The sequence below is a fragment of the Centruroides vittatus genome, unplaced genomic scaffold (genome assembly GCF_030686945.1).
Source record: "Centruroides vittatus isolate TY-2023 unplaced genomic scaffold, ASM3068694v2 contig_971, whole genome shotgun sequence".
In the NCBI taxonomy this organism is placed as follows: Eukaryota; Metazoa; Arthropoda; class Arachnida; order Scorpiones; family Buthidae; genus Centruroides; species Centruroides vittatus.
This window is the reverse complement of record NW_027122644.1, coordinates 2,910,581-3,198,938: the sequence shown is the minus strand read 5'-3', so window position 1 is coordinate 3,198,938 and position 288,358 is coordinate 2,910,581. Positions and strand designations below refer to the sequence as shown.

Genomic DNA, 288,358 nt, shown 5'->3' with positions numbered 1-288,358 from the left:
GAATTTAAAGTTTTAATTTAAAAAGTTTTTAGAATAATTAAAACATTCTATACATATATGCTTGTAAATGTTATAAAGTATATGAAAAAGGCAACTCTTAGGAAATATTTTCTATGTTTACAATAATTAATACGTTTAAGAAACGAAAAAATATTATTTATTAATTTTAATAATGTTATTTGGCAAAATAATGTATATATTAATGCTATTATCAGTTGAAGTAGAGGCAAATAGGAAGAGTAGGGATTATACATGTTATTTCCCTTCCTAGATAAGCTTTTCGTACGCGATATACGAATATAAAATGTAAATAATAATAATTATATTTGACAAAAATAAGTTCGCTATAATTAAATGATATAAAAGACAGGCTAGTAAATGTGTACTTAAGTAGTTCTTATGGCGGCACTTCCGTTCGCCATAGCACCTACTAACTACACCGTCATTTAAGGAAAAAATATTTCACTCACCGTTGACATATTTCTATTTCCTTTTCTTCAGTTTCTTCGGTAAAGAACATGGCTCGGATGATTCTTTCGTAACTTCATCCTGTTCCTTCGTAGACACTTTTTCCGTATTCTCAACACACGTGTCTACAATCTTCCTCTTACGATTTTCAGATTTATTGGGAATTACTTTCGGGACTGAAGGTACAGCTTGCTCTTTCCATACTGGAACACGTCCCGCTCCCGAATAAACTTTACTCGTATGCTGTACGAACAGGTCGAAACATTCTCCTGGTTTTTCTAGTCTTTCCAGATTCACCTACAATCGTCGATTTCTACAATCATTTGGGTGAAATTAAACAAAGAAACCGTCACAACGTGTCGTATGAAATTAGTACAGTCAACAGCTGTTTGACTATTCACGCCCACTGCTAAACAGATCGTGCTCAACGTACTGTACCTATTTCTTTTGCATTTTATAATTGCATATTATAATTGCAAATTAGATGCCAAATAAACAAAAACAAAAAAAAAAAAAAAATAGTTCGCCGAGACATTTCCCCAATTTAACTTTAAACGCCAAACTGTTTATCTTATATTTCTAACATCTAAAAGTAGCAGAATCACGATTCGAAAAATTAATTTACGACGACTATCACAATTCAAATAATCTTCATAAACAGATTGCAACTATTACTTTATGACAAACTTAATATCTGACAAAATTCTCTTAACGGTATCAATTTCAAGAAAATTCGATTGTAAAATACAAAAAAAAAAAAAAAAAAAAATCCCTAGAAGTACACTTTTGCCAAGGAAACTGTCGATCTTTTTCTATACCCTCCATTCTATCAATACAAGAATAAATCAAACCACTGGTGTCGAGATTCCGGAAGTCCGCTATAGGTGGTACCTAAGTACATATTTACCTAAAAAGGTAATGAAGATAAAATATAAAATTAAAGCTTATATTATTTATTCACATTGAAAATAATAACGATTATATATATTATTTAATTTTATCCTATTCGTAATGTATTTTTGTATTGTTTACAAAAAATTGAAACAATTTTAAGACTCCTTTTAAACCCGCTTTTAAACTAGAAGTGACATCCAGGAAGATAATCTTGAATTTAATATGTTGTAGACAATGTGATTCTCGACAATACTGTTTATCCTTTTACCATATTTATGGAAAAAAAACATGACATCAGGAAGACAACTTAACCTTTACAAAAGGTTCTCTGTATATAATGGTTTACTAGCTAACCAGTTAGCTAGTAAAACCGCAAAACATATAAAAATATTTCTAAAATAGTATAAACAGTTTCCTATATATACTTTAATTATTGCAGATTTATAGGATACTAGGCAGAACCTGTTAAATATTCGGTTTGATCAGAAGACATGCCAATTACTTCAATGGCGAGGCCATTAGAATCGCATTCATACTGAATGAAATCTAATATATATATATATTATATTAAAAAATATTAGATACATATTGATATTTATTTATCTCATAATTTTTAATGTTTGTATTTCAATTTTATTTTATTTTTTTCTCCACAAGATAAGGTAATTTCTTAATAATTTAATGAATTTTATTATTCGGCTAGACAGTAGCATTAATTTTTAACATTTTAGTTTTGATCCTTTGATTATTATATTTACTATTATATTTATAAATCTTATATCAAATTTTATAACATTATTATTTCATTTTCTTCGCATTAATTTAGAAAAAAAAAGATTTTTAGTAGTGGTTCTCAACGTGTGGTTCCCGGACTTACTTAATCACTTTTCCAAAATGCTATTTTATATTTTTTAGCCAGAAGAAAACATTTTCAGACGTCTTACGTTGTGTTACTGAATAAACAAAATATTTTGGTATTTAATCAATCATTTGATACACAGCCTATGACCAGTCTATTTCTTATAAATAGAAGTGGACAGGGCTCTGTTTAAGTAGCCTGTAGATTAATAACTTTCAGAACCATTGATCTAAAGTATATCTTAATACTTATTACGCAACGATATATATATTTTACAGAGTTATTTGTTAGATATCAACAAAAAAGGTAATTTGATTATCGATTTGAATAATGCTAATGCATTCGGAGGGTATTATTAAAATTTTCGTAGTAATTATCCGCTTTTTTCGATGATAAAAGTAGATAAATATATTTCTTAATATATTTAAGTCTATATTTTTAAAATAGAGGTTTTGTAAAGTGCATTTTAAATAATAAAATATAAATTGAAATTAAATTTATTCAAACAGTTTTATTTTTTGATAAAAATAATTTCAAATTTTTATTTTAAAAATTAAATTAAAAGTAAACTGTACGTTATACAGTATTTAATTTATTTAAAAATATATAAATTTTTTAATAAGATAAGTATTTGATTTATTTAAATTAAAATTTCTCTGAATTATCTTACAGAAGTAAACAAAAATATTCAATATAACGGATGAAAAATCGATTTTTCGCATCTTATTTATAATTAAATCCTTTGTGTACTAACTTTGATTAAACAGTAATTCTTCTTTCTTTAATAACAGATAACCTAGGTTTATGTTATAAATAACATTGTTGTCGTATGTTTTATTTAAACTCTATCTTTGATTATTTTGAATATTACTCCACTTTATCTTCATTGATATTTAACTTTCTTAAAATTTAAGGAAATTTTTGCAATATTGATATAAATAACAGACTTTATAACTAATTGAGTTGCTTGGCTATTGATTTTTATATTATTAATAATAAATAACATGATACAATAAAATATATTAATAACTAGCAGTTTTATTTATCGTCAATAAATCTAATTTAATGAATATTTTATAAACATGCTTTGAGGGTATAAAATATTAATTAATTTAAATTCTTCACGTTCTTTCTGTTCTTGTTTCTATGGCTAAAATGTTGCTTATGCTTTTCAAAGATGGCAAATGTACGTAATGGAATTATTTCTTTATTTGAAGCTGAAAATCGTCAGTTTCAAATAGCTCGAAAAATAGTAAATTAATTTAAAAAACAGTTCAGCAGTATTAGGAACTTGATCATGATGATGGCATCGTGGAAGAGGAAGGAAACGTACAGTCAACCCTTGGCATATCCGTAAAATTATCCTAAAGTGAATCAAATGAAAATCAAAGATCTGAATGAGAAAAATTGCACCTGAGGTCAGAATCAATAGGAAAACAGTTCAATATATTGCCAAACATGAAGTTGAACTTAAACCCTACAAACTAAAAAGTCCAACTTCTTATAGAAGAAAGTGAGCATGTGAGACTATAAAGATGCAATGTAAATGATGCCTCAGATTCTCGCTGGGAAATGTTTCACAGATGAGAAGCTATTTATAGTGGAGCAATCACACAATCGGCAAAACGACAATCTGTCAGATAAAATTTACAGAAAATTGGCATCATTGGATACTCAAAATCCTTAGTCTGTCATAGTTTGTGCTGGAATCTGTGCCAGTGACAAAACGCCTTTAGTTTTTGCAGGGAAAAAAGAGTAGAATATCGTTCAAAATATTTATTGTCGGGAGATCTTGGACTTGTTATTTCTTGGTTCATAAAACATTTCGAGAATTAAAAATAGATTTTTTAACAATACTCTACACTTTCCACACCGCTAGAGTAACTCAATAATGGTACAAAGACAGTTTTCCCGAATTTCTACTGAATCTACTGAATGACCTCCTTATTTACCAGATGTTAATCCTATGGATTACGGTGTATGGTCAATTTTGGAAGCCAGGCAATGTGCTAAGTGCAGAAAAGTGTGGTATCACTGAAGAAATTCCTAATGTCTGAATGGGACAAAGTATCAAAAGAATTATAGTATATTACTTCAAATTTTATGAAACGGTTGCGACTCTATCAAACAGGAAAAAATCATTTCAAAGTTCTTTGAATATGTTGTTGTTATAGAAGTTGGAGTTTAAAAATCAAGTGACTTAGTAATAACAATGTTGTCTGCAATGAAAAATCGTGCAAGTATTGAAGGGGGATTTATTTAATATTTATAAGTATAGAGAAGATTTGTTTGTGCGACTTTGAGAGTGTTACTTATCTTAGAATTACTTTAGTTACCTAATACTACCTAATTGAAAATTATATTTTTTATTTTAAAGTTACAAAACTGATTGCTTTGGTATTGAGAAGATGCTTCAGCACCATAAGCACCCCTGGATATACCGTTGTATCTCGTCTATTTTCCTTTATTTGAAAATTTTGCTTTTACATTGTTTTAATTATTGAAATTGCATTTCTCTCACTTTTTCGTAATATTATGTTTAATTTTTTCTTTTAGTACATTTTCTTAAAAATCTATTTGTTCTTTTAACTTAAACCAGGTCTTTTAGAAAGGAACCTTTTATTGAAAACTAATCTTTTATTTAGTCTCACTTAATTCACTCTCTGAAAGCTAGGTTAAGCAAATTCAAATCTTAATTTAAATAGCAAATATTAATTATTAGATACCTCGAGATAAAATTTCATTTTGATATATAAAAATTTGTCACGCAATTATTTAGAAATATCGTACTGTTTTCGCCTTGCAGGCTCCAAGAAAGCCTATTTACCATGTCCATTATGGATTCGGCCAGGCTCACAATGGAAGCAGCCAAATGGTAAAGGATAGGGCGTGGACATTCAAGATTACCCAAGAGAAATGCTTGGGTTTTCTCCTGTTAGTTGTCTAGATCGATACTGGAGTCCCCAGAACGGTGGATTGATGCATTAATCGCTTCTGTCATCATGCTAGCTCTATAATATTTTACAATATTTTTAATAAACTTGAATTACTTTTAAAGAAATTTGCATATATTTATTACTTATAATTTGAAGTAAATTTTAAGTAAATTTTGTTTACATCTCTTTTTATTTTAATTTTGATTTGATATTTTTATTAGAAACTTTTATTTTATTTGTATTGAGGAGAAGTTTTATTGATATAACAAAATATGAAATGCATGTATAATTATTCTTATAATTTATTATTTTTTATGTAAGCATTTCAATACCAGAAATTTATAAGATTGAGAATAGCACGTTTTATATCAGTTGATTTTTTAAAAAAATTATTAAAATGTCATTTACATAACTTATTATAAATTGAATAAACTATATTCATTCTAAATTCATTAGTAAATAGTTTCTTAAATATATAATAGCTGACAATTCGTAAGAAACAGTAGAAATTATTCTTGAATAACTTATAAATTGAAATGTTATAAATGACTTCTTGACTATCAAATCTTTATTAAAACACACAAAAATAAAATTTAGAAATTCTCAGTACGCTAGTTGCCATAGAAACAATTAGATTTTACTTTTAAAATATCAGTTTTTTGTAATAAATTTGTGAAGTCGTCATGCAGTTTTTATTTTAACTTCACAAAATAAATATTAAAAATAATTACATCTTTATCAGAAACGTTATTCTATAAATAAATAAATAATTCCGTAATAGGAATGTAAAATAAACAAGTTATCATGTCATACTTACGGAAGTGAATTATGAAGAATTTATATAAAAAGTAATAATAGTTTTTGATATATAGAAATGTATCTAAGATACACTTTACGTATATTTTAGTTAAAAATAAATTTATTTCTGAAGAAATTTAATAATAAAACATGTTTTCATTTCTTTTCGTTAGTATATTTCTAACGCTTGGAAATTAGTGAACTATTGTGAAGTAAGAAGTAACAATAATTTTCTTCAAGTCCTACGGGACCAAGCTAAAGCTATTAGGTGGATTCTAGAGCCGCATTTAGCTAATTATGTGAGGGTAATAGAAATCTTCAAACAAGGACCTGTTGTTTACTGTATCAACTACAAGATGCCAACTATTTATCTCCAGTGCATAGTGTTTAACACCAAAGAAAGTCTTTAATAAAATGGAACTTTTAATGTTTAGATTTGAATATTGGTTTAATTCTCAGTATTTGCATGGTTTAATATGTTAAATTTTTTTTTCATAAATTAAACTTTCTTATTATATCCACTCATTGTGTAATGCGCTCGCATATTGTAAATCAAAACCTGACATGATCCTATAACCTATAAATGTTTGTTTTTACATTAACTTACTAGTAACAAAAAGTTAGTTTAGTTTGTTATTAACAATAATTTTGTTGGATATTTTGTGATAGTTTCGTTAGAATAGAAAATAATAAGTTATCGGATCAAGTAGGCCTATATCAATTGAAAAAGAAATGAATTACGCGGAAATTAATTTATAATTAAATTTTTCTCAATTTATTCAGTTTTTCTTCATCTATAATAAACGAATTTTGTTATTTTTTAAACTATAATAAATAAAAACGTTATAAAGAATTATAATAAACACATTTCTATAGCTTTTTTGGAAGTTAATGATTTAAGAGATAAAAACTTTTCAATAATTATGATTAATTACATCTTGCAACACATGGAAAGAAATAAAAAAATATCGATAAGATTTATCGAGATACTGTACTTACAGTTTCCTATATTTTAATGTACATCACAATGTATAGAAATTTGTTAAAATAAATATTCGAAAGATTTTTCCTCTTGTTTCTTTCTGAAATATTCTGTATCTTGAGTCTTGTAATCTAAATATTAAAAAAAAAGAAATTTTCATTGATTTTATCTTATATAACAGAAAATTTATTTATTTCTAAATTGTTTTAGCTTGCAACTTTGAATGTTTTCTGTACTGTAAGTTATAGAGAGAAATAAATAAGGTAAATAATACAAAGAAACAACCATTGTATGTAGAAAGTATAGTATAAAATTTAAAAACTAAAGCTAGACATTTGGTATTTTAATATATGTATGAAGGAAAATCATTACTTTAAAATTTTAATAGTATTAAAAAGCATATTATTCAAATTTTTAATAATTGCATTAATAAAATAAACTGGGGTGGAGCAAAGTTCAGGGATTATAAAACGCAAAAGTTAGAGAATATAAAAATATACCGAGCTAATAATGTATAAACATGTATATCATAATAACGTATAATTGAATAATTATAATATATATAAATTTACTATATTGGCGTGCTTTATTAATATTTATAACAAAAGTTAAAAATCCAATAACAATTCTATACAAAATAGTGTATCACTAATGCCTGACGAATATAACAGAAGCAGGTCAAGAAACATTAAAAGTGTTTCGAATAATGTAAAAAATTCTCATAAAATAGAAAAATATTTTCATTAAAGAGAAGAAAACAACTAGAAATTTCAATATTATTTCTACAAGAAAAACAAATACTTATAAAAATTCTGATTTCGAATGCAGAAAGAAATGACGTTAATTAAGATATTATTAGAGAAATATTCAGAAAATTATACATAGTTTAAATAATTTTAAAATATTTATTTATGCATGTATATAGGCCTACATACATACATATATATTTATATATTCTATAATAATTATTATTTCATATTATAAAAAATAAATTTCGGCGGGTGTTTTTTGGTACTTGATGCTGCTGATGCTTTGTTTTGTTCACTTAATGGATGCCTTACACGTCTTTAGAGGAACACTATGTCTCTCTTTTTATATGTGATTTGCAAGAGCAGATTTCAATTACTTTTTAAAGAATATTACTAATTTGATTAGAATTTTGTTTATATTAGAATTATATACGGACGATTTCGAAAGATTACAGGAGAAGAACTGCATGGGTACAGTTGCAGATCTGAATGACACTGCTGAGACGTTAACAGAATTGTAGACCATATTCATTGAAGCAAAAAAAGTCAAAGGAACCATACCGCTACATGCGACCCTTTGCAAGATATAGTTCCCCGAAAACAGCTTACTTCCGAAAATTTAATGCATTTATTATCTATGTTATAGGCACTGGTCCCGTTATGGAGCCCAGTGCCACAAAACGTCCTCAAGCAAGATGGAGATCGGAACTGCCATTGTTGGGGTTCCACATTTGGAGGCGAATATCGCAGATAAAGATACTGTTCCTTTCACTTTTTTCTCTTTTGGGAATGATCCAAAGCTTTATTAAGATTCCAATGTCATTCAGATCTTCAATTTTATCAGACTCAAATTCACAAAGTAAGTTAAATTGTCAATTTTTTTACCGTATGACTAATCAGGATAATGAACAATATTCATTGAAATATTCATATATAGTATGTTTAGAGTTTAGATTACTATTTTAAACCTTATTTTAAGGTTTTTTCCCCTAAGCACAAATATTAGTTTTGTTTTGGCCAAGCCGATAAATCCTAGCGTCAACAAGCTGTTCTAAAAGGCATAAATGAAAAATAAAGACAATAACACAAATCTTACGTTGTATCATTATTTATTGATTTCAATCGCTGTTCAATCTTAACCGTTAGACATATTCACTTTTAATTAAGCAAAGATAAGGTTATAAATATATTAATTTAAAAAATAATTTCTGGCAAGTAAGCTTTATCTATAAATTATAATATAACTATAATACAAAACTATAAAAGCTTAACTAATAAAATTTGTATACTTTGAAAATATCTTTAATTAAAAAATATTAAAGTTAAGTTTGTTATTATTAATAACTATTTACAAATTAAAATGTTTTAAATTTTTCGGAAATAAATCCTACTCATCATCATAACGCATTAAAGGCTTTTAACACAAAAGAAAAGATAATCTTTGAAATTTCTAATTACAGTTATATAATAAATGTTTAAATTTTGTAGTAAAATGAACGATCTATTAAAGTTATGTAATAGATTTTCTTGCAAATTTGAAAAGATTTAAAATAATTAACTTCGAAACAATTATTCAAAAACAATCGAGATTTAAAAACAATTTACATGCAATAATTATTTTTAGATTTTTTTCAAATAAATTTTAAATGAAAGTATTGATTTTGCAATTAGAATAAAATTAAATATTACTTGCGTATATTCACTCTTTTAAATTAGAAAACTAAAAAAGATTTTTTTAAATTTTTTATTTAAAATAAATGTTTATACACGATTCATAACTTTATACCTACTCAAGAAGTTCTTATATGTTTAGATCTGTCCAAGGTGCGTAAATCAAAGAATTGTTTGTAAATTATAAAAAAATAAAAACGAATATAATAAAATAGGTTCTTTCTGTTCGCGGTAAATTGAAAACAGATAAGTGTTAATTACGGTCACAATTTCCTATTTGCAACTGCGTGAGTAACTGTAACAATATTTAAGTGTTTTTTTTTCTGATTGTAAGCACTTTTAATTGCACGATTGTGCCATTGACACGTTCATAAAATGGAGGTAAATTGGAATTTTTGGAATAGACCGGTGGTGTCAACCCTGATCTATTTCAACAATTCCAAGAAAAATCACAATCGTATTTCCTATAAAAGCCATTCACAATAGTCTGTGAATGACTTTCACATGGCTTACGGAGAAAGTAGCCGAGAAAAAATTTTTAAATTATTTTAAGAATAGCAAATATTCGACGCTAAAAATAAGAAGAAATAAGTAAACTTGCTAAATTGTGGACAGAAGGAAACGATCCTCTGTTTCTCTACATATAATTATTGATAAAATATTCTTAAACAGGTCTTGTCTAAATGAAATTCTGAAAGGATAACCTAGACAAGAATTATTTCTGAGTCTAAAGGCCCACGTCATTAAAAACTGTAACAATTTTTATATGTATCCTTAATTATTATTAGTAATATCAATTATAAATTATTCAATAATTACGACCATAAAATGAATTAAGAGATAACTAATAAATTGTAAACAACATTAATAACAATTAAATCACAGATTTATTAACTTTAAATATCCAATTTCGAATAATTTAATTTTATTATTACAACAGATTTGAAAATTTTAAGTAAATTTTAATAATAGGAATTTTAGAATTAACACTTCATAATCTTGTAGAAAATCTACTTTTACGAGAAATATAATTAACGATTTTCTAAATCAGCTCGTTATAATTAAAGTTAAGAATTTAATTTTTCTATCCTTTATCTTATCTTAAAATTGTTTCATAAATTATACGATTTGTAACGATTTAATAAAGATTATTATTCGTTTTCACCAAGTATTAAAAAATGTTGTTATCTTAATCTATTTTATTAATTTAAAATTTCTGAGTTGAAGCAGTTATTTAGTGACCATAAATTTTTAAAATGAAATAGTTGAGCTGTTATAACGAGATCATAAACCTGCAATATAAATATTTTAAATTATGAAAAAAACTACAGATAGCAGTAAATAAAAATTTAGAACGTTATTTATAAGCTACAATGGTTATGGGTTCGTTGGAATGAAAAATAATCGATCGTTCGGAACATCACAAGTAATTTTGGAATCGTTTGGATGATCCACACTCCGTTTTTGGCGTGAGTTAATCTTAAATCGCTCCCAAATTGCTAAAAAAAATTTTCAAAATTTCCCCAAAATTGCAAAAATTCCTTTCAAAATCGCCCGAAAATTGCAAAAAATTCCGTTCAAAATCGCCCAAAAATTATTTTCGCCCGCTGGGGGCAATTTTATCATCTCCTTTGGGAGACATTGTAATAAACATTCGGTCGGTTTCCTCATCAAGTTATATAATAACCAATTGCTAATACTGTAAATAAATTATATTATGTGACTCGATTTATACCTATAGGGAACAATTGAAAACGGTTTCAATTTTGAAGCATTCTTATTTAAAACGAAAACACTAACTATCTAATAATTTTATAAATTAAAATAACTCGTTAATATATCATTTTTAATTGTATTTAAAATATAGATATTATATTATTAATTAGAATTTTAAAAATAATTTAAAGACTTTCACAGTTTCTTTTTAAAATCACCATTGTGTAAACTCTGAGTAAAGAAGTGTGCGCGCTATTTTTCAGATTTAACAAAAATATTAAAATTCCGATTAACGTTAGAGAAATCCATGGATACTTAGATGTAAACAAGTCAGTAAAAACTATCAATGACGTGCTTTTACGACATTCTTTTAGTTTTTATACTTAAACTTTATGTTGTATTGCTGTTTTTATACAGCGTAAAGGTATATAAAAATAAATTGTTTGTACTTTCAATGGGCCCGCTATTACTTGTTTGAAAGTAGTAAGACATAAATTTACTTTTTATGTTTGAAGAGATTAATAACGTGATAGTATGCTTTTGCAGGAAATGATATATAGTTTAACTTTTTGTTGATGAAATCCATACAGTTTCTACCTTGCACTAAAAATGTCGTCGACCGACATATTAACTTTATATCAAAATATCATCCTTCATATACGATTTATTTTGAGGATTTTGCCTGTGTTTATACGATATTCGATTTAATAGAAGAATGTTTTTTCTCTATAATTGCTAGTTTATGACAGTTCTGATCAATTCCACAACTTAGTTCCATTGGATTTCTGTAAAATGAAATCCTCATTTTGTAAGAGACGAAATAAAAATTTTTATTACTCACATATGTATTTTTTCTTGAAAAAATTATATATAAAAAATTAATTAATTTTTTAAAATTTTAAGATAAAATAAGATAAAGCTAAGTTATGAGGTTAATAACTGTCTTAAAGATAGTTATTAACCTTATAACTTAGGCTTTCAAGATATGGAAGCTTGTTAATTTAAGATCCTGTTTATACAGCGAATTGCAAAGGCCAATTGTATTCAAACAGGTTTATTCTCTCTATATTATCATCTACAAGCTTTCAATAGACATGTTTTATCCAAATTACTATTAATACTTTATTCTAATGTAAATTATAAAACAATTTTAACACACAAAATTCTTATCCTTTTATAAAATATCATTTATCAATAGTCTTAATGGTGCAATATATGTCTAGATATTATCCAATTATTCAATATTGTTTAACAAAATAATTATTCAAAGTAAATACCAAGTAGAGAAAAGATAATTTAGTTAAACTATCTCCTAGTATCATTAATAATTGTAATAGAAGCTATAATACATCTTAAATATTTCAAAACTTTGTTCGATTCACGTTCTAGCTACATGATATTTTATTATATCTTTCTTCAATAACTACATGATATTTAATATCAAACTTTCATCATATTTTTTAATATAAAAATCCTCCTGTATAAATTTACAGATGTGTCGTAACATATTACCAAACCTGTATCATGTATTAAAATTTATAAATAATTTTAATTTTAAAATATATATTTTTCAATATATTAAAATCATGTCTGGTCCTGTTAAAATTTTTGACTAAAATCTTGAAATATTGAAAAACTTATTTCATTTGTCACCTGAGAATTTTTTTTTATAAAATATAGATCGATTTTATAATCTGGTTGACTACACCTCTATGCCTTAAAGAAGATATACCAGAGTAACATCGGTTCCAATTTTGTACGAGATTTGTCAGTAAACTAATAGTTATTTATCATATGTTGAGTTTAATTACAGTTCTTTCAATCACTCTAAATGCTGTTACTCTAATCATGCAGTTTTGGAAGAATTGTTATGACGTTGCCTTGATTATTCCATTAAGGTTTGCATTAGAGCTGATTAGTATCGTATAATCTTTATTAATAAAGCGTTACATTTTTTAAATATTTTTTTTCAAAATGTTACTATTCGTTTATTCTGAGAGAATATTTTTTTTACCATTTTATTATTTATCTGGAAAATTTTGATGTTAAATTTTTATTATATTTTCATATTAAAATTTTCTTTTTCTGTTTTAAACAATAAAGCTTCTGATCTTCTGAAATTGAAAAAGTTACAATCCAACAAGTTTTATAGATTCTTGGATAATCTCAATCGATTTGGAGAAAACTATTTTTATTTTTTCTATTTTTAAAATAAATCTGATTATAAAGATTATTAATTTATTCTTTCAAAAATGTGTTTAAATAAATTTTTAAGTTATAAATAATTGTAGTTTTAATGTGCTTTAAGTAGTAAAATATATATATATATATATATATATATATATTTTAACTATTTAAAAATGATGATAAAAAATTTTTCATGAGAGAAATGAAAACACGAAAAAAACAAATAATTCAAAAAAGTTAAATAGTCATTAAAGAATTTCATGATTTTGAATAAGAAAACTTTTATATATTGATGTAGACAATGGGAATTGTACTGATAGGCAATCAAGACTTCTACCCAAAGATAGGATCTTCAGACATGCATAAGTTAGTGGCATAACTAGAATCGATACTAGGTGGACAGAATTTATACGTGCAAACTTACATTTACTTCTATACCACAGTACAGGGGGTCCCAAAAGTTTCCATACAGTGACAAAAATCAAGCCCACCAGTGGCCGAATTAATAAAACCATTGAACACTTGTAGTTGGTCATTGGTTCGTGCCTGACAATGGGCTGGCCACCATGCAGTGTTCTAGATTTTTTTTGTGTCTATCACTTAAACACAATCCAGTTTCCACATAGGAAGGCCTGCTAGAAGTCCTATCCATTGGCAGATCACCCATGTGTTCCGTTGCTTTACTCCGTCAATCCTCTAACACAAATCTTAATGCTACATTTTAATGTTTTGTGAATAAAGTTAAATTTCACCTTTGTATGTATGGAAACTTTTGGGACACCCTGTAAATGTAGTGCACTGTAGACGAAGAGTAAACTGTTAGATATTGTATATATATTTCTCACATTCAAGTCTTTATTCTGTACCTATTTGATTTTTTTCTTTATTTATTTATTTACAAAGGTTAGAGGATCCTCCTTCCTCTCACTACTGACATAAGTATATCCTTGTTGATACTCAGAATCGATGTAATATCATCCAGAACTGAACCTAGTATTAGCTAAGATTATGAATCTTGTATATCATTAAACATTACTTAAAAATCTTGATCTAAATACGTGGTTTTAGTATGGTTCTAATACAGAGTTCTAATGTACTGTACATGGCAATTTTGTAGTTTTTGTCGGTCTTATTTTAAGTGGTAAAGTAAATCAATCGAATTTAGTTAGTTATAATTGTTAACGGTTTGATTTTGTGTTGAATAAATAAATTAACTATTGTAGTTTACATTAGTACAGTTATTTTAATAATTTGCATCTTAGTATTGTGGAATTACCAATAAAGTAAAGATGAGTTCTTATTCACGCTTAGGCACAATATATTAAGGGCTAAGCAGACTATAATAGAAAGTGCATTTCTCAGATTGTGTTTTCATGCAATAAATAAATTACAATGACATATGAAGAACAGGTCTAGTAAATGGTGCATAGAAGTTTGTTTTTCGTAGGTACAGTTTGTTACAAAAAACTATCAAAGCCTAGCTAGGCCATAATTTGGCCATATACTATACATTAATAGAAAAGTTGGCTTGTATTTTTCCCAAAAATAATATAAATATTTAGGCATAATTCGAATTATTAAATTAATATTTACTTTATCATTCCTTGTGCTGCTATTCCTATTTTTCGATTTGAGTTTTTCATTGTTTATAAGTTATTAAAGGATAGAAAAATTATCCTAAGAATTATAATAATTTATAATTATAATCTATGGCTTTCTGCTAACAGAAAAAATTATTTACCTTCAGAAAATCTAATAAGAATACTCTTAAGATTCCATATAGTTCTCATTAATTTCGCCTATAATGTCATATAAAAAACATTAGAAATGTTTGTGATATAATAAAGAATAAGAATAACACGAAAAAATACTCATTCCTTAAACAATATTATGAAAAAAAGAAGAAAATAGTACAAAAAGGATGATTTTAGTCAAAAATTGGGTCTAATAAGTTGGAGAGGTACTGTAATGTTTTTAGAAATATCATAGTGACAGAATAATTAAGAAATTTACAATATGTTTAAAACTCCAATAAATATTCTTAATATTTTTGTTAAATAACTAAATATTGTTTTATATTTTATTGTAAATATCTTGAATTTAATTAATTCATTGATTTATTAAACGTAACTTTCACGTCAACGTAGTGAATGGCATTTCAAAGACTAAATAAGAAAACGAAATACTTATTTTCATTTTCTTATTAATTAATATGCTCACCAGTGGTCGCACCGAGTAGATAAAACTACTGAACTGGTTGGAAAATTTTGCCCCGTTTGTGCTATTAAAGCCTATATCATTTAGCACTTGATGCTACATTAAACTGGTTATATTACTTTGATCTATTTGTTAATATATGAAATGTCACAATCATTTGTATAAATTAATATGCTCAACTTGTTCTATTAAATAATTTCCATTATATTGGTATAGTAATTTAAATACAGATTTTCCACAAAATTATATTATTAGTAATTTCAATTATAAACTTAAATGCATCGTTATACAGTTAATTGTAATAATTATAACTTAAATTATATATTCCAAGGTATTTTGTTATTGATATTCTTGAATATCAAAAGTATTAAAAGATATTTAGCAGTTAAAATGCAAGTAAATTTATTGTATGATGTGAAGTATGATGATATTTTACGGCATGCGGAAAACATTTCAGTAAAAGGAAAGAATAATCTAAGGATAAATGTAACTGTGAATTTCTGTATTATACTGAATAAATACTGTAACTTTAGATGAAAAGTGCAATGGAATTGCTAAAAAACATGAGGACTCAAATGAAAAACTCCAGGTGTTTGACTGAGATGAAATGTGCTTCGTTGCTCCGCAGGATCTTCCATGGCCTCGCCACGACACAAGAAAGATCAATGCAAATGTCCGTCTGGTATCCTTGCTGGAGCAAGTAACTACTGGTCGTGTCTGGTTTTATACGGATAACAATATATCAACTTTCTCAAATATCTTCTATATTGTGCCGTAAAATACACCAAACTTCCTCGATAGTGCAGTGAACTATTGGGCGCTGCTAGATTATTCATTGATTGTAAAACAATAGCTGTGGTAACACATCTTCAACAACTTTGAAATTTCATATTTGCTTGTCGACTGGGTTGAACTCCCAGACGTTCTGGAATCGAGTGATCATTCTTATAAGAGCTTGTAGAGCCACTAATTTGTATACGTAAACTCTTACGACAGAAAAATTTCCGAAGTGCAGCCGCAGCATTGTTGTTATTTTCATATAAAACAACTTTACAAGAAATGTGCGTGCCTCCCGTGAATCTTATACATATAGTATGAAAAATAAATAACATGCCCATAAATTATTATGAATTATTGTTTTGTGTTCTGAATCAACGTTTTTGCAGATTTTTAGTCACTTTTTACACAGTATAGTCGTGCACTGATGAGTATGCATTAATAAATTTTGTAGTAGACAGCAGAGTGATTGGTATCTGTAACGTTTTAGATGGCGTATAACTTAACGAATTTCGCAAAAATATTAAAACGCCCGATAATCCGGCTCCATCCTCTGTAGGTGTGTGTGTAGGTGATGTAACGTTGGTTTAGTCACGTTTCTGAGTTTGTTTTATGTTTAGTCGTACGTGTGATTATGGTATTGATACTAAAACTGCGCTTGTATGTGTGGTGGGTGGGAGTGTTTGTGTGTATGTATGATAGTGGGGTGCGTGTAGGTAATCAGTTTTCATTTTTTTTTGCGTGTTAAGAATATTTTCTGGTTGTTAACAAATTTTTATGGACTAAATTTCAAACGAAAAAACGACTTTAATTATTAAACAAGTTTCATAAATTAGTGTTGAAAATTTCTAAATTTATTTATTTCGTATAAGTAAACAATTAAATTTCTTTTTAAATTTGTTTAAGTTTTTAATTAGAAAGTGAAGGTTTTAAAACAAATTAAATTTTATTCGCAAAATTATTGTTGCTATTACTTTATTTACAATCTGCTTGACAATTTTAAAATTTCTTATGATTTACTTTACCTTTTATCATTCTTATAATTAATATAAAACTTTTTAAATGAATAAATTGGTTACTTTAAAAATATAAATATTTGCATCTTGTTAAATATAGAATAATTATCGATATAATTAGTCTAAACTTTACACCTATAAAGTAGAGAAAGAAACAATGAGACGTAGAAAGTAATAAAGTGGATTTTTGTGTAGGCAATAAGCAAGTCTTTAATTTACATATTTAACAAGATAAATTACATCATTGTTTGAAAAATTGCTTGAAAGACCTACACTGTTGACAGAGTAAATACAGTATAAGCAAGCTAAATAAATTCTTTAAAAGAAACGTCTATAAAAGAAAATTTCATTAAAAATGTTTACAGTACTTAATTGCCTCTCTTGCGTCATTAACACGAATAATCGGATAATCGAAATTAAGGACTAATTTAACCACAAGAGATAAAAAGTTAAAAAAATCAATTTTAATGAAACATAAATTAAAATTAAATTAGTGTAAATTAGATCATCATGAATTTTTTAGAATTGATAATTACTTATAACTTTATAACATAATTTGAATAATTAAATTTTAAAATGCCTTATTGTTTAAATGTTTTATGTAATTAAGTTATTTATACAGAGAGAAAGTATGGCGATCGATTAAAAAGTGACTCCCTCCCAGATTTTTGAACTCAGGACACTCTGAAACGTCGAGAAATGCAAACAAATTCGGAGATAATTTCTGTATATATGTATGGATATTAGTGTGTCTGTATATACGTATGGATGTTAGTTCCCAACTGGGAAAATAAAATTTAATTAATTGTCATCAAAATATAGCAGGCACAATAAACAGCAAAAGCAAAAAGAGCAATGATTAATAGTGATATTTTGAGCTAGGAAAACGTTTTTCCTTACTTCCTGCCTAGGTCCATCAGTTGTTCTGGGTTGGGCAGTTTCCAGGTCTATCAACTCGAGTGGTTTAAGGTTATATTCACAACTAAGGATCAAGAGTGAGAGTTAATTAGGTCTAATTACCATTTACTAACAAGATAAACGCTATAAACGTACTAAGAGGAAACTTCTGAAGATATAGGTCTAAATGATGGCTTCTCTTGATCACTCTAAGAAGAGAACTGCTACTAGAACGATTTAAGGTTAATATGCATTTAACGAGATTGACATCGAAAACATTCAAGTAGTTCTAATAAGATATGTCCTAAATAGGGAAAGCATACAATATGATGTTGAGTAAAAGGGATTGGAACAGATGATGATGACTAGGAAGGGCACGCAGTGTTAATTTACCCAAATTAAATACAAATAGATATATACACCAATTGCAAAAGTTATAAGTATTTAATTTCAATTCGTTAAAGTTCATTGGTTCTACGAAAAAATACAATAATAATAAGTAATAGCATTTGAAAAGTGAAAATTATTATTTTTTAAATGTTTACTCTATAAGATTAATTAATATCATAGATGGTTCACAAAATAACAAATATATATATATATAACTTCTAATTATAGTTGCGGCCAATATATTATTTGAAAATAACTTTATTTGTAAAGCATGTGGTAGTGATATGCTATTGTTGTTTGAATGTGTTTCTCACTATTACAGTGTAAAAAATTTTGCAGAGATAAAGAAAACTTTATCGTTTCTTGAATCCGTTTTATATATATTTATTACTAAAGGCGATAAATCAATGATAAGATAGGTGAAACTGAGAACTATTTTATATATAAAACAGAAAGGGAAAAACATTTCTAGATGAATTTCAGACTTTATATAATCGATTAAGAAAATATATTTAATTCAGGAAGGTTTAAGGATAAATAATCTCTCTGGTGTTTCATCTTTTTATGTAAATAAATCCTTGCTTTTAAAAAATTAATACAGCGGTGTTGTAAGATTATATAAGAGCTACAGACATCAATAAAACATTTGCTGCAAAGTTCCACATATAATCGTAAATTTAATCGAAGAATAAGGCTGTATCCCCGATATAGGTTATTATTTTAGAAAGGGAATCCATTTACATTTTAAACAATAAAGTAATTTAACAAGTATTGTATTTTAAAAACAAGACAAGACAAGCTATTGACTAAGCTGAATTACGTCATTGGTTTTTTTTAACTTTATAAATTCTCTGTCGACGAATATAAATAAATAATAATCAAAAAATAATTTTATTTTTATTATAGAACGTTGTTATTTTATCAAGGAAATTATATAAATTGAAAACTTGTTATATTCCACATAGTTTTTTCAGATCTCTTTAGAGATTCTTGCTGTTAACATTAATCAGAATTATATTAAAAATTGCAAAATAAGAAAAAATAAATGTTTATAAGATTGTATATAAATAATGTATGTATATTTAAAAAAAATAAGAGCAGGCAAAATATTTAACATTGTCAGGCACTTAAAAACTTCGAGAATCTAAGCATAAAAGAAAAAATAAAGAATTTTCTAACCTTAAGGAAGAACTTTAAAATCTGGTTTTTTTGTCAAGAGACGTGTTCCTTTATTATAAACGTGAATATAAAATAAACTTATCAAAAAAGACATTCACATTGTTGACATATAGACAAGTGAGTAGAACGTGCAGATTTTTTTATTTTTAATATAAAGAATTTTATGTGAATTCAAACAGATATTTTATCTTTGATATGTTTTTTTCCATGTGTTTTGAAACTAATTCCTCTATAAGTTTATGTCAATTCTTTTTATACTACCTCAAATTACACTTTAAAACTTCAGTTATAAAAGTTATTTCAGTAGCAATTGAACTAAAATCTGACAGTTCTCAGGAGACCGAACTGAACAAGTTCAAAATCTATTGCATTTATCTGAAATATTTCTCCTGGCATTACTGAAAGTTTATAAATAGGACTTTCGGTGTTATTTACTCAAAAACCCAGAAGTAATTCCAATTAAACAACTTTAGAACTAAAATCCATTAATTAAAACGTTTCAATTACTGAAACAGAACTATTTATTTATGTTTATTTTAAGACATTGAAAGTAAGAGTGATAAAAGCGTAACACTTACACAGTACATGTATTTCAATAAGCTGTTATGAAGCAAAATTTTCTTTAAATAATCAAGTTAGTTGTATAAATATTAACATTTTTAGAAAAGTGTTTCGTAGAATTTCATACGACTTATATCAATTAGTAAACAGAATAAACCAGCAACGAGTTGCTTAACTTTCCTGGCGACATTCCGTGGTGCCATCTGTTATGATATCTTGTTAAAAAACTTTTTATATTCTTAATTATTACAAAAAAATTTAATTTTGAAGGTAGGGATGGGTTTATAAAAATTGTAAATGTGAATAACGAATAAAATCGTCATTAAGTCCGATCCCTATCGAGATATAATACGACCCTCTTTATCTCACCACTCCCTCGACCTTTAACCTCCAAAATTTAATAGCATCAATCCCCCTAATAAACAAATCTCCCTGCAAAATTTCAGAAATTTTCGACAAAAAACGCAGGAGTTATTAAGCTTCAAAGAGGCCGAACAAACTCGTGCCTCCCACACACACTCTAACAACAGTAAAAATATCTATTCTTTCTCCAATTTATACAAGAATAATTAAAATGAATAAAGAATAATGAATAAAGAAAAATTTTGTATAAGTTCAGCATAAAAATTTAGTTTGTACTTTGTATAAAAACTTCTTTGGCATGAATTAAATGTGCCAGTTAATAAAACTTATTAATATTATTGTACTCTTGTTTTGGAGTTCATCTACACAAAATTCTATAGAAAAATTCCATTTTTAAAGTCCTAATAAAGGTAATTTATAAATATTCTAAAAACTCTCTTCTTTCATAAACTAGCTTATGTAATAATGATTTATAAAATATTTAAATAAAAATAATTATTAAAATAGAGATGGATGAGACCTTTACCTTCAAATATTATAATATAAATAGATATTAACTCTTATTATTTTTATTTTATATGCAATATTATCTTATAACTCTAAAAAATAAAAGGACAGGAAAAGATTTAAAGAGTTTTCTAACTTGTGTAAATATGATCACTTATTTTTTTATAGAATTTTTATAGCAACCTCTAACATTTTTCATTTGGCACTCGAAAAAAGATGTTGACAATAAGTGTAGTTCAGAATTTTATTTTGTTCTGTAAAGTGTTTATTTCCTTTTCTCGATGGGTATTTGTATCTCCAGACTTATACAGGTAAAAGCATTGTTGATTTATATTATAGATCGATTTAAACAAGACAAAATAAGTTTCCTGTATAAAAGAATAGAATTTTCCTGTAGTATTTACGCTTATAAAGCTGTAATTTATACATTCATTTATTGATAATTATATCTTTAAATTCATATATAATTTAATCAGATTTACTTTAATAAAACTAAAAAATATATTAAGGTTCTAACGATCGATATTGTTGATTCCATACACTCCAACAATTTTTTAATCTCACAGGCTTTAATTTTTATGTAATATCTATATAATATATACAATTTTCATTAAAATAATTAAGCAAATTTTCTATGGGGATTTCGATTTAAATTAAATATACTCTTTTGAGATATTAAATAGTAAATGTTTTAAATTAAACTATTAAGACAGAATGATTCGTTGATTAAAATCAAAAATTAAAATTTTATTTGTGAAGTTATTAATATGTAGGCCCATATATTTACTTCAATATGAATGTTAAATCTGTGCAATTTATAACTCTAACAAAGTTTGATTTTAAAATATATTTTAAAAGAAATTTAAAAGTTTTAAATATATTAATGTAATATAATTTTTCTTTATTGTGACTTTTAATGATAGTTATCGAAGCAGAGAACCTAATAGGCCTAATTATTAAAGCTAAAATATTTTAGGTTTTAAGTTATAACTTGCAAATTCATGCAAGTTATAACTTAAAACCTATATGATTGTAGTGTTTCTCGCTCTAATTACACAAGGTTTCCAAAAATCTGGAACTATAGAAGTTATGTTATCTGTTTATTCTTTTACAAATAAATCATTGAGCTATACCATCGAGCACTCTCAGACCATTGCGTGTGCTCGGTGGTAATTCTGGTAGCAGCCTATTTAAAGTCTTTGGTGACTTCTCGCTGATTGTGGGTCCTCACCATCAAAATAAGTTGAATTTCTTCCTCCTTACTCATCGTCATATTTTACCTGTAAAATAACAAACAAAGATTAATATAATTCCTATGGTTCCAGACTTATGAGATATCCTGTATATAGGAAATTAAGAGAATTTTTAAAAGATTATTTTATTTTGAATTTTAATTATAAAGTAAATATTTTTATTTCACTTATGTAAGAGAATTAAATCTAAAGTCGTATTGAAATAACAGAAATTTACTGAGAAAATAATAAAAATAAGAAGTGCAATTTTCTCTGAAATTCTATTAGAACATTAATGGCTGTTAGAACTGCTGTTAAAATTCTTTTAAAAAGTTTTGATTTTATAAATTTTAAAACGAATATTTAATATAATTTGGTTTTTGTTTCTTAAGAAGGATTTAAACATCATTTTAAAAGTTTTTTTTAATGTTAAGTTAATAAATTTGATTTTATATTAGTTAAATGAAGCTTGGTGTAGAATGAATGCAAAATAGTGGCACTAATTTTGATTGATAAGGGAATATTTTGCCAAATATTTTCTGCATAATTTTGATATCTCCGCCGTTGATAAACTCGTTTTGTAATTATTGAATATTAAATTTTATTACTTCTTCTCTCAAAACAGTTATTTCTCTTATTCGTTAAGAAAATTGCGAAAAATCACGATTGAAATCACTGTATAATCAGTTTACAAGCCACTGAAAATTATATCCTGTGTAAATGTTGCATTCTTGTCTTTATAGCATACGATACGTGATGAAACAATGATCTTATGCGTTAAGTTGGTAATTTCTATTCTATATAATAAAATAAGTAATTAGCTGGTAAATAATACTTTACAATTTAACTTTGCATCAATACCTTTACATAATTTTACAGAACTTAAGTAATTAATTCAACTTTTTAAATTAATTTTATTATTATTTACAATACATTTAAATGACTATGCTTTTTGACACATTAACAAAATTTCAAATTAATTTTAATATTATATTATAAAAGAAATCAATCAAAAATTTTTAAACAGATGTAGTTTCGTTTTTCCGGGTGTAGGATACAAAAATTCTACAGGAATTCTACAGAAAGGAAGAGAAAGATAAGCTTAAAAATAGTAATAAGAATTAAATTCAATTTAAAAAGTCTGTGATGAATCTATCTAACTGGGAAATGAAGTATTCTAATACAGTATATAAAGATTCTACGTATGAACAAAGAGAAGTTGGTAGTAGCATACATTTTCGAGATAAAACTAGAGCTTTTGCATATAAGAATACTCGTATAAAAATTCATGTACGGTCTGTAACTACCCAAAACTCTGTAACAAAGAAATTACAGATATAAATTATAATTAAAGTTAATTTTTACAGCCATTATATGGGGGGGTATAAGTAGCGTTTCTCTCTTATAGTAGATGAGACATAGAGCTAAGCAATGAGAATAAAATGCGAATGATTAAGAGAGTTTAAAAAATATTTCGATAAATAATAGATGAATAATACTAGGTAATCATTAATTTATTATTCCTTTCAACGGAAAAAGTGTAAAATTAAAAAAAAATTGGGATTATATTGAATGTAATAAATTCCTATATTAAAAGTTATATTTATGTTTTATTTATAATTATTTTAGTAAACAGGATTAAGGTAGTATACAATCAGGAAAACCATTGATAAAAACCATTTCTCAGGTTTTTTCGTAAACAAAAAATAAAATAAAAATAAAAAACATATTTATTATATTAATGGATATTAATATATTACTTATCTAATGATGATATTTGATGTAATGTAATATTGCAAAATCTTCTTCAGTATACATATTGAAAACTTAGTTTGTTTTCAAGTTAATGGTAATCCTTTTTGTTTTTTTTACATGGAGAAAAAATATTAGAATTTCATATTTTCGGCACGCTTTGTATTTTACAAAAAACATAAAGTTTACAAACTTGACTTTTTTGTAAAACATCAATATTTCCCCTTAGTGTCTACGTGGCAGAAAAATAAATACAAAATAATAAAATAATGTCAACAAAGTTTATAATATTTCTGAAACTTTTTAACTCTATCTGGACTTAAAGCATAACATTTAGATGATATAAAATCTTGTATAAAAAATTGAACGGCTTTATTCCGAAATGTAAATTATATATGAATTTAATAAATTTTTTACTCGTGATAACAACAAAATGAGAGTATACTATATTAATTAATTGAAAGCGAAATTTAAAAAAAAAAATATTTACTATATCTTACAGGACAAATTTTAATTATTTAAGTAAATATTATTGTATCAAATAAAGTTTCGGGTTTCAAAATTTAATTATTAAATCTAATGTCAATAAAGTTATACAAATATTTATTCGTTAAATTGCGCTCTATATATTTGCTTTTGCAACATAATTTACAACAAATAAACTCTTCAATCAAAATCAAATTTTCTATATGTTATTTATAGAACAACCTATATATTTTTATATTATATAAATAAAAATATATATTAAATAGTAAATTAACACAGTCGAATTTTCAATAACGGCCACTTAAATAGCGATCATCTTTCAGGAACATAGTTCAGTGTGGATCATTCTGAAGGCATGAAATCTGAAGGCGATGAACCATTTCATCAAACGCCAACCGTAATTGATCTTCTGTGGTACCTGTGAAGTGCAATGTGATACGCTGCAATGTGTCTTTCAACGCTGCAAATGCACATGTTCTCGATAAACCACACTTTTTAAGAGCCCCACAACCAAAAATCACATGGATTAAGATACGAAAAAGGAGGTTGCTAGGCAGTATGAAACACAAAACTAATCTCTCTGTTATCGATTAACCATTATATGCGAAGTTCTTTATATGAGTTCATTTTAAATGGAGGTGATTGACTTGAGGAATTGTCTCTGTTGCAGTTGGGGTATGACAAAAGTGTTGAGCATCTCTGTCTCTCTGTCATCAGAGAGTCAGCCAAGATTTCCTGTCGTTTGTACTGTAGCTGATGTTATGTAGTTAATAATGCACCAATTTTCTCACTACTTTCATGCTGTGCCACAGAATGCAACCAATCGCATATCTGTAGTATTATTTAATCAATCTTTTGCTATATAAAGGGGAAAAATGAACAAACATATAATTTAGAATGAAATGTAAAATATTTATTTTTATCTTATCTATCAGGAAGAACAGAGCTTCCATTATCCACACAAGAGATTTCATTTTTTTAAAAATTGAAGTTCTTCTATCATTTAAATTGTTTCATTTATTGAACATAATATTTCAAAATGTAAATGTTGGATACTTGTGAACCGAGTAGAAAATTGATGTTACTTGTTTTATGTATATTAGTGATACCTACTTCCTATTATCATTGACTAAAGTACGTTACTCATCTTTCTTTTCCCAAAATTAATCCACAAACTGAAGATGTTTGAGAGGAACACCCAGTATTAGAGAAAATATATTTTATTAGCAAAATGAATTTTAAAAATGCATGTTTTTTGGTTTATGAAGAAAGAATATAAATTCAATTAATCAATTTGAAAATGTCATTAGTACAGAATGGGCCAAAGGTGTAGATAGATGATGATGTGTTAGATGTGTTGGCGGAGTAGTGCCAAATGTCTCTTGCCACGATCTGTACACCTCGACATTTTCAATCTTCAATATTGTTTCGGAAGCTACTTTCTTTTTTCTTCACTCAGATTCCCTACTATTGTTTCTCAATACCTGCAAAATAAAAAGAGAAAGAATAAAAAGGACTTTATACCTACTTTTGATCCATCCTGTATGTGCAGTTGAGTCTTGATAAGTCGCATGTCGTTAAGTGAGATTTCATTTATGTGTTAGCATAACTAATCAAAATAGTTTTGAAAGCCTTTTTTACTGAGTCGAAATGCAAAGTCAGGTGATTTAGTCCATATCTAATTTTATATGGTTTACTTGATGATGTTTACGAAAGCCAGATGCTTTCTGTACACATTCTGAAAAGTATTTGATTGCAGTAAGCAAATTAAATATTTTTGTACTTTCATTCAGAAATTATTTAACGCTGTACCACATTGTAAGTAGCGTATTATTCACATTGAGAAATTTGTGATCTTGTAAAATAATGGTAATTTCCATAAATGGAAATTTTTTTGTATGTTTTTTGGAACTTAGCATAAAGTTGCTATTTAATACAAATCATGCATGGAAATTTTTCTTTGCTCCTTCGCTTCAGGTTACCGGGAGTCAATTGTACTGTACATACATAAACACACAATTAGAAAAATAGGCCTATATTTTAATATTTAGTTTTAATGATGAATTAGAAACTTGATATCTTAAGGGAAAAAGTTTAATATATACAGTCAAACTCATTAATAACAACTGAAGGGACTTAAAAATTGGTACCTATTAACGAAGTTTGTATTAGAAGAACGAACATCGGCAACATTCTTCTGTTAGATTCAACCCGAATTGCACATTTCAGTTAGAGCTTTATTCATAATTACTGCCAATCCAACAATCTTGAAGTTTATAATCTTGATTAAAAACAAAATCACGATCTTCAGATGAGGTTCTAGATTGAAGAAAACTAATAGATGTTTCTTAAATACCAACAAACTGGATATAGTTTCTCATTTTAAATACTTAGGCGTCTACCTCTCCAGTATACTTCTCCTTCAATGTATCTCATGAAATCTCTAAATCATTGTACTGTGATGATTCCTAATATCCTTCTCAAATCTATCTTCTTCCAAAAGTGAAACTCAAATCTTCTGGTCGCTTTTAGATTATTTGTAATTTTAATGTCTATAGCTCTTTCTCATATACTGTTCCTGTATAAACTCCTCGCCTGTTTTTTGAAATACAGCAAATACAATGCATCTTTATTCGCAATCTATTCAAACTTGGCTGCTTGGTGCGCGGATATGCTATGAGGGTCGAACTTGTTAGGATAAAATTATACCCACTCCTGTTAAAACAAATCATTAACTTCATTAAAGGATTACAAAGTAATTCCAATTCTGTTTACTAAAAGACTCTTGTCACTTTAAAAAACTTACCTTCAAAACACAGAAACTTCATTTTCTCAATTGGTACACTACGGATGACACCCTCAATTAGGCGTCGCCTATGATACTTTGCTAAACTCAGTCTCACTGGAACTTCAATTCATCCCAACCATCGATAACACCATAACTTGGCCAATCCTCAAAGACATACAATCGCTTCTCATTCAAAACATCATCCATGCTACCTTCAAATTCTGTTTCAGTATTGTCCTCAATCATCATCTTTAGTAACATCAGTCACCCACGTACTGTAAATATCTTCAAATAAAACTCCGTCTAAAGTTCTACTCGTTGAGGTTCTACTTCAAAATTATCTTTCTTGATCAACAGAAGATTGAACAAATCTGCACCTATCATTTCTCAGTATCCTGCAGCACTTTTTGACAGTCAATGTAAAAACATCCTTGAGCTTTTAGATATGTTCCCTGCTGACCAATTCCGCCTTTATGAGCAAGCAAGTGTAATTGATTTCACATTCGACCATGATTCAGAATCATAATATATCGAATTAGATTTTATCATATTTTCATCTTCTAGAGATTTTAAAAGGTTCGTTTGATAAAAACTCTTATTGATAATACCTTGGTCCTGTGATGCAGGTAATAAAGAAATGATGTTCTTAGACATAAATTTGTCAAAAGCCATAATCTGATTTTAGTGCTCTTTTACATAAGTAAGATATTGTAAGATAATGCATTGTCTACAAAAATACTGTTTTATGGTAGAACACATTTTCTTTGTTTTTTCAGAAATAGCCGAATTTCTATTATGGTCACTGTTTTTTGTTTTTTTCAACTATCGTTTTGTCAGTAAGATAAAAATACAGATATATATTTTTTATTATTTCAAAAGTAATATGATAACAACTTTCGAGAAAATGTACTCTTTTATTAGATTCGAATATCGAATTGTTTTGATTTCTGAACAAGTTTCATGATGTGGAATTTTACTAATTCTTTACTCCTAAAATTAATCATGTGTCTTCTGATGATGACTGGTATAGAACCTAATCCTGGCCCTTTCCCCCGTTTCCCTCCAGTGATGTGTCGTTTCGATATGCAAAAGAGGGGGCGAGGCCGACCCCGGAAAGAAAGTAAATTATGTACAGAATATCTATAGGAAGAAATATTGAGGAAAGAATTTTTACAGTTTGAAGAGGATTATATTGGATATAACGCTGAAGCTATTAGATCATCGAAAATTTCCGAATATTTTGAACCATTATCCGCTAAGGAATCTCAGGTACAGTACAAACAAACTCAGACTCTCCATATTCGTTACAAATCAATTTATGAATTGATACAGAACAATTTCGCAAGTTAAATCACGACATACAAGGAATTAAGAACGAGCACCATCGCATGAAGGAAGAGAATAAGAGTGTCAAGGAGAAATGGAGAAATTATCGTAAGAAATGAAAAAAAATAGATGCGATAGTTAGGTACAATAGTCATCTAAAAGGTGCGTTGGAGTTTGAACTAGATAAATTGATTAATGAAAAGACAAAAACAATATTATTGTTATAAACTACCCTTTCACTACGACTAATTATATAAACGAAATTAATTAATTTATTAGAGAAATTAAAAATTGAAAACTGTTCCCTAGAGAGTTTAATTGGATTAAATGATAAAGGTATTAATCCTATGGTCAAGACAACAGTTGATTCTGAATATAGTAGAAATCTAATTTTAAATAAATTCTGGAAATCAAGAGTTAAACTTAACAATGAAGAGAATAGGAAAGTAATTTTTACTACTGATCTATGTAAGAGATCTAGAGCAAGACGAAAAAAATTATTGCCTATTATCAAACAAGAAAAAAAATAAAAGGAAATAAAATAATCATTAGAGATGACTATTATATTCATGATAAGAAAATATTTACTTATGATATTAACCTACATTCTGTTATACAATTGGATTCGTTTTTAGGGTAAATTTGAATAAATCCCTAGAATTAAACAAGAGAAACTCAAAAGAAATTTTAATTAATTCTAATACTGTCAAGATGCAGTTAAATAAGAATGAAAATATTAATATTGATAGAGATAGATAAACCAATTAGCTTCTATTCTTATACAAATGCAAATGTAAGTGATAATTATAATCTAATATTTGGTTTCTGGAATATTCAAGGATTACAAAGTAAACTTCATAGTGCAGTTATAAGGAATTACATGAAACATTATTCTATTGTCGGTTTTACAGAAACCTGGATTATCGAATTGTGCGAAGAAGATAAGAAATATCTTGAACAAGACTATACAGTATTAACTAGTAAAGCGCTGAGATTTAGCAAATTTGGACGTCGGTCTGGTGGTCTTATGTTACTGGTAAAAAAAACATTTGGTAAGATATTTTCGTGTCATGTAACCAATGCTTTTGTATTCTTGATAATAGACATTAATCAGAATCTTCAATTATTGTGGGGAGAATCACGTATTGGCTTAATACTTACATATTTCCCCCCTAACTGATAAAAAATCAAACTTAGAAGACTTACAAAAAGCTATCGATCCATGGACGAATATTGTAAATTATTGGATATTTGGTTGCGATTTTAACATCCGCATTGGAGAAATTATGGATTCAAAATATAAAGGTAATAAGGATATTATTAAAAATATAAGAATATCGAAAGATAAAACTGTAACTGCATATGCTTATTTTTTGTTAAACTTTGAACAAGATAACAATGTAATCCTACTTAATGGCAGAATCCAAGGTGACCATCCAGCTGAATTTACCTTTATCTCTCATATGGGAAAATCTATTATAGACTTTATTATGTGTTCTCAATCTATGACGGACCAATGTTTATGAATAGAAGTTTTAAATATACATGTGTCTGATCACTTCCCTATAAATCTAGTACTAAGAGGGAATAAAGATATAACTAGCCTAATTAAACTCTCTGAACTTCCCACAAAATCATTGAAAAGACTGAGAGCAAAGTTTAACATTCAAAGATTCTTAAGAGAGATGGTTTTTAAATCCAATGAACTGTTAACACAGGAGAAGACTAATAATCTATACAAGAACTATGATTATTTAATGAAATTATTACTCGTTTTGTTTCAAAAATAGTAAGAATAATGTGTCAAACAAATTTAAACAAAATTGGTTAGATCAAAAATGCTATTACCACAAAATAAAAAAGCAAAATGTTTACAGCAATTTCGGAAGACAAATTTGAACTATTACCTGACTAAACATCTGTTTAACAAAAAAATATAAAGAAATTTATTTAAAGCCAAAAAGAAAAATACTTTTCTTCTATAAGTGACTCTTTAGTAGGTCAAAAGGATACCAAATACTTTTGGAAAGTCATAAACAGTTTTCGAAGATATCTAATGTCAGCGAACAGTCTAATAATTCCTCAGAATAGTTGGTATAGTTATTTTAATGATTTTTCAATTGGTTATTCAACTAATAATAGAAGTAATATAATTCATAATGATCAGCAAAATGATCAACTATATGAAGAACTGTTTAATACGGAAACCCTGTGCTCTTATATCAACAAATTAAAGGATAAAACTGCTCCGGGATTTGATGCAATACCAAACTTGGCAATAAAGAATTTACCGAGACCAATGGTTGAGTATTTGGTTAGAATATTTAATAATTTATATAATATAGGCATAGTGCCGAAAGAATGGAACAAAATTATTCTACACATGATTTTCAAAAAAGGTGATAGAACACAACCAGCCAATTATAGACCAATCGCTTTATTATCTGGATTTCGAGAACTATATACATCTAATGTCAAAATTTAATGAATGGACTGCAACAAATAACTACAGAAATAATACCCGATATGCTTTTAACAAAGATGGTGGCACTCTCATAGCACTATTTGTACTGCTAGCTTTAATACAACTCTAACTTCAAAGAAAAAGACAAAGTATTTGCACTGTTTATTGATATAGAGAAGGTTTATGATTCAGTTCTGATATCAAATTTACAAAATAAAATGTCAAAATGCCGAGCAGATATGAAAATGATTAGAGAGCGATAAACCAATTAGCTTCTATTCTAGCTGTGGGTTTGCTATTCGGACGATACGATATTATTATAAAACAAAACAATTGTTTATGGCCACCCTTTGAAATAAGTCGCGGACTGTTACAGGGTGACCCGTGGTCCCCTTCTTTATTTAATTTTTACATGTATGATCTGAACGACAGTTTTGTTAACGAAAATGATGGTTTTACCTTTGAGGGTCAAATAATACATTCTATTTCATATGCTGATGATATAGTAGTTCTAGCTCCGACCTCAGCTGCGCTTCGACGAAAAAATATATGCTTTAGAAAAATATTGTGAGAAACTAAAATTAAAAATTAACCCAAAAAAATCCTTCATTATGATTTTCCATAATGGTTCTAGATTGCCAAGAAAATATATATTTTAGATAATTTTAGATTATCCAAATATTAATAGCTATATGGATACAGAATTGTCTTTTAATGTTAAATTTTTAAAAAAAAATTAAGATTGAATAGAGAGATTATAATTATTAATAATAATATCTGCCAATTTTCTAAACTGTATTGTGTTAGACAAAGCCTCGTCACAACCAAAATTCATTTATTCTGTACTTGTAATAAGGCTCACGAATTACGAAAACGTTATAACCTTGAAGTACTGGGCTTCGTGAATAATGAAAATTCCATGTATCTTTTTTTCACAAAGCAAAAAGTAATACAATATATAATTTATATAACTACACACACAAATATTTTGTTACTACCCAACTAAATATGTTATCTTTAACTGTTTCTATGTTAAGTACTGTACAAACGGAATTATGACTATAATTATATCAATGTTTCCTTTTTTACAAAAACCATAAAAATCTGTTATTGATTATTTTCTTTTGGCTGTTTATGTAATTTGAATTCTCAGGTACCTTGTAATAATATAACCACCCTGTTGTAACAGGCATATGCCTATTATAAATAAAGATTATTATTGATTGATTGAAAAAAAAAGATTCCAATATCATTCAGATTTATATCATTTAGATAGATTTTCTGTAGTAATATCCTAACTGTGTAAACAGATTTATTCTTCTTTTTCTCCAGGTTGTAAACAATATTGTCATTTGCCTATTTTATTAAAAAATAGAAATATATAATAATACTTTTATAATAATTAAATTAAAATTCCATAACTAAGCATATTTATATAGTTAATTAACATAGACATGTAAAATAATTTAATCTGTAGTAATCTTTTATTTATAATTCTCTACGTAAAAAACAATTTGAAGCACTTTGAAGAAAGTGTTCTGTCGTTACGAAACTTAGCAGACGCAATGGGTATATAAAGATAAAGAAACAATTACGTTTTTATCGCAAAAGGGCTTTTAATTAGAGTTCAGGGGGCAGCATAACTGTTAACGGTACATGTTAGTAAGTAGTAAAACCTCCTCTATTGGCGATACAAGCCGATGTACGGCGCATCATGAGCCAAACAATAGTCCAATGTCGTGTGACAGATTTTTTACAACAATTGCAAAACAGGTTCGCTCATATTCCGGGATGGTTGCAATTGCAACTGATCGATCACGTATGGGATCTGCAATGGTTTCCTAACATATCCCACACGTGCTCGATTGGCGAGAAGTCTGAAGACCTGGATGACCACGTGAAGATATGAACCCCGAGGTGATATTATTCAGAGATTCTTGCCATATGAAGTCTGGCAATATTATACTGGTGCATTGCCCAGGATGCTTCGGAAGGCGTGACATCATCTGGAAGGCATAGTACAATTAACTGCAGAATGTTGCCAACGTAATGTAGTGTCAGAATATCTTTAGCAATGCTAGGAGTCGTCTTAGGAGATGACTGCCCAGACTAACATCAGATATGACGGCGAGCGGAAATTCGTCATACTCACTTGGCTAGTGTATCATTAATGGAATTATTTGTAAAGCATTTGAGTATACGACTATAATAAATTGACCAATCAACTTAACTGTAATAAGTTATAAACAAGTCGACGTAAATTGGTATACATATGTTAGTTTTGTTGTAAAGCAATAATATCCAGTGCTTTATTTTTAAAAAAATACACAACGAAAAAAAATATTAGTTTCATATATAGAAAATGAACAGAGGAAGATTAGATAACAAGAACACGACCTTTCGATTTGTAGTAAGAATTAGTTGAAAACTTAGTTAGAGCTAAAAACTTCGTTGTAGAATGGAAAAAGTATTTTAACTATGTAATTAATTATATAAACTATCGTCTTCCTTGACCTGTTTATTAATCCATTTAATGAACTTAAAACGTTTAATTAATAAATAATCTTAATATATAGTCTATGCTCTTAATAATTTTTAAATATTATAATTTAGTAAGATTGTAGTTATATTTTATATGAATTAAATACTTTACGTTTGGAAAAGTTTTCAGTGTAATTATAATAATTATGAAATTAAAATTTTCTCATTAGTGTTGGCTTTACATGAAAAGGAATTCAAAAGGAAAGGCGTTGAAAGTAAAAAAAAAAAACAGTAAAGAAAAACGAATAAGTAATATATTATTTAAAAGATGTTATATAATTCAAGTTTGTTAGTCTTTATTCATTTTTAATTTAAAGATTTTATTCACCTCAGTCTGCAGTACGTTTGAAAATTCTTCAACTTCAGATTCCATAGAATTTTGCTGTCCCAAAACTACGGTACTTCCCATTATAGAAAGAATTATTTCTTGCAAAGGAATTAATTTCTCACTTGATTCTTTACTATCGTAGTGATAGTAAAGAATCAAGTGAGAAATTAATTCCTTTGCAAGAAATAATTCTTTCTATAATGGGAAGTACAGTACAAAACTACTGTACTTCCCAAAACGGACAGCAAAATTCTATGGAATCTGAAGTTAAAGAATTTTCAAACGTACTGCAGACGGAGGTGAATAAAATCTTTAAATTAAAAATGAATAAAGACTAACAAACTTATATTATTTAAAAGATGTTATATAATTCATTACTTTTCTGTATAAAATTTCAAAAAGTAATTAGCAGTACTAATGGTATTATTTAATACTATCACTTGTGAATATTTTAAAAATGAAACAGTTATCTATTGATATAATAGGAAAATATACATTACAGCCAAAAAGTCAAAATATCATGGTAACAGGAATAAATTTTATTTCGGATTTTAGAAAAAGTTCGTATGTATCAAAGTAAATGATTCTAATATGCAAATTAACAAATAAATTATAATATTTGTGCTATAATTAATGGTTGATATATATATATATATATATATATATATATGTTTCTATTTATCTAACAGATGTTTATGAAATTTCGCTAACAGAAGATACAGGCTTATCAAAAGAAGTAGCGAGTGTAAGTAGCCTAATTTTCTTAAAGAATATTTTCAAATTATTAGTTAAATAAAACAACTGGTAGCAACGATTGTAAGAAATGAATATGTTATGAATGAATTGCAAAGTAAATATTAAGTCATGTTAATATACAAAGTTACAAGATTTAATATAAAAAAAACTATACTTTTTTTCTTTTAATTTGAAATGGTGTCTTTTATCTATATTCTTATTACATAATGAAGCACACTCAACAGATACCAAGCTTTACATCCGTCTTTATCTTACTGTCTAGATGCCGTTTCGGGCGCTCTCTCCTCTTCTGTCGGCTATAGAATTATATTAGTTTTACAATATTGTAAAACCGCAATAATATTTGTTTTAAAAACGTACCTATTTGTTATTTCATATTTAATACAGTGTAAGAAACATATAAACACACGATGTTCTCAATGTAAATGACCATTATAAAAGTTAGACCATATAAGAGTTAACATCGATATGTACTGTACTGTACTGTACATACCACATTCAAGTTACATCACATACTAAGATATCTACAAGTGATTTTCTTGCAAATCATAGTGTCGAAACGACACTAAGAATTGCAAGAAAATCACTTGTATTTTTACACTTACATTCTCAGTTCTTGTTACACTTTTGTGAACTCACAAAAGTGTAACAAGAACTGAGCAGCAGAATAAAGACGGTTGTAAAGCCTGGTGTCTATTGAGTGCGCTTCATCGTAATAAGGATAAATAAAAGAATGTAATTAATTTGAGAGTTGTAGTTAACTTGTAGGAAGACTAATTTTCCCATATATTAACTTGTCTTTCAGTAAAAAGAAGAAAGAGAAAACGCTTTAGTACAGGAATCGAGGGGGAAAACAGATTCATTTATTCGATTACAAGAGAAAAAAATTAAATTGAAGAGAAAAGAATATGAGTTGAGAGAGAAAGAAATGTCTATAACTGAGGACAACAAAGACTTAAAGAGAACAAAGATTCAAAAACTTGCAACAGCATTAACTTTAATTATTGATTTATTATCCCAAAATAAAAATGATATTGTTCTAACATATGCTGAGACATGACATAACATAAGAAAACGTAATATTTTTTAAAAATTAAATTGTTTCGTCTGTTACTGACTTGGTTTTTTTGAATATTCTTGAAAAGGGCAGGATTCTACTGATGACATAATTTGTAACGAGTCTCCTGGCTGCATTGTATCAGCATCATTCGAAGCAATATTATTTCTAATGCAAGTGTTGTGAAGTATAACACATGCAATTATAACATCTAAAGCTGTTTTCTATATTTTAACAAACATCTTCATCTATTTTTCAAAAGTCCATTACATTGATCTACTATGATCTCGAGCTGTGGTAATACGATTATTATATGTTATTACGGCTTGAATACGAAGTGGAGTCAACAACCAGGGATACAAATTACAAAGGATATTCACTATTACCTAGAACAGTGTTTCCCAAAGTGTGGTACGCGTACCCCCAGGGGTACGGGAAGAGTTTAGTGGGAGTACACGCTGCACCGTGCTTCGGCTGTTCCTGGTCAACAAGCAGTTTACTTTTTTCGATTACAAACATAGAAAATAATAAAAAATTTCATTACTTCTTAGCGGTTTCGCCGGGTGCTGTGATTCTGTGTATTCCTCCACCCTATGGCCAAGACAACAGTGTCACACAAAAACCTCCAGTATCTACACATTGAATTGTTACAATGTGCACGTGTGTATTTTTAGCTTTTGTGCGATTTTTCTAACAGGAAAGGTTTGTTATGTGCTTTAGTATTAATAAAAAGCTAAAAATGCCGAATAAACCAATTTTTCTGTAGCTAGTTACTACAACTAACAACTCTTAGCAGAGACTTACTTTGACAGTGCTTCTAGAAAGACGAAAATGAGACCTAAAGTCCATATCGCTATATCTAGGAACAATATTTTCCACATAGTCTTCTATTTTGGCTTTTTTGATTTTTCAATTGCAGCAGCATATAGAAATGGAATATCCTCGTTATCTTTGGTTTTTGATTTAAAGTATAGAGTAAAGTAGAGTAAAGTAAAGTATGCAATTTTTTTGACGAGGGGTACTCAGCATTAAGAAAATTATACAAAGGGTACACAGATGTCAAAAGTTTGGGAAACACTGACCTAGAATAACAATATATAATTTGATAAGATAATTATAATCTGTAAGTACTATCTTCAAATTATTTATAATGTGTCTGAAAATTTAAACATATACTTGCTATTAACAAGTATAATATTGTACTTAATTTTATCATTACTTAAAAGCCAAGTATGTGCATTTCTATTGCAGTTATATTATCTCTCAAAGGCTTTTCTAACATTTGAATTTTTCCATATAAATGAATCATATTGAATAATATACATAAATAAATAATACTGTACATATCTATAAAGTAATGCCTTATGAAAAACACATTCTCTATTTCTCCATTCATGTTTATTTTAGAATAAACATATTCCAAGAAGAAGTTTTGGCTTTATACCACTTAACTTTTAGTTGTAGTAAATGAAAAAAATTCACAATAATTAGTGGTTTTTTGTAATTTTTTTACGATACGTTCGACATTTTTCGATTTACGTAAATCTCATTCTGGACATTAGCCATGTACTCACCTCTTCCAATTCCCTATTCTCGATTGACGAAATTATTTCATTGTGTTCGAAATAAACAGAAAAAATTCAAACTTTTACAAATTCAATATCAGACTTTTGCCAATTATAACAGAAAAAAATGAGGTTTTTTTCTATTTTCGTCATCTGTTTCTGCGTATGAGGTATTCTTTTATTAGAGTTAATACATAAAGGTATAATAACTTTCACATTAATGTATAGTGCAACGTGCAGTGAAAAATTACTAGAAATATTGCTCTTTGTTTTCGAAAAATATTATTTAATCGACGTAAAGGTTGTTTTGATTTCAAATTGTTCTTTAAATTCAAATAAAATATTCTTAAATGGTCTTGTTTTGAACTTCATTTAATCAAATTTAAGAAAAATAACAACTAGGCTGACTTATCTAGAAAATTCTATAAATTTTTCGTAACTTACTTAGATACACTATCAAATAAATGAAAAGTTATTATAAAATTTTAAATTAGTTTAATAGAATAAGTCTACAGCATCAAAGATTGACTATTACGCTGTATTATTAAATTGTTTTCTAGGTAACTTACATAATTTTATGAATTTCAATTTTAATTACAAAAGTTTAGCAATTACCAGGCGTTTTTATTTTTTAATGTAAATGAAATGAAATACTGTAAAATTTTAAATACATACATTTTTAATATAAATGTCATGCTTTGTATTAATGAAAATATGCGTAATTTCATTGTCTTGATGTTAAAATCTTTAACTTAATAAAACTTCTATTAAAGAAGGAAATCAAATAACTATATTCATTATAATATGACCTAAACCATCGTTTATTATTATTATTACTAGTGTTATTATTTAAATATATTTTGAAGATAATTTTTAAAAATATTTTTTAAAATGAAAAATGCCTTTAATATTTAAAGAAATTATCTTTATTTAATTTGTTATATCATAAAATCAGTTCTGGAATTTATAATATGTCTAATGCTAGCAATATTTATTCATATTTTTTTGTTTTTTTGGAATATTTACTTATAAAATATTAAAATTTATATTTAGAAATTCCATCAGAATTAAATCAAAACATAATAAATTATATAGAAAGTCTACAAGTAGTTGTTCGTTTTTGTGTATTCTATATGATATTACATTTTATGTCCTTGAATTCTATTTTTCTTCGATGCAGAGAACTTATTGAATATATTATATATAAAAATAATTTGTATGCTAAGCAGCTTATCATCAATCAAATTATAAAGAAAAATTAATAGTAAATTTTAAAAACGAATAAAATATTACCATGTCTATTACAATGAACAAATTAGTGTTTATAATATAAATACATGCAGAAATATTTCTGAATAATTTAAAACTTTACATGACTCCAATGCTAATTAAATATAACAATATATAGCCATCAAATATATTATCTTTATTTAATTTTTATGTATGATGGCGTAGGAACACGTCCTCTTTCAATAAATCTTAATTAATAGTTTAATTCTGTAGTGAAATATTTTTATTTAGAAAATCTCTTCTTTATTTAAATATAATTTATAAACATATAATTTATAAAATAGAATGCTTGTCTATTCTCTTATACAGTTATAAACCCTTTGACCGATCTGCACGAAACTTTTTTCATTGTTGAGCTGCAATTTTTAGATCTATACATTCCAATTGTCGTCCGTCTGGCTGTCTGTCTGTCGTTCTTTAATCTCGTGAACGGAACGTAGGGCCCTGAAACCCCAATTAACTATATACGAACTCCCGGTGTAGACCGGAAGTTTTACATAATTTTCTTAATTTAAAAGATGATTAAAAATTACAGTTCAGCATTGCGACGATGTCACAATGAATAATTGCTCGTTATTTTTTAAGATTCTGTGAAATATATGTTACCATAAAACTTTAACATCAATTCCTCATCTTCCCTGATTTTATTCCCCTTATTAATTTCAATTATTTGAAACATGGCATTAAGTTAAGTACAAATTATAAGTATTTAAAGTTTTGTACACCAATGCCAATGAGAATTAAAGCAATTTTATTTATTTACAAGGAGAAAAGAATTAAAATCTCGACTCCTCTGTGTGATTTTCTGTTCCGTCAGTGTAAAAGAAGCTGAACTATGTGGACTTGTATTTCACTTTAAATATTGATATTATTCAATTTTAATATTTGATATTGTAAAGATTAGAAAAGAAACGTTTTATTAACTTTAATGAAATGTTAAAAATTTGAGTTTGTATTGAATAACAAAGGAGAGTCAACTACCTTACTTATTTTATCTTATATAAATATTTCAGATTCTTTCTGAAATTTCAGTGTTTTTAATATAAAACTTTGATATGTCAATTAATTATAAATTTTTTAAATAGTAATGGTGACGACATTTAATGGTGACGACATTTGTAATGGCGACCCATGTAATGGTGACGACATTTTTAAAAAAATATGAAAATATAATTATGCTAAACTAATAAAACGCTAAGATTAATGAAATTTACTTTTACAATATTAGTTTAGTCTTTAAATATTTACTGCTATTAATTTATATTTTCACTTATACCTAATTTCCGTTAATATATCCGCGGATATTCTTAAGTGCATTGAAAGATAATATAAATTTGTTTTAAAGAAGATATCACAGAATATACTTTATTTTTTTTTCAAACTTTCGATACTTTTTTACATTTTCCAATATAAATCCTTTGATAAAACGTTAACATATGAAATATACCGAGCTTATATATATATAGATAGATATTCAGTGACAAGTAGATAAAATGACATATAACACCAGTTTTCTTCATACTGCAAATAAAATATTAAAATGTCGCTAAATTCTTTTTATTATAACTTCTAATAATATAATAAAAACATAAGAATTAAAAATATTTTTCACAACGATAGTAAAAATTTACATTTAGTTTAATAAATGTTAAATTATTATTATTTATTTATATTTTTATACAGGCCTAAGTATATGGAAAAAATAATAAATTTTACAACAGAAACGGCATATAAAATAATCATTTTAATATTCTCATTTGTTATACGTTAGAATTATTTATTATTTACAATATTCGTCGAACAGTTGGGATCTAGACTCAAAGATAAGGTACCAAACAATAAAATAAGACAATTCCCATAAACTCAGAAAAAACTAATGTTACAGTAAAAGAATTGAAAGATAAGAGACATTAAGTCGTTATACGTGCAGATAAACTAATTTTAGAGAATAAGATATGTATAGTATACATAAATTATTGAAGGAATTAGTAGTGAATGTAGTCCTTTCTAGCATACAATTCGTTATCTGATAACTTGAACAAGTAAGGGTAAATGCCTGACAAATAATAATCTGGAATGAACGAGGTTTAAAAGGAAAACTGTACACTAAATTTATGATAATTTAATTTGAATTGTAATGAATTATCAGTATAACAGAAACGTGGATTAATTCTTACTAAGTTAGAGAAGATCTTTTATGTTATTACCGAGGTGCTATCAAACGTCACACGTCAAAACGATAGAAGGGAAGTCTGTTGTAAGTTAAGAAGTCTGTTGGCGAAGTAATATGTAATCAATCTAACTGTAGCAGTGATGACAAATCTGATAATTGGCTGAACCATACGCAATTAAAGTAAATAGCTTTAATTATAATTCATAATTCAAACTATTAACGTTTAAGAATTTATTTAACAGGATTAAGCTGATTATATCGAGTTGGTTCGGTTTTAGCCGAATTGTGGTTAATAGATGGAGATGTTAACGCTGAGATAGCATTATGAAAGAAGATAACAAATGTGATAAATGTTAAATACAGGGAAAGATTTAAAAACATCAGACAAAAAATTTAATTTTCTCAATTTAAATGGTAGATTCTTTGGTGATATTCCGGTTAAATTTATATTTATTTCTCGTGTTTATAAATCTGCAATTGATTATTGGCCAATTATTGACAATTACAAAGTTGTAGCACACAAAGAGTACTGTACCTTTTAGGGTATTCTGCAATATCAATTGGGTATTCAGTTGGACTGCACTGAAAGGTACTAATTTGTATTTTTTCACGTGCTATCACTTTAATTGATAATGTTGCTCTATTTTCAATAGAGTCCAATATTATCTCTCCATCTAACTATTCTATCTTTTAGCGCAAGCTCGACATAGCATAAATTGATAGAATATCTACAATGGTTGCTTTATTAGTTGTTGAAATAATTGATATGTGACAGGACTTGTTATCACTCTGTAAATCCATTTTTCCTTTCAACTGTTCCGAGATTAAGGATAAAGAAATTTGAACTGTTCTAAGTATTTTTCTTAATAGACCGTCTCTATTTCACTTACCTTCACTTAATTCATTTTTCAAAGAGAGTAAAATTAAAATTTTCGTATTTTCAATTACCTTGTCCTCTGTATTTAATAATTTTTTCAGTTGTCTCATTACACTTTGACGTATTTTCCAATAAAGTATAATTTATTATACTCTTTTTTTTTGAATTTATAACTACAGTTTTACTTAAGGAGTCATTTTTCATGCTTTTCTATGCGGGCGTTATAGTGGAGCAGAGTTTCTTTCAATTCTCGAAATAACCAGAAGTAATAAAATTATAATGGTTGGTAAGCCAATTTTTAACTTCAAATTTAACATTATATTACCACATTTGTAATAATTTCATACAAAACGAAGACTACTCAATTTCTCAATTCTTAATTTAACAGTAAAAGCATAAGAATTAAAATATCCAGACGGATAAAATAAGCTTTCGAATGCTTCTATGCAAGCTTGCCGGGTGCAGATAAGCTGATTTTGTACAAACTTTAAAAACTGCTCTTTTGAAAATTAATGAAAGTATATAAAAAGTAAACATTATTATAATTATAACTATTTTCTTCCCCACATGTTTAATATCACAATAATTTGAATTTTTGTGCTCCGTGAATAACCTGCACATCTACTTCTTTCTATAAATCTACTTGTTTGAATTTTCATCATGATGATGGACGTCATCTTTTCGGATTCTTAGACCACGTGAACTACTTTAGATTTTTGTCATCTTTTCTCTGGATGTCGTCTTTTTTTTTTCTTCTCGCTGAATGATGATCCAAGAATCCTTTTTGAGACTTTGCTTTTGTTCATCCGATTAAGTTGATGTTCGTATTTTTTCTATACTGTATTTCGATTAATCATACTATTTCTATCTTAAGATTTTGGTTTTATTTTATTGTTTTGTTATCTTGTCTTTAAGTCCATCTGTTCGACGAATGTTGAAAATAAATAATTTTGGCATTTGTCACATGAGAACATTAAAATGGTTATTTCATGGAAAAGTAAAATTTAATGTTTTTTATATACTTAAGCCCATATAAAATAATAATAATACAGTAGACCCTCATTATATCGCGCTTGTCGGGAAACAAAGAAAAAGAGAGATATAACCAAGTACTAAAGATTCTGGGAATTACGCGAAAAATTCGAAATTTCACACCTTTATGTTCATTCTTGTAAATAAGGAGAACCAATAAATAAACAACTTTTAATATCAAAAGGAAACATAAATGTTAATTAATCTGTCCACCTGTTTTGTTTATTTGTATTTTGACCAATTTATTGTTTCATCGGCATTGGTACTTTCAAAGACAATGGTAGGAATAAAATATCGTATTCCGTTGCAAAAAGAAATTCAATGGTAATTGATATTTTAAAATTCATTGACTCAAGTGCTTTAAAAGTTTAAGGGCTTAAGTTTAAGTTAAAGAATAATAATAAAGCGCGATATAACGAGGAGCTACTGTAATTTAACATTTGTTTAACTAGTTTTTGTATAACTTAAGAAAAATGTAAATTTACGATAACCTCATTAAAAATATTTTTATGTTCCTTATTTTATTGAAAAAAATTGTTTTGTTTAGATACTGTACTTTATGTGTGTTTAATAATTTTCCGACTATGTGACGTATATTTCTTATTGCAGCCTTCTGTAGCATGGTGTATGTGCTGTTATGATGTCCTAATGTTTCTAGATTTTTGTGCAGTGTATGTGACCTGTTCAATAAAGAACTATTGGCGCAATACATACTTCATTCATCTTCAAAGACGCTTTGTTAAGTGGGCGAGTTCTGAGTATTTACTAATGTTTTCGTTGTATGTATTAATATTTTGCATACCGTGAATATTTGATACAGTTATGTCTATAACGTATGCCTGTGTGATTTTGTTTTGTTTGGCAATGAGTATGATGGCCAGTCTGTTGTAATTGATTCTTTTTTTTTTTTGTGTGTGTATTTATGGCTTGATATATTATATTTCGTGTATGCTGTTTTTTTATCATCCGAGGTGTGTATTTGTAGTTATGGTTATTATTATTGTATTTACGTATGTTCTACACACAGTACTAAGTTTTTGACAAAGGAATATATTTAAATAAGGTGTAAAAGATATATCGAAAGTTTAAAAAAATCAAATCTATTCAGTGATACAAATCTATTCAGTGATATTTTAAAAAATACCTTTGATTGCACTTAAATAGTATTTGCGGATAATTGGTATGCGATGACTTGACTTTGGAATACATTAACAGAAATTAGATATACGTTAACGTATAAGTTAATGACAATAAATAATAAAAGATTAAACTAATAACAAAAATTTGATTAAGAGCTTAGCGTTATATACATTTAAAATTGATTTATTATAAACACATTTTCGTATATTTGAAAATAAGTTAGTATTTTTGCTATTAAATTAATGTAAAAGCCGTTTATTTAATTTTAATTTTTGTGTTTTTTCAAATTTAATATAAGACTGTGTATTTGTCAGAATTAAAAACAAAGGTAATAAACTTAAAATTAAATATGTTAAACTTTCGTAAATGCGAGTAGATAAAATACTGCATTTAGTAATAACAGTTTTAGTTCTGAATTCTAAATGCCAATCTCTAAAAAGAAACTCCATCGCTTACATTTTTTTCTATATTTCTTTATCTTTTTTCTGTACTTGTATTTGTTATATTTCTCCTTACATTTCTAAAAGGAAACATTGAGTTGAACCAAGAGATGCTATGGACTCGGGAGAAACATTTATCTAGGCTATGTCACCATAAATTTATTTAACAACTGTTTCTGAGAATACCCATCTACTGCCTAGGCAGTAGATGGGTGTGCCAATTATTAATCATATTGAGTATGCCAATTATTAATTTAACAAACTTCAAAAGTTTTTAATGAAAAATAAACAAAAATAAATAAATATTTTTAATTTTATTTTTAAAATTATTTTTATCCTACAGTAAGACCCCACTTAACGCTGCCTCGCTTAACGCTGATTCGATATTACGCAGTCTGCTCGAAGCCTAAAAAAAAGCTCAAAATGTATTCCGATTTTAATTATCGCGGCATTTCATCGATTCGTACATAATACAATTATTTACGAACACGAACCAATCGGTAAGAGGTGGCAAAAAGGAGTCCTTTCTTTAAATCTCCGTTTGTTTGGTGCAATTTTGGAAAAAATATAACGTCATGCATGCCGTAGACATTATCGGCTTGGCATGGCAAGAATTAATTGATAAATGGGTGAACAGAGTGTGGAAGAAGTTATGGCTGAAGGTATCCAAGAATTCTCAACGAGAAGAGCTTATCGCTGTATCGTTAGGTTGACCAAATTGTCAATCTAATATATACTGCAAGACTAGGAGATGCAGACGAGCAGGATATTGAAGAGTTACCACAGGTTTCTAGTGAAAGTCTTGCCAACGACGACCTTCAAGAACTGGCAGAACAAGGAATTCATGTAGTACTGGAAAATAGAGATTCTGAAAACGAAGAACCCAAAGAATTTCTCTACCGATTTTCTTAGTAAAAGTTTGGTAGCGAATGATCCAGATTTTGAAAGGAATGCAAAAGCAAAACGAGACGTTTTGGATGCGATCTTAAGAATTTCAGAAGGCCAGGACATTTTCATAAAAACAAGAAAAATGAATTACAATATTAACTGCACAGAAGTAATCACAAAAGTGTCTTCTTTTAAATTTTAACATCCTTTTCACTCTTCGGGAACTAACTGTCTTTACGGCGGAGTCGCCTTCTTTTGTAGGTTACTCTTCCGCCTCAATATGTAAAACACGCACAATTATTATTGTGTGCACAATGTGTAAAACACGCACAAAAATATGCAAAATTATTAAATTTAACTATAAATTAAATTTAATAATTGTGCCGAAAACCTAGGGAATATTTTATAACCGTGTTTTACATATTGAGGCGGAAGAGTAGCCTACAAAAGAAGGACGACTCCGCCGTAAAGACAGTTAGTTCCCGAAGAGTGAAAAAAAACGTTAAAATTTAAAAGACGACACTTTTATGATTACTTCTGTGCAAATAATATTGTAATAGATAAATTTTGTCCTGGCATGTCTTAATTATATTTTTTAAGAAAAATGAAATTTACATTTCTGTGTGCATATGTTAATGTGTTATTTAACATATATTATTATGCAAATTAATATAAAAATAACCTAAAATTAAAGTAAAATCTGTTTATTTTTGGTCGTGTGTTCACCTATCCCTATTTACTCTATGTTAAAATGACCTCGTTTAACGCTGTTTCGCTTAGCGCTTTGTCGTCTAGGAACGCATCCCCGCGTTAAGCAGGGTCTTACTGTATTTAAAAATGAACAAATTTGTAAAATATTCATAATTATAATTTATACAATTTCTCATTAATGAAAATACTTTTACGGTGTAATTTCTATAATAAATTTTACGGAAAATTTGATTTAAGTCTGTAGCCTACAAAATTTTATTTTAAAACTAATTATAAAACGTTTCGGAAATGATTAAACGCATCTTATTCAATAAATAAGCAATGGTAAATGAAGGTATTATTTACGTTGGATCTTACAGGCCTAACGTAATCTTTTTCACAACAGGACAGATACCATTATGAGATAAATAACGTATTCAATCGTCATAACTATTGTGAGTTCGGCCGGCACAAATTAGGGACGCTCGGTCCCGCCATTATGGTCCTAGCTTATAAAAAATTCCTAGGGAGTTGCTTGTTTAAATTTGATCTTGGATTTTCCAAAGCAATAGGCCAATGCTTTAACTGGGGTTTGTCGGTTTTTAAAACCCAGTTTTGAAAAGCCGGTTTTTTGAAGAAATTTGAAAACCGGGTTTTCCGAGCTAAAAAATCGGTTTTTGAGGCTATACCTAAACATAAAAGTTAATTAATTATTTGATTAAAAACATCAACATTTTGACACAAAATCGTCTCTGGCATAAAATGGGAATATTGTTAAATACTAAGTTTCATAAAACTAACTACAAAAACAAAAAATCCCCCTACGCCTAAAAAGCGTCCAATTCTCCCTACAGTCGGAAGAAATCTTGCAACAACGAAAAAACGATAGAAAGATTTGTGCACTTAAAAGAATGTGTGTTTTTTTCTTTTTTTATCTTTGAATGACATCGGTTTTTCTTACACGTGGAATGAAGCGTAGTATCGTAAACTTGTAGAGATCCTTAAAGTTTTAGGACCAATACGTTCAGCAGCTGATGCCTTAGGACGACAAGATGCAAATCTTGTCGTCCTATTTATTAACGAGTGAAGATATATTTGAATTTCTGTTATGTGAATTGAAAATTTTGAAAGTTAGTTCCAAGTTGTTACATGCTGTAGAGGTAAGAATTCAAAAGAGGACACAACAGAATTAATAGCACTTCTCCTTTATTTACAAATCCACAGAACATTTGGACAGACATCTAGCGTATTTCTTCCACTAGCTGCAAAATTTGATATCATTAAGTTATCTGGTCAAATATTATCGATATTATATCCAAATTATTCTATAGAAGATGACTGTGATGATGAGAAAGTGGCGAAGAAGTAAATCAAGCCAGCTTTATTTTGTTATATTTTTTAAATTTTATAAATATTAAATAAATTAAAAAGTTTTAAAATAAGTTGTAAATATCATTTATCTCTATTTCTTTGGAGGGGGGGTGAAAATTCGAAAACCGGTCTTTTAAAAAGTCGGTTTTTGTATAAACCCTAGATTTAACCACCTTGGGCATCTGGGCGCCTATATATTTCCTTAATAATGACCTAAATATCTCTCAAACATCTTTACTCAATTATAAGATTAAGATTAAATATTTAAGAAAGTAATAACGTATAAATGTGATTAACTGTCCAGGACAGATTGCCACAAGTGGAGGTAGACAGGGCCGGATTAACCCACTTTGGGGTTCTAGATATTTTCTTCTTACCGGGCCCCCTCCCTCTCCCACAAGAAATAGAGCACACAAAAAATATAAAACAATAAATATAACAAAATTAAATAATAGGAAAAACTAAAACAAATCTTAAATTTTTATTAATAAAAAATATTTAATATACAACAGTAAATTTTAGTTTTTCTATAAAAGTTTGAACAGTTTGTTTATAAATTTAAAAGAAAATGAAATTTATTTTATTAAATGTTTAACAAAAGTTGTTATACAATAACAATATTACTGTAAAATATTAGTTGTTTAATTTAACCTTTTTGGTTAATATTTAAATAATATAACATTTCACCCATGAAAGGTAAATTGAATAATGAAAAAGATAATTTAAATAAAAGTCAACATAGTTTTAAAAAATAAGTATATAAATATGAATAAACTTTCAGAAAATTAAACTATCTTATTTACAAATCATTTCAAAATAGACAGTTTGACCGGGCCCTTCAAAAAAGGTTAAATTGCCCTAGACATTTGTCTCATTTGTCTATGCGATGATCCGGCCATGGAGGTAGAACCCATTCGTTGGGGCACGAGTGGAGGTTAAGAACTGAGGATAATGATCACAGATACCAGAAGCTTTTCGATAAAAGCCATTTTCAAATTGTGAATAATTACAAGTACTTATTTATTAATCATATATTTATAAAAAATGTGTGCATCTAGACTCAAAACGCAATAATTTTCCTGCGATGTTAGGGACAATGCCCACCAAACCCCATAGACTGAAAATCTGCACTGCTAAAAATCTCTCTTCTCTTCTCTCTCATCCTCTTCTGTTTCCATATGAAATCCTCCCCCTTCTTCTAACTAAAATCAACTAATTTTTATCTTCTGACTTACCTACCCGTTTTTTAAACTTCTCTCCGTACTACAGGCTTTAGCCTGTAGTTATAACACAGATATAGGGTACGATAATTGTACCCTTTATCTGTGTTATAACATTAATTTTAGAATTTTCAATTTAAGATTATTAATCGTCTATATAATTAAATGGAATTAAATTGTTAATTAAATTTTGAAATAATTGAATTTCTAAAAGAATTTTTACACTCAATTTATAATTTTAATTAATGTAATATTGTTAAAATTAATTGTTAATGACTACAACTCTTACTTTAATATATAGCCTAAATTTAATGTCTAATTCTGTATTTTTTTGTAAATAAACTTTGAAATTTCAATTCTAAATTTGATTCCATTAATACTTTCTTAGAATGACCTTCTAATGTTGCAAAAAAGCTAACTTAATGATAACTTCTACATTAATCCGATGATCCTTCTTACTGTTGTTACTGCTCTTCATCAAGATCAAGATACGTCAGCTTTACTTTAACTAAAAAAAAAAAACAATGTTAAATATTTGTCTTACATTCCTGTATCATTATAAATATTAAAAATAGTTGCTAATAAAATATAATTTTTCAATTTACATTAAAACAAAGTGAAATGGAAATTAAGCTATCAAATTTTTAATAATAATAACGTAATGGACCGATATTTATTAATATGAAATCCTCGAATTGAAGTCGCACCTCAGAGACTTTTTGCTGTCCTATATTTTTAAAAAATGTCTTAGAAAAATGCAATTTATTCTAAATACAAAACACAATTTATTTAAAGTTTTAATTGTAATTTGTTTACTTTTTATTGAATTATTTTTGCGAAATTTCACCCTAAAAATTTCGCTGTTTTATTCTTATTATGCTGGTGCAAGCAAATGCTTGCCCTGCTTAAAGCATGTCCTTTTTGCTAGAATGGAGCAACGTCAATTTGACGTCGTTTTTACGTTTAATCATTATAAATATAAATGAATGACGTTATATTGAAGTAAAAGTGTACAGTATTACCCTGATGAAACCAACATACCAAAATTAATCTTACAATATATACAAGATACATTTAACTCGATGCAATGTGGAATTTATAAGACTGGTGTTAAAGAAACAATTAGCTAGTGTTTATTATAAAATACAATTTAATTAATTAAATTATGTCAAATTTATTTTATTACCTTTATAAATATAATACAAAGAATATGAATAGTCTAAAGCTATTAATTAATATATTTAAAAACGATTTTAATGCCGTTTAAAAATCTGAGATGCTAAAATATCATTTGTACTAAATGGTTAACGAGTAAATTTTCTCAACTTAATAACTATAATATAAACGTATTGGTGACAAATAACATCATATAGTTTATTTCTTAATCTATATGAGCCTTCGTCACGACCAGCTGCATCCTTTCCCAAAGCAGATAAAGGCGATATACTGTCACCATCTATTAATAACAACTGGATAATAAATTTCGTCAGACTGTTTGTACACACACACATAACAAACAACGAAATTTCTCAACTAACTGTACAAATATTTCTTCACAATTTATTACATAGTTGTTATTAAAGTACAGTAAATAAACTCTTCGGTTGTCTGGAAAATGGTATTGAATTCATTAACTCGAATACCTTACACAAAACCTTCTTATGTTCGTGTTTTAATGAACAATACATTTTATTTAAATAACTTGAAAGTTATAATTTTCTTATTTTAACCAAGAATTTGTATTATTTTAACGTTCTTAATTTCGTGGCATTGGTACACGTGGTATTGGCTTTTTACAACGAGAGGATTGTCGTTTCTGGGGGTGAATTTAATTTTAAATGTCAAAGTTATTGAAAATTTTACTAGCTAGGGATGTAAGTAATTAGTATCAGACAAATAATAATGAATACATATGTAATAATACACTATTTCCGCTTTCATTGAACCTTATACTTTTACTTTTTAGTCTGAAATAAGACTTTTTATGCAGTATATGGTTAAAACTATGAATGTTAAAACCATGTTAAAACCATGTTAAATCTGTTTAAACTAAATTAGAAATTTATAGGCGAAATAAAAAATCAATGTAAGTTTAAAGGGAGAAAATACGTCCATAACGAAGTAACGAAGAACTTACAGATTTCCTAATTTTCTAATTGTGAAAATTACTGATTTCATAACTTACAAAAATCAACATATATTTTATCTTTATTATTTATTTTATAAAAGTTATATAACGTAGTATATATATATATTATTGAAAAACAGATAGACCCTTTTTCTTTGCAATTCTTTACAATTTTTATCTTGCAATCGCGAAAACATTTCTTTCTTGTATTAAACAGAAATCTGAGATTTATTTCTTAACAACAAATGTTCTTTTATGTATTGTATTTCTATAGTAAACATTATAGAAAATCATAACTAGAACATAATTAAATTTCTATTCATGACTCTAACTAACCGTAGATAATTCAATTCCCAAAAGATTAATAGATAGAATAGCATGACCTAAATAGCATTAAATGATATTGCATGTAATTATATTGCAAAAATCATTTTCAAAGATATTATCATACTTAAGTATTAATCGATATTCACAGAAATTTAAATGATGACAAAGATTTAGTGCTGTATGCATAAAACTTAACAAACTAGTTATCGTTTACTAAAATCTTAACTTAGACGTCCGGAACGAAGTTATATACATTGTAAACATACTGTATAACATTAAGTTTTCACGTAATTACTAAATACTGTTCTGTTAAATCAATAGTATCTCTGGTATTCAGATATTTAAACAAATAAGAAGAATGCTTTCAAGAAAACATCGTTCAATAAAAAAGAAAGTTTTTCAAGTTTAATTGATGATAAAATTCAACGTGTTTGGTTGCCAAGAGAAGAAAGTTTTCCTGCCGAAATTTACAAATCTAGAAATAGAAAGATCAATGAATTTCTGAAACAAAACTCAAATTTAAATACAGGAATTTGGAATAAATACACCAAACCAAAAGAACTTCTATCTACTTTATAAAAATCAAAATGCCTTCCTCCATACTGTCTGCAATTTCTCAGGCCACCTCTTAATATTCACATCTTAAACGCTATTTTCCTTACTACTATCGCATCACATAATTGAAAAAGATTTAATGCATTTCAAATTATCGGTAATCGACGTCATTCATCGATTCCACATCTTTACCAGTCGATAAATATTTTATGCATAAGGCTGTTAGTATAAATTCATCCTTTTAGCGTCATTTTGTACTCAAAGTTTTCTTATCGCAATCCTAAATCGTTTACGGTAACTCTGGGGAACCGGGTCTTTTTACCTTTATAAATAAATAAATAAATAAAAGAGAATGATTTAAATGTAAAAACGCACTTAAACCCTATATCCCAGTGGTATAGGGGAGAATTTAGGCTTGTAGGTTGTAATTGAGGCCTTCCCAATATCGGTTCTAGTTACGCTACTGATGATAGAAGGAATAATAATTACCGTATGTCAGATACAAAAATTAAATATGAATATTTTATTCTTTAATTCACTTCCTTCATAAAATTTTTAAAATTTATTTTTAGAAATACAAGTCATTTTTGAACGTTTTCACGTTAAATAATTCATTATCACTGTAAAAAATTTAGTTTAAATGCAATTTCAATGTTTATGTTTTGGTAATTTAACTAGCAGCAAAGACGTTATGATCTACAGTTTCATAAATATACTTGAAATATCATCATTATGTTAAAGAAAATTATTTAAAATGCCCATACAATCCCAAACATAACGGATTAAAGTTTGCTGATTTCATCGTTAATAAGCAAGAATAAAATACTGAATCAAATAAAGCTATAAAACAATAATTTCATAGAAATTAAATGAGCAAATAAAATAAATTAATTTAAAATGCATTTAAATAAACAATGTTATAAATAAATAAAATTAAATTTATTAATTATATTGAAAGTATCGATATTAAAGTACAGAGTGTTCCAGTCGGAGCTGACACTTTAAAATTGCGTAGAACTCTGCGACAGTTGCATGTAACTATATCATATAGAACTCAAAATGTCCACTATTTCATGCAGAATTGATCGCAGGAGCAATGGTAGCCATACTACACATATCAGCATGGAAGAGATATAGTCGATTTTTGGAAATAAGATCAGATTTATGGCCACCGCGATCTCCATATTTCTTTTTATAGGGACATTTAAAAGGCAAGATTTATGCAAACAAACCCAGGACAACTAAAAACATCTAAATTGTTGCCATCGACAGTAAAATCCGCAAAGGCTATAATCTCCATATTAAAGAATAAGAAGAAGAAGAAGAAGACGATAAAGGAAAGAAGAAGACAGTAAAATGAGGCGGAGGACGTTTGCGAATATGGAGCGACATGTTGCATTATGTGTGGACATAGGTGTAAGGTATGGAATCGCCAAGACGCGCGATTTTCAATTTTAACTAAAACATTTTAACTAAAAATTAATATTAAATAAGACAAAAAACAACTAACTGATTTATTGTATGCTTATTAATTTAAGTAAATTTATATAAAGGCATTGATAAAACATTATTGTCTACTTATCGTAGAAATCGTACTATTTAAAATATAATCCATAATCTAATTTAACAAAGGAAAGAAAAAGTCAAAATAGTATTTACATTCAGTTAATTAATCAAGGTATTAAAAAGACCACTATAGTACAAATTGACATAAGCCCCCCTAAAATGATAATAGAAATGTCTACTTATCATGTGAAACCTACGTCGTCAGATGTCTTCTTCACGTGAACAGACAGTAAAAGCTTTACATTTTGGAGATTTTTAAACAAATTGTTTTTACGCAAAATAAAATACAAAATGTAGATTTTTATACTTGGAATTCACAAAAACGATTAATCCGAATTGATTCAAAATCGCATTATATTTTTAAAGAATCTAAAATTTTACTTATATTTATGAGCATTCGTCCATTTACTCTTAATAAGTAATTTATATTTTTTAGTTTTATATTAGTCTAGAAAAAAAAACATTTTATTTGAATCATTCGTTTTTCAATTTAATAAATTATTAAAATTATATAAAAAAATATATAAAATGTGATTATTCAAAATGTATTAAAATGAACGAGTGATTTAAAAGCAATTTATGAAAATTGCTTTTAAGTTCTTTTTAAGATTAAAACTTTTATTTTATATTAACCTATTAAATAACCACTTTTTCCTTTGGAGAATTATAAACCGAAATTTATAAGTTTATTTAAATATATAAATAAGTTTTTAAATTAGTATCACGCTTAATAACAATTATCTTTCTCTCAAATGATAATTGTAAAATAAGGATTTTACGAATTAACATTGTGCTAAATTAACTAGTGAAAATATATGATGAATATATATAAATATATACCATACTGTACATTTATTATCTCATATATGATATGTATTAAATAGGAATTCATACGCATATAATAATCACCGTTAAATTTAAAAGTCTTATTTGTGCACCTGAAGTTATTATTAATTAGTACTAAGAGGATATAATTATGCCTTCATATGACTTTATTGGTATTATGAAGCCGATGCACTCATTTATTAAAAAATAACAACTCTTTCTTGGATAATAATGTATCGATTATTGTCGATCTATTTTTATCCCTTGATAAAGTAAATATTCTCGCTTTTTTTAGATTTAATGTCAAACACCTTATCTTCACACACAGAGAGAGTTTCCGTATTGAAAGTGTTATATTCTTTATTAAGCTGTGCTTATTACATTGGCTTTAAAACTTTGGAGTGATTAATTCAACTTAAAAAGGAGATATGATATGAAAATAGAAGAAGTAAGTTATTTTCATGTAAAATTTAAAAACATGAAAAGAAGTAATACGAAACACTTGATTTTATGCAAAAATACAAGAGATTGTAACAAAATAATTAATCCCTGTCGTCAATTTTTTTTCAGTAAAGTCCTTGCGGATTACAGTTCGCTGTTCCCAAATTAGAACAATAGAAATATCTCCTAAATAAAAGCAATTACATTACACTTAAATAATAAGAATTAATAAGCGCGAACAAATTAATACAGACATAATTTAAACACACAATTCAGTGGATGGTAAAATATTTCAAAATGTAGATATATAATAAAGCTATAGAATAAGATGGCCTTCTAAAAGCTAACAATGTACTAAATACTAAAATCATAGCGAAGTAAAAGATACAAAAGGATAAAAGAGAAGAAGATTAAAAGCGATAAAAATGATTTAAAAAAAGTAAAACAAAAGTTTTGACTGAGAATGCTTTACGCCAAATGTTTACAATAGTTCTTAAAATATTACTTGTATCTATCACGAAAAAAAGGTGTTCAACACGAGGACACGAGTAATGAACATCTATAAAAGAGAAAACAATTGATAACTTAAGCCTATAATTAGGAGTGGAAAGGGATGATTTATTTCTTATTGTATGTGAAGGTATTCTTAAGATTAAATTATCAAGAAACAACATACCATTAAAAAACTTATAAAACATGAAATATTCAATGTAACGAGAAGAAGGCGTTCCTATTCTAAATCTATTGACATCACCAAATTTGTGTAAGGCAGATTAAAAAGTTAAGAAAATTTGCCTTTTTTTTAATAAAGCTCAGTAGTAACAAAAAGAATTTCCTATATTGGTAAGCAATAATCAATAACTTACTGAAAGTTGGAAAAAAGTTAGTTCTATTCCAAGAAATATTACTTTTAATAATGCAATTGATATGCGAACAAAACGTTAAACATCGATCAAAGACAACTCCAAGATCATTAATGATGTAGACATACTTAATTATATGACCATTAATAAAGAAAGGAGTCAAAGTAGGGCTCCTAATAGATCATAACACATAACGACATTTTTGGGAGATTTACAGTTAAATATATATACAACGAATGACGGATTTTTAGATTAGAAAATTTCAATAATAATAAATTACAATTTAATAATTTGATGAAGGTAGAGCGGCAATGTTGTAAAGGAAAAATTCTAGCATGAACAAAGGGATAAATGAAATGAACGGAGTTCAAAAATTTTCACCATAGCTTAAGAGGTAGAAATTTGTCTGTAGAAGTTTGTTCCTTTCTTAGGAATAACAATAATGTTTGAAGATTTCCATTGGTTTGAAATAAAAACTGTTTCAATTAGGCTATATCAGATAACTTTACATGTAAGTTTGAAAGGTTTTCAATGACGACGACCTTATTCGTTTAGTTTCTTGTTTCGTTTGAACTGTATATTTTCGTTTCCTCTTCAGTGCCAATTAAGTTAAAAATATACATAAATCTATATTTCTGCTTGGTAAGTCTGAAACACTCTTCTAATTAATCTGATTAGGAGTATTGTACGAGAGTTGAAATTTGGGAAAGTGGTTAATTATTACTTAGATTTATTTTTTAATGCCTAAAATACAATGTCCACAAGTTCCTTAATGACTAAAATATTTGGGCTACTTTATAATGTATATTTAAAATTTAACGCCAAGTATTTTATATTTAGATGTGTTATTGATTCGGCATTTGCTTATAACACATATATAAAATTCTTATAAATGCCGAATCAGTATTCTAATCTTTAATAGAGGTTTCAACTATAACATTATTTTCTAATTGTTGAATTTCGTCTTTAGGTAATTTTTTAAATTTAATCAAAGAAGACACAGTCTGTTCAAAAATAGTTTTGAATCCACCATTTATTTCTTATTACGTGTTCCAGAACACCTTTCGACGACCGGACCTTTCCTTTGAGGCTGTTAGGTCGCCAGGTAAAAATCGTTCCTTTAAAAAACACATAAAAAACACCAAAGTTAAAACAAGAGTAAAAAATTTGTATTTTTACAGTATTTTTGAACAGACTGTGTCTTCTTTGATTAAATTATTTTCTAAATTTATATTTTATTAAACTTGTAAAAATACCTTTTGTATTTCAAAACTAAAATATTTATACTATTGTTCAATAAGAGAAAAGCAAGGGCTTATCATTGCAAAGCCCTTTATTCGTGTTGAAAATTGGATAACGTCTTTCATAAAAAATAAACAGAATATAAAATGAATAAACCATGTCTATTTATTTAAGGAAAAGTGACAAACAAAACCGCTGTTAAATCTGATTTTTCTTTCATCTCAAGAGAAATTTAAAAAGTTACTTTAACATCATATTCAACGTATTGAATAAATTAAATAAATGATGTAAATCCATCTAAAGTATTTTATTTATTTTTTAACAAAAACTTAAAATATATTATTATTTCTGAAAATACAAATAGAACCAATACAAATTATAATTAAAAAAACGTAAAGATTTTGATGGAATTTCAATTTTGATGATTTAATCTCCTGGAAATTTGAAATTTTTCAATTGTCTGCAGTCATAAGTCTTATCAACTTAAAATATTTGTAAATTACTGCATTATCTTAATATTTTATAAGTTTTTTTACTGTTCTTAAGTCTTCACGACATCGAAAGTCTGGCGTACTTCCATATTTAATCATGTATAAACGTATATGAAGCAGTGAGATAATGGGAACCAGTAGTCACAAATATATCAAATTTTACATCGCTATTACATGCATTCATTCAAGATTAATGTGGCTGTAAATCTATTTACACCAGACTAACTTTAGGAAACTGCAGAAAACGCAAAGGTTGGTCTAAATTGTGATAAACCTAAATACGACAGTTATGGAAGTTATAGAAGTACAATAAGACATAAGAATCCTCTTAATACCAAAGTGAGTATTGTGCACAAAGTGTTAGGGGAGTTCATAGGAGCTTAGACAAGGAAAAGACAAACTGTCACTACTCAAAAACTTAACAAACATTCTAACATGAGTGAACTTTCGAACTCATCAACATTATTCGGATACAAATAAATTATAAATTAGATAACAATGTCGGGATAATAATATAACGGCTACGTCCGTATGAATGTATTTAAACCCTTGCAAAGCAAGATGCGAAGCAAGGTCGTGAATAAAGTTGGAGTACCAACCTCCTGACGAACTGTCAGGAAGGATGGACTGCTCCATTTAAGGTCCATTTAAGGCCCTAAAGTTATGGAAGTTCTGTTCCACCTTAGTGGAACAGTGCGTCATCGTTTCACAGGATTCTTTCACATGGCCATGACACAAACTTCCATTCTGGCACAGGAATCAAAGATCAGTCGGATTTTCTTGTCAGAGGCAAGTAACAGCTGATTTTGGCTGAATGCCTTTTTACACAGCGTTGATGAGGGATACTTAAATTACATAACTTCATTAGCTGGTGTGTACGTATAAATAAATAAAAATTTGTGAAATTAATAAACTTATTCTCAAGCAGACAGTTCTACATAAAAATTTTTCATTTAATTTTCATCTTTTTCATTTTACGGTTTAAAAATAACCACGATAAACTTTTTGTTTTGTTGTTTACACGAAATGTATTTCAAATTAAAATAAAAACATTTAAAACATAAAAGATAATTATTAATTTTGCAAGAAGTAATTTTATATCATATGCTTTATATTAATTTAAAATAGCACCATTTTAATCAAATATTTGTGTATAAATATTGATTTATTATAATATTAACATATAAAATGTAAATATGTATACCATTTAAATGACTAACATTTTCCATTAGACTACCAGTACCTAATGGTAGTCTAATTGGCTACCAGTCTAAAAGAAAGAAACTTTAAAAGAAACTTTTTCTTTACCTAAAATGACATCAAATCTCAAGGATACTCTGCTAATAGAATATGCTTGTAAACTTAATGTATCTCTCACATAAAAATCTAAAATAAGGAGAATAAAAAATAAACTTTCTTAAATAATAAAAGTAGAAAGATATTTTTAAATATAAGTAATCTATTATTATTATTTAAATCAGTTTAATTATCAATCTTTTCAAAATAAAACGCCTCCATCCTTTCGTTTTCTTTACCGAGGATTACAGGACCGCTTTGCCCTTCGGGTCAGGTCTGACACTACCTGTGATTTTCCGGCTTATAGGAACTTTCAAATCAGGCTATCGGCCACGTATGTAGAACTTTTACGGAGTAAGGGAGGAAGGAAGTAATTTTAGAGAGATAGGGAAGCCCAGGAGTAAGACACTCAACTACTGAATTAACAAAAAAAAAAAAAAAAACAAATAATATTTAATTTTACGTAAGCGGAGATACGTGCACCATAAATATGACATAATAAGATTTATCTACAGGGGTTACTATATTCTTGCAGACTAGTCTATAATCTATTCGCGCCTAACATTCGCAGGAGAGAGTTTAACATAAATTTCGAGCTAAATACCTGGATCCTTGAGGTTTGCTGATCGCTGACCGGCCTATAAAAGGGAAGGAAAGTCTCTTCTACGGACGACTCTTTGTAATAATCCAAAATATTACTGGTCACAATCGGTTCAAGTCCATTATTCTTTAATTTGGGTAGCGGCTGGATTGGTAGGAACTGGATGGCTGATGGGACTAGACAGAGGGATGACTGCCGAACTGGACGACAACGACGATCTTCTTGACCTTTTTGTTGGTCCTTTATACATTTTCGATTGTTTCCTGCGTCGAGGTATCTACAAATAAGGCAATATCGTATGAAAATGTTTTTGTCCAATCCAATTTTTTCGTGAAAAAGTGTTATCTTTAGCCACATCTTATTTCCTCGTCGCTTTTTAACAAATTTTTGCGTTTTATTTAAATAAATTTATAATTATTAGCCTTGGGGAATAGCGCTCGTGTTCGATGATTTCACGAGGATTCTCTAGATTCCAAATCCGCACATTATGAGGTATCACACTAGCGGTCAAGTTAGACCGCTAGTATGAAAATCGCTTTATCGCTAAAAACATCTTCGATCTGACTAAAAAGAAACTCCCAAAAATAAATTCTCTTTTCTTTACCACCTTCTATAAAAACCTGTAACAGCTTGTGCCCTTTGCAAAGGCATCCTTTTTCACTAAACTAACGAAAACAACGTAATATACGTCCAGCTATCGGGAAGTTTAATTCCGTATTTACGACGAAACGCACATTGAACATTCGTAACGGATCCTCTTGTTGTAGCAAACTGAAGAACACAGAACGCCTTGTCGCCATTTTGGCACGTACTGAAAAAAACACACTCGTAGAGTAATTAAGGGCGCTCATAGAGACATTTACCCCCAAACAACTGAAAATTCAGACCGTTTCCTACACAATGATTTGTGAATGTCACTATATATATATATATATTCTTTGGTTGCGGAGATATAGCCTTTGAGGTATTCTTTTGTAATCACTCTGTGTATTATACTTGTTTGTTTAAGTGCACGTAAAAATGTTTACTAAAAGTACATATTTTAAAAGTGTATATTTTACAAGTCACCAAAAATAAAATATGATTTGAAATGTTATTTTACGAATTAAATAAATTTGTTGAAATCGATTGTAGGATCGAAATAGTGCTACAACTGATTTTCTATTTAAGATTTCCATATAAATATATAAACAAATATAAGTTTGCAACTGATTTTTTATTTTCGAAATATTTAAAATAAAATACTGTATATAAAGTTTAAAAAAATGTAAGATTAAACGAATAAAAGTTGAATTTATTTTTAAATATTTTTGAAGTTAATTCTTTAATTTTTACAATTAAAAATTCTAATTTAAGTCGAAATACTGTGGGCACTAAGCGCTTTTTTTTCGATTTCCATCCTCAGTTTGGATAAGTTCATAATTTGGCCAGGTGATGAGAAATGAAGCCCAACAGACCGCCCATTAAAAATCCTTGGGAGTTGCTTGCCCAGATTTGATCGAGCAATAGGTCTGCCTAAACCATCCAGCCGACGTCATTCCTTTTTAAATTGTGTAGAATTATTATTATTTTTTGAAATTTACTGTATTTTACATTTATTACATTTATAATGGTTTTAAATTTGTATATCGAAAGATTTTTATTAAAATTTATTTATATGTATCATTACAATAAAACACGAAAGAAGTCAATTTTTCATCATTTAGTTATTGTTTGTATTGAGGTTAAAACAATTTTAAGTTGCTTTTTAAAATTTTAGACAATATTAATATAATGAATCACAAAATCATAACAAAATTCTTTTAATAAAAACTTTGTTGTAACTTTTAGATATTTTTCTTCGTAAGTTTATAAAGTTTATATGAGTTTATCAATAAACTTTACTTTCACTTAACATTTTCTTGCAAAGAAAAAATAAAACAAAAAAATTGAATTCAATAAAATTGAGTTTCAGCTAAAAGACAGCATTATTTTGTTTCCTATAAATAATTTATTATATAAAATAAAATAAACTCTTACACCATTTATTTTTTAATTAAAAATTATAATAACTTATTCATAATCAGAAGACACAAAATGTTTTCCAAGTTTGTTCTTTTTATACCACAGGTAGGCTACATAAAATCACAGTGAGGTCAACTTTATTGTGATTCTATAGACTTTCCCTTGTAAATACGTCTATTGATGTCTGTTTACTTAGAAAATGTGATTTTTATAAACAATAAAGTACAGTATAGACATTTGCGAGGAAAAACATACAATTTTGTGTTCCTGTAGTGTGAAAACGGTGATTCAAAGACTCCATGTTTCTGTTGTCGTATTTATTAAATTTCTTCTTGATTTTATTACTTTTAAAAATTATATTATTGAAAAGTACAGTACCATTTATTTACCAAGTATTCAACTCAATAATTCGTTTTCAACTAACTGTTAAATAAAAATTTCATGGTTCATTAATTCAAAAAATTTACTTAATTTGAATACGCTAAGTGTATCCAATTTTCAAAGATACCGATGTAAACTCATTACTTAATTTTTATACAAGGTATAACACAAGCATTTGTATCAGGCTACATCTCGGTTCTGCTACTAGCCGTGACGAGAGGGGAAAGACATTACGGTAGCAAGAGAACTGGGTCTTTTTTTAAAGTAAATTTCTTTGTTTGCGTACAAGGACATATCATTCTAGTGTGTGGAGGAGAGAATATGGAAAATCTCCCCAAATAAAATATTGATTGGTCGGATCGTGTTGGTCGTTGGAATGTGGAGGAGGGGCCGAGGGATGCGAACGTTTTCTATGGAACCAGTTACGTAATAACTAAATTCAATTGAACTGAAGAGTAGTTAATTGGTAGTAGGCTATTCATTATTTTGAAAACCATGCACGCCCTATCTCTGGAAAACTGTCACAGACTTTGGAAACCTCACGCCCAACCGTCGTTATCTTAAGATAACGATGCAGTTTAAGTTATAAAGTCGTAGAACATCTCAATATTCCCTTAAAATGTATTTGTTTGATTAAAAAAACTCAAAGGGGAAGCGATTGGACACCTTAAAAAACAAGCCGTGTAAAGCTTCCTTACATCTCGTTGAGCTAAGATCATGCAGAAAACTCTCACACAATTGTCAAGAATTACTTTTGTCTTCAGGAACTATCAACTGTAGTAAATTAATCAGAAATCAATGCAGAATAACCGTCTTTTTTGTAAAGATTCTGTAATAAATAAAGAAAAAGTTATATCCTCGTAAAAAACACGAAATATTAAATATCTAGACTTGTTTTTAATAAAATCAATAACGTAGTAACAGCTGGAAATAATTTTTATTATCATATTATTGCAATACGCTTAAAGTACAGCGAATTCTTCATATATTATTTCTAAAACCACGCTTTAAAAGTATTTTTAATTACTTTACAACACGAAAATAACAGATTGTTCAGTATAAAATTATTATGATGGGCTTCATAGAATAATTTATCCTTTAAACTATTAATAGAATGAATCAGGGTAAAAGTATTACGAAGACATAAAAAGAATAAAAATCTTATATTAAATAAAAAATAAAAATAGTTACTTAATATAAATTAACAGATAATAAAAGATAATAATTTAATTCAGAAATTTATTATGTTGTAGATTTGTTTATTAAAACAGACATCGTAAATTAAAAAATATATATATATGTATTTTAAAAAGTATCATATTTATTCACTCTTTCCACTTGAGTGTACTAAAAGAGCCTACTATTAAGAATATTTTAAGTTTGGCCAGATGAAGACGATCCCGACTAATCCAAGTCAACTCACATGTGAAAATTTCGATACATATTAGGATTCGAACCCGGAATTCTAAAGCAACAGGGTGGTGCTTTTATTGATTTGAACATTCGGCGTGAAACGTCATATTTACGATGTAATCAAAAACAAAAACACAGACTCACGGATATGCCCATCTTTAAATTCCGATCCAAATAATGCAGAAACAAAACCTAATTTGAGCTACATTTTCTCATAAAAACTTTAAAAATGTCATTAACAACCGTACTTTCAACAGAGGATCGAGTTAGAAGCTAATTAATAAGGGTTTACGTACTAAAAGTAAAATAAATGGTAATTGGTTAACTTATAATCCTAATTCTTAATCCTTGATTACGAATACGACTGTAAGAGTGAAAATATGAAAATTCTTAAGACAAGTGTGCTAGTTCTGGTTTCTCTTTTAAGGAAACAACACTTAGAAATTTTCAAGAAAAAAAAAATTTGATAAATTTTTTTAATTGATTAAAATTATAGAAGATAGAAAATATTTTAATTTTATAATAATAATAATAATAATAATAGTAATAATAACAACAACAACAACAACAATAACTCTCTCGTGGTCAGCACCTGGTCGTGGTGGGAGAACCTAGTAATTTTACTGATCCATAGGACAATGCAGGCTGGAGCACAAGCTCCTGGTAGGGACACCCATGCCAGTAAGATCTATGGGGAGAAATGAAGCTAAGAGTGACCACACCCACATTCTGTGGTGATATTTATTATGGTAATAACTAGATCGAAGTGTGATACCGGCTCGGACGTCGCCCGGGTTAACAAGGTCTGCGTTCGTGGGTTAGGCAGAGGCTCACGTTCGAAAAATAGGCCACAGTCTCCCTTGGTTACCGGTGGCGAAAGCAGCACCGGCCCAAGCATGGCTACTGCAATGCCCTCAACAGATGTGAGGAACAAACCCAGCCTTCGTGTTTCTGTGGCAATGCATCCACAGACCACAGAGGCTGGAAAACCACGCCAATGGATAAAATGGACAGTAGAAATGAACGAGTTTATCATCCGTACTTACTACATCATCACAAAACTCGAAACAAACATGACAGCATACAGACAACAACTACACCATAAATTCACACAACAATATCCTCACCTAACTGTCACCGAACAAAGGGTTGTTGATCAAAAAAGAACAATTATACACAACAACCTTATCTCACAAACAACACTTGAACTTATCAAACAACAGGTTGCTGATCAAATACATCGACAGACAGAAACATTTAACATTAATGAAGATCACGTAACTTGTCAGGATAATCCAGCAACATGCATTGATAATAACACACATACAACAATTACCACTAATGATACTACAGACACTTCCTCATCCATCACTGATAACATAGACATAGTATACGCTCTCACTTATATTTCAGGAAACACTCACTAAATATACAGGCACAGATCCCACACAACGACCACGAATACCAAAAATCAACACGTCGAAGGAAGTAGGAAAAACACTAAATTATGTAAACACTCACTTACTACCACACTACATTCATTTAATTTCTACACTCGCAGACATTCATACATTAGTTTATGCAGTAGTGACACACCATGGTCTGAAAGTATAATCACAGACAGATACACAGAAAACACAATTCTATCACAAGCCTGCCTGGCAGAGAAGAATAGAAACACAAATAAATGACATTAGACAGCAATTAGGCAGGCTGACACAATACACTAAAAACAACATAACACCCAAATTAAGGAAACAGCTCAAAAACATTTTCAAGAAACTAAAAACACACACAAAACATGAACATCACAACACACACATTACAAAATACATTGATACACTAAAACAAAAACTTGCAGCCAAAGCATGTAGACTCAAACGATACAAAACATGTACACTACGAAAACAACAAAACAAACTATTTACAAACAATGAAAAACTTTTTTACAGACAAATTAATAACAAAGCATACACTGATACACAGCACAGTGGCACACCAACAGAAGAAGAACTCACAACATATTGGTCTTCTCTTTGGTCCAGAGCTGTCACGCACAATGGTGATACAGGCTGGATAGAGGAGGAGAACAGAAACTTGCACAACATACCAATTATGCCCTGTGCTGAAATAAACATACATGATTTCCTATACACTGTTACACAACACAAAACTGGAAGACACCTGGTGTAGACAACATTCACAATTTCTGGTACAAAAAGTTTACATCACTGCACCAGGAACTAGCTAAACACCTAACACACATCATCGTCAATCCACAAGACATGCCAAATTTTCTTACTCAGGGCATCACCTACATGAAACCTAAAAACAACAATACCACAGACCCCACACAATACAGACCAATTACATGTCTCCCAACACTCTACAAATTATTGACATCTTGTATTGCAAACAAAATATACAAACATATTGAAGAACACGACATTCTTACGGAACAACAAAAAGGGTGCCGTAGAAATCACAGGGGATGCAAAGAACAGATACTCATAGATTCAGTCATTCTACGGCAAGCACACAAACAACACAGAAACATACACATGGCATATATAGACTACAGAAAAGCATTCGACAGTGTTACACACAGTTGGCTGCTACATATTCTACACATGTACAAAATACATCCATCACTCATTGCATTCTTTCAAAACACTATGCAGCACTGGAGAACAACACTACATCTTAGGGTTCATAACACTTCCATACAAACAAACCAAATTTTTATTAGGCGAGGAATTTTTAAAAGAGATTCCTTGAGTCCTCTCTGGTTCTGCTTAGCCCTGAACCCATTATCCAACATGTTAAACAACACGCAATATGGTTACAATATTAGACGTGAAAAAACAATACAGTTTACACTGTCACATCTCATGTACATGGATGACATAAAACTTTATGCATCCACACAAAAACAACTTCATCAACTCCTACAAATCACACATTCATACACCAAGGACATACAAATGAAATTTGGCCTAGATAAATGCAAAACACTTCACATAGAAAAAGGAATCCTGAAGAAAGAAGATTTTGCACTTGGAAATGGAGACGTTATTGAATCCATGGAAGAGAGCGAGTTCTACAAGTATTTAGGATTCCAACAGGCCAAACTAACAGAACATACAAAAATAAAGCAAAGATTAATTAAAGAATACCAAAGTAGGTTAAATTCTATTCTGAAAACACAGTTAAATGCAAAACACACAGTTAAAGCAATAAACACATATGTCATTCCAGTACTTACATATTCTTTTGGAGTTATACATTGGACTCACACAGATCTTGAGCAACTCCAAAGGAAAACAAGAACAACACTTACTAAGCATAAACAACATCATCCTAAATCTGCCACAGAAAGATTAACCCTTCCACGTAAAGATGGCGGACGTGGCCTGATTGACATAGTTAACCTTCACTACAAACAAATACAGTCACTGCGAGAGTTTTTCTACAAAAAACAAGAAACATCACAATTACATAAAGCAGTAACTCTAGCAGACTTAAATAACACACCATTAAACTTACACTCACATCATATGGACACAAACCAACATATAAAAAGTACAGACAGCATTAAGCAATCGTGGGCTCGAAAGGCACTCCATGGCAGGCATCCTTATGATCTGGCCCAGGATTTTGTTGACAAAACTGCGTCAAACAGCTGGTTAGCTCGGGGATGCCCCTTTGGAGAGACAGAAGGATTCATGATCGCCATACAGGATCAGATTATAAATACTAAAAACTACAGAAAACACATACTCAAAGATGCAACACTCACAAATGACACATGCAGAAAATGTCACATCATGCCAGAAACTATACAACACATCACCTCTAGTTGGCACAGACAGATTATTTGCACAGACATAATCAAGTAGCAAATATAATACACCAAGAGCTTGCAAGGAAACACAAATTAGCAGACATCAACGAATCATACTGCAAATACATTCCACAGACAGTGTTGGAAAACAACACGTACAAAATGTACTACGACAGAGCCATAATCACAGATAAAACAATTTATCACAACAGACCAGACATCACACTCATTGACAAACACAATAAAATCACATACATTATAGACATATCCATTCCAAACACTCACAATATACAAAACGCATGCACTGAAAAAATTAGCAAGTACACAGAACTCGCCCAGGAAATAAGACATCTGTGGAGGATGAATAGGGTGCTTATTGTACCTGTTGTTCTCTTTTCTACAGGTGTCATATCACACACACTACCCAAAAGCCTGGGCACATTACAATTGAATAGAAACACATACATCACACCACAGAAGGCTACAATATTGAATACATGTCATATAGTGAGGAAATTCCTGAATACAGACACACACACTGATACACTTCTTTAATTTCTGTTTTGGTTACCATGCCTTGACTTTGGTCCGGCATAGTACACAGCCACCGGTGTTAACCGAGTATATCTCACTTAACCCAAATAATAATAATCAGCGCAGAGCCCAAACGGTTAGGAGTTGAAAGTTGAAATTTAGTACACAGTTAGGGAACATCACGAGAACGCACACTAAGAAGGGATTTTTCGAAATTCCTCCCCACGGGGGAAAGGGACAGGATTAAAGCGTAACACTTCCATCAACAATGGGAGTGTTAAGTAACAATGGACGTGATACGTAACAATAAAAGTGTTAAGAGAAAGTTACATGCAAGACGCAGATGCAGTTTTTTCGTTTTTGCGGAAAATGAACATTTTTTAGACCCATCTAAAAATTCTCTAATTAGTCTGAAAACAGGAGGACCCAATTCTTGCATTCTGTGAAAACGGGTAAGGTTGACTATAACGTAATAATCTTATTCTTCGCTATCGTTACTTTTTCCCGAGCAACGCCGGGCCTATCTGCTAGTAAAATATATTTTAATAAACATTTACATTAAATGTTTGATCAATTCAACATGCATTAAATATGATGTCATAAAAGTCATTTTAAACAGAAAGTTTATAAACAGAATAAATTATGAAATTCTTCTCGACACTAAAATTTATAAATAAGTATGTAATAAGGTAGGATAGCTGTGAATTTATAACGTCAGCATAAGCAGTAGCTTTGGATTGTAAACTATGAAAACACACACACACACACACACTTTATATATATAAAGGCTAACAGATTACTAAAAGCTGTTGAATACCGTGGTGAATCGTTAAGAAGAAAAATCTTTAACCTTTACACGAAAGTTTGGAACAAAAAATAATTATTTTATTACGAATATATTAATTTGCATGAAAATTTGGTTATTTTAAATTTGTATGCAGCTGAATGCAATTTTTACTAATTTTTTAAATGTCGAAACATTGCATCGATAGTCTAAGAAGAAAAAGTCCTTAAATATGAATAACAAAGTGATAAATTAAAATTAAAAACATTAGTTAAAAGTTATATATGATATTTATGTACAGTACTTCATTTCATCATAACTTATAGTTGAAGCTCCTAAATATCGTGTTAGATAGTGCATAAATAGTGTTATAAGCGAGAAAAGGTTAACAAGATAAATGTTCGTACGAGGTATATCCGGAAGCTTAGCGTTAAAGAAAATTAATCGAAACGATTATTTCGTAACAACTTTTTTATTTGTTATTTTTATTTTCTTCAATATGTATAAAGTTTACATACTTTTTATGGAAAAAGTCTATGTTTAATATTGTCTTTCGCCGTTATTTATTTCTATATAGTCTTTTCTTCTCTCTCTCTTTCCTCCAGGTAGTCTTATAAGCATCTTGCTTAAAACTCTGCACAAATTTCAATAGAGTTTTCTCGTAATTTCAAACACTTGCACATGCACGAGCCGGCACACATTCTTTCTACAATATTCTCGATTCCATTTATTGAAAAATTTTACTTAAATAATGTTTCATTTTCAAAATGGAAAGCTTAAATAAATTCCACCGAATAAATGTAATGCCCAAACCCTCGAAAATGGAAAATCTTATACAGTTAAACATTTCTCTGCAATGACAGTTCCACGATGTACTGTGTATACCATTGTTTCAAGAGTAAAGCAATGGGTACCTGAAGAAAGAACAGGAAATGGTCTAAAGAGGAGGAAAATTACCCAAAGGAAGAGGAACTAATTAAAGAAGATAGTCTTAAGAAAAGTTAGACAAATGCTTAGAAAATGAGAAGAGAGTTCAAAATCTCATACTGACTCGTTCATTTGATTTTGAACGAATGTCAACGATTCTCAAGAAGCGAAAGCCTGTTCCAAAATACACGACAAAGCAACTTGCTACTGAAAAATCGTTCTGTGGAAGCTGCGTGATGGAGTCTCGAAGGCGTCAAGCAATCTCGATGTAGTCATAAATGATGTGTGCTATTTCACTTTTGACGGAAGTGAATGTGCTAGTAACAATTAGCTATTTCACCAAAAAGGGCTAGATGCAGATCCCTCAAACGATATTTCAACTTTTCGCCGAAGCTTCTGGTTTTAATGACAATTAGTCCAGAGAGTCGTTTTCAAGAGTTCATTGTCCCCTCGCGGCTCTCCATCACCAAAGAAGTGTGTGTCAACGAATGCATTCAGAAAGGATAGTATCCTTTTTTAAAAAAATACTACTGTCTGAGAATGTGTCTTCTAGACAGACATGGCTAACGCCTACTATGCCCACGACATAGTTGCTAGGTTGGACCATTACATTGCAAACGTTTCTCAACTAAAAGCGATTGAGAAATTTTCGTACCAACTGAAGCGAAATGTTTATGTAAATGCTTGGGAAGCTGGATCCGCATGGGAATTGGAGGATAGGATCGAGACCCAACTTCTCTACTTCAAAGCTGATCACTTCAGGAGATTAATGGAACTCGGTAAGACTGAAGTTCCAATTGGAGCCGATGGAGGTTCTGATTATCTCATCTGAATGTTATTCAACTCTACCGTACCCAAAAAATCCTTATAATATTAATTGAATTTAATTAATATACGTAGACTTTTAATAAATAAAGTTTCTTAAGATTTTATCTGTAATTAATTGAAATGTAATTCAATATGGTCAAACCTCTGAACAACGGACACTGATAGAAACATAATAAAATGGCCAAACTATAGTTTTCATATGGTTTTCGTTTTAATATTTATTGTATTATAGTACTTGATTTATATAACTACAAAGGGTTTTTTTTCTTACGTAAGGGTTTATCACATTGAGTGACCAATCTAATACATTTTAAAAATTATTTATTCCTCTATGCACACAATTTAAAGAATTTTTAAACTGCGTGACATTAGGCACTTGGTGTTTTAAACCCTTACGTAAGATAACATTCGTAGTTATATAAATCAAATACTATAATTTATTATAATTTAAGTGTTAGAAGTACGAGAGAATCTAATAATCTTTATGTTTGTTGTTACTTTTTGCCCGAGCAACGCCGGGCTCATCTGCTAGTATTCTTATAAATGAATAAAATTTTTATAAAAATAGAAATCAAAATTCCATGTTATAAAGTAGATATAAATACAAAACGATTTAGCGTATTTATATTTAGCTACGTTAAAAATTTATTTCAACGCTCGTTTTTTTATACGACAAAGGAATAAATCATTCTTTCATTTGTAATCATTTAAATTGAAATATAACATCATACAGTATTTGCTATTATTAAGAGCTGATTAAAACTTTTATAATGCTCTTTTCTAATTTTTTAAATTTCAATTGAAATTAAATCATGATAATCCTAAGAGATGATTATTGTTTATTTCTTGAATAAAGTATATTCGATTTTTTCGGTCTTTCACTTTAATTCTCTGATGAATTATATAACGTCTATAGTTAAGTGCTATCCTTTTTTTTAAAAACTTGAATGCAACATAAATCTTATTAAGAATGTACTTCTGAATGCTATTTTAATAAATTATTATAGAAATAAAAAACGTCGTACAAGATGTATTAGTTTTCAATACTAAATATACAAGTGTGAGTTCCCGATTTTAACTCCTACCGTGAGATAGTTATAACCTTAGTATAAAAAAGGCACAACAAAAATTATAAGTTTCTTCACGGTTTGAATACATACGGAGTATCTTCCCGTGAGAAGATAAATCTACCACATTACTCGGGTGAGGCACTACACAAAGAAAGAATTGGCTACAATCGACGAGACCAGGATCGACAAAAACGAGGAAGAGGAAAAGGACAAGCGGTTCCTACCAGACGCTTTCGGAGGTCCCCTTCTTAAGATCCACCATTTACGGAGGAGAAAATGTCTTAGTGTCAAATTCAAAAGAAGTATAAATGGGTTCTTGATGAGGATACAAACTTCAACGAAAAAAGGAACACATGTGTGAACCAAACACTAACAACAAGGGAATAGTTAACGGAACGTTTTTGGATACTTGAACAAGACCATCCTAGAAAACCTTCAAAAGAAGAACGAGAAGACCGCCCATTGATGCCAATGCGATGGCTGGAGGAACTCTCGAATTGACCAAAAAGAAACCTCCCGGTAATCGTTATTTGTGATTTTCTCTCTCTTTCTCCGCGAATCAGTCGAAAATCTCATTGTACAATATAAAAAATGGTATTGTATCAAATATATAAATCTGGGAGATTATGAGTATTTCCTAGAAAGAATCTTTCTGTTGTGTTTGTTGTTTTCAAGCGAGTCTCTCTGTCTGGATCCATGATCTCAACAGTAATGTTCAAAATAACCACTCAGTCGGTTTGACGAAACACAAAGTTTATATTTACAATATAAATGTACAAAATAATACAGATTAGAGTCACAATTAAATATGCACAAACACTAATCCAACGACAACCGACTATTCCCGTACACGTTCGTCGAAAGAAACTCCTTACGACCTCCACCAACAGACCTGTAATTAACAGAACCTCCGAGTCAGGAACAAGTTCGTACTAAAACACTGTTTACTTTCCCCAGATTTCCGTTGCGTCCAACGAGAGAGACAGTTAGAACTTCGGTAACAACGATCCTAATCCGATCCGATCTTCCCGATACCAACTCAGCCGATCCCGATACGAACCTTGTTCCCGCCGAAACTACTCCTTAAATAGTGTCCAACGTTCGAACCCTCTCCAATCAAATTCGAATGTTCCCACAACGGCCGCCAACTGTCACTTCCCGCCGGCCAATCGTCCGTCGGTCGTCGATTTGAAACTTAACGGTTCTTCCCACGGAAGTTTCTAACGGTTTTTCCGTTATGAAAGTTCGTTATAATAAAACAGGGCGGAAATCGCTTCCCTAGGCGATTCCAAACCCTACATCAACCTTTCACCAAAATGCGTCGCTAGCTAAAGTAACTAAAAACCGTAAACATGGTTTTATTTAATTTTAAATACAGTAGAGCGTCGATAAGTGGAACCAATTGGGGACTGGGGTCCTTCCAGTTAATAATTTGTTCCAGTTTCCGACTTTGTACGAAAAAATACATTAACCTGTCCGATGTTCAAATTTTTCTCCGTTGCGTATCGCTTCCTGTTGAATTTTTCTCCGTTGCGTGTCGCTTCGTGTTGAATTTTCGTCGATTTTAAGCCTAACGAAAATTTTTATAATAATCATCGAGGCTATCGTATCGTTAAAAATTATTTCTGCATTTTGTACAAACAAAATAAATATATTGAAGAATATAAAAAACATGAAAATTATACTTTAGAAGTAAATTTAGTATCAAAAACATTCGATTCAGCACGACACAGTCCGACTGAAAATCGTTCCACTTTCCGGCCATTCCACTTACCGACGTTCCACTTATCGACGCTCTACTGTAGTTTTTAACAAAATTGTATTTTAATTGCTTAAACTGCCCTATATTCATTTTTATTTACAAGAGCTGAAATTATATTCAACGAAGCAAATATGAAGTATTAATTTTTCTTCAACTTCTTTACAATTCATAAATATTTTAATTTTATCTTTTGTATTGCCCTTTATATATTTACAGTTCTATATATATAAAATAATTAGATTTCTCGAAATCTAGAATATACACACAAATCTCTCATTATGTAGAATCTCAGAGACTAAAGGAAGCTTAACTGTATACATGTCTTTCAATTTGTACCATTAACGAGCAATAAACTTTATATAAATTCCTTTTTTATTCTTAAACTTTATATAAATTCCTTTTTTATTCTTAAACTTTATATAAATTCCAAAAAAACTTTTTTAAGCAAAAGAACAATTATTACGTAATTTATATTTATAAAAACGATTGTTTTTTATCTCATTAATTTCATAAAGATACAATATAATTAGTAACTCATAACCGTAATTAAAATGAATAAATTTGTTTGTTATCTGTGATTATTTCTTGCATATTAACAGAATATTTAGTAATGTTGTAACCATCCTTCACAACCACAAGATCACAATATTGGCAGAGACGACCTTTTCTTTGAGGCTGTTGTATTTTTATAAAGTTTAATTTCATGTAAAATTTTTTACAAGAAGACGTCAAATTTTTATTTATATTTAGTCTTCAATTTGTATTATTTTTAATAATAACAACAACAATAATAAAATTAATATATTTATATAAATTTGATTAAAGTGCAATAAAATTCTTCGATTATAAATGGAAATATGATTGTTTATGTCAAATTTCTTTTCTGTTAAAAGTTGAAGACCATAAACGAATATATTATAAATTCTACTTAGAAAGATTATTTTTATTTTTAAAAACATTTAATTACCAGAGTAAAGGACTATCTGAAGCAAATCATTCTACTCTAATGAAGTATATATTTTATTTTTATACTTTTAAAAAGTAAATTATTATTCAGATTATTTTCCACTGAACTATAAAATTAATGTTAATAAATAATGCTTTTTACTTTCGATTCGTTTATAATAAGGCAAAGTAAGTTATATATATATATAACTTACATATATATATATATATGTCGTATTATTTTGCAGTCGTAGTCGTGGTTTTTATTGTGATTAAGAAAGTTTTCAGTTGAATAGAATTAAAGCATTTCTATACACGAAAAAACTAATTATTAATAATTAATTTTAAAAATTAAAAACAAATAAATAATAAAGAAATATAAGTCCTATTATTTACAGTGATCGAAATTTATTACTTAATTGAATTTTTAACATTAAATATATGAAAGTTTCACTTCATTTAATTCTGAAAATAAAATTCTAGTTGTACTTATTTCTGCTTTGATTTCTTAATTTTGTTTTTGCTTAATTAATATTTGTGTATTATCTTTCTTTCTATTTAATTCTAATTTAAATAGTATTCTAGTTAAATGATCACTAATAAAAGTTAAAAAATTAAGAATGATTTTTTTGTTGAAAAGATTTCATCAATATTTTTGTCAATAATTGGGCTGCGACCTGTAAATTCCCACAGTCGTCTGACCGTTTGTCTTTCTGTCCTTTCCTTAATCTCGAGAAGAGAGTTAGAATGTGGAAATCTTAGGGGAAGGAGGTTAAGTGATTAACTGTATATGAACTTCTGATACAAACTGGAAGTTACGTTATTTCAATTCAAAAATTTCCCTTGAAAAGTGTTATATAGATGACCGTCATGACTATTGTTAAAGGAAAAGTATGATTTACAGAAGAAAGCCACTACTAATTTGAGGTGGAGAGCATATATTTTAAACTAAATAAATTAAAAATGTGATTAAAAATTGCAGCCCGGCATTGCGACGATGTCGCAATAAATAATTGCTCATTTTTGTTGTAAATTAAAGAAAAAGAAACACTTTTTATTTTTAAATCAGATTTTATTTATATTTTAATATACCGAAGGCCTCACAAAGGTAAGTGAATCTGGCCTTGAACTTTGATACCTTTGTGCAATAGTAATGTTTTTTACTTTATTTAATTATGTTCAATTTAATTAAATAATAAAAAGATAAATTTATTTTTGATATTTTATAATAATTTAATTCTAATTAATTAAATTAATTTTGTAAATTTTACTTTTTTCCTCATTTAAAAATTTAAAATAAGCTTTATTTTATTTATCATTAAAAGTATAAAGAACAAGTTAAAATATGCAATTTAATTATAAAAAGATTGTAATAAAATCAATTATAATGTATTCAACATAACTGATTAATTAAATTAAACCGTCAAATAATTTAAATTAATGATGATATTTTAAAGAAATTATAAAGTTCCGTTTAAATAAAACGATTTATAATTAATGTAAATAGTTTTTCTGGTTGAAATTATATTATTATGTAATTATTATTTAATTAATTGATTTTTACTGTAACTTTCTTAAAAAACGTATTTTATTAAAACTTTAAAAATCTGAAAATTATAATTAATTGCAGAGACAAAATTTGTTCATTCATTTTTTTATTATTATTAAATGCTTAAAAATTATTTTAAATTAATTGTTGAAATCATTTCTATAATCTTTCTAATTAATTTTTTTCTATTTTTTTAGTAAACACCTTTATTTTTATTAAATTTTAGTATTTCGAAAATATAATACAATTTTTAACACTATTTTTTAATATTTTGATGGCTTCAAAAAAGGTAATTTGATCTGATGTCTTATAGAAATTGTTCTTAAATAAAATATTAATTAAGTATAATTATTTTATAATCATAGTTTTGAAAGATAATTTCAAATTTTGTACGATTAATCTTAATAAAACGAGCAATTATTTATTATGACATCGTTAAAACGCTCTCAATTTTAGTTCTATCACATCGTACTTTTCCTGTTAACAATGGAGTCATGCCGGTCATCTATCAAATACCGTTCAGGAGAAAATTTTTGAATTGAAATAACTTCCGGCGCAACCCGGAAGTTCATATCTAGTTAATTATGGTTTCTTGCTTCTAGGTTTTTGGTATGTGGTCTCGAGTTTCATCTATCTAACTCCGTTCTCGAGATTAAGAAGGGCAGACATGCAGACGGACTCCAGTGTGAATTAATAGGTCTACAATTTTTGAAAGTTGTAATCCAACAAGTGAAAAACAAATTGCGAAAACAACGTAAGAAATTCACCTTCATATGAATGGAAGAATAAGAAAAACAACTTGGTAACAAATGAAATAAGAGGTTTATCAACAGTAAGTTATGAATACAAAGGATAACAAGGAAGTATAAATCATAACGATCCAATTATTGTCAATAGAAGAGTGGAAATGATAAAAGTTACGTGTTTTGATCACTACATTTTTTAATTGACTCATCAGAGTATTTTATATGAACTTTTTATTTTCGAAAATAAAATTATTAAGCAAAATATTTTATATATATTATTTTTAAGATTACAGTTAAACCTGTGTAGACCGGAATCGCAAGGTTTTGGTAGGTTTCCGCTTTGAACTGGTTTTTTAGTGTTTTATTTTTTATTTTTAAACTACACTAGATAAATGTCACAGTTACGTAAATTTGTTTTTATATTCGTAAAAGCATTTTATTATTAGGTTTAATCCAAATTAATTCAAAATGATTTAAGCTAAAGGTAGAAGTATTCAAACGAAAGAATTGAGAACTATTAAATCGCAAAGAGTTCTCGTTATTTTAAAGTACTTGTAACAGATATTCGAATACTTATTATTCGCCCATACGACAGCGAATATCAATTCAAGTTTCAAAAAGTCAGTCTTTGCCGTCCGAAATTCTAATTTCTTTACAGTAATACTTATTATGTGATCTGACTCTTCCAGGAATTTTAATATTCTAATTAATCGTTTATCTTAATCTCTGTAATTATCAACACATTAATCAACTTGTTTTCGAATACTTTGTGCCAGTTAGTTACTACTCCGTAAGAAGCAACCTGGTAACACTGTGTCACCATATTCTCTTTGTTTTCACGAATTACATTCGTTGCATTTTCATGAAAACTCGATTCTTGAAAGTTCTCGATTCTGCCCCTAGATAATTCCAACAAAGGCTTTCGTAATAACAGAGACCTTTGTCACGTCACTTTTGTTTCTCTCTGACAAGGGCTTCGAATCGTTCTCAGAATATATCAATAGTTTGTACGCTCTGCGACAACTATTATATTTGGAGATGATTTTACCTATTTGTTTACAAGTGGAATTCCCATCTATCCAGGTTATCCAGAGCCTTTTCTATAGGTTTTCTACTTATTGTAAGATTTTACATAGTAAACTGCTCTATGTCGAATAATACTTTTCGCTTAGGCAAATTCCGTCTTATTCAGGTTTCCTTGTAGACAGGTTTTTATTTACAGTATTAACTTTTTATAAAATTGTATTCTTACTTATTTATTTTTATCATCTTTCTCCAAAAATAAAACCACAAACAATATTTTATTTTTAATGATGTAATACAAATTAATGGAATATTTAATTATGTTTTTTCATTATTAATTTAAAAATCAAGAAAATAACTGGATTAAATTCATTTCAAATCCTAAATATGTTAAAATAATAAAAGCATATTTTAATCTTTTTAGTTTATTTATTTACTATTTAAAATATATTATTAAACGTGATAAAATCTTACGTGATATAAAGGAAGCTACAAATTTATCATCTTTAGACTCCATCTTAATTTTATCAGCATCTGTTTAATGTAGTACACTGTACTCATCATAATTGTTGTTGAAATTTTGATGTGTTATTTAACAAAATAATGAACAGTTTTTATTTTCTCTTGAAGAATTTATAATTAACTAAAAGCCCCGATGATGATAACCCATTCTTGTTGCATATAAATTTACTTTATCGAAGTGTAATTTGCAAATCGCACTTAAACTAATGTAATATTAACAAAACTATTGGATTTTGTCACTTAAGTCTCATTAATAAATTGCCCAATACATATTTAAAGTAAAAGGAATTTAATTTGTAAAATTATATTATTAAGTGGACTGGTTAATGTAATTTATTTATTAGAAAATATAACAGAAAAACAATATTTTTATGCTCGAAACTTCACTAAAAGTTTCGCTTTATACGTTTTCATAACTAAGGAATGACTTTAACAATTACGAAAAAAATGAAATTTTCATTGGAATTCTTAAAATTCTTTTGTCAAAATAATACATTTAAAGTGTTTTGTTTCTATAAACTTTTATAATGCAATGTTAGTAAAACAGTTTCATTAATGTTCTCTCTGAGAATAAAGAAAATCTGTGGAATTTTCAAGTGTAAACATACATATTAAACAATTTGTTTTTCAATTAAAGTAAGCTTAAAAGTAACTTTAAAATTAAATAAATTTCGAATGCCTTTTTTTAAAAAATTTGTATATACATTCAAAACACCATTTTCTTGCCTCTGACATTGACATTAAATTGAGGGTTACGCTAAACTGAAGTATCTCAAACGTTAATGAATTATATGCCTACACGCGTATTAGGGTCACATAATTCGCTGATATAAGCGTAAATTGTAATGAAAAATCGTAAATTTGCTAATTTAGATACTGAAATATTCTCTATTTATTATTTGTAGGTAAGATCTTTCATTAGTATTGGCGCTTTACTGGGGTAACGCTCTTTAAAACGTTATATCGAGATTTGACTACACTACACTTATGAATATTTAATTATGTTAAATTCAAAATTATTTTTTAAATAAAACTGACGTCTGTTTTTCTGAATTAATTAAATGTATCTGATTGAAGTTATCATAAAAATTTCTATTAATACTTAACATATTAAAAAACTTACATCGTATTTAATAATTTCTAAAATGCCATAAACTAAGAATATACAGGGTGGGCCAGCGAAAACGAAACGGCAGAGTGTTCGTGTTCGTCCAAGCAAAGCGCTCGGACAGGTCGATTTTACTCTCGAGGGGACATCTTTTGCAATAAAGTTTTTGCGATTCTGAATATTAACTAAACGAACATTTTTTTCGAAATAAATGTTTGTTTAGTTAATACAAAATAAATGAGTTTTTAAAATTTTTTGTTGTCTGTTGTATTCAGAATCGCAAAAACTTTATTGCAAAAGATGTCTCCTCGAGAGTAAAATCGACCTGTCCGAGCGCTTTGCTTGGACGAACACGAACACTCTGCCGTTTCGTTTTCGCTGGCCCACCCTGTATAATTAAATGTTATACATTGTTAAAATTTATATTCTAATTAATTAATTATTATAATTATGAGTTAATATATATTATTATAAATATTTTTTTTAAAATTTAATTAAAAAAAAATATTATAAAGATTTAATTTCTAATTCTTATGAATTTTGTGTGTTAATAATGACAAAAATTTTTTATAATTACTACCTTTTTATTAATTACAAAATATAATTAATGTATAGAATTTTAAATAAACGATTTGATTTTTTTTTTATTTTTATACAAAAAATTTCTTTTCCCATAAGAAGTCTCATCAAAGAAAATTGTTCAATGATTAAATAAAAGAAATGTCACATTTAAATCATTTAATCTCTTAAAGTTAGATGACTAAGAATAAATAAAAATTGAATTTATTATTAAAATAATCACAAAAATAATTGAGTTAAAATGTTATCTTTAAAATAAAAAAATATATATATTTTATTAATTCAGGAAAAACATTTTTTTTAATTTAAGAATAAGTTTTCATGTCTTTTTTATTATTTTTTGTTAATTTAAAAAAGGTATGGATTATTAAATTACTGAAATATTTAAAGGGAGAAAATAGGAGAAAAGTGACATTTTCAAAAATAGTTTTTTAAAGATTAAAAATTGACGTCGCAAAAGAAATTTCTTTATTACTTCTTCATCACTTTAAAAGAAAAGGGGGGAAAAAAACTAAATGTCAAGATGAATGAAAGTAATTTCTAACTGTTCATTAATAATTTCTTTCAAAGCTGATTTTTAATACAGATGTTTCAGATTTACGTGATTTTTTTTATATAAATAATAAAATAAATTCCCCTACGATAAATTAGAATTTTTAATTATAAAAATGAACTAAAACTAATTAGCGATTATACCTTCAATTTTAATAAATTGATATTTTAAGTTATAATTATCAATCAATTAACTTTATTATTATGTAAAAAGAGAAAGACCTCGTCACAAAGGATACCTTGAATAATACAAAAGTTAATGATATTACAACTTTTAACAATGTAAATAGGTAAAAAATTATAGGTCTTATACATTTGAGTTTTATTCATATTTACAGATATTAAATTGGCATATTTTTAGTCCTGTTGATATCCATAAAAAATCGATTGCTTGGCATTTAATTTAAATATGACAGACTGAGTAATCCTTATAATTACATCAATAAAATCTATTCTTAATTGTTTTAGACATAGTTATTGTAAACTAGACAAACCGTCAGGCCCAAGCGGTTGGCCTATGCAAACAGAACTAACAATAAGACGATATATCTTGGTGGAAGGTGAGTGTCGTGTTGATCGTGATAGAGAGTGGCAATGCTGATTAAACGTATTTATTTAAAGCTAATGGAATCAGTATTATAAAATCATATTCGAGAGAGAGCATGGCGTTTAATCACTCCTGAGGTCAAAGTGCATGAGTAATGAAGGTTCGGATTCAGACTGAAAGTTCAATAGGATAAAGAAAGTACTTGGAAGTATGGTTATTGAAGTCTTCAGCGGATACCTGTTGAAGACTTCAATTGATCCGACTCCATCTATTCTCCAAGTATTTCTTCTTAGTTTTGTCTGTCCTTATTTCCTCTGCCTTTTGGGAACTCTGCTAAAGGCGATTCTGGTTCTTTTCCTCTCTCTTTTACCGCTCTCTCTCTTAGTCTCCCTATGTTTCTTCTCTTCACTTTTGCCCTTTCGACTTCCCCCTGAGGCTATACAATTGGGTTATTTCGGCGAATTAGTTTTCTCCTCGGGAAACTTTAGTTTTTTTTTTTGCTTTTTATTCTTTATTTTTTAATATAGACGATGTCAACAGGACAATAATTTCCGCTTTCAATACAAAATACAAACAAAAGCTATAAAAAAAATAATTTTAAATAATTATAAGAACATTTAAAAATAAGGAAAAATATGAGAACATGAAACATATAGACTGAAAATAATCTAAAAACACATATAAATTGAGATAAAGTACGATAGGTAATGTATAATATTACAATTAGATTTATATTTATGTTACTCTAGGTGTAACATGCTTTCTATATTGACAACAGATTTATAATAATGGAAAAAGAAGAAACGGAGAGTAATATTAAGGTGACAAAATGGAATATAAAGACATATATTTCTGGTTCGAACAGACAGGGTTCTTAGTTCACTGTAGTGAGAAGGAAGCAAGCCTTCATAGTATTTGTATGTAAATAGCTTATCAAACTAAGAAATTCGTTTACTAACATCAGGAAGTTCTAAGTAAATACGAGTAACGTCATGTGAATCAGTAAAAGGGAAGAGAGATGGCTTGTTCAGCAGAAGTCTTATTTTAGAAAGTTGTCTTTAATTTTTTTGAATAGAGAAGAGAACCGGTATTTTAGTTAATTGGGCTGCAATTTAAAAAAATTGTAGACGTATAAATTCACACTGTCGTTGGTCTGTCCGTCCATCTTTCCTTAATCTGGAAACGGAGTTAGATAGATGAAAGACGAGACCAGATATGAAAACCTTAGGGCAGATGACCCCAATTAACTATACAAGAACTTCCCATGAAAACCGAAAGCCACGTTATTTCAATTCAAAAATTTTCCCCCGATAGGTATTAGATAGATGACCGGCACGACTCTATTGTTAAAGGAAAAGTATGATGTACAGGGGCAAGACACTACAATGCTAATTACATAACGTACTGTATAAGAATCAAATTCTCAGTCTATCGCTTGCAAAATTATTGACGACATTTTTAATAAAATTTTTTCTTCACCGCTTCCTATTCTAATTTCTTCTTGTGCACACTAATCATTCATAAATCTGATAAACGGGTTTTTAGAGACGATTGCTTCTATATTTCCGTAAGAAACATTGTCTAGATATTTCTATTTTTATTGTTAATATCTCTTCAAAGTTTTCTTCAGATTTTTCCTTGTGAAATGTAAATAGTTTAAGTAAGTCCTCAATATGTTGATGAATGGATAGTAAATCTACATTTATGGATTGTACTTTGGTTATTGATTCTAGAATAGCAAAATACTTTAATATTACATTTAAACAAATAACAAACATTGAATTACATCACGATACTAAACGGTACGCTTCTTGATGTGTGTCTAGTTCATGGGAATTTTTTCTAATTTATTTAAAATGAGTTGAAAATTCTCTAAAGATCCGTGAGGCAGTACTCTTGTAGAGAGGGTATTTTTTAAAGAAACATTTTTGAAATTGTTCCAAATCATTCCTCTTCAGATGGAAATTTGTTTAATTAGTTTATCAATGTGTGAATTAAAATTGAGTTCTAAATTCAACTTTAATTAAACAAAAGTTAATATCTGAATCATCAAAACTTATACCTAAATCCTGAAGAACCAGATATATATGCTAAAGATCAATTTGAAGCTTAATGTTAGGTGTCGGTTTAACCAAACTAAATAACACTTTGTCCGGGTTCAAAAGGAAAACACGAAACACCTGTGTTATTGAATAAGACGATCAAGAAAACGAACAGAAAAGTGGAAAATTAAGCGTACGTTCGCCTGGTTATTTTTTGGAGCTGCAATTTGTAAAGAATTGTAGACATAAATTCCCACTGTCGTTCGTCTGCCCGTCCGTCTTTTATTAATCTCGAGAAGAGTGTTAAGGTAGATGAAAGTCGAGACCAGATCTGAAAACCTTAAGGGCAGAAGGTCCTGATATACCTTCCGATGCAAATTGGAAGTAACGTTATTTCAATTCAAAAATTTTCTTCTCACAGCAGTTATTAGATGGCCGGTACGACTCTATTGTTAAAGGAAAAGTATGCAGTATAGAGGCAACCCACTAATAATTTTAGGTGGGGAGCATATATTTTGAATTAAATAAATTAAAAATATGGTTAAAATTGCAACCCGGCATTGTGATGATATCACAATAAATAATTGCTCGTTTCATAATTAAATTATTTTTGTATGTGCCTAAATTACGATACAATAAACGTAAAGCAACTGAATTATCTAATTAATATTTCCCCAGCAATTCTAAGTAAATGTGCGACTCAACAGTCATAAAATATGCCCATATAAGAATTTGACACTAGAATTTGGAACTAAATTGCAATACTTCAACCAATAACAATTACATAAGATAATGAAATATACAGTATTCAATAGTTTAAAGTTTGAACGTCATATGACTTAGTGCTAATGTGATTTGCAGTACAAAATAGTATTTTATTAGTAATTTACAGATATTGAAAAGGCCTCTGTTTAATATTTACGGAAAGATCCGTTCACAAGTTAAATATTATTGGCACTTTGAGAGAAGCGCGTTACATCGAGGAATATCAACGATTGGCTGTATATTTTTTAGTCATACTATTTATATTTTCAAGAGCACTATTAATTTGGTATAAACTGTAAAATGTACCAAAATTTTTATGTTAGTAAAGATATTGAATATTTTGTATCGAAAATTATAATTTATTCATATATAATAATACTTGGCATATTGAAATTTCCTACATGAAAATTTTTAGATAAATAATAAATAATTTACACTTTATTGCTATTTCATAAAATAGCTTGAGGACTTGTTGCAAATTTGGCTGCCTTGAAAGACAGTATCACATTGAATGTGAGAAGCATCACATAGAATCAATTGCGGTCGGACGTTTTGATTCTATGTGATGCTGTTAGTATAGCCCATTCTGAAGTGTAAAACCCGAAGGCGATGAACAGTTAAACATATTGTTCATTGCCTTCAGGTTTTACACCTTCAGAATGGACTATACGTTGAGCAGTAACCCCTGCATATCTAGGGTCTCCGTACAGCATGAGTGTCTTGTACAAATATAACGTTGTTGCTTAATGCAATAAAACTGCCATAGTGGTGAGTTTTGGTACACATTCTTTTGGTACACAGCGGAAAACATTTGAAATGTTTTCCGCTTCTGATGAAATTTCACATACCAGATTTGGTTGTATTTGGATTAAAGTATTCCCTATTTAATATTATCTAGAAAAGATACTTATCTTTGTAGATAATATTAAATAGGAAATACTTTAATTACAAACACCCAGTACTTTTATTAATATTAAAACAAAACCTTTACTTAAAAAAGTTTTGTTAGGATCATATACAGTTTGATATCATTTTAAAATAAGGCAAAGCAATGAGGACGAATTGAAAATGTCATGTTTAATAGAGGACTCTACTTACGCTATCTTCGATATCTATATCTAAAAACAAATAAATATGAAATTATGATTAAAATTGATGCATTATTCAAGATAAATTTAATTTATTAAAAATATTTTTAATAATGATACTTTATGAAAAAATTGGCATACAGAAATGTAATTAGAGTATTCTACTAAATTCTGTTAAATGTTTAATACCTACCTACCCTCAAACTGTTCCAAAACTATAGCAATAAAACTTAAATTTAAAATGCTTTAAATAATAGGTTAAATTCACGAACGTGAGATTTTCCTGTTCTGTTGGCCACGTAAATGGAGATAAACGTTACTTTAGGATACTTATTATTACCTTAATGTCCTTATTTCGATTCTTAATATATTTGTAAACTTGGACATTAATTATTAACATGGCTGTTAAACTGGTGTTAAGTGTTTATGCAAAATTGAGCAAAAGTTCTTAAAAGAAACAGACTTAATATAGTCATAACACAAATATTTATATATTCGTAAAACAGGGTTTGTAAGCAAGCGGTCGTAAAATGGAGTCAATTATTTATGATCATATTTAACTATGTATATCTATATATATCAACAGCTATATAAATATTTTATAATATGTTAAAATATTGTTAATATAATTTGACTTTATATAAATAATTCAAGAATTTAAATAAGTTATGTAAACATATTTTTCTAATTTAAAATTTCATTTTTAAATTTTTAAATTTGTATAAATTTTATATTTTAGTCATTTTTCAAATGTAAGTTGTTATAAAAAATTTATAACTTACGAAAGAATACATAAAAAAATTGTTTTCGTAATTAGAAGAACATTTTTAATTAAATTTTATGTTTATATAGAATTATTTTTAAAAGGAAACTATGAGATTTATTTTGGTTGAAATATTTAATATCCAGGAGGCTCAATAAAGAAAGTCTGTTTCCTTTAAGAACTTTTGTTCAATTTTACATAAACACTTAACACCAGTTTAACAGTCCTGTTAATAATTAATGTCCAAGTTGACAAATATATTAAGTTACTTTAGGATGCTACTATCTTGGCCACTTATGTGAGTTGGCCAGCGACCAAGAAGGTGGACTTTGATCTATACTGTATTAAAACTTATACAGTTTTACAGTGGAATTTCATGGGTGGTCACAAAGCGAAGTTTATTGTGTATGAAATCACATCATCGACCATCTTTAAAAAGTACTTGCAAATATATTAATTCACGTATAATTAGGAAATAAAAAGTCTTAATCTTTACATCTTTCGTGTATGGCCCGTAGACTTGTCTTTTACAGCTCACTTAGCCCTTCTCAGAAAAGGTTGGTAAACCCTAATATAGGATAACGAGTTACATCTCGTCAGCCTCCACCAAGAAAACTCCAAGTACTTCAAGATAATTTTATTCTTATACGGACTTTACTTTCGACAGAGCCGACGAAGGTTATAACCAGCAAGATCAATTACTGTGCAGCGTATAGTAAGCAACCATATGCCATAATAATAATTTTTTGTGCAGAAATATACGCGACAATGCTTAGTACTTTTTCTTGTTGTGTATGTTTTCATTTAATTTAGATTAATGTTTTGTTTTCAGTTATTGTGTCGTATAAAGAATGCAATTCCTGCTTGAATGTTAAGTTCCACGCTGTTTTTTCTGAATTGTAATATGTTAGTCAATTTTTTGGACATGAATGATATTAAATATTTCAACCTAAATAAATCTTATGGTTTCCTTTTAAAAATAATTCTATATAAACATAAAATTTAATTTAAAATGTTCTTCTTCTGATTACGTGAACAATTTTTTTATGTATTCTTTCGTAAGTTATAAATTTTTTATAACAACTTACATTTGAAAAGTGACAAAAATATAAAATTTATACAAATTTAAAAATTTAAAAATAAATTTTAAATTAGAAAAATATGTTTACATAACTTATTTAAATGCTTGAATTATTTATATAAAGTCAAATTATATTAACAATATTTTAACATATTATAAAATATTTATATAGCTGTTGATATATATAGATGTACATAGTTAAATATGAACATAAATAATTGACTCCATTTTACGACCGCTTGCTTACAAACCCTGTTTTACGAATACATAAATATTTGCGTTATGACTATATAAAATGCCTCATTTAATTTCTCTATTCTTGTTGCTTTCTCTTTACAATAACTAACAAATGAATATTTAAAACTATTTCTAGAAATGTAAACTCAAATTTTTACATTGCGCTCAGCAAAATTCGTCTGATCTGCTGAAATTTTATGCCAACTTTTACGATTTACTGTACCAATTATTAAAATTACACAGTGATTAGTAAACCTATTCATATAAACTGAATAATATTAATAAAGTTTAAAATAGCATTTAAAAGTTTAAACATAGCATTTATCATGCTTATGCATCTGTAATTTAGCATAGGTTTAGCATATTTATTAGTTCGTTACACTAATTTTGAATTTATATGTTTGAATAAACTCTTAATTGCCCTAATAAATTAACTTCAATTCGAAGCTAATTATTTCTGATTATTCGAATAATCAGAACTTCATGAATTTATGTTTTTAATTTAAATAAAAATTATTTAAATATGAAATTTTTTAAGTAAATGTGTTTTATATAGAGAGATATAATTTAGTAATAAATTAATTCAAAATATTTTGTAGTAATATATATTTTATTTTACAATTACATAAAAATAAATAGATATTAGATTTTAATAGTTCATAAGTAATACACCTGTTAAATATATCAATTAGTGATAAGACTTTAGTTAAATATTTATAAATCTTAAATAAAAAATAGAGAAGCCATTTACTTGTTATAAAAAAGCTTTGAAATTTTAATTTATTATTTAATTTTTATTAAAAAACAATGTTTGCAATTAAGTCTGTTGTTGTAATTTGATAGAATAAAAATATATTAATTAAAACATTTTTATTAATTAAATTATTTAATAACCAGCAAAACCATCGCATTGCACATATATAAAATTTATAAAATTTTAGAAAATGGCATTTTTAATATAAATCAATAATAATTAAATTTGTAAAAATTGATCGGATTAAATGGTAAAAATAAATAGTAATTAGATGAAATTTCAACTTAATTTAATATTAGGTTAGTTTATTTTAAAGAGTAACCTTTTAAATCAACAAAGAAAATTAATTATACAAGTTAATCTAAAATTAGCATCCATATATATACATACCAATTAAATTATTAAATTAGATTCTACATTAAATTAACAAAAAGTTATATAAAAAATGAACAAAGAGTGGAAAAAAGTAATTAGTAGTTTGCCAATTTTCGTTATTTAATTAACAGGAATGTAATTATAGATCGATTCTACATTGGAGAATGAAATCAATAATTGACAGTTAAAGGAAAAGTTATTTTAATTATAATATTTTTCTACATAATTGTGCTGTTTGGTTAACATACAGTTGTATATAATATATACGGGCAAACTTATCGTGCAATTTTTTAATTTAATTCATTTAAAATATATGCTCTCGATTTAAAATTAGTAGTGTCGTGCCCCTGTAAATCATGCTTTTCCTGATAACAACTGAGTCATGCCGGTAATCTATGTAACTCCATTTTGGGTAAATTTTTGAATTGAAATCACGTGCATTCGGAAGTTTGTATATAGTTAATGGATACCTTCTGCCTTAAGCTTTTCATATCTGAACTCGACTTTCATCTAACATCGTTCTCGAGATTAAGGAAAGACGGTAGGAATTTATATATCTAAAATTTTTTTCAATAGCAGCCCAATAATTTCTAATTTCTTTTTTCTCAACGAAACTACTTTAAAAAAATAGTTTTATTCTTTGCTTGCCGGTTTATTCAGTAATGGAATAGTTTTATCAACCGTGAAGAAGCTCGAGTGAGAATATATAAAGGATAATATCAATCAAGTAGAAAAAATTTGAATGGTTTTATCTTTTGTGGTTTCGTTAAAAATTGAAGAAAAGTAAAAGAATAGGATACATTATTCAAGGAAGTATTCTCGACGTTTTTGTTATTTTTAAAATAAAATACGATTTGAAAAGTAAATTTTTCAGATAATACAACGGTAAGAATTTTATATGAGCCTTATTTCTATTGGAAATCAATTTAGCATGAAAAAAAATTTTCCTATTCAAAAATAATGCTTTGAGTAGCAGAATCATTAAAATATGCTGTAGCTATAAACTGAAGTAGCTGTAGTAATTTTATAAATATGATAAAGACCATAAAAACTTTAACGTTTTACGCATCACATTGTTTGTGTAAATTGTATGCAGAATTGAATTTTTCGACGTGCTAGATATTGTTTGTTGAGTGCACTTTATACCCTGCAATTAAATCTTTTTAATGACTTAGACGTGTTTCAATAAAGGCACGTTTTTAAATACAAAATATGCAAAATATGTGAATATTAGTTTTAATGTTTATTATTTTTGCTTCCTTAAAAAAAGGCGTTTCTTGCATAACGTGAATATTGCTTAAGAAAGAAATCAAGAGTTTTTTATGTGTAGTTTTATTAGAGAAATGACTTCAAAAAAGGCAAAACTATTTTCAAGTTGTCACATATTTCGAGGCCAGAAAAAATACCAGCTTTCAGGTTCGAATAGGGAGTCTTGGAAATCCTCAAGAGCCAGAGGAATCCTCGACCTAGAAATAAGGTTCGAGAGTCTCAGTAATTTATCAGAAATTTGTCCCGAATATATCGGTTCCATCTCTCACCACCAGCTACTCCCATTGAACCCATGATAGGCATGTCTGAAAAAGGTTCTCTGAGTACTCATAGCATAGAAAGAGTGGAGAGAAATATTTATTAAATTAAATAAATAAATTTGGAAATTGTAAAAAGATTCTTTTGAGTTTTTTATTTTATAGAATGTAAGGCAAAATGTAGGAATTGGTCAAACGGAAATGGATGTTTTATATATTTACAAGTTCATATAAAATTTACTTATGTTGCTCTTTTTTCAGAAAATTTCAGTTTGTGTTCTATATTCAAAATTAAAAATGGGATGTTTAGTAATGCAAAATGTCCAGGTGCAAACACTTAATATGATAAATATTCTAAAGTTTTTAAGAGTTTGTGCTCCTATTATAACACTAGTCATTAAATATAGAAAATTTTCAATTTGTTATATCTGTTTAGAGATTCATTTCAGCTTTTAGTAGCTGTGAAATTGGAGGTTAATCAAAGCTTTCATTACTATTTTATATTTATGACAAACATTGTCATCCTTTATTTTGTTTCCAGAGATGCTATTTATTTATTATTAGAATTTATTAGAATATAGTTTATTAGAATATAGTTATACAACTTTAATATATTAGAAAGCTATATTGTAATAAGAAGGTATACAACAAAGTTATGTAGGTTTTTATATAGTTCTATATAGATTTACAACAAAGTTATTGTCTCTAAGTTTATAGATATGCTGAGAGAAACTAGATGTAATCTATAATAATTTTAATTTTGCGTTTTTTCATGATCTCAAAAAGGCATTTCTTATTTATCCAATCAAATACAAAAATTTTATCTAAATCTGTTTCAAGATATGATTTGATTTCAGGAAATAAATCATTCTGATATACGTTGCATTAAGGTAGCTCTTTTGTGTGGGAAATCCCACGTCAAGAAGCTTGAATAATATCAGACACCTTTGTTATGAAGGGGTAGGCTTTTCCAGAATTATGAACAAAACTTAGCAATCTTTAACAATTTTATTTGATTCTCTGCCTCTCTGACGTGGGATTTCTCACACAGAAGAGTCAGCTTTATGTAACTTTTAAAAATTCTTCGAAACGTTATCTCAGAAATATTTATTCCCGAAAGCAAAAACAAAACAAAACATAGAACTAATAATTCAATCGATATGTTATTACAACAAACGTAACTTAATGTCTCTTTATTAAACAATGAGTATGACCGTGCAAGATTGGGGATTCTCACCAAAGCTCCATCTAAAGACCCGATTCATAATTAATCGGGTCCCTAACTTAAACTTTTATATTTTAACATAAACGTCAAAAACGAAAAATCTGTGTTTCGCCCACTGACGTACTCAGGAGAGCTACGTCAATGGACTAATGAAATGTGGAATAAAACAATTGTTTAATTTTCTTGGAATATAATGATTCAGAAAACAATTTATTGATTTCTTGATAACACTTTGCCTACTTGGGTTCCTAGGAGTAGCTTGTTTAGTGAATGCTCTCTATCACGCGGTAACAACTCGTTCAGTGAGACCATTCACTAAAGGAGTTTATGAGACGTGATACTCCTGACACATTCGTGTCGGTAGTATCACGTTACAGTGCCTAGTCTCGTGTTATGTGAGTAGTCACAAAAACACGAGACTATTCACTGTAAGTGGGAATTATTCTTTGTTGACTCACGGCCTTGTGGCTTATGCCATTTGCACAATTGTGTATGCCGCGTGATACCATTACGATATTCTTCTTCGAGAAAACTTAAATTTTCGATAAAGTTTTTATCAAGTTTGACGTAAAAATTAATGTTTATTATAGAAAACCAACTGCACACACCTAAAAACTCCAATACTTACAAGTTTTGAGTTCTAATTAACCCGAATATAAGTACCGTATGTCAAACAAGTACTGACATATAAAATGTTAAAACGCTTGCGTACTCGCAATTACAGCCAACATCAAAATCTAGATCTATTTTTCATTTTATTATGTGTAATAAATTACAAGCGCAGAAATTTTTCTTCGTGTCAGCACTAGTTTAACTTGTTTTTCTTTTTAATTTACGAGAAACAATGAGAAAAGGTCAAGTAAACAAAAGTTTATAGAAAATTTCAGCTCTGCAGCTGTCTTAATTTTTCGAGAAAGCTATTATTTTTGCGCTTAGAGGCACCAAGAAGTTTTATAAACTAAAATAAAATTTGATATCAAATAATATCAAGACATATTTGTCACAATATCTTGAAACTTTAATTATTTCTAAATACAGGTCAGATGAGTAAAAAAATAATATAAAGTCAATTGCGTTATTTTCTCTAATTATGGAACTAAATTATTATTATTTTAATTAATGAATGTACTCGTTACGATGTTTTATTTACTTTACTTTTTAATTAAAACAAACTTTAATTTAGTTTTAATTTTTCTGTCTATACGATCAACTCCACTTTATGTCCGTTTAGTCCCAAGTTTATTTTATTATTTATAATGTAAAATCATTCGAAATGAAATCAGAATTAATTTTACTATAATTAATTTATCGAATAAAACTCATTAATATGTAGTTTTAAGGTCAAGGTTTCTTGTTTATATTGAACCGTAATGATAAAACTTAAAATCAACTGTATAGCTCGTGTTTGCTGGTGGTTATTAGTTATAAAAATCAATAAATAATTACTTAGTTTTTATTAATTAGTCGAAAAACTGGGATAGATTATTATATCTTATATATTTTTTACCATCACTTTCAATTGAATAGATACATTAATAAATTATGACCCTGTTCAATCAATAAAATGAACTCATAAGTAACTAGATTATCGATTTGATTTATAATGGATTTTTTTCTTTTTTTGGCTCATTCTGTCATGTGCTTACTAAGATGATCTTTAATACACACCCACGGTGGTTCGGCCAAGCGCAGAATGGAAGGGACTGATGGTAAAAGATGGGGTCTGACGTATCCAAAATTAATCGCCCATGGGGAAATTCCTAAGGAGTAGCTTGCTCGGATTTCATCCCGGATCCCTCAGAGAGATAGACTATTCCCCTGACCATCTCGCCTTCTAATTTGCAATGTTATGGAGATTGACTTAGATACACATTAAAACCCTTTTTAATATGCAGCATTGCTTAAAATTAATTTCATGGATATAAGAAATTGTAACAATAGAAAAATAGAATAAAACTAGAAACTATTTTGATAAAACAGTAAACTTAGAATTTCGGATAAATTCTGCAAATGTATAACTAAACATTATAAGCAAATTCCATTAATTGCTCGATTAGTAATGCTGTAGCTTATCAACAAAATATCAGAATATTATCAAAATAATTATGAAAAATCATAATCCCTAATTAATAATAGTTAACGTTCAACAACTTTTTTTTTCAATTAAAAAATTTTCTATTAGAATTGGTAGTAAATTCTAAGAAATTATTTTACAGTGTCAAACTGAACATTATTCCACACTTATTCTGCTTTATTGAATTTAATTTTATCAATATGCGATTATAATAAATATTCCTTACTTTTTAAATTAAGGAAAAAAGACTTGCTTGTAATAAATAGTTTCTAAATATCAAGTAAATAATTTTGCCTTAGTTACAATTTTGTTTGCAACTATGACACTGATAATCAAGTTCAAAATGTCACTTCGAGAACAATGTCAATTGTTAGTCAAATTGATGTAGTTGCCAAAGTAACATTTTGAATAGGGTTGCTGACGTGATAAAATTACAAAAATATATTAACATTTTTCGACATTTCTAGTACAATTTTATCAACATTTTAAAATGAAATATTTCTATTATTGAACAATTACTTAATAAATTAAAGAAAAAAATTACAACTTTAGAATAAAATAATATAACTTCGTTTCTAATAACATTTGATGAATTGTTTTCTCATTGTACAGATATCCGTATAAAAAATACTTATTTTATATTTTGAGAAAGAAGAATACTTTCAAAATGTTTCGAAATTTGATAAATTTATACTAAAAACACTTAAAATTTAACTTCTTTCAGTGAAAAAACAAGACGAAAAATTCAAAAACAATTCCTCAAATGTTGTTAGAAATAAAGTTATATTATTGTATTCTAAAGACGTAAATTTTCATTTAATTTAATAATAAATTGTTTAATATTAAAAGTATTTCATTTTAAAATAATGATAAAATTGTACTAGAAATGTCGAAAATCACGTCAGCAACCTGATATGCTTTCCTGCAAAAAATTTTACATTTTATCAGCAACAATTACTTAACTTGAAAGATGATAAATTAAATTAATTCTTAAAGCTTATCATTTTTATTAACGTAATAAAATACAGCTTTATATATAAAATTTTTGTTTATTTATTCCTTAAATTATTTAAATAATAAGGAGAATTTAATGTACAGAAAAATGTGAAGCCGGGACTTCACACCCCCCGTCGGGAAACTGGCTGTCGAGTTAGAGCCATTAAATCGGTGACTTATTTCGTAAACAGGATCTGTGTGGCCGAGGAACGGAGTATGAGACGATTTAATTGTCGCATTCCCGACCAAATCGACAGATCCCCGATCGTACATCGTGAGAACGACTGAGGGATCGTCCGCCGGAATAACTTTGGACGGTCACCTCCCAGAGAGTTCAAAGCGGGACCTGCTGACATTCCTTGGAGGGGACGCGACCTGGACAGCTGTATCTTCTCCGGGACATAAAAATACACATTAGAGTAAAATTTACGGGACCGCCATCCGGGGAAAGGCTTGACCCGATTCCGGAGGGGAATGGCCCGGGGGGGTTCGGGGATGTTTGGCGACTCCGCAGCCCGAATCGCGTCCCTGGCAACAGACTAGGGACCAATAGGATTACAAGGGACCATCGTTCGGACCAACCGAAATTTCGGGATTTCGGATAAAAATGATATAAAAGTCCGAGATCCCAAGGACACGGGAAGGTTGGAAATAGAATACTTGGTTATGTGGATCCATACCCGGAATATCGAAGACGCAAGGAAAGACCCCAAACTCCACACGAATGTGAAAAAGGGACTTGGGACTTAACTTCCCGGCGAGGATTTTTAACCATCCAACCTGCAGCCGCACCTTACCGTGGAGTCGAACTTTCTCCGGATACTGGAAAACTCATCATCGGAGACGAACTTTTTTTCAGTGGGACAACTTCCAACGAGACGGCGATAGTACTCCGTTGTAAGCATGTTTTTCCATATGAATAAACGCGGTAATTTGTAAATATGGTCTCTGTGTGAGTCAACTTTGCGTCCAGCAAACCACTACCCAAATTTTCTGTATTTTTAAGGTTTTTGTTTTATTTAAAATTTATATTTTATTTTATAGATCACAGTAAAAAATTACTAAAATTATAATAATTATTTTGAATGTTTTTCTATCATAACCTTTAAAATAAAATTTTTATAGCAATATAATGCTATACAAATTTTAATGATTTTCCCTATCTTAATTCAGAGGAAGTAATCCTTATCCATGATAGAGATGAAATGTATAAACTATTACTTAATTTCTGTACTCGTAATATACTCAATTAGAATGTAATTTTCCAGATTAATCAAATATTCATGAGATGTGTCATTAAACCCAGCTTTAATTCATTTCAATGACTCACCACATTTAAACTTATACAAATTTTTAAGGTAGAAACTTCAATAATCCTTACTATTTCTACATTTATTTTTCAGTTTCTGTAAAAATTAATGAGTTAATATATTACAAACTCAGTGAATAAAATATTTTACTTTTCTCAGATATAGATTAAAGCATGTAATAAAATCTGAATACTTTCATTCTTGTATATTGTGATTTCAGGATAATTTCTTTTTATAGATAATTTTTGTAAATTTTTAACAGTAAGTAACAAAGTAACAAATCTTTTTATATATACTGTATTACTGTACCATATATTGTGTAATTTAAATCTCGTACACTAGATTGAATTGATGGAATAAGGCAAGGCAACATAAGGGCGATCTGCCAAGGGGATTGTTTCCTGAGAGGACTTTTGTGGGAAACTGGCCCTTAATTAAGTGTTAGAAAACCTGGAAAACTCCACGCATCTAGTTTCTTAGTGAGATGCTAATCTGGTGATTAGTGTTTAGCGGTTTTATCCACTCAACCATAAAAATGTACTGTACGAATAATAAAGTAGTAAAACCTTTTTTATTTCTAAGTTATATTTTTTATGTTACGTGTTTATATATATAAAGTATTAAATTTTGAAAATTGCTGTGTCCAGAACAAAGGTTTACTTGGTTCTATCTCCCTCTTTACACCTAAGTCTTTTATTTAAAATTTTGTTTACAGTTTTATATCGGTTTTATTCAGTGACTCCGTTTAGAAAACTTCGATTATATTATTTATTAAAAAAATTAATTAAATTGTAAAAAATATTACAATTATAAATAATATAAACAAATCTTTTAAAATAAAATCTCCATTTAAATTATTTAAACGAGGATTAGTTTTAAAATTTAATTTGAATATCTTTAGAAGTGAGCTTATATTCTTCTTTAATGTTTTCCCTAAAATGTCTTTAAATTACCCAAAATAAAATAAAATTAAGTATGCTTTAATCTAAATAATAATAGTATTGTCTATTTAATTCTGTAGTCATAAAGGTTACAATTGAACAAAAGAAAGAATAATTGATTATAAGAAAGAAAACATTAATCAAAAAGAATTTTTGATAAATTTCTTTTTCTATTGGTTTTCGATAAATTCTAATCAGCATTAATAAACATTTAAGAAATAATTATTCGAATTATTAATTTACATAAAATGTTCGTAACATAAAAATAAATACAAAATTCAATTAAATTACATAAGAACTTATAAATTTTGTAAAACAACGTATATCTATCGAAAATATAATGAAATAATTTTAAAATACAGGCCATTCTAATTAAAGTTGAAGTGTTAAGAGCTCTGTAGAAAGAACTATTAAGCAAATCTCAACCAAATCTGATATACAATACGCGGTTTCGATCTTTTGAAAAATTTTTACTTCAAAATTCAACCACTAAGACGGAATTTGGCGCTGCTTCCCCGTAATGTACTCAGTACGGGCGTTTTTAACGAGTTTTGAGGATTGAGATAATATAATTTTAATTACAAATGTGGCTGGTTGTTTCGTTGATAGAAGAGTTTAACAAGTAATACACGATCAGGAAAAGTGAACACCACGACAAAAACGAAACGTAATACTCGGAACAGTGTGTATATCAAATTTGGTTGAGATTTGCCCAATAGTTGTTTCTATAGAGAGCTCTTAATACCTATTCTTTAATTACTTAAAAGATTAACTTTTATGAAAACTTTTCGCCCCAGTTAGTACCAAAATTTTCAATTAGTCTCAGTTACAGAACGTTTGGAATGTACGCTTCAGGGAAGATGAATCGAATTCCTTAATGGTTCAACTTGATAACTATATTGTGAGCATAATGGGAGATGGCCATGTCTGGCTAGATTTCCTTGGTCAGAGTAGCATTTCTTTAAGAAGGGTACTAACCTTTTCTGAATGTTTTTGTTGCCATACACTTCTCTCAGGGGCGGTTTCAAGAATTTCATTTGGGGAGTGCGCCTTTTGTCAATATCGATATTCACAATCAATTATGTTTAGTATCAAGACTGTGGTGTTTATAAAAATACGGTTTCCATTAATCAGAAAACAAAATGTTTTTACAGTCAAACCTCGGTTTTCGAACCCAATTCGTTCTAAAAAGTTGTTCTAAACAGATTTGTTCTAAAGCCGAAACAAAGTTTTCCATAAGAAACTATATGAAATGAATTAATACGTTCCTGATCCCCAAAATAAAGCCTTTTAAAAATCTTTTTAGCTGTATTTCACGCTAAAAATGCACAGATACAATGTAATATGATATATAATATAATACTATACTATATAATAAATTTTTACTTTCCCGGCTATTATATATAACATAGGAGAAAGTATGGAGATCGGTCAAAAATGACCCACCAAGATTTTTACAATTTTTTGGACTAGGAACACATTGAAATGTTGAGAAATGCAAAAAAAAAAAAATTCGGGTTTTTTTTGTATGGATGTTAATGTGTGTGGGGGAGATGATTTTTTCACCCACTTTGAAGTTTAATAACTCCCGTGATTTTTGTCGAAAATTTCTGAAACTTTGCAGGGAAATTTGTTTATTAGAGAGATTGATACTATTAAATTTTGATGATTAAAGGTCGAGAATTTTGTAACTTTAAAGAGTGCCTAGCACCCTCCGCACTCCCTTGATCCCGTCTCTGGTAATGGAGAGCAGTGACGGCACAATGAAGATTTGTGAACGTTCTTTGGATTAATTGCATGCAAACCAGAAGCTTCGGCATAAAGTTAGAGTGCAGTTTGAAGTATCCACATCTAGCCCTTCTTTGGTGAATTGGTGATTGTTACCAGCATATTCACTTCCGTCAAAAATGAAATAAGGCTCATCGTCCATAACCACATCGCGATTGTTTGACGCCTTCGGACTCCATCACGCAGTTTTTAGTAGCAGGTTGCTTCGTCGTGTATTTTGGAGCAGACTTTCACTTCTTGAGAATCATTGACATTCGCTCAAAATTAAATGAACGTGTCAGTATGAAATTTTGAACTCTCTTCCTAATTTTCTAAGCATTTGTCCAACTATTCTTAAGGCTTCCTCCTTTAATTAGTTCCTCTTTCTCTGAGTAATTTTTCTCTTCTTTAGACCACTTCCCATTCTCATTTCAGATTCTCCTTGCTTTACCCTTGAAACGATGGTATACACAGTACATCATGAAACTACCATTGCAAAAAAATGTTTGATTGTATAAGATTTTCCATTTTCGTAATTTTGAGCTTACATTTTTCAAATGGAACGTTATTTAAGTAAAATTTTTCAATAAATGGAATGGAGAATATTGTAGAAATAATGTGTGCCGGCTCGTGAATGTGCAAGTGTTTGAAATTACCAGAAAACGCTATTGAAATTTGTGCAGATGGTTAGAATGCGCGCCAGCATTAAATATATTTATTTAATTACTAACGGATAGAACAATGCTTATTTGTTATTTTAACTCTTCAAATTTTACTTCAACAAATGTTATAGAAAATTTACAATAAAATATGTACACTTCTACTATTCTAAAATATTTGTAATAGTTGTTAAGACTTGTAAAATATTTTAAAATAACTAATTACTTTGGTCTGTTTTGAGAATACGTCTTTATACTGTAATTACAATTACTTTACTAATGGCACAGAAGAGAGTGATGGGAATTGCTGATGATACTAGTAATTGAACAGAGGCTGTGAATAATTAAGGTATTATAGTATTTAGGTTAAAAGTTTCTAATAAATATGTTAATTATTCTTTACTCTTCTATAATACTATAATACTGTCAACAAATTAATGCTGTTTTCTCGCTATTAATATATTAAGTAGAAAACTAAAAATAACAGTAAAAATTGAAGGATAATGTCTTTTGCATATTCACTTACTTCATAATTTTTGTATAATTAAACAATTCATGTAAAATTTGTAGATGAATTTGACTATTTTATTTACATATTTGAATTAAATTAATCGATATTATATAATTAAATAGAATATTTGTTAAGGGTGTACTATAGATTACTTCCTATGGAATTTCAGGACTTTGATTATATATTTGAACTCAGGGGACCGAGACGAGTTCAACGGTACCCTATTTTTGGACCGGAGACAAAAAGTAAAAAAGTTATCACACTTTTTAAGTTACCATACTTTTTTAATGCTCCATGAAGACGGCACCATAGTTGCTAGTACTGCCATCTTGCGGTAAAGTCTGCAAACCATGACGTCGGACTACGGTCATCTCCAGTAGGGTTAAACACGCGATACGAGAGCGGAGAGAGCGACGCGACTTCCGATCATCGCGCGATCGCCATTTCGGTTAATGTTACTTATGGCAGCGAACATGGCGGCCCGACTGACCTCTCGTATGGGCGCCACCACACGCCGCCATGTGCTAAACTAGTGATCGATTCACGGTAGTTCTTGAACAAAGTAAAAAAAGGGGGAAAACGTCTACTAAAGGCAATTTTAACGGCAAGCGACGCGGACTCCCGATTGCGATAGCGAGGCCGACTTAGCGGAGAGCGACGCGACTCCCTATCATCGCGCGATCGCCGAAAAAAGTATGATAACTTTTTTATTTTTCGTCTCCGGTCTAAAAGTAGAGTATCGTTGAACTCGTCTCGGTCCTTTGAGTTCAGATATATACCCAAACACACGAAATTCCATAGGGAGTAATCTATAGTATACCCTTTGTTAAAATTGCATTTTATAAAACGAAATTTCTGTTTTTTTTTAATCTATTGTAATTCAATTTTTCTTTTAATATTCATGCCACGTTTGAAAACTTTTACGATTTTAAAATTTTAAAAATTCATGAACTAACAATACTACAGAATAAACCGAATAACGAAGTTAATTTTGGATTTTTAAGTCGCTTGTTAGTGACTAGTGAAATCTGCGATAGCGAACTTGATAATTATCATTTTCGTTTATCTTCTTGCAAAATCCGTATGTTAAAAATCACATTACTAACTGATAAGGCGCAGAAAAGATTACTTGACAGGAATAGAAATTTGTAAAATGTGAATTTAAACATGCACTGTAAAATTCCAAGAACATTTTGCATTCGTCTAACAAGTTACAACCTCATTATCTTTAAATTATATTTCAAAATACGTAAATCGATTTTGTTTATAACTGAATTTTTAACTTTTTATCTGGTTTTAATCTATCTATTAATGCTAATTGTTAATTAAACCTATAAAATGGAAAATAATTCACACTAATTATAGTCTTACATAAAATACTTAATTTTCCACATCAGAAATTTGTCTTAATTTATAGATGTTTTTAATTTAATTACTGTATATATTTATACTGAATCGATAAAATAAAGCAACTAAATTATATTGAGAAAAGGTATTGAACTATATTATTAGATATCTAACTCTGGAAAGCTTTGATATGAACGAATGTAATGAAACCACAAAATAAGCATCAGATAATATAGAGGAAAAGATTATTACACGAGAAAATTAAGTAAGAAAAATTTATTTGTATATCCTATAAACCTGTACATAATTATTTGTACGCCCCTAATGATTGAGTTATTGATTAGTTGCTGAGAGAAACCAGCAAATTACACTTATGTGACTGACCATAATTTCGTCTATTATCCCTGGGCTGACTCTAATGCTGGTCAAACCAACAAGTAAACGACAGACCATAATTTTACCCATTACCTGTGGGCCTGACTCAAGCGACGGTCATACGTAAATGAGCTTGACTTCACTGCGGGTCGCACTTCATCTCTCATCCACACTTGCAGATAAAGAAGGTGAACGACCCTTTGACCTATGTAACCATAATAAATTATGTAATCTGTAAAGGAAACGAACCCGGATCTCTAAGTGATCATATGTACACTATAAAGTAATTAAAATACCTTATAATGCCATTAAATATCTTTATATAGGATTTTAGGTATAATTTGTTTAATGAAATATTAATCACTGAAATTACAAAATGATTCTTAAGTAATTAAATTTTAATTAATGTCGGAAAATAAAGATTTAAATTCCAAGAAATAATTCTAAAAAATTGATGAAAAGATTTTTAATTTCGGAAGAATTTAGCAATTATATTTTCATTGAAAATTCAAATTGTGTCACAAAAATAGTATTTTTATATAAACATTTCTATAAGAAAATATTTTCATTTAAAAATTTTCAATATAAATCCTTATAAAATCGTTTACTTAAATGAATTTCTTGTATCGATTATGAAATCTTTTGTTGACAATTGTATACGTGCGACTTATCAATTCAAAGCCTTATTTACTTACATAGTGGTTTATTGATAAGAAAAAGTATTTGTTGTGCAGATATTTACATCAAAAACTAAATAATTATGCATTTACACACAAAAAATAAATAAAACTTTAATAAAAATACATTATAAACTAAAAAAAACAGTTTTTTTTGTGGTTAAAGAAGATATACAGAGTATTGTCTTATTTCCATTCATAGATTTTGTAGAAAGAAATTTAAAAAAATTTCCTTTTATGAAAGAAGAATTTTTACATTTTTTTTTGTATTTAAGAACTAAAAATCTCCCCGTCAAGCAAGACGTAATACTTTTTATCAGAAAGTAGAGATTGAAGAATTGAGAAAAATAGAGATTTCAAGAAATTCAAGAAGAGTTGCTATTTCTACAAATTAAGTAGTTTATACTCGAGGTTGACATTGTGATGCTGTTTTTGCAGCCCTCGACAAAGGACTTAAGTCGAACTCCACGGCCTTCAGGGGGCTCAGTTATTCTTATTGTTTTAGATCTAGAATTTACCTGACCAATTTTACTCTTACGCTTTCCCTATAAAATACCGAGTCTTTTTAAATCACGTTGATAAAACAAAGTTGAATTGTATGTACGTTAGGATTGGACAAAAATTGCAGGAGTTATAAGAAATTCACACACAGACGACGGCTTTTATATTAGTAATAATATTAAAAGTGACAACGTTAATTAATATTTGTACAAAAGATAACACAGTGTAACAAACAACATCCTGATTTCGTTCTAGGAAACAGTTTTCTCAATGTTACATTTATATTTTAATTAAACTGTGAAACTGTAAATTAAAATTTCAATTGTTTAAAAGTTTAATGATTGTATTCTGCATAATGTAAAGTTTAATATGAATTTAACTTATCTCTCTTTTAATCTTCAGCGATTAACATCATCGAATTCATCTAAATTCATTTTTTAATATAAACTTTTACAATAAAATAATGTAATGCATTAACATGAAATATTTTCGTATCTTTACATTATTTTTTCTTTCATTTAAAAGAGGTAGATAAGAAATTAATTTAATATATTTAATTAACTTTTATAAAGTCAGAATAAGGCCTCAGCCTACCTCTCTAAAAGATCGAATTCGGAGGAGCAACCCCAGGAATTTTTCTTAGGCACTATGTCCAGAAGAGGTGGGGCTCCCTTTCCAGCCTGTTGTCCCATTGAGAGGCTGGCTGAACCCGGTATGGGTGTGGAAAGACGGCCTTTTACTGTCCACGGGTCTGAAAGAGTCAAAAATAAAAAGAAAAAAATGTTAACTGTGAAGAAAACAATTAAAATAAGTCTTATCTTTATATTATACACGTGGAGATTGCCAGATATTCTTTATTTCATAGGGCAATCCTTTATTTTAGCTAAATTGTGCTTATCCTTTATCCTTTCTTGAAATGAGAAAGGACACAATTTGTTCTTTCTCGAAAACACGGCATTTTTCAATTCCCTTGTTTTGTAAAATGGCAATAGAGGATTTCTGTACAAAGCGTATTCCTGACCTTATATATTAATCTATATAAAATTAATCCTGCCACATATAAAATTATATTTTACCATTAAATTCTAAATTTGACTAAAATTTGCAAATTCGCGCCTCATCGAAGATCTGGCCACGTGGAGTTTTCCGTGTTTTCTTCACGTGTCTAACACCTAAAGATAGGTCAATTTCCTATTGAAAATCTTCCCGGGAGGCCTTCGTTTACTTTATAATATTTATTTTCATTTCTTCCTGTTTACATTTTATATTATACACATGTCATTTATAACAGCATACAAATATAATTATCATTTATTCTCTCTTAGTGCTGCTATTTTAATAATAATAATTAATAATAACAACACTTCCTGAAAAATAGCTGTTACATATTGAATCATTTTCTCCTGGAAAAATAAATATTAAAATTTAATTAACCCAGATTTATGTAAAATTACATTATCATAATCGCCAATTTACAATATTTTTTCTATTTAAAAATAAGAAGCTCTTCATTAGTCGAGTTTTTTTTAAATTAATAAATTATAATTTTTTTAATTAAAAATTTTTAAAATTTTATTTTAACAAAAGAATTTCTTAATTAAAAATTTTTCGCCTAGTGAATTTACATTAATGAATGCAAATTCGAGAATGATTAACCTACGTGTGGGGTGAAGAACCTCAATTTTCTTTTCAAATAAGATCATAATGAAGTAATAATGTTAAGAGATGAGAAAAAATTATTAAAAAAAAGAAAATGCTTATTTAAACGAGAAATTTCTCTTCATATTGGTCTAATTCGTGTTTACTTAATGTTATATTAAAATAAATAGAAGAAAGATTAGATCCAATTCAGTTAACTTTCTTTTATGCGATGTTGGAAGTGAACAAAGCTAGTCTGTCAGGATTATCATCTAGAGAAAACCATAATTTCGGATGGCAATAGATAGAAAGCATCGATAATACGGACGAACTTATGAGGCTTATACCTATAAATATTTACCTTAATAAAATATAATTATATTTTACATGTAATATATACAATAAATAAATTCTAATTACCCAAAAACTTGATTATTTATAATTTACTTAAAGATTTCTAAGGTTTTCTCTTCTTTTCTAAATCATAAAATTAAAAGAAAATGTAACATCCTACCAATTTTATTGTATAAACTTATACTGTACAAAGCAGAAAAAAATTATATAAATTTAATAAAATATTACTATATTTACTTTAAAAATAGAAAGAATTTTGTATTATATAGAGAATCTAAAACTTATAATTTATTTATTGCTGCATTAGAAAAACATCGTCGAATTATTTCAGAGTGGTCGTATGATTATATATTTATGTACATTTGTACAGATATACGAATACATTAATGTAATGAAGAACAGTTCAAACATTAAGACATGTTTTAATTTGTTTTTTTTCAGAATTAAACTCAATATTTTAACATGCAGAACTCGAAATATTATTTTACTTAACTTGAAATGCAATAAAATTATCCTCCATTGAGCTGAGATGCCTCAACGTAAATTTGAATAATTCAATTCTGCTGACTGTCTGAAAAAAAAAAAATGTTTAACTAAATGTTAAGAAATTTATCAGATAAATTTTATTAAAAGTTTATTTATTCTATAATTTTACATACGCTGATTAAATTTTATTTATTTATTTAATCAATTTAAATTGAAACTGGTATTGATTTTAAAGATGCAGCAGAATTATTTTAAATTAATTTTATTACGTGTTTAGAATACGTAATTATTAGATTGTAATTATTGATTATTTATGAAATTTTAACAGATGAGAGGAAAGTTATTAGAATGCAACAGAGAAGACTAAAAACTGGAAAGAGATGATTAAGCAAGATATACACAAAAGAGGAGTTAATTCAAAGATTATATGGAGAAAAAGTGGTGTAATGAAAGAAAGAGATGGCTGATCTATCTGGTCATCTTACCTCAGTGTGAGATTAAAGAGAGAAAGAAGAAATAAATAGGTACAGTACTTACTTTTATTTTCATATGTTTACGTTTTTATATTCCAAGTAAGATCTTATTTGTTTGTAAAGAGCTATTAAAATTCAATGCCTCTTTATTTAAAGAAGGGTTAATTTCTAATTTCATTAATTAATAAACAAAGAGCCGATTACAGAAATAAAGTGAGAAATCAAATGTCATTCTCCAGTTTCATTCTAAATATATTAACTAGTTACACTATCGGGACATCGCTATCCTCGTCCTTTATCTTCCCCATTCTTATAACAGCTCACTAAACGAGTTCTAGTAAACAGATTCTAGTTCAGAGTACATCTCGAAAACAAATACAGTAGAGCATCGATTATCCGACTCAATTGGGACTGGGGTTGGTCGGATAACTAAAAAAACGGATAACCGAAAAGTATGAAAAAATACATTATTAGTATAGTATATTAGTATATCCCATGTAATTAGTATATTAGTATATCGCTATACTTCGTGTTAAATTTTAATCGATGATAAGCCTAACAAATTTAAAAAAAATAATAATAATCGTCGCTATTGTATCGTAAAAATTATTTCTTCATTTTGCACAAAATAAATACAGTACTGTACTCTGTATTGAAAAATATATATATATTCGGGTTACATATTTTACATAAAGTAGGCCTATACATTAGAAAAAAAAGTCCAAAATTTTCTTTTGCTGCACAGCTGCATTTTTTTTGCCGCTAAATCTCGCACACGTTTTAAAAACAGCAATTGGATAGCATCATTAAATAAAATTAAGCCTCGTTTAAATACTGGCCTCCCTTTCGTGGTCGAGCCAGTGTTGTCAGTAAAACACGCAAAAATTTAACAAAAATAATATTAAAGTAGCCAAGACATAGCCATATATTGTACCGCCACATCACTAGCGGACACTTGAATTTGCCGACTAGAACGCGGTCGTTTAACCGATGTGACGGTTGATCGGGGATCGGATAATCGATGCTCTACTGTAGTTAATGCAAAATGCATTTAAATAATAATTGGAAGAGTATAGATTTGAATCTTGCAGATAATCGAGACCAATCTATTACCTATTTTTGAGCCTTTATTTAAATAAATATACGGTATATTAGTATCTATAGTTGAAAATTGTTTATTGAAATACCATTTGAAATATTAACAAAAAAAAGTTTGATTTTAAATTAACATCGTAAGAATGAATTTTATGTCTTTTATAGGATTATATATTTAAAAAATACACTGCAAATAGTATTATTATATTGCATACAATGAATTTTTCTAACATTTTTCTGTCTCGCAAGGACATTTGAAAATATAGTGTGCTTGAAAAAACTGTAACACTAATATGGAACTAAAGTATTATTTTAGCAATCTGTTAGTCCTCTAGGTATCAATTTTTAACCAGCAATGAACTTACACTAAAATTTAAATACCCTGTAAAAGTAAGGTATAAGTTCTTCACTACGTGCTCTATTTATAATTTTAAATTTTTGCTTATCTTGCGGTTTGTGTTTCATTGATTTTAATAATGTCATTTTTGAAGATTTGGATAGTAAATGTGTATTTAATAACCCGGAATGTACACCGAAAGTAAGTGTTACCTTAATGTGTATAAATTAATGGCGTAATTTTGTAATGTAAAAATCGGGTGATATTTATCTGTACCTTTGTTTTGTACAGTTTAATTTTTTAACAATTGTTAAACAACTGAAGAGGAACGATACGAGTCCGAAATGCATTTTGTTAAAAATACTTAAGAAGAATAAAAAGAGTGTTATAATATACCGAAATCGTTGTGATAAGTTTGGCAAAACAGCACAAACAGATTGCTGAAATAACACTTTAGTACAATTTAGCAAACAAGAAGCTAAATGATAGACTAATATGGAAGTAAATTGTTAAGCAGGGTTTGTTAGTGGCAGGTGCATCATGTGCAAGAAGCCACAATTTAATTATAGAGTTCTTAAAGGAGTACGGCTCTACTACTTCCTCTGCAATGACTGAGCAGTTTCTCCATATGTGTTAAATTTTTTTCTTTCAAATACGACTGAACTTTGAAAAAGTTGTAGATCTATGTATTCCCATTGTTGGTTGTCCGTTGTCCGTCTTTCCTTAATTTCGTGAATGGAGGTATAGATAAATGACGAGACCAGATATGTAAACCTTAAGGGCAGGAAACTCCGATTAACTATATAAGAACTTCCGATGCAAACTAGAAGCCATGTTATTTCAATTGTAAAATTATCCCCTGAAAGGTGTTAGATAGATGACCGGCATGACTCTATTGTTAAAGTAAAAGTTAGATTTACAGGGGCAAGCCACTACTAATTTGAAGTGGAGAGCATATATTTTAAATTAAATTAATTAAATATATGATTAAAATTGCAGCCCGGCATTGTGATGATGTCACAATAAATAATTGCTCGTTTTCTTAAAGCAATGCCAAAATAAAACGAACAACTTGATGGAAGAAAGGCTATTAACATCCTGTCTTAGAGGTCAACTGAGAATTCACAACAGAGTGTAATCAAATGTTGAACATTTTTTTGTATTAAATATTCATATTAAATGTCTAGTTTTATATATTTTAATCAAATTTCAGTTAATTTAATAATAAATTTAGGAAAAAATTAACTATTTTTTTATAATTATAAAATAATCCCTTATTAATTATCTACTTACTGATTTCAACGGATTTTTAGTAGGATTTTAAAAATTTTAATCTAAATTTTCAAAGAAAAAATGAAACTATAGTTTCAAGAAGACCAACTCCACTTTTTCTGGGTCTGAAACATAATGAGTGTGAATATGGCTTATTTTAAAACTAACCTTCAATTTTTATCCTCCTTTTTTCCCCAGCTGTTGTAACAGAACACAGAAAAGTATTGTAATCATCTCAAATTTTTACTTTCTTGGCTGTTTTAATGTAACATGGACTGTTATAATATAATATTATAATCGTGTCACATTTGACCCTCCGGATTTTTGGAATCGTGATGTTTTGATACATTTGAACTCAATAAAGTCGAAAAATTTATACCTGAAATAATATATGTATCTACACACACACATAGATATGTGTGTGTGTAGTGGAATAAAAATCTCATAATGGAATAAAAATTAAGAAACGAAATTTTATGTAAGTGACATTGATGCTATTAAATTTTGGTGGTCAAAGATCAAAGGAAGGGGGACATAGAGGGGATCATATCATATCTCGAGAGGAGTCGCACTTAATGAAAATTTTACTCGTTATTACCATTTACAATACTTTATACAACTTATTACTACTCACAAAATTAAGAGTTTTGCCATTTTATAATAATTAATGATTTAAAAAGTTTTTTATAACAATATCTCATAACAGACGGCGCCACACACAATTTTATTTATTATGATTAATATTAAAAAGTTATATTTTTAATAAAATCTCATAACAGCCGGAAAAGTTATGCAACTCGTTGTTGGATTTTTATATTTTTTCTTTATGATTTTTGGTTGATTCTGAACTTTTCAATGGTGATTGAAAAGCGCAGAAAAATACATAAGATCAAGCGTTAAGACAATTTTTTAAAAGATGTACAGTACTTAGCCATTTTTTAAACTATACGGCTTTAAATATGTATAAAATACTAAAAAATATTGTTCGGTAGTTCAATTAAATTATTAATGTTTACGAAACAAAAATAGCCTCTTATTCAAGATAATGTTGAGTAATAAATTAATGTAAATAATATGAAATTTAATTTAATTGTAGAAAGTTCTTGATACTAAAGCTTCGTTAAGTAGTGTGTCTTAATTAAGCAAAAATAGGAGGATTTTCTCGTATACAGTTGTAAAGTTTCTTTTCCCGCCTTTTGATTTCTGACGTTAACACGTGGTCTTTTCTTCTTGACCTTCTCGAAAACTTCTGTTTCAGTGTTGCCAGATCTCAAAGCTTGTTTTGTATGTTGCCAGATACCTTTACACAGTTATGAGATTTTAGCTTCGTACTTAGACCTTACTTCAAATATTAAACTAAAATAATTTAATTAATCTACCAAGGAGAATTATAAGAATTAATAAAATAATTTAACTTTATCTTAAACATTAGAAAGTTCATACTATGGTTATTCTATTCAATCTCTTGTTTTAATAATAATAATATAAACTTACCTTGTAGTTGCACATTACATCAATAAATAAAAGTAGCCTCTATAATTTTATGAGTTAACCTACAGTATTAATAATAATAATAATAATAAAAGAATAAAGTAAATACTTAAAATTTTCAAAATATGTTAAATACTCTTCAAATGTGATATTCAATGTAATTTTTCCATCGATCTGATATAGAAAAAATATATTAACGTTTATCTCTCCTATAATATTAATTAAATTACACGCCGTCATGAAAATTTGAAAATTGCTTGTTCCATTTCTGAAATTATAATTAAGAAAAGTTTAAATGAATTGAATCTCATTACATTTATTAAACATTATTTCTAACCAATTGTTGTTTCAACTGCTCTTTTTCCACATTTACTTTAAATGTATCCTGGTAAAGCAATTCGCATTTATATCAAATCATTTTGTCCATTCCTTGTGGCTACTGTTACATTAAATAGTGAGATAAATATTATATTTCTTTTCTACGAATTGTTTACGTTAGACTTTGAAAATAATGTAATATTTCATTTTCAAGATCCAAATCAACTGCAAATTACATTTTCTATCATAGAATACTGTATATAAAATATCCGGTTTGAATCGAATGTAAGCTGATAAAAACACAACAGATAACATATGGATGCGAGTGTGTGTGGGGGTGGCACGATTTTGTTCACCCCGTTTGAAGCTTAATAACGCCTGTGCTTTTTGTCCAAAATTTCCGAAATTTTGCAGGAAGGTTTGTGTATTAGAGGAATTGATGCTATTAAATTTTGGTAGTAAAGCTCGACGGTGGAAAGATAAAATGGTTAGTGTTTCGTATCTCGAGTAGGGTCGTACTTAATGACAAGTTTACTCGTTATTATTATTTACAATTTTTTTTATAAAACCCATCCCTACCCACAAAATTAAGTTTTTTGCCATTTTATAATAATTAAAAATATAAAAAGTTTTTAATAATAAATTATTATAATAAATGAATTTTTTAAAGTGCGTGTGTCACACACGCACCTTTAAATGTTGCCGGAAAAGTTAAACAACTCTTTACTGGATTTTTTAAAAAAATATTATATTTGGACACGAAAATTTTATATTATATGAGGAAGACACTAAAAAAAACGATACACGTGGCATAAACTTTTATTCTCAGTTGTAGTGTAAACAGAATTAATCTAAAATTACGTGCACAAAAAATGTTCATAAAATACAAGCAATTGTATTATAATTTTTTTAAAAAAATAGAGTTAAACATTGATTCATAAACAATATACTCAAATTACACCGTTTATTGTGCCACTTTTAAAAAGTCGCCTTTATTTATTAAACTTAAGAAAAATATTAGCATAAAAATGAAAAATGCGTACAGTATAAATTTATAAATATTCTTTTTTCTTTTTTATACGTATACAGGGATACTTTAATTGTGATCGCAATTAAAGTATCCCTAATCAGTGCTGTCTAAAGTTGTATATAGTAGACCAAATATAATCAAATGTGGTAAGGCGACATTTCAGGACATGACAATTCCGTAAAAAAATTAGTAACAAAACTTACCACTGGGGTAACCAAAGTATCCTACTTTTTGCTTACTCCATTCTGAAGATTCTGAAGCAGAAAGAACTGTTCAACAACCGACGATAATTGATCCTTTGTGATGCATCTCACGTGTAGTGATAGTCTTCCATAGTTTCCAAATTTGCAACATGTTGTCGATAAGTGTCTTCACAACCAAAATTCACCATTGATCATGCAGCTTGCAGCGCCGAGAGTGCGTTTTGGTAGTAATGTGTTTTTAGGATAATGTAGGGTATTTTAATTACGATCATTCGGTATCTAAAATCATATGTAACCAAGCAGGAAAACTATCAAAAAAATCTCATTGTGTATTGAACAAGATAGGTGTAGTTTATGTGAAATTTTAAGATTACATTGTCAGCTCGAATACACCCACCTTATCTCTATGTTAATAGAAAAAAAATATAATGAAATAAACTTGTGTAATCTTGCATAATCACTTCTATTAACTGAAAGAAAATCGAATTGAATTTTCTGTAGTGATTGTATCCTATTTTATAATCTGTTGCATAATAATTAAATTCTCAGAAGTTTAAATTAATTTCTAAAATGAATCAGTTTTCTTGAAAAAAATCAATGTATATGAAACAGCTTTGAAATTAATGAATAAAACTAATTTATTCTATTTTCAAATTTCACTTTCCTTTGTGTTTATTAATAATTCAATACCTGACCTTGTTTGAAATTTAAAAGCTAATGAATTAAAATAAATAATAATGTAAAATTTATAGAATTTAATTGTTTCCAATAAATAAAAAGTAGCCTTAAAAATTAAAGTTTTTAAAATATTTTTTTAAAAATACGAATATTAAAAGATTTAAAGACTAAAATATCAAATCGAATTTAAAGTTTATTTTCTATAAATGGAATTTAGTATTTAAGAATATCGTTATAAAACTAGTTTTAAAAAATGCTATTAATAATAAAATTATTGAATTAAAATATAAAAAATAAATAAAACAGATTTGATTAGAATTAATCCTATATTTAAATCAGAGCCTTACCTATTTATAATTACATACTTCTTTAATTTACAATATTTAGGGAATAAATACTAGAAATTATCTAGAGGAAAGAGATTAAAATTTTCTTTTTTTTAAAATACAAATTTATTCTATAGATTTCTAGATGTATAAACTTTAAAATAAATTCAAAATAATTCTAAAATTCTAAAAAAATTATTTATTTTAACTGCAAAAATTAAAAAAATAAATAAATAACTTGTAAATAACATTTTAAAAATGATTTTAATGTAATGCATATTAAAGTATATTAAAAAATTATGGCATTCATATAGCGATTTATCAATATTAGAAAAAAAATTCTTGTAGAAAAGTTCTGTAAATAGCTCTTAATAAATGCATAGTGAATATAGTCTAGAAGAATAGGAAAGATTGATGAAAAGTTATATAGTTAACATTCTTTTATCATTATTTCTGTATATTCAATTTATCTAAAATCGCATGAAATACAGCAAAATAAATAGAATTTCTTTATAAAACTGCACCTTTTAAAATTTAATCTTATTAGTTTGAAAAATCGAAATTTTCATTACATTATATTTCTTTAAAAATGTATTTTATATGATTGCATGTATTGTACTTCAATCTAGTGAATCATTTGCATTATTATTCATATCACATAATTTTTACTGTACAGTATATCTTGATACGCTCTATCGCCTATCTCAAGTTCTTATCTTCAAAAGGAAAATGTAGTTGTGATAGCAATTTTTTTTAGTTTTTTGTTTATATTTTTGTAAATGTAACTAGAAAAATTACTTTCGTGTCCTTTGCTGTTTTAAAAATAAAATGGCGGGCATTTAAAGATGACGAGAAGTCAAGATGTCGGTGTAAACCATTACAGATTACCCAGAAACTGGTATTAAATACGTATATAAATTATAGAAAACATTATAAAAGAACAATTTGACTTTCCTGTCTGTTATATATAACAGAAGGGAAGTATGGCAATCGGTCAAAAAGTGACTCCCCTTCCAAAGATTTTTACATTTTTGGACTCATGGGACATTAAAACGTGGAGAAATTAAAAAAAAAAAAAAAAAAAAATCGGGTGCTTTCTCTGTATATATGGATTGGATGTTAATGTATGTTAGAGGTGTTTTGTATGTGTCGTGTGTGTGTGTGTGTGTGGCACGATTTTGTTCACCTCTTTGAAGCTTAACAACTCCTGTGCTTTTTGTCGAACATTTCTGAACTTTTGCAGGGAGGTTTATGTATTAGGCAGATTGATGCTGTTAAATTTTTAAGGTTAAAGGGCGAGAGGATAAGCAGATAGAATTGGTAGTGTATCGTATCTCGAGTAGAGTCGAACTTAATAAATATTTTACTCGTTATTAGCACTTATAATTTTAAAAAAATAAAACTCGTCTCTGCCCTCAAAATTAATCTTTTTACCATTTTATAAAAATTAAGTTTCTTTTATTAAAATATCATAACATACGGTGTCACACGCGATTTTGAATGTTGTCGCCGGGAAAGTTATGCAACTCGTTGCTAATGTTTTTCTTACATTGGCCTGTTTTGAAATCAGTTTTAGTTACAAAACTGATGATAATTTAAGAAGTATTTTAGTGGAACTATTAGACGTTACGAAATCTAAAACTATATTTAAATACATTTATTTTTAAATAGTGAAATAAGTGAATAAGATTAAATTAAAGTAAATAAGGCGTAATAAAATCCTCACGTATTCAGCTCAATATAAAGCATTACTTTATTACTTTATTTTTTAAAAATTCTAAATATTAACTTCAGAAGCAATAACTTATTTGATTTATATCTTTTAAAAATCATTTTATTTGCAGTATTTTTCAAAATTTAATCTAAAATTTAATCATAAATTTCGGAATTTCCAATATAAAAAAAAATGATTGTTATAAAATAAAAAGAAATTTATTAATGTAATTTTTTCCTTAAATAAATAGGCTTATAGAAAGTAGTTCGAATGTTCCCCGTATTAATTTTCTATTTAGATAATCTTAGATAAATGTAAAAGAAAAATATTTAATCAATTTTTTAGTATTTTTTTAAAATATATTTTAAAATAAAATTTATAGCCGATATCTTTATTCCATATAATCTCTTAACCGTAAAGTGCTGATTAATACATTGAAAAATATGGTGTTTACGTCTTTAGTTAACGAAAATACATTTAAAATTCCACTGATAATCTATTGAAAGAATAGAAATTAAACTTACTAAAGTTAACACATTTGATGTATTAATGAGACGATAAATTATCATTAGTCAAAGGCATGTCAAACAATTTATTGATTATTTTATAGTCTGATAAAGTTTTGAAATTTGAATTTTCACTTGTCTACTAACTGCCAGTTATCGTAGATAAACGTGGCTTTAATTGCAAAAAGAATCATTGACCTTTTTCTATGTACAAGGTAACAGATGCTGGTTCGTTTGACGAGTATTCCAAGCTTGACTTTGACTCATTGTTGCAGCTGGACTTTGAGTTTTAATGGGTTTTCTCCCCTCTCTGATATTCCTGTCATTTAATGATATAAAAGTATGATTTGCTTCATCTCTCGTAAAAATAAAATGTATATAATAATTGCTTGTTATTGAATTATTATTAATTAAACAGTTAGATTGTAATTAAACTTTCGTTTTTATAAATTTATGTGATTATCTTTAAAAATTTCCTTTCAAGTTTGAATAATCTGTAAAATTAAACTCATTTAATAGGTTTTTTTGAAGGAAAATTATAGGACTTTACGTGGACTTGTGTATTAATTGTCAGAAATTATCAATAAATTACAGTGTAAAAGAATTTAATGTTATTTCATGACAAGAAATTTAAACATTCGAATATATTCGTCTGAAGTGATGTAAAATCGTAATAAGTTAGAGCAATATGTTGTCATAGTAACCAGATAGAACTTAAACGACCCTTCAATGTCGCTTCAATACGAAAATATTTCTTTATTTTTTCGAGGAATATTTAAAAAATGTTTCTTTACACGAAGACTTACATTCCCATATAAACAAAAGCACAAATAAAGAATTACACTTAGCTACAACCACAGGTTTGTTGAACCCTTCAGTTCTATAGAAGAAGGGGAATTGTAAAAAATATATAAAATACGTTTTAATTTATCAGATTATGTTTATTAGCTTAATATTTTAAAAAATTCAATTATTGTTACTCATAGAAATTTACGAGATTCCTCACTATCGAAGAAGGTAATAGTTTTCACAGAAGGTTAATAGCATCAATCACAAGAGACATTAGTCTATTAAACAACATATCTAGTGACACTACTTATTACGATTCAGTTGCAACCTTCGATTTATTGCGGACACGTTTATCAGATTTTATATAAATGTCGTTGATCTCTTGAAAATATAAATTGCGATTCCTTCGAGACGTGTAATAAAATCGCAGATTAAACTGAATTAATATTGAAGATGTTTTAAAACTTTTTATATATATATTTGTGGGAATGATTTGATTTTATAATTCTTATTATTTTTATATATATTTCGTTTCGTTTATCAGAATATTTTACAGCTATCTCAAACGATCTCATCCGGATCGATTTAAAAAAGACTATGACTATGACAAAAATCTCGATAATCTGTGAAATGTGTAGCTCGATAATAAAACTTTAAGTTAAAATACTGATTAAAATATATTAATAACCTATCAAATTATATTATTCTTAGTAAAAATATTAAATATTAACAATTAATATAAATTTCGTTTATAATACAATATACTTATACAAATACGTAGTACACACTTTTTATTAAAGGGTTATTATACACTTGAAATCTTTAATGCTTTATATGCTTCCTAAATATTCCGAAATCATTTTAGAAGGTATGTCAGACATTAAAAGTTTATATAGTGCGTGATAACCCTTCAATAATAAACCAGCAACGAGTTGCTCAACTTTCTCAGCAACATTTAAAACTTTGGTGGCGCCATCTGTTATCATATTTTATTAAAAAACTTTTTATATTTTTAACTATTATAATAAAATAGCAAAAAGCTTAATCTTGAAAGTAGGGATGAGTTTTATAAATAATTGTGAATGTTAATAACGAGTAATATCATCATTAAGTCCAACCTTACTGGAGAATGTGACAAACGACTCCCCTCTATCTCCCCACTCCCTCGACCTTTAACCACCAAAATTTAATAGCATCAATCCGCCTAATAAACAAACCTCCCAGCTAAATTTCAGAAATTTTCGACAAAAAGCACAGGAGTTATTAAGCTTCAAACAAGGTGAACTAAATTTTGCCCCCCCGCACACACACGCACACTAATGTTCATACATACAGAAATTACCCCAGATTTTTTTGCATTTCTCGACGTTTCAAGGAGTTCTAAGTCCAAAAATCTGGGTTGAGGAGTTATTTAATAATCAAAATTACCAGACAATGTTCATTAGATTATAAAAAAATAATTGTTTTAAGTTTCTTTAAGTGTACCTAATTAATATTTGTTTGCCATTATAAAAGTAATAGCAGAATCTGAACAATTGCTGCAAGTGCTATCAGAAACATTCATTATTGAAAAATAATAATAATAATAATTTTCTCTGTGTCATTGATTGATCGCTATTGTTACTACTTTAGAAATAATTACCGAAAAAATCTTACATTTTTTTTGTTTTTTATTATATTTATTGCTTATTTCTACCTTTCATTTATAATAAATATATTTTCAAATTAAAAATTAATAATTTTTATATTCAAAATAAAAGTAACACCTCTTGTTTTAAATTTGTTTTTTCTCTCAAGTGCCTTTAAATTTGGCTTTGCAATTTTAAATAGTATGAAATATTTTTTTCATTTATATATTTAAAATCGTAATATATATTAATTTAAATCTAAAAAATAAATTTATAAGGTAAATAATATTCAGTAGTAATATTATATTGGGAATGTTACATAGGCATATTTAGTGAGAAGAGACGGTTAATGCCACCCTCAGAAATAAATACATTAAATATTTATTCCAAATTTTCTTTATTTATCCATTTGAAAATTTACATGAATACATAATACTAAGATACAAATAAAGAATGTTTTATTTATAAATTTTATTAGATTTATCTAAAAAAGTAATTTACATAAGCCTATTCTTAGTGCACCCTTTAAGATTACATCTTTACACTATACTGAATGTATAAGCAGCATTTTAAGTTTATTTTCTATAACTTTGTATATAAATTATCCCTAAATATATTATATACCTTAATATATTTAAAGTAATAACTAAATTTTTTTAATAATTCGTTTTTATTTAATATTATTATTCTAAGTTCTAAAATATATTTTTAAATGGAAATATTTACATTTAAAGTATTGACTAAATAAATAATTTAATTATATATATATAATCAGAAAATATTTTTTATTCACCATTAAATATTAGAATGAAATGAATTAAAAGAAAAAAAAAATGAAGAGAAATTGTAATAAACACGGGAAATTAATCGAACAGTTTACTCGCAACCAACCACAGTTGTGCACAAGCAGTATCACTAGATAGAGAGGAGCTGCATAGCACACACACGACCATTCGAACAGTTCTCTCAGATCGGTACACATCATGGAAAGTCAGATGCGACCAAGTTAAACAACCATGATATACTCAGATAACGACAGTTTATTAAACTATACTCTTAATTATTCTCTTCAAGAATTACCGCATTATTTAACTTTTAATGAAGATTCTATCAAAGAACTTGTAATTTATAGTTTTTTATTTGTTGTTGCCGCTGCAGGAAATCTACCGGTTTTCATCACTCTCCTAAGAAATCGTCATCGGAAATCACGGATTAAATTAATGTTGATGCATCTGGCAATCGCCGATTTAATTGTTACTTTTATTATGATACCTTTGGAAATCAGTTGGAGAATTACAGTCGAATGGATCGCTGGAAACACTGCATGTAAAGTTATGCTGTTTCTAAGAGCTTTCGGGCCTTATTTATCGAGTATGGTACTGGTATGTATAAGTTTGGACCGATATTTTGCAATTTTACATCCTCTTAAAGTAAATGATGCTCAACGTAGAAGTAAAATTATGCTCACGTTTGCTTGGGTTATCAGTATTATTTGCAGCATACCGCAGGTAAGTTTTATATTATTTTATTAATGCTTTTTACGGTTCAAATTTAATTCTTTTGCTCGACTACTACTTGTTACACTCGGATATTTCGTATAATCGATATACATTTATCAAATGCTAAACTTTTAAATACTCCTCTCCTGCATTTCGTATAGAAGTCAATTTTTAAGCGAAAAAATCGATATAGTTCGAAATAACTACATTCTATATTTAGCTTTAAATATAGCTGTTGAGATAAGTGAAGTGTTTTAAAAATCACCAACAATTAAATTTCAAAAAATGTAATATATTTTTTCTACGAATGTTTATGTTAATCATCATTCGGTTTTTAGGAAGAGCTAACTTAAAGTGAATGGATTTTTAGAGGCTGCAAAATCTATAGAAATCGCTAGAGACAGGTTAAGGAAAATACCCACGGGGCGTTCTGTTAAAAATCTTCCTTATAAATAATTAGTGATACACGACTGTTTAGGCGTGTATCACTAATTATTTAATATTAAGCAGTGTTTAGAGTATTTATTATCTATATATCGATTAATTATTATACAAATAAGTAAAGTTTAATAGGGGAGTTGTATATTATATTGATATAAAAATGTAGAGATGCTCTTGATGATCTGTATACATCAGCTTATCTAGTTCAAATTGTTATAGCAGAACTTAATTATTGTATATTTTATTTTATTCTTTTGTTTATAATAATAATATATAATTTCTAAAGTAATAGATATTCTGATATGAAATAAGTATTTTATTTTCGTTTTAAAATATTTTCACTTCCAAGATTTCTATAAGGAAAATAAAGCTTAAAAGATCGAAATTGATAGTGATGGTGATACATTCACAAATGAAATAAGAATTCTAAAAAAAAATACTTCTTTTACTTTAAAAGTCAATTTAAAATACAATACATTCATATTTAGAGCTTTAGAAACAAAAGAGATGTTCCACGTGCAGGAAGATTTTTATTGTGGTTTTAACCTCTGTGTACATTTGTCGTCATCATCGTAAGTTTAAAGGAATAATTCGAAAAAGTAAATTATTTATAAAAATGTAATAATTCTCTTTATATATTTATTTGTTTCTAAGTAAAATAGTTTCTCTCCAGCAATTCTTTTATAACGAAAACGTAAGAAAATAACATTTGTTTTTAAATTTATTTTTTGATTTTTTTTTACCTGAATCTCAATGGAAAGAAGGCTTACTAAATTCATAAAATAAATGATAATTCTTATTCTACATTCGATCCAATTTCTGATCGAATACACATGAAAAAAAATTATACTGAGCAATGAAAAGAAAAATTCCAAAAAATGTTACAAATTAATTAAATCTATTTGATATTTTCGATAGTTATTTCATTAAAAAAATTAAAGAAAACTTAAACGATTTATAATAAAAACAGTGTAAGGTATCAATTCGAATATAATATTTATTTATTTTTATTTTTTACTGTTGTTTCAAAAGGAAATGTAAGTCAAAATCGACTTTTTCCATCGACAGTCGACATTCATCCTTGATGTAAGGCAGCTAGAGTATCCCTTATCGTATCTCACATTTTGATTCATTCGATAGAACATAACGTAGATCGAAGATTTCTCGAGAATATAATGCATATATATATATATATATATATATATATATATATATATATATATCCATAAATTTGAATATTCACATTAAATAATAATAACAATAAATCTAAAAATTTCAGCTCTAAGAATTTAGCATATTATGCATTTTCCTTTAATATTTCTTCATGATTTTAATTAAAACGATAATGGCGTTTTCGTCGCTATAAATTTAATCATTAATTAATTAAGAAAAATTAGAAATAAATATTTTAAATTGCACAAAGGTTGAATAATCCATTAAAGTCGAAATTCCTAAAAGAATTCCTCTACTTTTTCTCGTTTTATTTTCGGAATTTCGACCAATTTTAAGTACGAAAAACAAGAATGCCAAATTGGAATATGATAAATATATTTATCAAATTAAAATAAATAAATAATATAAAAATCTATAAGATAAACACGATTAAAAGTTTTTAAAATTTTTGTTTTAATATTTAGATAAGTCTACTAGTATTTATTGTTGAATGAATTTCAACAGAAGAGGAATTAAACATGATTTATTTTTGAATTAACCTTGAGAATTTGTATTAAAAAAGAAAGAATGATTGAGTAAAACTTTCAAACTTGTTCTGAACATGTAACTTTAAGAGGAAAACCCTACAAAATAATTCTGATTTTCTCATACTTCCTTTTATTTTTTCACATTAAATCTTTAAATATATATGCAATTTCTAAATATTGAATATTTATATACATTTACTTATTTGAAAGTAGTTTAAAATTCATCGAATCGTAGAATAATCTGTTTATTCGAAGTAAATTTGAAAAAAAAAATTATAAAAATATATTAATAAAACTTAAAATTTTCCTAAATGCATAATTTAAATAAAAAATTGTTTATATTTTGACCTAAATTCAGCTCAATGCATACTAATATGTAAAGAGGAAAATCTAATTATGTGTTGAGTTTAATTATAGTTTTTTTAAAACAAATTTATGATTTATTAAAACTTAAAATTAATTTTTAACAAATAATAAATCTTAGAATAAATAATTAAAGGGTTTTTCTATTGTATATATAAAATTCAATAGTAAAATTAAGTGTTCAGGATTAGAAAAAACAAAATTATTTTATGTAACTTTGGGTTTTCATATTCTTCATATAAATTTTTATTTATGACTTATTTAGACTCACCACTTCAAATTTAGAGTGAAATTCTACTCAAATTTAACAATTTTCTTTTAAAATTTATGATGTTTAATATTATATTAAAGCTTATTTATTTATCAAATATACTTTTAAAATATTTAGTAAAAAAAATAAATAAATAATTTCAATTATTTTATTATATAAAATGTTACACTCGAATTACTAAATTATATAATATAGTTTTTGTAAAATCTGGATTAAATTTAATAATAAAATAACAGTTTTAAATTTTATTTTTAATTCAAATAAATTTATAGAAATACTTTTTAAAAAATTTTTAAAATAAATTAATTATTATAAAGGAAAAACTATTATTATTTTTGACTTGATTTAACATGAAACTTTCTGTTATTTTAAGTTAAATTTATTATTAAAAAAACATTGGCCAATCTCTATTTATAATATATTGTGTTTAATTTTATCTTAGTAAATATAAATATGTATTTTAATAATTAAATCAAGAAACAAACTTCTCGAATGTAAAGAAGTTAATTAAATATTCTAATTCAATGTAGATGTAAGGAAAATTTAGACATGAAATAGTGCAAAACCTATAAGATTGGCAACACTGTTACGATTCCTATCAGTAGCATATTATGACGTATGTTACGTGCTCTGGTTTTCGTCCACGATTTTTTTTTTTGCAGCCGAAAACTTTTTGTTTTTGAAAGATTTTATCTTCCAGCCAGTGTTTGTTTATCACAAGTATCATATGAAATTTTTAGATATACCTATATATATAAGGGTTATAATATGTTTTATCCTAGTTATTTATTATATATCAAGATGTAAGTAGAGTAATGTCTCTTTCTAAAGCTTGTTAGAATCAAACATGGCGATTTGGGACAATCATGGGTGTCTCTGTTTTTCTCATAGGTTGACGTGCTCATTATCAGCTCCAAATCATGTCAACCTAAAACTATAATAATTAAATATTTGTTAAATTTTCTAATGAATGTGTGTAAATAAATTATAATTCGTTTTTTATTTCCTTTGTCTGCTAAATTTTGACCACTTTCTATCTTCCTGACGTCGCCCCGGGTACTGTCTTGCTATTACCTGGTGCCACACGGGAATATCGGACACAGCATGGTCTAGTTTTTGTTTTTTTATTTTTGGGAAAAACGGCAATTTAGATTTTTTAATGTCTTATACCATATAGTATAGTAGCCAACAGATTGGAGTATCAATTGATATAAAAATATAAAAAGTATTTTCTCTAGTCTCGTGATAACGATTAAAATTTATCTTTCGTCCTGGATTCTCCTACTTTTTTATGATAAAAGCTTTATAGTGATTACTATAATTAATATAAAATACTTATTTTAATGTTAACTAATTTTTTACTAAATATTTTCCTTTCAATTTGATTGGTTTTATTTATTTCTAATAAATTCGTCTCGACTTGTTGTAAAATTTAACGATACTACTTTTTAAAATACTTATTTCTAAATAAATTTTAAAAATTTTAATTTAGACAGAAGTAAAACTAAAAATTTATTAGAATTAATTTTAAATTAATTAAATTAAATTACTAAAATTAATTTTATTTTTAATGTTTTATGCAAATTTCGGTATGCGTTAAAGAAAAAAAAATAAATTCATCGTCCTCGACTATTTAGAGAACTTTAAGCAAAATAAAATGTCTGACCACCAGTTTTTAATTTAAAAAAATACGTGTTAATGATACAATATTATGTAAAATACACGAAAAATTTAATCTTAATTTCTTTTAAATCTGAATGAAATTTAATATTTAAATAATTATTTTCAATTTTTTTAAAAATTAAATAAATTTCTATAAATTGTTTTTCATAATTAATTAATTTAAAAAATTAAATATAAATTAAAAAGGAGAAGGAAAAAATATATATTATTTGGTGATTTTTGTTATAGCTGATTGAAATGCAGACTGCATCATCCAGACAAGAACCGAATCTGGATGACGCAGTCTGCATTTTCTAATTTAATAAATAAATAAATATTTATTACATTTAATTAGAATTAGTTAACTTTAAATCTTATATATACATATAAGATTATTAACAGGTTTAATTTTGTAATAGCTTTAGTCTTGTTTAAATTATATATAACACTTAAGATATATATATTATATGGGGTTTATGGGTTTATATATATATAAACCCTATATTATTTGCTGTTGTTTAAGTATAATTTAACATAATTATATAATAAATAAAGTAAATAACATATATTTAAATTAAAAATAATAGTTAATAATAGATCACTTAAATTCATTCATTTACTACTTTACTACTTTATAGCGCAAAAGTTAATATCTAATCAAATATGTATTTATATTAATCTAGGTAATTATAATTTTAAAAATTAAAGTAAGAAAATGTGTAAATAATTAAAATTTACACATTTATCTAAAGTATATTTATTTACAATAAAACTATTTTAATCTAATTTTCAAAATTTCTACTTTAAATGGAAAAGAAAGGTTACAAATTAAAAACATTTATCATTAATATTTATCAAATTATTTATTATTTAAATGTTTTAAAGGTAATTACTATGTTTTTTAAGCTGATATATATAAAATCATTCGGTGACATATGTGACATGGATATCGAATTATTTTCGAGCTTTAACTCCTTGAAGATGATAGATTGTACCTTTATTTACAGAGAACTTTGCTAAAATTAATCAATAATCGATTTTATTTCAACAGAATCACTGTTTTCTAATATATATATATTTTAAAAAATTCAATTCAGTTTCGGTATTCTAATTAATTGAATAAATGTCGTCTCTCGTCCTCATTCGGAACGACATAGAAATTACACTGTGAATATTCTAAAGGTCAATTTTGGTAAATAAATTGGGTGAATCTTTCACTTTTTGTTTTTTGCATCAAAACTATTGGTCATTAGCAATCCAGATTAAAAGCCCAATGACTAATGTCACATTGAGCTGAAAGTAGACATGATTCTTCGTGATGCCATAGGGAAATACTTGCGTAAATCATTAGGATCACTAAATAACAGTATTCTTTAGATTAATTATTACTAAAGAAGTATCTCGATTATTATTTTTATTTATTCCATTTAATTTTAAATATTAAAATTTAATGGTTTCTTGAAACAACATTATTATAACATCTAATCTTTCCAAATTGCAAAGCAAAAATACATTATTTTGAATTATGATAGATCCTAATCTACCCAATATTTTATATTTTAAACCTAATATATTTCAAAGTTTACCATAATTCAATGAAAATATCATCGAAGCTACTAGAAAATAACTTGCTCATTTTTATAAATTTTTGGGCTGCAATTTGAAAAAATTGTAGATATATAAATTTCCACTGTCGTTCAGTCAGTCAGTTTGTCTATCTGTCCTGATTAACTATATACGAACATCGGCTTTGCAATGGAAGTCACGTTATTTCAACTCAAATTTTTCCTTGAAAGGAGTTAGATAGATGATCAGCACGACTCTATAAATAACAGGAATAGTATGATTTACAAGGGCAAGACACTACTAATTTTAGGTGGAGAGCGTATAATTTAAGTTAAATAAATTAAAAATTACAGCACGTCATTGTGACGAAGTCACAATAAATAATTGCTCGTATTAACATATATTCTACACTCAGCAAAATTTCTTTTAAAACATACAATTTAAATCTTTAAATGATTCAATAAATTAAAATCTCAAATCAAAGAGTTATTTTCTGATGGGTTAACAGAAAATCAATTAAAATTGAGACGATGCCATCAATCAGTTTCATTAATCGTATCGAATGATACATTAGCCTATTAATTTAATGGTGATAGATTTACATTAACTTATCATTTATAGCTTATACGTACCCGTACGTATGTTATGTTTCCAGATAAGCAAGAGAAATAGTAATGATAAGGTTATTAAATTTTGTTAGATTTGTTTCCATCTAACTGCTTCCTAAACATTCACACATTTTTTTAAAATATACTTTATTAAGATTAAATTTATTAGGAAAAATTTCTTTGGTACAGTAAGATATTGAGTATCAACTGCGAGCGTGGTATACCGTGTGTTGCACCTTTCTAAGAATAGAACCAGATATAGCGGAATTGATGGAGTGAGAGTTCGAAAGAAACTACAGTTATTATTTTCTTTTCTGTTCATAGTTTTTCAAAGGAAAATATATTTAATATACTGTAATTTAATAACGAAAAACGTATTGATAACAACTAAAAAAAAGTAGTCTAATTTTAAAAAAATAATCACAGAAAATATATAAAAACTTTAATTATAGAAATTTTATTTTTAAGAAAAAGCTGCAATTTTTATTTTTATTATATTAAAATTTTAAAAATAAAAATCCAAAATTAATTTTTAAAAATTTTAAATGTCATCAAAAATATTCTATATTTTGCAACTACTTTAAATAAATATTTGATTTTTTAAATATAATTTCGTAGAAATCGTAGTTTTTTTTATATATATATAAAACTAAAAGACTAAATACGTGATTATATTTAAGGTTGTATAGGTTGAAAAAAATTCGATATTAAATATTGAAAAAATAAAATAATAATAATAAAATAAAATAAATAAAATTCAAATTCAAAATTAAAGAGCGGGTGTTCAAAACTCTTTTCAGAAAGAATTATTTGGTAAATCTGAACAAAATTTGGTGTACACAATGTCCTGAGTATGCGGTTTTGATTTTCAAGAAAGCAATTTTACTTTGCAATTCAGCCGCTTCGGCTAAATTTGGCGCTGCTGTCTTCTTAGTTACGCGTTCTAATTAAATTTGTAACAATTATTTGACAGATAAATAGTCGTGGTGCTCATTTTGTTCGATTGTGCGTTACATGTTAAACTTTCCTTGTCAATTCCATACTCCACACCGATAAATCTCATTTATAATTAAAATCAAATTATTGATATAAATAAATAAATAACGACTAATCCGTTACAAAGCTATACATCCACAAGAGCCGAATTATCGAGCTAGAGTCGGCTATAATAAATAAATAATTAATAAGACAATTTGGCACTAGAGCTTGGCGTTAGGCGCCATCTATTACTAAACTTAATAATTATAATTCGTAACTCACGAAATTCGTTAAAAAACTTACGTAATATGCACATTAGAGCAGCAGCGCTAAATTTTCTCCTAATGGCCAAATTTTAAAGTAAAATTATTTTTCCGAAATTTAATACCCGGGACTTGTATACGAAATTTGCTTGCCCATAGTTCTTTCTACAGAGAGCCCTAAAAACCTATCTTTAATAATGATCACGCTGTATTTTAATATATAGAAAATGAACCGAAGCGTAAAAAGTTTATATGTGAGAAGTTTTAGTCAGACATTTAAAGATTTTAAAGAAAAACTTTTCCTTGTATAATAACAGTTTTTATATAAGATATAAATGAAATTTTCTAGGAAAAAAAAACAAGTTTTATTTTATAAGTAAATTTATTAAACTTAGTTTTGGCATGTTTTATAAGCAGTTTAACGCGTTTAACTAATAGTGTATATTAGCTTTAGTGTAAAAAGTAGAAAAAAAAACTTAAAAGTTATTTATATTATGAGAAAATTGCTATCAGAACAATAATTTCCATCAAAGACTATAATTATATGCTTAAGTAATTATACAACTATTATAATATTATAACAGAAATGTTATCTCTAATAGTTATTTGGCATCATGCGTTCTTTTAATCAATAAAGGAATTAGTTGTCGAGCCATACTTTGCAATTCCATACACTGTTTTGGTAACCATAGTGGTGGAATGCAATCAGTAGATGTTATTACTAATTCTCTCTCATAAATTCCACTTCATACACATCAAAGTACACATTAAATGTTTATCAACTTTATCTGTAAATAATTACAAAATGCCATTGTAAATGTATATAAAAACTTTAAAGTTTCTTTTAAAAAAACCTTGTTTATTTATTTATTAATTAGTGAACACAAGCAATTTTACTGTTACAAGAGAGAATAAATTATTTTAATAAATGTACTTATTCGTGTAATTGATTTTAAGTTGTAAAATTTATTCAAAGTATACTTTATTAATTACATGCTCAATTAATTTAAAATCGGATAATTAATTTGTTTGGATTTAAATAAAATAAAATAATAGAATTATAATTAAGTTTTAAAATAAATATTAAAAGTTTACATTTAATTAACTTTCATTTAAGGAAAATTTATGTTGTTATGACAAACAATAATTATTATTATTTGTTACAATGACTAATCTCTAATCTCACTTATACTTTAAAGTACTTACAAAGCATTAATTTCTCTATTGGAGAGAGAAAAAAAATTTGTACAAAATGTTTAGAACATCTGGAAAATCCTTTAGTTTTCAATAAACTTACAGCATTCTTCATTAAACTTGTCATTCTTGTTTACAGTTCACTTTAGATAAAATTAGTGTAGAAAGATGTGTATAATGTAAATACATCAGCTTGTTACTTACTTTTATAAAATTCGAAAGATATGATAAACATGTTTTTCTGTCATGTTTGAAAATTTGAATGATTTATAACCTAAAAGTAGTTTGTTAGTTCTTTAACTATCGAAAATTTCGTATGATGCTGTAATTTATATTACTTTCACGGCTGTTATAAAACAGGAAAGTATGGCAATACGGCAAAAAATGACCCCACAGATTTTTACATTTTTGGACTCAGGACACCTTGAAACGTCGAGAAATACAAAAGAAAAAAAATTGGACGATAATTTCTGTACGTATGGATGTTATTGTGTGTGTGGGAGGGGAGCACGAGTTTGTTCACTCTGTTTGAAGCTTAATAACACCTGTGCTTTCTGTCGAAAATTTCTGAAATTTTACAGGGAGGTTTGTTTATTAGGTGAATTGATGCTATTAAATTTTGGTAGTTAAAAGTTGAGGGAGTGGGAAGATAATGGGGTCCTGTGTACCTCCACTAGGGTCGGACTTAATGACGATTTTACTCGTTATTAGCATTTACAAATTTTTACGAAACTCATCCTTACCCTGAAAATTAAACTTTCTGCTATTTTATAATTGTTAAAAATATAGAAAGATTTTAATAAAATATGATAACAGATGACGCTACCAAAATTTTAAATGTTGCCAGGAAAGTTGAGCAACTCGCTGGTTTTTTCTTTCATTTCTGATAACTCACGCTAGATGAAATGAAATTATAAACATATGTTTTACTTCTGAATTGAATAAGGAAGATATTGACATTGTCAGTATTTCATGTTTATATAAAAAAGTGGCACATTTAATGTTATAGAGATTACATTGTACTTTTAATGACATATTGTTGTATAATGTATATAATAATAATTTTTAAAATTTATATTTAATTGTATAAAATGAAATATATTTTTGTCTATGATTTGGTGTAGACTATATTATAGATAGCATTGTAAACATTATTACAATATTTATAATACATATATGTATTATATTGCACGTATTGTTTAATGTATATAATATTTTATAGTACTGTACAAATTATATATTAATACAGTGTAATATTAGTTTTTTTTAAATTAATTTAAAATCGATAAAAATATTTAAAATAGTTTCTATATGGGATTTAATCCGTAATATAAGATAAAATAATTAAAATTAATTACCGTTAAAACAGCAATAAAGTATTTATAGTCCTTATTAAATTATTAGATTTGCATTATTCAAAACTAATGCTCTCAATTATTATTATCTAGCGTAGTAATGTTCAAAATATAACCTCTCAGTCGGTTTAACGAAACACAAAGTTTATATTTACAGTAAAATGTACAAAATAATACAAATTAGAGTCACAATTACATATGCACAAACACTAATCCAACGACAACCGACTATTCCCGTACACGTTCGTCGAAAGAACTTCTTACGATCAAACAGACTTGTAATTACAAAACCTCCGAGTCAGGAACAAGTTCGTACTCAACCACTGGAGATTACTTTCCCCAGATTTCCGCGGCGTCCAACGAGAGAGTTAGTTAGCACTTCGATAACGACGATCCCAATCCGATCCGATCTTCCCGAAACGAACTCACGATACGAGCTCACGATACGAACCCCCGTTCCCGCCGAAACTACGGCTTAAATAGTCCCAACGTTCAAATCGTCCGCCAATCAAATTTGAATTCTTCCACAACGGCCGCCAACGGTCATTTCCCGCCGGCCAATCGTCTGTCTGTCGTCGATTTGAAACACAACGGATCTTCTAACGGTCGTTTCCAACGGCCGATCCTAACGGCTTTTCCGTTATGAAAGTTCGTTATAATAAACCAGGGCGGAAATCGCTCGCCTAGCGATTCCAAACCCTACAAGCGTGTAATTAAAATTTATCAAAGTTCTCATCTAATTATAAAGAAACTTGTGTGCAGTATTTAGAAATTTCGCTAATAAGTGTAACTTAGAGACACGTGAACTTCCTATTTACTTGAATTTTACACTGGACAAATTAATGGTTTGTGTAACAAAGCAGTAGAATTAGAAAGATTGGCACTGTAGAAGTGCTGATATGTTCGAAAGACTTGCAAATGTGTCCATAAATTACCTTTTCGTCCCGACTCGCTTGTATTTTATAAATGTCAATAGAGAGAAAGCATGCGCCAGTAGCATTATACAACTTTACAAAAGAAAAGTGATTATAGTGCATTTTTATTTTCCTAGATGTTATATATAAGAGAGGAAAAGTATGGCGACTAGTCAAAAAATGAATATTTTTACGCTTTTGGACTCAGGACCTTGTAATGTCGGAAAATGCAAAAAAAAAAAAAAAATCGGGGTTTTTTCATCTATGTATGGATGTTATAGTGTTGGGGAAGACGTGATTTTGTTCACCCTGTTTGAAGCTTAATAACTTCTGTGATTTTTGTCAAAAGTTTCTGAAATTTTGCAGGGAGGTTTAGGTATTAGGGAGATTGATGCTATTAAATTTTGGTGGTTAAAGGTCAAATGAGTGGGAAGATAGAGGGGATCTTGTGTTATATCTCGAGTAAGCTCAGACTTAATTACGATTTTACTCGTTAATAGCATTTACATTCTTTTAAAATAAAATCTATCCCTATCTTCAAAATAAAGCTTTTGCCATTTTATAACAATTAAAAATATAAAAAGTTGTTAGATAAAACATGATAACAGATGACGCTACCAAATATTGTCGGGAAAGTTAAGCAACTCGTTGCTGGACTTTTTAATTTATATTTTTAAATAATTACGTTTAAGAAATGTGAAATGTTCACATTTGCATTTATATTTTTATATAGTTTATTCTATTGATATATTAAAAAATCAATTTTAATACATATCAATTTTTAAAATCTTTCTCTGAATGATAAATTATTTTATAAAATTCAATTTTATTAAAATATAGGGAAATTCATCTCTTACTTTATAAAAGTAGAATAAATGTCGATTCGTGCTTAATAATGTATATTGCGCATATAAACTTGGCAATTAATTTCTGGAACTGAGGTCATAAAAATTATGTAAAATTGTTCAATGCAAGCTTATACTGTAAGAACCTACTAATTTTGCAGGAAGGTTTGTGTATCAGGCAGTTTTGTTCTATTAAATTTTAGTGGTTAAACGTCATGGGATGGGGAGATACAGGAAGTCGGACTTAATGATAAGTTTACTCATTATTAACATTTCTAATTTTTTATAAAACTCATTTCTACTTTCAAAATTAAGCTATTTTTGTGATTTTATAATAATTAATAATATAAAAACTTTTAAAATAAGATCTCATAACAGATGGCACCACACAGTATTTTAACTCTTGCCGGAAAAGTTACGCAGCTCGTTGCGAATTGTTTTTAATTGTCAGTGATGGAGTTAAAAAGCTCGACATTATATTTTGTTACAAGTTACATGTCTAAACATCCTTCCTATGAAACTTATGAATCAATATTACAAGTAATGTACTTGTTTTATATAAATTTTTACCATTTATTTGAGGTAATTTATTAAATAAAGTTTTAGTTTCGAACAATAAGAGAATATGTCACATACAACGCATTGTTTCTCTGCAATGACGATAAATCTTTTTGAGACGATGTAATTTTGCAATGTCGTTCATCTCCATATTCTCACGAACTACTCTTTAAAGACTATTTTCTTGTTCTCAAAATTAAATCAATGCCGAAAAGAAAACGATTTGATGCCATTCCTAAGTAGGGACACACAATAATTTTCAAGAAGCTTGAAGAAATTTAAATAAAGCTCAAAAAATGTTTGCTGGACGTATAAAGAAATATTACTTCTTGAAGTTACTTATAATGATTTTAAAATTTATTCGTAAATATTCTTGAAATTGTTTTCAAATCAAAATTACATGTAAAGAAGTCTTTTAATACAATAGGCATACGTGACTTAGAAGTTAAGAATAAAAATAACAATAGATGATAAAAATTTATATACTTTTAAACAATAGGTGAATAATTATCCTTTATCGTTATATCATATCAAAATTTTCTAACATTAAGTATTCTGATCACTTTTATACAGCTCTTAGCGCAGCAATACAACAGGATTGTTTTGCAATTTAATAAGCATGCCAACATCTACTTACTTACAATTAATATAAATTATTTATTAGAATTGCAACCGTTAATTCTGCCAGAATTATACAAAAATAGTCTATATATGTAAAATATTAACTATTTTATATGTAAATATTGTTAATTTATTATATAAACATAATATCATATAGATCATACGGAAAGTCTTTAAGAAATTTTAATTTTTGCTTATTTCACTTAAAATCAAGACGTTTTAAAAATATTCTGTGCGATTTTAATAGTTGAAAATATAATTTATTTTAAAATATCAATGACTGGAGAGTTTAGTCTATATTCATCTTATCCACACATATGTACTCTACATATTATATGACATATTTTACGTTTAGGAGGAGAGATCGAAACAGTTCGATAACGTTATTTTTGAGTGAAAAGATTCAACTATGTGATTTGATAAAACGATACTTACAATGAATTGATTAAACTTTGTATTAAAGAGTAATAAATTACTTCTAATACAATCTGCTTCTGACGATCACGTCATCCATGTACAGTACTACATTGTATGAAAATCACACTTATCACTTTTTATCGATTTCTTTAATCATACTTTTTAAATCTCTGTTTAAATTGTAAAATTTTTCAATTTAAAATCATTCTAAAAACGTATCTTCAACTTACAAACTATTGCAAAAGATATCATAGATGTCATGTTGTAGTATTCAGTGAAGCGAGATAATTTAACCAGAAATAATTTATAAAGCACCTCTCGTTTACTTATAACGTTACTAAATTGTGTAAACAATTCTTTGACATCTAGGAATCTTAACAAAACATTTAAATTTGGTAAGAATACAATAGACAACTCTATAAAAAATAATATAAACAAAGGAACATTGAAGAATTCATTATTTTGACCTTTTCTTCTAGGATATTCCGCTGTTTTAAGAAATTCAAGTGTCAAAAGGATTCTTTGTATACAGCAACACGTTTATCTTCTTATAGTCTACACACAACGACAACAATAATCCTAAATGAATGTCAAACTTTTTACACCCACCTTTTTTGTTGAATTAACTATGCATATATTTAGTACAGATAGGCTCTCTAATAATGGATGTTTTTTAGTTTAAGCGAAAAAAATATTTGTGATTTAAAAATACAGCGGAATAACCTGCAAGAAAAGGTCCAAGCCTTTAATCTTCAATATTACTGTTTTTTAACAATGGTATTTTTAAAGAGTTGTCTATTGAACACTTACGAAATTTGTATACTATATATATATAACTATTATCATCAGTGATAATAAACAATACTGTATAATAAATAAATTGTGAAATTGATTTTGTATGTAATATTTTTTTAAATTTTGCAATAAACAAGGAATCGGATAGTTAATATATAACCATGAATTCTTCAGGTGAAATACGTTCAAAAATAAAGTTGCTTAAGCTCTATGCTTTAAGAGAAACTCAGAAGTTTTCACAAGTATTCTGTTCATGTAAGTTAGGTTTTATCTGTTTACAGAAGCGTACAGTTCATAACAACGTTACAATTTCAGATGAAAGTCGAGCTCTACTTTGTAAATACTACCCTTTTTGATCGCGGTGTGACCGAATTGTTCTTGTTTTCTCCTTTATTTTTATTCAAAAATATAAATATGTAATGTAATATATACAATTATAAAATTAATTTAAACTAGGAAAAAAATTCAATATCAAAATTACGAATTATTGCAGAAAATAGCCAACTTTCTCAGCTGACTGCGAACAAAAATAGCTAATAAGTAAGCTAAAACTCGTAATGTGATCATGGTAGATTAAAGTAACTTGCATGATATTAATGCTGACATGCTTAATATTACTAAGATCAGCTCTGTAGATAGTTACGATCGATAAGTAATTAAAAATACAATTAAAACATAACCTTTCTAAGATAATGTTAAACTCAAATGCACGATTTACTTTCTTTAGTCAAGACATTAAATCTTTGTTCATTTTTATACAGAAGAAATTCGTCAAATTAAATAAATAAAATATAAGTTATTTATCTTGAGTTATGTACAGTATCGTAATATTTTTATTACCTCACAATTCTATGAAAACTTTCCCATATTCAAAATAACAAAATGTCGAAGTAATATGCTTCTAATGGCTCGTAATCAATAGAAGATTACATTTAAAATTTAATAACTACTAAATTTAAGTTTGTAATAATTTGTTTACGAAGCAAGTAGTAAGATTTTCAATCGATATTGAATAATTATCTTTGAAGTAAAGATTCGATATTATAGTTTGTAATTTTAATTTTATACGAGTAATGTATCTTAACATACATTATGATCTTATTAAAATATTGCTATTTTTCTGTAAAATCTTAAATAAAACATTTTCAATTTTTATTAGAGCAAGCAATACTTGAAAGGAACGAATGTTGAGAAGTAAATTGTAATAAACCTGCATAGATCCTGCTTTATCTTTTTCATCATCTACTTCTCCAAATATTATATTTTAGGAAGTAGGATTTGTGTTTTTTCTTTTTTTTTATCATCTCAAAAATTAAATTTAGAAAGACTTTGGGAAAGAATCTATTAATGCTTTTATAGTAAACTAAATAAAGACTACAAATTATTTTTGAACAAAGTAGAAAGAAAATAATCTTGATTAAATAAAATATATAATGTTAAATCTATAATGCGATATTTTATTTACATTAATATTGAGGAAATGTTCTGAAAAATTTTATGTACAAATTCTTTAAATAAAATATCTTTCTTGATGTGTAAAATTAGAGTATGAAATGATGTCATAAAAGAATTAATTAACAGAATTTATAATTATTTTCTATCTACCTTAAAAAAGAAAAAAAAAATGAAAGAAATAATTTTCAAATTTATAATTTTGCTCTCAAATTTTCTTTTGTTCTTGTTACATTAAATACAGGATATTAAATTTCAAAGTTCAAGTTTCAAAACCTTTTCTTTTTAAAATTACGATATAAAATTGTTTAATAATAGTAATGTTCAAAATAACCACTCAGTCGGTTTGACGAAACACAAAATTTATATTTACAGTAAAATGTACAAAGTAATACAAAGTAGAGTCACAATTAAATATGCACAAACACTGATTCCACGCCAACCGACTATTCCCGTACACGTTCGTCGAAAGAAACTCCTTACGACCAAACAGACTTGTAATTAACAGCACCTCCGAGTCAGGAACAAGTTCGTACTAAAACACTGGAGTTACTTTCCCCAGATTTCCGTGGCGTCCAACGAGAGAGTTAGTTAGCACTTCGATAACGACGATCCTAATCCGATTCGATCCGATCTTCCCGATCCGAACTCAGCCGATCCCGATACGAACTTACGATACGAGCTCTCGTTCCCGCCGAAACTACGGCTTAAATAGTCCCAACGTTCGAATCGTCCGCCAATCAAATTTGAATTCTTCCACAACGGCCGCCAACGGTCATTTCCGCCGGCCAATCGTCCGCCTGTCGTCGATTTGAAACACAACGGATCTCCTAACGGTCGTTTCCAACGGCCGATCCTAACGGCATTTCCGTTATGAAAGTTCGTTATAATAAACCATGGCAGAAATCGCTCGCCTAGCGATTCCAAACCCTACAATAATTATATTAAATTATGAGAAAATCGTTAAAAATTTCGTTAGAAATATGGTCTTACAAGCAGTCGATAAAAACAGTGAACACTTGCAATGGGAAAAGTCCTCTCTGAAGAGACGTCTCCTTGTATGTTTTGCATTTCCCCATTTTATGTATCCTATCCATTATAAAAACTGCTAATTATGCATTTTGTTTTTTGAAAATACGTATTTTTTAATGACGTTTTATTATTATGCTTTTTATTTTCCATGAAGCAACAATGTGTACACTTAAAAAATATCATTGCATAGTTTTACTACCCCGAAAAATACCATTAAAACAATACGCAACACCCGAAAGTACACCGCAATATTAATTTAAATATAATTAAATAATAATAATAATAATAATAATCTTCACATTCTTCTTGTTGAAATCAAAAGTAGTTTAAAAAATTCAAGATATTAAAAGAATTTTTATGAAAAAAAAATAATAATAATTTTCAGTTTGAATATTTCCTAAAATAGCATAAAAATAGAAAATTTTTGAAGCGAATTAAATTTATTAAATTTCCTAAGGAAATGTTTAAATAAATTAAAATACAAGAAAAGAATTAATAAAATATCCTTTTAAATCAGTAATTCAACCATTATAATTTGTTTTTTAATTCATAAATGTATAATATAAGAATAATATAATAAGAAAAATACCATAGAAAATATCAAATATTGTACGAGTAAATTCTAAATAATTTTATCAAATAATAAATGTAATTTAATTAACATATTTTATATAAAAAGTTTAAAAAAACAATTCAAATATTTAACTTAATTAAATGTTACCTAAGAATAAATTTAATTTTTTAAAATATATCAAATAACTTAATTACATTTAATAGTTTAATCATATAATTTAATAACTTAAAATTATTTATTTATTTTTTGTTAGTTTTTTAGATTTAATTGGTTTGTCAACTGCTTTTTCTTTATTTTATTCCAATTATTGAGAATAATTGGAGAAAACTCAAAGTTCAGAAATGTTTTTTAAATTTAAAAAAAAAAACAGAAAGTGATTTTCTTCAGAAGAAACTTAAAAAAATAAAAAAATAAATTCATTCGGAAATAAATGGCTAAAAATTTAAAGATTAAAATATAATTTCTTCAACTATAAACGTTATTTGTAAAAAAAACAATATTATTTTTATATTATTTATAACCTGTAAATTAACACAGATTCAATATATTTAATTATCGATTCCTGAGAAGTTGGAGTAATTTTCTAACTTTTACTTTCTAGAAATTAATTCGAATAGTTCTTAAAATAAATATTTGGCATTTCATATATAGACTATTCTTATTAAATTTTATACAAAAATTATTTGGAAATTTACGTAATTTTTTTTTTATTTTATGAGAGGGATTCCAAATATCGCTAGGGATCCTCGAGAGACCTTTCAATAAATTGGGGTCATTTGGGAATCGATAGACAAATTTATTTTTATTTCTCTTATATTAAAAATATAATATAAATAAAAATATATAATAACTATAATCTTATAGAACAAGACTGGTGCTCACAGTCAGGGCCGTCGATAGGAGAAGGTGGAACCTTTTCCCTTGGCCCGGAGAATAATTAGGGACCCGTAGCGATTTATACTTATATAAAACTGATGTTATTTTTACTAACAGAAAATGAAATCGTTAAGACTTCTTTTCATTAGTAAAGAAACATTTATTTTATTTTTTTGAACAAATGAAATAAGAATAAATAGCCGGCTAAGAGGCAAAAAGAACCCGGTCTACCTCATTCTCCATATAAGCTTTTGACGCCCACTGTGACCGAATGAATAAAACCACTAATATTGATGAATAATCGTGGGTTTACGCATCACAACAGGTTAGTCACGCGGGTTTTACGTGTTTTCTTCATGTAGGCCTATGTAACATCTACATAGAGATCAGTTTTCCATTAAAAGTTCTAACGAAAGGCAGACTACCCACGTATTGCGTTGCCTATTCCATCGAACCGAAGCGATAAAATTGAAATTATAATTAAAATATATATTATATATATTAAAAAATTGTTTTTTTTTTCAGTTTCAATTAAAAAAAATAATTATTCAATAAGCACAAGAGACAATTTTAAAATAATTTTTAATCCCCCCGACTGTTTTCCTCTATTGTTATATTGTCTGCTAGACAATAAAGATCTAAGTAGAATATAAATATCAGTCAATAATTTTCTTTGATGCTTCTACTTAACGACTTTATTGTGACCTCAATTTATCAAAAAGTTAAGTTTTTAAATATAAACTCTTCCTTATTTTTAATCTTATCTAATCTGAAACATGTTATTTTGTTAGAGAAAGCGGTTTAATAAACGATTTCATTAATTCACTAATAGGAAATAAGAGCAAACACTTGTCTTTTCGAACAAATCTGACGTAATTTGGTGTTTTCATCACATATTTTGTGTCTGATTATCTAATAAGATATATAAAGCTCTTGTTTATGTCCAACAATAAGATTTTTTTTTAATCTACAATAATATTAATTACGATTCAAAATTTAGAAGTAAATTAAGAAAGAAAATAAAGAATAAAAAATTTTTCTATTAATACTAAAAGAAATTTATTTATTATATTTTTTAAAATATTTACAACAGTTTACTAAAAGATTACCTTAGAATTACAGTAAGAACTAGTATTTAATATTACAATTTAATTTTTAATTTGCTGAAGATTAGTTACATAAGACATTAATATATAAAAAAATCTCTGAACGTTTATCACGTTGGTTTCAACTTGAACATCTTTTTTATACATAAACAACTAGAGTTACACAATACTTATAATTAATTTTTCAACATTTTAGTAATATGGACGAAAAAATTGTAGATCTTAAACATACTAATTTTCGATAAATTGTCAAGACTGGATCTAAAATTTCGTTCGTGAGTAGATACAAAGATTTCCCTTATTTGAAATTTATGTTGAGCATCTTCGATGGCTAAGCACACTGTGAGAATATGATATAGAGAAAAAGGCCGAGATTTACACCAATAACACTCCCTAGCAAAATCAATGTATACGTTGTCTATTAATATTGAACTATAATTAAGCCGCATCTGGAGTAACGTACGCTTTACATTTAGGTTGGTAGTAGCCATAGCAATGCACGATTGAGATGGAATATGTAACGTATTCAAATACCATTGGTGATAAGTTGAGTTTAATATAGAGATTTGGTCTTTAGCAATAGATTGTGACAAGGCATTGTTCATCATTAAGGAGTAAGCATAATTACAGTTGTCCTCGTTTGAGTTAAGTAACAGATTCGAAATGCCGTAAGACTGAATTATCTTATTGAAACTTTGATACCATGTACGATAATTTTTGACTGAGATTTTACTTTGATTTACCATTTCGAGAAACAGAAATTTTATATTTTCATCTACAGTGTTAAGTATCCGGAAGTAAAATTTTAGTAAACGTTTGAGAAATAGAGGAAAAAGTTGATATCGGTTCACTTCTGATCTAATTGCATATCCAGGAACCGTCCGCTCAATATGGAGGAGTTTGCGCAAAAATATAATATGGTATTTCTCCAAATCTGAATAAAAATCCAAAGCCCAAATTGGACTAGCATAATAGAGTGCTGGAACCACAAAGGAATGGAACATCTTCAAATGAATTTTTAAATTCGAAATCCTTAATCTTGATGCTAGATATATAACATTATTAATGAGTTGGTTGATTTTACTATTGAGTTGGACTAGATGTGGGTGGAATCCGCCGTCCCAGTTGAAAGTAATTCCTAAGTATTTGATTTGGTTAACTACTTCAATCGATTGGTTATTTAAGTAGAAACTTTTTTCTTGATTAGATATTTTTACATTTTTTCTAATTATGAGAACTTTAGATTTTTCAGTATTAATAGATAGACAGATGGTACTTAAGTAATCGTTGACTACATTAATTTTACGTTGCAAAGTAGTTCGGGTTGGAGCTAGTAATACAAGATCGTCAGCATATAAAATGTAGTGAAAAGTGCGACCATTAATGTAAATTCCTTCATTATCGTTTGAAAATAGATGGTCAATTTCACTGATATATAAGTTAAATAAATAAGGTGACAAAGGTTCGCCTTGGAGTAATCCCCGGTGAATTTTTATATCCGGATATACTTGGTTATTATGAGCAATATTAATTGTATAGGATGAAAATAAACATTTGATTACATTACAGAATTTGGTACCAGCCCCCATCCTTCTTAGCCTATCAATCAAGATGGAAATATGCACGGAGTCATATGCTTTGGAAATGTCAATAAAGGCAGTGAAAATCTTTCTACGCTTACGCTGGAGATAATTTTGAATTATTAACAACAATAGAAAAATAGCTGACTCAGTTCCTTTTGATTTAGTAAAAGCATACTGATATTGTGAATTTAAACCTTGTTTAGAAGACCAGCTTTGAAATCGAAAGGTTAATATTGAAGTGAAACATTTCCTTAGCACGGATAATAAAGCAATAGGACGGTAATTTTTAGGATCTGTTCGGGTTCCTTTTTTATAAATCATTAGAATTTTTGCTATCCTCCAAGACTTTGGGTATTTTGAGTTGTTATAAAAGTAATTAAATAGGTCAAGAAGAACCTGCTTACCTGATGGCGGAAGTAATTTAATAAATTTAGTTGTGATTTGATCTGGTCCGGGGGATGTTTTCGATTTTAACTTCCGGATCGACACTTCAAGTTCCTCGGTAGTAATCTGTAAATCGAATATTTCATTTACTGAATTCGTAATTTCAGTCATTGGAGTAATACTTTTTTCTGTAAATCTATTATAGAAAGTGATCCAGTCAGAAAATTCTATATGCACTGATTGCTCAATATTCGGCCGTCTCAGTTTCTGCATCGTTGACCAGAATACGTCATTATTTTTATTTTCTATTATTTTTTGTTGTAACTTTTTGAAGAAATTTAGTTTTTTGGTTTTTAATAGATTGAAATAAGTAATTTTAATTTGCCGGTATTCTTTAAAGGAATCGGTTGTAGATAGTCTTCTAAACTGGTGTAATGCTTTGGTTTTTTTATTTTTTAACTTGATACAGTCTAAATCGTACCATGGGTTTTTAGGACCTTGAATTTTCGAGTTTTTGATCTTCCAGATGTGAATATATTCTTTTAGAATACCTTCGAATTTAGAATAATACTCTTCACCGTCTAACAATCCTTTAGATAATAAATTACTCATTTTACTACTAACTTGAGTTTGAAAACGATCGTATTTATAAACAGTTGTCTGATAAAATGTACTATCTTGCCTACAACTGAAGTTGGCTTTTATCCCGAATATAGATCTAACTGGAAAATGGTCTGATGAATCAGAATTTAGAACTTGGAGTTCGGAACATAAGTCCACGAGCAGATCTGAGCAGATTATTAGATCAATAGTTGACCTACCAGTGGGAGTAACACAAGTATATTCTGAGGGAAAATCTTTTTCAATTCTTCCATTAAGTATGAATAATTGTGTTTGTTTCATTAGCTTGAGGAGATGATTTCCCAATTTGTTATTTTTATCATCTTTAGATTTACGGATATTTTGTACTTTTAAGTTCGGACCTTTGTAGTACAAGTCCATGATTTGTGCGATACGGGCATTAAAATCTCCCACTATGATTACATACGGAGAAATGTTTTTCAAATTTTCATATTGACGAAATACTTCATTTAAGATCAGCAACTGATCGGGAGGGATATATACTATCATAATTATTAATATTTTATTTTTCAAATTATCGATGTCTAGGTTGGAAATTAGTAGATGAACAATAATATAATTATTACTTTGCTGAATGAATATAATTTCGCCTAGCCTTTTTTTAATTATTAAATTAAGTCCACCTGAAGGTCGACCCGGACCCGTAGGTTTTTGAGCCGTTTGCGTAACAATGTAATAGCTTTCTTTATTTTGAATTTGGGAATCAGGTGAGGAAGTTAACCAAGTCTCCGTAATGGCTAGAATATCTGTACTTTTTAATAGATAAACAAATTCTCTGGTGAGGATTTTCCTTGTAAGCCCTTGAGAGTTCCAATTAACAATAACGAAGTAGGGATTTCTTAGACTACCTATGTTATTATTCGAAAATTTTGCTTTAACATGTACAGCGGTTGAAGATATTGTCGGGTGACCAGATATCATTCTTATTTCTGGTTGAGGATAGTTTTGATTGGGAATTTGTCATTTTGGTTGTGGTATGGGTAAAGTAAACGGAGTAAAGGAATCCGAAATCACCAGTCCATCCAAGACGGAGCTATAGGTCAAAGATTGATGACCGAATAACAAACTATCTCCTCGGAGTCTGGAGAGATGACCCTCCTTCTTTAGCTCATAGTAAAACGGCAACAGCTTTTTCCGCCGTAACCTGGATCCCTTATTAAGATCTTGGGCGATTTGAGTGTCTTTCCATTCATTCGTTAAGTTATTCTGCTTCATTTTTATAAAATTCATAAAAAAGATATCTCGGATCTGTATATTTTTAAAGGTTATCTTAATGTGAGGATATTCCGATTTGGACAGTGGAATTACAGCAAGAAGATCCTCCATTGAGAATTCTTGTATGTTTAGTATTGACTTGACTAAGTTGAAAACTTCTAGTTTATTGGGTGTTTCCTTACTAGGATATCTGTATAATATTACGTTATTACGATACTGTTCGTTGACCAATGAGTCCATTCTAAATTGCATACTTTCGTTTTCTATCTTCAATTTTGCAATTTGTTGTTCAAGATTATTAATTTGAGAATTCATCTTTCTATTTTGATTTTTAGTTTCCTGCACACTGTTACGGATTATATCTAATTCTTCTTTAATAGTAGACATTTGGTTAAGTATTTTTCCGTTGGAGGAAGTTATCAACTCGGAGAGTTTGCTCCATAATACTGTAGTTGAGATGTCAGATGTATTCGTCATGTTAGGGGAAAAGGAAGAAAGAGGTTCAACTGGCTCACCTGAAATAACTGTACTTTGAGGATCTGTACCGAGGTTTAATCCAGTAGATGCAGAAGGGAGTTCCGAAGAATTTTTTTCGGTATAAGCATTGTAGTCAGTTATGAGTCGAACAGTAGAAGACGAAGATGAATCCTTTTTTCCTTCTAGTTTGGTACGACTGAGTGGTGGCCTACCCCTTTTTGCCGGAGACCGTTGCATCTTATGTATTATTAGTAAATTATTCTTACCAATTTAAAATAAACTTTGAAAACAAAGAGTGGTAAGTGAGGGATTGCAATAGACGGACTTCCAGTGAAGCTAAGTGCGTAGAAAAGTTCACCAACAGCACCGAACGACAGTAACGCCCCCTAATACTAAAAGAAATTTATTTATTATATTTTTTAAAATATTTACAACAGTTTACTAAAAGATTAATTAGAATTAATAAGAATTTTATTTAAAATTTATCACAAAATAATATAAAAAGGTATTGATCTGTTTTTATTTAAGTTCCTAATTGCATTATATATTTATTATATAATTTTATTTTATTTAATAAATCAATAAATAAAATTTCTATTACATTTCTTTGTAATAATTTATTATTTAAAAATCTTTAAAATTATTGAGAATAAAGAATGATTTATAAATAAAATATTGCATTAAACTGCTTTAATTTTACTTTACATTTTAGATTCTATTAAATACATTAAAACTGTTTAAATTATGAATTTTAAAATATTTAATTTATTTTTTTAAAATAGAATATTTAATAATATTTTATTTAAATATTTTTATGTAGATTTTAAATAGCTTTTAATCTAAACATCTTCAATTTATTAATAAAATAAGCAGATTTAATAATAATTGTTTATAGTACTGAATTCAAAACATTTTAGATTATAAAATATAGTTTTTAAGTATAAAATTATAAGCAAGATTTATTTTTATTGGATATCGTCAAAGATTGTATTGGAAATTCGAATTTTATAAACAGGATGGCCTCAAACTACTTAGTTATATTAATTTATTAATATACAATACATTAAAATATATTGTATATTAATAATTAAATATATATTTAATCATTAGAAAGCTACAGTATTTACATTTTAAATTTTACGTTTTAGTAATTTTTTTCCTTTAATTGATGAAATTAAGAAAGAAAAAAAAGCTTAGAAATTCGGCATATGAATAGATATTTTTTCGATAATTTTAATTAGAAAATAATTAAAGAGTTAAGGAAGAAAATATATCATTGAATTGCTATATTAACACTTTATATAATTAACATAAATTCAATAAAAACGATTATATCTTTAGATTTATTTTATTTATTCATAAATTAAAATAAATTGGTGCTCCAACCTTTATTACTAGTTTCTTTTCTATTTGAAAATTCAAATAAAATTGATTTATTCCTAATTGTTATTCAATAAATTCTACAAATATATACATTTCGTTCCATTTATAAAAATTCCGTTAAATTTTAAAATTAACGAAAAAAAGGATATTAAGAAAAATTTCTAATGGAAATTCTATACTATCTTACCAATGCACTTTTGAATTTGTTCTTTAAATAATTAAAGAAAAAGTATTTAATCTTCTTAAGATTTGAAAATATTTAAAAATTTAATATAAAAAAAATAGTTTACACAGAAACTTCATTCATTTTTATTTTGCTAGATGTAAAACGATTACAATGCCTTTTATCCTTTGTATAACACTGGAAAGCTAACAATTGTCTTAAATATTTTCTTATCTTACAAGTTTCAGATAAATTTTGTGATTAAAACTCATAATAAATTGATAGAAATATTTTTAAAATTGCATTTTATCTGCTGAGAATCAACATCTGTTTTATTTCAGTTGAAGCTGATAATAAATTAGAATAAATGAAATTGCTAATGTAAATGAACAGTTACGTTAATTCATTCATTCATTCATTTAGTATAAAATTTTTCATAGTATTTTAGTCCAAACATTCCAATTTTAATGTTGTATAGATTTGAAATTAGCACAATATAAAATATGATCTTAACACTTTATTTTCAGCAAGTTGTAATCGAAAGTTAATCGAAGTGTAATCGAAATAACAAAATGTTATGTTCATCATCTATGAATTTTTACGCCGTATTATCTACGCATCGATATCATAAATTGCCTGACTAGGGTTTTAGAAGTGTTATTACTTCCAGAAAACACAAAAAATTTGAATATTTTTTCTACAGTTTACATGCTTAAAGAAGCAGAAGCGAATAGATTTTATTTATGAACATTACTAGAGAGATTGCATTATCGAAGCAAAGAATAATTTCCTTTTCTTTGATCTTTCAATATTTACAGTTAGCGATTTATATAAACGTTTCTTCACTTTCTATATATCATTAAAATATATAACTACAATATTGTTATTAGTAATACAATTTTATTTAATATGGAATGAGAAGGATGAAGATGAGGATAAGGAGAAAGAGAAGGAGGAGTGTATAATATTATTAAAGTTAACTTTAAAATATTCAAATTATTTGAATTTAAATAATGATAGCATTTAATGAAAAATATTAAAGTTTAAATTATCCAATTTTTGAAAAAAATTGCAAAAAAAACTATTTATAAAACAGAAAAATGTACGTCAAAATATAAGATTAAATAATTTTTATGTTGTAGTTTTTTCTTTGAAGAGTATTAACTGTATTAAATCGCAATAATGGTTAAAAAAGGATTTATATTGTTAGTATCGTTAAACCTTAACATTGTTTCTTCTGTTCCTGTAATTTTATATCCATTCTTTAATCTATGGTTGGTATCTTATAAGTTAGATCTCTTATGCAATATGATTTTAAGTAGCAATTGAAATAGGAACTGTAAAATAAATTTAAACTGATATTAAATTTTCAACTTTAAACAATACAAGTGAATTAGCATAATTTAATAAGGAATAAGCTAAAGAAATGTTCCCATGATACCGAAGTTGTTTTTAGAAAAATATTATATAAAATTATTTAAATGACAGAAATACATTATTTTAAAATAAACAACCTTCTTTATTTTTGTAATATAAAAACACTTTTCATAAATTTATTATAATAATTTTTAAGATTTTTTCCCTCAATTTTTTTTCTTTCTTCAAATCTCGGTATGTTTACTAGTTGCTAATTCGTTTAAACATGAAAGGAAAATAAAAATGTTTAATTTAAGTGTAATAATTTCCCTAATTATAATTATATAACTAACAATATTAACTAAAAGCAATTATAAGCGAATACAATTTACATAATATTGAATAATAATTGGGCCTCAATTTGAAAAAATTCTGGACCTAGAAATTTCCACTGTTTCTCTTTTCTTTATCTCGAGAACAATGTGAAATAGATGAAAGTCGAGACCAGATATGGAACTATATATAAACTTCCGATATAGACCGGAAGTCACATGATTTCAATTCAAAAATTTCCCTAGAACAAAGTTAGATAGATGACCGGCAAGACTCTGTTGTTGTCAGAAAAAGCATGATGTACAGGGCAAGCCGCTACTAATTCGAGGTGAAGAGCATATAATTTAAATTAAATAAATTAAAAACATAATTAAAAATTGCAGCCCGAAATTGTGACGATGTCACAATAATTTTTGCTCGTTATAATGTAAATTCATACAGGGTGCTCACTTTAACACTTATCCATGCGTAAAAGAATTCCATTGCGATGTTTACAGCAAACTAAATTAATCCATTCAAAAACGTGTAAATCGTGAGGTTGTTAGTAGTTAAATTTTATTCTGTCAGCAGAGATGGGAAAATTTCGAAATTGCTCCAGTGGCAAGTCATCGAGCCATTCCTCCACTGTCCGTATAGGATATTAAGATAGCTGTCACTAATCTGAGTGCCATCGATGAATATGGAATCAAAAATCTTCTCGCTCTTGATGCTTTACCAGGCTTTTAGTATAAAAACGTACAGTATCTGGTGTTACGTACTTTGCATGCATCGTGGAACACGCTGTGCTGCATGTTATGGCAGCTACACATTCCCTTTTAGGGAAAACGTGCCTCGTCAGTCCATAAACTGCGTCAAGAAGTTGTGATTCGTCCTTGAGTAAATTTAATATGATGTTGCACCAGTCAAATCCCTGTCCGTCATTACTAGTATGTGCCATTTACAGATAGCAGTTGAATGTGTATATGCATGGAGAAATGAAATTCGATGCATCTGTGATTCTGCAGTCCCTGTATGCTCCATGCAAAGTATGGTTGTAAGTAAATATGCGTGGATGTACTGTACTCCAAAATTTCTACGTCGTGTAGACCAGGGCGATCTGGACCGTGATTTTAACTGTGCTACTTTTCATCAAGCAGTGTATTACGTTCAGAATCATTCCATGCTCAAGTATTGCACCAAACTTTCCAGCTGTACAGCTGGAAAGCTTGGTGCTATGCTTGTGCGTTTCTTTTCGTTTTCCCACGAAATATAATCATTTCACAGTAGTGTTGTGAGTATATGACACCGTCTCTGACAATTGGCGAGTGCATGATATTAACTTCTTTGTAAGGACATCGATATTGTGTCACGATCACATTTTTAATTTGCATTTCTTTTTTATAAGTTCGGAAAATTTAGATATTAGCTCGGAACTATTGCGCGATTTACACGTTTCCTTTTCGAATTAATTAATTTGTAACTACTGCACAAAACGTATACATTTGTTCAATACTGGACTCTATTGTACCTGGAATAAATATTAAAGTCAACAACACACTGTATATTGTTAGTGTAAATGTAGAAAGTAATGAATAAAATATTTAATTATAAAATATATTATAATTAATATATAAAATTCAATAATATATATATAATAAAAATATTATCTAATATATATGCATGATCAGAGATTTAACAAATACGTAACACAAATATTGAAGCTACTACTATTTTCCTAACATTAATGTTTAATTTCAGTTAATTTCAATTTACGAATTGATGATTTTGATAAACTCTAGTTCAACATAAAATGTTAAGTTGTAAGCATTAGGCGTTAAATCTCTCTTGATTAGGAAAATTATCCATTCTGAATTTAAATAGAATTATTGATTAATTCTATAAATGTCACATTAATTCGATTATTTGTTACTATATATACATCAAATAATTTTTAAATATTTATGTATTTTCACAAAAATTAAAAAATACATCAAATATTTTGGACAGAGAAAAGTCATCTTTTACTGCGCAAGTAATGGAATGCTAATGTTTTTCTAAAGTAAATTTATTTAGAAAAAAGGATTTATTTCTTTGTTTTCTCAAAATAAATTGAATTAAAAATCTTTAAAATTAATATTTAAAAACATTTAAAATTTATAATCACAAATTTCCACATAGTAAAAGGAAAAAATACACAGATTTTTTCACACTTTACTTCTGTAATTTTGCATAGACATATTTTATAACTCGTCAATGACATGGTCCTAAATAGTAATATTTATTATTTAATAATAACTTCTATGTTAAAAATATTTTATCTTATTTTATGAAAAATGAGTTAATATCTCAAAAAATAGTTTATAATTTTAAAAAATGCTGCAGAAAAATAAATCAGTACGTAATATTTCGTACACGTTTATCTACAAGAACAGATCATTAAAAATAATGTCGGCAATGAAGTTTCTAAATTATGATTAATGGATCTGTTCTATGGAAAATATTTAAAATACAAATCTGATTTATGACTTGACATTTAATATAATCTAACTAATAGTTTATTAAAGAAATATTTATGTAAATCCACTTAAAATTTAAATAAAACAATCGAAATATAATTTGCTTATATTAAGTTAATTGAAAGAAATTAAACGAACCAATATATTTAATATTGTTAAAATATATTCAATTTTAAGAAATTTTAAAATTTATTTGAGAAAATATTATCAATTAAATAAAATGAAGAAAATGCTTAACTGTAGGAGAAAGAACAACAAATAAAATTGATTATTACAATAACATGTTGTAGAAACTAACTATGTTATGTAAAGTATGTTGCCATGACTTAACTAGAAAGTTTTTAAGTTTTGATTAAGTTATAAACTTTCTTAAATATTTCTATCAACTAATTAACGATCTTTTTATTGTTATAATGGTTTCTTTAATACTTTCCAGATTATCCGTGCACCAAAATATTAAAATTATTGTAAAATAAGAAATATCATAAGGAACATTCAGCTTTTCTTTCCTCCCTCAACCGTTAATTCTGAGGGATGGAAGTGAGATGAATCATTAGCCCTGGTATATTGTTTTGCAATAGGCAAATTTGGGAGAATGTTATATTTTGATTCATCAGTGTGATGTAAATAACGACAGTGTATACAGCACACTATACACGTTCGTCAAAAAGCTACAGTTGTAATCTTGTAAGAGCTGTATCTACAATAGTATGTGTTTAGTGCTTATCTGTTAATAATTGGATTATCCATGTTTTCCGGTTTTCCGTCTGCATCTGACGGAAAACTGGACTCATCTCGATTATATATATATAATCGAGACGAGTTGAATATAATATACTAATATATATAATATATAATAACTCTCCCGTGGTCACTACCTGGTCGTGGTGGGAGAGCCCAGTAATTTTACTGATCCATAGGACAATGCAGGCTGGAGCACAAGCTCCTGGTAGAAACACCCATGCCAGTAAGATCTATGGGGAGAAATGAAGCTAAGAGTGACCACACCCACATTCTGTGATGATATTTATTATGGTAATAACTAGATCAAAGTGTGATACCGGCTCGGACGTCGCCCGGGTTAACAAGGTCCGCGTTCGTGGGTTAGGCAGAGGCTCACGTTCGAAAAATAGGCCACAGTCTCCCTTGGTTACCGGTGGCGAAAGCAGCACCGGCCCAAGCATGGCTACTGCAATGCCCTCAACAGATGTGAGGAACCAACCCAGCCTTGGTGTTTCTGTGGCAATGCATCCACAGACCACAAAGGCTGCAAAACCACGCCAACGGATAAAATGGACAGTAGAAATGAATGAGTTTATCATCCGTACTTACTACACCATCACAAAACTCGAAACAAACATGACAGCATACAGACAACAACTACACCATAGATTCACACAACAGTATCCTCATCTCACTGTCACCGAACAAAGGGTTGTTGATCAAAAAAGAACAATTATACACAACAACCTTATTCCACAAACAACACTTGAACTTATCAAACAACAGGTTGCTGATCAAATACATCAACAGACAGAAACATCTAACATTAATGAAGATCATGTAACCTGTCAGGATAATCCAGCAACAAGCATTGATAATAACACACATACAACAAGTACCACTAATGATACTACAGACACTTCCTCATCCATCACTGATAACATAGACATAGATTTAGTTAATACGCTTTCACTTATATTTCAGGAAACACTAACTAAATATACAGGTACAGATCCCAAACAACGACCGCGAATACCAAAAATCAACAGCGTCAAAGGAAGTAGGAAAGACACTAAATTATGTAAACACTCACTTACTACCACACTACATTCATTCAATTTCTACACTCGCAGACATTCATACATTAGTTTATGCTGGGGCAGTCACAGTAGTGACACACCATGGTCTGAAAGTACAATCACAGACAGATACACAGAAAACCCAATTCTATCACAAGCCTGCCTGGCAGAGAAGAATAGAAATACAAATAAATGACATTAGACAGCAATTAGGCAGGCTGACACAATACACTAAAAACAACATAACACCCAAATTAATAAAACAGCTCAAAAACATTTTCAAGAAAATAAAAACACACACAAAACACGAACATCACAACACACTCATTACAGAATACATTGATACACTAAAACAAAAACTTGCTGCCAAAGCACGTAGACTCAAACGATACAAAACATGTACACTACAAAAACAACAAAATAAATTATTTACAAACAATGAAAAACTTTTTTACACACCAATTAATAACAAAGCAAACACTGATACACAGCACAGTGGCACACCAACAGAAAAAGAACTCACAACATATTGGTCTTCTCTTTGATCCAGTGCTGTCACGCACAATGCTGATGCAGGCTGGATCGAGGAGGAGAACAGAAACTTGCACAACATACCAACTATGCCCTGTGCTGAAATAAACATACATGATTTCCAATACACTGTTAACAGAACACACAACTGGAAGACACCTGGTGTAGACAACATTCACAATTTCTGGTACAAAAAGTTTACATCACTGCACCAGGAACTAGCTAAACATCTAACACACACCATCATCAATCCACAAGACATGCCAAATTTTCTTACTCAGGGCATCACCTACATGAAACCTAAAAACAACAATACCACAGACCCCACACAATACAGACCAATTACATGTCTTCCAACGCTCTACAAATTATTGACATTCTGTATCGCAAACAAAATATACAAACATATTGAAGAACACGATATTCTAACGGAACAACAAAAAGGTTGCCGTAGAAATCACAGGGGATGCAAAGAACAGTTACTCATAGATTCAGTCATTCTACGCCAAGCACACAAACAACACAGAAACATACACATGGGATATATAGATTACAGAAAAGCATTTGACAGTGTACCATACAGTTGGCTGCTACATATTCTACACATGTACAAAATAAATTCATCACTCATTGCATTCTTTCAAAACACTATGCAGCACTGGAGAACAACACTACATCTCAGGGTCAGTAACACTTCCATACAAACAAAGCAAATTTTTATTAGGCGAGGAATTTTTCAAGGAGATTCCTTGAGTCCTCTCTGGTTCTGCTTAGCCCTGAACCCATTATCCAACATGTTAAACAACACGCAATATGGTTACAATATCAGACATGAAAAAACAACACAGTTTACACTGTCACATCTCATGTACATGGATGACATAAAACTTTATGCATCCACACAAAAACAACTTTATCAACTTCTACAAATCACACATTCATACACCAAGGACATACAAATGGAATTTGGCCTAGATAAATGCAAAACACTTCACATAGAAAAAGGAATCCCGAAGAAAGAAGATTTTGCACTTGGAAATGGAGACGTTATTGAATCCATGGAAGAGGGCGAGTTCTACAAGTATTTAGGATTCCAACAGGCCAAACTAACAGAACATACAAAAATAAAGCAAAGATTAATTAAAGAATACCAAAGTAGGTTAAATGCTATTCTCAGAACACTGTTAAATGCAAAACACACAGTTAAAGCAATAAACACATATGTCATTCCAGTACTTACATATACTTTTGGAGTTATACATTGGACTCACACAGATCTTGAGCAACTCCAAAGGAAAACAAGAACAACACTTACTAAGCATAAACAACATCATCCTAAATCTGCCACAGAAAGATTAACCCTTCCACGTAAAGATGGCGGACGTGGCCTGATTGACATAGTTAACCTTCACTACAAACAAATACAGTCACTGCGAGAGTTTTTCTATAAAAAACAAGAAACATCACAATTACATAAAGCAGTAACTCTAGCAGACTCTAATAACACACCATTAAACTTACACTCACATCATATGGACACAACACAACATATAAAAAGTACAGACACCATTAAGCAATCGTGGGCTCGAAAGGCACTCCATGGCAGGCATCCTTATGATCTGGCCCAGGATTTTGTTGACAAAACTGCGTCAAACAGCTGGTTAGCTCGGGGATGCCCCTTTGGAGAGACAGAAGGATTCATGATCGCCATACAGGATCAGGTTATAAATACTAAAAACTACAGAAAACACATACTCAAAGATGCAACACTCACAAATGACACATGCAGAAAATGTCACATCATGCCAGAAACTATACAACACATCACCTCTGGTTGCAAGCTCTTGGCACAGAGATTATTTACACAGACATAATCAAGTAGCAAATATAATACACCAAGAGCTTGCAAAGAAACACAAATTAGTAGACATCCACGAACCATACTACAAATACATTCCACAGATAGTATTGGAAAACAACACGCACAAAATGTACTACGACAGAGCCGTAATCACAGATAAAACAATTTACCACAACAGACCAGACATCACACTCATTGACAAACGCAATAAAATCACATACATTATAGACATATCCATTCCAAACACTCACAATATACAAAACGCATGCACTGAAAAAATTAGCAAGTACACAGAACTCGCCCAGGAAATAAGGCATCTGTGGAGGATGGATAGAGTGCTTATTGTACCTGTTGATCTCTCCTCTACAGGTGTCATATCACACACACTACACAAAAGCCTGGGCACATTACAATTGAATAGAAACACATACATCACACCACAGAAGGCCACTATATTGAATACATGTCATATTGTGAGAAAATTCCTGAATACAGACACACACACTGATACACTTCTTTAATTTCTGTTTTGGTTACTATGCCTTGACTTTGGTCCGGCATGGTACACAGCCACCGGTGTTAACTGAGTACATCTCACTTAATCCAACATAATAATAATCAGCGCAGAGCCCAAACGGTTAGGAGTTGAAAAGTTGAAATTTGGTACACAGTTAGGGTTCGTCACGAGAATGCACACTAAGAAGGAATTTCTCGAAATTCCTCCCCACGGGGGAGAGGGACAGGAATAAGGCTTAACACTTCCATTGTTGATGGAAGTGTTACATAACAATGGAATTGTCAACAATGGATGTGTTACGTAACAATGGAATTGTCAAGATGGAAGTGTTACGTAATAATGGAATTGTCAACAATGAAAGTGTTACGTAACAATGGAATTGTTAAGAGAAAGCGACGTGCAAGACGCAGATGCAGTTTTTTTCGTTTTTGCGGGAAATCGAACATATTTTTAGACCCATCTAAAAGTTCTCTAATTAGTCTGGAAACAGGGGATCCCAATTCTTGCATTCTGTGAAAACGGGTAAGGTAATAGTCTTAATCTTCGGTATCGTTACTTTTGCCCGAGCAACGCCGGGCCCAACCGCTAGTTTTTTTTTTATAAAATGAAGTCTCCAAGACATGTTTTTTGCAATGTTTTCTGAATTTTTTTATTTAGAAACGTTTATATTATCATTTCAATTTCAAAGCATTATTTTAAATACATTGACACGTTTCCTAGTAAGGAAACGTGTCAATGTATTTAAAGTGTAAAGTTAACCGTAGTAAAGTGGCTTTAATATGGTTAGATAAGAAAACTAATGACATTTGTTTGCTTGTTCAGCCGTATTAAAGCCGTCTTACCAGGCTATGCACCTATTAAAATTGAAAAAAAAGTAACAACTGTACCATTGCAAAATGAATGAATAAATATTCCAAAAATAACTTATTCACTTAATTTTAACGACAAAATTTGAATTCTATTTCTTTATACTTTACAGGCAAAGTAAAATTCATTATTTGCCTTTATTTTGAATAAATAAGTAATCTTTCATTCCTTTTTGGGGATTAATTCTATCTTCGAGTACTTGTTAAATATATTTTATTTTTAAAATATTTGTTATTTCTTGTCTGGAATGATTTATACTATTTTTGTCACTAATTGCAGACTTTTTTTTACTTATCTGTTATTTATTAAACAGCATATTTATAGAAATAAACATTTATTGAGGCTACCATGTGCACGTTTAGTTAATTAAAATATATTTTGACTCTACAGGATTTTATTTTTAGTATTAATTGTAATTTTATTCAGGTAATTTATTTGATTTTAAAAATAATGACTAATTGCTTTTACATTTTTATTGCTAGTGTGAGAATGAAATGCAAGATAAAAGCTGTGAATTAATCGATTTAACAAAATAAAAGCTCAAAATTTCTATGCTTAATTGTAATTAGCATAAGGATATAAGTTTATATATTGTATTTATAATGAGTTTTATCTGTACTGTATGTTGAAAATACATCAATCATTAACTATATACAGTAAAACCTGTATAAACCGGAATTGCACGATACCAATATTTTTTCCAGTTAGACAGCTTTCCGTTTTATTGAAGTTCCGTTTAGAACAGGTTTTATTGAACAGTGCATATATATATATTTATAGTATTAATGACAGAGTAACAATATTAAAATATATCATATACATAATATCAAGAAACATTCAACTTATATAAATTTGTAAACAAGTAAGATATTTTAATATATTAAATTTTTACACGTGTAAAATACTTTCTTTAAAATAACAAGCGATTGAATTCTTTAAATTTATTGAAATTATTTGCAGATAAAACAAACAGGTAGAAAAACATATAATTGAACAGGTAAACGTTGTGAAAATAGTGGCCTACAACCAAGGACGACGCCAGTCAATGGGCCAGGGGGGCAAGATGATGTAAATTGATACAGAATATGAATTGTATGTAGGTAAAATAAAAACAATTCATAAAGTTTTAATCATTTACTGTGTACCGGAAAAGAAATATCTTAATTAAAACATTTTTTTAACTTACAAGAAGCTTAAGAAGATTATTTTGATTAAAACTTAGCATTTAAATAATTTTTTTCGAATTTCTAGGGGAGGGCAGCTGCTCTCTCCTGCCCCCTTGGCGACGCCCTTGCCTACATATTTTTAAGAAATTTTTATAAAAATTTATTTTATATAACAGGTTATTACAATTTCTTTCCTTGAAATATATATATTACATAATACTCCTACAAACCTGTTTGACTCGAAAATATATTTTAGATAATTTGAAAATAACGAATATTTTGCCATATTTACTATAAGCTAAGTATGGAAATAAGGTAAAAAAATTTCACTACAAAATATTTTCCATAGAATTACCTGTTTATCGGATTTCTTCACTATTTCAGGACTATTTGTAAACAAGTAAATGGAACTATATCCAAATAAATTTAGGAATCATATAAAAATTCACAAAGTTTAAACAAACAACTTCAAAATTCAGTAGAAATGTGGTAAACAACGGTAAAAAGAATTGATTTCTAATTTAAAATACACGCACCTATTTATTTTCCCTTGAATTTTGATGTGTTGATTTTAAATCCTAGCGTTAAATTAAATTTTATTTTCATTTTTATAACTTAATAAATAGTATAAAAATATTAATTATATTCTAATTTATATATTAAAAAATAAAATTGTTTTACATTAAATAAATATTTATTAACATCTCTATACGTTTTTTAAAAAATAAGTTGTGTAAGATGCTGTAATTAGTTTATTCTTGAAATTAAATAGTTTTTAAAGTAAATATATGTATAATAATATAATTTTTAAGGGTATAAATTCAAGAACATGTAACAAAAGGTACAGTTCCAAAAATATAGCAGTGGAAAGTGTAGAGGATGAGAAAATAGTACTTTAGAAAACGTACTAAGAATACGTAAAGAATCAAAATACAAAAGAAAATAAAAGAAATATCTGTAATAAATAAAATACCTTTACTGTTAAATCCTTTTTAAAATAAGCTTACTTTTCTGCAATGAATGTTACACTGAAAACTAAACTTTCAATTTTTCAGCTGAAAATAAAATAAAATAAAATAAAAATTTACATGTCGAATGTAAACAATCAACAATTAAACCTTAGAAATATCACTATATTTTTACGAAAGATAAAAATATCTTCCAGTTGCTAATTTTAGACATTTATACAGACTCTTACAAAACAAAAAGGAAACGTTTTCACTTTAAAAATGCTTTTTTTTTTTCAGAAACAAACTGAAATTAAAATAAAAAAAGCTAATTTTTCTTTCCTGAGTTAAAGATAAAACTTGTTTAAAAATTAAAAAAGAATCATAGTTTGTTGATATCGTATATGATTAATTAATTACTTATTGTTAGTCTATTTACAGAAAATAACTTTAGAACAATACTTTAAAACTATTATATACTACAGAAAAAACTATTTTTCTGTAGATAAAATGACTTATAAATGAAAAGCAGTTTCAATTTTATATTTTTTTTGTACAAAAACAATAGATATTGGTATGAATAATTAAAAACTGTATGCATTCAAATAAATGAAATAATCTTTATAAAAAATTAATACCGTATTTTACGGACTATAAGACGCACTTTTTTCTTCGAAAAATTGCTTAAAAATTAAGGTGCGTCTTATAGTCTGTAAAATACGGTAATTAAAATATTTTATTGTAAACTTTTATTCTAATCTTATTGGGTTACAATTTGAAAAAAAAAAAAAAATTATAAATTCTCACTGTCTTTCCTTAATCTCGAGAACGGAATTATAGATGAATGACGAGACCAGATATGTAAACTTAGGGGCAGGAGACTCCGATTAACTATTTAAGAACTTTCAATGCAAACCGGAAGCCATATTATTTCAATTGAAATTTTTCCCCTGAAAGGTGTTAAGATAGATTACCGGCACGACTCTATTGTTAAAGTAAAAGTATGATTTACAGGAGCATGTCATTACTAATTTAAGTGGAAAGCATATATTTTAAATTAAATAAATTAAAAATATGAAAATTTTAAAATGTTGAAATATGAATTTTTTATGCAAAATATCAAAAAAAAATTATACGTACGCACACACACACACACATATATATACATGTATATACTGTATGTTTATATTACACAATATTAATTATATAATATTAAACATATTACATTTACGTTACATATTGTTACAATATATTACGAGTATTTATAATATACATTTAATATATTTAATACTTCCCTTTTCTATATGAAATTTAATTAATAAGACTAGTACATTCATAAAAAATCAAATTTTTATTAAATTAATAAGACATAAAAAATAAGCTAGGGAAAAAACCTTTTTCAATCAAACATCAATACATATTTATAAAAGAAAAACTTTTTAAATAAATATATTAAATATTAAACTTAAAAAAATCAATTAGGATGCTAAAATTGGATAAAGTTGAATTATAGTTTCATATTTCTCGTGAACTACATTAATTTAAAGTTGAAAAAATTGTTTTTATAAAAAATACGTAAGGTTATTAAAATTTTTCCAATCCTTCTCCTGAATTATTATACTCTATATTTATCTGACGTTAAAAATTTTAATATTGCAAATATATAAAGAAAAAATGGGATTAATCAGTTATAACGGTAATTATTATAATTTCAAAAATATAAATTAAAGAATTAGAAATATTTATCTAAAAACCTAAAACTTTAAAATAATTAAAAATGACTTTTATTTTGTAAAATAATTCTTAAAGAATTATTATTAATTAATTAATTTTAATTCCCAATTAAAATAGAATATATTTAATTAATATATTTGTTTTCTTTGCTAATTAAAGTTATTTTAGTTACGAAAATGTTCTTAATTTGATACAAATTTTTAGCATTAAATATTTTAAAATATTTGTTAAAGTATTTAGAATTGATTTACTATAATATGCTAACAATAGATTTTTATTAATACTTTATCCGCAGATAATAAAAATTAATAAATATTTTTTGAAACATTATCTATAGACTCTTTAATAAATCAGCATGTTATGATATTGAATATTTTATAATTTTCATATCTGGATTGAATTTTATATTTTTGTTCTCCTTTGCATTTATAAGACCCAATAACTAGATGAAATTAGACGTTTTAAAACGTAAGCTCATTATAATATGAGGGACATTTTCACTCTCCGCTGTGCCAGGAATCATCTGAATGTTAAAGATCACATGAAGTATTTTTCTTCGTAATAGCTATTTCAATGTAGGCATTTATATGATGGCACCATCTTTTTCTATACCCTCATCAAAGAAAGTTGCCGCCAAGTCGTTCAGACGATCCTTCACTCTGGACTTTAATTCCTCGTTAGTTTGGTACTTATGCCTCCTCACCACCGCTTCAAGTGAGTGAACAAATGGAAATCAATCGGTGCTTAGTCTGGACTTTACAACAACGCTCGTCTTCATACTGCAGTACAGATACAGGAACTTCTTCAGAAGATCAAATGGGAAGTGTCGTACAGGGTATAGAAAAGGTGGTGTCATTGTAGGATAAGTGTCCAAATCGAAAAATGGGTGAAAAGTGCAGAAAAATAGCTGAAAAATTGTATCTAACTTTTGTTGTAACTAAATAAAACAGTTTTGATCTTCACTGTTTGTTTTTCCCCCTGGCACATCAGAGGTTAAAAAATATCCCTTGTATTTGTTAGTGATGTTGCTTTCTATCATCTGTAATATCATTATATAATAAGCATCAAGAGTTGATTTCCTATACTATGCTAATTTTATTTAGTAATTTTTATTTATATTTTTATACACAAAAACACCTTTTATGGTTTTTTTTATTAAATCAACATATATCAAGTTGAAGTTGATCAATTTTTTCCTGGTTTTTATTGTTTTAATTTATTAAAGATAGATTTTATATTTTTGTATAGACGTATGTTTCATTATTTAATACGATTTGCAACGAACTGAAATGACTTTATTTTAAATTGAAAAAAATTGTTATTAAAATTATGTTGGGTTAAGTGAGATATACTTGGTTAACACCGGTGGCTGTGTACTATGCCAGACCAAAGTCAAGGCATAGTAACCAAAACAGAAATTAAAGTGTATCAGTGTGTGTGTCTGTATTCAGAATTTTCTCACAATATGACATGTATTCAATATAGTGGCCTTCTGTAGTGTGATGTATGTGTTTCTACTCAATTGTAATGTGCCCAGGCTTTTGTGTAGTGTGTTTGATATGACACCTGTAGAGGAGAGAACAACAGGTACAATAAGCACCCTATCTATCCTCCACAGATGCCTTATTTCCTGGGCGAGTTCTGTGTACTTGCTAATTTTTTCAGTGCATGCGTTTTGTATATTGTGAGTGTTTGGAATGGATATGTCTATAATGTATGTGATTTTATTGTGTTTGTCAATGAGTGTGATGTCTGGTCTGTTGTGGTAAATTGTTTTATCTGTGATTATGGTTCTGTCTTAGTACATTTTGTGCGTGTTGTTTTCCAATACTGTCTGTGGAATGTATTTGTAGTATGGTTCGTGAATGTCTACTAATTTGTGTTTCTTTGCAAGCTCTTGGTGTATTATATTTGCTACTTGATTATGTCTGTGTAAATAATCTGTCTGTGCCAACTAGAGGTGATGTGTTGTATAGTTTCTGGCATGATGTGGCATTTTCTGCATGTGTCATTTGTGAGTGTTGCATGTTTGAGTATGTGTTTCTGTAGTTTTTAGTATTTATGACCTGATCCAGTATGGCGATCATGAATCCTTCCGTCTCCCCAAAGAGGAATTCCCGAGCTAACCAGCTGTTTGACGCAGTTTTGTCAACAAAATCCTGGGCCAGATCAAAAGAATGCCTGCCATGGAGTGCCTTTCGAGCTCACGATTGCTTAATGGTGTCTATGCTTTTTATATGTTGTGTTGTGTTCATATGATGTGAGTGTAAGTTTAATGGTGTGTTATTAGAGTCTGCTAGAGTTACTGCTTTATGTAATTGTGATGTTTCTTGTTTTTTGTAGAAAAACTCTCGCAGTGACTGTATTTGTTTGTAGTGAAGGTTAACTATGTCAATCAGGCCACGTCCGCCATCTTTACGTGGAAGTTATTATGATTATTAGTGTTAAAATACTGAAAATGTTTAATGTAAAAAGTAGGTTTTTAACGTGAAAAATCGTTTTTACGATATTTTTCCTACATTAATAGCCAAAAATTTTCATTTTATTTGTGTTTCATATATAAAAGTAGAAAATTTAAATAACTCTTCATTAAATAAATTATCATCAGTTTGTTCCGAATCAGTATAGTTTATTTGCTAATTCATAAGTTTAAAATGCTTTCAGCTAGTTTACACTATTTGTTATAATTTAATAAACTGAGATCAATTAATTATCTTTTACAAATTCATTTAGCTTTACCTTATTAAATTAAATCTTAGTTTAACACGAAAAATGTTATAACCTCGCTTTTGTTTTTCTAAATTAATTCAAATCATTAGTAACAAGATCTGAGAGTGGTGAGGTAACAGAGCCCTTCCTCTCTTCAAAATAATTTAAAATATACAAACAAAATAAAAAATATTTTTAAAAAATAAAAATCATTTATCAAAAAGAAATTTTAATTTATATCATTTTTCTCTTATGTATTTTACATAAATTTTTTTTGTATCGAGACAGGGCTAAATTGTTTTTCTGGACTCATGCATATGAGTTTGATTAATAGCACAATTTTCATGAATAGCACATAATTTTTTATTGTAAATTTAAAATAACAAAGTAAACTTTTCGATATATAAAAACTGTAAATAATTAACTAAATCTGTTTAACTCAAAATAATAATGAAAATATTCAATATCATTGTGTCTGATACAACGTATCGTTATGCTAAATTTGCTATAGAAGTTTATTTATTTTCTAGTGTTAAAAAATAGAAAATATATTTCAGTACAGATTAATAAAACATTTTTAAACAACTTGGAAAAATATTTAACGTAAATGAAAAAGAAACTTTACAGTCAGATAATTTTATGGCCAATAAAGCACCTTAATGGTTGATAATTAAGCATTTTTCTCTAAAGTTAGAATGTTAAACAACAATAAAAATTTTCTATCTGTTCTGAAGTTTATGAACTTTAATAACTTTTAAAACTGAATTTTTTAATAAAAAATTCAAAATTAATAAAAATAAATAAATAAACCGGTTTGATTCGTTAGTACTATTTAATTTAAGATAATTTCAGTCTTCATAATACACGTATTTACAAAATTTTATTCGACAAATTTATATAACAAAAATAGGATAACAGTTATAATATTGAAGAATAGTTTCGAAAAAAATCTATTTTGGCTCGGCTTACAAGATAAAATTCCTATCTACGGTTTAAGATGATTATGCATTTTAGACGAAGCTATTAAAAGTAGAAAGATAAATTCCTGAGGTGAGATAAAAAATGAAAAAAAGAAATCTGCAGAAGCACTTCAAGTTCTTCAAAAAAATAAATAATAATAAATAAAATAAGTCATATATTTTTACTCCTAAATACTTTTTTTTATAATTTAAATAATGTGGTTAAATAAATTATTTAACGTTTACGGTTTCGTCAATTAATACTAATTTAGTTTTTCTTAAAATAAAATGTTTGAAATCTTTTATGATTAATGTTACTTCTTATATATAAACTTTGCGAGTTATTCTTTTGCGAGACAATTGCGAATTCTTCAACTTGATAATTTAAGAGAAGAACTTTAATAAATTCTTTACTTAAGATGAATTTTAGAAGTCATTTATGTATTGTAAATCAATTGTAGATGTTTTTATTACAGTAAATTTTTCAAGTGTATAAAACAGCCAATATAATTTTTACTCTATTTAAGGCAGTATTTACAGCCAGTGATCTTGAGTTAGAGTTAGAAGTTAACTCAATAAGGCTGAAAGTAAAGTGATAAGTCAGGCAATAAGTTAAATCAGAGATTTCCATGGCCCTGATTTAACCTATTAATATTCACTCAGGAAAGCATATTTATCCGGCCCGCATGGCTTGTTTCCACAGACATCAATATTTGAACTAGTTCAAAGCATTTGAAAAGTCGACAAGAATAGACCTTGCTGCAATTCAAAGAAAAGGGTTTGTTAAATTTTTATAAATTTCTACCAGAAAAGAATTTTAAGTATTAAGAAATTTGCATGAGAGACATCTACTAGTTTTGCTTTTACGTTCCTTTGAGAATAAATTTTTTTGAAAATCGAATATATAAAATCAAAATATCAAACACTGACCAATGAATATCTAAAGAAGATTTAATACTGGATGCCACAAAATATATCTCCAATATTGACGAAATTCTTTTAAAAAACAATTTCAAATTTCATGATTTAGTGTCTTTTGTTGTTCAGAAAGAAAAACAATTCTTAATCTTTGACTATATCAGTGAAGATTTCCGAATGGAAGTGAAACGAGTCCTCTCGTCATTCGCTGAACGATAATGACGACGATGACTCCGGAACTAGTTTGTTTATAAATTTATCCGAATATATTACAATGGAACGTTAAAACTATGAATTCAAACAAGATCGTTCTTTTCTAGGGGAGTTAAAACAAGGAGTGGAAGTTTGAGGTCAACTGAACTAGCTACAGAGACATTTATTATCGAAAGCACAACTATCCTATCTGCATTATCTGCCTACTTGGACGTATCAGATAAATTTGTTGTCACTTTTCTGTGACATGTAGAAAATCATCTAAAAAAATCTGTCCACTTTTTCTGATTTCTTACGAAGTCTCGTGGTTCCTCTTAACCCATACCGAGTTTGATTCTCTCATACGTCGACTGTATTACCTATGACTCCTTCCAAGAAATTTTCCACTTCAAATCATTTCCTCCTAGAACCGTTTCTTCAATTTTTTTAGATTGTCAGACCAACCTTGAGTCGTGAAGCCCAATACGTGATAGGGTACCTTAATTGTGGCTAAGTGCCAGGTGAATGCAAAATACAGAGGTATCGACGAATCCATTCTCTTCTACTCTTGAAAGGATTTATGATGATGATTATCCGTTTCTTTCCCTCCAATAAACCACTTTAAGCCGCTCTTTCTTTCTTATTTTAGGCTTATTTCTGTTTTAAAAATTCATCGAAACGAATTATTCATTCGACTCTGACTATATCTTTCGTATCTGGATCCAGAATTGTCTTCTACAGTTCACATCCTGACATGGTCCTTCTCAAGAAAAGATTGGAGACCCATGAGTTAAATTACTTATTAGGAAATTAATTTTAATATCAGTATATCCATAAGATAATTTAAAAAATCAAACATAAATTCGATTTTCTACCATTTTTAGTTGAGTTGGATTAATATGCTAAAGACGAGATGATTATTGATTGCATTTCCGTCCGGAAAAAAAAAAGGAAAATTATGGAACGCTGATTATGTTGAATTGATAAAATAAAGCTTCTGTTATGAGGATGAGAAATTTTTGAAGATGTTGAAAATGGATAGAATGCAATTGGTCGTTAGTTACTAAGATTATTGGAATAGGTCTTTTTATATATAGCAATAAAAACTATTCTGTTCCAGTTAGTAGAAATAAATTGGAACAACACGAAGATTATTTGGAAAACTAAATATAAACTAAACAGAATAAATACCTTTTAGATAAAGAAAATCTAGTATTTCATTTCTCAATTTTTTTATTTTTTCGTATTAACTTCCATACATTTCTGAACTTTTCATTTTCTATTGATTGCGACGTTTAAATATATTTTATTGCATTCATATTTTCAAATTCATTGACATTCTAAATAATATCAAATATTTTTATTTCTTTTTTGCAAATTATTTTACTAAATTAGAAACATATTGATTCACTAATAGTAACCCTTAAGAAAAGTTTACATAGAACTGCTGCAATTCAAATATACGTAGAGCGATCTCTATCTTGCAAAGTAGATCGTCTAGGGTTTCTTCATTTCTATTTATTATATAACTACAATTGAAACTTTTTCTCGAGGGAATTACTTTCTTGACATTCCAATAACCATACAATAAATTTACTTTATAAGAATTTTAAAACAGGAATAAACTTATCTGCTAAACCATTAGTAATACCAATTTCTCGTCAGTCAATTAATATTTTTCATAAGTTTAATATTCAGAATCAGCCAAGATAAAGTTGAAATAAATTTAATATTTGAAAACAAGTCATGGTTATTAATCTACAGGTTATCCGCTTGTTTAGATGTGAACAATCGCTCCACTTCTCTCGTGTCCACTTTGAAGAAATAATTGGAAATAATTACAGTTGTCAAAAGGGAAGTATCATGAGAATTATACTGTCATTTTTTAGTAGACTGTAATTATTTTCCCCCGCTTCTCGATAAAAACAAAAATTGTTTTTCATCTTTTGCTCATAATAAAAAATTCTGTTCAATAAATCTTTAGTTAAGTTTTTTTTTAAAGTCAAGAATAAAGATAAAAATAATTTGATTTTTTTAAAGTTATATCGCTTCTAATTTGTTTTCTTTGTAATTTTATTTTGTCCATTCTCCTGCATTCCTTTTAATTAATAAATTTTAACTTTAATACATTCTTATACATTTAAAAATATATTCATTAGACTATATGTATATATTTGTGTTTTTTGATGTTATTAACTATGAAAATACTGTACTTTTATAATTTCTTCTTAGTAAGTTAAAGTTTTAACAAAAGAATTACACTATATGTAAATTTTGCGCCGACTCGCGATTCGAGCTTGAATGGGTGATTTTTTGTCTTAATGTTTAATTGAACAAACTATGTCCCGAGAATCTTTCTGTGAACAAATGGGAGACCCCATTTCACAATTTGAGAGACTTGACTTCTTTTTATCTTTTTTGATCCCAGGCTAAACGTTTGGTCAACTTAACCTCGTTTTGTGTTCTACATGTATATATTAGGGCCATTCGAATGAATACGAGCCGAATGGGTATTAGTAAGTTATTTTTAGTGCATATTAAAAATAATCACCACAGATGTTAAGGAATTTAACCTATTGGATACAAGACGCGTAGATTTGCGGGTTTGTCGGGACCATTTATGAACACCATCCTGCATCTCTTTGTCTGTGAGGAATCTGGTATCCCGAAAATGCTTCTTGAAATCCTCGAAAATGTAATTCAAAGGGAGACAAGTTTAGACTACATGCCGGATGCTGGAATGTTTTCCACTTAAACTAGGCAAGACAATCCTTGACGATATTCGCAGTGTGAGGGCACGCGAAAAATCACGTGCAATCCAAGCTGTTTGGACTTAAGATTTAGAGTTTCCACATACCGAGCAGCTTGCAGTGTTTCCAGAGGTGCTGCTCACTTTTAGTTCCTTCCATGATTGCTGTTTGGACGAAACACTATCACGAGTCCCTGAGAAAAGGAAGAGGGTTACTCACAAATCAGTGCAATCTGTCTCTGCATAATCACGATACAGTGCTACCACCTAAGTTTTCCTCCAAAAATGTCACACTTTATCAATTCCACCTGTTCTATGTACTATACTTTGGCTCGTTTTTATTTGAAAACTCTAATATATACTCTTGTACAAATCTTGTAATAGTTTTCAGACAAAATTTATATCTTCTTCTTTTATGAATATTTTGGAAAGAATCGTTTAGTCAAATTAAAATTTTGAAATTAGTTTCTGCATTCAAAATATATTCGCTTTTGATATTTTACTACTTTTGACAGATCTGTCTTCAGTATTTTTACTTTTCTTTTATTTTAGTACAATAATTTCATAGGTGTAATTATTTTCCCCCAAAATGATTAATTTCACTAAATATAAATATTAATAAATTAATTAAATAATAAAAACACGACAAATATCCTGATAAAATATATATTTCATTGTTTTCTGATGTATCAAGTTACGTTCTGTTTAGACAAAAGTTTATAATTAATTTATGTGTGTAAATGAGGAAGCTTGTTTGTTTGTTCGTTCGCTATGCACACCTAGGCCGTTCAATCAATTGCTACGAAACTCGGCAGTTATGTTAACGTATTTCTAACTTGGGGATGTGCGACATATTTAAATAATGTCGCACATCCCACCCCAAAGTATCGATTGGATTCCCATAGGCCTATATCAATTAATTTCTGTACTAAATAGAAACCAAATAAAAATATTAATGAATGCAATAAAAATTTCATAAATTTAACGTAAACGCCTCTTAAAACTGAGAATGGAAAGATTTAATTACGATTTAATGAAATTTACTTTAATGTATAACTATTTAATTTATCTTTTACAATCTTATAAAAATTTTAAGTTATTTTAGATTACATAATATTCTTTTATCTTCTTAATTTAAAATTTATAACGGATGGAGTTCGGTTCTGTTTATCGTCTCTAAAGATGAAAGATAAAGGCATTCGTAATCTCAAAAAAGAATGTTTAAGACAAAGAAAAACAAATATAAAGATGCATTATACTGTAAATGCAATTAAGTTCAAAATGAATTTATAAATATTATCTTTCACGAATTAAATTTATATTAAATTTTTTTAAATTATAAACGTGCGATTCTTCTAAAGATTATGTGATAATTATTTAAAATTGTAAAATATGAACACTGAAGATTTTTTAAATTTATATTGTTATTTTTTCGTATTATATATGAAAATACTCTATAAAAATGAGATTATTCCTGTATTTTTCTTCTTCAGTATGTATATTATCAAGGAAAAATACCTCACTTAGAGTGTCTATTCTGAAATTGCTTTTTCTGCATTCTGCATTGAAATTGGTTCTTGAAAATTTCTTATATTAAAGTTATTTTTCATTATAGATAAAAAGAAATAATATATAATCTAATTTTTTTTTCCAAAGTTTAAATTTAGCCAACAAACGGAGTAATTTTCTGCAGAAACTGACGGAATTTCTATTGTTTTAAACACAAAATTTATAGAAATGTTTTTCGATGCCTCTACTTAGGACGAATTATTTGTCGTAATTCTGCACTTAGACAATTCGATACGTCTTCAAAAATAAGTAGAGCTAATTTAATATTTAAATTAACTATTAATAAAATACTAGCAGATGTGTAACACAATCACTCCGATAACATGTACTGTATTATATTATATTCTTTTCATGTTGCAATGTGGATTGTATTTGTCTTCGTTACAGTTAAATACTTATTAGGATATTTAGCAATCAATGTGTTTTAATAAAACAAAGAATTATTTTAAATTATTTGCGTGAATGGCATATTTGGAATAAAAAAATTACTTTAAAACATTAAGTTTTGAAAATAAAAATAGAACGAATGCCGTAAGGGAACTGGATGCGCCTTCATTATGGTTCTGAAGAGGAATACTTTTCATCTCAAACAACTACTATATAAACACGAAAGTAATAAGGAAAGTATTTAATAAATATATAACTACTGTCAAAATATAATCAAAATTTGATTTAAAAGTTTATCGTTGTGCTATAAGTACAGTACTTGAAATCCTCGATTAAATATTCGATTCGAGAGAGTAATAATGGCGGAACTTCCGATCGCAATGTTAGACATATGATTGGGAGAACATAGGTAACGTAGTATAGATAAAAACGATTTCCTGATTTCGATTGGATGTGTGTGATATTTATCAACACTTATTCCTTTATATATATAAATAATAAAGGTTATAAATATTATATATATATATATAATAATTTAAAATATGATTGATTTATTATTGTTCGTATTGTTTTACTTTTCAAATTCCAAAATTCTTTACTATTAAATTAATGTAGTAAAGATTTTCGAATGAAGAGATTTTATATTTATTTTTCGAGTGAATTTCAATAAGCATTTATTGACATCAAATTAATGATCAATGAATCGCGAGAATAATTAGAGAAAGTTCTCTGTAGAAGGGTTTACTATACGTTATAGAGAGAAAGAAGATGCATAACAGATATAGTAAATCTTTGCAGCAAACAAATACAGACACTGCAAGAGGTTTTCTACAGAAAACAAAAAACCTCACTATTTTTATTACACAAAGCAGTAATCCTTGCAGATAAAAAAGTACACCAATATATTGCTACTTTCTCTAATAATTTCTTTTCATAATAAAATTTACTTGTATAGGCTACATGTATATTTTTAATCAAAGAAAAATTCATTTGATAAAACTTTGTTTTATAATAATAAATTAAATAATATACAGGGATGCTTGTTGTCATTTGTCTATGTCAACGGGACTCGAGGGAAGGCCTCTATTTAGAGTTACAAACGTGAAGAAAACTCTGGAAATTCCACATGGACAGTTTCATTGGCAAAGCGCGAACCCACGACCAACTAACAGTAGTTTTATCCACGCCGCCAGTCGGATAGTCGAGACATCAAAGTCCTCAGCTTACTGCTATGGAAGACCTAATTTCGAGTCAGAATTAACTCAGCTATTTTCATAATTCGTTGACCAAAATTTGTCGAGTCTGTTCCTTAATCGTTCCCATTGTAAACCTGGCGAACTCGTATTGGACATGAGGATGTAAAAATTATACAGTATACCGCATTATATATTTTTTAATTTTTATGATATACTGTATAATTAAAAGCTTTAGAATTTATTTGAAACTTTAAACTCGTTACGAGAAACTTTAATAATGATATTTTTGTTTTCTTGTAATAAAAATAGTTCAAAAGTTTAAAAGTATATATTGATAAGTTAAAACTCAAAATTAACTTTAATCTTTATTTAACTTTCATCAACATAAAAAAATCTCATTTACGTAATCCATTTGAGATTATTGTTTGAGTAACAAATCTAATCTTTCCGAGATGATAAAAATAATTTGTTTTGTACAATAAAAACAACAAAAATTAAAGAAAAATAATTTTATTATGACATAAGCTGTCAATTAATCATTCTTTAAAGTTAATTTTACTCTGTGTAATCATGGAATACTTGTCATAAGTTAAATATTATTAACTGTGAAGGATGATTAATTGACAATTTATGTCATAATGCAAATAAATTTTTTAAATATTCATTACTTTAATTTTTTTTAAATATTTTTTATTAAATACCGAAACTTTCTAAAAATGTGCAAAATTTCGCGTTATTAATTCAACTAAAATGGAAGGAAGGATTTTGATCTGCTTGGTTAATATCTTACAAGTTAGTGATCATACTGATACTAATATAAACTGGCATTATTCAGCCAGCTGTAGTTAAATGTCTTATATATTTTATCATCCTACATATACTAAAAAAAAGGAAAGAAAAATTTTGACTATTCTGTAGATTATTCGTATTTTTCTATTTTATTTATATATATTTCTATATATTCTTATATATTTCTATGAATATATAGGTGACACTTTCATAGCAGCAATATGGATAGACGACATAGAGATACGCAATATATGAAATGTTATAAAGATTGATATATAAATTTCATTTCATAACTATATTTTTTAAAATCTATATAAAGGTAAACATTCGAAAGACGGCGATAAAATATAAATGTTTGATAAACTGATGATAATGTGTGTAGAAACGTAATATTCAAATAAAACCAACGAGAGTACAGTAATTCTATGAAAAAATATTTAGAGAGATTTTATATTTTATAAAAACCATATAGCATAAAAATTCTCGCGGGATTATGGTAGTATTCTATCATATAGTTTCATATGGAAAATTTAAAAAAAATTATACGTAAGATATAGTTTATATATGTCAATTCTAAGGTATTTTAATCGTGTATTTTAATCATTGTAACAGTATGGGAGGGGATATATTTTAATCTTGTTATTTTATATAATATTGTGAAAAAATAGGGCAGATTATAAAAAAGTGGAATTTTTAATGGTGCTATGTCTGAATTTGAAAGGATAGTAGAAGAATTAAAGCCAGCTGCGGAGGAAAACATTGTTTTTTTTTGTTGCCAAAATGCATGCTGTTGCTAAGTTTAATTGTTAAATAAACGTATGATTAAGCTGTTGTTCTTTGCGTTTGAACCAAATATTTAATTGATTATGGTATACTATCATATACATTGAATTATTTTTTATTAAAATACATTCTGAATGTCGTAAAACTAAATTAAATAAAAAATAGTCTGTTAAAAAATAACACAATTAAATAAAATTCTTGGAGATGATATTATTAGAGCAGTTGTAAATTATTATTATTGCATATTCCTTTACATATGAAAACGAATTATGCTATTGGTTTTCATACTTACTGGATGTAGCTCAAAATACAGTAAAACCTCCCTTTCTGACCATCTCGAATATATGTGCCAATTTCCAATATGTGATCATACAATGTGTGCTTTTGGTACCTTTCATATAAATCTTTTTTCTGATATATGATCATTTGCACAAGTCTAGGCATATAACTTCAAATGCAATTTCTTTGCCGTATTGAGCTGCTTTCTTTGTTTTGTTTCCAGGAATGCAATTTTCATTATCACTATTATTCCACCTAACTTCTCTACCGTAATAAAAGCAAAAGATGCTGAGTTCAATGAGGAAAATAGGAAATAATTCTTATAAATTTTCATGTATATTTATTGCATTATGATTTTTATTATTTTTTATCACAATTGGTATCGTCGCCATTATAAAAAATGCGATAATAAGTTATAGCAAACATTTTTAGACTTGTTCGTTTCACTTCCTAATTATCTACCTTGACATGAACTTGACATATGTCAACAAAGAATATATGTAAATACAATGTCAAGTAGAAGTCAGGAGAAAGTCTCTTAAAGTAACAAACAAGTTGATAAGACAAAAACAATCTATCTCCAATGCAGAATAATCAGATTAAAGTTATAATTTATTATTAATATAACTCGCATTAAATCTGTAAAATGATATTGATTTTGGCAGTAAGCCACCAGAGGCCACACAAAAAGTTGACAACATATTAATTAATATTCCTGATGCTTTATTTAAAATTTTTGCATTATGGTATTAAATCATAATGCTTAAACATCAAGGTTCACCATGATTTCAGTACAATTTATTCGTATTGATGTACGATTTTGGTTTGTCAGATAATCCAATGCAATACAAGGGGAGTTGCTCCTGGGAGGCTTTACTATGGAAAACTGGCCCCTATTTAGGTGTTAGATAGGGAAAGAAAACCCAGAAAACTCCACGTAACCAGTGGAAGAGAACCCGTGACCAACTATCAGTTTATGTAATCACTAGGCGATTGGTGAGCCGTAATGCTGTAACTGATTTCTAAAATCATATTTGCACATTTGTGTTTGTTATATTATATATTATGCAAGTAAAACTAATTTTAAGAGTAAAATTGTAATAAAAAATTTGTGTAAATTCATAACAAAAGCGATTATCACAATCATTTTATCATAATTCACAATTATGATGAAATTGTGAATTTAAATACCATTAAACATTTAAAAAAGTGAGTGTTTCTGAAGGAAACATTAACTTTTATCTAAGATTGGTTGCTAAAAGACTACTGAGTGTAGAAACAATCAATTGTACTCCACATTTCCAAATTGTTGTGAAGAACATTTATTTTATTCTTACTGCTACACAGAACCATGCCCACTTCAAGTATTACAGAGTAATTTGGCATAAAAAATGATATTTAGATAATCACATTAGATACATTCAACATCATCAAAAGTTTTTATTATTTAAATAAATTTTTCATTTTCTTTAATTTTTCGTATTTTTTTTTTTTTTTTTTTTTTTCCCCAGAAATTGTAATCACTACATTGAAGCATCCATGTAACTCATATCTCATCCAAATTACTTGAATTGCCAATTTCATTCTTTGGAAGATTTAATGTTTATGTATTTTCTTAGTATCAATCCTCATGAATTGTAACTTGATCTAGATCAAATTCGATTAAATTTCCTTATATTAAGTTTCTTATTCATAATTCAAATTAGTTTTGATGTTCTCCCATTAAAAGAATTAGAAATTCAACTCGAATGAATACAAAATACAAGTAGAAACATACAGTATATAATATACATGTTTTATTGTCTCGGTACTTTTATATGATAATGGTATATTGCAATATGTTTATTTTAGAATTAAATCTTATGATTTTGGTAACATTAACTACATTTATTTCAGTTGGAATTTTAGTTCAGTTTTAGCTGAAATAATGAAACAAAGCATAAATAAAAAAATTAATTAGAAAGTTAATGTGATTTATTAAAAATTCTTGTAACTTTTAAAAGATAAAAATTATATATATATATATATTTAATTTAAAATACATAACATTTACAGCAACATTTACAGCAAATAGTTAATCAAATAATCAAAATTTTGTCTTTTATTTTAATACCATCGATGATTTACCAATTTAACCATTTGAAATTAACTCAGAATTTAATTTTAAAGCTTTGTAAATGACAATAACTTTTTTCTATAGTTTAAAAAATGTCATGGATCAGAACAGTGCACATTTCTTCTAATACAAGTAAAGTACAATAATTCAAATCGACGGCACTTAAATTACTAAAAAATTTGTGAAAATTTAGCATTCTTATCGATTTCTGTTGTGTGTATATATATATATATATATATATACATATATACACACATCTCATATTTGAAGATTTATGTTCGAAATTTACGTTTAGTCATTCTGACAATTGTTTGAGAACGGTAAACTTAAGTCGTCAGAAAATCTCATTATCATAAGATATCTTTCCATTTTATTACAATTCATTTCTTAACAGGGATTACCGATTTCTTCGACAGGAACTTTAACATTCTGAGAAATCACATTTGGAAATATTAAAAAAATAAGATTTACATTTTTCCAATCTTTATATCGTACCTTTTGGATTAAATTTTTATATAATTTTTAATGATTTTATTATGTTTATGAATATTTAAGTCAGAATATTATATAATAGAATAGTATAAAGTCAATAATTAATTTATGTGATTTATAAAAATTTGAAAAATCTTTGCTTTCTAAATCAAAGATTTTTTAAAAACATAATTTTACTTAAATGCATTAGTTGATTAAGTATTTATTTGAAAAATAGTATATTTCTACTGTAGACTATAAACTAAATATTAGATCAGTTATACCCTATGTTAATGCATTCAATTGTGGATATTATTATGAATTTATTCGAAAATTGTTAGTCGAGAAAACGACTTTAAAACATTCTAAAATTGGGAAATAGATATCTTAAATATTCAAAATTATGTTGTTTTCTTCTTTATGAACATTTATTAAATACTCTTTAAAGATATCCTTAAAGATAAGATTGATTTATATGTATAATTATCGATAATTATTTCTCTTAGATTATTTCCAAAACCTCTGTCGAGTCCGTCTTTATGCATTATACAATAATCTATTTAATCTATTTGTGTTGAATTTCAATAATGCATTAAATGCACAATTTTAAATAAGAGTAGCAACATGTAATAACGAATAGTCTTTTCAAATATTTCGAAGCTTAATTTTCATTTAAACTTCTAAATCTCGTTAAATTGATGCTGTCATTGTTTCTATCGTACATGATAATCACGAATTTCCTGAGGAGAGATCGAATATCCTCTATCAGCTAGTTTTCTTCTTGTCTAAATACAAGTTTGCGTGCCAAACAACTTTAGTACGAAGAGGATTTCGTTTCAGCTTATTATTATAGGTTAAAAAGAAGTTACGTTAATTGAAGAAAAACAAACTTAATCGCATTTTTACTCGATTAATAAATGTTAATGTTACACAGCTAAAAAATTAAATGATGTACAAAGATGCAAGACTCGAAAATAAGATATTTCTTTAATATTTTAACGATAAATGCTCGTATTAAATGTTGAAAGTGAAGTTGCTAGTGAGCGTAGCGTATGTTTCAGGTATTTTGAACTCACCATGTGCAATAAATCATCATTTAAAACAAAGTAAACATCTAATCTTAAAGCTGAATTCAAATCTGTAACTCATTTGGTAACTTCTGTTATGAAACTTCTTCAAATTAATTCTCTTATCATATATATAAAATTTAAAATAGTAAATTTATAAATATAACTTTCATCATTGTTAATATAATGTTTAAATCAGAACATTAATTTTAATATACTAAATAAAAATGAGTTAATTACATTTAAGTGCTAAATAAAATACGCTAAATTATTTCAACCCTTGCAATTCAATATTTAAACTTTACACTTAATGTTATAATAAATAAATAAGTTATATAAGGATAATATTTAGAGTAAATTTAATATGCTGTGATAGTGTTAGTTTAGCCAATATTTAAAATTTATGTTCTTTGCATAATTCTTAAATTTAGTATTAATTTAACACTAAATTTATAGTAACAATGAGTTTGATAACTACTACTACATCACAATAATAGCTTAACGCAAACATTCATTTAATGCAGTTATAATTTAATTATCTTTATTAAAAGTATATTTTCATTAATTAAATTTAATAAATGTTTCGTTAATTACGATCCTTTTATTTGCTAAAGTTTCAGATAAAATAAGCGTTGTTTTGTATTAATTTAGGCCTACTCTTAATTTAGATGCTGTTCTTAATAATGAAACATTGAAATTTATAACAAATAATTTGTATTGTCATCGTAATAACTCCATCCAAACTTTTAGGACACGTGGTCCGTTTCGGATTCTAGCTATTTTCGCTCTTCTTTCTGCTACGTAATGATGTTTCTCTGCTACTGTTTTTTACCACTGTTTTTGTACCGTTCCTTTTGTACCATTGTACCTTATACCATTTTTTAAATTCTTATAACTTAGTAAGTTTATGATTAATTCAAACTATTTTAATTTTATGTTTTTAAGTTCCAAATTTTTCAAATACACTGCAAATGGATTTTTAAATATTACATTAAAAAATCTACCTTTTGCTTAAAACGAGCTAATGGCATGACATATTTCAAAACTAAATAAGTAACTTACAACAGTTTCTTGAAATATATTATCATATATTTTGTTTTATTTATTTTTTCTTTAAATTACACCAGATAAATGCCTGCGTTTACTTTTTATAGTAACATCACTTTTACATACGTAAAATAATTCCATTACTAGACTTAATCCAAATTGATTCCAAATAAATATCGAGTGCTCGAACACAAGAATTAAGAACTATTCGACTGCAAAACGTTCTCACTGTTTCTTGCATTAGGTATTCGAATACTTCTCGGATGCAATCCTTGTTAGTTCACGCGACAGCGAACGAGCCTTTTCGACTATCAAAAGCTAGTATGTTGCTCTACCATCGGAAATTCGAATTGCATTACCAGAAATACGAAGACCAAGTTATTCTGGGATCTGACTCCTCGAGGAATTTCAGTTCGATAACAACTTAAAAATACTTTTGTGTCAAATTAATGTTATATGATTGATTTCATATGGCATGTTTAAGCCGTGATTGTTCTTCTTATAATTAAGCTTGTATAAGAAGACTTTTTCACATTAAAAAAAACACGGCAGGTCCTCACCAAAAACTGTCATCATTGAAACTGCTGCCAGGCTAGCTCTGTTCAAAATATTATGCAGTGAATTGGATCAGCTCCATCGTTCAATCCTAGCAGTTATGAAAAATCTTCAAGTGTTCAGTTCTGTCAAGTTCAAGATTGTAAAAGGTATCTCTTATCTAAACCCAAACTTGATCGTTCATTCATCAAGCCAGACTAGTCCGAAACTATCTTTGAAGGACTGAAATATTTTCACCTGTAATATGATCTGCCATCACTGTTCAGAGAATTCATCGTTTCTTTCAACGGAACCAGTTGAAAACGCAACTCACATTTTCAACTAAACTCACAATCGACTTGAAAACTCTGCTCCAGCTTGTTTAATGAAAAGAGTAAACTGAAATGCTATCCAATGAAGGTTCATATGTTGAAATTTAAATTTTTTTTATAAATATGGATAATAATAGGTTTTGTGCTATTTATTTTTCCAGACATCAAAACGCGGGTAGGGTAATGCATCTCTTTTCAAAGCTTATAATCATGCATGGTCATCCGGGACAATTGGGAACACTATAGTGCTCGGAAATGCCCCGGGGATAACTTTGTATTACTCTGTTTTATCACAATAATTTACAATTTTAGGTTGCTCACGGTCAGGAGCAGATCTTGATTATGGCAACCTAAAATTGTACTGATTTAATATTTGAGATATTAATTTCCTTTTTACAAATTGATGAATCTATTTAACTGTGTTTTTGCCCCAGGTTACTGTCCGCTATTATCTCGTGACACAAAGAAATACCGGATGCTTCTTATCTAACTTTTTCAACAAAACATACGTTTCTTAATGTTCTATACCATATGATAGCCATTAGACTGGAGTATCAATTAATCTAAGTTTTTTCTAATGGATCTTCTGATACAGACCATAATTTAATTCGTATATGGGATTTCCCTGTCTCCCCTTTGTAAAATATAAACTATTTATAAAATCTTTTAAACTTTTAAGTAACATATACAGTAATCTTTAAAAAAATATTTTGTTTTGGGTTAATGTTACCTTAGGATCCAAAATGGCGGCGGGGGAAATTTTTCCCTACGTTGGAGACTGCGACGGGGAAAAAAATTTTCCCTCGATTCAAGATGGCTGCGTTTCCGGCCGCCATCTTGAATTTCTCTGCACACTCCGCGGATATTAACCGAAATAAACAATAAAAAAAAATTTTTTTTACTCACTTTTCGATGGTGGTTGCCTGCTTCTTCCTATCTTTTTTTCCTTTCCGAACGTATTTTTAAATATACGCCCTTTCTCGTACTTTCTTTTACATATTACGGTCTCGTCAATTTCCACCGTTTTATTCGGCACTCCTTTTTTAAACGATGTCAAATTACTCAAAGCTATAAGCAATACCAACCGTATGTGATTGGACCAATCGACTCCCGTTTTTCTGGATTTGCCCGCCGCAATCGCCGAGGTCGTCGCCGTACATTCCAGACATAGTTAGTGCCATATAAACGACAGAATGCAACTCCAAGAAATGTGGCCAAATTTACTTTTAAATGTTCCATCAAAGGCAGAGGTCTTCGTTCCGCACTTACTACATCGCAAGAAACAGCTTTCTCTATTACTCCGATAGTATAATTTGCATAAAGAATCGCAATGAATGCAAACGGACTCGGTCGGCTGTATGCCTAATTTTACAGCAAATTTCAATGCGTTATCGATACTGGGAGGCAAACCTGGTTCCAAAAAGTCGTCTTCAATTAACATGAGAGAAATCACGGGTGGTGCATTTCGACCAAAATTCGTCGTTGCAACTCAAATCTGCAAAACTACTCATTATCGAACAATTGCAAATAAACTATACGTTTACCGATAATAAATTGTGCGAGAATGAAATATCGTAACGAAATAAAACAGCAATTATTCCAATACGCAATTCGTCGCAACACTACAGCAAACGATTCCAATTGGAAACTAGTCGATTTGCATAAAATTGCCCGGAAAGGAACAGAATTACGTCGTAGATCATGCATTTGCATATTCGTTCGTAACACCCCTACGTATTTCCCGCCGATTTTACTCTCGCACGACGCTACGAAAAAGCTCCCTCTACCGTCGCAAATACACACTACCGTCCGTTTCGAGGTTACAGGAAACTCGACCACGTCGAACGCAGGGTCGAAACCGAACGGGGAAAAATTCTCAACGGCGTCGACGTCACGACTCTAGGGAAAATTTTTTTCCCCGTAGTAGTCTAAGAAGTAGGGAAAAAATCCCACCGCCGCCATTTTGGATCCTAAGGTAACATTAACCTTGTTTTGAATATAAATAAAATTTTATTGATAAACAACATAGGAACGTGACAATATGCTGTAGCATAGTGGTTGAATATTTTGACCTAATGGCACAATTTTTGGTCACATCAAATAACAACTGTTGCATCAGAAATGACATTAAAGATCTACAGTTTTTATTATAAAAATTACACAAATAAAAACTTAATTAAATATGCATTTTTTTTTTTTAATTTTGAAATTTTGTGGCACTGTAAGAGAAGTTCGTGGCACACTAGACGATAGCCATTATCTTAGCACATTTTCAATTAAATTTCATGTAAAAACCATTAGAAAATTTCAATTCAGTAACAAATAATGTTTCGGCAGTGTTATATTCGTGTTTTAACCGATTTTTTAAAATGCGAAAAATATAAAATAAACCACGAAGAAATTGAATTTTTCTCTTCGAATGCTTTTTTATATTAATATTTCTTCGGTGCCAATATAGGGATTTTATATATGATATATATTTTTGGATATAAAACAATATAAAATATAAGAAGGATATTAAATATTTAATATAAAGGATGAAATGTCTTATTTATGGTCGCGTTCAATTTGTCAGAATAGTGCACACTCTTACCCTATTTGAACGTCATTCCTATAACAATTACGCCAAATTAACGTTATTTTTATATTATTCTAACGAATCAAATTAACTTTAGGTATCAATTATGCTGAGGATGAGAATCAACAGTGAGGATGATAACCATTGTACCATAATTTGAATTATTTGTTATTTAATACATTTAATTCTGCAAATGAAATAATCATACAAACTGTAATAATTTTCATTAAAGATATAATGTAATATATTCTTCATATATAATAAACTGTGTTTTATGTTAAAATTATTCCAAGAATGTGGGAAAAATTCAACGTGTTCGTACACAGTTTATTCCTTTTGATTTCTTGATAAAGTTTTAAAATCAATAGAGGAAATTATCCATCAGCTGTATTTTTAATGTCAAGTTATGCAATTTATTCTGTATCTTTGACAGAATTTCTCATGCTTTCCTATAAGAATTTGAAATTTTACATGGAAGAATTTTTCAAATTTTATTCTTTTATCGTATTTGTTCAAATGAAATACTTTTCATTATGTCACCTTTTAATCTTACAGATTAAAAACTTCAGCGACGAATTACTTAACTTTCCCTGCCGGAATTTAAAATTGTGTATGGCGCCATCTGTTATACAACGTTTTATAAATACAATATCATATTGTTAATTATTATAAAATGGCGAAAAGCTTAATTTTGAGAGTAGGAACGGGTTTTATAGATAAATTATAAATGCTTATAACAAGTAAAAATCTTCATTAAGTCCGACCCTACTCGAAATATGACATACGCCCCTCTCTTTCTTCCCATCCCCTTGATCTTTAATAACCAAAATTTAATAGCATCAATTTCCCTAATACACAAACTATCCTGAAAAATTTCAGAAATTTTCGACAAAAAGCACAGGAGTTATTAAACTTCAAACAGGGTGAACAAACTCGTGCTCCCCCCATAAACTAACATCCATACATACAGTACCTCGTACAGACAAAAATGAAACCCGAATTTTGTTGCATTTCTCAACATTTTAAGGTGCTTTGAGTCCAAAAATGTAAAAATCTATGAGGTCATTTTTTGATGATCGTCATACTTTCCCTCTGTTATATATACTTGATATATAAAATAAGTAATAATAAATATGTTTCTGTGAGAAAAAATAAATACTGAAAATAAATTATCGATCAGAAATACGTTTAATTTTTAGAAATTAATGAAATATTTTAATAAAATAAAATTTTTAAAAATTCATATTTAACATGTATAAAAACAATTATTATATTGGATGGCGAATAATCTTTTTAATAATAATAATATATAAATAAAAATAAATGATTTTATGTATAGAACAGAAAAACTCTATAAATTGCTTATTTGATATTTTTTGTATATGTAAATGTATGTTTTTTTATATGTTTTGATGTAAAATTGATACTTTTTTACATTATCAATTTGTACAAAGAGTATTAAAAAAAGTCTGCGTATATTTTTTCCATTAACAATTATTTTGTTACTAACAGCAACTAAACAGGGATTGTATTCTTTATTATTCGTTCGTCTTGTAAACAAATAATAGTTTTTTTAATACTCTATACTATTATTATGCAGTAAAAAGACTGTAAGAATATGATAAAATAAAAAAATTGTAACGACTTTTTTAATAAACTTTAAAAATAAATTAAATGAAAATGGTTTTTATCAACTTTTCAATACAAAAATCTAATTTTTATGAAAAAGAATTAAATTTTTGTATTCTATTATTATATCTCCCAATCGTGTTGTGACGTCATCAATGACGCCACACTAAAGCTACTAACAAGTAATTTGTCATGTTACGCGTGACGACGTAGTGATATCATATCTGACGTCATACAGTATTAAATATCATTTCAGAATTACTGGATATACATGTACTGTACATATGTATATAACTTATAAATAAACCAGTTATTTACTACCAAAACATCTTTAATATATAGGCCTATATATATATTACTATTTTGTTGATTTATCATTGCCATCATCAGTTAACTAATTGAATTTGGTCTGTGCACTTAGAAATTTCGTAAGTGTTTATAGAATGTATTTTGATTAATTAAATTCTTATATATGTTCCAAGTTTTCTTCACAAGTACCGAACACTCCATAAATACATCTATGTTTAGATTTTCCAGGTAGACTTAATATAAATTAATATATAAAGTACGGTACATTGGTGGAGAAAATGATGAAAAAACATCACAGATAATAAGTAATTCTGTGTATTCTTAGTTAAGTTTTTTAGGTTTTTTTTCTTTTTCTCGAATCATTAAATTCTTTATTTTTTTCGTTTATTTTGTGTGCGTATGATCTATATTAATTTATTATTATAGACTGGATGTTGTAAAAGAACTTTGTGACTTCAATATTTATGAAAATAATGCTAAAAGAAGTATTTTGTGGACAAAAATATAAGAAAAGAACATTAATTTTTTCTATCATCATCTGCATTTTATAAAACTACTCATCATTTCTTAAAAAAACATTTTTATCTAATTTGACAAATAGTTCTATAAAAAGGACAGACATCTTTCCTTGTAGGAAAGTATCTGTATGGGAAGATCTGTCATAAGTGTAATGCTCTTCGTATTATGAGCCATTTTGTTAAATTTTTTAAAAAATATGTACTTTTCTATGATAATTTTTAATTTCTTCAACAAAGCTATTACTGTTTTCTGTCACAAAAGTTATAATTAGACAGAAATCCATTTAAATTTGATACATTTCTCTAACTTTAAAGCAATTTTGTAAAGAAAGAAGAATAAAAATAGTCTACAACTACAGGTAATGTTTTTAGAGGTAGAGGGGTGGAAAGCGAAGATTAAAGCTTAGATTAAGCTACATTCCATTAGTTTGTAAAGTTATAATTTTAAAAACAGCGAAGTTTTCAAATTATTTGAAAATATCAATAAAAGAGTTCGGATTTGATTCCGCTTTATTTAAATTAGATAGATGTTTTTACATGGTTAATTTTAAATTTGAGTTTCAAATTGATTAATTTTGTTTGGATTTCTTCCTTGTTTTTAATCATTATAAATGTCTTACATATTGCTAAATTAACATTAATAATAATAATAAAGAATTGCATGCTTAATTATGTGGAAACTTCTATATGAGTGTTCAGTCACGTGAAAACTCCACGTAACAAGCTTGTTTTCAGTAAAACTACTGATACAAGCTACTGGGCGTTGGATGTTTGACTAATTACTTTTCGAAAAATTAATATTTACAAAAATGTTTATCTTATTTGAATAATTTATTACGTTAAAGTTAAAAATATATTGGAAACAAAACTGAAATTTTTATACGGTTAAGGACTTAATTATTACTATAAAAACTATTTTTGTGAAAATACGTTAAGAAAAATAGGAAAATGGGTGTTTCATAACTGTACCAAGGTTATTTATAATGTAGCTTTAAAATGCAAGGCAACTATCAAAGTAGTTAGCTACCAAAGTTGCATTATATATTCGCTGAGATACAAGGCTGAGTCATTATTAAAAGTTATTATATACCTGTCTATAAAGTACTTCTAAAATACATTTTAACCTGTCTAATTAAATATAAAGTGTGAGTAATTTGGTGTAAAAGTAGGCGATTAAGTTTCCATCTTGTGTCGTTTGATTACTTTATAATTTCGGGTTTAGTTTACTGCATAATTAGGTGAATTAATATTTAAAGATATATACACAAACTAAAAATTACAAAATGTAATATTAAATATTTTTTTGTTATTCATGAAAATGTTTGTTTATTGTTTTATTTTTATTTAATTTAGAGTAGTTTACTTCATGTATTTAAAATATTTTGATTTAAAATTATTACATGCTTTTAAATTCATTAAGAATGCCTTTTTACCCACCAGTAACCGAGTGAATAAAACCACTAAACACTAGTAACTAGTTGATCGCGAGTTCGTGCCTCGCCAACGGACTGACCAAATGGAGTTTTCCGGGTTTTCTTTACTTTAGTAACACCTAAATAGGGACCATTTTCCCTTAAAAGACTTCCCAGGAGGCTTTTCTCCTTGGCACATCGCCCATGTTTTCGCCATTGCCGTATATGGTCAAGTGTAAATCAATTTGTTTATCACTTTTTGTAATAAAAGGGTGTTCAACTGAAGAAGACCCCTACAAAATAAAAGTTAGTCCAGAAGTGTTAGAAAGTGTGTCTTGCTCTATCTTGATTGTTTAGGGCGTTTTCTAATCATTAACAGAGTGACCTGTTAATACATGGTGTCAGAAGTTTATTGTTTTTAGAGAAGCACATTGAATGAAGCCCCAATATGCCATGAGACAGAGATTAAACAAATGCTCATCTTCCGTCACCTCCAATTTCAAGGAAAGACAACATGGTGGCTCAAATGGAAGCTTTGGAAGCAAGCCTTTGAATTTTATGCGGTAGCTACGCAGCTACATATGAAGACTAGTGAAGTGCAGGCTGCTACATTAATGTGAGCTCTAGGACCAGTGGCAACAGTAATCTACAATACATTTGATTTATCAGAGGTAGAGCGGAATAACGTGGATGCCATTAACACTAAATGAAGCCATTGATATTTGTCACGCAAGTGACTAAAGGAAATGAATATGGCTTCTGACACCAACGAGAGAGAAATAATGCTCATTAAGAATTCTAAAATGATAGTTTTAAGTAAATTTAATAACAAAATCTCTACGAAAAAAATTAACACGAAAGATAAGGTGTGTTGGCGATGTAGGTTATCGTACGACTTTAAGTGCCCTACGTTTAATGTTAATTGCAAGGTAAGGTTTGCAATAAGTAAGCACATTACGCTCGGCACTGTAAAAATAAAGCGAAGCAGAAAACGAAAACGTATAACAAAGCCGTATACGAAACTCGAGAAGTTTATAAAGACGATAGTGTTGATAAATTAGATTACTCGTATGACACCGTTTATGTTAACGGAGTATCGGCAAAGGAACAGAGTTTGGTTTACAACGGTAACATTTGAAAACAGATTAGCCGTGAATTTTAAATTAGATACTGGAGTCGAAAGTAATATCACAGCAAAGTTAACAGAAAAACTGCAGGTACCTAATCTAACATACGGAGACTGAAATATTTTAATCTTATAATATAATCGAGATGGGTTGATGATGATAATAAGCGCAGAGCCCAAACGGTTATGAGTTGAAAGTTGAAATTTGGTACACAATTGGGGGACACGAAAATGTACACTAAGAAGGGAATTTTTAAAATTCCCCCCGCAGGGGAGAGGGAAAGAATTAAGGCTTATCCTAAAGAACTCAGCTTCTACTGTATTATTTTAGATGCAATTTTTTGTTTTTAATTGCGTTTTAGTAGGGTACCACGTAGGGATGAAAGAAGTGTATTTCTTAACAATGGAAGTGTTATGAGAAATCGACGTGCAAGGCGCAGATGCGGTTTTTTGCATTTTTGCGGGAAATCGAACATATTTTTAGACCCATCTAAAAATTCTCGGTTAATGTTACCCTAGGTCACAAAATGGCGGCGGCTGGATTTTTTCCCTACATTGGAGACTGCGACGGGAAAAAAATTTTTCCCTCGATTCAAGATGGCCACGTGACCGGCCGCCATCTTGAATAGCTCGACAGTATACGCGGATTTTATCCGAAATGTAACAAATTAAAAAAAGCGAAAAAGTAATTTTTTACTCACTTTCCGATGAACGTTGGCTACTTCTTCCTTTGTTTCTTTCCTGTCCGATCCAAGTTTTTCCCGGTTTCGCTAACCTCCAGATTTTCTTTCGGTGCATTTCTTTTCTTCCCTTTTCTTTTTCCTTCGGCCGCTGTTTTATTTGTCGATTGGCGTTTTCCTTCTTTTGATGTGGAAGCACTTTCCTGCTTTTTGGCATCTTTCCCTTCTTCTTGTTTCCTTTCTGCTTCGTAATCGCCGCGGGCGCCGAAGGAACGGTTTCGGGCTCGCGCCAAATCGGCACTTTTCCACTGCCAGGATAGATGTTGCGTAAGTGTTGAGCAAAAATTTGAAATCTCTCGCCTGGTTTCCTGGAGGGCCAATTCAAGAATTTCTTATACATAAACAAGTACATGTACGAGTCAGATAGATCACTAGTATAGTGTTTTGGCAGGTGTTTCTTGTTTTTTAAATAGCCCCAGAGGCGTTCGATATTCTGAGTATGATCTCCTGTTTTGGGATCGACGAAATTTTTCGAATGATTTACTGTCCTATGTTCGACTGCTACCCCTTCGATGTCGTCAATATGCATGTATCCTTTCCATTCGTCCGTTATTATAGTGCTGCCTGAATTTACGTATTTATACACGATCCAATTCAAAGTATTTTCTGTTCTGTCGTTAACCTGACATACGAAGCAATTCTTGTCTTCCCGGCAGATTCCGCCAACCACCCATTTCGTGCTCTTTAATATACGCCCTCTCTCGTACTTTCTCTTACATATGACAGTCTCGTCAATCTCCACTGTTTTATTTGGCCCTCCGATTTTAAATGATGACATATTACTCATAGCAATAAGCATTACCAACCTTATGTGATTGGACCAATCGACACCCGCCTTTCTAGATATGCCTGCCGCAATCGCAGAGGTCGTCGCAGTACATTCCAGACAAAGATAGTTCCATATAAACGACAGAATGCTACCCCAGGAAATGCGACCAAATTTACTTTTAAATGTACCTTCGAAGGCTGAAGTCATTGTACGGCACTTCGTGCATCGCAGGAAACAGCTTTCTCTATTACTCCGGTAGTATAATTTGCATAGGGAATCACAATAAATGCAAATGGCCTCGGTCGGCTGTATTCCTAATTTCGCAGCAAATTTAAATGCGCTATCGATAAGAGGAGGTACACCTAACTCCAAAAATTCGCCTTCCATCAACTTGTAAAAATCACGGCAAGTGCATTTCGACCAAAATTCGTCGTTGGAAAGCAAATCGACTAAATCACTCATTTCCGAACAATTTGTAATAAACTAAAAGAGGGGAGGTTGGGATGTAGGTAAAAAAAACAAAGCCTTTCCTTAATTTCTAATTAGAGGTTTTTCTAACGCTTAGCGAAATATTACAATAAAAGAAATAGGAATACTTACAAATACAGGAAGTAATAATAACAAATATTAAGCGCTAATAGTTATTTCGAAACCGATAAATCGTTATGAAAAGAAATACGACTGTTCAACCGAACTGTAACACAGCAGCAGGCGTTTCCAACTGGTAGGCAATTTGCATAAAATTGAATCGAAATGAACAGAATTCACGTCACAGATCAAGCATTTGCATATTCGTTCGTAAAACCACTACGAATTACCCGCCGATATTACTCTCGCACGACGTCACGAAAAAGCTCCCTCTACCGTCCCAAATTCACACACACGAAAGTCGCCGTTTCGAGGTTACAGAACACTCGCCAACATCGAACTCAGGTATGAAACCGAACAGGGAAAAATTCTTCAAGGCGTCGACGTCACGACTCTAGGGAAAAAATTTTTCCCCACCGCGGTCGCCAGGATGGGGAAAAAATCCAGCCGCCGCCATTTTGTGACCTAGGGTAACATTAACCAAATTCTCTAATTAGTCTGGAAACAGGGGGACCTAATTCTTGCATTCTGTAAAAACGGATAAGATTGGCTATAATGTAATAATCTTCTTAATCTTCGCTATCGTTACTTTTTGCCCGAGCAACGCCGGACTTATCTGCTAGTAATAAATATACGCCAGTAATGGGAGAGGCACAGGTCAATTGTATTATTCAAAACAAACCGGTTAAACTCCAGTTTATAATAGTCAAAGGAAATTTTAGCTGTATTCTAGGTTGTTCCACATGTGAAAAGTTCGGTCTAGTGAAGCTAAATAAAGAATGCATCGAAGTTAACGAAATAGGAATTAATTTTCCTCAGTTTAAGGGTATAGGCTATTTCAACGACTTTTGCATATGATATAGAACTCCAAGAGAGAGCAACTTTGAAGATATATCCCCTAAAAGAATTCCGATACCGTATGCTATTCGCAAAATAGTTAAAAAAGAGATTGATTCGATGATTAATTAAGATGAAAATCTTGAAATCCAGTCCCTGCAGTTAATCCATTAGTGGTCGTGAAGAAAGGGGAGAGAGTACGCTTGCGTTTGGATCCGACAGATATCAATAACACGATAAAGCGATGCCATTTTCCGCTTAAGACAGTTGAATAAATAGCAGCTCGAGTGGAAACCTCCAAGTACTTTACAGTTTTAGATGCAAAAAGGGATTCGTAGCTTAGTGTCTAAGCAAACATCAGGCTTATTGACTCTCAAGAATGAGTATTATCATTTGGTTTTGCCTCAGATCCTGAGATATTCCAACAAGTAATACATTCAACTTTGAGTGATTTTGAAAATACTAAATGTTTGATGGACGGCATCTTGTTATCGGTAAATACAAAGCATGAATTGAGGAAGTTAACACTAAGAGTCATAAATGACTCATTGGTAAAGGGTTTAAGTTAAATAAAGAAAAATGTGAATTCGAAAAAGCTGGAGTCACATTTATAGGCCATATTTTTACGTCCAATGACATTGAAATAGATCCTTCTAATTTATTTTAGAAGGATATATTTCAATGCTATTGGATAGCTCAAAAGTCCCATCTGTCTCAAAGAATTACATAGATTTCTGGAAATGGTAAATTACTTGTCAAAATTCATACCAGATTACTCTAAACCCCTCTGAACCTTTACGTAGACACCAAAAAAAAAAAAAAAAAAAAAAGAAAGAAAAGAAAGAAAGACAAGAAATACTTTTAAGAGAATGGTCTGCTAAGCAAGAAAATTTTTCTAAATTAAAAGAAATTCTATAGAATACGCCAAATCTGCCTTACTTTGAAACAAGCCGGTAGTAATTTCAATTGATACAAGATCCCATGCAGAAGGAGCAGTACTTTATGAAAACGGCAGGCCAATATCCTATGCAACTGAGGCATCGACAGAACCGTAATAACGTTATGCTCAAATTGAAACACAGGCCTTAGCCACCCGCTTTGGATATAAAAAATTTCACGAGTACATTAATGACAAGGATATCACCAATGAAACAGATCACAAAGAAGTAATAGCGAAAAAGCCATTACAGTCTGCTCAGGCAGAACTACAGATGTTGCTTTTTTATGTGTTCTAGTATTCACCTAAGATCATTTACAAACAAGGTAAGGAAATACCCATTTCTGATGCTCTTAATCGCGACTGTATTAATGATCCTTTGAATTGAAACGGGGTCGAATCTTTTGAAGTTGCTCTAGATTTTTCTCTCCCATTGATAAGTTTCTCAGACTTTTTGACAGCTGTCAATAACGATGGAGTTACAAGAGCTAAAACGTTTAATCCTCAAGGGTTGGCCGACGACAAAGAAATTTTTCAGCGTCTGTAGAAGAATAATAGAGAAGAGCTAACAGTATACGAAGATTTGCTATTCAAGACAGAACGTTTAATAGTTTTTGTATTTTAATGCCCAAATATTTAAAATTAATCCACCTAGGTCATCTAGGAGTTAATCTCTCGCTACATCGCGCCAGAGAGATTTTATTTTAGCATGGAATGACTCGTGACGTTGAAGCTTACGTACAAAGATGTTTGATTTGCCAGCATACAGCGCGAGTTTCGAATACAGAACCGTTAATAATGAAACCGGTTTCTCGATTTCCTTGGAAAAGAGTAGCCACAGATTTATTTGAATATTTTGGGGCCCAGTATTGTCTTATTGTTACTGTTACTGAGGATACTTTGACTTTAAAAAAAATTAGATAATCCGACTTCTCAGGAAATAGTCACTTATTTGAAGGGGTGTTTTGCAAAACATGGCCTACTGGATGTACTGGAATCGGATAATGGTTCGCAATGTTCGCCAGAAGCATTCCACAACTTTACAAAAAAAATTGGAAAAAGTTCAACGTGTCATGTCAAGCCCGCATTATCCAAAATCGAATGGATAGCTGAACGCTATGTGCAAATAGCAAAGTTAATCTCAAGACGCTGTGTTATGGGACATAAGAATATACAACTGACACTTTTGATCTGGAGGAATACTTCTCGAGGGAACCGTTCCTCTCCTGCCCAACGTCTTTACGGACGACATATTCGTGGTTTAATACCGTCGCACCCATTGTCATGGTTGCCTAGAAAATCATCTTCTGCATCTCTTCAAGTAATCAGAGAAAAGCAACGTCTGGCAGCCACTTATTTTCCAAGAAATAAATCAGCGTAAAAGATACAAGTCCAATCAGTTAAACTGAGGACTGCACCTAGAAATTTAGTTCTAAGTACAGCATATAGCACTACGGAGATCCCGTGTTCTTATATAATTAGAACTGGTGACAACGAAACCCTTCTTCTCAATACTGAAGTGCTACGACCAATTCACAGCAAGGATATCACTCAAACGCCAGATAGCAGTTAGACCTCCTAAGTCTTCATCGCAGTCAGGAAGTGAAGGAAGCTCGGAAGCAAGTACGATATCCAAAGGTTAAAACGTACAATTTATTCAATTCTTCTACATATGCATTTCTGGTCGACGTGAACTCTCAACCCCTCTTACAAGTTTTATAGCACTGAAGAGGAGGTGACGTTTACGTTGAAATGCAAATGTAGAACTGAATAAATTGTACGTTTTAGTCTTTAGATATCGTACTTGCTGAACGAAATATTAGCGAGGTTGAGGCCGAAGTTTTAAACGCGAAAACGTGTACATCGGACGTTCGGCGCCGTTTTCCTGTAAGCCTAGAAGTTTGACAATGGCGTTTGGAATGTCCAGCTTGATTCCACTGACTTTCCAAACATCATTGTCAAACTTCTAGGCTTACAGGAAAACGGCGCCGAACGTCCGACGTACACGTTTTCGCGTTTAAAACTTTGGCCTCAACCTCGCTATTATACTTGTAAATAGAGGATTATTTAGTTAAAACCCGATATGTTTATTAGTTTTTGTAAAGAGAGGGCGGTCAACTAGAGAAGACGCCTACAAAATAGAAGTTAGTTTAGAAGTGTTAAAAACTGTATCTTGCTCTACATCAATTGTTTAGTGCGTTTTTCAGTCATTGACAGAGTGATCTGTTAATACATATACAAATAAACCAAACCGAATGCATTTTCTTCAACTAAAATAAATGATTTCTTCGCAATAGATTCTTCATAATTTTTATTGCTGTAATAATGAAATAAAGAGCTCAACAGTGGTGGAGTGGATAAAACCACTGAACACTGGGAGTCGGTCGTGAAGAAAACCCAGAAAACTTCACGTAGCCAGCCTATTGGCCACGTGAAGTTTTCTGCGTTTTCTTCACGTTTCTTTACGTTAACACATAAATACGGGCCAGTTTCCTTTAAAAATTCCTCCTGGGAGGCATTTCCTCTTTGGCAGATCTTTCACGTGTTGCGTTGCCGTATACAAATAAATCTAAAGCAATATTGAAATGCAGAACCCTCTAATAATGAAGGTGAAACTCAAAGACAAATTTTGCCATCATTTGTACAAGATTGGATTAATTTGAATTATTTAATATTTTATGTAGCAGTAGAATAATTCCGGGATAGATGGCCATTCGGGAGAGATTGCCAATCTCTGTAAATCCGAAAATCGAACTTATATATCTGAGGTTCTATCAGACAGTTCTAGACAGTTCTAGACAGTTCTATCATCCACACATTCAAGTATATCGGATAGGCTCGCCTGTTCAGATTTACCGGCACGGCTTTACGTAACTCATTTCACTGTGTTCGTTTGGATGTGACTTTGAATCATATTCGTAGAAGACGATAAACGTCTACGAATACAAGCGCCATATAAACTGAGACAGTTGTCCACGGCATTGATCTGATTCCACCAAATAATAGTAGTTTTCTAATAAATTTTTTGCATTTTTCTTCTTTTTTAAATGAATTTCATAAATATCCACTAATTCGCCGTTCACAGCTTGGCAGCTATGTAAAATTTCAAACGCTCATAACGTCTGATAAGTGGATCTTTCGAAAAAAATCTTTTAGATAATAGTTTATTTTTGATATAGAATCATAATATGCAATAGCAAATAAACATTTTCATTTAAGAAAATGAAGTTGAACCCATTTTAATCGGTTGTAGTGCCATTCATGATGAAACCGATGGCCATCTTGTGCCCTCCTTGATGCAGAACATTTTCGCTCTAAAACATTTATTTTTCTCGAAATGGAACACAAGTCTACAGTTTTAGTATTGTGAATTTATCCAATAATACCTGATTGTAATTAATATCATCAATAAACTCTAAAAATATTATTCTTTTACATTTTAGTAATATTTTAAAGTCGAAATATTAAAATTGATATTACTAACAGTATCTATATTTTAGAAGATGATTACTTAAACTAATAAAAGAGATAAAGTAATAATTAGAAAAGATGCTATCCATTACATTGTTTTTAATTTACAGTTAACTTATTCTAGATGTATCCTTTTCTGCCATAATATTATTATTAAGGTGTGGAGCCTACTCAAGAGCATAGGGTGAAAAAAGGAAGAGAGGGGATGAGAAAGACGATAAGTCAACCTCATTCTTATCCTGAGATAGCTATGGAGAGTGGTAAAGAATGAAAATACTTGTTGAGCTGCAATCTGAAAAAATTGTAGACCTATAAATTTACACTGTAGTCCGTCTGTCCGTTCATCTTTCTTTAATCTAGAAACGGAGTTAAATACATTAAAGTCGAAACCAGATGTGGAAATATTAGGAGCTAGAGGCCCCGATTAACTGTATATGAACTTCTAATGCAAATCGATTGTCATGTTATTTCAATTCCAAAAGTTTCCCTTAATAAATTTCTGGCACGACTCCATTGCTTAAGGAAAAGTATGATGTACAGGGGCAAGACACTACTAATTTGAAGGCGCATATACTGTATTTTAAATTAAATAAATTAAAATAAGTGATTAAAAACTAGCCCGGCATTGTGACGATGTCACAATAAATGTCTGCTCGTTGATAAAAGAAAAAAAAAAAAACGTTTAAAATAATTGATTTTGAAAATACTTTTAAAATAGTTGATTTTGAAAATACTTTTAAAAAATTCCGTTTATTTATTAGTAATTTTGACGCTGTAAAAAGTTACGAATTATTTGAATAATATAATTAAACTTTAACTTATATTAAATCAATAAACTTTTAAATGCATAAAAGAGCAATAAATTTTCTTCTTGAATAGAGTATTATCAAGATTCTTGTTATAAGAGATGTTATCTTATCAGTTTATTCAGCTTACTTAATTGATAAAAATTTTTCTATTTTAAAATTCATTCAGCAGTAAAACGTTTATCAAAAACAGAAAAACTTTTTAAAAGATTGGAAAAGTTTTTTATAATGACAATTTGCATAAATTATATAGAAAAATGCAAAAATGGTTTCTCTAATAATGGTTTTCTAAGGCTTTGTTTATTCGAAATTCTCATCAATTATTAGTTATAAATACTCTCTCCCAGATTTTTTTATTTTTGGACTTGAAACCTCGAGAAATTCAAAAAAGTTAGGGGGTAATTTCCATGTGTAGATGTTAGTGTCTGGCACGCTTTTGTTTACCCTGTATGAAGCTTAATAAGTCCTGTGCTTTTTGTCGTAAACTTCTGAAATTTTGCAGGGAGGTTTGTTTATTAGACGAATTGATGTTATTAAATTTTGGTGGTTAAACGTCGAAGGGATGGAGAGATAATGGTGGTCGTGTGTAGGATCGGATTTAATGACGATTTTACTCGTTATTAGCATTTACAATTTTTTATAAAACCCATCCCTACTCTCAGAATTAAGTTTTTTGCCATTTTATAATAGTTAAAAGTAAATGCATTTCTAATATGATAAAAATTATAATCTAGGTATAATTACTTTTCTGGATAGCACGAATAGCAGAAATAATACTGAATATTTTTTAAATTAATTTATATTTAGTATATTTTAATAAAACGCGAGTAAACATAATTCTAAGTAAGCAGCAAATCATTCATTATAATTAAATTAGTGCAGTGATGATATAATTAATAATATTCTTTAAGAAACAACAAAGAGTAAATTGCTATATTTAGAACTAATAAACATGTAAAAATAAAATATATTTCGGTAATAATTAATTTCAAATATTGCAATTAAATTCTTAATAGTAATGAAAATATATATATAAATGAATATAAAAATTCAACATGGTTCATTTGAGTCAATATCATTTCTTTTGAGTCTTTTTCTGATTTTCTTCGTTGTCCAGAAGGTAATTAATTATTGTTATTTTATGTATTAATATAGGTAAAGCCAAATTTGAAATTTTTTGTGGATATTCTGCAATACAGAATCTCGAATTCCAGACCATCTTCTTCGATCATTTTTGGAGAGACGTTTGTCTAACAATGAACCAATGTTCTTCAAGCTTTTGTTTCTTCCGAAATTCTTATCAATTGCAATTCAGTTGTTTCCTTTATTTTATTGTTTTATTTCTTTTGCCTAATAATATCGCCTTGTATATTTTAAAACTCTTATTTAATCCTGCGTCAGTAAGAAGGTTTCGTAATTGAGAAACTTAATCGAACTTAAACCCATAAGTATATAGAAAACGAACTTTGGCTTTTTCATCCCATTATAAGTTTATAATGGAAATGTTCTGAAGAGACACGGGACCTATCAATAAAAATCTCTGCATCAACTCGAATTTGAATTTGGGTCTCTTAGAGCGGCGGAATGTTGCCAAATAGTGCTTTAATCATCTACTTGTCCATCTCCCAGTGATGTCATCTAAGGTCTTGATAACTCGACCAAAACTAGTCGATCCTATAACTCTGGTATCCTGACCAACCAAGAAATTGGGAATTTCCTAGTAGGCGATTTGCTCGGCGGCCACCATTCTTTATTTTAATATTCACTATATTTAAATTGGGAAAGAATAAGGTAATAATAAACAAACTAGAATTGTCTGTCTGGCTATTGTATTAGAATAAAACATTTATAAAACATTTAATTTAGGTTGTAAGCCGCCATAATGCTCGTCACCGATCTAGAAAGATGGCTTTATGTCTTTACTGGTTTGGCCATTTGGTCAACTATACAAAATATATAATAATAACTAATAAATAAATAATAATAACTAATAAATAAATAATAACTATATGGGTGTAAATTTGTTATATATTTTCAAGCCGAAATTTTTTTCCAGTCCAACACTGTCCCAAGAAACCGAACATAATTCTGAAGAACTCAACTTGTATGAGCTAATGTGTTATGTCCACAGATAAATGCCACTCGTGATTTTGATTTAAGCAGATAGAAATTCCAGAACTTGCATGTTAAAATGATCAGATAATTTTTTAAAATTAGAATCTGTAATAAATAATAGAATAATCTATGCAATTAAAATATTAACGTGCTTCAAAAATTCTATAGGCTATGTTGTTAAAATCTAAACACTAATAATATTATTAAAGTTGACAGTCATATTATTACTCCAATTCATTTTGACTTTAATAATTAGTAATTCAATTAGAACAAGTATAAACACTATATATAATTTTCATATATTATACAAATTAAGAATATAAAACAGTATATACAACTTATTTAATCTGAGAATGTTCAAGTTATAAATAATAAAGATGATCATATATTTAAATACAATAAAGTTTATAATAAAATATTTAAAAATAATAATCTTGTTATATCAACATGTTTTGCTATGTAAAAAATACTTTTTAATAAAAAATTATAAAATAGTTTTTCCTTGATCTCAAAGCAATTTGTAATTTTTATCTTTTCATTGATAACACAAGGGCGAATATATAATTAAAGATTTTGTATAGTAGAAGAAACAATAAAAAGAAGAAAAAAGAGAGAGAGACGCTTCATAATTTGCTCTTTTTCATACACCTCAGGTCTAGTACGAAATCACTTGAACATATTGAATTTTATATACTGAAAAAAGAAGAGCCCAAAAATAAATATTAATTCCTTTATTGTTGGACTTTATCTTTTTCAGTATATAAAATGCATATATTTGCCCCATTGGATTCTTTATCAATGAATTCTTCATAATTTTATATTTAATATATATATATATATCTAACAACCAGTTGCATAACTTTCCTGGCCAAATGTATTTATGTATAAGAAACACATTAGCAAAGTTTAAAATTGTGTATGGCAGCCAGCTGTTACGAGATTTTATTTAAACGGTAACTTTTATGATATTAATTATAATAAAATGGTTAAAAATAACAATTAAAATTTTCATTAAGTCCGACTTCACTCGTGCCTTTCGAACTTTAACCACCAAAATTTCATAGTCTCAATACTGTTATATTCAAGTTACCGTGGAAAAAATCGTTTCATATTATTTACTCCATCCACATCAACACACGCGCACACAATCCACGGATTTTTTCCCTTATTATTATTATTTATCTTTTGGGTTCAGGAGGTGTCAAAATTCCAGATTTGAAAAAAACCGGAGTCGAATTTGATACCATTACAATACTTTCCTGTGTTATATAAATAATAGCCAAAAAGTAAAAACAGGAAAAAATTTCCTGTGTGTGTGTGTGTTGGCGTATATTTCGCTTCATGTCTACGGAATTTGGCACATAACTTGTACATAACGGGTATTTATGCTATTAAATTTTGCTGGTGACCTCAGTGGGGTCACGTGTGGTGTCGAACTTAATGAAAATTTTATCCATTATTGGCATTTATAATTTTTAAAAACTCATCTCTACCCTCGAAATTTGATCTTTTTATAGTAATTAATTATATAATAATAATAATAATAATATAAAAGTTAATTTTCAGTTTATATGGAGCCATAAAATATTAACTTTGAGCTAATATCAAGTTTAAAAAATCGAGCAACTTTTTTATCCTGAAATAATTCGAATTGTTTCTATCTTGTTTTCGTCGTAAGTCATCAAGATGTTCCTCTGTTTCCTCTGTTATCGTGCCGTTAATACCATTTTATCTATCCATCGATCTATTTTTATTTATGATTTTAACTATTATAAATCTCGCTATGAGAGATAAGAACTTTAAAATTTTGTGGCTTTTACTTTCTTCCTAGTTTGTGATTGTTTTGTTTGTATCTTAAAAAATTTTACTATGTTAATTCGAATTTAAATCACACACATAAATGCATTACTTTTGTACAGACAAACTGATTAGCTTAAAAATTTACATAATTAATTATAAAATTAGGCAAAGATTTTATATACACTTAGTATATGACAATTTATCATAAAGACAACGAAAAATCATTGATTTGTAGTTCATTTCCCAATAAAAAAAGCTGTAAAGACAAACAATTCATCGTCAGACACTAGTCAGATGGAATATAAATGTGTTTAGTTACAGGTATTACTGCACACGACAGAAGCTAAAGCTTGCAGAACCGAGACGAGCCACTAAAAACGATGCTAAGTGAACATGTTGGTGACATTAAGTGTGATGGCTAAATACAACATTAATGTGCAAAGCATTGTTAAAATTTCGAAATAGATTTTGAAGTAGTATCGATTTTTGCCGAATCACGACATATTCTATATCAAACAAAACGTGAATACGACATCCAAGAAATAGTTTAATTTATGAAAAAAAAGGAAAAAAAAAGAGTTATTTATAAGGTTTGATTAACAAATTAAATCCTAATTATATTATTTATCTGTCAAAACAAGTTATTATTTCGTTAATATCCATTAAATTTTATGAATATGTAATAATTACCGAAAATTGTTTTAAATGAAATTAAATCTGTTTGACTTTTCCTGAACTGTTACTTTGCAATTATACAACTTTTTTTTTATCAGTGTTTGATGAGATAACGATGATATATCGACGGCATAATTGCTACTGTAACGATGTAATTGTGACAACACAATGACAGCTAATGATGCGCGCCCTTCAGCTGTTTAGCAAAATGGTAATTATTTTTATCTGTTGTACGCTTTAAATGACATATTTATTGTATTATTTGCTTTTTTTATTAATTAATTAATTCGCATTTTTCTTCGCTTTCATTGTAATTACTGTATATATAAAACCTAGATTTGGTTCTTATAATTAAATTTCTTTTTTAACGATTATTTTTAATGAATTTAAACAAAAGTATAATAAAAAATCGAAATTAATTGATAGTAAATTACATTAAATAATAAATTTACAAAAAAGTTTTTAAGTAAAATGTAAAAAACTGTTGATATTCGTTGTTCAAGTTGCACAATTTACTACTGAATACATTCGATATAACTTAATATATTAAAATATAACTTGTATATTTTTATCATAAGAAATAAAGTACTGTACATGTAACAAAATATTAATAGTTACATAAAATAAAGCTATTTATCTAATTATTAATTTTATACATAGTTATGATATGCTTCAAATAATGTAGACTACATTCATTTATCTGAAAAATATGTTTAATTTAATCATTTCTCAATTTATAAATGAGAAAAATTGAGTTAATTTCATAGCTTACATTGACCAGAATTTCATTTTGAAATATAACAAATTTTGTATAATTTATTTTAGAAAATTTAATTTAAACTTCTCTTCTATTATGAAAGTTACTTACTTAACTTTTAAGTTATTGTTTTGAATTATGATTTACTTGACAAAAAATTTATTAAAACTGATTCGTTTTTAGAGAAATTTTCAATAACTTTTAGTCTTCTAAATATGATTAAAGCTATTTATATGAAATATTTCTTAAAGTTTATTATATTTTTAATGATTAATATCTATAAAAATATAAAAAATTTTATCTTTAATACAAGTAAACATAAGAAAAGTTAAAATGTAAATTATAAATAAAATTATGGAAGAGGAAGAATAAAATGTAAAATTCTCTATCGAATTAAAGAGTTTATTTTTATATCTTAATATAAAGTTTATATTATGTTTTATAAATCTATATATTATTACGAAATGTAAAGCAAAGTAAAGAGTAAAATTTTCTTCTTATTTTAAATTATTTATACGATTTTTTAGTGCTTAGATGCCATAGCCTCAATATTTATATACTCGTATATATAATGTACAAATTTAATTTTTTTTAATAATAAATTTAAGTTGGCAAATGTTTCATTTTTAAATTAAGTTTTTAAAATAAAAATTGTAAAATGTAGAAATTTACTAATAAATGTACAGTACATGTCAACGGAAAATGTTTTGAGTCGATCGACTTTCAGGAAATGCATCAATCGATTTTAAGCTTTTTACTTCTTAAGTACAATCGAGTAAATTTTCAGTTCTCATTTCGTTCAGAAAAAAATTGCCATTTAGAATATTAAAAGTCCTTTATGAAGGAGAAAATTAGAAACAGAGAAAAACATACGTTCAAAGCTGTGATTTCAATCGATATTTTCTAAATCGACAAGTAAATTTTCAATCAGTAAATTGTTCTTTTAAAATTAGAACAACCAATACTATTTAAAAATTTATTTGTTAAAATATAAAAGTATATTACGTAAAAGTTTAATTTTTATTTTCAGAAGAAATTTCTCTCTTGTTTTTTAAATTAAGAGCTAATTTCGGGATAAGGAATTTTAATTTGTATGTCATTTTATAAGAACTAATAATACGGTAAAAATGTTTAAAATACCAAAATTTTATGAAGTTTTATAAGAAAAATTATTTTTCTTTTTAATTCAGATTATAAAATAGAACATTGCAGAAACTTAACATATAATTTAATATAAAAGCAAGCTTTATTTACTTTTAGAATAAGATTATTTTAAAAATTTTATGTTACAGTATCGATTGTCAGAGAATTAATGCCTCGAACTTAGCACGAAAGATACTTTCTTAATATACTCATTTTTCTCTTTTATTTTATTTTTTTCGCATTTTATTATAAATGAAACACAACTTGCACTTCTAGAATAAAACGTAAATATGTAACAATTAAACTTTTTCAGTAAAATTTTGAAAGATGTGCATACACATCTTATTTACTTAAATTATAGGATGCTTCAAACATGTTGATACACACAAGAAATAGTTTTTAACGGAAAAAAATGGCAGTACAATGTAACTTAATAATAAATGTTTCTTCACAGTGTTAGAGTTAAATATTAATACAATTTTATTAATATCTAAGGTGGTAATTTTGTACATAAAGACGATCCGTTCTTAGGTAGTGAGTCAGATTTTTATGGTACTTTGTTTAACCTACTTCAGTCAGAACTTTAACAAACTATGCGATTTCCTAATACAATAGGGCCGTTTGTATCTCTAATAAACAATTGTTAATGGAACTAACATATTTTTGAAACAACTTATATATTTCAGAATATATTTTATAATTGAGCTGAGCGAGCAAAGCACATTTCTTTATATTCAAATGCCATTGAATTTAATAAGTTTCTCCGAAATTGCTTGACCGAACTCGACAAAATTTTGTTATGGATACTGTCTAGATCGATGAATGTCATAATCTATTTTTTCAATCCTGAGCAGATAGTGTCCTCGAGGAATATCTCGGGAAAACTCTGCCATGAATTAAAAGAAGTTAAATTAAAATTTTTTATTCTTTTTACATTTAAAAATTTTTAGTTTGATAAAGAAGATATAAATATGGATTTCTTCATTAATATTTAGTAAGTTTCAAATTTTTGAATATTTTATTCGAAGTAAATGAAGAAAATTCTAATTTCATGTCAGAATTAATCAAATATAAGGAAAATCAAGACTTTTAAAGATAAAATTAAAACCTTCTATATAGCTTATACATAAAACATTAACATATTTTACAGAAAACTTCAGATTTAATATTTTTCAGATAAAATTTCTACGTTAATGTTTTAACTTTATAAATTTTTTAGAACTAGCAAGTGGGCCCGGCGTTGCTCGGGCAAAATAAACGATAGTGAAGATTAAGATTATTACATTATAGTCAACATTACCCGTTTTCACAGAATGCAAGAATTGAGATCCCCGGTTTCCAGACTAATTAAAGAATTTTTATATGGGTCTAAAAATATGTTCGATTTCCCACAAACACGAAAAAACTGCATCTGCGTCTTGCATGTCGCTTTCTCTTGTTACTTAATTAACACTTCCATTGTTACGTAACAGTTCCATTGTTAACAATTCCATTGTTACATAGCACTTTTATTGTTGACAATTCCATTGTTACGTAACACTTCCATTGTTGATGGAAGTGTTAAGCCTTAATCCTGTCTCTCTCCCCCGTGCGGAGGAATTTCGAAAAATCCCTTCTTAGTGTGCATTCTCGTGACGTACCCTAACTGTGTACCAAATTTCAACTTTCAACTCCTAATCGTTTGGGCTCTGCGCTTATTATCATTATCATCATCATTATTATTATTATCAACTCGTCTCGATTATATATATAGACTAGCAGATAGGCCCGGCGTTGCTCGGGCAAAAGTAACGATAGTGAAGATCAAGATTATTACGTTATAGTCACAAAATAAAAAGAGTAATTTCATCAAAGAACTAAGTATTTCTAAAGAAAGGTCGAATTTAAAAATCGAATGTTCTAATATTGTTCGATTTTCACGACATGTTCTGATTATATCGTTCGATTTTCATCGAATGTTCTAAAGAAGAAAGGTCGAGAAAAACCGAACTAATCTGTTTAAATTTGAAAATCGAATATGTTCTAGCATATTACTCTTTTTCTTTTTTTTCCTTCAGCGCCCGTAAATCTTGCACGTCGCTTTCTCTTGTTCTCCATTGTTGATAAGCCTTAATCCTGTCCCTCTCCCCGTGGGGAGGAATTTCGAAAAATCCCTTCTTAGTGTGCGTTTTCGTGACGTACCGTAACTATGTACCAAATTTCAACTTTCAACTCCTAACCGTTTGGGCTCTGCGCTGATTATTATTATTATTATTATCAATTCATCTCGATTATATATATAGATTGTAAAAAATAAACAAACTTTTGGTTTCAAATTTCTTAATTGTTAACAGTATTTTGTTTGGTTTAATATAGGTTGTCCCTATAGTCCGGACACATAGGCAAAAATACATATTTTCAAGAAATGAATTTTATTAACATCTTATTCAATTGGAATATTAAATAATGTCTTGAAGATGATTTCCATCATTTTCAGAAAAAGAAATCAAGGGGACTAAGGTCAGGTGAACGAGGAGACCACTCCACATGACCACTTTTCAATAGTCATATCGTTTGTCTACTGAGAGTACTAGTTCAATTCTTTCTTCTTTTGACAATGCCTCACTTAATCTGTGGAGGGAAAAATTATAGTTAATGAGATTTCCTATGTGTCCAGACTTTAGGGACATCCTGTACATCGAAAAGTAAGATGCTATAACCATTACTCAAGATCAGTGATTCTCAAACTTTTTCGATCCACCGCCCCCTTTGTCCGTAAAATTATACCCAACGTCCCCTAACTCATTTTCTCTTGTGTGAGAAAGGATTGGAAATATTCTTAGGAAAACTTTTCTGTGAATCTTACACTTTGTGCCCTTACCGTACATTGTTCTCAACATCTGGAAACCATTAAACGCAATGTTTCCTCTTATCCGTTTAGCAGAGGAAAGGGAACGGCTGTCAGTGACCGCAACTTTTGCCTTTGGTCACCGTTTAGTACCCTGCCTCCAGCGCCCCCCCTAGATTTACTCACCGCCCACAAGGGGGCGTTATCGCTCACTTTGAGAAACGCTGCTCAAGATGATACGTATATACATCTACATCGAACTAATACAAACTTATGCATTATCGCTATCTACGTTGTTTATTACATAAATAAAGAAATGATGTCTGATTGTCACTAACTTTTTTATATACTTGTAATAACTATGAATAAAGAATTACGTCAAATTGCGAATGGAATAAATATCACATCAATAAAATCCAGACTTATTACTGAAATATGGTCAATAACGGTGTTTTTATTTCGTGTTTACTAGTAAACGTAATTCATTTTACTTATGAATTACGTTCACTGACAAAATGTTACGCACTAACTTGTAAGAGGACATTGAAATTGAAGTAAACTTTATTAGTGCAGCAAAAGAACAATTTCCTGTGAAACAATTATGCATTTAAAGAAGCCTTTAATACCTTGTACGACATCCTCTTTCCTAGATACATGAAGCGATACGATCAAGCATGTATCTTATGCTATCCTGCGACAGATTTCCCTACAGATGTTACAACTGCCGCTGCAGATTCTTTAGACTCTTTTGAACATTTGTGAGACGACGTATGTTCAGGAAATCTCGAATTTAACCTCATATTTTCAACGTCCCTCGCATTGCTATTAAGAGGTGATCTATTGTTTTAAAAATTGGTTCTCCAGAACAGCACTTAATGGAGGTAGTGAGCTGTTTAATTGTAAAAGAGGAATTAAAGCTTACTTCATTAGTCCTCTATTCACTTGTTGCAGATGTTCATTTTTTTCTCGCTTTACCATGGTGGTATGTCTAGAGAATCCAGATCTGGCTGCATTGTAAGTGCCTTGACACATCCACTACCCCAACATCTGTTCACAGTCGAGTTTGAACGGCCCAGATGGCGAACAATTATGAGAAACGGCCATCCTGCTTCTGTCAATCCGATGATGTTGTCTTTGTCAAAACTCCGTCAGCTGTGTTTGACTGCACTGTCGTTCGAAGACCTCCAAAAGAATGGACTGAAAATTTTGAACGGAGTGAGATTCTGCGAGGATTTTTATTATAGCATACCGGGGTAGCAATTTTAATGTTCTCTAGTGGCATTAGCTGGCACGCAATCGGATCACAAATCATTTATATACCTATCCAAGACAGCTGCATGCCGAGTTTTGAGTAATCAGAATGCATAAATTTTTTTGTCAACAAATAATATTAATATGTATATGGTAGACCCTATAACTTCGTGATTTATTATTATAGCTTATTAGTTTATCGGTTTTCATTTAAATTTTAATTATAAATGATAATGTATTCCGAGACAGTATCTTCTTTTATTTGTTTTTTTCCTCACGACTAGGTGTATTAATGGACACAAGGCATTTCCGAATCTTCTATAGGCCGATACGTGTATCGGTCTATAGAAGATTCGGAAATGCCTTGTGTCCATTAATACACCTAGTCGTAAGGAAAAACATATAAATGATTACTTAATGGTAATAGAAAAATAAACAGCTAACTATATATATATTTCAATTAAATTTTAAATGTTTTCAGCTCTTATTTAGTAGATATAATTCTTTTCTATTAATCTTTTTCAACGTTAAGGCATTCTTCAAGCTGTTGATGAATTCTACTATAGCTCCATATTTATTATTATTTTATATTTTAATTATAATAAATAAATAGAGGAGTCATATAATATGGAAGTTCTATACTATTTAACTTATTTTATTATTAGATTTTTTAAAACTGTGAATTTAAAAAGCGAAATAATTCATACAATTAAGAATGGGAGGTCTAATAACTTGTAAAATTTTCAAATTTTTATGATTAGATCCCTTATGATACTCTAAAAAATAGTAGAAAATATATATATATTTTTTTCAAAAATTAAGTTTCGTATATTATTATAATGAAAGTAATTTCCTCAAAAACGCATCTTTACCGTTAGAAAAAACTAATTACCAACCTTATTTAAAGTAGGTAATTATAAGAGTAAACTTCATTCACTCTATTAATCAAACTGTTTTAGTAATAAAAATTTTCATTAATTGTTCGAGGCATAAAGTTTAGCGTAGACATTTAAAAAAAAATTTAATGTACTTGATTGGTGTATTAATTCATTCAATGTTCGTGGCATGTAATTAATGAAATTTTTATTGATATGACAGTTTGATTAATATCTCAATTAAACGTAATTTGCTAATTATATACATTAAGTATGATATATCTAATGCAGATAGATCAGATTTCGTAGTCTTTACTTAAGCTAGTTGATATAAAGTGAAGATCAAATGAAAAGTAGGCTAACACAAGATTCTTCATCTGTCATAAAGTATAAAAATGAATATTATGTACACAAATTAATTAGTAAAAGTTTTATATTATTTGTTCTGAGTTGCTTAATATAACAATTTATTATTGCATATAAACTAATTTTTCTCTAGTTTATACAATGAATCTTCATAGTTAATTCTTACACTGTATGTAAGAATAAACTTTACAATAGTTGAGCCTTAACTGAAGTTATTTTATATATATCTGAAATAAATTTAACGTTTATATATATTTAATTAATAAAAATTAAAATCTCATTTGTACAAATCTCATTTGTCAAAAATTATTTAAAGTAAAATCTCATTTTACTTTAAATAATTTTTGTATTATCAAATATGAAATCTTCCATGTTGTAATTATGTCTTTGCATATGTACCGTACAGTATGTTCCTATTTGGCTGCAAATGAATGCTTTTAATTCCAAAATATTTTTTAAAATTCTAAGAAAATAATTTTAAAATATCTACGGAATTATAAGTAAATGCCGTTGATCTTTGAATTTTATGATGTAAATCATAAAATGAAAGAAAAAGAGATTTCAAAAACAATGTATTATTCTTAGAAAAATAGAAATTCAAAAAAGAATTTTCAATGTTTTGTATTTAACTTTTGGTAGTAAAAATAATAAAATTAAACTTTTACAGAATAATTAAAGAAGGGTAAAAAAGACATTAAAGTTTTAAATTATTCAAAAATCATATTACTAAAAAAGAATTAAATGCAGAATGATAAAAAAAATTCTGATTTAATAGCATATAAAATAGTCATCCGCTTTATTCCCTCACGTCTAACTTTTTAAATTTTCCTGTCGTCATTTAATATTTATAAAAAAATATTTAGAAAATAGACTTTTTGAACAAGTTATTTTCTAAAGTATTTTTTCTTTTAGCTAAGAAAAAGTAAATATTGGAGAAGTAGACAAACAAATTTTGATACTGTTAACTCGATCAACTTTTCTTCTTCGATTAAGCAAGAGTTTTCTTCAATCATCGAATCAAAAAGTGTAGTCTGCAATGCTCACTTTCTTTTATTTCACTTATATTAATACTCAGTAAGATCATTTTGAAAGGAGGTATTTCAAAGAAGCTTACAATTTAAAAGCTGTTTCTAACCAATTCAGTTTTAAAATCATGTAATATGTTATACGTATATAAATAATAGATTTTCTTTACATATATAAAAGAGAAAATAATATATAAAAAAGTTTTTATATATTTATCTTTTTAACAGTTGTATATTGTAATTATAAAAAAACTGCGTAAGAAATATTATATGGACTTTAAAAAATACTATGGTATTTTAATTCTTTGAAAAACAATTTAAATATTTAGTATTCATTTATTTTATTCGAACCAACTTATTAATTTTAAATGATTAAAAAATATATTCTATTTGTTTTTAAATAAAAAAATAATATATCTTTAAAAGATTTTTAGTTTTTAGGTTCAGTTTATATATAAATTATGGGGATCGGTCAAAGAATGACCCACCAAGATTTTTCCATTTTTGGACACGAGGGATTTTTAAACGCCGAGAAATGTAAAAAAATAGAAAAAATAATAATAAATTCGGGTGTTTCTATATGTATGTTAGTGTATAGGGAAGCACGCTTTTGTTTACCATGTTTGAAGCTTAATAACTCCTGTGTTTATTGTCGAAATTTCCGGAAATTTGCAGGAAGTTTTATGTATTAGGGGAATTGATGGTATTCAATTTCGGTGGTTAAAGATCGACGGATGGGGAGATAAAGGGGTTTGTGTGTATCTTCAGTAGGGTCGGACTTTTTAATGAAGATTTTACTCGTTATCAGCATTTACATTTTTTTAAAAAAAATAAAACTCATCCCTACCCTCAAAATTAAGTTTTTGCCATTTTAAATTAATTAGTAATATAAATTTTTTTAAAAATAAAATATCATTGAAAAAAAAAATTTAAATGTTGTCGGGAAAGTTAAGCAATGACTCCTTGCTGAATTTTTTAATTCAGAGAAGTGTCGATTTTATTATGATTTTTATTGAAATTAAAGTAAAATTTTTATTTTTGCTTCATTTTAAAATTTTGCTTTTTTTCCTCCCTAATTTTTTTTCTGTGCTTTATTATTAATTTAAAGATGACTCGAATAAAAATAAATCCAAATTTAATTTTTATAAAATTATGTATTTAATTACATAATGGTTTAAATAATAATCACTACTCATTTTTATGAAAATGTCAAAATATTTTAAAAACTTGTAAAAGTAACAACATATTTATTATTAAACTAGCTGTTACCCGCGGCTTCGCTCGCGCGGATTTTGCAAGCAAACCCTATTTACATTCAATATTTCAACAGTCATAGTAATTGTTATTTAACACCTACCGCTGAGAATTGCTGATAATCGAACAAACTGTTTTTAATTTGACTTCTAGCTGCAAATACCCGCTTTGTTTCATAATCGAACCAATATGCAAAAAGAAATTCGAATTTAAAACGGTTCGAACATTTGGTTAAAAAATCGAAATATATAAAAAAAAAATATTTATAACAATGTCTGAAATGTTATCAATTTAATACGCCTAAGTACTTAATTAAAACTAAACGTAATTAAAAATAAAAAATCGCATCTAAAATAGTACAGTAGAAGCCGTTCTTCAGGTTAATGCTCTCCCTCTCCCCCCGCTGGGGGAATTTCGAAAAATCTCTTCTTAGTGTGCGTTTGCATGACGTCTCCCACAACCTTATAGATATCGAGAGGCAACCACCATAGTGCACGATGGGACATTTGGGGCTACTATCACACACAAACACCATTCATGTGCGATGTGTAGTTTTGGCTGCAGAGTGAAATATAGGCACAAACATGTCCATTATTATATATAATATATATATATATATAGATTTAAAGCCTATAAATCATTCTGAACTGTTAAATACTTCTTAATTTTATTGTAAATAATTCGTCACTTTTAAACCAACAATTTTATAATAAAATATTCATGAATTTAATTAAGATATCACATAATTAATTTTGAAAATTAGCGTATTGTAAATGTGATAAATGATTTTATGAGTAAGTAGAATAACGAAAAAGTTTTAAAATATTGAAAAGTTCGAAAATGCAAAAGAAACGTTTTCAAAATATTTATAAAAGAAATAGGAACATGTGAAAGAGAAAGTTTTCGGAAAATTATACAACTATTTCATATTAATAACAACTGCTATAAGTAAGGACGTAGTAAGGAAAGAATTTAAGGAAGCTTAATGAGAAATGAGCACTCATGAACTCTCCTAATTGGTAGAAAATAATTTTTTACTTGTTAATTTCTGTTCCTTTGCTTCAATACTTTAGTTATACTACAGTATTCACAAGTACTTTTCAGTGCGCTTTGATGATGGTTTCAATTTGCTTTAAATTATACATGCCATTATTTAATTGTTAATCTTTCAAACGTAAGACATTCTTCTAATATATAGCGATAATTATAATGTGAATAAAATGTAATTTTACTTGTTTTATTTCAGTTAACTAAGCTGGAAGCCTATATACAGTTTATTTGCTGCGTTTTACATTGTTTTTATTTATTATTCCTTTAATTCATAAATTACCAATGAAACTGAAGTTCTATAATTTTAGCAGCAGTTATTAGAATAAGTTGTTAAATTAATATTTGGAAATGCATTTCGGACTCACAGTCCTTCATACGAAATGCATCTTCAATATTAATAAAGTGTATAATTTTCAACTTTCATCACTTTAACCTACAAGATTTGATAAGTTTGTACAGTTCGCCAGACCTGAGCTACACCAAGAAATATTAACTAAGACAAGAAACAAGAAATGTTGCTGTTTTATTCAGAAATACAGTATTTTTGGAAATGATAAAAATGATCTGAAAAATAAAAGTTAAATTTCAAAATTGAATATATTTTTAAAATGTTATGCTAAAGTAATAAATCATATACGAGAAAAGTTAAGCGTTCGAATTTCCTAGACTTTGTTTGATAAAGTATATTCGGGTTTGATTGTTAGTAATACGAGTACTGTACATGAAATAAATACGGGCTGGATCATTTCGATAATGCGGTACTGCTGGCTTTCCAAGTGCAATATTCCTCCGAGTCTATAAAGCACACTATATTTCTTTTTAAATAAAAGAAAAAGATAAAAGTAATATTCATATTGGTCGTGTGTTGAGAGTACAATACAAAATGTTAGAGCCAAGGAATCGTTTTAATAATAATCAATTTTATTTTAAAACAATAAATTACTATTTAGAACATAATTTAAAAATGTAATAGTTTTAATTCAACAGTAAGAATTTTATCTTAGTAATTGAAAACTTTATAAAACAAAGTTAATCTACTTTATCTCAGGTATAGTTTCATAAAACAGCATATGAAAAAAGTAATTTTTTTATTATATTGAAGTGATAATGCTACAAACAATATTCAAAATTCTAATTTACGCGCCACTAGATTTTGTTTTTGTGTATCCAGTATTTTGATCTATATATATAACAGAATTTTAAAACATTAATTTCAGTAATATATGTATTAACTTTAATATTTTTGTGTATGTTTATTTAAATGATATTCCGTAATATGCATTATAATTATAATTATAATTATGTAATTTCAAAATAACCACTCAGTCGGTTTGACGAAAAACACAAATTTTATATTTACAGTAAATGTACAAAATAATCCAAATTAGAGTTACAATTAATTATGCACAAACAATAATCCAACGACAACCGACTATTCCCGTACAAATTCGTCGAAAGAACTCCTTACGAACAAACAGACTTGTAATTAACAAAACCTCCGAGTCAGGAACAAGTTCATACACAAACACGTAACTTCCAACGAGAGAGTTGGTTAGCACCTCGATAACGACGATCTCCCTTGATCCGATCCGATCCGATCACTCCGATACGATCACACCATCCCAGCCGATCGCGATACGAACTTAAATAGTCGACGGCGTTCGAACCCTGCTCCAATCAAATTTGAATGTTCCCGCAACGGCCGCCAACGGTCACTTCCCGCCGGCCAATCGTCCGATGGTTGACGATTCGAAACTTAACGGTTCTTCCCACGGAAGTTCCTAACGGTCGTTTCCAACGGCCGATCCTAACGACTTTTCCGTTATGACAGTTCGTTATAACAAACAGGTGGATGTTTATTAATGATATTCCGTAATATGCATTATAATTATAATTATAATTATGTAATATAATAAAATATGTACTGTACCATGAATACTTCTGATAATTTTTATAAGAAAATCCCTAGCAACCAATTGGAAGACATTTATGCAAGAATTTTGAAGAATCGTGTGTAATCTATTCTTAATTTTCTCTGAATTGTAAGATAAAATGTAACTATTTTTTGTTTTACTTTCAAGAAGATGTTGATTAAAAAAACAATATATCGTCAATTATTATTCAAATATTCTATGAATATTTTCCTTTAACTTGTATCAATTTATGCATTATACATCGTTGTTGGGCTGCAATTTGAAAAAAGACTGTAGACCTATAAATTTTCACTGTTGTCCATTTGTATGCTTGTCGTTCCTTAATTTCGAGAATTTTTCCCTGAAAGGAGTTAGATAGATTACCAGCACAACTTCGTTGCTAACGGAAAAGTATGATATACAGGGGTAATACGCCACTAATTTGAGATCGAGAGCATATATTTTAAATTAAATAAATTAAAAGTATGATTAAAAATTGCAGCCCGGCATAGTGGAAATGCCACAATATTTTTTTCGTTATATTTATATATTGAATATAGAAAAATATTTAAGATAAGTCTTATCTTATCTTATTAAATAAAGAAGAAAATACTTCCACCAAACTTCTTTCTATATTTTACTGGATGCACTCAGTGAACAATTTGACTTCTTTCTTCATTTATGTAAAAGAGTTTTAACAAAAAATCTTTGTAGCTTAAATATAAAAATTTTACAGATTTTTTCTTATTATAAGTAGATCAGTTTTATTTAAGTTATAAGCATATTTATAATATTTCCTTTATGTATTTATTTTATATATTTAGAAATAAAAATTGTTTTATATACCTGACAGTCTAGTATCTTGCATTTTATTTTTAAAGTTTTATTATAGAGACTTATTTTATTTTTATTCCCAGGAAAGAATAGATATGCTAACAAATATAAGATGATGACACACTAGAAAATTTATGAGTACATAAGAAACAGAATATATTTATAGAATTCAATTTTTATATATATATTGGATTATTATACTTAGAAAAAATATTTATATATTATTTTATTCTTATTGACTTTCCTTCCCTGTTTTTTTTTGGATTTTTGGTGGTCGAAATAAAACTGAAACTTTCCTCAAAATATTTTTTATGCAAATGGAGAAATTTAGGCCTTTAAAGTTTTCATTTTATCATCATACATTATGTAATTTTTATTTATATATAAAAATTAGCAAATTTTTTATGCTAGTTAACATCATAATTGCTTTTTCGACATTAGTAAATTGATTAGAGATACAATTTTCGAAGTGTTTTATGATTTAAAAAAAAGCAGAAAAATGCATTAGATTTTAACGCTTTTATCGATTATGAATTTTTTGTGTTTCGCTTGTTTTCATGTATAACTTATGTAAAAAATAGTAATTTATTCATCTAGAAATTTTCGAAAAATAAAAAGTATTAGCATAATTTTTTTATATTTAAAATGAAAATAATATTTTCGACATTACTTTTATTCTTGGGTATTTTTCCATCATCTTTAAGATCATTGAAAATTGTAACAACAATAAATTTCTTTTAAGTGATTACTTTCCTGTTTTGAAATAGGAATAATATTAAAATATTTTACATAATTTATATAAATATTTCTATTATTTTTCTGCACAAGTAAACTAGTTTTTTTGGCATCTTCTTCCATCTAGAAATATCCATCATTAGCATTTTTTCTCAATAAGGAATAGATATTGAGAAATAGAACGCGAAAATCGGTCAGCTAATTCTATAAAAGAAATAAAAAATATATAAAACAAGTCTAGAATTATTTATGTCATATCAAATGTTTAATTATCGCTTGTTGTATTTAAATTGAAAGTGTCTTGTGAAACAATTACAATTTGTAATTTAAATTATGGTTAAGAATTAAAATAATTAAATAAATTAATGCAAAATATATAGTGTTAATTATTTTTATTAATGCTGTGAAAGGGTTGACGAAAGAAATTGGTTTATTTTGGTTTGGTGGGATGAGGCAATCATCAGATAGTTCTTTCTATGGAAAATATAATAAAGTGGCATTTATTTCGGTGTTAGATACATGAGGAAAATCCGGAAAATTCAATGTGGCCAGCATATAATCGGATGCGAACCCACGACAAACTACCTGTGTTCAGACGAGAGAGAGAAGGGAAATTGGGACTGTAACCTTGGGGGTAAAAAGAGGCCTATTACACGAGCTTGTATCAAAATATCTATATTAAAATTAATTTTCTAGATTTCATAACTAAAGTTTAAGTAATTCCAAGGGAATAAAATAAATATTAAGTCAAAAGAATGAAGAAGGGCCAGGACCTTAATTTCTCTGCGCCTTTGTGTGTGTGTGTGTGTGTGTGTGTGTGTGTGTGTGTTACAATCTAAACACAATCTCACTAACTATTTCTATTTAAATTAACATTTAACGTGTGAAACTATTTTAAACACTCATAATTTGCATTTACAGTGTTAGTTTAAAACTAAGCTTAATATATAACTATAATATATTTACATTATTCAATACAATAATTTGTCTCTCGGTCACTTTCTACAGTCTCGCTACAGTATTGTGAATTTTCAACAGCTTTTGAAAATTAATACAATAGACATATATTCAAATTAGTTAAATTATTATTCGTGCAAGAATGCTGATGAGGAATATAATGTATTTACTTAACCATATCAGGTATTAAATCATTCTCCTTTCTAAAACAATGGATAAATGATAAATATATTAACTTATTAATTGTGTTATTAAGAACATCGTTACCACAAATCAGGTGACTTTTAAGTTTTCAGATCCTCATTACTAAATAAGCTATAATATGTACTGTGAGATATTTCACTTTAGCGCTCACTGAATTTAGTGCCAGTTTCAGAAGAGCGAATAAACGTCACCCTGATAAAATCTTCATAGTTCTGCTTATTTATTCATTCAAGATATAGAATTAACGTTCAAAAGAATTTAGTAAACTCCCAAATATACTGTTGCAAAAATGGAAATGAAATAATTAAATTTAATGGAATTGCCAATAAAATTTTTATAAGTAATTGTAATAGAAAAACGTTCATAAACAATTTCTAAATAAAATATTTTCTTGATTTTATCATTGAATGCCTCGTAATAATATTATGATATTCAAAAAACTTGTCAACAATATATTAAAAGGAATTAAATGATGAACAGAATTTTCTAAAAAATGCATTATTAATTATATTAAAAAATATGTTCGCAATTTTTAAAATAACTAATGAATAAATTTGAATAATTCAGTTAGACTTTTCCAATTTAAAAAGGGTATAGAAATTGTTCAGTTGACCGTTGATTTTTTTTTTTATTTTTAATTTATTCGTTGAGAAATATTGGACAAAAATCTACTTAAATTTATTTTGTTTTGACATAATCGAATATGGAATAGTACGAAATGACATTGTGACAGATATTTTCTAAAAAAATAATAAAATATTCTAACATCATAAAATTCTGTTTCCTTCTTTATTTTTTCTTTTTAAATTTTTTGAAAGAGGAATTAATTTATGAATTAAAGATTTTAAAATTCTCATTCAGGTGAATTAGTCAATTTGCGTTGTAAATTCTTTACTTTTGAAGGTATAAATACAGGAAAAAATCTGATAAAACATACGCAGCTTGATTTATTAGTATTACTAAATTAAAAATAAATGGCTTTCAATTAAAATAATTATGTTTGTAAACAAATAAAAATAGAATTTATTGAGTTAAATTACTAGCGATTGCAAATAACTGGAAAAGAAATATAATTTAAGATAAAATACTGTACATAAATCAGTGGCGTAGCGTGGGTGTCAGCCGCCCGGGGCGGAGGAAAATTTCGCCGCCCCCTTATTTAGGTATTTTTACAAGATATTATTTATTGTGAAATTTTGCCGCCCCTATACGTGCCGCCCGGGGCGGGCTGCCCCTGCCGCCCCCACTACGCTACGCCACTGACAAATAAATAAATAAATAAATAAATATATAAATAAATAAATAAATAAATATATATATATATATATATTATATATATATACAATTTACAATTATATACAATTTACGTTTAATAAATAAATATATACATATATATATATATATATTTATTTATTTATTAAAAGTATATATATATATATATATATATTCTTAGATTTAAATACAACTTACGTTTTATAGTTTAAGTGTGCTTAAATTATTATTTATTTATATAATTTGAATATTAACAACAGGTACCATAACAACAGGTAGAAAAAAAACAGGAAAAAAAATTCGCTAGTAACACAACATAATAGAATTACTTAATCCAGATTGTACCGTATTAACTCTGTTCAACCGTTACAATTTCCTTGAGAAATTATCTCATAGTTTAATAAGTATTTTTGGTTTAATGTTAGTAGCCGCTGGAATTCATATTTCAAAAAAACTATCAATAGTTATATTCATTATCGCATTTCATTTGGCATCATGATAAGAAGCTGTTCGCTTCCATTGAAGTTCGCAAGTATTTAATGAAAGCGAGTAATAACAAACGACAATATATGTGCTTATGCGTTGGAGAATCGGGTTTCTTGGTTCGGTTATGATAAACATCAGTTTTGCGTTGGATTGCGTTTTTGGAATTATTTTGGAATTACAGTATTAAAAACGATTAACATCTTTCTGTAAGTTAATCGTTTTTATTCTGTTGCTTAATTATTCCGGCCAATAATAACGTTTAAATTGTTTCAATTGACACATTTTTTGGAAGGGGGTTTAAGGCCGTTTTTAGGCCTCTATTCCGCGACCGTTATAACGGTCAACTTTCGAACATCGTTTTAGAATTCCTCGTTTCTTGTTTAATTTATCCGGAAATACTTTTACTTTCGCTTAGTAGATATTAAGTGGATCTGAAAATCGTTTTTAGTTTTAAGTTAGGCCTAATTTTTGGCCACTTATTAAGGTCCGTAATTTTGCGCTTCCTGGGCCGCTTGTTTGATCGGGTCGTACATTGGGTATGCTTTTTGTAGTAATTTTAACCATAAGGAGCATAACTTTCATGCTCCTAGCTTAATTAGTTTAGGACTTACAATGTTTTTCATCGGGAGTAGTCGTCGAGGTCAATGATCTACTCCGATCGAACCTATTACGGCAGCGATCGGGACGCTCTGCGAGCTCACGTCGTAAAGCGGAATTTTCGGCTTTTAAGCTGTTTTACTTTATTTTGTATTGGATTTTATCTTTTTACATCTTTTCTTGTTTTCAGTGGTTATTAAGTAGTATTAGGTGGTCTTTTGTTTTATTGGGCCTTTTGTTTTGTTGTCTATCGGCCAATTCGTGCAGTGAACTGTTCAGCACTGCGGGTATTGTTGCCACCTTTTCAAAATTGTTGACCCAGACAGCTAGTCAGGTTTCTTCGTACAGAGTCCCTGACGCATGCGCAATGTTATTTTAACATAGGAAGAATAACGTAAACGTGCACGCCAGTTCTAAACCAGTTAGGGACTTATGTAGTAGCAACTTAAATTAAGCTTTAAAAGAACTGAGAAACAAAAAGGAAAAAGGTCGACAGCAGGTACACATATGTCGGCGTAAGATAGCGTTTAAGTTTCGGTGAGAGTGTGAAGTCTTTCGCTGTTAAAGTAAAGTAAATTTATAAAAATATTTGCTAGTACTTTGTTTCATCATAATTTCACAATTTCTACGAAATCCCGGGTTAACTATTAATTTTGTACGGACAAAATTAATAGTTAACCCGGACAATGGATTAAAAACCAGACTGTTCGGGTGAAAACCGGACGGGTGGCAACAGTGAGGGAGATTTTGTTAATCGGTTCATAGCTACTTTAAATTACGTTTTACAGTCGGGTTCCGTTTTTTGGTGGCTACGTGGACCCTAATTGCTGTGTCTCTGTCGGCGACTCTGTTCGGCGGTCTTGCTTCATGATTAAGCGGTGCGATTACTGGAACACCTGAACTGCTTCAATAGATAACTATGGTGTCTCCTGATTAAGCAAACTAGTGCCCACTACTTCTACGGTGCTATTAAGTCACCTTTTGAAACCCTTTTATAGGAAACTTTCAACGTGAACTTTTATTGCTGGCAACGCTGAGTCTGCAGTAGACTAGTTTCTTGTTTGCGCTAGCTGCCTTTTCTGTTGTTTGTGCTTTTTAAGTTATTATTTTCCTGTTCTGCGTCACTATGGATTGGTGTAGTTGAAACAATTCCCGGTCGGACTCCCATTGCCTCGGGACAAATCTGAGCGATTCGGACTTGGCAAACTTGGGCTTTGTGGAGGAGGAGATCATTTCCACAATATAACTCCTGCTTGGATACTATCCTCACCAATATTCCCGCTAACAAGAACACTACTGGTATGAAGCAGCGGATCCTGACCCGTGATGCTGCGATCCGCATGCATGCAGCTTCAAACCAGCTGCTCGGGGTGATGCTCGAACTGGGCAAAAGCAGAAAATGCGTGCGGTTCAGCCTCCTGTCCCTCTTTATGGCTCAATTTTCAAGCCAAATCAACCAAGCTATGCTGACATCACCAAGTCTAACACTGTTTCAAGCCAAACCACAAAAGCCCCACTAGCAAAGTCAACAGGGAGGGAACAGATGGTGGCGTTGCCCTGCTCCTGTACCCAAAACCTGATGTAGAGGGCAACGAAACGGATATGAAGAATGCCACACAGACCCTAAAGGAAAAAATTGATTTCCAATAGCTGGGAGGGAAGTCAGCATCAGGTCCGTACGAGGCGTAAAAGGAAACGGTGTGTTCATTAGGGTTAGCACTGTAAACGATGGCACCACACTAAAAAAGTGTGGTGCCATCGTTTTAGTGTGGCTGTTCAAAGCATCCCGGAGATAGCAGCGAAGGTTAACCTTAAGATCTCACAGGGGAGGCAACCAAAAGTGATTTTTTTGAACGTCCCAGATTACATTGAAGACAAGGACTTAGTTTCCACACTCTTCAACCATAACAAGATTTGCGGAAACATCGACTACGCTGACTTCCAAAACCATTGTAAACACAGCACTTCCTTAAACAAATGTAAAATAAAAGAAAATTGTAGACATATCATCCTCAGTGTCGCCCCGATCATTAGAAAAATCATCATTAGGGAAAAACACATCGCTCTCTCATAGAGCCATATAAAAGTCAACCACTTCGTGTATATCATAAGCCATGCTGAAACAGGTTACTATTTTCACAAACATCAGCACGGATTTAGGAAATATAGAAGTACAAATTCTGCTCTTTATCAAATGGTCAACACAATCAAAAGGGCGAGGGAACAGGACAACCACACCCTGGCAGTGTCCATCGAATTTAGGGAGACTTTTGATCACGCTTGGTGGCCAGCTGTCCTAACAGCACTGAAATACATCAAGTTAATAGCTTCCTGTCCAAGAGGCTTGCCAGCTTCAGCTATCAAGGGAAAGACTGTCACTAAACAAGTAACAAGGAGTTGCCCACAGGGCTCCAGCTCTGGGCCCCTTCTCTGGCTGCTCGTGTATAACAGCCTCCTCAACATCCAAATCAACCACCAAGAGTACCCAAAAGCAGAAATCATCGGGTTTGCTGACAACACCCTCATCCTTTTTGTCTCACAAGAACCAGAAGGACTTCAAAAAGAAATGAACACTATCATAGAGTAAATGTATCCTGGGCCACAAGTACCAAGCTCACCATAAACACTAAAAACTGTCGGTCTATACTCTTTCCAAGGAAAAAGTTAAAAGTTAGTTAAAAATTCTACTGTCAAAATTAACAGAGAAAGGATAAAGTGTTTCACCAACATTAAATATCTGGAAATAATAGTGGACAACATGTTAAACTGGAATTACCATTTAGAACACATTCGCCATCCTCCTCGCCCACTTCCTCCGCTCCATTTATGGAAACCTATGGGGGAATCAACTTTCGTAACTCGTCTCTCATATACAACACTGCTATCAAACCAGCAATCCTGTACAGGGCAAAAATCTGAAGCGCTGCGGACAACAGACATCATTTTAAAAGGAAACTTATCTCCATTTAACGCTCCTGCCTAATCTCCATTACCAGGGCTTACCAAACTGCCCTCACCAATACCTTACAGGTTATTGCCACACTATCCTTTTAGACCTGAAGGCAATTGAAAATACTGGATGTACCACTTCCACAACCATACTGAGCAACTCATGACTGCTAACAAAATCCCTTACTCCATTCGGTATATAGCAGAGGAAATTACTAAACACGGCCTGCACCAAACCCATGTGTACAACTCCCCTATCCACCCTGCTTCTCATCAACCAGAAGTGGATCTTGTCCCAACCTCATAGGACCATGTCAATAGCATCCGGATCCTTACGGACGGGTCTAAGAGTGCACAGGGAGGAGGGGCTTCGCTTGTTGTGCTGAATGACACCAACAGAATCATTCATCAGGCCTACTACAGGCTGGACTCCCACTGTACCTTCAACCAAGCAGAGAGCTTCACCATCCAGAAAGCTCTCCACTACGTCAATCAAACTTTAACAATAGGACAGCGCAACACATCACCATCTACAGCGACAATAAGACAGCCCTTCTTCAATTAAAATATAGGAATACCAAGTATACATCATCATTAAGGACACAATCTCTCTCATTGTCTCTCTCACCACCAAGCACATCCATACCACTTTCTGCTGGGTTAAGGACAACTTGGTGGTCGTTGGCAACAAAAGGATAACTTCCTAGCCTACAAAGCCACTGGCCACCAGTTTAATATTACTTATTACATTCGGTGGTATACCGACCAGCTGGATCAGGAACAGCCTTCAAGAGCACACTTTTCAGCTATAACAAAAAAAGTGGGACTCCGAAGTAACTGGTAGGACCACTTATGGTTTTCTTCCAAATCTCCGATCCAGAAGGAAAATGGACTTCTACATCCCAAACTATCACTCAACTCAATTTGTCACAGGGCACGGGAATTTCAAAGGCTACCTATGCAGGTTCCTTCTCAAAGGCGACTGCACTTTAGACATTGATGCCTCCCTCCACGTCATCTTCCTGTGCCCAAAGTACAAAAATCAACGGCAGCTCCTAGTCAATGCAATGTATACCGAGGGCTACCATTGGCCCTGCAACTGCTCGGACTTCTTCAACATCAAGAAAACCTTTGCGGCCTTTTCTGCCTTCATTAAAGGGTCAGCAGTCACCCTTCTAGACTTCACCTGTAGTGGGCCTTCAACTGCTCACTAGCCAACCTCCACCTACTTGATGCCGTTTCTTCATGCAAAGGCTTCCAGCTTAAAGCCCACTTTTGTTTGTCTCCCGCGTTTATTCTCTGTTGTGTATTGGCGCCTGTTATTGCGCGTTGAGCCTACTTTGTTTTGCGTTCGTGTTTTGGTTGTCGTGCCCACACTCCACACCCTCTGTCGAGAGTCAGTAAAAAAAATAATTGTTACGCGTCGCGCCTGCTCTGTTTTTATTAACCGTAGTGTTGTGTTTCCATCACGCCTTTACGTCCTGTTTTGTCACAGGTAGCGCCTGTCTTGTCACGCTGTTATCATTTTTGCAGTGCCTTATCTAACCACTGCCTTATCCTATGAGCAACCTAATATGTATTCAGCTGGGCCTCGACCCACACCGTGTATGTAAATTTTTCTTTGGCCAGAAACGGACCCTGGTTGACTGCTCAGGTGACTCACTGCCTACTTTCCTATCTACCTTTCCACTCCCCCACTTTCTCTTTCCTCTCTCCCCGCCCTCATTATCCTTCATTTCAAAAGCTAAGCCCAAGGTACAGTACATACGGCCTCCTAATTCTTTACTTGTATTGTATTGTAATATTTGTGCTTATAATCCTACGAGATAACTTTTCAAGTAAACACTCAATGGTCTGCATGGTAATAACACTTCTAAAAAGCCAGTTATATTTACTATCAGGCATCTTTTGTTCAGTACAAGCAAACAGAGGTGCTTGTCGTAGTATCAAACGGAATTTGGGTGATAATGAATATATATGACAAGGTTTTTAAATATTCTATGTAATTAATTAATAATTAAAATGCCAAGAATTGATTACAATATTTAATTAGCTAAATTTATTACATACATACTAAATTAACATACAGATAATTTTATAAAAAAGGCGTAGACGAAGTCAAAGATGCGAAACGTAATAATATATAACGTCCCAAATAAAATTATAAATAATTAAAAAATGAAATCAAAGTAAGCACTAACTCCAATATTAAACTTACAATAGAATATATCCAGCAACGTAAACAATATAATATATTGTGGCACATCTAGTTCAAGTGTTTAATTTTCTGATTCCAATTCATTGTGTTAAACATATTGTTTCAACAATACGTTTATATTATGATAATTACGTATAATAACCCAAATTATGACCTTTAGAGAAATTTCAGATGGTTTATAATATAATTAATTAATTAATGTCATTTGCATATTTATTGCCACAATTGAATTGAATCCTATTCATGAAAGTTAATAAGTAAATAAAATTATTCAAAATAGTTTAATGTATTTTTAAGCCTTATAATTGCAACAGATTAAATATTTATTATAACTTGTAAAAAGTATATTAAATATTATATGAATTGCATAAAGAAGTGGAGAGAAATAAATAGTAAAATGAATATTTTTTCTTTACTTATTTTCCAGAGTATCATATTTCGGGTTCAAGAACATCCGGAATTTCCTCAGTTTATTCAATGTGTCAGCTTTAATTTTTTTCCTACCGAGTGGCACCAAACAGCTTATAATCTTTTCTGTCTCCTAGCTCTTTACGGTATTCCTCTGTTTATCATCATTTATTGCTATTCCAGAATATTATGGGAGATTTCAAGGAGATCCAGAGATACTGAAGGTAAATATTTTCTCTTTTCTTGACAACTTTTTAAATGAAACTTGAAGTTATTATACGATCGCAATTTCAAATGGAAACTTTCCGCTTCTGCTTGTAAGTTTCTCAAATTTGTTTTAAAGATTTAATTTTAATTGAAATGTAAAACACTTAAAATTAATTAATAGTGTTAATGAGAAGTATTAGATATTCTTTCTTGATAGATTTCATTGTCATTTCATTATTTTAATCATCTCAACAACCGAGACAACAAAATTGATTCTCTTCTGTAATTGCTCCACTTAAATTTCTGCAATAATTCAACATAGCACTTTTAATTAGATATTTGTGACTCGTCCGTAGAGTATAACATAATTGCATTTAAAACACACTTCTAACAGGCTATTATTAGACAATTAAAGTTTTATTCTTTGAAACATGATTAATAAGAAATTAGTTTTAAGAAATTCTTTCCATAAAAAAAATCATTTCTGTAGTTCTTTTTATTTTAGAAGATTTATCCGAGGAACATCACAGAAGAGACAGATTAAGATTGAGAAGATCCGACATGACTCACATCGAAAGAGCGAGAGCTAGAACATTACGAATGACAATAATCATTGTTTTAGCGTTTTTCTGGTGCTGGACCCCTTATGTTGTAATGGTGTTATGGTATATGTTCGATCCAAACGGAGCTCAGGAAGTTGACTCTCAGTTGCAATCTGCATTGTTCATGTTTGCCGTCTCCAATTCTTGCGTAAATCCATTAGTATACGGCAGTTACGCTATTAATCTGAAGCAATTATTCAGGCGTTGTTATAACAGAACAAGATCTTCTATGGGGTTCTCCAGACAGACTGTTGTTTCTACAACGATCAAAACCGCTCACACAGAAAAAGATGTCAGATTAACTACATCAGCTAGAGGATTACCTGTTACGCTTAAATTACAGGGTTCAGAGACAATTCCTACGCTTTTAGAAGAGACTTGTACACCTTGCGAAAGACAGCGTGGAAGCTTTCGCAGTGGTAGATTGGGTTGTTCTTATTCTAACCATATTTCCTATCCAAAGTATCCCGCCTAATGGTTTTTATAACTGAATTTCATGTATAAATAAATAAATATATACATGTATATATATTCTTTATATACGTGTAAAAGTTGTGATTTGGTCAACGTTAAATGAGATTACATTGAAAGAGATCGAAATAAGTATTGCTCAAGAATGCGTTTTATTTTAAAAATACTTTTTTGTCAATGTATAGAAATCTTAAACGTTAATAGAAAATACAAAATGATTGTATTGATAATTAAAGTACTTCAACGCTATATTAAAAGTAATAGAGAAATATTTGCAGTTCAAATGCAACCGAATATGTTATAGTGAAATTTCAGAACACGCTAAAGACATTTTTTTTCCTTAAAGAAAAAATAGTTGAAAAAACCCCACTACGGCAGTTTTGGCGTTGCAAGCAGCAAACGCTTTATTTTTACAAGATACAAACACTTTAGCGATGCTGCTAAATGTGGTCTCCGTTCTGAAGCAGTAATTAATGTGGTATGCATTGTGACACTCTCTTTCACAGCTACCAAATTTACATTATTTCCTCGATAAACCAAACTTTTAAATGTTTTCACAACCAAAAAGAATTCGATTTAAGATCATTAAAGTGTCATAACAACGAGTTTTTGTTCTTTGTTTCTTTCCTTGTTTTGGAAATATCTTCAGCATGTCCTGAAATGTCAAAGAACCAAATATGATTGCATTTGAACTGCTAAATATCCCTCTAGACAGCATTGAATAGGATTACCAGTATAATAAATGTAATTAAAATAAATGTATAACTTCAAAGGTTTAAATAATTTATTACGGAATTATTGTATATGAAATAATTTTCTGAATATTATAAATATGTTTAATTTTATGTAAATTTCCATAAGGTATGGTCAATTAAATAAATATTTTTTGATAAAAATATTTTGTATAAAGTTCCTACCTAGATAATTACATTTATTAAAATGTAATTAATTAATTAATTAGTGGTTTCAATTGACAAGAACATTAACAATTTCTCACAGTTCAAGATTTAACAACAAATTTTATTTCTTCTAATTTACGTTCTTGAATAAAACTCTCGTTTTAACGAAAATGATGTGGAAACTAAGAAATATATTTTATTTTAAGAAAGAATATTTCCTAATACGAAAATATTTTTATACAGTACTTGTACATTAGAAACAGGACACGTTTCAATGTTATTTTTGTGTACAAATATAATAAATAGGGCATAAATGAATATATAATTTCTGTTTTTATATATATATATACACATTTTAAAGTATAAAATTTGATTTATTTTAATATTAATAACACTATTATATATAAAAATTTTAATGATAATTAATTTAATAGAATAGGTTTATTTAATCATTCTTTCTCACTAGATAACACACAGAGTATTTACAGTATAAAAATTTAATTACTTTGATACAGAAGTAACTGTTTTATAGATAATAAAGAAACAAATTAAAAGGTACAAAGAATTTAATTTTAAAAATACTCAAAATATTTCTTAAAAAAAAGAAAAAAAATACAGTTTCAGGTTTTAGAGAAAATGAAAAGAAAAGTAACTTTAATGAAAAAAATTCTTATAATATCAATGATTATTAAATTTGTTCAATTTTGTACACGGTAGACAAATTTCTTTGTCAAGGATACCACACACGAAAAAATCCAGAAGTAAAAATAAAAATATATTTTAATTGATCATGACTGAAGTTTATATTATTGTTTTTAATTATATTTTTAGCTATTGTGAATATATTAAAATGTTGTAATAAAGATTATTCACCAATTATAATTAATGTACTTATAACTTCATTATGTTAATGTTTGCATATCTTTTCATTGCTTATTTAATTCTTTTTATGTTTGCCAAAATCAATGATCAAAATATCCAACGCTAATTGATTACAAGGATGTTAAATGTAATAGTTTACGACGTGATTTAATAAGATAAGCACCTTTAAGTGACACGTCAGATTGTTTGACGATAGAGAAGGTTATTAAATGTGATAATTATTCGCATGATTTAGTGGAACAAATGTGGTCTTCGAGTCATTTATACATTTCATAAATTTATTGTATTATCTTACAAATAGATTTTTGATTTATTTCTTCAATTAAGTACAATGATTTGTTAAGAATAATATTTAGATTCTATATAATCAGAAAATGGAAATGTGGTTGTAAGTTAAATGTTATACATTAAATAAAAATTATTTCTATTTCTGTATTCGTAATTTTATTATTAATATTGTTCCTTTCGGACAGATGCAATTTTTCATTTTAAATTAATTGTTTTTTTATTATTAACTTTTAGAAAAATTCGGTTTTTATAACTTAAAACCTGTTAGCTTTTATGTAAAAATAAGTACAGTACTTTTTGTTATAGTTAAATATTTACACTTTCGTCAAGGTCTTATATTTACTTACTTAATTTAATATGACGATATGCAAAACTTAATATTGTCCGCAGGAAAAATTTATTCATCCCTTTGCACAATTAATAAACAAGAAATGATTGCAATCTACAATTGAAAATGTGCTAAATATATCTTATTCGTCCACTTGTTTCATAGGAAACAGTTCTGGAAATTTTTCTGCTAATCTTTAAACAGAACAGTGAACACAACAGCAGGACTTCCCACAGTTTAAAGGAAACAAAGATACTTCTAAATGAGGTTGAAATGAATGTAGACTACTATGACGCTTTATATAGAGTATTTAATAGGATTAGAATAAAAATAATGAGCTGAATTAATCGACATTACTCACACTATTAGTCTAGACAAACCATAAGATTTGAATTGTTGACACGTGTCTTTATAGCTATAAACATCATACTAATAATTCTAAAAATAAGATTAGTCACACAAATAAATTGCTATCAAAATTATTTATTATTGTTAAGAACATCTCTTTGTGAGATATTTGTATATACCAGCAAGAGACTTTCTTCATCAAGGATTTTTAACTTTATTTGTCCCATGGACTTTTTTCCAGTCCATTGAAGGTTACTGACTCTTTCTAATGGCTTTAAATGCATAAAAGTACAAAAGAAACCAATTATGTAGAAATGCACTTATTAAAATAAAAAGCATATGATATACATAATAATTTTTATGCTCTTTTCAAAAGCAAATAATCCCGGTATCTGTGGGTTGGGGTTTTCATAATCCCAATCACAGATATGATATATTAATATATGCGCTTCTTCCTTAACACAGTAATTAACAATTTCACTCAATAGCAATAAATTTCAAAGTACTAATGAGCCTAAACGATTTTTACTTTTTCAAGCCCTTGGACTCTTGAAAACTCTCTACAGACTGCTTGGGAGTCCGTGGATCCCTGGCAAAAAACAACTGTTCTCGATAAATTGTTTTCGACAATGACATTAAAAAGTTATTTGAAATTATGTATAAAATGTACAGATTTAAAACAGTTTGTGAAGATATTCTTCCCATGAGGAATTGTCTAAATTTTAGAATTGGAATTTATTGCTATAATAATAGTATACTCAGTAACTATTTGTTGTACAATTCGATTTGACGGATGGTTGAGAGTAAAAGATTTTTCCTATTCGCCGATCCACGTTTGAATTTACTTCAGATTATGAGTTTATTGTTCTGTTCATGTCACGTACGTAATGTCCATACTCTTATTAGTCGAATGTAATAACTTCATTGATAATCAGTCTTACAACAAATTGAGAAAATTGAGATTATCCACGTAACTATTATATGTTAATATTTGAAATTGTGAAATGCTAATTTACATTGCTCGATTTAAATAGACGTGACACGTCTATTCAATTGTCAAACAATCTATCGAGCAATGCAAATTAGCATTTCACAATTCAAATTTTTGAAGGAATTAGTAATAAAGAAGAAAAATATTTATATTTCATTTCATTCATTTCTAAAACCTTTATGTAGAATAATGTATGACATGATAAAGACGATAAGTAGAAAAACAATAGGCAATTTCCTGGATCGCTTAGTTAAACTGTATGTGATGCTTTAGAGAAGGAATAAATCTCATTTTTTATATTTTAAAGAAGAAATTATAAAAATAAAAATTTCAATTTTAAACTAAAAAGTCTTTCACAATTTTAGAATCTCCTGTGGAAAATCTATGGAAACATTTAAATTACTTGGTATTTTTAATATTTATTTCAAAAAATCAAAGTACTGACAACAGATTAAATAAGTTATATCAATTAAATTGAAGTTAGAATTGTTTTCATCGTAATGCCAACGACCTTTTAAGTTTAATAAAGTTTAAAAAAAAGTTATTTTTTAATTTTAATAAATAACATACTATGGTATTATATGCGAGTAATTCTTAATAATGTTTTTGAATTTCTTTTAAAATTTTTATATACTAATACAATATATAACTTAATTTCGAATTCAGATGAGTTGTTCCATTCCTTCACACTGGGAATTCGGTCGTGGGTTCGTGCCTCTTTAGGACCGGCTGGCCACGTGGAGTTTTCCAACATCCCCATTTTTTTTTTGTAAAAAAAACTACAAAAACATTTCCTAATTTAATAAACATTGAAAAAATGAATACATTTTTTTTAATGTTCAAAAAAATTTGATAAACTTTTTATGTTTCATATACTGTAAATTTCATTAATTTTTTAAAAGAACTTTTAACTGTTGGCTATCAGAGGAAATGATACGAGTGGCTGTTAAGTAAATTACTTTACTAAAAAATTTAAAATTATTTACTCCAAGTTTTACATTAAGATTTTCTAAAATAGCTCTTACGAAACGAAAAATAAATTTCCGGAAATGTAATTTTTATCCTATGAATTTAATTTCCTAACCTAAAAATAAATTTTCACGTATGCTGTTTTCATATATTTTAAAAAAATTTTTAGCAGGTAACAGTTAATTTTGATGGTAATTAGAAAAATTATTTGAGTATAAATAAAGTTTAGCAGAGAATACTTGGTATCGTGTAATAATAAGTCATAGATTTAAAAAGATATTGATAAAATTAGACAATACGTTTATCAATGTTAGTGTTTTATTTTAAAGAATAAAACACGTCGAAAAAATTTCCGATCTTCAAGTGCAATAAAACCTGCTGAAAACGAAACCTGTTTTGAACGAAAACCTACCTAATCGGGAAAATATTCGGTATCGTGCAATTACGGTTTACTGAGGTCTTACTGGACAGTATATAGGCTATATAGTTACAATTCAATGAAAATATTTTACTAATTCAAATTATTTAAATTCTCTTTCGAATCATATTAAATTTAAAAAATCACCTCAAACAAAGGTATAAATTTGAAATGGAACACAACAATGACATAAATAATCGTCATCTTTCATTTATCAAAACTAGAGTACACGTAATAAGAAACGAAATTTGCAATCTTCTCTTCTCAAAGATGTCTATCTTTTGCCAAATTTATCGTGTGTATTGAAAGTATATGTTCTACTGAGAGAATTGCCTTCTTAATTTACACCTTCCTCTCTCTTGCTCTTTATGTAATCATATTATAGTACGAGAACCGAAATAATCAGCCATTTATGATTCCTAATTGATTACCATTTAAGTTGAAGTCTCTGTATGAGAATCGTTTATGGCATCTGGATTTGCTTCCATGAGAATTCTTTTTTTAGGGATTTTAACAACTTGCATAAGACAAACTAAACATAATAATATATGGTATTTTAATATTACGTAACAGATTGAAAAATACTTGAGCTTCTCGTTGGTATATAAGATGATTCCTAAAATTCAAAATAACATAATAAATAAAATTCGGAACAACAATCGCATATTTTTAAAATTTATTTTTATATTTTCATAATATTACAGGTACTTCTCACTTTACGACCTATCTGCTTAACGACCACTCGCACTTACGACCAATCGAGTTTCGATTTGCAATTCGGGGAATCCCTTTTTCAGCATGGGTGTCGATCAGTGGCGATTGGTGACATGCGAACTGAGCATACTATAGGCTTACTATACACTTTTTAGTCAGTTTGATGTAATTCAAACAATTGTGGGCCTTGCCAATGCGCTTAATTTTGATGTTGAAGTGGAAGACATTGTTGAATTAGTGGATTATGCCGATGGAGAGTTAATAAATGAGGATTTAATAGAGTTAGAAGCGATGCAGCATTTGGAAGAGGAAGAAGAGAAAAGAACTGAAGAAGTGAAAAATAAATTTATGATGCATGGGTTAGCTGGTGTGTTCTCCAAAATTAATGCAACTATGTTGGAACTTGAGCCTATGGATCCAAATACTGAACGTTTTAGTAAAGTTAAATGTGGGATGAGTGAACTTTTGAAGTGCTATAGAGAAATGTATAATGAAAAAAGATTACAAAGCAAACCACACGAGTTTCTTTTCGACTGTTACATCCAGAACCTCAGCCCTCGAAGGTACAACTTTTCATCGTCGTCATCTCTAGTGATTGCATTACTGGTAACCGGTTTACCGATATACCGGTAAAATAGGAAAATTATACCCCGGTAAATTTACCGGTAATTAATTTTTTTACCGGTATTTCGGTAAAAAAACCATCTTAATTAATCCGATATTTATTTTCTAAAATTCCCACGGATATTTCCCGTGGGAAGATTTCTTTTTTCTCTCACCCTATACCATAGCGAGAAAACAGTGCAGGTTTTTTTAAGCTCTTTCCGCCCTGTGGGCACTAAGAGGGCCTCTTTTAGTAGGCCTATTACGGGTTCGGCTAGGCCCATAATGGGGCGACCGGCTGGTGAGGGACGGGGCCCGACATATCCGAACGGACTACCCCCCGAAAAATTACAGTGCAGGTTGTAATGGGTCATTCCATTTGTAATTTAAGGTTACTAAAAGCAATTTTCTAGTCTGTTTATAACTTGATTCCCTATATTATACTCCAAAACGGGTCTTGTTTTTGTTTTCAAAATAGCTGAGATGCAAAAGGAAACTTTTTACAAAGTCTTGATAGTTCATAAATACGTGCTGACTGAAAACACGACTTACAGAGTAAGTAATATTCTTGTTTATTGGTTTGTGCGTTATGAAGCTTGTGGCAGTACGCCATATTATATATATATATATATATTTTATTTTTAATTGAGTATATAGCTCCTTTTATTTCTTTTTTGTTTCATTGTTCTATCCCTTCTAGAATGTTCCTTCTTAAAACAATCAAAGCAGTCGGAGGAAGTACTAGCGGGCTGCATAATCACCTCATGTGACGTCATGATATAAACTTACTGAAAAGAAAATCTGAGGAGACAGCCGGAAAAAGTGCACAAAATGAATATAATTAAAAAAATAACTATGTTTTTCAAGAAAGAAAATGACGAGTCTTTGCCTATAGTATTATCTCGTATGGCTTCAGTTTACGGTCTGCCATTCTCCAAATTTTGCACGTCGAAAGACCTAAGACGACTTTTCTCTGCAAGCGGATATGTGAATCTTCCTAAATCTCCTCATTCGATTAAAAAATGATCACTGAATTTGGAAAAAAATTCAGGATGAGATTATTAAAGGTATATCGGAACGAAAAGTTGAAAGAGAATCTTTCAGTATATCTTGTGACGAATGGACATCACTTAACCAAGATCAAGATTGACATTCATGTATCGACGGTTCGATACATGAATGTCAATCTTTATGCAAGTAACAAATTTTGGAATCTTGGTCTGATTCGCGCACGTGGATCTATGTGTGCTAAAAAATGCGTTGAAGTTTTAAATGTCAGATTAAAAGTATTCAATGTCGATTATAACAACCTAATTTCAATTGTCACGGACGGAGCTGCAGTGATGAAAAAGTGTCAAGATTAATCAATGTAAACAGCCAAGTGTGCTTTGCTCACGGCTTACACTTAGCAGTAGTGAAAGTTCTATACAAAAAAGGCCATGTTAAAGAAAACAGTACTGAACCCATACATTCGAAACTGGATGAGAAAGATTCCGAAACCTCAGACAATGAATCTGATGATGGAGGATTTGAAGTAATACAGGAAAGCCTTGATGACACTATGTTTCGCAAGGATGTTTTTCAAAATGAAACTTTAAATCTTTTAATTAAGAAAATACGAAATGTAGTTAAAACGTTTCGAAAATCACCACTCAAAAATGACATTCTTCAGAAGCATATTAAAGTTGAATTAGAAAAAGAATTATCTCTACTATTAGACTCAAAAACACGTTGGAGCAGTATGTTGACCATGCTGGAACGTTTTTCAGAGGTCCGAAATTCTGTCAGGAAAGTCTAATTGATATTCGTTCAGATATAATCTTTTCTGAAGATGAACTTGAATTGCTGTCTAATACAATACACTCATTACAACCTATAAAAGTAGCAGTCGAATCATTGTGTTGCGAATACACAAATTTGTACGTTGCAGATCTAACGTTAGAATTCCTGATAGAAGAACTATCAAAGCAGGATTTCTTTTTGTGTAACGAACTAAAGAAAGAAATTATTTTTCATGTGAAAGGGAGACGAACCATTTACTCTGATATTTTAATGTATCTACATAACCCAGAAAAATTAAACAAACATAAGTCACACGAAATATTCAATGATGTTAACAAAAATACAATTTTAAATGGAATTGTACAGATAATTAAGCACTTATCGGAAAATGAAAACGAATCAAGACCTGTCGATGTCGCTGAAATTAGTTCAGACTCAGATGCTGGTGAGAGGTGTTCATTGCTTACCATGCCATCAACTTCTCACGTCGACACCAGAACAAAATCTACAATAAAGAACTCAAATTTAACAATGAAAGAGAAATTGGATTTATTCATTAAACATCAAACGAGCGTAGACACTGAAAACAGTAATATTAGTAAATTTAAAAGTGTGAGAGATATAGTTAAGAAAGAAATGAATTATTTCGTAGAGCAAAAAATACAAGGTACGCATCTTAAAAAGGTTTTCAATGCTCTAATGACAGTACGTCCAACTAGTATTGATTCCGAGAGAGCTTTCTCTAATGCAGCTGCCATTTGTACGAAAATTAGATCTAGATTAGATGACGAGAGCCTAAATGTATTATGTTTTTTAAGAGCCTACTTTCAAAATAAAGAAAAACATGATTAATAATTAACATTATTTCAATGTCTGTTATGTCATAATAATTACTATTATAAAAATATTGTTTGTGTAAACCAGCGGTTCCCAACCTTTGTGGTCCCTGCTAACAACAAGGTTGTTAGCAGGGACCACAAGGTTAAGGAAAATAAACTGTGTCAATCTAAAAATAAACTTTAATCAAAACTTTTAACATAAGTAATCGTTAAACTCGAGAGTAACATGCTTTAACAGTACTATTATAATAGAAAACATAACGTTTTTAGTAAAAATTAAATTCAGTTTGTATCAATGTGGGAATAATAATTTAAAATGAATAAAAGTTTTAAATCTTTCGCGGACCACTGGTTGGAAACCGCTGGTCTAAACTGATAGAAAACTTAAAAATAAATGGTTGTTCAATAATTCTGTCAGTAATTCAGTTTCGTTTTAAATCATTTCTTAATACGATTTTACCGGTAAATTATCGATAAACCGGTAATTCCGAATATAATTACCGAATTACCGGTAACGTAATATCCGGTAAATTTCCAATCACTAGTCATCTCCCTTACCTGGATCCTCTATAGCTCCAGATAACCAAATAAACAAATGTCTTTTTATGAATAAATTTAAAGTTTGTGCATAATTGTATAATTTAACAACGATCCTATATTCCCGGCGCAAGCTCCTCACTTATCGACCAATTCGCTCAACGACGTAGTCGTCGGAACGGAACTCGGTCGTAAAATGAGGAGAATCTGTATAAGAAAATTCCTAATAATCTAAAGTGCAAATTTCTGAGAAAAATATTTGTCTTGAGGATTCTTTTCTACTTTAATATTTATGATGTAGTTCCAATTTATAATGAATTTTGAAGGCAATCATTTCTATTCCAAAATAGAAATGATTGCTTTCAAAAATTGAAAACTGTTGAAATTGAATGATGAAGGTGTATTATTTTTTATTAATAAACTTTTACTTATTCGTCTTGTATGAGGTTTATTAAATCATTTTTTAAAAACTTTTTTAACTTTTGGGGGGTCATTAAGAACTAATTTAGATTGAAGAATTAGAGTAATTGCGGAATAACAAGTTTCAGTTTTAAATGGGGAAATGATTTGAGTCAGTAGATCTCATAAATAGACAAAATCAAAGAGAATTTTCTTGATCCCTGAAAGAAACTGATTTTAATAAATTTGTATAAATTGGAGAAAGCGTTAGCTAAATTATATTGAAGACCAGGTTGATCATTTTGAAAAATATTAAATTAAAAGAATAATAACACATTTTTTAAAGTTCTAATACTTTTTTGATTTTTTCACCCATCCATTGAACGCAGTTTGTATATTAAGATTTTAAATTTAGATTTCACTAAAGTAATTTAGTAAATATGTTAGAAAATAATTGAAGAATGAATGATATTCTTATATTACTTACAGTGTACGAATAAGTTTAAATTTAAAATTTGTTATTTTCTTACAGATATAAAAATTATGTTTTACGACTATTCATAATTATGCATCATAATTACAGATTATAATTGAAAGAAATTCAATTAGTTCAATTCTTTCCTCTTATATTAATTGTCGCATTATTAATTGAAGTAATATCTCGAATGTCATAGAATTTATAACTTGTTAAGTTTTCTATTTATTGCTTCAAATTAGAAAATTCAAGTTTTTAAAATGCGATATTAAATAATAGCAAAGAAAGAAGCATTTAACACTTTTATCTAATTATAGTAAAATGTGTTTCTAATTAATTATACTAGTATTTAATTGTCATTTATTATTCGAAGTATGAATTAATAACACATAAGAAATAATAAATTGTTTAATTGCTTTTAAGTATCGTGTGCAACTGACATATTCTCACACATTCAGAAATAAAGGAAAAATGTACTTAATATTTGAAATCATTTAAATTTAATCAAGAAAATAAATATTTAGTTTTTTTATATTATCTTGTTTAATAGAATTTAATTAAGAATATTACAAAATTTTTTAAAGTAACAATAAACGTATTAAACTATCTTTTACATAATTTCGATGGTCAACATACCTAAACATTCTAATGAAACAATTTAGTATTTGTCATTACTTTTTCTCAACTCTTTAATGACAAAGGCTTGTTTCTATTGAATGCATCGGTTCTCTTTAGTGATCTGAATCATAGAGGGAACTCGACAGGGAACTTCGATCATAGATGACACGGATTTACCGGCTGATGTTATCTAACTCCTTCTAAAGCCTGGTTGCTTTGACTGATTTCAAGTCCGAATTGAAAGATTCTGTCGTCACTTTCTCTTGGGTGAGTTGGATATTCTGCTGCAAAACGATGCTGAATCAGGAAAAACCAACGAGGCAATGATCCTAGAAAAAGCTAAAACAAAGAAAAAGAAAAGAATTTTTCAGCTCCGTCTAAAAGTTACCCTGTTTAATTTTAAATTAACATGTAAACATTACTAAATTAATGGTCTATTTCTTCTTAATAAAACACATTTATTATATGTATATTATCGATGTCAAAGAAAGAATTTTAAAACAAACAGTTAAAAGTAACCAATTATTATTATACTCAGCTATTTCTTAAATTAAAATTAAAAATAAAGATAATGTGTAAACTAAAGTATCAAATTTACATTATACTGATAAATATTATACGATATATTGAGTAAAAGAGGATCAAATTTTAAATTTCTTAAACTTATAAATATATGTCACATACAATTTATTGGATTTTACAAGAAAACTGTCATTTATATAAAAAATAAACCTGTTTTTGAGATAAACATTTCATATGTATTGTTATTTTTAACACGAAATGGGATAAAATATCTAAAAATACTGTCGATATCCCAATTCAGAATCATATTGATCGAATTGTTGAACCTTGCTAGTCGCCCTAGCATTGAGTAGTAACATGCACAAATAATCTTTCAAGTACTGTAGATTATAGTGGCGATCGTTAAAAACAATGTTATGGGCTTTATTTTTATTTCCCCTGTTTCTTCAAAATCTCAGATCGATTTTTTTCCGTTATTTAAAATTTTATATAAAATTTCTTTCGATTTTTATATTTTGAAAAATATTTATTGCTTTATGGTTACATAGGTGTATTGATTATATAATCTAATAATAATAATAATAATAATAATGTATTAAATTCTCAATGATTTTTGGCAATAATTGCATGTGATCTATTCCAAATTTAAATCTTAAGGAACTGTTTTTATAAATTATGTAAAACTAATAAAGTTTTTAATTTAAATATTTCAATTAAAGGACATATATTTGTAGTTAATGAGAAGAAAGTGTTTTGTCTGATAAATGGTGAATATATATACCCTAGAATCAAAGTATGAAAACGAATATATACAGTACAGTACAGTACAATCCAACTGTTGAAGGTTGAAGAGTATAGTGGCCGTGTGGATCAAACCATTGACCAGTAGAGGCCTGGCCAAGGTGCTTGCGCTAATCCACGATCATCTACCAAACCAATAATATCGGAAATGAAGTATTTAGAAAAATCAATTGCATATTATTTGACAATCAGAACAGGAGTTCATAGTCAGACTCAATTGTAAAACTTTTCTACAAAAGACAACCGAAATGATTTGGCCATGTCGTCAGGATACAATTATCCTTCCTACTGTATATTACTATGGATGAGAAAAACAGATGATTCTAGAAGTGACAGATCAAGAATTTAATGTAGTAATCGATTAAGGAAATAGGTAACAATATATGTTATCTGAACCTAATCGAAGATGTTAAACGTAAGGTTAAGTGGAAGTGTCATGTTAGGGACTTAACCCGTCATTAAATGAGAGAAAGTGAATTAGCGACTGCTAAAAATAGTGTGTTATACTTTCTTGTAGCAAAAATAAATCATATTATATGCGATTAATAAATTATAATTTATTTTACTTTAACATTGAACTGAATGCCTACTTTATATATACTATTTTTATTAACAGATCTAAGTTTAAAATATAAGTTTTATTTTACTTATTCTATAAAAATAAAAAGAATTTATATTTTCGAATCAAAATAAACAGAGCATAACAGGAAATAAATAAAACGGTATATTTGAAACAGAAATTATATTCACATTCTCAGAGTTGAAATCAATATAAATTACATAAGAAGTCACTTAAACAATTATTCTCTGTGAAATAATTTTTTTCTTCTTTTGGATGACAAATAATATATAATAAGTAGGTTCAATTAGGTTCTGTGAAAGGTACCATGAAGCACGTGTTAATTTGAAATGTATTTTAAATTCACGTTTCTCCGAAACTATAATCAATAGATAAACCTAGATTTTTCATGACTTATAAAAGTAAGCTTTAATTTGTACTACTACTATAATGTTTTACGTTTTAGACAAAAGTTTAAGATCCCTCTGAGTCCTTCATTTAGTTTTATTTTAAAATTATTAAGAAATCATCTTAATTTTATGAATATACATAACGCTAAAATTAAGATATTGAACAATCATTCGAGTTTGTCAATCTTTTTCTCTAAAGAATGATTATTAAATTAAATGCCATAATCTCACGTTAGCGTTAACCCTGCTTAGCATCTTAACTTCTTTGACATCCGAGTAGAAAGACTATATTTTAGTGTACATATAACTTTGCTTACGAGAAAATAAATATTTTAAATGTCTAGATTTAAAACATTTATTAACGTGTTAATGGGAAATAAACGTTTAAAACAAACACGCATATCATATGAATGCACTGTATGTGCTTTAATTAAATGCCGGTAATTGGACTGCAGTTTTCAAATTGTAGACCAATAAATTCCCACTAGCGTCCGTTGTCTGTCGGTCCGTCATTCGTTAGTCTCGAGAACGGAGTCAGATAGATGAAAGTAGAAACCAGATATAGAAAGCTTAGAAAAAGGTAGTCCCTATTAATTATACGTGAACGTCCGATCTGTACCGAAAGTCACATGATTCAATTCAATAACTCTGTTCTGGGGAAAAGTTTCCCCAGAACAGAGTTATTGAATTGAAGTTAATTGAATACAGAGTTAATAGATGACCGGCATGACTCTTTTACTACAGGAAAAGTATGATATACAGGGGCAAGACACTACAGTACTAATTTGAGGTGGAGAGTATATATTTTAAATTAAATAAATTTTAAAATATGATTAAAAATTTCAGCTCAGCATTGTGACGATGCCACAATAGTTTTGTCAATTTTTCTTTTATAAATTACTTTGTAAGTCTTTTACACACGGTTGTGTTAAAGATTTTTGACACTAATAAAAAATCACGGATATAGAATCTTTGAGAAATGGTTAAGAAAATTGTTAAAATGCATTCGAAATAACTACTCTATTATTGATAAAAGTCAATAATATAAGCAATATTAAACTTGTTTACTTAGCTCGAAACACGAATGCAAAAGTACAGGTCCATTAAACATGAGCGTAATTAAAAATTTAATAGTTTAAGACAGGAAGTAAGTTGCAGCAAAACTTTTAAGTTTCCTAGAAGGAAAAACTTTTGTATTATCATTTGATACTCCATACATGTTACGAAAATCATGAAATAATGTCAATCAATTAACTATTATAAATTGTGTTTAAAAAGCTGGCTTTCTATCACAGTCTGGCGATTTTGCAGATTCCGAAAATGAGTGTAAACTATTTCTGATTGTTTACTTGTTCATAAATGTTGTTTGAACAGTCGTATAAGTTTAATTGATAATGCACTAGTCAATGATCGCTAGCAGTTTAAAAAGTTAACTGATAATCGCAGGCGCAGCTATTATAAACCGAAGTAATTAAGATCAGGAAAGCAATAATTAAGTTAATGATATATATTGTGATGGGTAAACTCTTCTCGCTGTTAACTGCTTTCGTCAATTTATCAAACTCAAGAAATATCCCATTTACTTATATTCATAAACTAGACGAATAAAAACCTTAGTAAGAAAAATGTCGATGGCCTTTATAATAGATTTTTTTAAATGAATTTTTTATTTGCTGTTATCCTTATTGGTTAATGTTACTCTAGGTATCGAAGATGGCGGAGCTTCCGGTCGACATTTTGATGGCCATTTATGAATGCGTAATTATCGAAAATAATGACTGCAATATATTAGTTACAAAACATCGTTTTTATAATTTAGGTTATTAAAAAAAATAAATAATAATATGAAACAATAATTTTACTTACATTATTGTGCACCAGTTTCGCGTTTCCGACGTTTGGTTTCTACTGGAGGAGACTCCACATTACAAATTGACGTTCTTTTTTCTTATTTTTATTTTGTTTCTCAGAATTCTTGCTTTTTTTTCTTTCTTATTATTTTTAGTTACCGGAGCAGCGGGCACAGACTCAGGTTCCTTCCTACTACCCATTTGTACTTTTGTACTTTACGGCCTTTTTCGTATTTACGTTTACACATAACTGTTTCGTCTATTTCTACAATTTTATTCTGACCTCCGATTTTAAATGATGTCATATTATGCAAAGCAACTAGCATCACAAAACGTATATGGTTCAACTGCAGTCTTGTTAGAAATACCTGTAGCAATAGCTGAGGTAGTTGAAGAGCATTCCAATCCCAGATAATGCCATGTAAACGACAATATTTTAGTCAAAGAAATTTTATCACAGTTACCTTTAAATGTTCCAGCAAAGGCTGAACTATTATTCCAGCATTTTTGACATCGCATCACACATGAATTTCTATCATTTCGATAGACTAATTTGCAATCCTTTGAACATTTCTTACACACGTCAACAGTATGCTATAATCCTAAACGTACAGCGAATTTAAATCCTTTGTCATTTCTGGGATCCAAACCTATTTCCAAATACTCAGATTCTAGTAGTTGATAAAAATTATGGGAGGTGCATCCGGCCCAAAATTCTTCAGAAATAATATCAATATCACTCATTTAAAAAAAATTAATATCAGCAAAATCCTAATTAATTAATGTTACAGTTATTGTAATTCTAATTTAATTATTTGATATTTTAAATTAATAATAACTAAATCTAATAAGTCTTTAACACAATTAATACGTTAAATCAATGATATCATTTCACTAGTTACATTGTACTTAAAAATTTACATATTACAACGTGATATATCACAGCTTCCTCTATCAGTAACGTCACTTGAAAATCTGATTCGAGATTACCGGAAGCTTTGCCATCTTCGATACCTAGGGTAACATTAACCCTGTAATATGATGATTACATCAGTATTTTTCTGTCAGTCTTTAAACAAAAAATATATATCTGAAACAGAAACTACATCCTTACAATAAAATATAATATAGTGAAGTATTACCATGTTATGACGTTGACGCAAGGTTTTTCATAACATAATAAGTTCTATTTTCATTTTATATATTTGAATTTGATATGATTTATTTTGAATCGAAATAAAATTAGTTATGTTTCTTACTCTATTCAATCCCGAAGAAGATAAACAAGAGAAAAACAACGCAAAGGTACTTCCTTCTGATACTCTAATCATTAGAGTATCAGAAGGAAGTACCGTTGCGTTGTTTTTCTCTTGTGAAATTTCCATTAGAGTCTAATGGAAATTTCACCATTTCTAAGATATATATTCTGAAATGTTGAATAATTTTAGCGTTATGTATTTAGAAAAACGAATGTCATCTCCATATAAAATAACGTAACGGAAAAACTCCTCGATTCAGCTTTAAATTCGGTACAATATATTAAATGTTATTTCTTCTTTAAAGTGATAAATGGAATCAAAGTAGCATGTTCAGAATCTTGATACAAAATTCCGCTTTAAATATGTTATCTTTATCAAAAACTCATAGTGAAGATCCCGTGACGATCTCGTGATGACATCTCCCAAACTCCGTTTCGTTGAGTTGGGTTCCGTATGTGTCACGATCCGATAGTTAATTCCGGTTCGATGAAAGTACACCTCCACACTCAAATTGTACACTATTTACAGTAGGTAGAATATACAAGTTTGAAAACATAATATTTACTAGATAACAACAGGTGGTGTCTTACGTGTCAGCTTAACCTTCGGAAACTACAGTATTATACTCTGGGGAAACTTCGGTCGGTTTGTGGAGTTGGCTCAACTATACGGCCCATCCAGTCTCTGCACTTACCCGTCCCTGAGATCGTTATCAGGGACGCTTTTTAGGTCGCTAAGCTTTCTATATCTAAATTTTAGTGGTGTTTTGCCTCTGTACTTCATGCCTCTTCTGATAACAAATGAGTCATGTCATCTAACTAACTCCGTACTAGGAAAAATTTTAAATTGAAATCACTTGACTTCCGGTCTAGACCAAAACTAGCACATAGTTAAGCTGAACCTTCGACCCTAAGCTTTCTATATATAGTGTATATTTTCATATATTTAAGACCGTTCTCGATATTACAAAGGACAGACAGAGTAATGTTCAAAATAACCACTCAGTTGGTTTGACGAAAAACACAAATTTTATATTTACAGTAAATGTACAAAATGATCCAAATTAGAGTTACAATTAATTATGCACAAACACTAGTCTGAACAACAGATTATTCCCGTACAAATTCGTCGAAAGAACTCCTTACGAACAAACAGACTTGTAATTAACAAAACCTCCGAGTCAGGAACAAGTTCGTACACAAACACGTAACTTCCAACGAGAGAGTTAGCACTTCGATAACGACGATCTCCTTTTGATCCGATCCGATCCGATGCCAGCCGATCCCGCTACGCACTTCGATCCGAGCTTAAATAGTCGACGGCGTTCGAATCCTGCTCCAATCAAATTTGAATGTTCCCGCAACGGCCGCCAACGGTCACTTCCCGCCGGCCAATCGTCCGATGGTCGACGATTTGAAACTTAACGGTTCTTCCCACGGAAGTTCCTAACGGTCGTTTCTACCGGCCGATCCTAACGACTTTTCCGTTATGAAAGTTCGTTATAACAAACAGGTGGGAATCGCTCGTCTTGGCGATTCCATACCTTACACCTCCGCGGCCAAGGATCAAACTGAGCTTAGCCCAAGCCTGTTTGATCCAACAACACTCAGCAATTTTACACATGTCCGTTGGTGCGGACTGACCCTTACCTCCGGTAAACCGGGCAAACTCGCTATAACCCGCGCATAGAGATGCCTAGCGATAGTGTAGGACCCCTAGGATCCCCGAGACCTATCCGCGCGGGTCCCCCTACGAGGAGGTCGTCCCCGTCGCCTTCGGCGCGTCATCCGGTTTTGTTGGCCACCAGATGTCGCTCGGCCCTTCTCACGGAATTTGGGTTTCTTACCGCGAGCTCGGTTGTGACCGTTGTCCGTCGTTTTCCGGACCGGCGATATGCCTCCCTCCGGATTTAGCACGTGTGTGGGTGGTTCCGATTGGCCACTGGCCGCGCCCGCCGTGGCCCGAGACCTCCGGGTCTCTTCACCGCTGTGTTTTCTTTGAACCCGAGTGACGGTCGCCAAGATCACGTTCGCCTGTTGCCCAATCAATCCGGCCAAGTCGTCCACGGAACGACACTCCTTCGTAGCATCCAGAGGCGCATCCCGTGTCGTATTCGGTAACCCTAGCAGCGGTTCGCTAGTTTCCCCGATCGCTCGTCTTTGGTCATCGGCGTGTTGCGCCAACTGAGTCGCGGGTTCCCGGCCGATATCTCCCAAGTCGATTATTTCCCCGACGCCACAATTTTGACCCTGAGGCGTCCCAGCTACCCCATTCTTTACTGCTCTGACTCCCGGCCTCCCTTCATCAGCGTCCTCACCCTCCAGTTTCCTGTTCGTGGCGGGTCGTTCGCTTCAGCTATCGGATTCGCTACCGGAATATCTCCTCGCAATAGGAGTCGCGTCCCCTGCTTTATTTTGCTCAGACTGCGCCCTCCGCTCACACTGGGCCGTGCGCTGCCGCCCTTGTGTCTGGTCAAGCGGTCCTATGACCATCCCCCGGTTTTTGTCGTCGGGCGGCTCTCGTTTAACTCCCTCGCTCGCTTCCACGAACATCCCCGCTACCGCACTTAATATACTCTGCTCCTCAGCTAATTCCCTTTTTCTTGCCTCGGAATCCGCTTTCTCTCTCGCTTCCACCAGCGCTCGGAGGTCCCTTTCCGTTAGGAGAGCGTCTGTCGCTTTCCCTAACCTATTGGTGATAGCACATGTCACCCGTGCCGATCCTGGCGTTTCTTCGCGTCCTTCCTCCCACAATCCAAGCGGCACTGACGCTAGGCCTGCCTCTAGCTGGTGACCGAGGGCTCCCACTAACCGTGTCTTCCCCCTCGTTTCTGTCACCGCTGGTACCCTCGACTTCCTTAAAACTGAAATTTCGGCTCCCGAGTCGACTATAGCTGACAGGCAACTTCCGCCACAGGCCAACTTAACTCTGCGTAGCGAATCGTCGGCTTCCGGTTGGTCGTATGTTGTCACTCTTGCCACTAAACGTTCGTTCGGTCGGGATGACTCGTTTGCAGGCGCTAACCTCGCCCGGTCCGGCTCGCTGGACCGCTTCCACTTGGGGCAGTCCCTCCTCCAGTGCCCCATTTTACCGCAAACGTGACAACTATTCCTCGTGTGTCGCCCCGTGTCACGGGCTTCGATTCCCTTGACGGTTTCCCCTGTTGTTCCCGCTGCCGTCCAGATTCCCTGTCTAACGTTAGTTCGCCGCCCGTCGCTTCTGCAAATTTCTCTATATGCTTAGCTAGAACCGCGGGTTTGCTCCACCCGTTCCCTTCTTGCAGTATGACGTATTTCCTCGCCTCGGGGGGCAATAGCGTCTTTAGGTGGTCCGCCACAGTCAATTCTACCAGGTCCTCTACCGTCCGCACCTCCCTACTGTCTACGTAGTAACCGTATAAATCCTTCAGGCGCGACGCAAACTGCGGCCACGTTTCTTCTGGGAAGCGCGCTGCCCGCCTAAACCCCTTTAAGTATTCCGCGGGGGAGAGCCTCAGCTCCTCAAGGACGAATTCCTTCAGGGAAGGGTAATGTTTAATTTTCTCCGCTGCTAATCTAGCCAGCGACGCTCTACATTTCTCAGACAATGCGCCCAACACTATCTGCCCCTGTACTTCTGCCGGAACCTCGTAGGTCTCTAAGATTACCTCTACCAAGCGGAACCACGAAGGCACTGCCTCTTCTTCCTCCGGCATCTTCGGTAGAGCCCCCCTTACTCTACGGGCGTAATCGTCAAAAGTCGCTTTGCCGAGACCGTCCTCACTATTCCGGGACCCGTGTGCTAACCTATCCCGTTCTAACTGTATTTCTGCCCTTCTTGTCGCTTCTGCATCTGCCTTTTCTTTGCTCGCCGCCTCGATTTCCGCTCTTCTCGCCTCAATTTTCGCGAGCTCGATCCGCAACTTCAGTGCTTCGAGGTCGTCTCCTGACCCGCTTGTCCTACGCGACGTTCCCGGCTCGTCGTCCTCCCAGTCCCTAGCATCTAGCTGCCGCGATTTCGCGCGTCTAGGCATCTCTGTGTGCTAGCGAGAAACAAATAATTTACCTGGGTCTAATTGCTGGTGATGCTCTGTACGTCTGCTTCTCTGTCGTAGCTCAGTTCTTCCGATTCTTTGGAGTATAATCCAGGATAATCCAACGTAATCCAAAGTATCCAAAATATCCTGTCGAGACTGCGCCAGTAATGTTCAAAATAACCACTCAGTTGGTTTGACGAAAAACACAAATTTTATATTTACAGTAAATGTACAAAATGATCCAAATTAGAGTTACAATTAATTATGCACAAACACTAGTCTGAACAACAACGACTATTCCCGTACAAATTCGTCGAAAGAACTCCTTACGAACAAACAGACTTGTAATTAACAAAACCTCCGAGTCAGGAACAAGTTCGTACACAAACACGTAACTTCCAACGAGAGAGTTAGCACTTCGATAACGACGATCTCCTTTTGATCCGATCCGATCCGATGCCAGCCGATCCCGCTACGCACTTCGATCCGAGCTTAAATAGTCGACGGCGTTCGAACCCTGCTCCAATCAAATTTGAATGTTCCCGCAACGGCCGCCAACGGTCACTTCCCGCCGGCCAATCGTCCGATGGTCGACGATTTGAAACTTAACGGTTCTTCCCACGGAAGTTCCTAACGGTCGTTTCTACCGGCCGATCCTAACGACTTTTCCGTTATGAAAGTTCGTTATAACAAACAGGTGGGAATCGCTCGTCTTGGCGATTCCATACCTTACAGACAGACAAAGGGAATGAACAGGTCTGCAGATTGAAAATTGCAGCATTTCCACTAATTTAATTTTGCCTAACTTTTATGTGGCTCTCAGTACTTTCCTTTATTAAAAGTATTAACTATTTTGTGACGGTTTTTAATTAGAAACAATTAAAAACAGCAGAAACGTTTACTACAAAGCAAAGTCAATTTTAATTCAGCCTCTTAATATTTTCAAAATTCAAAATAGTAATTTTACTTTAACACCAAATTAAAATGACAGAGCTGTAGATATGCTGAAACATTAATGCTTATAAACATATACAAACGTGTCAAACTAATGTAAGCTTTAAATGAAAAGTTTATCAATTCATCAATTCAAGCTTCCATCAATTCTATTTTCGTTGTATACCCGTGTAGAGAACTTTGAGTACAATTTAAAGAGTCATCCGTTAGTAATAAAAACTCTGCGGGAAGCTGCTTTAATGTATTAGTAAATAGCTATACAACTCAACTTATTATGATAAATTTCCAACAGATCATTTTCTTAGTTGATAAAAGCAAATTATTAATATTAATAAAGGATTTTTCACCGTTAAATAAAATTTCATTACAGTAGTCTATCAATACTTTTACAGCTAAGATTGAATATCTGGTTGATGAATTATGAATCGAAAACATTAATCTTAAATAAAGATATTCATTACTTTTGTAAGAAGAGCATCGTTTCGCTGTTTCATTTATTTGTCAAGTACAAAGAAGTATAGCCATTAAGAATTAAGATATAAATGGGTTGTCTAATGTTAACTTTTACAAATTTAATCCTGATAATTTTCGAACATTATTTTATAATGTGTCGGGAATATCTGCTCTTGAACAATGTAAGATTATTGTAATAATTTTTCAAAAATTGTAGAAATAATTTTTATAAAAATTTTTTGATTTTTTAAGAAAAGCTCTTCGGTTATAGTGATCATTCCTATAATTTTATAGTTTACATATTGCAAATTGTATGTTAAGTATTTATCAATTTCTTATACTTCTAATACTACAACATTGACCTTACTATTCAGCTGAGATTTTCAAATTACAGATCTATACATTTCCAGTGTCCTCTGTCCTACGGCTTGTCGTCCACCTGTCCATCGTTAATCTCGACAACAGAGTTAGATAGATACAAATCAAGACCAGATATGGATAAAATGGGGGCAAGAGGCTTCGATAAACTATATATGCACATCCGTTCTGCACGGAAGTCGTGTGATTTTTTTTAATTAAAAAGGTGATTAGAAGTTGCAGCCCTGAATTATGACGATGTCACAATAAATAATTTTCGTTTGTAGATTAAATTAGTTCTGAAAGAAAACAGGTAATCATCCTTCACAATATTTGAAAAATTTTATTATTTTCTTGTTAAATTATTATCTGAAAAATTTAAATTAAATATTTAATATTAAAATTATTAAACAAAAATTATTTTGAACACTTCTGTTGTCCTATTGTATAAAACTGGAAATCCATTTAACATTTCCTAAATTAAAAGTAGGAAAACTTTTTATCGATTCTCAAATTTCATTATTTTTTACACATAAAATTTCAAATAATGAGAAAATTATCCATCTAAATTTTAAAATCAATCAAGCTTTCTCTTCCATAATGTTTATATAACATTAATAATACAAATGCAATATACATTCTTTTATATTGTATAAATATTTCTTATGTTATATATTCCATTAATTTATGTACAAATTATTTACATTTGCAAAAAGCTTATAATTAGAATTATTCCAAATAATAAATTGCTAAACGAATCAAAACATGAAGGAAAATGATTAAGTTTCTGCCAATTCAAAAGATTGACATTGTAAAAACCGGAAATTACACAAAATATATCGGTTGAAAAAAAGAAATCTTATTACTCGTTCTATTGGAAAAGAATGAGGAACAACTAGATTTATTTCTTATTTAAGTTTTAAGTATCAACTACTTTAAACAATAACTTTTTCAACTCACTGCTTCGTATTTAAAAACTCCTTATAACATTGTACTTGTAGATTTCTTATAAATATGATATAATAATATAGAATATTCCTTAAAATTATTTTAAACTATTTATAGTTATTTTTATAAAATAATTCAAAACGATGGTTCAATTTGAGCACGTGTTATGTAAGAGTTTCTCTGTTTCCTGAAGAGAGGACCTCTTCAGGAAAACGAGCTATCTACGTAATGATCATGTAATCGGAAAAATGTGGTGTGAGTGGAGTGACTTCTTGTTTGTCACTTTGAAAAGATGGTGGAGAAGAGCATCTTTATCCAGAAAGAAAATATATATATATATATATATATATATTTTTTCTTTCTGGATAATATGTTATTTCTGGATTCTATAATATGTATGTGTATGTGTATATATATATATATACATATTACCAAAAGGTAACAAGTAGGTGGAGGGAAGTCGTCAAAGATAATAAAGTAGAGAAGAAGAAACAAACTGATAACAATTTTTGAACTGTTTATTATTATAAATACGAGCGGAGGAAGGGAAGCCATGGCTGTAGCCTATGGCACGAACTTATACAGAAACCAGAATCATAATCAATAATAAAATTTAATTATGAAGTGCAGTAAATCAATTTGTATAATTTCAATGCAAAAAAATGTGATAAACAGAGAAAGTATGGAGATCGGAGACCCCAACTTTCAGAACTCGGGATTGTTCTCATGGTTGATAAATGTGTATACATTATATATTCTATAAATTTAAAGTTAGAAAAAACGAGCAATTATTTATTATGTCATGTCACAGTGCGAGGCTGCAATCTTTTCATTTAAATTAATTTAAAATATATGCTCTCGATTCAGTAGTGCTTTGCCCCTGTACATCATACTCTTCCTAATTACAACTGAGTCATACTGGTCATCTATTAATTAAACATTTTATATTAACATTTACGACTCAAAATCAGGAGAAAAATCATTCATTATTGATATATATAGCATTAACAAAGCTTTTCACAATAAGATTGAGTTGCAATCTTAATATTTTCATTGTTTCTCATTTAGTATATAATATAGTTTTAAGTAGTAGTTAATCTTTTGAGTTAATGTTATGGTCTATGGTAGCGAACATGGCGGCTAGTCTCTGAAACAGTGGGGACACATGTTCTAACCTAACCTAACCTATTCTAATAAATTATCATAATTATTGCCAACCAAATTATTAGAATAGGGGTAATTTATTAGAATAGGTTAGGTTAGGTTAGAACGTGCGTCCCCACTCTTTCAGAGACCAGCCGCTATGTTTGCTACCATAGGTAACATTAACCATATTTTGTTAATATAATTTAAAATATGATTTTTTAATGCATATAATTTTTTATTTTTTCAGATAAAAAATATTTTGCTACCTACTTAAGTGTTAATTTAGCATCCAATAATAATTCATTTAATGAGACCATAAATGATTCAAATAAAGCTACAGATGACACAGGTAATAATATAATTTATTGTCAATGTTTTCTTATATAAGATTAATTAATCCAAAACAATTATAGGAACATCTGAATTTAAACGGCGTTCACAAACAACAAAGTTATTGCTTGATAAATACAAAGAATGTATTAAAGAATTTAGAAATCCAAAAATAAAGAAAAACTGTCTGTGGTCTTCCATACAAAAACAATGTCATAGCAGTGGCAACACTGAAGCAACACATCGGGGAATTTAAAAACAAACTTATAAATCCATAAAAGATAATAATAAATCAGGAAGAAGAAGGATTAGATGAGAATATTACGAAATGTTTGAACGTATGTTCACAGAGGACAGAACAGTTAATTTGGGACATATTATTTAATACTCCTGTCCTGAAACTAATTTAACTGAAAAAGAATTTGAAGATGATATAAATTTATCATCATCAGATTCACCAAGCAAAAATAATTTATCACAATCTGCTGTTTTAGAAGAGGAATCTAATTCAAGAAATTAGCATCTAAAATGAAAGGCTGAAACAGAAAGTAAAATGCAAGTATATAGGATTAAAAAAGAAGCTGATAAAATAGAAAGAAGAATAGAGGAGCTTACAATAGAGGACACAGCTACAAAAAGCGTTGAAGAAAACAATCGTATACAGAATAAACGAAATAAATTACTCGAAATAATTATCTTATATTTAATGTTCTTGAAATTCAATTTAATTATCTTTATTTAATGTTTTTTTTTCCAAAAACATTAAATAAAAATAATTAAATTGAATGTCAAAAACATTAAATATAAAATTCATTTTATTTAAAATTAAACGTACACAGTATACAAGTAATAAAAATATTTTATTACAAATAATATTATTTTACACATTAATTAATTAAAATAAAAACTACCAGGTTTTGTAAATATTATAGTTGCAGAGTTTGTAAATATTACTAAGCTCATTTTTAACCAAGAAAAAGACCGTTGAAATTAAACCTTATCTACAGCTAAATTATTGCAAAAGAGATGAAATATGTTCTTTTTTTTCTAGTGCTAATCTATGTAGTAGTTGGGAATGCATACCATCCTCTTCCATACTTCTTTCTTGCTCATTTTCATTCATATCACAATTATTTTCCATTATATTGAATTCCTTTTTTAAAATTAAAAAATTGTGCAGAACACAATATGCAGCAATAATTTTGTTTCCAACACAAAGTCAGCAATATCCAAATATTTCAGTTGCCGAAATTTTTCTTTGGGAATCCAAATGCTCATTCAACTATAGATCAAATAGACGAAAATTTTGCATAATAAATAACCTGAGCATTGCTGAGATGGCCATTATCTCATAATAGTGTCATTAAATTCATGCTTATTGGATAAGCAGAATCACTAATTAAATGGTATTGTTCAGGGAATTAGTCAATCTGTTGAATAAAGAACTGCATCGGAATACTCGACTTCATGCATACATCCTGACAACCCTATAAAGCAATCTATAAATTTTCCTGTATGATCACATGTATTTTATCTGGAAACTATATCCATATTAATAGATAGTACATATATTAAATGAACATGTATAATTATATACGAAGGATTATTGCATTTAATTTACCTTGTAATATGATTACCTTTGCGATTATAATAATCATTTGGATCCTTTACTGGCTGTTTACAAGGTATATGGCAACCATCTAAGAAACCAATCACTTCTGGAAAGCCACGTGAACGTTTCTTAAAAATCTATAAGATAAATTAATTTTAATTTTTACATAAACATTAACCATTGCAAACAATAGATACAAACCTCAGCTATACTTCCATATGTTTTATTTTATAACCATTTAATATAATGAGGTAGCAGTCCAGAGAGAGAGAATGCATGCAATTTCTTTAAAAATTTCCAGAGCTTTTTGGAATGCCAAAACGATTATCAGAAGCTAGAAAACTCTGGTTTTGCTAGCAATTAGAGAGTAAGCATTATTTTTATTTGAAAATTTATTGGTTAATTCTTGTCCTCATCGAAATCATTTTCCAGACTAATAATAAGTTTTTTAAATATAATTAGTGCCATATTAAGTATAACGCTCATAAAAAGAAATGCCGTAGTTATATGAATTAAGATGTTTTACTTACGTCGAGTGCTGTTCTAGACATTTGGAAGTGTTCGGCAAGTAGATTATCATGATATTGAGGCATAGCCACTCCTGAATATGCTTCCTTTTTTCCTCTTTCGTCTTTCTCTATATTTTAAATTATTATATTTTTTAAAATAAAGGTTTAAATCTATTGACATAATATTAGAAATTTTTAATTTCTATAATCAGCAGAAAAGAAATTAATTTATAGGAATTAAAGTAACTCAAAGAATTATCAATAAATCATTGTAACTAAATACTTTATAATAAACAACCGAGATTCGTGTAAATATTTAATTAATAAGAATAAAGCACTCAAAATATATTACATAAAGCAAAAAAGAAGAATGATTAAGGTCAACTGTTTAAATTATTATTAATTTCTTCGAATATTTGAATGTAATTTTATAATTTTTTGAACGATAAATCTTACACTAAAATCGAAAATATAATTTCAGTACAACTAAATCTTCAGAATTTATCCTCCATTGGATGGGAAACGCTTTTATTTGCTTAAATCGAATATTTATTGGATAGTTTAAGCCTGGGGCGAGTAGAATAAGAATTTTCTCCGAGCATAAGTTGCTATCATTCCATGCGAGGATGAAGAATACCATTTTCTATTTCGCTTGAATTTTTCCTCCTAAACAAGATTACTTTTTTTATCGTTTTCAATATGAAATATTTAAAATTGGCCATAATCCGTTAACTTTTACCGAAACAAATTCTTGGATTTGAAATTTGTTTCATAAAAATATTATTAAAAATAAAATCAAAAAGTGAACAAACATATTGTTCTTTGAAGTTAAACATTGCTGACATTAGTCATTATTGGTATAATCCTCTTATCGTAAGTAGTGCAAAATATTGATCTTAATATTTTAATTTATATGTATAACGAGCGATTATTTATTAAGACATCGTCACAATTCCAGGCTGCAATTTTTAATCATACTTTTAATTTATTTCATTTAAAATATATGCTCTCCACCTCAAAATAGTAGTGGCTTGCCGCTGTACATCATACTTTTCCGGTAGCAATGGAGTCGTACCGGTCATCTATCTAACTCCTTTCAGGGGAAAGGTTTTGAATTAAAATAACGTGACTTCTGGTTTGCATCGGAAGTTCGTACATAGTTAATCGGGGTTTCTAGCCCTTAGGTAATTTCAATTCAAAATTTTCTAATGTTCCCCCTTTTGTGTGTATAATGTATAATCTATAATCATCGGTTCCTTAAAACTAAAAATTCAGTATACACCTCTCGTCTCTGAGAATGCGATATATATATATATATATGTGTGTGTGTGTGTGTGCGTGTGCGTTTGAAAATCTAGTGTTACTGATTTATATAAGTATATATGTGTTTTCAACTGATTCTGTTAATACTTTGTGTTTTATAAATTAAATTAATGTTCCGAGACATACTCCAGAGATTCTGCTAATCCCAAAAATAAATTCAGACGTAATTAAATAAACATTTTATTAATATCTCCCACATATTAGCGTTTTAGAACAACAAATTAAATACCTTTAAAAAAAATAAAATGCCATTTTAAATATTGTTTCTAAAGGTTCCTGCAATTTAATAAGATTGCAATATCCTGCAATATATATATATTATTATTAAAGTAATCAAGAAGTCGATGTTTGTTCGTTCTTTTCATTTAAATTTTTCTGTACTTCTTTCCAAAGGCTGATTTAAATGAAAAGAACGAACAAACATCGACTTCTTGATTACTTTAATAATATATATTTAATGCCTTCGAGTATATATTGCAAAAATGCATCATCTGTCTGTCTGCTTTATTATATTCTACTTTTTTTGAGAGATTAATAAAATACATTTTATTCGGATTAACTGAAAACGATAATAAATGATCCACATTTGAAAGTAAAGACTGGCAGTAATATATTATATTAAAAGACCTCTTGTGTAATTTTCTTTATTTTATTTCTAAAATAACTTAAATTTATTTTATTGTATTTTATATATAATAATATAAGTTTTAAATTTATTTTTAAAATATCTGCTTCTTTCTCGACAAATAATTAGACGAGAAATTAATTTTTAAATGAATTAATTTACATGTACTGTACCATTACGTTCTAAGAATAGACTATAGAAAAATTAAGCGACAAAATGAAAAATTCCGATAAAAGTAAGAAAAAAAATATGTTTAGAAGAATAAATAGTTTGGAATTCTCTATCGATAATCTGTAATTTTAGTCAAATACTGGAATTTTGGTAAATCAAAAATCTGATAGAATCTGTATACTAAATTCTCAGAAAATAATGTAATATTCTGTATATTTAAAATCTTTTATGATATTTTAACCAAATAAATAAATAATTGTGTGTTAAAATCGACATAACATGTCTTAAAAATACAGTTTAATTGATTGGAAAATTATAAAAATTTCTGTTAAGTTGTAATTATATTTATAACTCTCGAGTTCATCTTAATACTTAATCAATTGAAAATATTCTTTGTATTATGGAGAATATAAATTTCGACATTTTTATTTAAAGTATAGCATTCGATATTATTGTATACTCGTTAACGATTCAAGAGACAGAAATTTTAATAACTTTATTCAATCAAAATGTATCTCTATCTGTTAATAAAAACTTAATTTCAATTATTTTATATAAAAATAATGAGTAAAATCTTTAAGTCCAACCATACTGAAGATACGACAAATGACCCTGTATCTCCTTACTCCCTTGAAAACCTCAAATATCCAAACCCCCCTGAAAAATTTCAACTATTTTCGGTGAAAGACACAGTAGTTATTAAGATTCAAACTGGGTGAACAAAATCATGCCATTAACTCACCCACTTACACACATATTAATATTTATATATACGGAAAAAACCCGAATTTTTTTTCCCTCTGTTATATATATATATATATATATTTTAACTTCCCAATATATATATATATATATTGGGAAGTAAAAAATTGACACTATTCCATATAAGGAAAAAATGAGCAATAAGTAGAAGAAAATAGGACATTAATTAAGAGAAATATAGGGCAAATGTTGTTTTTTTAGTAAGTAAAACTAAATTTTTAACGAATACTTATGTAACTTAAAGGATAAGTCAATGTATTTTTGTAAATCATTAACTTAGAACTCCAGACATCCCCTTTTTTTCCATGTCCTGAAAAAAAAAGGATTCTGAAGAGAATGAGTAGATTAGAGTTAATTTTTTAACAAAGTCGTTGGTGAGAAATAAGATGCAACAATATTGAAATTTACATTAAAAGAAGATATTTCCAATAATCATTTAATTATTACTCTATTTTTTCTGTTCTTAAGAGTTATTTTTCCATATCAAAATAGCTTGAGTTTTATAGATTAAAATAATTACTGTACTAATAATTATTTTTCTCTTTTAATTATTACAGATATAACTAATTTATAATTTAATTCCCTCAATTAAATTTTTATAGCGTTAATAATTCCATTAAAAGCTCATTTATAATGAAATAATTGAAGATATTATAGCAGTGCTTTTTCGATTTTCTATCACTAAATAAATATTTATATTCAAAAATATAATTAGCAAAATTAAAAAAAATGAGAAATACTAAATACTGAATAATTAAACATTAATGTCTATTTTTATGTAAGAAATTTTTCATAAATTATTTATTTATAAAAAAATCAATATGTTAAATGATTAAAATTAATAAATAAATATTTAAACAATTTTCAAACGTTTTTTTATTATATCTCTAGAGAATTATTTTTATGTTTATCTTAAATACAGACTGATTTAGAATGTATCAACAAGCCTTAGGGAGGCTGATTCTATGGTATATTTGGAGGGGAAAAAAAATCGATCCTGTGTTCAATACTGTTTGAGTTAAAATGTAAAAACAAAATAGCGCTTATTAATTGCAACATTTTGTAGAAGCCAGTCTCGTTCGTTGGCGGTTTTCCTTATTATGCTTTATATGTACCAGGTGATGTCACATCCCCTTTTTCCAGTCACTTAAATACTGTTGATAAGACCTATGTTCATTTAAATTTTTCTTCCAATTATACCATAAATGACTCCCTAAATCCTGTTGATATATTCTGAATTACCTTGAATATCTTACGACAAAATATTTAAAAAAATTCAATTTAGTTAATACTCTACAATAGCTTTTCAAATGTCTAGAACAATACTTAATATTTTACACGACAATTTTTATATTTATTAAACATATATATTTTAAAATTTTTATTATTTAAGTCATTAATTTACTAAATAATCTTAATTTTATGTAATTTTTATGATTAATGAATGTAGTGTAACTAAATGAATAAAAGATTATTTTATATTCTTCATACATCACTTCCCTTAAACAATAATAATTATTTTAATTACTAAAAGCACAATAAAATTTTCAATTCACAAGAGTTGATACAAGTTCTAAAACAGAAGCCAATTTTTTATTATCATCATTTAACAAGAAAAGTATCATTTTAATTCATAAGAACTAAGAAAATAATAATAATAGGTTTAAAATGTTATTTAATTAACCAAATTTAATTATTTGTAATATACGTTATTTTAAAAATATGTAATAAAATTAATTTTTAATGTAAACAGTCTTTCAGTCTTTCTCGAACATCATAACAAAGCCTTAAAGTATTGTTTTGAACAGTACTTTAAGGCTTTGTTCTGATTCAAATAAAGAATTTTTCAACCTTTCCACTTACATGTTAATAACAGATCCATCTTATCGTTTTTTCTGTTGAGAAACTAAAAGTGATTTTGAATATTACGTTTGGAAAGTCATTGATTTTTCTCATGTTCTGAACACCGTAAAAATCGATTGAGCTGTTTGCTGACATACACAACCAAAAATTTATCGATTTTCATCGAAATTAGCGTTTTTATAAATAAAAGAAAACGTAAATAATGATTACGGCTGTACGCATTTATTTATAACATTATAAGACTATATATATACAAGATATTCGTCTTTCAATCTAAGTCAATGTATAAAATAACAATTATATAGTATCGATATCTGTTAGAATTGCATTTTTTTTTAATTGTTTTATCTCAATGTCCATAAATGTTTCATTTACTTTATTTCCTCTCATTTTTCTTTCCCAATGGCTGTAATTCAAGTCTGTTTATTTTTTCACTCTTATTCTTTATTTATAGGCGGAAATAAAGTAACTATTTTCTTCCATCAGACATCAAAATAATGCCCATTTGTGAATTAATCGTATTTAATTTAAAGTATATTATCAAGTTACTCATTACTTTATTATAAAATATTTTATTTTATTTATTCTCGAATTATTTTAATTTTTCCACAAAAATGTAATTTAATTACTATTAATTCTTTAGACTATATGATCTGTCAAATATTCTGTAATGCTTGCTTATAACAATGGTAGAATGAAAACATTTTGAAATTTTGAAATATGGAATTGCTTGAAAAATAAAATAAATTGCACTGTAAACGATTAAATACTACTAAAGCAGAAAATTTCGACAAGTGTAAAAGTTTCAGTTATATTTTCAAAGATATCTGAAGAAACATTTTGTTTAATGTACAGCGGTGATTCTCAACCTGCGCGCTTGTACTTCTTATAGAAGTACTACAAAAATTCAAAATATAATTAAAATTATTAATGGTTCCTCAACTTTTTAATATATATGTTTATATAAATTAGCAGTTCTTCAAAGTCACTTTTTGTTTATGCATACAGAAATATCTTGGACTCGTTTAAGTGCCATTAAGTGCTACTGGTGACTTAAAAGTATTAAGAACAAGTGATGTAGAAACTTATATATTAATTTTATAACACAAGAGCTGTTCTCGAATTGTGTATAAGAACCTTCATAAGATTATTCATTAGGCAAGACCTTTATGAATTGACTAATATTTTGCACTGTGCTTCAAAGAGTGCGAAATATTAATACTTCATATTTTTGAAGTTACTTTTCCAAAGTTTCATATTTCCTTTTATTTAAACTGAATTTACGGAAGAATAAACATGAAAGAAATTAAACAGAGAATTTTAAATGATTTTCTGTACTTTAATGTATTCAACTCAACCTTTATTGGATAAAATTAATAAATTATTCTATTGTGACGTCGTAACAATGCCGGGCTACAATTTTTAATTATGTTATTTCTCTTCTAATTTAAATTGACACGTTTCAATTATGATATTTTAAATAGCTTTTTTTAAAATAGTTAAATAATAGAAATGTTTAATTAATAAGCAAAAAATAGGTCTGTTAAAACATAAAAATTAAAGATTTTAAATCAGACTTTAACTGGTCGAAAAGTATTTTAATAAGAGAAAATATAAATAATTACAAGTAAATCTCCGAAGAATGGTGTTAAGAAAGTATTGGAAGATCTGTCTTAACTAAAGAAGAACAGCAGAAAAACATAAAAGAAACATAAAGGACGAAATTCTGCTTGATAGCACCGAAAGATTACAAAGGAACAGAACTACAGGATTAATGACATTAATTTCACGTTAATTAACGCTATTCGGGAGACTTTTTTTCGTTATCTTATATATAAAATTCTCGTGTCACAATGTTAGTTACCTTACTCCTCCGAAACGGCTTTACCGATTTTTACCAAATTTTATATGCATATTCAGTAGGTCTGAGAATCGGCTACTATCTATTTTTCATACCCCCTACACCATTTCCTCCTTTCAAAAATATATTTATATATGGATTAAGGCTTTTATGTCCAACAGATGGCGCTAACTTCCGACGACCTAAGTTTGCTTTTCTGTGAGGCATTATGCTTTTCTGTGAGAATGGACTGAAGCAGATCATTTTCTATCTATCTATATAAATAAAATATAACGTTCGTTTGTTCCTACCGATTCCTTTGAAATTTTGACACAACGTTGCATTCGAATACGCACGTGTTTTTATATAATATACATGTCGAAATTCCCCCCAGTGGGGGGAGATGGACGGGATTAAGGCTTACCGTGAAGAACTCGGCTTCTATTATACTATTTTACATGCGGTTTTTTGCGTTTTTAATTGCGTTTTAATAGGTTACGTCAACAGAATATACACTAAAAAGGGATTTTTCGATATTCCCCAGCGGGAAAAGTGACGGGATTAAGGCTTACTGTGAAGAACTCGGCTTTTATTATACTATTTTAGATGCGTTTTTGATTGCGTTTTAATAGGGTACGTCAAGAGAATGTACACTAAGAAGGGATTTTTTGAAATTCCCCCCACGGGGGAAGTGTTATACATTTATAATAGATACATTTTGAGCCACAACAACGCGTGGCCGGGTCAGCTAGTAATAATATAAGAATTAATTACTTTTGTTCAAAAATAAATGTTCTATTTTAAAATATAAAAAACATTAAATCTAATGTAACAAATCTTAAATTAAACGAAACACGAATGAGTAATTAAATTCTATAAAAGTAATATCGTATGCATATCTCATGAAGCAAATTATCAATGTATACAGTATTTGTTTAATTAGAATATACATTTAATTTCTGTATATTCTTGTATATTGACTTCACACATTGAAACTAATCAAATGATAATTGGTTCCAATCCGTATATTTTTCTACTGTGATTAAGCAATTATATTCATTAATGGATTCAATTATTTTTATACAGAATTATATCGGTAAAAAATTGAAAATTTTAATTTATTTTAATGAAAACTTTTATTCATACCAAAATTATTATAAAACGCAATATTATAATTAAATATACTGTATTAATATATTACCTTCCTCATGATTTTCTAACATCATACCCCCTATTCAACGCGGTCTAGACAAGATTTTAGTACTCCAAATATAACCAAATCATGTTATATAAAAGGGAAACATTTTTGTAAAAAATTACTATCAAAACTCACTTCTATGGCTCTTTTGGCACAGTTAGCGCAAACATTTTATTTGTACTAGACAGTCGTATCATACAGAAACTTTAGCGATGCAAAGAATACTGCTCAATGTGGTGTAAAACCTGAAGGTTTTCAACAGCGTGTTCAGCGACTCTTTGATGCTTCTCACAAGCAGCTTGATTGTGTCTTTCAAGACTCCCAAATTTGCAACGTGGCCACAATAAACCACACTTTTTAATTGTTTTTCACAACCAAAAATCATTTAGATTAAGACACAGAGCGTCATAGTGTCGAGATTTTTTGGAGGAAAATGTCTTCCGCCTGTGCTGAATTGTAACAATACCAGATTTGGTTGCACATGGACTGCTAAATATGCCTCTAGACAGAGTTGAGTAAGCGTATTTTAGAAAACAATAATTCTGTACAAAATTTGGAAAATATTAGGCCTACTTTTATAATAAATTATGCATATATTAAAAATTATTGGAGGAATTTTTTTTAATTTTCTTTTATTTGAAACTCGTGTATGAGAATTAGGCGTGACAGAAATGAATGGAATTAAAGCTGGTTGTAGAGTCTATGGTTTGTTAATATCTTATGTTAATAAACCATATTTAAAATATTTAATTTATTTTAAAAAAATTTAAGCATTTTAACATGTTGTTTAATTTTATATTAAAATTTAAAATTGTTTGAATTATTGTAACTTTATATTGATTTTCATGTCAGAAGATTTTAGCAATATTAGCTATCTCTTCCTAAACATGAAAAATATCTATGTTATAGATTCAATGAAACGGAAAATTAAAAATTATTCCGCCATTATGATTCTTAATGCGATTCGCGGCTTGAAGAATATCTCTTTTAGGAATTTGAGAATCGACCTTCAATTCATCAAAAAATAACAACGTTTGCTATGCAAAGTTATACATGTTTTTTTGTATAAAATTATATCCTTTTAGATTTATTTTTCTGCTTCACAATAGCTAACGCATATGGGGTCATCCATTATGTATAGTTTTTACCCACTTTTGACCCCCTCCCTCCCTGCTGTATACAATGGTGTACTTTTGGATCTCCCCCTTCTTATCGCACCATATAGGCCTATAACATTATATTTTCCGCGATTTCCTTTATCCCTTAAGCAGTAAACGCAATTAATGAACGTCCTTTATTCAATGAATACGAGTGTTCTTAGATGAACCGTTTCGAGCATCAATATAGTTTTTTATACAACTTTCACGAAAAGAAAAACGTTCGGATAACATTTTAATCTATTAAATTTGTATTTTAATTATAGAATATATTCATTTTATTTTTCTTTTAATTACATTTCAAGAAAGTATATTAAAAATAATGTTTATAATTTTTCTTATCGAGAATCACAGCAGTGACTCCCCGCCAAATGAAAAAGTCACTGACTGACTATATAGCAGACATGGGCAAATGCGGCTCTTTTTGAGTTACATGCGGCTCTTGCTGAAAATGTTAAAATAAAAATAAAAAGCAGAAATTTACTATTTTATTTCCACAATTTTGTGAAAAAATGTTTATTAGAAAAACTCAATATTTGTTTTATACGTATTACATTTATATTATACTGTATAATAAAATCGCGGTACAGAACTGCGGTACGGAATAAAAAAGTACAGAACTGCGGCTCCCATGCATTTTGCAAAACCTACATTTCGGCTCCCACTGAACTCTTGCTTGCCCACCCCTGCTATATAGAGTTGACGATTTTTGGAAATCAATTACTCCGGTCCAGAAATACCAATAGTAAATAAGATTATCTCGTTCGAAAGATACTTGTTTTCTTAGGTAGTGTGCAAAATTTCAGATTACCCTATAAAGAGGTTGCCAAAATATGAGCGATTGAAAAGCGCAAAAATCGTCAAAAAAGCTGTATTTTTTGCTTTAACATCCTACACTACACATGCTCCTACTGAGTCTAGAAAGTTCAAATTTTAAACTTAAACTTCTCTGATCATCAGTGATTTTCTAGAAAAACTTTCGGGTCAATAGATTAAAGTTCACGGTGGTTTCCAACAGAGCTATTTTACCTTTTCCAACAGACTCAGGCTAATGTCTTTGCCATTTCTGCTGCTTAGGCCTCTATCGTCTTTAATCTGTTAGTGATTAATTAGAAATATATCTGTTCACAACGTCAGAATTTTATAAATTTAACTTAATATATGACTCTTCGTTTTGTTCGAATATCTTATAACTGAATAAGCCTAAAATGAAGAGAGAGAAAAATATTTTCAATGTAAAAATTTTAATACACGACACAAAACACTTTATCAGAAATATAATATATTATGAACAATTAACTGGAGGTCAGAGGTTAATGAGATATGCCAAATACAAAGACGTAACGTTTCACCTTTCTCTAAAAATCAATAAAACAAATAGAAGCCGTTTTTTTCACCACTTATCGAAAATAATTTGGTTTAGATTGCACACATCTCGTTTTTATATGAAAAATTATATTTTGAGGATCTCTGTGTCCTTGATGTGGACCAAATTGCTCTGTTATTTGCACTGAAGAGAAAACGTTACTGCTTTAATCGAGTTCCTTAACCATTTTTATACCTGTATTTGACGATAATGGAAACTATGATAAGAATATCTATTTCGTTTTTATATCTATAATAATCGAATGCAAAATTTTATAACATTAAAATTTTTACAATTTTATCTTTCAAGTCCATATTCGTAAGTGAAATAGGCCTAAATATATTTCTGTGATAAATGTGAAATATACTGCAACGATTAACTATGGTAGATAGGATTTATATATTCTCTAATGATCGCATCTTTATTTCTGATTTATAAATTCTTTACGCAGTTACGAACATTTGATTTATTCTTATCTTAATAATTAGTTTCCTTTATTATTTTTCCGGCAGTTATATATAACAGAGACTCGGCACACCTTGAAACGTCTAGAAATGCAAAAAATTCGGTGATAATTTCTGTATATATGGATGTTAGTGTGTTGGGGGCACGATTTTGGCTACTCTCTTTGAAGCTTAATAACTCTTATGCTTTCTGTCGAAAATTTCTAAAATTTTGTAGGAAGGTTTGTGTATTAGGGGGATTGTTGCTGTTAAATTTTGGTAATTGAAAGTTGACAGGGTGGGGAGATAATAGGGGTCGTGTGTATCTCCAGTAGGACTTAATGACGATTTTACTCGTTATTAGCATTTACAGTTTTTTATGAAACCCATCTCTACCCTCAAAATTAAGCTTCCTTCTATTTTATAATAGTTAAAAATACAAAACTTTCAAAATAAAATGCGATAACAGATAGCGCCACCAAAATTTTAAATGTTGCCGAAAAAGTTTAGCAACTCGTTGCTGGTTTATTTTTTTGTTTTTTAATAATGTTGTTTACAATGTTGAAACTTTTAATTAATATTTTGTAAGTCCATTCATACGTAAAAATAATACAGATCGGATGACCAGGAGGGTAATACCGCTCTGAGAAACCCGAGATCGAATTTTGGCGAGCAAGTGCCCAAGAATTTTTCGTATAAGTCATTCACTACCCGGTCGCTCCCATTGTAGGCTTGGTTGATGAGGGCCTTTTTTCCCATACGTATCGTATGGCGAAAAGGCCCTCTTAGTGCCCACAGGGCGAAAATAGGAAATATATATATATATTTTTTTTATTCCTCTTTTTCTGTTCTCTGGACACTAAGAGAGCGTACTAAGAGGGTACATAAAAGAATCCATTAAATTATTTTTCAGGATAACTTTCAAAACATATCACAGAAAATTTAGCCAACAATATTTTTCTAGTATTGATTTATAGTCCTTCAGTAACATTAATATCTTTTCTTTAAAAAAATTGCTTTAAACTACCCGAAATCAATCATATTTTGTAGGATATTTTTTTTTCTTTTTTCGTTATAGCCTCTATTTTTCTTTTATTCAAAGTCGACTTTGTCAAATTTTTCTTACTATTTAACGCTTTATTTTCTTAAAAATTTAATTATTCTCAAATTAAAATGTACAAACAAAGCTGCATAAAGTAAATATAATTTCGCCAACTATTAAAAATGACTATATTTTCCCACAAAAAAAAAAAATGTTCGCAAACATATTTCCATTGTTACAAATTAAGTGTTATCTTATTCATTGTATATCACAATTTACAATTTAAATAAATTTATTTCTGTAAAGAGATTTTCTTAAAATTTTTTTCCAGCATTTCTTCTTTACTAAGTTAGCGTTAAGAAGTTGTGTTCTTGATATTATGTATGTAAATTGTATAAATTTGTTCCTATGTTGTGAATGCAAATTAAGTAAACGATGTAAATTTGCTTCGATATTGTGCATGTAAATTGTATTATTAAAAAAATTTCAATTGTTTTTAACAGTCGTTTATCAATTTAGCATTTAACACGAGTAAAAACATCTTCCTATAGATGATGATATTATTATTATTTTAAATTCTATACTTAACAAAAGATAATTTATATAATATATTAAAAAGTGTATTTTGCAGGCACGATTATATTTCTTATGATGCACTAAACAGATTACAAACTAACAGCAATCTAAAGAAATAGAGTAATATCAGTAAATCTATCTTTGTGAATGCACAGAGCGTCAATTTAAGTATACATCACTATCTTTCCGGAGATGAACTAAATTTGACTTATCTAAAGCAGTAGATAGAGCCATTTAATGAGCACGATACTGAATGATAATGCAGTTTTCAGGAAAGGAAACGATAAGAACAATTCCTTACGATCCTATTTCTTTTCATTATCATACTAAAGAATTTCTATTGATCTAGATTCTAACATTCTTCTTCATATCTTTAAAATACTTTTTATAACTTTCTACAAAATTTTTGAAAGCTTTCTGCTGCCAAATAACCTAAATTTAGTGTTTTTATATAAGTTTTAATTATTAAATTAAAAATTAAATGTTCATATTCAGTTTTACTTAATTAAGATAAAATAAAACTGAAAAGTGATACAAAGTAATAAAGATTAAAACTGTTCGAAACTTTTCAACATTTTGTAAGAATATAAACTAAAGTTATTATTTTATTGTTTGAATAGCTTGTTCAAGTATGAAAATCAAAATGATGCAGACTTCGACAAACATATAAAAGTAAAATAAATTATAAATACAATTTAGAGTTAAAGTATATTTAACGTAGAAACATGTTATGGAACATCCTAATTAAATCGTTTTTTAGTAAATGCTATTACTTATTAAACGAACACAAAATATAAATAAATAATAACAATAAATTATCCGGAAGATAAGCATTATATTTTATATAATAGCAACCGAAATTAAATTTAATAAAAAGCTTTATAAATTTTTCAAAAAAAATCAGCATTTTTATTTCATTTATATTTAAATATTTAGTATGTATCAAGTATCAAAAGTTGATTATTTAAATGTTTTCGTAAAGAAAATATAAATAGAACTTATATAATTTTCACTCATATAAACTGTGAAATCGTCTAATTGTGAATCTAAGGTTCGTCTCGATTTATTTATACAAAAGAGACTCCCGGAAACTAGTGCTCTTGGTGTTCTTTGAAAGTGTTGAGAAGTCCATTGAGTCCTTTGTTCTCTTTTATATTTTTCTTCTTTTTTACAAGAGAGTCTTGTGACTAGAGGATACATCCGAGAGGGAAAGGTTCTTTAGTCGTCCGGGATGATGTTGTTGACGGTCCAGAGAGAAGGTGATGTCGACCTGGAGAGAGGAAGAGAGTCGAAGGTGGTGAGGTTGAAGATACAACAAAGAAAAATCCAGCACTTAGAGAAATCGGAGGGAGAAGCTCTCTCCTCCCTGAAATTCTGAGCTTTTATTATTATTTGTCTATGATCGCTTATTTCGATTAGTCGCTTTTCTTTGTTGTCGATTTCTATGTGGTCGATCACTCGTTACTAAGTGTACGATCTAAAATTAGATCCTGGGATGGGTCAAAATCAACTTTTAATTGAATTCCAACCAGGTATAGCCTAGTTGATCATCGGACTTACATTGTTTAGTCTTCCTTTGTCATAGATTTTTTTCATCATTATTATTTTTTATTATTAAGGAAAAAATTTATTAAATATAAACAAATTTAATGAGATTCTGGGACAATTCAGGAGCCTCACAAAACCAAGCAAATCATTATTCAGCCAATCAACTTTTTTTTTAATTTTTACAGTAAATGATAACGATATAATAAAGAATAAAATCTAATTTTAAATTTAATTTCATTGTCTTTACGATTTTTAATGTATTTTATTATTTATTGTTACTCTGTCGATGTATTTTGATGTTTATTAATATTTAGAGTACACTTGATAATATCGTTGTATTTTTATTTTAATATAACAACAATACTAAAAGTTTTACTTTGTGGAATTTATTGATACATCATTATTATATAAAAACAATAAATATTACATTATATTAATTTTACTTTCTTACTAATTGACATTCCAATTACAAGTTCTGTTGTGAAGCGTATAGTATATATACTTCTTAAAATACGAATATTATCAAACAGGATATCAGTTGTTAGCAAAAAAGTCAATTTGGTCTCTGCCAAAACTCATTTGGCTGCTATTTGAAAAAAATGTAGACTATAAATTCCCACGTTCGTTCGTTCGTTTGTCTGTCTCTCTTGAATCTCGAGAATAAAGTTAGATATATGAAAGACGTGACAGAATATGGAAATTATAGGGTTTAGAGGCCCCGATTGACTATATAAGAACATCCAGTATTCTACAAAAGTCACATTATTTCGATTCAAAATTTTCTTTAAACGGAGTAAAAAATGACCGGCACGACTCTACTACTAACAGGAAAAGTATAACGTACAAGTGCAAACCACTACTACTTTGAGGTGGCGAGCATATTTTTAAAATTAATAAATTAAAAATATGATTAAAAATTGCAGCTCAGCATTCTGACGATGTCATAATAAATAATTGCTCGTATTAACAATAAAAATTTATCCTACATTTACCGTTTATATTCATGAGACGTTTCAAACATCACCAATTTCATCATTATCTTATTCAAATTACTAAAACCCAAATCTAATTTTGATTTTTCTAAAACATGTTACTAGAATTTATCAGCATTTTTTGTTTTACACTTTCCTTTTAATACTTTATACAAGCTTCATTTTTTCAATATTATAAATAATACTTTTGTATTTCTCATTTCCTCATCTTAGGCTATAGATTCGAATACGAATAATTGATAAAGTTTAATTTAAACTTAAAAATGAACTTGAATCTATAATAAGGTATGATACAACAATCACACGTTGAAAATATATTTATATCATTAAAGTTGTGGATAATTATGTTTATAGAGTAGTCAGGGGACAGTTTTTGGTGAGGATCGCATAAAGGCATTTTGTTCTTTTAAGAAAGATATTTAATACGTTTCGTAATTCACGAATTGAAGAAACTTTTCTGAAATCTGATTTTCATCTTTTCAATCGGACTCTGAAAGCACTGGTTCGTAGTTCTATGGGCAAAAAAAAAAAAAAAAAATTGCCTAGGCCCACAGGGCTCCTATTAGTAGGCCATGCACCTAAAGCCATCAGCAAATCAAATGCTTCTCCATTTAAATGACTCATTTTCGTGAAAACAGAGGAAACAAGTAAATAAACTAAAATGAAAAAAATTACTCCAAAAAATTCCCTTCTTCAATTCAGTTTATTGAAAGCTTGTTTGTCCAAATATCTGATACGATAAGCTAAAAAACCAGTAAAAACTTAGAAACTTTAGGGGAAAAAAAGAAACAGGTCGAAAACCGATAGGTTTTAGAAAAAGTGATCGATTATAAAAAGTGTTTATTTTGACGCAAATCACAGTGTATATCTAATGAATATTTAATATATCACTTCAATAAATATTTAAAATTTGTGTATAAAAAGTTTAACAGTACTTTCGTTTGAAGCTGAGTAATGAATAACAGGTTAATGTTACCCTAGGATCCAAAATGGCGACCGGGGAAATTTTTCCTTACTTCGGAGACTGCGATGGGGAAATTTTTCCCTACTTCGGGTACTGCGACGGGAAAATAATTTTCCCCTGCATTCAAGATGGCCGCGGTACCGGCCGCCATCTTGAATTTCTCTGCAGACTCCGCGGATTTTTTAATCGAAATAAACAATAAAAAACAACAAAAAGAGGAGTTTTTTACTCACTTTTCGATTGTTCGATATTCTAAGTATGATCTCCTGTTTGGGGGTCGACGAAATTTTTCGAATGGTTGACTTCTATGTTCGACCGCTACTCCTTCTATGTCGTCAATGTGCATATATCCTTTCCATTCGTCCGTTATTATCGTACTGCCGGGTAGAAACCGAACGGGGAAAAAATCCCCACGTCGTCGACGTCTCGACTCTAGGGAAAAATTTTTTCTCTGTCGCAGTCTCCGAAGTAGGGAAAAATTTCCCCGGCCGCCATTTTGGATCCTAAGGTAACATTAACCGAATAACATAAATATAATTTTAAAAACTGTTTTTAGAATTAAAAATTGTTGATATTTTACTTAAATTCAAGACTATATTTATTTAAAGATAAGGAAAAATCCTTATAAACATAAAAATGATGATGATTTTAAGTATAAAAAATAATTTATAAACTTATTTTCTAATTATATTTATTTAAATTATTTGACTTTTGGAAAGTTTTGTTTGTTCATAATTTATTTTCACATATACTTTTGTCAATTGACACATATAGACCTTTTAAATTAATGTATTTTATATACTATTTCCTTTGTTTTATTTCTTCATTTCCTCATTTTATTTTATCTTTTTACTCTTTACAAATAAATGGATGTCATTCGATCTTTCAGAATATTAATTTTTAAAATAGACTTCAATTAAAAAAAATTACTTATTTTCAAACTTTTCACTCCATTATATAATTCAAAAACATTTTAATATTACATAATGAAGTATAAAAATATAAATTAAAGGATTTGAATTACGAATAAAATAAGTAATTTATATTAATCTATGTGTTTCTGTCAAAGGTAATATCGAAATACGACATTTATTATAAATTAAATATAATTCAACAACATTTCTTTTTAAATATATTTTAAGATTTTAATGTTTTATGATATCTTTAGAAGTTTATATTGCAAATGATAATTTTATTACACGATAAATAGTGAACGAATACGAATGAATGCACGATATAATGTACTTTCAAGTCATATTATATTGTATAAACAATGTATAGAAATAAGTACTTTATTAAATTGAGATAGTTTCTAAAAAATGAAAGTCTTATATACATATCACCACACAAAAATTATCAAAAAATAAAGTATTTCATACAGTTATAATAGAAAATTTGGTTAATGTTACCTATGGTTCCAAGATGGCGGCTCGTCTGATTCCAGCAGGGAAACAGTGGGGACGCACGTTCTAACCTATTCTAATAATTTTGTTTGTAATAATTGTAGTAATTTACTAGAATAGAATAGATTAGGTTAGGTTAGAACGTGCGTCCCCACTGTTTCCTTTCTTCTATTTGCTGGAATCAGAGACTAGCCGCCATCTTGGAACCATAGGTAACATTAACCGAAAATTTATATTAATTACAGAATGGGATAGAATGATGAGATATGGCAACATGATATATGATACATGGAATCTATTAAGGAAATGCCTCTTGAGAAAGCTTTATAGAAACCTGCCTCTTATGTAAGTTTTATACACGTGAAAAAACGCCCAGGGCTTGCTTCTTTAGGCGTGATTTTCAATGTATTTATAGTACCTACTAGAAAAATTGAAAATTATCTTTACCACAATCTCGGAAAATTTATAAACTTTTTAAAAATTTTTCAAATGTACCATTCTGTAATTAATATAAATTTTCTTTACTATCATTAATTTTCTTTTGATTTTACATTCTTATTTTTTCAATTCGTTTAACCCTTGTTGTTTTGAGAGTGGTTTTCTTGTAAAGAATTTCTAATTTTTTGTATAAATAAATAACTATAAAATATAACCAGGATTTAATATATTTATTTCGTTCCCTGTTACTTTGAGCTTTATCCAAATTTCTCTTCATCCTCTACGGTGAACAAATTCGTTAAAATTTATCTAAACTTGCTGTATTAACGAAGTGTCTTTTTTCATTCTTGCTCTTGATTAATGCTCAGAGTTTAAGATTCTTGCAATTACATTAGTATGTTATCAAACTTGCTAATTAAAAAGTTTTTGAAATCATGGCTAATGAATGACCTGATTTGGACAAGCATATTTTTGATTTCATTACGTGAATTTATCGAAAAATTAATTAGACAGTTGAGAGTTAACTTTTAATCATATATACTAGTGGATTTTTCTAAAGTTACATTCTTTATAAAATATAGCATCTTAAAAATTAATCTTAAATTCAAAATATAAAACAATTATAAATACAACAATTTCTATTATAACAATCCAAGCAGATGTTATAAATAGTTATGTATAAATTTCTATTTTACAAATACGCAACTGATTAAAGTATATTTTAGATCGTTTGTTTTCGTTTTCCTCTGTATATATTCATATTTCTGATACATGTGTACACACACCTACACATACACGTCAACACACCCAAATGCACATACAGTATATACGCTTCATAATAACCCAATATTCCTGCGTTTTTACAGTGTATGTATTTATAGATGGCATTCGAATTCATACAGAATGCAATAATCAATACATTTTTTACCTTAAAGTTTTTTATTTTTATTCCAGTATACATACATTTTACTTTTCCAGTCCTGTTATATATAACAGAGGGAAAGTATGGCAATCGGTCGAAAAAATGACCTCCCAAAAAATTTTAGGAGATTGATGCAATTAAATTTTGGTGGTTAAAGGTCTACGGGGTAGAGAGGTAAAGGCGGGTCATGTGTCGTATCTCGAGTATGGTGGGATTTAATAACAATTTTACTCGTTATTAGTATTTAGAATTTTTTATAAAACCCATACTTGCTCTCAAAATTAAGCTTTTTGCAATTTTATAATAATTGAAAATATAATAAGTTTTTAAAATGAAATATTATAACAGATGGCGATACATGCAGTTTAAAATGTCGCCGGGAAGTTAAGCAACTGCTTAACTTTCTTACCTCTGCCTCCTCCTCATAAATACGTCAATTTTTAAAAATCATGTGGAATCGATATATATTAATACTACGTCTTCCAGTTTCAGTTGTTCTACTCATAAGAACTGAATTATAGCATTCTTATTCGTAATATTTTCTATTCAAATATCATATTGTACACTCACTTAATATAGATGCTGGTATTGATTGAATGTTATCCTTTTATCTCAGCTTAAATAATAAGTAGATGCGTGAACAATATAGTTATGAAGTGTGAATGTAAGTAGTCACTTTCCGTATTAATTTAGACATATGTAAGCAAAAGCATGCAGTGAATTTTTATCAGCCTCTTTTCATTTAAACGCTTCTTACATTAAGAAATTAATTAAAACGAACATTCTATCTCTTTTAAAAGCTTTAAATTATATAACAACATATTTCATCAATATTTAGATGTACTCATAGACTCTTTTCAAGTTTCAAATCAAAAATTTATATAAAACCTTTTTACATTAAATAAGAAATTAAAGAAAATTCATTTCTTTTTTAAAATTTCATTTAAAGGAATAAAAATATAAACGAAAAGAAGTTAAAGGAAGTATCTGAAAGCATTTCACTTGTTCATCAGTAAGGCGATTTTTAAATTTACTTTTTCTGATATTCTTTTCCTTTTATTTCACTTACGTATTTCTATGTTTTATATTCTTATTCTCTTTCCTTTTTATGTACGCTTTTGTTTACATTCAAATAATAGAATATAAAATACAAAAAGAAAAAAAGATATGTATGAAATGTATACATTGAAAACTTAGCTTAACGTTTTCCCTGTAGAACGTCTGTTGATTTTTAGTGCCTAACTTCTTACAACGTCTTTCAATGAAAACCCTTTTCATCCAAAGGTTCATGTAGAGGAACGTTTATATTTCCGTTCAAAAATTCAATATAACATCTTTAACGTGAAAATATGCACGCAAGTCTCCAGTTACATTTCAAAAACAATTGGTTACAACTTTTGAACACGTGTATACATTTCATGTAAAGAATGCCTCGAGTGCCAAGAACTGAAAAATGCGTCTCGAATATTATTGGTATGAAAGAGGCATCATAACGTCATACCAGACAAACATCTAGAAAGTCTAAGCACGCTTTCGTGACGTCACTAACAGTAGACACTCAATTCTCCAATTTACTGAAATGTTAGAGACATTAAGAATATGTTATGATTTATTCCTTATTTTATATTGTAAATTTTTGTTTTTAATTTTTCCATATTAATTTTATATTTGTGATTGTTATAATTTTATTTCTGTTTTTAATTTTTTCCACCCTGTGATACCACATTATGGAAAATATTATAAACAAAAATAAAATGTGTCTAGCTCGGCCGTAGGATATTCTAATTCCATTACTATAATACAAGGACCAAGTTACTATGTGATCTGACTTATGGAGGAATTTTAATACTCTAATTAATCGTTAACTTCAATCTCTGTTATCGCCAACAATGTTAAAGCTTGTCTATAAATTACGTAATGTTATTTTTGTACTTTTCAACTATCAACCCACCCCTGCAACACTTCGTAATCTGTCGCACAAACCCATCCTCAAAATTTCGTAGCCCATATCCTCGATTTATAATAACTCAATAATTAACCTGTATGCTAATACTCGCTATTTGTAGTTACTAATTACGCCGTACAAGTCAAATTGGCAGCACTGTGTTACCTTATTTTTAAGAATCGTTTCGATTCTTGAAAGTATTTGATTTAACCTTTGATTAAATCCAGTAATGACTAATATTAAAATTATTTTGGTCCTTATGTTCTTCATTACGTGACCTTCTTCTCTCTGAAAAGGTTTGAAGTCGTTTCTCATGCTCTGCAGTAAAGATCTCCAGTCTTATGTAAGATGTCTTTTGTATATTAATAAACGAGTGTTAAATGTAAACGGAGTTCATGCCTCTGTGTCTAACGCTACCACCCACATACGCTGTTCACACCTTCTCGCCATCCTGAAGGACACCTTCTCTTAAATTAAGGGAGTGTCAATCTCAACGCTAGGAAGTATCGGATCCGTGATACGACATCACGGGGGTCCTCCACATATATAATAATAATGAAAATTTAAAATATTAAATATTATGTTTAATTCAAAATTTTGTAAATTGTGGATGTAAAATAAGTAAGAAAGAATTCACTGAAGATTGTTTGAAGAGTGTTGTGAGTGTAGAATGTGATAATGGAGCCAATCTGAGTGCCCACCAGTGGGTTTGCGCCTGGCCAACTGACTAGCCAGTGTAGTCCTCACAGAAGGCATCCTTCCTCGGCAGTTGCAGACGTGTTGCTTTGCCATAATCAAATAAACCAAACCAAGCCAACACGACTTCTAGACATGGTTCTCAACGGTTTTGTAAATTAAATGTATATATATTTTACTTTGTACAAATATTAAAAGGAGTAAAGAAAAGTTCTTATCTAGATGATAGTTTAATATGTAATTTTATGATAGATAATCCAGGGAGCCATAAAAGGCATTTATGATCTGTTGCAACTCCTTACTTTGAAATGCTCCATAAATGAAGTTTGTGATTCGCAAAACTTCAGCTACGTAACTAGTCTAAACACTATAAAGAAAAATTGCGAATTTATTGGTACATAAAAATATATAATTTTATACAGGGATAGTAAGTATGGTTGGCTGAGGAAGAAATAAAAATCCCAAGTTTACGTTGTACAGTAAGAACTAAAGTGTCTTTACGTCTGGTGTCTAGTTTACACGTCTAATTTAAAATATTAAATTACCGACAGTGTTCTACTTTACAAATGGCTTATTTTATTATATAACTTTATTACGATACAAGAAAACAGTCATTGAAAGAAAACTTTTCAATTTATACAGTACCCATTTTGGAAAACAAAAAAAAATTATATTACGTAACTTTTTAGAAAAAACACTCATAGATTTTTATCACATTTTTTCATTTTTGAAAAGAAAAATAATAACGTTTACATTGCAACAAATGATTTAGAATAATTTTGAAAATGGAATTCATTACAACTAACTATTATTTAATTAATCATTGATACATTATGTAAATAGTGTTTTAATATAAAAAAGTTACTTCTTAAAATAATACTTTTTGTATAAAAACATTACAAATATCTGTTTATACAAAAAATCTAAAAAAATAAAAGATATTTTAACTTTATCAAAGGACCGCGCACAGGCCTGAGAGAAATGGATCCCAGTGGATTTGGCTGAATCTTTGATATTTTGTAGTGAAACCCTAACTGTTTTTAATTTAAAAATATAAAATAATGTGCCTCAGTAGAGTTCCTCTTCAACCGTTATCAAGTGTCTCTCGAGAGGAAGGCACCCATGTGCCACATACGTTTTGTATCTATTGATATTAGCATAATATGACCCATTCATCCAACTAGATGGCGGGAATTTTGGTTTTTGTCGAGAGTTGGCAACACCAAGAAAAAAGTTGTTAAGTTCCAAAAGGCGCGGGAACATAGTGGAATGCTCTTGTAACCGAATTAATGTAAATAGTTGATTTTTGTTTTGTGTGATTAAAATCTAAAGACAGATTTAGTGGACTTTTTGCTTGATTGGACATACGACAGGGAACCTGGCGTACGAACAAGACGGTCAGGTGAGATTTACGAAAGCTAATTAATCATTACACGAGACTAGGATGGGCCTGACGCGACATAATGGCGCCCGAACAGGGACGTCAGGTTCTAACTGATTTCACTTATAAACGTTCTACAATTGTTGTACGAACATTGTTTACGTTTGGAAGTATTTATTTAACTGCAGAAAATGAGTACTGATTGGAGGATTTAGTGGAAATACATCTCTGCATTATTTCTATTTGAGCTTGAATCGAGGTTTTCTCTATGTCTATCTTGTCTGCTTTTGTTCTTTGGGTTAATTAATAAGATTCACTTCATGGAGCCCTCAATCAGATTACGTGGATCCTACCGAGGTGCTTTCACAAAGTTCACCGATAGGGTGCAGGAATTTCTGACGTCGAAGGTTGAAGATTTCGATTCATGTGCTGGATTTTTGGCCCAGTTACAGGAAAAATATTCTAAAATAGAAACCATCGATAAAGAAATATTAGATAAGTTACAAAAGGATGAGAAGTGTTCTCAACAGATGTTGGATGAAGAAATTGAGGGTATTGAGAATTACAATGGTACATTCGTAGACTTGAAAACAAGACTAGAGCGTCGTTTGAATACGTCGGAGCTGGATGAAACACGAAGCGAAGGCGAAACTGGCTATTCCAAGGGAAATTTTAAGTTACCAAAGATTGAATTGCAAAAATTTGATGGCAATTTGAAAAATTATCTTTCCTTTTGGGGACTATTTAAGAAAATACATGAAGATCCCAATATTTCGGATTTGGATAAATTTCAATACCTCATTCAGTCGACTCTGAAGGGCTCAAGGGCCAGGGAAGTAATTGAATCGTTCCCCGTGACAGCCGAGCATTACTCGCAAGCAATTGAGTGTTTAAATTCGCGTTTCGGAAGAGAAGATGTGCTCATCGAGGTTTACGTGAGAGAGCTCCTGAGTCTAGTACTGAATAATGCATTGGGGCAAGAGCACAAATTGCCAATTGTGAAACTTTATGATCGTATCGAGACACAACTACGATCCCTTAAAATGCTTGGTGTTACTACGGATAAGTGTGCTTCAATGCTCTACCCTTTAGTTGAATCTAGCTTACCGACCGACCTCTTGAGAATTTGGGAAAGACACCTAAATTCGATGCTACTCAAGTCTGGAAGAGAGAATTTCAACAAGTTAGAAACTCTGATGCAGTTTTTGCGTAACGAAATTGAAAGCGAGGAGAAAATTTCCTTAGCCACAAGTGGGTTTGGCTTTCAGAACAAAACCAAGAAGGTAGTACAAAGTAAAATTAAGGCTGCTTCTCCCTATAACAAGACTGTTCCAACTGGTATGGAACTTTTGACTTCTGCTCAAGAGAAACCATTCAGGGATCAGCAGTGTGTATTCTGTGAGAAATCCCATGCTAGCGCTGAGTGCAGGAAGGCGGAAAATTTGACTTTAGATCAAAGGAAACAAATCCTTATAAAGCGAGGAGCTTGTTTTAAATGCTTAAAACTGAATCACATATCTTCTTCATGTAGAGCAAAGTGTAGTTGTACAGTTTGTGGCAAACCACATCACGTTCTTCTCTGTAGGAATAGCCGAAAGGTATCTCCCAACAATGCTTCTGTTGGTGAAGGTGACGGCGCCCCCCCAGTATGTGAGCAGGCATTGGCTAATGTGTCATCAACTCCACGTGTCTTGCTACAGACTTTGGTTGTGATTCTGAGGGGAGAGGAAAGGTGTCTCAAAATCCGTGCAATTATTGATACTGCCTCCCAGAGATCCTATATCTTGAAGAGCACTGCAGAAAGAGTCGGTTACCAACCAATGAGAAAGGAAAATTTGAAACATTCGTTGTTTGGAGGTTCATGTACGGATATTTGTGAACACGATGTGTACAAGGTACACCTCTCGTGCGTAGACGATAAATATCGTTGTAATTTTGATGTCTTGGACCAATCGACCATTTGTCTGACCACGCCCCCAGTTACACAGGAACTGTGTCAGGATGAATTGTCAAATATGGGGATATCCTTGAGCGATTGTCAAGGTCCCATTGAATTGCTCATAGGAGCGGATGTCGCTGGCAAACTAATGACAGGAGGACTCCGGACACTCAAATCAGGTTTAACTGCTATTGAAACGAAACTCGGTTGGACGATCTTAGGACGCACGAAGGAGCATTCCGAGCCAACCGAAAACTTGATTGTCACTTCGATGTTAATTGGAGATTTGCGAATTCCTGATCTTTGGGAATTAGATATTCTTGGAATAAAGGACCCTGCCGAAAAACAATCAAAGAAGGAACTGGAACAAGCGTCTATCGAACATTTTGAAAAGACGCTGAAGAGAGATAGCGATGGTCGGTACATGGTGTCCTTGCCTTGGATAGAAGGTTGTCAAGCTCTGCCTGATAATAGGGTTCTGGCCGAGCGAAGATTAAAATCTACAGTGAAAACTCTACAGAATAAGAACCTGGTCGATGCCTACGAGGGAGTCTTCAAGCAATGGCTTGAAGAACAAATAATCGAAGAAATAAAAGACGTCAAAACGAATGAGATTAACTGCCATTACCTTCCACACAGAGCGGTCATCAAAGAGCATTCCACGACGAAGATTCGTCCAGTCTTCGACGCCTCCGCTAAGGAAAGAGGCAACGTCTCTTTAAACGATTGTTTAGCAAAGGGTCCTAACTACATTGAATTGATACCCAGTATTCTAAATAAATTTCGATTATTTGAATACGGAGTAATAGCTGACATTCGAAAGGCTTTTTTGCAGATAGAAATAAGTGAAGCGGATCGCAACTTTCTCAGATTCTTGTGGTGGGAGGGTGGCGACCCTGGAAAATTAAAGGTTTTCAGACATCGCAGGGTAGTGTTTGGAGTAAACTCGAGTCCATTTCTCCTGGGAGCCACTCTAAATTATCACTTAAACCATGTTCCAGATCATCTGCAAGAAACAGCTTTAAAACTCAAGAAATCGATGTACGTTGATAACTGCGTTACGAGTTGTCAGTCCAAAGAGGAGCTGGTGAATTTTATGAGACAGTCTAGAGAAATCATGCGTTTAGCATGCTTTGATTTAAGAGGTTGGGTATACAATGGTATACAAACAGAAACGTCACCGGTTTGCGACGGCGATGAAAGGACATTGGGAACTTTGGAAATCCAGCCCGATGAAATAGTCAGTGTGCTAGGATTGAATTGGAATATTTCAGAGGACGTTTTATACTGTGATGCAAACCTTAGGGTACCTAACGATGAAATTTTAACAAAAAGAGTGGTTCTGTCATTGGCGAGTCAACTTTTTGATCCAATTGGATTCCTTTCTCCAGTGACGTTAATACCAAAACTTCTGATGCAAGAGTGTTGGAAAAGAAAGTTAGCTTGGGACACCCCATTACCGCACGATTTAGAAAGAAGATTGCTAAAGTGGATAAAAGAATTAAAATTTTTAAAGGAGGTGAAAATTCCTAGAAGGATAGTAAATAGCTACAATACAGCTGTCCCACTCTCATTTTATATATTTTGTGATGCATCACAGTACTCCTATGCCGCTTGTATTTATCTCAGACAGCCAGATACCTGCAACATAAAGTGGCTGTTGATACAGGCTCGTGCGCGTGTTGCACCTTTAGGGTCTGTATCGATCTCAAGGCTTGAACTTCTAGCCTGTTTATTGGGTGTCAGAATGATGAACACTATTAAAGGGGACTTCCCACTTGAACGATTATCAACACTTTATTGGACTGACTCCATGAATGCGTTGTATTGGATCAAGAATCAGGAATGCTGGGCTACATTTGTTATGAATAGAGTAAACGAAATTAGATCTTTAAGTAGTCCAGATGACTGGAATCACGTTCCAGGATACTTAAACCCTGCAGATCTCCCATCTCGGGGTTGTAATGCAAGAACTTTAGCCGAATCTCGCTGGTGGGAGACACTTCAATTTACAAGCTTACCGGTAGAAGAATGGCCTCGGCAGAAGGAAATGCCTGACATGGAGATAGTGAGCTCTGAAAGAAAAAAATCTGTGATTTCTGCGCTGGATGTAGAGAAAGCAGAAAAGTTTTATGAGAATTATTCTACTTACTGGAAAATATTACGAGTAACGGCTTGGATATACCGGTTTACCTCAAATCTCAAAGGACGACCCCTTCGAATGTCTGGGGGGCTCACAGTAAAGGAAATAAAGCACGCTGAATTAGTATTGCTGAAACTGATTCAAAGAGAAGAATTTCCAAAGGGGATAGATAACCGTTTACGAAAATTGCACCCAGTGATAGACAAGGAAGGTCTTTTGAGAGTGAAAACTCTCGTATTCAGAAGTAAAGATAGTGAAGATTTCCGATTACCCATTATCTTGCCTGGGAATCACTATATTGTACAGAAATTAATAGAATGGAAACACAGAGAATTAAACCATGCTGGTGTTCAAATTTTAATGAATCATCTGCGCGAGAAATACTGGATACTTCGGTGGATGAAAAGTATGTTATGCGAAACGAATTTCGTGGCAAGACTGTAGACTCTACTGAAAACGATTGCGAGAGGACCTATGATCGGTCCCGAATGATCTCTGCCGCTACAGGGAGTGATGTGACCACCTCATCTGAGAATTCTCGAGTCTCAAAAAGGGGCAGACCCTTAAAGGCTCCCAATCGGCTGGATTTGTAGACTGATTCGAACTCATTCAATTAGTACTATATGTGTTTGTTATATTTAAATTTAATTTAATTTTGATTTTGACTGACAAAATCAAGGGTGGGAGGATGACCCATTCATCCCACTAGATGGCGGGAATTTTGGTTTTTTGTCGAGAGTTGGCAACACCAAGAAAAAAGTTGTTAAGTTCCAAAAGGCGCGGGAACATAGTGGAATGCTCTTGTAACCGAATTAATGTAAATAGTTGATTTTTGTTTTGTGTGATTAAAATCTAAAGACAGATTTAGTGGACTTTTTGCTTGATTGGACATACGACAGGGAACCTGGCGAACGAACAAGACGGTCAGGTGAGATTTACGAAAGGTAATTAGTCTCTCAGAAGGCACCCATGTGCCACATACGTTTTGTATCTATTGATATTAGCATAATATGAACCCAATGTGAACTTGTATCATATTAAGCTACAGTAGTAGATACTACTACTGTAGCTTGATATGAACCTAAGGCTATATGACGCATAGGTGCCTTTCTCGCAAGACACTCACTTCTCCTACATTTGATAACGGTTGAAAAGGAACTCTATTGCGGTACATTATTTTATATTTTTAAAAGAAAAAGATTTATGGCTTTTCAATGCAAATTTTATTAATAAATTAATAAATTAAACACACTTGACACTTGATAAATTGAAAAATGTCTATGTTTTGATTAGTACCATCGATTCCAATTATCTGAGATAATGTGAACCGATGGTACAGTACGTCGTATAACGAAAACTAAATATAAAACTTTTTTTAGTTTTTGAGCTTCTTTTAATATCTTCGTGAATTTAATCATATACGATGACATTATTTTAAGTCATTTATTGTACAATTAATACGTGAAATAGTTTTAAGAATAATTATTGTAGTTAATATGAATAATTTTGTCTCGTATTTATCGGTATTTATCGGAGTTGATTGGGAATCACCAGTTTGTTACAAAGAACCCGATAAATGTAGTAAAGGAGCTGCAAGAGTTGGCTTTAATGGATAACGAGGTTGGGTCGGTAGTGGACTTTGAGAGCATGTATCCATCGATCAAACCATGCTCATGTTTTGATGCACTAATGGAAGTGTTATATAGCTTACATCTAACGGCTGTAGAATACCGTAAGGACCTTGAGATGATGGCAAATCTGGTATGTGTGCAATCGTTTTTCGTTTTCGAGGGTAAAGTCTATAAACAGTTAAAAGGTGTCCCGATGGGCAGCCCAATGTCTGGTTTGCTGTGCGACTTAGTTGTAAGAAAAATGAAGCGCATCACACTTATCAACTTCAAGGAGGACATAATCATGTATAAAAAGTACGTGGACGATGTGCTGGTTATATGGAGGAACCACGCAAGAATACAACAATTCTTAAGTGCCATGAATTCCAACGATCATGGCCTAAAGCTGAGCTTGGAGCAAGTTAGTAGCGACGAATTACATTTTTTGGACATTAGTATCGCATTTAAGAACGGGTCAATAGACACGAAGGTGTATATCAAACCTACACACGACCCGCTGTATATACCGTCAACATCGAATGATCCTATTACTTATAAGCTCTCAGCGTTTAGAGCTTTAATTAGAAGAGCGTTTCAGTATTGCTCTAACATAATCGATACGATGCGAGAGCTGGATAGAATCAGGCAAGTGGCTAAGGTGTTGGGATTTGGTCCAAGAACGGTTGAACGTTTGATTGCCGCTTACAAGAATCCTAAAGTAAGCAAGAAAAAACGGGATCTGACAAACGGTATCACGAAATTCACGTATAATAAACGTCTATCCTCGGTCATGGAGGGTATTGCGGGCCGCATGAACAGCACTATTGTATACAAAAGAGCTCCCTCGATATATAAGCTACTAAGGAACGACAAAGATGGAATTAAACCGAGTGAGCAACCAGGGGTGTACTCGATACCGTACAGCAACGACCAATTAAGGATTGATAAAGAATACATCGGGGTCACGACGAGAAGCCTAAGTAAAAGGATTAAGGAACACAGATATGACGTGGCGAAAGGTAAATGCACAACAACGTTAGCAAAAATGGCGCAGACTGAGGGGTCCGTGGTTAAATGGGAAGAGGCCAGGATCTTAACACCGATACATTCGCCGACACTTGCAGCTACAACCGAAAAATGTGAAATTTATAAGTCCAGCTTAACCAAAAAATGCTTAAATTACAAGGATGCGGCGATTTTACCGTCAGCTTGGAAGTTTCTAATTAAAAAAGTCACAGGAATACATTAGATACGGCAAAAGGATTGCCTAGAGAACTATAGACTATAGATTTTTACAATGTATACATGTAACATAGAAAATAATAAAAATAAAATATGCCAATGTTGTTTATATTAGTTTTAGTTTACGTAGTCTAGCATAGCGCGTGAGTTCTTTTGTAGTTTATTTCAATTTGAAATTGGTTGTTCGAAATAGTATTCGAATGTAGTTAGCCTGACGATGGCCCATGGAATGGGCCGAAAGAGTTTGTTTATGATTAAATTTAAACGTTCTCAGCATCAAGGTGTTTTTTGTCTTACTAATATATATTACTACTAATATTACTACTACTACAGAGTAATATTACATCTAATATTACTCTGAAAAACAACTTTCTCTTCTAGAAATAATTTAAAAACAGTTTTAGATAATTTAAAGATTTCTTCAAGCATATAACTTTAAATGATTGAAATTGAGAACGTTAAATTTCTTATAAAAAACAAAATTTATACATGACAAATATTCAAAGAATTCATTTAAAAGGACTATCCTTCTCTAATTAAATGTATAATGTATAACGTTAATTTGTAGTATATTTACAACCTACGTATAAACGTAAAAATATTTCTAACATTACGTATGCATGTACAATTTGTGGAAGTTATATACAGCGTATGTTTGTATAAGGGGTCGAGCGGTCGCGAAGGTCGTATGTGGCGATCGGCACTGAGACAGACTCTACGGTTACAAGAAACCGTTTATTTGACACGAAAGAAGCTTACAAGATTTCCGCGATCTTGGAAGTTCTAGGTCGGCAGCAGCCTCTGGTCTTCCTCTCCTTTCGAATATAGTCTCATTTTGAAGGAGTGTCCCTAGGTCGCGAATGGCCAGTTCCCTCGACGACTCCGCGACTCCAGGACGATGCGGTCGACTTCCGTTGATGGAAAGATGTCGATCCGAGGTCGGGAGACGGAGACGAAGATGGGCACCAGACACACACACAACAATAGATCCGTCACTTGGAACTTTCGGGAGAAGAAGCCCTCGCGTCCTTGAATTCTCAGGTTTTATCTGTTTTCCTCCGATTCCGCTTTCCGATTGGTCTCTTCTCGTCACCTGGTGACAATTCGAAACCTTTCGGGGGCGCGGGAGAGGTCAAAATCGAAGTTTAATTCGATTCCCACTCGGAGATAGACGATCTACGTTTCCCCATTGTTCTATTGTTTAAAAGTTCGCGTCGTTTTCTTTAAGAAAAACTATTTCTAACTTCTATTTTTTTTCCTCTAAAAAAAATAATTTTTTTCTAAAAATAAATGATTTTAACGCGAATTTCAGTGTGGTTCGGACCTATCCAGAGCCTCACATTACGTATGCATGTACAATTTGTGGAAGTATATACAGCGTATGTTTGTATAAGGGGTTAATGTTTAGTCATTCTCACTTTGCTGTAAATGAAGAATAAAGAAATAAATAAAGTTTACAAATTAAGGGAAACGTTTTTAAAAAAGTTAAGAGTTTTACTCTTTCTTATCATAGATTATTTAACAGACTTGCCCCTTTTAAGGACTCTGTTGTAAAGTTTAGTCATAGTTCTAGTTTTCTCATCAAGCCAAACTTTACAACTAACACCCGAATATAGACTTCAGAGAAAAGTCATTTGACTTATTATTTTTTGTTGTGTGTTGGTGTTTTATAGAATGATTTCGTCTCCAGTATCACGGGAATTTGATTCATTACAGGAACATCTAGCGCTCTACAGTCGGCAAATGGTCCACTTCTCAAAGAAGGTGCTCTATCTTCCAGAGAAACGAATAACCTTTTTAGCCACTTCAAAGAAGGCCAGTTAAAAAAGAAACTGGCCTTCTTTGAAGTTTCTCCTAAAGGAAAGTCTAAAATTTGATATTTACTTAAAATATAATGATGTGAAAGTGATAAGAATTAAAGTTCATTTAATAAATGGCAAAAAGTTTGTTGAATTGTTTCATTGATTCTATTCGTAAGTTTGTATGACATTCTGAGGGAGGAATAAAGCTCGACATTTGTGATCAGCCCCGGTTCGTTTTATCTATCTAAAACCTGATATACTCATTTATAAATATAAATATACAGATAATTAATTAATTATTTAGTTGTTTACCTATAATTCGATAGAAATATAAATTATACAGATAATTATTTAGTTGTTTACCTAATAGTTTAGATAGAAATATGATATAAACAAACAAGCTTTTCTAACTTTTTTTGTTGAATTGTTTTAAATATAGGCCTAAATATAGATTTAATCAAGAAACTCAGTTTGTTCGATTGCATGTTAAGTTAAGGTGAGTGGAGCAAACTACTAAATTATCAATATTTACTAAAGGATCATATATCCTTTGGCATCTGATTTCTGATGAAAATCGAGTAAATCCACACCAAAAACATGTTTTTGGTGTGTGCAAGCTCGTCAATATAATGAACTTCTAATAAAATTTCTCGTCAATAAAGTGTAGGTAGACGATAGGAAATTCGAATAAATTCTTTATTTGGGTAATTTAATGATAATAACTGAATTTGTTATTAATATTTTTGATTATATTGATGAGTATGCCTTATATAAAAAACCAATTAAAAAATTAAAATGACATTTAAATTACAATACATGAAAGGAAAATAAATAGTTTTGTCTATTACAAATAACCAATAAGGAATCTCTTTTTCTTAAAATCATCAGAAATATTTGAAAGGCTAGTTTTAATATATCATATTATTATTTTTCCCCTCTATTCGTGTAACATTAAAGCCAAATAAAACATTTAATAAACATTTTTTTTAATTCTTCGAAACAATTAAATTAATTTAATTGAAATATTTTATCGTTTTGTACAATTTCCGTTTGAAATATTTTGTATTTTAATTCATAATTTAGAAAATTTTAGCAATTTAGTATTGTATTATGTACAAGTATACTGCATTTTCATTTTACCATATTATTAAATTACATTATTATTATTTATAATTAAATTAACTTTGAAATGTTTTTATTTAATTTATTATCATTACAACAACGACGGAAATTTTTGACATTCTCCTCTGTTATTACAATCAATTTCATTCCTATTCTTACAGTCCAAGCAGCAAAATTTAAAAATTTTTACATTAGATGAAAGTTTAATTAGAATTTGGCAATTGTATTATTATAAGTTGTTTAAAATTTAATTTGGAATTTAGTTAATTTAGATTAAATTTTAAACCATTTCTATCTAAGCATATAATTAAGTAAATTTGTTTGTTTTCAGTTTGCATTATTATTATTATTTTAACTCGAAATTAAAAGTTATCATCTACGAAATATTTTCATAAAACGTTCAGCTAGCTTCTATAATAGCATTAAAAAAATAATAAAAAATGTGAAATAATATCCTAATATTTATATATAAAGAATACAGATGTATTTATTTATTTCCTTTAGTAGAATTCTTCTATGAATTAGCTATTAAAAACTAAAAAACTAAGTTAAATTAATTTTTATTAAAAGTTTATAATAATATAAGTTTAAAATTAACTCGAAAACTATCATTTATAAAAATAAACCTTTCAGTTTGTATTTTTGAAAAAAATATCAAGCAAAACCTATTGAAAATAACATTTTTTTCACAATGCAATGCTTTCACGAAGAAATATTCATGTCGCGAGACATGCCGACAATATAAAAAGAATAAAAAATAAGAATATTGTTTATAAATTTGGTCTGCAAATTGGCCAAGACGGATAAATTATTATATTTGGTAGTGATATGATATGAAAGAATTGTGGATGTCAATGAATTGAAACAAGAATCATATGGGTTAGTTGCTTTGTCACAAAAAATTTAAAATTTGTCGAGAATAAAAGGAATTCAAAAAATAATTCAGTTAGCAAATCACGAAATATCCATAAAAACCTGGTTTATATACACTATACGGACTTATTTCAACGACTGAATGTTTCGGTTCAGCAAGAAAAGATTTATATTAGAATGCACCGTGCATTGTAGGTTAAAGATGAAAAATTCAATATATAGCGATATTCTCTTAAATCATCACTAAAATATTTTTAAAAACAATAACGCTAACATTTATATAGGTCTACGGAACTCAATAAGAGATGCTTTTCAGGTGTATCATACAAATGAATTGACAATAAACAAACAAACATCGAAAGCTTTAAATTCACAACTGCATACGAATCATGAATTTAAGATAAAATAAAATATAGTCAAAATACTTTGCCATCTTACTTTTTAATGATGATAGTAGTAGAAATTCATTTAATAATAAATTATAGGATTAAGTGTTTATTAGAGACTAAGGATTTGTGTTCATTAACCATTACAATAATCTCCTGTAAACGTTTTCGAAAATATCTGATTGAAAAATGCTTAAGAAATGTCAGGTTGAATAACAAAACGGTTTTTCAATTTGCCAGACTTATTGTAAAATAACTGTGCCTTTTACAATGAGTCGGATATTTCAATTTGCCTACCACATATTCAAACTATCAGGTTGTAAAGGATAAATTTAGATATTATGAAAACAAGTGATTGACAATTAACAACGATTACAGTTTAGCCTAGTAGATAATCATCATCAACATCAAGAACATCTTGCCACCTTTGCTGAAAACTTAATCCCCGTGATCATAGAATGACTGGGTTTTTCTTTGAAGAAAGTCTTGAGCGTCGATTTCATATGGGTATTGAACTGTATATTGGAAATATGGTTCTGCATGGCACGAAATAATGTCAGTTAGTCGGCGTTAAGTCTAGGCTGTAAGTTGAATTAGGCAGAATTTCACACCTTCAGATTGGCCAGTTTCTCTAAGGTCATCTTTGCTCTATGTGCTGGCAAAAGTTGACGAAGTCTAAACAGACTTTGTCAACTTTTGGAGTGTTTGGGAACAGTGAAATTGTATGATAATTTTCTGGTGGTCAACCATAGATTATCGTCTATCAGTTGCAGTAGAACGTCAACATCAATGGTAGAATCGCTGCCTGGATGGGGTTCATCTTGAAGTCAGAAATCCCCATCATTGAATTTCTTGAACTAATTGTAGCAGATCTGCCTGTTATCCAAACGTTGGCTCTTCGCCAAATGCCTTGAAGATGAGATGGTGAGTCTGTCGCGTTGTGGCCACTTTTGAATGGATAGAGCAACCGTACTCGAATGTGTTTATTCAAAAGTTTCATATTGTCAGACGTTGCTGATGAGTCTATTTCCAATATGCTCTACTTATACACCCACACCGAACATTCTAGAACATTTTTTCCAATCGTTTCTGGAAAAAAATCGAAATGTTTCAATTTTATTTTACCTGAAACATCGAAACTTATTATTTGGAAACTATAAAAAGCTTTTTAATTAAAATTATAGTCATTTTTAATCATTGTAAAATATATTTATAACTTTGAAAATAATCATCTGATATAAAAATATAAATCTTATTTATGTTACGAAATGTGCCCACTAGTGTCCAAGTGAATAACACCACTGAAACTGGTGGCCAGACCAACGAACGCCAGGCCAGGCCATGTGGAGTTTACCGAGCTCTCTTAACACCTAAATAAAGTCAATTTCCTATAGAAAGTCCTCTCGGAAAGCACCTTCCGTTAGTAGATGGTCCAAGTGTTGCGTTATCTTATTCCATCAATACAATCCATGTTATGAAGTGGATGCTAGATTCCATCAAAAAAATCTCATAAAAATATATTGAAACTGCAAATAAAATAGCATGTTATAATACAGATTTTTAAACAACTTTTTACATGATAATATTCTAAATGTATATATTTTTATACGATTTTATTTCCCTTGCTGTTTTTCGTCTTAGTTTTTAAAGTAAAGTATAATCTGTAAAACACCAACTGATGGGTAAAAATTTCTATATCGTCCAATCCGCATAAAAACAGGTTTGACGTATTTGTTTAATTTAAAAATCTAAAGATCGACAAATTCAAATAGTATATTATTTACAATTTCTTTAAAATATTCTTTAAATTTTTATACGTTTTTCAGATAGCGTATTATCACATAACATAACCTTAAGTCCAAAATGTAATTTTACTATTAAAATTGTGAAAAATATATAATTTTTGCAAATTTAGATTATCCAATTATAAGTTAAAGATAAGAAAGATAAAAATTGCGTTGTAATTTTATTATGAGAATGAATTTCCAGCATACGAGAATCAACTTTCAGAGCTTATATTTTAATAATAGGAAGCAATAATACTTCAGCACTTAAATATTTATTTTTACTATAAGTAAATTAATGTTTTTTGATTATCACATTTTGGTAAAGAGATTGAAAAGCATAAAATACAAATAATTCATAACAAATTTCATTTGAACCAAAGGTTACGACACTGTCATTGAATTTAATTGGTTTGATGAGATAAGGCAACGCAACACATGAACAATATTTAGGTATTAGATACATGAAGAAAACCAGAAAACTCCATATGGCTAGCTCATTGGTTAGGAGTGACAACAAAGCTAATTAAAAGTGTTAAATGTGATATGCACTCGGTCATTGGTATTTCACATATTTCTATTTTGAAATTAAAACTATAAAATAAAATATAAATGAATAAAAATAGGCATAAAATGGCATAAAATCAACTAAAATTTATAAATTATATATAGAAATAGATTGAAATATACAATATCTCAAAATTCCCAGTCTATTTTATTTTATTTTATTTTCTTACATTAGACAAGCAATTATTTATTCTGACATCGTCACAATGCGCTTAATTTTAATAGTAACGTTCCCCTGTACATCATACTTTTCCTGTTGCAAACGCAGTCATGCCGGTCATCTATCTAACGCCGTTGAGGAGAAAACTTTTGAATTAAAACGTGACTTCCAGTCTAAACAGGAAGTTTTTGTATAGTTAATCGGGGCTTAATACTCCTTATTTTCCATATCTGGTCTCGGCTTTCATCTGTCTGCGTTCTAGTGATCAAAGAAGGGTAGACAGACAGATATCAGACCAGTGAAAATTTATAGGTTTACAAATTTTGAAAATTGTAGCCCGACAATAGATAATATACTCGTACAAAATAATATTAGAAATATGATTTGTTATATTTTTCATTGTTTCAAATTCCTTAATATTTAATTTTTACTTTACGCAATTGCGTAGGATAACAATTGATTGACAAGAATAGTAAATTTCAAACAAAATTTGTTTTAAGAAAAATGAAGAAATCTTAAACATTTAGTATTGTTATATAATTTAATAAGAATTTATTAACAATAAATAGTAAAGCAACTGACATTTTTGAGAACTTTATATTTCAAATATTCTTTGCCTAAGTTATGTTATGATGTACAAAATAATCCTAACAGTTTAAAATAGTTTATTGAAATTAATTATATGATGACGTACAGTACTCTGTGTAATTATAAATATTCTCTACGAAAACAAATATGAATAATGTATATTACACAAATCAATATAAAATATAAAGATATAATAAAATTGTAATCGCCTATTAATTAATTAATTAATTAATAGTAGTAAAGTAGCAAGTTTGGAAATTCTGCTGTTTCGAACTTTGATGTTAAAATCTTTTATAAAGCTTTTATACTTTATAAAAGATTTTAACATCAAAGTTCGAAATAACTTTTATAAATTTTCGAATTTTTAAGTTTCGAAATAACTTTCATAAATTTTCTTATTATTTATTAAACTATCTAAGATAAAGTTACTTGTAATTGTTAAATGCAGTAACTCTAACTGCTTTGTTGTAATTCAAACTAATTCGCCTCCGAGCAAACAGTTTGTTACGTGAACAAATAACTCATTCATAATTTTACTTTCGTTTTACTTTCTCAAATTTTCATAATTAAAGCTTCAATTCGTTCTAAAGCATTTATGACAATTGTAAATACAAGTTTATAAGGGTAAGTAACGATAAAAGTAATTAATCTTCAGAATTGTTTCTTATTCTTAACTTATTAAATTAAACATAATTGACGCTTGATATCAAAGAAAAAATTAAGTATATATGTTTAAATACTTTTTAATATTGTCTAAAACATTATTAATTATGTTTTAACATAAAATAATAACAGAGCAATGGAAAGAACCATCTGATTAGAGCAAACAACAACTATTTACTGATCATTAGCCATTGATTATAGACTTGATAGAAAGTGGAGGTAGGTCATGCAAAAAATAAATGGAGAAATCAAAAACACCGACTTAAAAGGGCCAGATATATGTAAACTAGAATTGTTGGACTACGGTTATGGTGATGATAAGCTATAAGTAATGTTCAAAATAACACCCAGTCGGTTGAACAAAACACAAAGTTTATATTTACAAGACAAATATACAAAATAATACAAAATAACGTTACAACTAATTATGCACAGAACACTAATCCAAGTGACCACCGACTATTATCCGTACAGGTTTCGTCAGAAAAACACCTTACGATCCTAGGTTACAGACTTAGAATCAGCAACATCTCTGAGTCCCGAAAAGTTCGTAATAAACCACTGGAGTTCACTTTCACCAGGTTTCCCGTCCCGTCCCAAGAGAGAGATAGTTAGAACTTCGATAGAAAACGATCCGATCCTTTCCCGCCGAAACTACTTCTTAAATAGTGGTCGGCGTTCGAATCCTCCACCAATCCGCTCCGCCATTTCCGCAACGTCCGGCCAACGGCCATTCTCCGCCAGCCAATCGTCTGTCGATCGTTGATTCAAACCGCAACGGTTTTTCTAACGGCCGTTTCTAACGGTTCTTCCGTCACGAAAGTTCGTTATCTTGCGAACAGGGCGAGAATCGCTCGCCTAGGCGATTCCATACCCTACACTATATATTAAGTTTGTTCCATAATAAATGCTGATGACATAAGTAGTAAACAAAGATATTTAATATTTTAATTACAATATATTAGAATTACGTTATTTGTGTTTTGGCCAAGTCACAAAGTGATCATTCTTGGACATCCTGATATAATTAAAATAGAAAACTTAACGTAACGCAAGTTTAAATGTTTAAAAAGTTCAAAATTATCACACTGAATGATATTATTTTATGTAAATTAGTCTGAAAAAATTATATAACATGCTGGGAGTAGATAAAGATTGATAATTCAATATACAGTCAAACCTTAATATAAGGTTTCCCTCGTAAGGCAGCAATGAATACTCACGAAGGGATCTTCTCTACAAACATAAAATATAGAACACTTCGGCATCTGTGAATTACTAAATGCACGATTTGGCATTGCAAAGAGTATTCTTATCGCAAAATCGGAAGTTGTAAAATACAATACAATAAAAATGATTTTAGTCTGAACGAAGATACATTACAATAAACGTTATTGTAAAAGACCTTCTTGCTCTTAACTGAAGGGTCCCTTCCATAAACATAATCATAGAATATCTAATAATACAACATGCCATTTATATGAAGAAGAACTTAATATATTTCTAAATTATACGAAAAGTAGCAAGAATAGTTTGAAGGGAAAGTTGAACTTTAACCTCTTTTAGGTAAAGGCTAACTTTTGGGATATGAGTAAGGGTATTTTTCTTCTTACTTTTCTGGCTGTTATATATAACAAGGGAAGTATGGCGATCGGTAAAAACATGACCTCCCAGATTTTTATATTTTCGGATTCAGAGCACCTTAAAACGTCGAGAAATGCAAAAAAAATTTGAGGGATTTTTCTGTATTTATGGATGTTAATGTGTGTGAGGGAGGAACAATTTTGTTCACTCCGTTTGAAGCTTAATAATGCCTGTGCTTTCTGTCGAAAATTTCTGAATTTTTGCAAATAGGTTTAAATATTAGAGGGATTGATGCTATTAAATTTTGGTGGTTAAAGGTCGAGAGGATCGTGAGATAATGGAGGTCGTGTGTATCTCCAGTAGGGTCGGACCTAATAACGATTTTACTCGTTATTAGCATTTACAATTTTTTATAAAACTCATCCCTACCTTCAAAATTAAGATTTCTGTCATTTTATAATCGTTAAAAATATAAAAAGTTTATTTAATAAAATATGATAACAGATAGCGCCACCAAAATTTTAAATGTTGTCGGGAAAGTTGAGCAACTCGTTGCTGGTTTATTTTCAAATTGTATCTTTTGGAAACTAACTATTTTTTATTCAAAAAACAATAAACAAAAGCATTAATAAATTGATCATGTTTATGCTTTTAATTAAAAATTAATTAAAACTTTTCATGTAAACAAAAAGGAATTTAAAACTTCTTAAATATTTTTAATACTATGAGATTTTTATAAAAACGTAAACATTTATTAATTATATAAACGTATTTTTTTCCTAGTGCATTATAATAAAATATTTTAATTAAGAATAAATATTTAAAGAATATAAAGTAATAAAAAACATGTTATATTTACAGTAATCTCTTTATATGAATGTTTTCAATTAGTTAGATATTTTCTGTCAACTTTTTTTGATTTTAATTGGCTAGTATGTAGTTTTTTCTTTATTCCAATTACTCTCAATAATTGGAAGGAAATTCGAAGTTAACTAACGTTTTAAATTTAAAAAACTAAAGAACAAATTTTTTATAGAAACTTAAAAGAAACAGAAAGTAAAGTTTTATGATTAAATATTTTAACTACTTTAAACAGTTTAATTCAATTCTCCTCGAACATTTACTTTAATAATTTTAATATATTTTTAAAAATTAAAAAATAGCTTTTATTGGTCATGTTCATTTTAATATTTGGATGGGATTGAGACTACCCCCACTGTATATATTACTACACTATATTTACACACATGATTAAATCCTACATTTTGGGAAGAAAGAATGGTGTGGATTCCTAAATCATCATTAAAATGTATTGTTATTGGACTTGCGTATGTCTTCAAAGTTTCATCCTTCTACGAGTATCTCAATTAAAAGTGAATGAAATTTGAGTTGCAAGATTTGAGGACACGATACGATGTTAAATTAAAACGTTTAAATTTTGAAATAAATATTCAAATAGCAGTTGATTTCTTGTAAAATGAAAGTATAATTCCTACCCATTTTAAATAAACACTAGAAATTATTTGCAAAAAAATTCGCTTATTATTATTAGAAACTTTGTATAATTTAAATCTCAAGAATATTATAGACGAACGAAAATCTAGTCTCAAAAGATAGAGATTTTTTTTAATAAAGTAAATACTTCTTCTTATTTAAAAACATAAAAAAAGATGTATTTTCAAAAATTTCTTCCAAGTCTTTGTTTCTAGATTTTAATAAGATAAGATAAATGTCACTCCAATAAATTTATTGATATTTTTTAAAATGTTCTAAATGAGTTTAAAGAAGATATCCTATTAAAATGAATTAACAAAAACACTATAAAATGTCATTATTTTGAAGTTGTATGATTAAGTTTTTCACTTGGTCTTTTCAATTAACGTATAAAGAGATTTTTAAAAGAATTATCTAGACTCTAGAGATTTCAGCAACTAATGAACGAAACAAAAGAAATTGCTGAAATCTGTGTTGTATGTGATATGTATTTTCTGATGTAAGTTTGCAACCGTCTTTATACCGTTATGTAAACCTGTACATAATGTAGGGTGATTGGGGGTAAATTGGATCAAGCTATTTTCTCAAGCAAAAATTTCCAATTCTGGTTTTAATTTTTCCACACTGTGGTGCTAAATCCTCCAAGTTTCTAGAAGCATAAAGTGTTGTACTAAGGTTGAACTAATTCAACTTTATTACAACTCTGCGGATTCGACAAAAAACATTTTTAAGTTCTTTTCATTATAAGCATGCTGAATTATTTGGAATATTACGTTTATATGATTCCATGTAATTTATTAGCCTATATATTAAAAGTGTGTATAAATTTTGTAAATAAAAACTACAACCACTTTTTGCTAGAAAATATATTAGTATTCTTTTGTGTAAAATTTGTGCATTCAGCGGTCATTGTTTTAACTTTTTTTAATTATTACTAATCAGGTACTGTACATGTGATATGTACTGTACATACCAGTACCGCTTAGCACAACTGGGTGGTAAACTACATACAGTTATCATTGTACAAAAAAGATGTTAAATGCGCGTAACAGTAAATAGTATAGGCGGGAGCGTAGACTCTGTCATTACTCGCAACGCGTGAGACTTAACACAATAAAGGACTGGGTAGCTTTCTAGACAACCGATAATATTCAGTATAATTTTTGCACTAAAGTCCGTTTGAAACATAAGTCAATAAGAATTTTGAAGGACCTGTAGATTTCTACGTCTTGCAGGAGAAGGCTTTTATTGCATGACCAATCTATATGTTTGTAGCCTAAAATTTGCTGTAAATCGTTCATTTCTTTTTCGACTATAGGGCAGTCGAACAGGTAGTTGTCGCTTCTATCGATTTTGTCACAAATAGAACATTTATCACTATCATTAATTTTAAACCTGTGTAAGTAGCTTTGAAAGCAGCCATGGTTTGTTATAAATTTGGTTGTATTATGATCGATTTCGAGCCAATTCATCTTGTAGATACTTTTAATGTCTGGTAAGTATGAGTAAGTTGTTTGATTATGGATGTTGTCCCAATACATTTGCCATTCTTTTAAAATATAGTTTTTTATACCGTTGTATCCTGTCACAGGTGGTAATTTGCTGTATATTATGGTTTTTTTCTTGGTTGGTGGCTGCCTTCTTTGCTAATTCGTCGGCTCTTTCGTTGTCAATATTTCTCTGGTGTCCTCTCAGCCAATTAAGGGAGAAAACACTATTTGAATTTTGTACCATAGTATTAATATTATTCGTAATCGGGTGAGTATCCTTGTTCTGAATTATGTAAATAGCTGCTTGGCTGTCAGAATAGATGTTAACGTTATGACGTGGATATTTAGAAATACAGTCTTTCACTACAATGGCAACAGCCAGCAGTTCCGCTTGTGTAACACTGCATCTATCGTCTAATTTGAGAAGTTTATTCTCGATTTCCGTATATTTATGATATACTACATAACTGCCACCAACGTTATCGTTAATTTTAGACCTATCTGTGTATACGTCTATATAGATTGTCTGTCAATGGTTCAGAGTAAAAATATTTTCTTTACTTGGGTTCTGGATAAGTGCGTAAGGGATCTTCCATTCGAAGTCGTCTTTTTTAAGTCTCTCATCCCCGATGATGATGTCGTTATCATGTTTCAGTTTCCATTTTAATGCGTGATATTTGATTTCGAGATCCATGAGTA

General features: G+C 29.2%; 3 protein-coding genes and 1 long non-coding RNA gene across 6 annotated transcripts; 3 read left to right on the top strand and 1 right to left on the bottom strand.

Moving 5' to 3' along the window:
* Nucleotides 1-103,110: 103,110 nt before the first annotated feature.
* On the bottom strand, nucleotides 103,111-115,322 carry LOC136985537 (uncharacterized). The gene is made up of 3 exons (XR_010882356.1): nucleotides 115,246-115,322; nucleotides 103,536-103,613; nucleotides 103,111-103,165 (listed from the first exon to the last, which is right to left on the bottom strand). It is a non-coding gene; the product is annotated as an uncharacterized lncRNA (long non-coding RNA).
* A 968-nt stretch (nucleotides 115,323-116,290) lies between these two features.
* LOC136985593 (adipokinetic hormone/corazonin-related peptide receptor variant I-like) lies at nucleotides 116,291-219,133 on the top strand. 3 transcript variants are annotated; one of them, XM_067282915.1, is made up of 3 exons: nucleotides 116,291-116,896; nucleotides 217,482-217,686; nucleotides 218,178-219,133. In XM_067282915.1, exons 1-3 carry the CDS (start codon nucleotides 116,405-116,407, stop codon nucleotides 218,744-218,746), a joined length of 1,266 nt encoding a protein of 421 aa, XP_067139016.1. In that variant the 5' UTR covers nucleotides 116,291-116,404; the 3' UTR covers nucleotides 218,747-219,133. The 3 variants fall into 3 exon arrangements, with proteins under 3 accessions (XP_067139016.1, XP_067139014.1, XP_067139015.1); XM_067282913.1 differs by having other exon boundaries at nucleotides 116,293-116,896; nucleotides 218,160-219,130; XM_067282914.1 differs by having other exon boundaries at nucleotides 116,294-116,896; nucleotides 218,175-219,128.
* Nucleotides 219,134-268,532: 49,399 nt separating this feature from the next.
* On the top strand, nucleotides 268,533-272,738 carry LOC136985562 (uncharacterized). Its single transcript, XM_067282866.1, has one exon. It carries the CDS (start codon nucleotides 268,533-268,535, stop codon nucleotides 272,736-272,738), a length of 4,206 nt encoding a protein of 1,401 aa, XP_067138967.1.
* A 1,203-nt stretch (nucleotides 272,739-273,941) lies between these two features.
* On the top strand, nucleotides 273,942-275,153 carry LOC136985561 (uncharacterized). Its single transcript, XM_067282865.1, has one exon. The coding sequence runs from the start codon at nucleotides 273,942-273,944 to the stop codon at nucleotides 275,151-275,153; it is 1,212 nt and encodes a 403-aa protein (XP_067138966.1).
* The last annotated feature ends 13,205 nt before the right edge of the window (nucleotides 275,154-288,358 follow it).

Coding starts and splice junctions, on each gene's coding strand:
- LOC136985561 (XM_067282865.1), top strand. CDS start 273,942: ATGTATCCATCGATCAAACCATGCTCATGTTTTGATGCACTAATGGAA.
- LOC136985562 (XM_067282866.1), top strand. CDS start 268,533: ATGGAGCCCTCAATCAGATTACGTGGATCCTACCGAGGTGCTTTCACA.
- LOC136985593 (XM_067282913.1), top strand. CDS start 116,405: ATGATATACTCAGATAACGACAGTTTATTAAACTATACTCTTAATTAT. Junction 116,897..217,481: donor TTATTTGCAGCATACCGCAG/GTAAGTTTTATA, acceptor CTTATTTTCCAG/AGTATCATATTTCGGGTTCA. Junction 217,687..218,159: donor GAGATCCAGAGATACTGAAG/GTAAATATTTTC, acceptor TCATTTCTGTAG/TTCTTTTTATTTTAGAAGAT.